The 284,715-nt window shown below is 36.6% G+C and overlaps 14 protein-coding genes, 1 long non-coding RNA gene and 3 pseudogenes across 21 annotated transcripts; 8 read left to right on the top strand and 10 right to left on the bottom strand.

The window, feature by feature from the left end:
* The first annotated feature begins 29,847 nt into the window (after positions 1-29,847).
* On the top strand, positions 29,848-32,914 carry LOC143534321 (uncharacterized). Its single transcript, XR_013135531.1, has 7 exons — positions 29,848-30,326; positions 30,413-30,484; positions 30,563-30,831; positions 31,846-31,941; positions 32,103-32,162; positions 32,247-32,360; positions 32,552-32,914. It is a non-coding gene; the product is annotated as an uncharacterized LOC143534321 (long non-coding RNA).
* Positions 32,915-41,020: 8,106 nt separating this feature from the next.
* On the top strand, positions 41,021-47,448 carry LOC143534385 (exportin-T-like). 2 transcript variants are annotated; one of them, XM_077028889.1, is made up of 14 exons: positions 41,022-42,907; positions 43,319-43,408; positions 43,476-43,565; positions 43,690-43,794; positions 43,892-43,951; positions 44,475-44,537; positions 45,034-45,129; positions 45,478-45,642; positions 45,728-45,901; positions 46,235-46,291; positions 46,363-46,461; positions 46,832-46,978; positions 47,145-47,308; positions 47,401-47,448. In XM_077028889.1, the coding sequence occupies exons 1-13, from the start codon at positions 41,174-41,176 to the stop codon at positions 47,232-47,234; spliced, it is 2,970 nt and encodes a 989-aa protein (XP_076885004.1). In that variant the 5' UTR covers positions 41,022-41,173; the 3' UTR covers positions 47,235-47,308; positions 47,401-47,448. The 2 variants fall into 2 exon arrangements, with proteins under 2 accessions (XP_076885005.1, XP_076885004.1); XM_077028890.1 differs by lacking the exons at positions 46,363-46,461; positions 46,832-46,978; positions 47,145-47,308; positions 47,401-47,448 and having other exon boundaries at positions 41,021-42,907; positions 45,478-45,628; positions 46,235-46,257.
* Positions 47,449-58,364: 10,916 nt separating this feature from the next.
* On the top strand, positions 58,365-60,487 carry LOC143534384 (EPD1-interacting receptor-like cytoplasmic serine/threonine-protein kinase). Its single transcript, XM_077028888.1, has 4 exons — positions 58,365-58,930; positions 59,030-59,165; positions 59,251-59,387; positions 59,591-60,487. Exons 1-4 carry the CDS (start codon positions 58,550-58,552, stop codon positions 60,350-60,352), a joined length of 1,416 nt encoding a protein of 471 aa, XP_076885003.1. The 5' UTR covers positions 58,365-58,549; the 3' UTR covers positions 60,353-60,487.
* A 2,896-nt stretch (positions 60,488-63,383) lies between these two features.
* Positions 63,384-69,509, bottom strand: LOC143534383 (lipoxygenase 1, chloroplastic). Of its 2 annotated transcripts, none has more exons than XM_077028886.1 (7): positions 69,094-69,509; positions 66,315-66,595; positions 65,837-66,074; positions 65,413-65,751; positions 65,143-65,336; positions 64,446-65,011; positions 63,384-64,357 (listed from the first exon to the last, which is right to left on the bottom strand). In XM_077028886.1, the coding sequence occupies exons 1-7, from the start codon at positions 69,416-69,418 to the stop codon at positions 63,601-63,603; spliced, it is 2,700 nt and encodes an 899-aa protein (XP_076885001.1). In that variant the 5' UTR covers positions 69,419-69,509; the 3' UTR covers positions 63,384-63,600. The 2 variants fall into 2 exon arrangements, with proteins under 2 accessions (XP_076885001.1, XP_076885002.1); XM_077028887.1 differs by lacking the exon at positions 69,094-69,509 and adding an exon at positions 68,284-68,288.
* LOC143534333 (ethylene-responsive transcription factor 3-like) lies at positions 66,914-67,480 on the bottom strand (annotated as a pseudogene).
* Positions 69,510-120,016: 50,507 nt separating the features above from the next.
* Positions 120,017-122,386, top strand: LOC143534381 (RING-box protein 1a-like). Its single transcript, XM_077028884.1, has 5 exons — positions 120,017-120,177; positions 120,264-120,314; positions 120,407-120,466; positions 121,975-122,046; positions 122,121-122,386. Exons 1-5 carry the CDS (start codon positions 120,057-120,059, stop codon positions 122,156-122,158), a joined length of 342 nt encoding a protein of 113 aa, XP_076884999.1. The 5' UTR covers positions 120,017-120,056; the 3' UTR covers positions 122,159-122,386.
* A 77-nt stretch (positions 122,387-122,463) lies between these two features.
* On the bottom strand, positions 122,464-124,718 carry LOC143534382 (uncharacterized). The gene is made up of 5 exons (XM_077028885.1): positions 124,560-124,718; positions 123,120-123,172; positions 122,969-123,013; positions 122,843-122,887; positions 122,464-122,759 (listed from the first exon to the last, which is right to left on the bottom strand). The coding sequence occupies exons 1-5, from the start codon at positions 124,713-124,715 to the stop codon at positions 122,537-122,539; spliced, it is 522 nt and encodes a 173-aa protein (XP_076885000.1). The 5' UTR covers positions 124,716-124,718; the 3' UTR covers positions 122,464-122,536.
* Positions 124,719-137,122: 12,404 nt separating this feature from the next.
* Positions 137,123-144,204, bottom strand: LOC143534380 (uncharacterized). Of its 3 annotated transcripts, none has more exons than XM_077028880.1 (10): positions 143,829-144,204; positions 141,611-141,654; positions 141,036-141,201; positions 140,505-140,637; positions 139,890-140,398; positions 139,470-139,803; positions 139,112-139,376; positions 138,595-138,690; positions 138,042-138,497; positions 137,123-137,516 (listed from the first exon to the last, which is right to left on the bottom strand). In XM_077028880.1, exons 1-10 carry the CDS (start codon positions 143,998-144,000, stop codon positions 137,244-137,246), a joined length of 2,448 nt encoding a protein of 815 aa, XP_076884995.1. In that variant the 5' UTR covers positions 144,001-144,204; the 3' UTR covers positions 137,123-137,243. The 3 variants fall into 3 exon arrangements, with proteins under 3 accessions (XP_076884995.1, XP_076884997.1, XP_076884998.1); XM_077028882.1 differs by having other exon boundaries at positions 138,595-138,687; XM_077028883.1 differs by having other exon boundaries at positions 140,505-140,631.
* Positions 144,205-150,954: 6,750 nt separating this feature from the next.
* LOC143534379 (polyadenylate-binding protein-interacting protein 3-like) lies at positions 150,955-154,467 on the top strand. Its single transcript, XM_077028879.1, has 13 exons — positions 150,955-151,084; positions 151,162-151,308; positions 151,393-151,529; positions 151,625-151,815; positions 151,963-152,140; positions 152,245-152,405; positions 152,532-152,568; positions 152,661-152,691; positions 152,784-153,010; positions 153,187-153,321; positions 153,495-153,596; positions 153,691-153,753; positions 154,161-154,467. Exons 1-13 carry the CDS (start codon positions 150,970-150,972, stop codon positions 154,188-154,190), a joined length of 1,554 nt encoding a protein of 517 aa, XP_076884994.1. The 5' UTR covers positions 150,955-150,969; the 3' UTR covers positions 154,191-154,467.
* A 437-nt stretch (positions 154,468-154,904) lies between these two features.
* LOC143534375 (endochitinase-like) lies at positions 154,905-157,676 on the bottom strand (annotated as a pseudogene). Its single transcript, XR_013135542.1, has 3 exons — positions 157,070-157,676; positions 156,115-156,259; positions 154,905-155,458 (listed from the first exon to the last, which is right to left on the bottom strand). The product of XR_013135542.1 is annotated as an endochitinase-like (transcript).
* A 4,493-nt stretch (positions 157,677-162,169) lies between these two features.
* Positions 162,170-164,789, bottom strand: LOC143534378 (endochitinase-like). Its single transcript, XM_077028878.1, has 3 exons — positions 164,460-164,789; positions 162,988-163,132; positions 162,170-162,539 (listed from the first exon to the last, which is right to left on the bottom strand). Exons 1-3 carry the CDS (start codon positions 164,737-164,739, stop codon positions 162,170-162,172), a joined length of 795 nt encoding a protein of 264 aa, XP_076884993.1. The 5' UTR covers positions 164,740-164,789.
* Positions 164,790-165,293: 504 nt separating this feature from the next.
* On the bottom strand, positions 165,294-167,202 carry LOC143534376 (endochitinase-like; annotated as a pseudogene). Its single transcript, XR_013135543.1, has 3 exons — positions 166,580-167,202; positions 166,102-166,245; positions 165,294-165,756 (listed from the first exon to the last, which is right to left on the bottom strand). The product of XR_013135543.1 is annotated as an endochitinase-like (transcript).
* A 3,557-nt stretch (positions 167,203-170,759) lies between these two features.
* LOC143534374 (PHD finger protein ALFIN-LIKE 4-like) lies at positions 170,760-174,192 on the top strand. Its single transcript, XM_077028877.1, has 5 exons — positions 170,760-170,913; positions 170,987-171,019; positions 172,215-172,443; positions 173,426-173,561; positions 173,760-174,192. The coding sequence occupies exons 1-5, from the start codon at positions 170,826-170,828 to the stop codon at positions 174,015-174,017; spliced, it is 744 nt and encodes a 247-aa protein (XP_076884992.1). The 5' UTR covers positions 170,760-170,825; the 3' UTR covers positions 174,018-174,192.
* Positions 174,193-175,850: 1,658 nt separating this feature from the next.
* On the bottom strand, positions 175,851-177,633 carry LOC143534320 (uncharacterized). The gene has a single exon (XM_077028832.1). It carries the CDS (start codon positions 177,631-177,633, stop codon positions 176,611-176,613), a length of 1,023 nt encoding a protein of 340 aa, XP_076884947.1. The 3' UTR covers positions 175,851-176,610.
* Positions 177,634-182,470: 4,837 nt separating this feature from the next.
* On the bottom strand, positions 182,471-211,635 carry LOC143534373 (midasin-like). The gene is made up of 77 exons (XM_077028876.1): positions 211,450-211,635; positions 211,227-211,349; positions 209,795-210,138; positions 209,414-209,498; positions 208,992-209,281; positions 208,737-208,880; positions 208,435-208,604; positions 208,185-208,294; positions 207,979-208,098; positions 207,721-207,799; positions 207,480-207,602; positions 207,305-207,389; positions 206,877-206,973; positions 206,664-206,792; positions 206,531-206,587; positions 206,261-206,440; positions 205,695-205,820; positions 203,847-205,601; positions 203,446-203,513; positions 203,168-203,363; positions 202,937-203,041; positions 202,557-202,859; positions 202,271-202,464; positions 202,130-202,184; positions 201,874-202,024; positions 201,659-201,732; positions 201,375-201,522; positions 201,075-201,173; positions 200,455-200,555; positions 200,271-200,360; positions 200,114-200,179; positions 199,857-200,021; positions 199,426-199,633; positions 198,153-199,006; positions 196,165-197,652; positions 195,863-196,043; positions 195,696-195,761; positions 195,522-195,604; positions 195,186-195,434; positions 194,916-195,051; positions 194,739-194,827; positions 194,564-194,649; positions 193,947-194,088; positions 193,759-193,833; positions 193,547-193,676; positions 193,308-193,462; positions 192,981-193,229; positions 192,615-192,812; positions 192,350-192,538; positions 192,161-192,262; positions 191,776-192,006; positions 191,489-191,611; positions 191,310-191,391; positions 191,093-191,211; positions 190,839-191,003; positions 190,666-190,741; positions 190,465-190,577; positions 190,304-190,383; positions 190,108-190,221; positions 189,953-190,021; positions 189,700-189,856; positions 189,171-189,328; positions 188,974-189,086; positions 188,660-188,892; positions 188,318-188,569; positions 187,684-187,881; positions 187,431-187,589; positions 187,004-187,228; positions 186,629-186,925; positions 186,395-186,538; positions 186,089-186,283; positions 183,890-185,632; positions 183,529-183,810; positions 183,214-183,393; positions 183,036-183,134; positions 182,820-182,945; positions 182,471-182,721 (listed from the first exon to the last, which is right to left on the bottom strand). The coding sequence occupies exons 2-77, from the start codon at positions 211,329-211,331 to the stop codon at positions 182,689-182,691; spliced, it is 16,260 nt and encodes a 5,419-aa protein (XP_076884991.1). The 5' UTR covers positions 211,332-211,349; positions 211,450-211,635; the 3' UTR covers positions 182,471-182,688.
* Positions 211,636-230,494: 18,859 nt separating this feature from the next.
* LOC143534372 (aminopeptidase M1-like) lies at positions 230,495-232,015 on the top strand. The gene is made up of 6 exons (XM_077028875.1): positions 230,495-230,545; positions 230,619-230,732; positions 230,826-231,383; positions 231,457-231,578; positions 231,672-231,773; positions 231,846-232,015. The coding sequence occupies exons 3-5, from the start codon at positions 231,080-231,082 to the stop codon at positions 231,771-231,773; spliced, it is 528 nt and encodes a 175-aa protein (XP_076884990.1). The 5' UTR covers positions 230,495-230,545; positions 230,619-230,732; positions 230,826-231,079; the 3' UTR covers positions 231,846-232,015.
* A 17,777-nt stretch (positions 232,016-249,792) lies between these two features.
* LOC143534371 (aminopeptidase M1-like) lies at positions 249,793-256,042 on the top strand. Its single transcript, XM_077028874.1, has 18 exons — positions 249,793-250,210; positions 251,216-251,361; positions 251,824-251,926; positions 252,073-252,262; positions 252,355-252,448; positions 252,515-252,668; positions 252,749-252,853; positions 252,935-253,051; positions 253,164-253,277; positions 253,361-253,543; positions 253,623-253,917; positions 253,985-254,106; positions 254,192-254,289; positions 254,372-254,549; positions 254,626-254,808; positions 254,895-254,972; positions 255,098-255,175; positions 255,708-256,042. The coding sequence occupies exons 1-18, from the start codon at positions 249,974-249,976 to the stop codon at positions 255,900-255,902; spliced, it is 2,670 nt and encodes an 889-aa protein (XP_076884989.1). The 5' UTR covers positions 249,793-249,973; the 3' UTR covers positions 255,903-256,042.
* Positions 256,043-263,609: 7,567 nt separating this feature from the next.
* On the bottom strand, positions 263,610-266,085 carry LOC143534370 (protein phosphatase 2C 16-like). The gene is made up of 4 exons (XM_077028873.1): positions 265,396-266,085; positions 264,887-265,204; positions 264,680-264,785; positions 263,610-264,145 (listed from the first exon to the last, which is right to left on the bottom strand). The coding sequence occupies exons 1-4, from the start codon at positions 265,978-265,980 to the stop codon at positions 263,811-263,813; spliced, it is 1,344 nt and encodes a 447-aa protein (XP_076884988.1). The 5' UTR covers positions 265,981-266,085; the 3' UTR covers positions 263,610-263,810.
* Positions 266,086-284,715: the final 18,630 nt, after the last annotated feature.

Here is a 284,715-nt window from a genome sequence, read left to right as displayed (position 1 = left end):
TTAAAATTAGGAAATTTGTGATATTTGGCATGCGTGTAATATACCGAAATTTAACTCACAATTCTCTAGCCGATTGACCTGGTAGCGCGTAACGACTTCTACAACCATGCATTCACATGTGAAGGTAATTGTGTTTTTTTTTCGAGCTTAAAACCGTAATAAAATATTCTCTCAGACTCCGAAACTACTAGCGTCGACCTCGTCATCTTTCGGTTTTTTAATTGAAACCTTCGATTTGATGCTAACCTTTGAGGAAGATCATCACATTCAACAAACACCGTCATGCGGAAATCACCGTTGGTAATAAATCCTAATCTTTAAGTACCATGATTAAAACAAATAAATAACGTAAAATTATGAATAGAGAAATGATCAAATAAGAAGTTTGATTATCCTAAGAAGGCTAGGAAGGATGGTATTTTTGTCTAATACCTTAATATTGAAAACCCACTTAATTTAATTTCAAAAACCCGCTTAATTAAAACACACTTAAATTTTCACTTATCTCCTACAACCACCACCGCCCACCGCCACCCACCGCCACCACCTTGCCGGAAAAGTTTTCGAAAATTTGGTCGGAAAATTAAACACTATGAAAAACACAATGAAAAAGACACAATATAAAAAACACAATAGAATAAACAATATGAAAATAAAAACACAATGACAAAAACACAATGAAAAACATAATTAAATTACAAAATATAAAAAAACACAATGCAAAAAATACTATGAAAAAATAAAACACACTTGTATAACACAATTTTGGTAAAACACACTATGTAAAAAACCCATGAATTTTTTTTATTTTAATATAGTAATATGGTAATCATATAAAAGATAAAAAAACACTTGTTATTATGGTGAAATTGTTTTGAAAAAAAAATGGCGTATAAAAAAGTTATGAGCATTTTAAAATGATTGGGGTATTTGACATGTGTCTTGCATGTGGAAAGAGAAAGTCAACAAATGTGTTATCCATATTATGTCATTGCCCTTGTTTTACACTTTATGATCTCTCTACTCTAATCTCAACCATCCAATTTTAAAATGAATGGACAAGATTATTTCCTATCCTTCTTAGGAAAACTAATATTCTTATTATAACTCAACCCATTTTGAATATACTCTCACTTTAACTCTAAAAGTAACTGGATTAACTGAACCGAGAACTAAACTTATAATCTGAAATAAGTAACTTTTAAAATTTGAGGACCAGATATGTAAAACGGTGAAACCACATAGACCGTTTATACAATTTTATCTTTTTATTATTTGTAAGCAATTAAAAAGGCAAAAAGAAAAGAATGTTGCTTAGCGGCAAGGCGAAGGAACAGAGTAAATTACGGGATTACCCTTCATAGTTGCCTAAAATAATGGGAACTTTAACACCATTGCTTCTCGAAGGTAATATTTGATTTGTATCATTAACTTAAATTTGGATAACGAAGATTTAATATTGTTAATCTGGATAACAACACACAGATGTGGATAAAATAACTAGTTTCTATAATAATATAAGGATTTTTTTAATGTTTTTATATACAACTTGGTAAATAAAATATTGCTAAAGGAAAGGGAATAAATGTTTATTTATATGTATGATATATCTGAAATGTGACTTTCTGTATTTAATGATAGTTCCGTTCGATTATAATAAAGGTTATGGGTGGATAACTTTAATAATAAAAACAATAGGAGTATTATTTTCATTATTATAATGTGCAAAATTCTTCGTGACGTTTCCATACACTTACAATAAAGTGATGATTGCCTTTTGTACATTGTTACAAGCGTTATCAATTATTCAAAACTGATCGAATGATTCAAACAGACGCAAGTAGGTCGATCTAGCCATTTACTTAAATGGGTGTTCGACCGGTTTTCAAATAGCCGTTCAGAAAGTAAGAAAGTTATGATTTGACATGCTAGCCTTCAGACAGTTGTTTGATAAAGACAACAGTTTTACTTTACAGTTCACATCTTTATAAACCGGAAACTAAAATCGATGTATTATTAGTGTATTACAGTAATTAAAAATAATATGAATGCATTTGTTAACATCGCTTTCAATGAATTTTGTCAATTATTTGAAGTTAACTTGTTTCTTATTGGTAGATTATTTTGTGAGTAGGGAGTTGGCAAGTGGTTAGCGGAACAAAGAGTAGAACAAGTCACCAGTTCTGAACGGGAAAGGTGGAGACAAAAGAATATTCAACATACATTTAGAGATTTTTTTGATAAAATTTTACGTGGTATATGTTATGGGTTATTCTTTTATATATCAGTGTCATCTCAGTTTTTCTTTAATTATTAAACCTCATCATTCAATATATGTCAAATGTTATACCTCATCTCTTCATTGTTCCATTTATTACTATCAAGGAAAAAAAATGATTGGTTAAGGGGACAAATGACCTGCTTGAGTCTTAAGCATGATCATTTACATCCCGTCACTAGTAACATGATGATGTAAAACTTAAAACAACACCAACTTAAAGGACTTGAATAATTAATATGAAAAGTATAAGAGTTGTACGAAAGATCTCAAAAAACGGTTGTGTGGAGATCTTCATGGACCAAGTTGAATAATTTGGTGATAAAGTTATTTTTATTTATTATTAAATAAATTAGAAGTTTAGTATGATTATATTTTATAGTTTGAGTAGGATTAGCATTGTGAGTGTTATATAAAGTCATCAAAAGTTTTATTTTTAGTTTAGTAATAAGTATTCCGTTCGTGTTTCTTATTAATATTAATAATTGCATAAACGCATTATGTAATATCGTGTTTGGTGTTTTTGATTTGCTTATTTAAGGCTTAACAGATGATAGGAGGCACGGTGTTTCAATAACCTCACACAAAGCTTGTAGGCATCAAGCGTGATGCTCCCTTAGCCCATATCCTACAAGGTTTAGCAACAAGGATGTAGAAATTAATTTATGACATAAATACTTGTATAACTGCTAGAATATATTATATATGTTAAATGAAAAGAATTTAATTCCAAAAAAGGTAGATGTTAATAAAAGAAAACATAGGATAATAACGTTATAACTAAAGTGAATATAAAAGATAGTAAATAATTAATAGTGGTACGTGTAATGTTAATATGGTAGTGATGCCGATGCGTACAAGCAAGAAGTATGAAGACGTTAGACGCGTGGCTAGTAAGAGGTGGGTGAACAAAGACACGTGGTCAGACATAACGGCAGCAATCTTCTTTGAGAACACTCTTGTAGTTTTGTGTGACTAGTGACTTGGATTTTATGTCCTTTGTAAAGGTAGGGTACCAAAAAGACCCAAATACCCTTAAGTATCACTCGCGGGTCACAGAGAATGCTCTTATAAGCCACCCGCGCGACAAACGGATCACCTGCATATCATGATAGAGGAGGAACGTCCTCATAATACGCGGAGAAGCATCCGGGCAAATCAATGCCACAATCCAAAATACAACAAAAATCAATGCAACCTATGTCATATTATTAAACCAAAATGAATTAACTCCTAAAAGCTTGAACTTCATTATTCTCTCTCATCACTAATTTCCCAGAGTCCCGAATTACCTGAAAACAAAATAAGAAAAACAAAACAAGAAAATACGGCTTAGCCAAAAATTGCCCAGTAACGGAGAGAACAATAGTACAGGTAAAGGCATACATAAGACAAAACACATACTGAAATAAAACTGAAACTATTGCGGATATAAAACCACGTTTTAGACCGAACTATAATTAGATGCGAAACATAATCCGATACACGATCGGGACGTAATCTGAATATACTCAAATTTAATCAAATGCAGATACACATATCAAAAACGGACCAGAAATATAGCGAAACAAAATATAATTACTAAAATACACGACGATGATGTTAAAATAAATAGGTCGTGTAATACGGAAGCACCCAGAGCCTAAACAGAGGGGTACACAGCTAGCTAGTCCATGCACCAAGGAGACGGTGTGGGTTGCGTGCACACATTGTTCCATCTCAAACAGAAGTCAGGAGTCAGGAGTCAGGAGTCGGAGCTAAGATCGATCTATACGCCTCTAGGTGGCCAAGGTACTACATGAGTACTTTCAGAGACGCCGTGAACTTTGATTACGCACTGTCACGATAAGTGCCATGTCGTTGACGCCCCAACGACAAGTCAGAAATGCTCGGGTAACGGAGTACTGAACTAAAGTCGTATAACTAAAAGATATTTAAACAGGAACATGCAATAATGAATTCAAAATATATATAACCTATTGCATGCTATAAAATTAATATAACCATATCATACGAATAAACCGAACTAGATAACAAAAATCCGCACTACGAAGTGACGGACATCGAATATAAAATGGACTAGAACCAATACTATGAGTGAAGAAAAACAGAATCCGTACTACGAAGTAACGGAATATAATTAATACTATGAGTGAAAGAAACCAGAAACCGTACAATAAAGTAACAGACTATAATTAATACTAAGAGTAACAAAAACATAAACCGTACTATGAAGTAACAAGAAACAGAATCCGTACCTTTTAAGCGAAATAGCGGTAACCGTAAGCTTGAATTATATGTCGCGGGGACCTATAATATTATTGTAATTTAGATTATGCTTTGATATCCATGTACACTTTATTTATTTGGTAATGTTCTCTGTATACGTATATAATTGTCTTATTATATTTACTATTTCCCCAATTTCATTAATATATACTACATACTTTAGTAGTTATTTCATATTCATAAAACTGTTTACGTTGAATTCCAATTATATATATTAGTACTAAAACTCATTATACAAGCTTCTCAACATAACTTAAATAGGTAATTCCACTTTTATTAATATAATTTAATATTGGCTTTGGATTCATAAACAGTAAATAAAAAAAAAATAAAAGCAACATATTAAGGTTGGCATTCTTATTTCAGACTTCAGATTTGGTTTCGAACATATATATATCTTAAAACATATGTTTTGTTTTTGTTCTTTAAACCCGTTAGCCAAGAGTTGTTAAGCCGACCCTTTGTTGACAGATATAACGAAACAATTATAGATCGATATGGGTTTACCTTCTACGGCGATTCAGTTGGAAGGTCGACTCGAGATGGTGATAGCGTCGGTGATTCCCGGCAACAACAGGTTACGGTAGCGGCGAAGACCTCACGTGTACGAGCAGGGAGTGCAAGCGAGCGGTGGTTGCCTGGCTACCAGGAGCGTCAGCGAGAACCCGCGTAGAGGTGGCTGCGGTGTCAGCGGTTTCTCCGGCTAGTTGCAGGGCGGCGGCGGCGTATTCCAGCACTCGCGTCCGTTGTCGGTGGCGTAACTCGAATGGACAGGAACGACTATGTTGGTGATTTATGTCTAACACTAAAACGTATGTGGCGGTGATGGTTGCCTCAAGCTACAATCGTTAGCGAAGGCGACGGTTTTCTGGCGATTCGTAGGGGCAGTGGTGATGGCGAAACGGTAGGGAAAAGTAGAGACTTTAAGGTTTGATATAAGAAATCTTCATGTTATCACGTATACTTATACGAGTTGATCCGCAAAATTTGCGATAATATCTATTAGTTAGAAATATCTAATATTTAGTTGATCACCTTTCGCCGGAAAGTCGGCTGCCAAAAGTTATAGTTCATGTATTCTTCAAATTGAGGTTTCATGAAAGGGCAATAATGGTCCTTCCATTAATTTAAACATTTACACTTCCAACCTTTAAGTTTAGAAATAATTTTAAACAACCCTAATCTTGTCGTTATTAAAATCTTTTCCTTATTAGCTAGCAAAATACATTTATATTTAAAATCTTCGATTTTTCTTCGTTAACGTTTTATCTATCCTACCAGTTATTAACCCTTACAATATCCGACTTATTAATTCGACAATTGATATTTTTTTTTTTTTGGTTTTCGGTTTTCGTATGTTACAATTCTACCTCCCTTAAAAGAAATTTCGTCCTCGAAATTTACGTTATACTTTACTACACGTTCGGATATTTCAACATTTTACCCCCTAAAAAAATTTCGGCCTCGAAATTTAAGACTCAAATAAGAAAATTCGTATATAACGGAGACGGGTAATCTTAAACTTTCATAAAATGAAACACAACGAATACGGAGTCATAAACGGATACGAGAACATAATAATTCAAAATTCGTACGAAATCAAACCCAAGTAAACTGAAATACGGAGTACTAAAATGGAAACAAGACGGATAATCAAAACGGTTCATGTCTTCAATTTCCCAAGTTGGACTAAAACTTTCTTCATATTTAATTTACTAATTTTAACGTAAATTATGATATATAAAGCTTACATGTGATGATGACCTTATAAAATCATATATATATATATATATATATATATATATATATATATATATATATATATATTCTTATATATACACACAGTACCATATTATCACAACTTTGTTTGAGGTTTCATATGTAATATATTATAAGAAGGAAACAAATAACGACACTACTGAGTGACAAAATCATGATATATTTTATGGTCTTTAACAAATCAGATTTAACATATTGGTCGTCGGAAACGAATCGGAATTAACTCAACTAATTACTCATGCAAAAGAACGATTAACAGAGATCTGACTATTACCTCAATAGCCGTGAGACTGAACATATCTAAATCGAACACGGATGCGTAACAGTCGTTAAAAAGCGGAGCATGATGTCAGATGGTACGCAACAGTGACAGTATGAGGCGGCGGTACGCGGCGTCATGGTGGCTATGATTGGTGGCGATGGATTTGAGTGGCATTCGAAAGGTGACGGAGGGTGGCGATAGCTCCAACTGAGGCGGAGGTGGCGGTGTCACAAGATGGTCCAGCGGCGGACCAGGCTAATTTAATGGTGGCGGTGTGATGCGGTGATGGTAGCGAAAACAGAGGTCGTGTGCAAATAGGAACTAGTATGGTTTCCTGAGATTGGATTTGAGAGAGTTTGAGGATGCTAAAAAAAACGAATTGATCATCTCCCTGCCTATCTATCCGGAGGTTTGAATTTGAAGAAGCCAACAAGATTATGATTGGAATTTAAGATAATAAACATGTGATAAATAGTTTGAACTCATCCAGGTTTCAATTTTAAACTATTATTATTATTATTATTATTATATAAACATTAATATATCATATTTTGTAAAACTAAATTTACGGGTATTACAACTCTTTCACCCTAGAAAAATATTTCGTCCTCGAAATTTGATAAACAAGAATTAACTCAATTAACTTTAGAAGAAATATATACGTAACATAATTTACATCTTTGTTATCTTGTATGTGTAACCAAAATACTAGGCTTCATATATAAGAAAATAAATTAAAACTAATATTCCAAATATCGGGTGTTAACTTGAGACGAATTACTGGTAGCTGAAACATATGGCTAATAATTGATAGGTAAAAGCATATATTCATTAATGAGCATGATACAAAAATTATATAATATGATAACTGAAATAAATTACTGGAATTTAACTAAGTGATACTTAAAATATTAAGTATACAGTTTTAAAAAAAAATAAAATAAAAAAAATAGCCGAGCCATGTGGCTTATAAGCATAAAAAAATCCAGGTTTGAACGTAACAAAAAAAAAATTCAAAGAACACATGTTGTTTGTTAATATATTTCTCTTAACTCATATGCAATTAGTTAAATAAATCAATATAATAATTAATAAATAAATAACACATAACACTAGCACATAATAATGAAAAACTTAGGACGTCATATTAGAGTATTAGAGAAACATTTATCGGCACAATGGGATTTTAGTAGCACACATACGTACCTGTAAATTCACGATTACGTTCGCGACCATAATCGTCAATTTACCTTACGACCGCGTCCTAACTGTCCTTCCATTATGCATCTTAAATCATGGTTAACCTTTTTTTAAAAAAATAGACGTGATGAAAAACTAATTAAGAAACGATGTCCAAAATCTTATGCGTGCTTACTAATACTGAGTGTCGCATCTATTCAAAAGTATAAGTGTTTCGGAAACGTCTGATGTCATATGTAATAGCAAAGTCTGAATGGAGCATAGAGGAGTAACTCAAATCATGATCTCATCAACTGTGTTGAACATTGTCTTCGGAAGTTATTGTTTTCTTTGGTAGAGAGTAAGCGAAAACAGCGGTAGAAGCACTTAACTTATTATAAACGAGAAAGTCATTAAGTGAAATAAATGTCAACGTACGGTCAATATTAGAGCGATCTTGTACCCTTAAATTTAAAATCACAAAATCATGATCAAGAAAATTTGAAAAGTAACCCTAACCCGACGTCTACCCATATTACCTCACATGTTTAAGTTTTAAGATAAATGTTTTCTACGGTAAAGTTTTAAAGTTAATGTTTTCTACAGGAAAGAGCCTTAGCTCTGATACCATAACTGTAACACCCCAACCCGGAACAGGCTGACGTGTCACTATTACCGATATCAAATCAATGCCACAATCCAAAATACAACAAAAATCAATGCAACCTATGTCATATTATTAAACCAAAATGAATTAACTCCTAAAAGCTTGAACTTCATTATTCTCTCTCATCACTAATTTCCCAGAGTCCCGAATTACCTGAAAACAAAATAAGAAAAACAAAACAAGAAAATACGGCTTAGCCAAAAATTGCCCAGTAACGGAGAGAACAATAGTACAGGTAAAGGCATACATAAGACAAAACACATACTGAAATAAAACTGAAACTATTGCGGATATAAAACCACGTTTTAGACCGAACTATAATTAGATGCGAAACATAATCCGATACACGATCGGGACGTAATCTGAATATACTCAAATTTAATCAAATGCAGATACACATATCAAAAACGGACCAGAAATATAGCGAAACAAAATATAATTACTAAAATACACGACGATGATGTTAAAATAAATAGGTCGTGTAATACGGAAGCACCCAGAGCCTAAACAGAGGGGTACACAGCTAGCTAGTCCATGCACCAAGGAGACGGTGTGGGTTGCGTGCACACATTGTTCCATCTCAAACAGAAGTCAGGAGTCAGGAGTCAGGAGTCAGGAGTCGGAGCTAAGATCGATCTATACGCCTCTAAGTGGCCAAGGTACTACATGAGTACTTTCAGAGACGCCGTGAACTTTGATTACGCACTGTCACGATAAGTGCCATGTCGTTGACGCCCCAACGACAAGTCAGAAATGCTCGGGTAACGGAGTACTGAACTAAAGTCGTATAACTAAAAGATATTTAAACAGGAACATGCAATAATGAATTCAAAATATATATAACCTATTGCATGCTATAAAATTAATATAACCATATCATACGAATAAACCGAACTAGATAACAAAAATCCGCACTACGAAGTGACGGACATCGAATATAAAATGGACTAGAACCAATACTATGAGTGAAGAAAAACAGAATCCGTACTACGAAGTAACGGAATATAATTAATACTATGAGTGAAAGAAACCAGAAACCGTACAATAAAGTAACAGACTATAATTAATACTAAGAGTAACAAAAACATAAACCGTACTATGAAGTAACAAGAAACAGAATCCGTACCTTTTAAGCGAAATAGCGGTAACCGTAAGCTTGAATTATATGTCGCGGGGACCTATAATATTATTGTAATTTAGATTATGCTTTGATATCCATGTACACTTTATTTATTTGGTAATGTTCTCTGTATACGTATATAATTGTCTTATTATATTTACTATTTCCCCAATTTCATTAATATATACTACATACTTTAGTAGTTATTTCATATTCATAAAACTGTTTACGTTGAATTCCAATTATATATATTAGTACTAAAACTCATTATACAAGCTTCTCAACATAACTTAAATAGGTAATTCCACTTTTATTAATATAATTTAATATTGGCTTTGGATTCATAAACAGTAAATAAAAAAAAAATAAAAGCAACATATTAAGGTTGGCATTCTTATTTCAGACTTCAGATTTGGTTTCGAACATATATATATCTTAAAACATATGTTTTGTTTTTGTTCTTTAAACCCGTTAGCCAAGAGTTGTTAAGCCGACCCTTTGTTGACAGATATAACGAAACAATTATAGATCGATATGGGTTTACCTTCTACGGCGATTCAGTTGGAAGGTCGACTCGAGATGGTGATAGCGTCGGTGATTCCCGGCAACAACAGGTTACGGTAGCGGCGAAGACCTCACGTGTACGAGCAGGGAGTGCAAGCGAGCGGTGGTTGCCTGGCTACCAGGAGCGTCAGCGAGAACCCGCGTAGAGGTGGCTGCGGTGTCAGCGGTTTCTCCGGCTAGTTGCAGGGCGGCGGCGGCGTATTCCAGCACTCGCGTCCGTTGTCGGTGGCGTAACTCGAATGGACAGGAACGACTATGTTGGTGATTTATGTCTAACACTAAAACGTATGTGGCGGTGATGGTTGCCTCAAGCTACAATCGTTAGCGAAGGCGACGGTTTTCTGGCGATTCGTAGGGGCAGTGGTGATGGCGAAACGGTAGGGAAAAGTAGAGACTTTAAGGTTTGATATAAGAAATCTTCATGTTATCACGTATACTTATACGAGTTGATCCGCAAAATTTGCGATAATATCTATTAGTTAGAAATATCTAATATTTAGTTGATCACCTTTCGCCGGAAAGTCGGCTGCCAAAAGTTATAGTTCATGTATTCTTCAAATTGAGGTTTCATGAAAGGGCAATAATGGTCCTTCCATTAATTTAAACATTTACACTTCCAACCTTTAAGTTTAGAAATAATTTTAAACAACCCTAATCTTGTCGTTATTAAAATCTTTTCCTTATTAGCTAGCAAAATACATTTATATTTAAAATCTTCGATTTTTCTTCGTTAACGTTTTATCTATCCTACCAGTTATTAACCCTTACAATATCCGACTTATTAATTCGACAATTGATATTTTTTTTTTTTTGGTTTTCGGTTTTCGTATGTTACAATTCTACCTCCCTTAAAAGAAATTTCGTCCTCGAAATTTACGTTATACTTTACTACACGTTCGGATATTTCAACATTTTACCCCCTAAAAAAATTTCGGCCTCGAAATTTAAGACTCAAATAAGAAAATTCGTATATAACGGAGACGGGTAATCTTAAACTTTCATAAAATGAAACACAACGAATACGGAGTCATAAACGGATACGAGAACATAATAATTCAAAATTCGTACGAAATCAAACCCAAGTAAACTGAAATACGGAGTACTAAAATGGAAACAAGACGGATAATCAAAACGGTTCATGTCTTCAATTTCCCAAGTTGGACTAAAACTTTCTTCATATTTAATTTACTAATTTTAACGTAAATTATGATATATAAAGCTTACATGTGATGATGACCTTATAAAATCATATATATATATATATATATATATATATATATATATATATATATTCTTATATATACACACAGTACCATATTATCACAACTTTGTTTGAGGTTTCATATGTAATATATTATAAGAAGGAAACAAATAACGACACTACTGAGTGACAAAATCATGATATATTTTATGGTCTTTAACAAATCAGATTTAACATATTGGTCGTCGGAAACGAATCGGAATTAACTCAACTAATTACTCATGCAAAAGAACGATTAACAGAGATCTGACTATTACCTCAATAGCCGTGAGACTGAACATATCTAAATCGAACACGGATGCGTAACAGTCGTTAAAAAGCGGAGCATGATGTCAGATGGTACGCAACAGTGACAGTATGAGGCGGCGGTACGCGGCGTCATGGTGGCTATGATTGGTGGCGATGGATTTGAGTGGCATTCGAAAGGTGACGGAGGGTGGCGATAGCTCCAACTGAGGCGGAGGTGGCGGTGTCACAAGATGGTCCAGCGGCGGACCAGGCTAATTTAATGGTGGCGGTGTGATGCGGTGATGGTAGCGAAAACAGAGGTCGTGTGCAAATAGGAACTAGTATGGTTTCCTGAGATTGGATTTGAGAGAGTTTGAGGATGCTAAAAAAAACGAATTGATCATCTCCCTGCCTATCTATCCGGAGGTTTGAATTTGAAGAAGCCAACAAGATTATGATTGGAATTTAAGATAATAAACATGTGATAAATAGTTTGAACTCATCCAGGTTTCAATTTTAAACTATTATTATTATTATTATTATTATATAAACATTAATATATCATATTTTGTAAAACTAAATTTACGGGTATTACAACTCTTTCACCCTAGAAAAATATTTCGTCCTCGAAATTTGATAAACAAGAATTAACTCAATTAACTTTAGAAGAAATATATACGTAACATAATTTACATCTTTGTTATCTTGTATGTGTAACCAAAATACTAGGCTTCATATATAAGAAAATAAATTAAAACTAATATTCCAAATATCGGGTGTTAACTTGAGACGAATTACTGGTAGCTGAAACATATGGCTAATAATTGATAGGTAAAAGCATATATTCATTAATGAGCATGATACAAAAATTATATAATATGATAACTGAAATAAATTACTGGAATTTAACTAAGTGATACTTAAAATATTAAGTATACAGTTTTAAAAAAAAATAAAATAAAAAAAATAGCCGAGCCATGTGGCTTATAAGCATAAAAAAATCCAGGTTTGAACGTAACAAAAAAAAAATTCAAAGAACACATGTTGTTTGTTAATATATTTCTCTTAACTCATATGCAATTAGTTAAATAAATCAATATAATAATTAATAAATAAATAACACATAACACTAGCACATAATAATGAAAAACTTAGGACGTCATATTAGAGTATTAGAGAAACATTTATCGGCACAATGGGATTTTAGTAGCACACATACGTACCTGTAAATTCACGATTACGTTCGCGACCATAATCGTCAATTTACCTTACGACCGCGTCCTAACTGTCCTTCCATTATGCATCTTAAATCATGGTTAACCTTTTTTTAAAAAAATAGACGTGATGAAAAACTAATTAAGAAACGATGTCCAAAATCTTATGCGTGCTTACTAATACTGAGTGTCGCATCTATTCAAAAGTATAAGTGTTTCGGAAACGTCTGATGTCATATGTAATAGCAAAGTCTGAATGGAGCATAGAGGAGTAACTCAAATCATGATCTCATCAACTGTGTTGAACATTGTCTTCGGAAGTTATTGTTTTCTTTGGTAGAGAGTAAGCGAAAACAGCGGTAGAAGCACTTAACTTATTATAAACGAGAAAGTCATTAAGTGAAATAAATGTCAACGTACGGTCAATATTAGAGCGATCTTGTACCCTTAAATTTAAAATCACAAAATCATGATCAAGAAAATTTGAAAAGTAACCCTAACCCGACGTCTACCCATATTACCTCACATGTTTAAGTTTTAAGATAAATGTTTTCTACGGTAAAGTTTTAAAGTTAATGTTTTCTACAGGAAAGAGCCTTAGCTCTGATACCATAACTGTAACACCCCAACCCGGAACAGGCTGACGTGTCACTATTACCGATATCAAATCAATGCCACAATCCAAAATACAACAAAAATCAATGCAACCTATGTCATATTATTAAACCAAAATGAATTAACTCCTAAAAGCTTGAACTTCATTATTCTCTCTCATCACTAATTTCCCAGAGTCCCGAATTACCTGAAAACAAAATAAGAAAAACAAAACAAGAAAATACGGCTTAGCCAAAAATTGCCCAGTAACGGAGAGAACAATAGTACAGGTAAAGGCATACATAAGACAAAACACATACTGAAATAAAACTGAAACTATTGCGGATATAAAACCACGTTTTAGACCGAACTATAATTAGATGCGAAACATAATCCGATACACGATCGGGACGTAATCTGAATATACTCAAATTTAATCAAATGCAGATACACATATCAAAAACGGACCAGAAATATAGCGAAACAAAATATAATTACTAAAATACACGACGATGATGTTAAAATAAATAGGTCGTGTAATACGGAAGCACCCAGAGCCTAAACAGAGGGGTACACAGCTAGCTAGTCCATGCACCAAGGAGACGGTGTGGGTTGCGTGCACACATTGTTCCATCTCAAACAGAAGTCAGGAGTCAGGAGTCAGGAGTCAGGAGTCGGAGCTAAGATCGATCTATACGCCTCTAAGTGGCCAAGGTACTACATGAGTACTTTCAGAGACGCCGTGAACTTTGATTACGCACTGTCACGATAAGTGCCATGTCGTTGACGCCCCAACGACAAGTCAGAAATGCTCGGGTAACGGAGTACTGAACTAAAGTCGTATAACTAAAAGATATTTAAACAGGAACATGCAATAATGAATTCAAAATATATATAACCTATTGCATGCTATAAAATTAATATAACCATATCATACGAATAAACCGAACTAGATAACAAAAATCCGCACTACGAAGTGACGGACATCGAATATAAAATGGACTAGAACCAATACTATGAGTGAAGAAAAACAGAATCCGTACTACGAAGTAACGGAATATAATTAATACTATGAGTGAAAGAAACCAGAAACCGTACAATAAAGTAACAGACTATAATTAATACTAAGAGTAACAAAAACATAAACCGTACTATGAAGTAACAAGAAACAGAATCCGTACCTTTTAAGCGAAATAGCGGTAACCGTAAGCTTGAATTATATGTCGCGGGGACCTATAATATTATTGTAATTTAGATTATGCTTTGATATCCATGTACACTTTATTTATTTGGTAATGTTCTCTGTATACGTATATAATTGTCTTATTATATTTACTATTTCCCCAATTTCATTAATATATACTACATACTTTAGTAGTTATTTCATATTCATAAAACTGTTTACGTTGAATTCCAATTATATATATTAGTACTAAAACTCATTATACAAGCTTCTCAACATAACTTAAATAGGTAATTCCACTTTTATTAATATAATTTAATATTGGCTTTGGATTCATAAACAGTAAATAAAAAAAAAATAAAAGCAACATATTAAGGTTGGCATTCTTATTTCAGACTTCAGATTTGGTTTCGAACATATATATATCTTAAAACATATGTTTTGTTTTTGTTCTTTAAACCCGTTAGCCAAGAGTTGTTAAGCCGACCCTTTGTTGACAGATATAACGAAACAATTATAGATCGATATGGGTTTACCTTCTACGGCGATTCAGTTGGAAGGTCGACTCGAGATGGTGATAGCGTCGGTGATTCCCGGCAACAACAGGTTACGGTAGCGGCGAAGACCTCACGTGTACGAGCAGGGAGTGCAAGCGAGCGGTGGTTGCCTGGCTACCAGGAGCGTCAGCGAGAACCCGCGTAGAGGTGGCTGCGGTGTCAGCGGTTTCTCCGGCTAGTTGCAGGGCGGCGGCGGCGTATTCCAGCACTCGCGTCCGTTGTCGGTGGCGTAACTCGAATGGACAGGAACGACTATGTTGGTGATTTATGTCTAACACTAAAACGTATGTGGCGGTGATGGTTGCCTCAAGCTACAATCGTTAGCGAAGGCGACGGTTTTCTGGCGATTCGTAGGGGCAGTGGTGATGGCGAAACGGTAGGGAAAAGTAGAGACTTTAAGGTTTGATATAAGAAATCTTCATGTTATCACGTATACTTATACGAGTTGATCCGCAAAATTTGCGATAATATCTATTAGTTAGAAATATCTAATATTTAGTTGATCACCTTTCGCCGGAAAGTCGGCTGCCAAAAGTTATAGTTCATGTATTCTTCAAATTGAGGTTTCATGAAAGGGCAATAATGGTCCTTCCATTAATTTAAACATTTACACTTCCAACCTTTAAGTTTAGAAATAATTTTAAACAACCCTAATCTTGTCGTTATTAAAATCTTTTCCTTATTAGCTAGCAAAATACATTTATATTTAAAATCTTCGATTTTTCTTCGTTAACGTTTTATCTATCCTACCAGTTATTAACCCTTACAATATCCGACTTATTAATTCGACAATTGATATTTTTTTTTTTTTGGTTTTCGGTTTTCGTATGTTACAATTCTACCTCCCTTAAAAGAAATTTCGTCCTCGAAATTTACGTTATACTTTACTACACGTTCGGATATTTCAACATTTTACCCCCTAAAAAAATTTCGGCCTCGAAATTTAAGACTCAAATAAGAAAATTCGTATATAACGGAGACGGGTAATCTTAAACTTTCATAAAATGAAACACAACGAATACGGAGTCATAAACGGATACGAGAACATAATAATTCAAAATTCGTACGAAATCAAACCCAAGTAAACTGAAATACGGAGTACTAAAATGGAAACAAGACGGATAATCAAAACGGTTCATGTCTTCAATTTCCCAAGTTGGACTAAAACTTTCTTCATATTTAATTTACTAATTTTAACGTAAATTATGATATATAAAGCTTACATGTGATGATGACCTTATAAAATCATATATATATATATATATATATATATACACACAGTACCATATTATCACAACTTTGTTTGAGGTTTCATATGTAATATATTATAAGAAGGAAACAAATAACGACACTACTGAGTGACAAAATCATGATGTATTTTATGGTCTTTAACAAATCAGATTTAACATATTGGTCGTCGGAAACGAATCGGAATTAACTCAACTAATTACTCATGCAAAAGAACGATTAACAGAGATCTGACTATTACCTCAATAGCCGTGAGACCGAACATATCTAAATCGAACACGGATGCGTAACAGTCGTTAAAAAGCGGAGCATGATGTCAGATGGTACGCAACAGTGACAGTATGAGGCGGCGGTACGCGGCGTCATGGTGGCTATGATTGGTGGCGATGGATTTGAGTGGCATTCGAAAGGTGACGGAGGGTGGCGATAGCTCCAACTGAGGCGGAGGTGGCGGTGTCACAAGATGGTCTCCGAATCAGACCGAGGCACTGGATCGGCAGTGGAGGCCACCTTCTCCTTCCCCTTCCCACCGACAGCCTTCTTCTTCCGCACCAACGGAGGACCATCTGCGGATTCCTCATCAGAACATACGATTAGAGGAATTCCAGCAGAGGTTTCAACATTGAGGGGTCGAGGGTCGAATAGCGCCTTACCTGGCCGCCTGGCGCTAAGGATCTCGTGGCCTAGCGGATAGACCTCCACGAACCGATCCGCCGTTTGTTCTAGGATGGGCAACTCGTTTTTGTCCAGAGCGCGAGTACCCATCCGAGCGGGACCGTCAGCCTCCCGCGGGTACATGAGCGACTGCAAGTCGTTCCCCTCTGAAATAAACAGGAAAGAAGTTAGAAGAAATTCTAAATTAACAAAAGGAAACAGAGCATACCGTAAGGAACAGAGTTCGAACCGTATTCAAGGACGATTGGGATCTTTTGCGCATCCGCATCCTTCCACACCCGGCTCATCCCCAACATTACCATCCCGGACTCCGCAAACCGGTAAACCGGAGATTGGACTCGGGATATCTTCGAAAACCATTCCGCCTCCTGATAGTTGGAGGCGTGAAGGCTGGGAAGTGCTTGCCCATTCTTGAATTTCAAGGCATGGGGGATGGCGCGAGCGGAAATGTAGAAGAACTCCCGCTTCCACGAGTGAAGACTGCGCTCGGTTGCGCAAATCTTCTAACCCTTAATCCGGGTTATCAGGGTATACCACCCCTGGATGCACCTCCAAGTATAGAAGGTCATCAGGCGGTCGACATAGGGCTCAATGCCCAGAATCCGGCACACCCACTCGAAGTGGCGAATCTTCGCAATCGCCATCGGGTGCACCTCGGTAAGGTGCACACCGTGCCTCTCCAGGACACGGTAAACAAACTTTGTCAATGGGAACCTAAGATTCCCATAGACAAAGAATGCAGCATAAACCCCGATCTTGCCTCTGGGGGCATCATACACCGTCTGGTGGGGTTCAGGAAACTCAGGCTCGAGAGACTCGAGCATGAACTTCCTGACGATGTACTGATACAGATCGACAGGCAGAGCACACTGGCATTCGCCAGCAGTACTCTTGTCATCGGCTGTGGATTCGAGATCACGTGAAGACATCTTGCAGATGAAAGAAGAAAACGATTTCAAGGGAATGCTCGACTGAAAAGATGAGTATTCGCCGGAAATCGTTTTGAAGATGAAGAGAAGAGTGAAAGTGTGGATTACAAAGAACCCTCTCCCCCTTTATATACTAATCGCAATTAATGCGATGAATTTAATGCGGAGGAGAGAGAAATCGAAGGTGCAATGAAACTATGACACGTGGCAAAAAGCAAGCTGGCAACAGCTGTTGAAAGGACGCGTACCATTAATTTCGCGGCCACGCGCCCGAAAAATCGCGCCCACGCGCCTGAAAAAGCGTCTGGAATGACCATGTACTGTCACGTCACCATAACTTCCTGCACGTCCTGACACAGTCAGAAGAAACCGTCGCACGACGTTTCAGAGGTTTGGACTGTTCTTATCCTTTCACCAACTCTTCGAATTTCAAAAAAATTCAAAAAGATTCAAAAGTAAGCGGGAAAATACCCCTTACCTTGGCAACCAAGTAACCATAAGACGGGTGCGGGTACAGTGTAAAGGCAAAACCCTTCACATACCTAGCACCCGCAGGGAATTGAAGCCAAGAATACCTCGGCAACCAAGTAACTATAAGACGGGTGCGGGTACAGTGTTAAGGCAAAACCCTTCACATACCTAGCACCCGCAGGGAATTGACGCCAGGAATACCTTGGAAGTAAAGTAACCGTAAGACGAGCGCGGGTACAGTGTTAAGGCAAAACCCTTCACATACCTAGCACTCCGCAGGGAATTGAAACCAAGAAGGATCTTCTGGGCAATGCTTGCGGAAACGGAAATAACATCCCCGCATAGCGGGAACGTCGAGAACTACATTGTTTGAAGCTCCAGGATGGAATTGGTAGTTTTAACATAATTGATCACTATGTTCAAAACTACCAAAACCTCATGGAGAATCCACACAAGTGGGACTCAACGCTCCTGACTTGCGAGGAGGTTACAGACCTACCCGCATCATACCCAAAGATCAAGCAGGAAAGTCGGGAATTTCTGCAAGTGACAAGGACTTCCGCGGGAAGAATCCCCATGGAAAACCTTAAAACTAAACCCTTTTCAAAACCCTTTGCTTAAGTCTAAAAGTTCACCTCACTTTATTAAACATTCATGAGAAGAACATTGGACTGAGGGGACTTGAAGAGGTAGGTCCCAGCAGAGCCCAGTTGGACCCGCAAGACTCACCTTGAAGAGGGACGTCTGCGCAGAAACCAACTGGATCCGCAGGACCCACCATGCTCAGAGACGTGACGTCCTTACGCGCAGTACGCAAGCTGTTCCCGCAGGAAATGCCTCCCAATGGTGAAGGACTCTGCCTGTTCCCGCAGCTGCGGATACAAGCCATCAGGGAAGGCCACCCGCGCAGCAAGGCTACACGCACAAGGCACTTAGCTCTCAATCACTCAGTGTCACCTGAAGGAATGAGCAAAGCCGGGAACAATCCCGCACAAAGGCGGGAGGGGGAATACTCCCGCCCAAAAGCCAGTCCGTACGATACGGGAAGATTTTCTGTACTGTACCTGACGAGGTATGGGCAAAAGATCTGACTAAAGATACGACAGCTTATTGACAACAGTATGGCGAGCAGCATGCTCCTGTACTGTATGTCACTATTAGCCGCTGCCTACTCACCAACTCCTATCATACCACGTGCATAGCCGGCAGTTGGTGGAAAAGGAATAGTACACAGCAGGCCTGGTCACTGTCAGCCGCTGCCTACCCACCAACTACCAGCAGGGCACGTGCGTAGGCCACAGTTGGTGGAACAGGAATACTATTCAGCCGGCCACACCTCCTTGGAAACCTACCTTCGGCTATAAATACCCCAAATGGTATGATCATCTCATCTTATCACATTATCATCATATTATACCTGATATCTGCTCTAGCAATCTCTTAATATACATTTATATTTAAAGAGCAATCTAGTCTGATTCTCACGCCGAATGGTGGTCACAAGGAGGAACCCCCCATTCTCAGTGACAAGCTCACGGTGTCTGTTTTGCAGGTTATCAGAAGAACCATCTTTGCTGGGTCTAACCCCTCGTGGGAAACATCTATCTAACCCCCAGGTTACCCGTAATCTGCCCGAGGTCCGGTTAGTGTTTCTTCACAAAGCTAACGTGCAAAAGCTGTGTTTAGGCAAGAAACATGGGTGTTAAACGTAATCTTTGTCTCATTTGCAAAACGTGGACAAGAGAAAGTGAGGAAATGATATGTATACGTAATTCTATTTTCGTATATGTGTTCTTTACGTCTCTAATCAATGACGACAACGACGAATATACATCGTAACTTTTATAAAATGTTACTTTCTTTGTATTTATTAGAGGATATGTGGTGCCAAAAACATACCACCCAACTTTGAATGTGATATCGGTAGAATCATATTTTCAATTTGGTTGAAAATCATTGTCAAAGTCTTGGTTTTCAACGTACCAAAAGTCCAAAATACATGTGATTCTATCATTCAAATTACTATATTGAATTTGCTTTGGGTTACTTTCATCTATACGGTAGTATATTCATAATATGTATATATATGTTTGATTGTGTACATGGTTGTAAAGGTCGTGCTCGGCCTAGGCGGTCCAACACAAACCCAGTCTTCTCCAATGTCCAAAAAATTGGAACCGGTCCTAGGCGGTCCAACTCAAACCTAGGCGGTCCAACTCGGTTAACATAATTTTGGTTTTTATTAAAAAAACTTAATTCCCCAATAAACTACCTTTTTATTTCTTTTCACTCTACGACGCAACCTAATTTCAGTTCTGAATTCGCAAATGCCATTGGTATCATCCGATTCAAAGTTATAAACTCGCAACCTGCTATTCAAGTTCGATTGATGTACGTCTTTCATCAATTGAGACATGTTCTTGAGTCAAGATGCAAGTATTATTGATTGGTATTTATTTTTTGTTTGTATTTTGTAGAAAGACTAGTAAACTTATGATATTTGACATATATATAATCCCCGAAAGTCAATTTCTTTATAAATTATCATGTCCCAGTACTCCGGGAGTACCACCGCCTAAACCGAGTACTCGCAACTCCTTAGTCAGTGGCCTTGGGAGCGCCTAGCGACTTTTGTAATATGGATTATTGATTTTGATCTTTAATCTTTTGTTGTCCGAGTTGGAGTACGAAACAAGATAGTGGGAAGAGAATCAAGTACACGAAAAACACTAAGAGTTTAATGTCATAGTAAAATCGGTGTCAAAACAAGAATGAGTAAGAATTTTTTAACTCGAACCTTTTGGTCGTATAATAACTAATTTTACATGTACCAACTGCGTTAACTTGAAAACTTGTTACTTGGATTAAAGTCATTAAACTAAATATGGGTTGCATGTCTATGCGTTCTTGTTTGACCTTCTCAAAACCACTTATTTGTTAATATGGAACCTTTCACTCCGTAATCAACGCCTTTGGACTTTTATGTTTTCCCCTATCATCTTTGACTGTTTTGTAAATGCAAATTCACAAAAAGACTGCTTGCAAGTACCTGGCAAGGACATATAGAGGGTAACTTGAATGCGGTCAACAGTTTAACAGAAAAAAAATTGAGGACTGAACGTATGGGTGTCAATCGTTACAGGTGGAATGAATTCGTGTTTTAGAGCGGCATGTTTAATAAATTAAACGGCCAATGACTCTAGCTTAAACATACTATTTAGTTATTGCTGTCTTTTGATGCTTATGTTTCTTATCTCTCAATTATAAATTTGAGTTTTTATTATTTAGTTAAAGATTAGTGTTAAAAATGATTGAAAAGTGAGGATAAGTAGTTAGAACTTAGATGTAAATAATAATAATAAAAAAAGTTAGAAAGAAAAATGTTGATATAAATAGGAGTGAAGATCTAATTTACTTATGACAATTTAATTTGAAACGTCTTCGAAACTATCAAAAGTTAGAAAAGGAAAAGAGTACAATTACATGACAAGGGGATATTTTTTATCCATTTGATTTGACTAACGTTAAATTTGCTCTCTCTATTTGTTATCCATAAAAATAAATAAGGGATGATAGAATAAAAAATGGCATCTTCTTCTATCTTTACTTGAAAAAACCACTTCATTCAAAGCTCGCCAAAATAGCCCACCACATTAAAAGAGCAATGCCATGTTTTAATTTCTTCATAGTTATAAGGAAACACAACTATAGTATCAAACTTTATTTTTAAAATAGTCTCTTTAAAATTTAATCATGAACTTCTTTTAACTCAAACGAGACATTTTTAGGTTAACTCGTTTATTAAACAGGTCATCTCCCCTTTTTAAGTATTTAACTAATCATTAAAGTTATATATTGTGTTGTTATTCTCCCATTATTTTTACATTATTATTTTGTGTGTTAACGTTTGTACTTTTTTTCAGGGTTTATCTTGTTTATTTAGTTTAGTTTACACTAGTTTGTTCGGGTTTTACTATCGGTAGGTTTTCGGGCGAATGTGTTTTCCTCGAAACTAAAGATAACTTTGAGACACTTAAGGACTCTGTATGGCTGGGGTGGGACAGCTGGCGGTGGCCCTTTGCCATTGGATCACCCGTAAGGTGTACATACGCAATTCTCTGTTTGTTGGTCGATAAAAAAATATAAATTCTATATATATATATATATATATAATTTTCAAGCAAATCACATTGACACGAGTCAAATATACGTATATATTTAATGTCATTTAGATTGCGAATATGAACTTGTAAAAGTATCATTTATAGTTTCGAAATAATACAGATAAAATAATAATTCAGTTGGGTAATAACAAAATTGAATGCATTCAGTTTTGGCCCATGATCATTGAATTCGATAGTTGTTGATTCATCCTTTTTATTTCTTTTTATTGTTTGCATTTTCTACATAGTATTGTAATTTAAGTCCAAGATTTATGGAACTGTTAACTGTATGGTTTGTAAAACAAACTAAAATAATATGATATAAGAATGAAGAATCAATCCAAGTGGTGAAGTGGACCAAGTACATGCTTGGTGTGTCGGGTTATATACTTATATCAACACAAAAATAAGCCCAAATCCCCAAAAAGTACTTAATGCAACTATGAAAGCCCAATTAGGAAGAATAGTAATAACTAATACTAATTTTTTTTTTAAAACGAGTGTGTGCAAAATATTTGTGTATGTAACTATGTAATCTAGCTAAAAGATAATCAGGCAATAATTAAGCAACATGCTCAAGTCGTTCTTCTCCTTTGCTATACAACGTTGTATAACATATATGATAAGTTTTATGTGTCAAAATCATATACAAATAACTCTTAACGTGAGAAACATACTAATAAGTAATAACTATAATTTTTATGCTAACACTATGGTTTTTGAACTAAAAGAAATTTTGTTAATAGTGTAAATTACTATAGTTATTTGTATTTCAGTAGATTAACTTCACTAGTATTAGATTCATAACATATATTAATATAACGATTCATTATTTATATACTAATAATAAATTTAGGGATAATTTAGGGATGTGATATCCATACACAACATCCATGGTGTTTGTACAAGCCTATACTACTCGTATGGGGCTATACGGGCCCTATAGACCACTTATGATTGACAAGTGTATGAAGAGGACTACAAAATCGATTTTTTGCAGCATATACGGGTCTATAAGGCCCGTATAGTCATATACAAGCCGTATAACACTTCAACAGCTCGAATATAGTATGCAGATTGACACAACTCAAGTTTCGTAAGGCCCGCACAGCTCTATAAAAGTTGTATAAACGAAAAGTGGTGTTTAAAGATCCATAATGACGTATGAAGTTTCTATGCCTAAATTTATTTTTTTTAAACAAACTTACACACTCATTTAATCTACTTTTAACTATACTACATAGCCTATCCATTTCAAAAGGAGAAAAAAGAAACTACATGATTCACAACAAGACTCAACATTGAGAGAAAAAAACGTAACAATTGTAGATAACACTGAGTTCGATAATAATAATAAGTTTTACTCCAATTAAAAAGAATTGTTTAATTATAAGCTTCACTAGTTTGAGCCCCGTGTATTACACGGGAAATTGATAAAAAATTTAAAATTTGAACGTTAATCAAAATACGATACACAATTATCATATATTGTTAATAAAATTACAATTCATATTAAAATTATAAGAATTACTAAAGAAACATTACGTAAATATTTACTAATAAGAAAAGTTTTCCCTGTACACTACGTTGCGGTTGTGTTGGTCAATATACCTAGTTTATCAATAATCAAAAATTTTAGTCAATGCATACTGTAAATCTTGACAAAGCGACGTATATATGTCCGTGTGAAAACACAGGTTCTTTCAAGTACAAGCCAACCATAAATAAAACAAGATTACGTATTAAATCTTAATCTTAAATATATATAAGCGAAACCTCCTTAAATTCTCTCAAGCCATCAGATTGCTTTATTTGTAAATGAATGTTTCTCATGCATTCAAACCGAATTCACGGGTATGGGTATCACCAAACCTATATAGCCTTTTAAACAGGTTTTAACATCTCATTATATTAAAAATTAATCTCATCAAATATTTGATATGAAAATCATCTAAAATAGAGATATACTAAAAATCAATATTAGTTTTTTTAAGATATTATTTATAATTAAGAAACAATTTTATAGTAAAAAAACAGGTCATGGGTCTCACCAAACCCATATAGCTTTTAACCGGGATATAACATCTCATTTATTTGTGAACTCTTTCATCATTAAATCCTAAGTATATTAATAACTTTTTTACAATAAATAATATTAAAATCCAAAAAAATATATTAATATTAGAAATGAATAATATAAAACAATCCCGTATTACAGAGAATAAAAACTAGTTATATATATGATAGCTAAGAAAAGAACATCACGATTATAGCTTTCCAAAATAAACCAAAAGAATAAATTTAAATGGTTAGTATATGGATAAACAAATTTATGAGAATGTAGTCAATGTATATAATGAAAATTTTAAAGAAATAAAGTATTTTAATTGTCTTTTATTTTATATTTCTGAAAATACTAAAAAATAATAATAATAAAGCAATATTCTGACCACTTTTATCCCATTTGGCATGTTCTTTTTCTATAGCTAAATTGTTTCATTTTATTACGTTGAAATATAAAAAAGAAAAAAAAAGAAATAAATAAATAAACATTAAAACACTTGCTTTATATACACATAAGAATAAAACTATTTTGGGTTGGGTAATGACCCACATGGGATCCAAATAATAAAATGGGTTTAAAAATGTTAGGATGATTGAGAGAGTGACAAGTGGCACATAGTGGTATTCTTTTAGAGTAAAGTGTCATTTTCGTCCCTGTGGTTTGACAAATAATGCGAATTTAGTCCAAAAAGTTTATTTTTTGCATATGGACACTCCACGTTTCCCAGTTTTTGCCAATTACATCCAAATCACTAACCCCGTTAAATTTAATCGTTAAGTCAGGGGTAGACATGTCGTTTCACTCTTTCTTTATATAATACTTTAATACTTATTTTAGTGAACTGCGGTTTTGGTCCTTCTGGTTTGTCCAAATCTACAGTCTTAGTCCAGTAGTTTCAAATTTGCAATTTTCTTCCTTATGGTTTCATTTCACTTGCAATTAAACCCGACTTCCTCAATCTCGTTAAGTCTGGTCGTTTAAAATCATCGGTGTGCCTTTGGACAGTTTTGTTGTTTTCCTCCCCAAATAAACCTCAGACTTAATTCGCAACTCCCCTCACGTGAGGGGCTAGGGTGTATTTGGGGAAAAAGGAAAAAAAAGAAGTAAACAAAACCGTCCCTCACGTGAAAGGCACACCGATGATTTTAACGACCAGACTTAATGAGATTAGGGAATTCGGGTTTAATTTCAAGTGAAATGAAACCATAAGGAAGAAAATTGTAAATTCGAAACTATTGGACTAAAACTGCAGTTTTGGACAAACCAGAAGGACGAAAACCGCAGTTCACTGAAATAAGAATTAAAGTATTATATAAAGAAAGAGTGAAAAGACATGTCTACCCCTGACTTAACGATTAAATTTAACAGGGTTAGTGATTTGGATGTAATTGACAAGAACTGGGAAACGTGGAGGGTCCATATGCAAAAAATAAACTTTTTGGACTAAATTCGTATTATTTGTCAAACCATGGGGACGAAAATAGCACTTTACTATATTCTTTTATTAGAGCAATCAGATTTTCTATTTTTCAAAGTAGAGATGTTCAACGAAACCGGTTCTTGGACCTGAACCGGTGGACCCGAACCGGTTCCTACCCGTTTTTCGTAGGAACTGGACCCTATCTGATTCAACCCGATGATCCGTGACCGGTTCTTGCATTTCTGAGTGGGGGCGGGTAGGAACCGGAACCGAACCGGAACCGGTTCTGGAACCGAACCATCCGGAACCGGTTCCTAACCGGTTCTAGCCGTTGGATCGAATATAGCCGTTGGAAATCGTTTTTTTGGCCGTTTTTTGACCGTTGGGGTCAAAAATAGCCGTTTTTTGGCTCCCCCAAGCACCCCACTACTAGTATAAATAGGTATTTGGTGTAATGGGTTCATCACAACACTCAAAACGCAAACCCGAACGCAAAAAAATACAAAAAAACGCTATTACAACGTTTTGAGTTCTCTAATATCTTGTTTTCTCTTCTTCTATATTCATATTTGTTGTTATGGCTGCCTCACAATCATCGGTTGGTCAAGGTTCCAACGCCGAACCAAGTTTCGTTCGTATTGTACCTCATAATCGTAATCAAGAGATTTGGTGCAATTGGGATTTGGTTGAATTGAGTGACCATTCATTGAAGGCTCGGTGCAAGTTTTGTGGGATTTATTTAAACCCACTTTCGAATTCAAATTTGAAGAAACACATCGAAAAACCGTATTGCAAGGCGTTGAAAAAGAACGTCGATTCGCAACAAACGCAAATGGATAGTGAAGGCGGAATATTTACATACCAAATTGATCGAGTTCAAGATCGTAAGGCGAAGTTTGTGATTCAAGAAGCTTTGCCGTTTAGCCACTTCGACAACCCTCGCTTAACCGCCATGATTCGAGATACGCTTCAACCACAATACACTCACGTAAGTCGTCATACTCTTAAACGTTATTGTTTAAAATTGTGGAAGAAGGCCAAAGAGGTACTAATTGCATATTTTGAAAATATAAATACGGGAATAAACTTAACTAGTGATGTTTGGTCGGCTCCACATGGTCTACCCGAATCTTATCTTTGTGTCACCGCTCATTGGGTAGACCCGTCATCGTGGGAAATGATGAAACGCACCATTGCTTTCGAACTCTTTATGTTAATTGTTTTTTTTATTTTTCATGTTATACAAATACGAATCATAGTTTAGAATCCAAATCGCAAACGAAAAACGAAAAAAAAAAAAAATTTTTTTACACTGTAATCGGTTGGAACCGGTTACGGTACAGGAACCGGGTTAGGAACCGGTAAGAACCGGTTAGATAGGTTAGGGGTCAGAGGGTGGGAGAACCGGTTCGGTTCCCTAACCGGTTCGAGCCTGGAACCGGTTTAAAGGGGGTTTTAAATATAGGAACCGGTTCCGGTTCCTAGTCCCAAACCGTTTTGAACATGCCTATTTCAAAGTGTTATTATTATTCCAGTTCCCTTCGTTCTTCATACCTTCCTTCTAGGGTTTCTACCTTCTTCATGCAGTGAAAATGGAACCAATAATCAACAACAACAACGACGAAGAATCAACGGCGATGACGATACTCGATGCTTCAAGCTACCAGCTACACGATCTGGACTCAATTGAGCTTCCGCCGAGCCTATTCGAGATTGATTTGACGGCTAATCGGCTCAACAAGCTGGATTCGCGTATATCGTCAGAATCTGTTCGATGACGCCGGTGTTGAGCCGATTTCGCACTGGAACAACATCTCCGGCCTCGAGGTATACTCACCGATTAGGTTTATTGATTGTTTATTGCTTAATTATTAATATAAATACTTTAGATTAAGCTCGAATAATAAGCTGGAAGTAGGAAGCTTTGTGCCTTTGTTCATGTTCGTTCATTTAGCATTAAACTTGTTCGCGAACGGTTCATGGACGCTAACCGAATGGAAAATCCTGTTCGGTTCGCACTGGAACAATATTTGATTGCTTAATTAATGTAATGTAAATACTTTAGATCAAGCTCGAATTAGCTTTAATGTAATTATTTAGGTTCATTTAGCATTAAACTTGTTCGCGAACGGCTCATGAACGCTAACCGAATGGAAAATCCTGTTCGGTTCACACTGGAACAATATTTCCGGTCTCGTGGTTAGCTTATCGATTAGGTTTTTTCGATTTCGCATACTTTTTTATATAATTAATACAAATATTTTAGATTAAGCTCGAATTAGCTTCTGTGTAGTTATTTAAGGCATGAGGTGTGAAGCTTTGTTCATGTTCGTTCATTTAGCATTTAACTTGTTCGCGAACAGTTCATGGACGCTAACCGAATGGAAAATCCTGTTCGGTTCGCACTGGAACAATATTTGATTGCTTAATTGGTGTAAATACTTTAGATTAAGCTTGAATCAGCTTTAATGTAATTATTTAGGTTCATTTAGCATTAAACTTGTTCGCGAACGGCTCATGAACGCTAACCGAATGGAAAATCCTGTTCGGTTCACCCTGGAACAATATTTCCGGCCTCGAGGTTAGCTCATCGATTAGGCTTTTTTGATTTCGCATACTTTTTTATATTGTTTAATTGCTTATAATTAATATAAATATTTTAGATTAAGCTCGAATTAGCTTCTGTGTAGTTATTTAAGGCATGAGGTGCGAAGCTTTGTTCATGTTCGTTCATTTAGCATTTAACTTGTTCGTGAACGGTTCATGAACGCTAACCGAATGGAAATTCCTGTTCGGTTCACACTGGAACAATTTTTGATTGCTTAATTAATGTAATGTAAATAATTTAGATTAAGCTCGAATTAGCTTTAATGTAATTATTTAGGTTCATTTAGCATTAAACTTGTTCGCGAACGATTCATGAACACTAACCGAATGGAAAATCCTGTTCGGTTCGGTTCGGTTCGCACTGGAACAATATTTCTGGCCTCGAGTTAAGCTCAGCGATTAGGTTTATTGATTTCGCATACTCTTTTATATTGTTTAATTAATATGAATATTTTAGATTAAGCTCGAGTAATAAGCTTCAATGTAAATTGTTTAGGGCATGAGGTAGGATTAGGACTGTACTAAGCAGTTAATGTGGAAAAATATTGGATATCGGTTAAGGAACGATATTTGAGATATTGGTTATCGTGGTGGGATATCGGTAATTTTAATATCATGTAAAATTCATATATATATAATATTAATATAATATTATATATATCAATTTATTTAATACTAATAATTCAGTATACTCTTCTATCATTAACAAATTAACCCTTTTCAACTTGCAAAAGCAAAACACTGACAATCGTAGCAAGTAGGAACTGATTAAGACTAACATTGAACACTAAAAATTGAAAATTAAGACTGAAAACGGGAAAATCGGGAATATCGATCAGTCAATATTGCCGATATTCTGTCCGATATATTGACTGATATTTTACCAAGTATCATTTGTTGTAATTGTATTATTAGTTAAGTTAGGATTTGAATCATACTCAACTGCAGAGACAATAATTGTAGGCTATATGTTCATGACCACACTAGTTGAATTAAAGACAGAACATGACCTATGACATATTTTGTCTTATAGTGCAAATGAGAGTAAACGGTGAGGTGAAATTCATGTAGGTGAGTGGCTTTTCTTTCTTTCATGTTTCTCAATTGGTACCTCTTGTAGCCACATAAATTTGTCCATTTTGAAGGTTTTCTTGGATTAAAAGCTTCTTTGTTAGGTTATGTATAGAGCCACAAATGTAACTGTGATGCGAATTTGGTGAAACATAGGTTCTGATGTTTCAATATATGATCCTGGAAGTTATAAGTTATGCTGAAACATTGTGATGTAAGTATGACCTGATTACCATAATACTTGTACTCTCTCAGAAAGTTATAAGCGAGCTTATAAACACAAATGAGCCCTGCCACACTGAAATGTTTTGATCATGTGCACTTATTGATTTTGATAATCATCTCCCTCCACTTTTGACTTTTATTTTCACACTCCTTAGTGTTTGTGTAAATGATGTATATTTCTATCATTCTATGTATTTTTCATATCTCTCTTTTGATTGCAGTTCCTTACAAAGAATGGAATATATGACTTATGGAATTGGTTTGATGATCGTACCTGGTATGTTTGTAGTTTTTTGTTTCCTTTTACAATTGAGTTTATCACTCAATAAAGCAAGCATGACAGTATCTTTTACTTATTCGAAGGTATCCTCTTGGACGAGTCATTAGTGGAACGGTTTACCCTGGGCTGACCTTTACTGCTGGAACAATATGGAAGTGCGTATTTGAGTGCATTTGTTGTTTTTCTTAATTATCAATATTTCAGTTAATTTAGTAACAGTTCTTAAAATTCAGGGTGCTTCAATCCTTAAATATTCCCCTCTCTGTGGAAACTGTGTGTGTATTTACCGCCCCAGTATTCTCTGCCTTCGCTTCATGGGCAGCATATCTCGACAAGGTTTTTTATATATGACTATTAGTTTGATTTTATGTAATAATAGTTGGTTCTAGATTCATTTTTGGTCTAATAAAGTACTGGAATCCTTCAATTATTGTCACTTTCTGTTATGCAGGAAGTTAAGGGAACAGGTGCTGGATTGACTGCTGCAGTTCTTCTTGCCATGGTAATCATATAACGGGTATTTGTGATAGTTTATTTGTTCCTTTGTATGCTTTTTTATGCGTATTGATGTATGCTGCAAGCCACATGTTACTGACATGCATAGAAATTTAAAACAGAATCCCCAGAATTTCTGTTCCTTTTTCTCTTTTGTTTTCTGGATGATAATCTCGTTTCTTTCCAACCCTAGTTTTCTTAACTTTTTTATTTTATAAAGTTCAGGTAGTAACTGACATAAGATTCAAGTCATGACATATTATTTAGGATTCATTTACCTTTATTACTAATTTACCATGTAAAACGTAGCCCTGAGTAGCATTGCCTGACATTCTTTCCCTTGAGTTTGCTGAAGTGAATCTCTTTATCTCATACAATCATATACTTATTTCTTGAAACCCTTTTTAAATGTATATAGAGTGTAGATGAAACTCAAGGTGTTTGGTGGAGTGATATGAGCTCATTATTTGACAAACTAAACTGTTTTTGTTTTGTCACATTGGCATACATTTATTTAGAAATACAGGCTTAGACTTATATATAAAGGCGCAATAGAAGTAAGATTATAAAGTCGTTTAAAATCGAGCTAAGTTACAACTAGAAACATAGTATTAAAAATGTAGTAGACATAGGATGATATCATGTTTATTTGGTCTTTTTTTCTCCTTTTCATTGAAAAACATGCTTGGTTTCATTACACGTTGAACCCATTAATGTGGCCCTGGGAATGTACGTAATGCGTAAGCCTAATAGCTTAGTGAGCTCGTGTGTATTTGTATTTAGAAATACCACACACCAGGCTGAACATGTTTAATCAGCGACTCAATTTAATACATGAGTGTTGGGGATCATTTAACAACTTATTGCTATTCTTGTTCGTCTTATTGCATAATTTGGCAAGTTTAAATCACTTAGAGGAAAATTTCAATTATCGTCCGTTACACAGTTTATTTTACCCATTTTTGTTGGAAGTGATTTTGTTAATGACACCCTTTTTTTTGTTTTATTTTAAATCCTACAGGTGCCATCCTACATATCTAGATAAGTGGCTGGGAGCTATGACAATGAAGCTGTTGCTATCTTTGCTTTAATCTTTACCTTCTACCTCTATGTCAAGGTTGGTTATTAATACAAGTATTCAACTTCATATTTTCCTCTGTAATGAAAAAAACAGTGTCAACACTTTTAACACTTGTGTATTGTTCATGCTGCTTGAATACAATTGGAACACAATGATTTGTATGTTAAACTAATTCATGACAACTAACTTTATTGCAGACTTTGAACACAGGATCCCTCTTCTATGCAACATTGAATTCCATTGCTTACTTCTACATGGTAGGTTTGGAATTTCCCAGTTTTTTAAAATAATATGCTTTTCAATTATCGTATTATTTATTTTTTTATTTTGCATATTTTCAGGTCTGCTCCTGGGGAGGATACACTTTTATCATTAATCTAATACCAATGCATGTGCTTCTTTGCATCGTGACTGGTCGCTATTCGTCTCGGTTATACATTGCCTATGCTCCGCTTGTAAGTATATAATTTCCTGATCATGAATCTATAAAGAATTGAAAATCAAGACGTTTGTTTAGTTAGATATAGAAGATCTTTTTTACTTTTGCACAAAAACATCTACACATAATTGTTCATCTCTTATTTTCTTTTTGTTGTCAAAGCTGTTTCAATTCGGCAATTCCATTAACATCTTTGCTATTATGCAGGTTGTCTTGGGAACATTATTGGCAGCATTGGTGCCTGTTGTTGGTTTCAATGCAGTCATGACGTCAGAACATTTTGCATCATTCTTGGTGAGTTCTGTTGATGAATTTGAGCTATTAGGGCTTTTTTATGTTACTCCTATTTTTCTGATTAAAGAATTCGACATGTTTTAAGACCATTTAACATGGATCCAGTATGTATCTTAAAGATTTACTTATAAAATTGATTCTACACTTGTACTAACAAGGCTAAAATCCCCCAATAATTTACACATTGCCTGGGTTAGAACCCAAAACCTCCCATTAAGAGGCAAGTGCCTCTACCAAGTGAGCTAGCCCTCACCGGCCCGGTGTTTTTTCTTTATTAGTGGTTCAAACAAGTTTAAGGTGAAAGATTATGGATTAGATGGATTAGGAGTCTTAAATCTGCCAGCCCCAAAATCAAAGAAAATAGAGAAATCCGCATTTGACTTTTTAGTTAATACGATTTCACAATATCCTGGTGAAGTATCTATCTATACTTGCACTCGGTCCGTTAGCGTATATATTCTTATGCTTATGCTTAGCATAAGATTATATATATGCTTATGCTTATGCTTATGCTTATGCTTATATATGCTTATGCTTATATATTCTTATGCTTATGCTTATGCTTATATATGCTTATGCTTATATATTCTTATGCTTATGCTTATACTTATATATTCTTATGCTTATGTTATGGATGATAATCTCGTTTCTTTCCAACCCTAGTTTTCTTTACGTTTTATTTTATAAAGTTCAGGTAGTCAATGACATATTATTCAGGATTCATTTACCTTTATTACTAATTTACCATGTAAAATGTAGATATCATGTTTATTTGGTCTTTTTTTTCTCCTTTTCATTGAAAAACATGTTGAATACAAAGCTTTTATTAAAAGTGAGTCTTTCAAACCAATAATAAAGATCATGATCTCACATTGTTACTTGCATATCGGCACACCAATCTTTGATAGGCTTGTAAATTTTAATGTGTATTTTATTGTTTCATGACTAAACATAAACAAAAATAAACAACTATATAAAAGTAAGATATGTGGGCAAACTTTAAGCTTTACAAATAAATTATGGTTGTAGTTGGTCTTATTTCATGTGTTAGTCATTAGTTAGTGTTTTAAGTATGTTTAGGGTGGTTGGCACCCCTAGGGTTCAAAATCGGGTAGTGATGGAAGTTTTACTATATGTGATATTTATCGTGTCTATAAACAAGTCGAGTTGTGTAACATAATCCTAAACAAGTTCGTGCTTCGAAAAAATGACACGATTAGTTATCCTATCGTGTATATGTCATAACTAATCATATCTCATACTATCATTTTTGATTTGTTATCAAGAAAATATTACACATTGATGACAAATAATATATTCATTAATAAGAAGAAAATATTACACACAGTCCTTACTTCTTTCCAGTGTGGTGTTATTAGTTCTTTCTAATGTGGTGTAGTAGTAGAAAGTTTGGGTTTTTCAATGAAGAACCATGTTTAATCCTCATAGACAATGCCCGGGAGGAGGGGCATGCGTGTCTGAATGAAGGAAGACTGAGATCCAGTTTGATCTTAAGGGTGTTCGGGTTTTACCACCAGTGGTATTTCCCAGAACTAGAGATAACTTGAAAGTAGAGGTGCACAAAAAACCGAACCCATAGCCGGACCATAAAAAAACCCAGAAGCGGGTTTTTGTATACCCGAGTTTTTACTATCTGAACTTGTACCCGACCCTACCCGTAGGGTATGGATAAAGTATGCATTTTAGTACCAAAACCAATAACCGAAACCAAACCCAATTTGTACCTGGTATACTTGAAAACCGGAACCGATTCCACACCCGATATATACCTGAAATTGCCCGATAAATACTCAAAAATACCCAAAAAAGTGCAGCATCTTAAAAAACTCAATCTCTACTCGAAACCCCCTCAAAAAAACCCGGGGAAAAAAAACCAGAGACGTGGTTTTTTTCAATATCCGGAAATAGGATATTCATATACCCGGTTTTAGAATACAAAATTATATGTAAGTAGAGGTGGACAACAAAACCGGTTCCTGGAACCGGTTCGGCGGAACCGAACCGGTTCCTACCCGTTTTTCGTAGGAACCGGTTCGGTTCCGTTTCAACCCGACGATCCGGGACCGGTTTGACATGTTTGGAGGTGGACCGGGTAGGAACCGGAACCGAACCGGAACCGGTTCTGGAACCGGTTTGACCGGAACCGGTTCAGAACCGGTTATAGCCGTTGGAGTGGTTCTAGCCGTTGGGAAACGGTTTTATGGCCGTTTTTTGACCGTTGGGGTCAAAAATGGCCGTTTTTTGGCTCCCCAAACACCCCACTACTAGTATAAATAGGTATTTGGTGTAATGGGTTCATCACAACACTCAAAACGCAAACCCGAACGCAAAAAAATACAAAAAAACGCTATTACAACGTTCTGAGTTCTCTAATCTCTTGTTTTCTCTTCTATATTCATATTTGTTGTTATGGCTGCCTCACAATCATCGGTTGGTCAAGGTTCCACCGCCGGACCAAGTTTCGTTCGTATTGTACCTCATAATCGTAATCAAGAGATTTGGTGCAATTGGGATTTGGTTGAATTGAGTGACCATTCATTGAAGGCTAGGTGCAAGTTTTGTGGGATTTATTTAAACCCACTTTCGAATTCAAATTTGAAGAAACACATCGAAAGACCGTATTGCAGGGCGTTGAAACAGAACGTCGAGTCGCAACAAACGCAAATGGATAGTGAAGGCGGAATATTTACATACCAAATTGATCGAGTTCAAGATCGTATGGCGAAGTTTGTGATTCAAGAAGCTTTGCCGTTTAGCCACTTCGACAACCCTCGCTTAACCGCCATGATTCGAGATACGCTTCAACCACAATACACTCACGTAAGTCGTCATACTCTTAAACGTTATTGTTTAAAATTGTGGAAGAAGGCCAAAGAGGTACTAATTGCATATTTTGAAAATATAAATACGGGAATAAACTTAACTAGTGATGTTTGGTCGGCTCCACATGGTCTACCCGAATCTTATCTTTGTGTCACCGCTCATTGGGTAGACCCGTCATCGTGGGAAATGATGAAACGCACCATTGCTTTCGAACTCTTTGAGTATCCACATACGGGAGATAATTTGTTTGAAATTTTAGATTATGTTATAAAAACTTATAAACTAGAAAATAAAATATTTTCAATGGCATTTGATAACGCGTCGAATAATACATCGGCGGTTGATAAATTAAAATTAAAATATACGCCGATTTGCAATGGTGTATTTTTTCACTCAAGGTGTGTTGCACATATCATTAATTTAATCGTGCAAGACGGACTTGCTTCGGATGAGGTTACATCGGTTATAAACGATTTTAGAGTAATGCTACATGAAGTTTTTAAGAAAAGTAAAAAAAGACAAATGGATTATAGAAAATTTTGTAAAGATACGGGAAGAAAAGCTTTGGGAGCTAATTGGGATGTACCTCATCGATGGAATTCCACTTGCATAATGTTTCAAAGTGCTTTGAAACAAAGAGACACTTTACAAATGTTTCATTCTAGTCTTGCCGAGAATGATTTGGCAATCCCCTTTTCAAATGAGAAATGGGAAATTATCAATGACTTATCGACTTTTCTTGAAGTTTTTAAAACATCAACTACGAAACTATCGGGAACGTATTATCCGACAAGTCCCTTGGTTCTTTCGGAGTTATTTTTAATCGTTAACAATCTTAAAGAATTTGAAAATAAAAGTCCAATGTTTTCAAACATCATATTACCAATGAAGTTTAAATTAAAAAAATACTTTCTTGAATTGCCACCGATTTTTACTTGCGCCGCCGCTTTAAACCCAATGTTAAATGTTACGGGGGTTGAATGTGTGATAGACGAAATTTTTTCAGCCTTAGATATGCATGAAGTTGACCCAAACTTTTCAACAGAGGCACAAAATGATTTTAACTTGAATTTTAAATTTATGTATGACTTTTATATAAATAAATATGGGTCAAACATACACATGCCTACGCCGGGGGGGTCTTCATCAAGTTCAAGTGCTCCTAGAGTACGAGACCCCATGATTAGCCTTATGAACACCGTTCGCAACGTAACGGCTAAAAAACAAAGGGGTAACACCCCTTCAAGCGAACTAGGAAGGTATAGTGCATATGATTTCTCTACCGGTTTATCCGAAGAGGAATATGGCACTTTTGATGTTTTGGCTTGGTGGAAGGTAAAGGAAACCGAGTTTCCGATTCTTGCCACCATGGCCCGTGATTTACTAACCGCCCAAGCTTCTACGGTAGCTTCGGAATCTGCTTTTTCTCTTAGTGGCAGGGTAATATCGGTGAGAAGAACAAGACTGAATTCGGAGTCGGTGGAGATGTGCATTTGCTTGAAGGATCACTTGGACTCAATCGATCGTGTTCAACACGTAACCACTCTGGAAGACGAAACACCACTTGATGTTCGAGTGCACGACGAACAAGAAGGCGTTTCTACAAGTAATTCTGATGAATAAGTCGCCACTCAATAATTACGACGAACAAGAAGGCTTTTATAGAAATAATATGTCACAACTTTATATTTATAAGTTTAATGTTTTGTTAGTTTGTTTTTGAATATTTTAAAACATGTAACCTTTTTTTTTTGAACTTCTTAAAGTAAATAAAATGAATTTTATGTTAATTGTTTTTTTTATTTAACATGTTATACAAATACGAGCAGCGGAAACGAAAAACGAAAAAAAAAATTATTTTTTACACTGTAACCGGTTGGAACCGGTTACAGTGTAAGAACCGGTTTAGGAACCGGTCAGAACCGGTTCCGGGTCCGAGGGTTGGGGAACCGGTTCGGTTCCCTAACCGGTTCCAACATGGAACCGGTTTAAACAGTGATGTTGACTAATGGAACCGGTTCCGGTTCCTTTGACCAACCCGATTTGATCACCTATATATGTAAGGTCAACACTCTCAACATGATGTATCACATTCATTGGACCGAACATTACATGTTTGTTACATATGACGGCTACCATGGGTATAATTTAACCGACCCATTCTATTTTGATTTCGAGCGAGCTTCACCACATGTAATTATTTACTTTGAAATCATTTTTAAGAAAAGTATTGCTTGAAAAATAATTAGCTATATGTTGAGATTCTCGTTAGTTTTATATAGTTAACCTTGCATGTAGAGCATATCATTGTTGTATAAAAGCAAGGCTAACATCAAGTTTTTCAAGAGAACAAAATATCAATTGATTACCAAACATTTTGTCTAACCAAGCAACCTTGGCGAGCAAGAAAACAAGTCCATGAACATTGGAATTAAAAATCAACATAGGAAAACTTGATGCTCAAGTAAAGGTTGTGTGCAAGTTTCCAAATTCCATGTCTTTACATCACAACTTGATGCCCAAGTAAACATTGTGTGCAAGTTTCTAAATTCCACGTCCTTCAATCACGAAAACAACATCCTACACTTTTGAATAACTTGCGATTAATTATTTATTAATTTCATGCTTGCTAATGAAGTTACACATACAAAGCCTTTATGTAAAAGTGATAGCTTTTAAACCAATAATAAAGGTCACAATCTCACATTGTTACTTGCATATCGGCATACCAATCTTTGATAGGCTTGTAAATTTTATTATGTGTATCTTCTTGTTTCATGGCTAAACATAAAAAAAAAACACAAGCAATTATAAATAGTTAAAACATAAAATACATGATCAAACTCTAAGCTTTACAATTGTAGACTTGTAGTTGATCTCATTTCATGTGTTAGTCATTGGTTAGTGCTTAATATATGTTAGGGTGGAAGAGCACACCTAGGTTTCACGACCGGGTAGTGGCCAGTTGGGTGGGACCACTGTCAAAAGTGGAGTGATTGGGCCCTTGAGTTAATTCACAAGTTCATGAAGTCGAAGATGAAGCCACGTAGTGACGGATTGGATTCATAAGTTTCGCTATATATGTGATGTTTATCGTGACCATAAACAAGTCGAGTCATGTGACATGATCCTAAACAAGTTCGCTTTTTGTAAAAATGACACGATTAGTTATCGTGTCGTCTATATGTCATAACTAATCATATCTCACACTATCATTTTTGATATGTTATCAAGGAAATATCACACATTGATGACAATAATAGAGTCATTAATAACTTAGAAAATATTACACAGTGTCTTAACTTCTTTCCAATGTAGAAAGTTTGGGTTTTCAATTGAGAACTAGGTTTAATCTCCATAAACAACGCCATGGAGCCTAGAGGAGAGGCATAAATGTTTGAATGTAGGAAGACTGAGATCTAGTTCGATCCTGAGGGTGTTCGGATTTTACCACTAGTAGGATTTGTACCTGGTAATACCCGAAAACCGGAACCGATTACATACCCCAAATTGCTCGAAAAATACTCAAAAATACCTAAAAAAGGGTGGCCTCTTAAAAAATCATCTCTACCGAAACCCCCCCAACAAAACCGATAAGGTTTTTTACAATATCCGAAAATTGGATATTCAAATATCTGGTTTTAGAATACCGAGTTTAAAACCCAACCCGAACTCGGTGCATAGGGTATTGTTTTTCGAAACAAACTCGGACCCGAATTTAGCCGGGGTATAACCAATCTCGATTTTCAAATACCTTGTCATACCCAAACCCGGTTCCACACCTGAAACCGAGTATTAAGAAAATCTTATTTTTGCAGATCTACTTGAAGGTGCCTTAAGAGCTCTTTACAACTAGGTTGGACCACTATGTACTTTTACCATTGAATCACCCGTACAAAATCAAATCAATTAATCAATCAATCATACCCAGTGGAGTCCCACCAATAGTAAAACTATAAGTAAGGTCTGGGAAGGGTGGGATATAGGCACACCGTACCTCTATCCAATGGGATAGAGAGGTGGCTTTTAGAGAGACCCTCAGCTCTTGATTACATATGTATGCGGCAATATAAAAGGAAATCAAAGTTCAACTATAGTATCATTGATAAAGAAAATACCATAATGGTGTGTGACCAAAAATAAGGTAAATAGAGGCTCCTAAGGTATTCATTTCTCTCTAAAAATCCTTAACTTTAATTCTACTTTTCCTATAATTCCTATCCCTAATCATGTCCTCTGAGATATTTAGGTCTATCAAATCCGGCCTAATCCTCTCATCCCACGTCAATTTAGGTCGTCTTCTACCCCTCCTCCCATCTATAGTAATGTTTTCTACGGATCTAACCGGGTTCGTCGTCTGTCTTCTCTTCACATGTCCAAACCATCTCAATCTCCACTATCTAATCTTGTCTGATATGTTAGCTACCCCTAATCTCTCTCGAAACACAACGTTTCTTATTTGGTCTAACCTTGTGTGCCCACATATCCAACGTAGCATTCTCATCTCTGCTACCTCCATCTTCCGCACTTGTGCCTTCTTGATGGCCCAACAATCTGTTCCATATAGCTAGCATTGCAGGTTTAACTGCTACCCTATAAAATTTTCCCTTTAGTTTAGTTGGAAAACTCTTATCGCATAATATACTTGTGGCTGCTTTCCATCTACACCATCCTACCTGAACTCGATGGGTCACATCACTGTCTAATTCTCCATCGCTCTGAACAAATGATCCTAGATACTTAAACTTCGTTACTTGCGGAACCGCTTGCCCTTCAATGGTGATCTGGGCGTCCTCGTTGTCATTTACTCCACCGAAATCACAGTGGAGGTACTCCGTCTTAAAGCGACTAATCCGTAGACCTTTTGTCTCTAAGGTTGTTCGCCACTCCTCTAGCCTCCTGTTTAGGTTTTGTTTTATCTCAGCAAGTAACACAATATCGTATGCGAACATCATGCACCACGGGAGCGTCCCTGAATCGACTTTGACAACTCATCCAAGACTACTGCAAAAAGAAACGGACTCAACGCTGACCCCTGGTGAAGGCCTACCTCTACGGGAAAGAAATCAGTATCCCCCACGGGCGCACGAACACTTGTTGCACTCCTGGTATATATATCCATAATTATCTCTATATATTTTCTCGGGACTCCTCTACCCTCCAAACACTCCCAAAGCACTTGTCGTAGCACGCTGTCGTAGACCTTTTCTAGATCAATAAACCCATATGCAGGTCAATAAACACCGTACAAAATCAAATGTATACATGAAAATTAGTCCATTTCAAACATTCGTCAAAACCCAAAAAGGCAAAATTACACCCTACAAATAATATATGGGTTTATGAGTGGCGGTCGATAATAATAATAATAAAAGTATAAAACCCCAAAATAAATTCCTACTCGTATATTATTATTATTATTATTATTATTATTATTATTATTTGATTCAGCCCTAAATTCATCACAGACAAATCTCTCTGTACGTACTTCTACTTCATCTTCAATCTCAAACCCTAACGCCGTAATCCTCTACTTCCTGTTCTTTCTACTTCTATTATTATTACTACTATTCATCTGTTAAACCCTAGCTTCTCTCAAACCCTAGGTACACTTCAATTCATTTCATTCGTTCATGCGTTATTGCTTATTATTACTATTACTATTATTGTTGTGATTGAACTCATCAATCAATGGATGATCTGGAGAAGGCGATACTGATCATCTTCGATGAATCCGGAACTGTAACACCTGAACTCAAATCACAAGCAGCTGCATTCTGCCACCAAATCAAAGACAATCCGTCAATCTGCAGCATCTGTATCGACCGGTTGTGTTACTCGAACCTAGTTCAGGTTCAGTTCTGGTGCTTACAATGCCTGCACGACGTCGTTCGTGCTCGCTACTCCGGTTTAAGCACCGATGAGCAGAATTTCGTTAGAAAATCGGTGTTTTCGATGGCGTGTTATGAGGCGGTTGATAATAATGTTAATGCTAACTCTGTTAAGGTTTTGGATGGACCGCCTTATGTTAAGAATAAACTAGCGCAGATACTTGTTACTTTGATTTATTTCGAGTATCCGTTGATTTGGTCGTCGGTTTTTCTTGACTTTATTGTGAATTTGAGTAAGGGTGGTGTGGTGATCGATATGTTTTGTCGTGTGTTGAATGCTTTGGACGATGAGTTGATTAGTCAGGACTATCCTCGGCTGCCGGAAGAGGGTGTTGTGTCGGGGAAAATTAAGGATGCGATGAGACTGCAGTGCGTTGGACAGATCGTGCACGCGTGGTATGAGATTGTGTCGTTGTATAAAAACTCGGATTCTGAACTGTGTGCGTTTGTGTTGGATACGATGCGGAGATACATTTCATGGATTGAGATTGGTTTGATTGCGAATAATACGTTTCTCCCGTTGTTGTTTGAATTAATGTTGGTTGAAGGATTGCCGGATCAACTTAGATGTGCTGCGTCCGGTTGTGTTCTTGCTGTGGTTTCGAAACGGATGGATTTGCAAGCGAAACTAACGCTGCTGCAGAATCTTCAAATGAGTCGGGTTTTTGGCTTGGTTGCTGGTGATGGTGACTCTGAGTTTGTGTCGGGATTAGCCTCTTTACTTACGGGCTATGCGTCTGAGCTTTTAGACTGTGTAAAGCATCTTAATAATGGAGATCTTAAACGTGCTTCAGTTGATCTTCTGAATGAAGTTTTGCCATCTGTTTTTTACATAATGAAGAACTGTGAAATCGACACAACCTTTAGTACTGTGCAGTTTCTGTCCGGATACGTTGCCACGATGAAGACCCCTTCTCCATTGACCGAAAGTCAACTTTTCCATTTGGGTCAGATATTAGAGGTGATCCGAATGCAAATCAGATATGATCCAATGTACCGTGATAATCTTGATGTGTTGGATAAAGTAGGAAAAGAAGAAGAGGATAGGATGACAGAACACAGAAAAGATCTGCTTGTGTTGCTACGCAGTGTAGGCCGAGTAGCACCGGATGTGACCCAAGTATTTATAAGAAACTCACTTTCAAGTGCTGTGGGGTCCTCTCTTGACATTAATGTTGAAGAAGTTGAGGCTGCTTTGTCTTTATTCTATGCATACGGGGAATCTTTAAGTGAAGAAGCAATGAAAACGGGTAGTGGGATCTTGAGAGAACTTGTCCCAATGCTTTTATCAACCAAGTTTCCTTGCCATTCTAACCGGCTGGTTGCATTGGTGTATCTTGATACAATAACAAGATACATGAAGTTTGTTCTTGAAAATAATCAATATATTCCTTTGGTTTTAGCTGCGTTTCTTGATGATCGTGGTATACACCATTCAAAAGTGAAAGTGAGTCGAAGAGCAAGTTATCTCTTTATGAGGGTTGTGAAACTACTCAAATCAAAGCTTGTCCCTTTTATAGAAACAATTTTGCAGGTATTGAAAAATCTGCTTCCTTTTAACCGTAAAGACATATGTCGCCACCAAAGTATTCACTTTTTTTAAATTCAAGGGCACTTTTATATTAAACTACTTTATCAGCCAATATTTATTTGGACGCCAAATGATGATAATGTCCTTAGTTCCTTACATCTTTTTTAAGAAAGCAACAATTTTTATATTTAACATGTTGATACCTCATGAAAGGTATATTCACATTTTCATAATTTTAAGGGCATTTTTTTGTTGTCCAAATGGTTTTTAGTAAGAATTTGTATAAATCGAAACCAAATACACACTTGGGTCAACTATTAAGTATTTCAGTGTATGTATGGCCTAAATGAAATATAATGTGTACTTGATTGGTCTAAATGTTTAATATAAATAATATGGTACATGTTCGTGCAGAGTCTGCACGACACAGTTTCTCAGTTCACAAGTATGGATTCTACTTCAAAAGAGTTTTCAGGATCTGAAGATGGTAGTCACATTTTTGAGGTAGTTTTGGAGGTCCTTTTTTCCCCCTTTCCTGTTTGCGCAACTTATTTTTACTTTCTGTTTACAGGCAATTGGTCTGTTAATTGGAATGGAAGATGTGCCACTAGAAAAGCAATCAGAGTATCTGTCATCTTTACTTACTCCTCTTTGTCAACAGGTGAAAGCTTTACTCTTACTTATGATGCATAAAACCATTTGATGTTATGTGATATTGATGTAGACAAGTCTTCTTATTTGTATATAGTTATAATGCGAGTATATTCAATGTTGTAATGAACTAGGTTGAGATATTGATCACGAGTTCTAGAATTCAAAACTCAGAAGATTCACCATCAAAAGTTGCCAACATTCAACAAATCATCATGGCCATCAATGCACTGAGCAAGGTTCTAAAGCAAATTATCATTCTCATATGCACCTTAATTTTTCTATTAGTTACTTTTGTTACCTTCATATAACTTACTGCTCACCTCAATTTCACAGGGTTTTAGTGAGCGCCTTGTAACCGCTAGTCGCCCTGCAATTGGCCTCATGTTCAAGCAGGTTGGTAATCAGGACTACTCGTCGTTTTACACATTACGTATATTACATTAATTGTTTCAACTGGGATTTTAATGTTGTCACCTTTTCATATTTTTGTTCAACTATTTATAACCTATCTCTAAGTAGGGTTAATTGGTTACTAATGATAGATTGATATCGCACCTCTCGATTTCACCCCTATAGTAAATTAAGTAATCGCACATTAGGTACCATATGCTATCAGTGTATGCTATCAGTGTTTATACATACTGTAATTATATATTTTTTCATGAGGGAAGTTGAAATTTTAATTAAGTATATCTTGGGGGGTCTCAACGAGAGCAGCCTCTCTATCTTCTGGGATAGAGTAAATGCTTGCTCTCATCCTACTCTCCCTAGATCCTACCAATAGTTTGCTATGAGTGGGATTTTACTGTGTATATCCTATCGTTGATGCACATGATCTTCTAATTAATCGCCAACATTTTCTTTTAAACTGCAACTTCCATAATGTGTTGTTTTCTGTACTTTTTTTTTGCCACAGACACTTGATGTGCTTCTACAAATCCTCATAATTTTCCCAAAAGTAGATACCTTGCGCTCTAAGGTACAGTGGAGATTTTTTTAATTTAATTTATTATTTTGTTTTAGAGTAAATTACATGGAATGTTATTTATGGTTATATGAGAATTACGGATTTAGTTCTTTTTGCATTAAAAATACACTGATGGACCTAACTTTTGGAACTTGTTAAACAAGCAGTCTTTTAGTTGGATGGCTGATAAATAGCTCTTTCAAGCCCATTCATGTGCAAGGCACATGTGAAATGGCCATTTTGCTTCATGTGTCTTCCGCATCACATTAAGGAGCTATTTTGATGACCATTCAAATAAAGGACAGTTTGTGTTAAGAATATCTACAATAAGGGCTAGCAGTGTTTTTTTGAAGTAGAAAGCACTTAATCCTTAATGCTCAGGAAACCATAAGGACTATCCACTCTAATTTTTCCATTTGTTTATTATTATTATTATTGTTATTATACTTTTTGTTTGTATTTTATAGTTTGTTCTTATTATCTGATTTCTTGCACTTTTTTTGCTTAGGTTACTGCATTTATCCACAGGATGGTGGAGACTTTAGGATCATCTGTATTTCCTTACCTTCCAAAGGCATTGGAGCAGTTACTTGCTGAAAGTGAGGTATTAATAGTGTACTTGTTTTTAATGTATCCTCTCATTAGCTATAGTTCTTCATTTTCATATTATTGCATGCCATTTCAAGATGCACAAATAGTGCATTTCATTTTCCTTTTTTTAAAATTCATTTTTTAGTATCTTTGATGACCAGCCGAACATTTTTTTTAAATGCATTAAGGTTAAAAATGGCATTTATCTAATTCGAATGTGCGTATGTTAATTGTGTGTTTTTTTGCGAGGAAGTATTTGATACTTGGTTGGGTCCATCTATGGTCATGTATAATACGTCATAAGCACACTTGTATGCTTTATGAATGAGGGTTTAGTTTCTAAAGATAATTTATTATGCAGCCAAAGGAACTCGTGGGATTTCTTGTACTATTAAATCAACTTATATGCAAATTCAATACTTCTGTCCAAGATATTTTGGAGAATGTATACCCTGTTATTGCCGGTAGGATATTTAGCATTCTGCCAAGGGATACAATTCCATCTGGGCCAGGTAGCAACACCGAGGTACATAAACCAGCTAACGAAATTTCATTGCATACTTGCACTTAATCATATGAAATAACCTGATTAGGATATATAATTGCTTTAGGAAATCCGTGAATTACAAGAGCTTCAAAGAACGCTCTATACCTTTCTTCATGTGATGGCAACACATGATTTGTCTTCAGTGTTTCTTTCTCCCAAAAGTCAAGTCTACTTGGATCCAATGATGCAGTTACTGTTGTTCACTTCTTGTAATCACAAGGATCTTGTTGTTAGAAAGGTAAAACTTCATCTGAAATTCTGAATCTATTGTGGAAAAACACCTTTTTTTTATTTTTTTGGGCAAATTGCACAAAGTAGAAACAAAAGCTACATATTTTTTTATTTAATATTGACCAACCACATTTAGCTGCCATGATGCAGATAATTTGCAACAATCTTTAATAAAATGTTTTAAAACAATACAGAAAAGCTGGTTAGTTTAGCGACTAATGTAAGTTGGTTGCTAAATTGGGTAAAAGTTGAAAAGTTTGTTTCTGTTTTTTAGGGTTTGCCCCTTTTTTTGAACCAAACATTCAGATGATCTGATGAAAATTTGTTTTGATTGTTTTAGGCTTGTGTACAAATATTTATTAGACTGATCAAAGATTGGTGCACCAAGCCAGAAAAGGTAATATATCATCTTTATTTTTCTTCTATGTTGGTGATATTATTCATGTATCTAATATGCTGAGTATACAGGTACCTGGTTTTCAAACTTTTGTAGTCGAAGCTTTTGCAACAAACTGTTGTTTGTACAGTGTGCTCGACAAGTCCTTTGAGTTCCGTGATGCAAATACTGTAAGTTCCTTATCGTTTATTTTTTCAATTTTTTCAATTTGTATTTATAGTTTTCCATTTTTAACCTGAAATCTTAATAAATATATTGAATTTGTTTCTACATTTTTTGTATACTTGGTATCCACTATTGACTACTGACTACACTAGAATTTTTAACGGTGCTTCAAATATTGTATTTTGCTGTAAATATTCATTTGATTTCTAAATGGTGGTTCTTTATTGAACCTACCACATGCAACAAAGCTAAATAACGAGAACAGGACACATGACTATTGTATGCTAAATTTGATTCTCCGGGTTGTGTAAAATGCGAGTCGGTCTCACCGTATTGACAACCAACGAAACATTGTAATATTGTGGATGCTTGCAGGTTTCTTTGTTTGGAGAAATTGTGCTTGCTCAGAAAGTGATGTATGAGAAACTCGGAAATGATTTCTTCATTAATTTTGTGTCAAAAGGTTTTCTCGCTACACATTGCCCTCAAAATGTTAAAGAGGAATACTGTCAGAAACTGCAGGTACATACATTCCGTCTTAGATTCTTCTATACTTCTCCAGGACAGTGATTCTTTAATATCAATTTGACTGGATTGTTACATGTTCCTATGTTTGTTTAAAGGATTAGCCGATTAGGTTCTTATCTTTCTCATGATTCTTCATATGGTTTTGGATGTTGATTTTCAGGGAAATGATATGAAGTCACTGAAGTCGTTCTACCAATCTCTTATCGAGAATTTGAGAAGACAACAGAATGGAAACCTTGTTTTCAGATAGCATTACCGACATTTGAAATTGATCACCAATGGTTCATGTGTTTTTTCTATTTTTGAAGGTTTTGTTCTCAAGAGGTCGGTTTTCATATTTTATTCTATTCGTAAAATTCGTATCACAGCTCCATCAAAACAGATGCATTATTTTTGTCAATTGCTGATGTTTGCAGGGTTTTGCCCTGTATATAACACTATCTTGCTCTACAATCACAGTGAGGTAAGTATTGTGAGAAACCATAGATTATCTTATCCATTTTTAGTGTTTGGATGTAGGCAATCTGCCTATTTTTTGGTCAAATAGCCAAAGTATTGGATAATCAGTGATTTATTCATTCCTTTCTGTTAAAACTATTTTGTTTCCGATTATTTCATCTTAAAAAAATAATCCCAAACACCCCGTGTACTTGTTCCAATATCTGTTACAGTTGATTGGATATTTTATAAAGACTTTGTTTATGTTTGGCTGGCAGGTGTAAATTTTCGAAGCAGTTTGTCCGTCCAACAAATCCAAGATCAGAAGTTTGTGGTACGATCGGTTGGTCATCTATGTTTTCCTAAATTAATCTGTTTTGTTAGTTGCAAACCGTGTTATGTTCTCAAATCCTTTTTAATGGAGTTGAGGGTGATTAAAATTTTGGGAACAAAGCAAATTTTTTACTGTTTTACCCCCTCGTGTGCATAATCGAGTCAACGCGCATAGGATCGTCTAGAATGTTATTATTTGTTGGAAGCTGCTATTTTGTTGCCAATGTGAATGCTTGGTTTTTTTTTCTTGGGTTGAGCTTTCTGGTTGTATTCATGGGCCATGCAGATTAAGAAGATTCTAAAGATATTTTTTTTTAAAAAGATTTTGAAGTTAAAGATCCTTCACAATAGTTGGTTTAGTGGCTGAGCCATAGCTGTCAATAACGACTAGCGGTAAATAGCAACAAGCTACCTATATACTACGTAGCGATAGCGTTGAAATAACGCCTGCTCTTTCATGTTTAGCTAAAAGAAAAACCAAACCTATGATCAAGTTCATACTTGGTAAAAGAAAACGCTAAACCTGGAATCAAGGTGTTATCTATATGGATAAATTCGTAAAGCTGTTATTGGGCCATGTGGTCGTGTCATCCGTTTTTATCTATTTATTTATTTTTAAATATGGAAATATTTTGTTTTAGTTATGGTTCCATAATGAACGTAACTGAAACCGTTCATATTTGCCTTGGCTTGTTGCAAAAACATCTGGGAGGGCTTTGCTGACCGAATAAATGTATTAAACACATTATTTCTATGTATTATTAATTATGTGTTTTACTAATTTAATTTTGGGTGTTTTGTTAGTACTGTAATTAAGCTAACCTATAACAATACTTCATGTGGCTTCGATCATTGGATGTATTTGTTTATTATAAGCTATATAAATGTCACTACTGTTTTTTGGCTTGATATATGTCGGTATTGTCATGAGGTTAACCCACACAATCGAATGCACATTAATGCATTGTCGCAACGCGATGGGCACAAATTTATATTTAAAAAAAAAAACTGGACGGTCGACATTTTCACACATATTAGCCGTTAAAACATCATATAGCAAGGAATTACCGCTTCGCTATGTAGCGTGCTATAACGACTGCTATGACAACTACTGGTTGAGCTAGCTTCATGTATCGAGAGTCAAATTAGTTAAAACGTAAGACAGTCTAACATGCGTTTACAAGTCGTATACCGACAAAGAAGACGAATGTTATTGTTGTTATTGCCTAAAACCTAATATTTGTTTAAAAAGATAATCATGATACATCTATATTTGCATTGTAACCACACAACGCATGTACTTATAATCACTCTTTTAAGGTGTAAAAGCATTCAATGTATATGCTATAGATACCAAATTCTAAATAAACAAGTTGGTGGAAGATAATATGCTTATAAAATCTAATCATTAAAACTGAAACCAATACAATAATAATATTATCATCGGAGATTGAATGTGGGAACATAAGAAGCCAAAATGTTGGGCGCCACACGACCACGTCAACCACCATGCAATGTCTTTTGTTTGATTTGAGGTATGCATGCGTTGACCTCGTTTTTTTTAATCCTTAAATTAATGTAACAAGTCTTCTAGATATTGTCTGAACTTAGTATTATTATTGATCTATCATACTTTTAGAATGTGTTTTTATCATAATATTCTTAATGGCTAAGTTACAATGTTTTACAATTATACTAATTTGTTTACTCTTTTGTATGTCACAATTAAGAAAAAAGTTAATGAATGATACAAACACTTGATAATTATATATATTAAGTAAAAGCAGTTTAACACAAGCTCATAGTGATAAGACATTGAAGTTATTTTCCATATATATAGCATTTATATATGTTGAATAAATAAAATAAAACGATTAGAAGTTGAAAAATGTTATATTGCTAGAGGGGGCGTCATCACCAAAAACGCGTGAGGGGGGGCTTGGGCGTCAACGGTTGAATAGGCGCGAAGGACATGGGTGTGAGACGAGAATCTATTCTAACCAATCAAACAGTTCAACTCTTAATTTTATTAAAAAAGATTAAAAAAATAATTATGTTTTGGTTAAATGACTAAATCATTAGGTGTATTAAATAGCGAGAGTTCTCATGCCTATGTGTAAGTGACGTGACAATTATTTTTTCGCTTTTTAGTTAAATCATCACACATAATCTTATAGTTATTTTATTATGGTATGGTGTAATGTAAATAATGGGTTTTAAAATCAGTTTATACGTTTTGTTAATATATCTCTTAAAAAGAAAATTAACATATTATAACGCTACAATCAAAGAACTTACGTTACTTATATAGTTATATTGTTACTTATATAGTTATATTGTTGTAATTTGATTACCTTCATCACTACTACCATCACCATTACTACTACTGCCACTTATTATTGTTGCTACACGACAACCACCCCACCCAAATCCAGTTTACCCCGAACTTATTTTAGTTTATAAAAATTAAGATGTTAGAATGTTAAATGTGAGTCAAGGTGGCTGCTATAACGCGGTGTGTGACATTATGAAGTGATCAAATTGTGAAAGTGAACTTTGTCCATCTTCAATAATTAATAATCCCAAGAACTTGTATTATTCAATAGTCTATATTCGTATTTATTAAAACAATATAACAAACAAAAAAAGACGCGTTTTATACTTTTATAGAAGTAACCAAGCCTCTATTTTTAATTAATATTATATTTCTGTCAAACAACTAGTTTTTTAATAGTTCTTTTTAAACTAAATTACTCAAGTGATACGTATTTACATTTTAACTTCTAAGTAAATTACAAATTTAGTCATAATCTTGAACTAGTTTCATAACCCATATAAAATTTATCCATTTATATTAAATACCATAAATCTTTTGAAAAATTTATGTTACATTGACGTGAAAGATTATTTTATCAGTTTTTTTTCAAGAGAAACATAGTATCAAACTCAAACCCATTGTCCTCGATCTTCTTCGATCCGCCGACCCTCGACTACCACACCTAACACCATAGTTCATCTTCGTCACTAACAAGATCATTTTGCATGAACAAACTAGAAAACATTAGCGTGTTGCGCTTTAATTTTGAGTAAGAATTAGAGGTGATCAGAGTTTACCGTTCGCTTATTGATGATAGAGCACAATGATCATTTTACATCACTTTTAACATTTATTACTAATGTTCGTTAGAGTTAAAGAATAAACCTGTTACATGGTTGAAATTAAACAAGTACTTTCTTAGCAATATGTATCTTAGTGTAATTCTTCTTATATTTAGAAAAATAGCCACTCTATCTAATCACCATTCCGTACCTATTTGTGGAATACGTTTTTATGACTTTATCCCTAGAAAAACCAAAAGCACAAGGACCATAGAAATTGCCAACCGTGTATCGCAAGATATTCCGAAAATGACATGTAAGAGGAGAGAGTTTCTCATATTCATCCGTCGTTTTGCTCAATTTCAGAAATATCCCATCCCAATTCAATCGTGCGATGAGATTCAACATCTAATGAGAACCTGAAACGTGGCCTCAAATCTCATCGTCATGATGAGATTTGAGGTGATGTGTCAGGTTCTCGTTGGACGGTGAATCTCATCGAGAATATGAGAGTGGGAGGGGTCTTCCTTGGAAATTGACAAAGGGTTGGGTTAATATGGAAATATCTTTCCTCTTACTGGTCTTTTTCGTAAATTTCCCAATTATTATATAAGACAAGGTTTGATTTGGTTCGGTTAGTAGCCTCAATCAAATTAGCTAGTCGGTTCATGGTTAACTGGTTTGTTCAATCATCTTGAAGGCGTAAAATGAACTTCAAAATCAGTGGCATGACTAAAACTAGGGTATTTTCATTAATCAATGAAATAACCAAGAGTATCATGAAAGAGACCGAGAGATGTGGCAAAGGTAACGTATCATACATGAAGGATGAGCATGGATGTTGTAATACTTGTGTTATACAACTCAATAAAGTATTTGGGTTTATATTTGAGTAAACAGGAAGAATCGAATGCGTAATTTCTCAACCCAAGTGACAAACAAAAATGTGGACATGCCATTTAATATCCACAACGGTCTAACGAAGTAACTTTAATACTAAAAAGGTAGAATAGAGATGATCGGATGAGTCAGTAGCTCGTCAGTAATCCAAATAACCGTTCAAAATAAAAAGGACTGAAAATGATGGTATTTTGAAAAAGAGAAAGGTGGGGGGAAGAATTAAAAGGGTAAAGACTTGATGAGACCATGACTATGGTTACTTCCGGGACCCTTCTTTATCAATTTTAATTTCAAAACTTGATTCTTTTATTAGATTATTATCAAGATAATATGTTAGATTGTTAGAAACATTGTGTTCATTTCCCATTTGAGTGTTGTTGAAAAAAAATAAATGTTAAGAATAAGCACATAATTGCTAAAAAAGTTGAGTGAATGTGTTTGTATATTAAACACACCATTAAAATTAACGATTTATAACATATGCAAAGAAAAACGAACAATAATCTTGTATGATCTAATGACGTAATTTAAAATACTCAACCAATTTGTAAAAAACTCTTCAAATCGAACTAATCATAGGTAAATCAGATTCAGCTTTTCAATTTCATAAGTTCAATCTCACTATGTAACTAGAGATGACAACATATCGAAGAATGCATTAGATCATATTTCTCGTCCATGATTGTCACTCCCTTTCCTATCTCGTCCCAACCGGGGATCGGTCGTCCCAAAAAAAGATTCATGGAACTTCTCCTTTAAAGTTAACACAAACAGAAAAACTTAATCAAGATCATAAGACCTGCTTTATATCTTAGATAAATTCAAATAAATTTATGTCATCAAAGGTGTAACTAATTAGAATATTGACTTACAATACAACATACCGAGTATTATGATCATACGCTATCAAAACAAAGACTCAACTTTTGCGTGTGGATGTTTAAATGACAAGGATCTCAAAATTAGGTAAAAAAATACTCGTTCAAAAACAACTCGTAAGTATACGTGTCAAACGAAGTTGACACGTCTAAATATCGAGCAAAGGTGAGCTCACACAGTCGCATGTTAGCTCGTTGGTTTGACTCACTTAAGTTAAGTAGGCCATATAAAAATCCAAAATTCTATAGACTAAAAAAGCTTACTCGTTTACCAATTATTATAAAAACAAGCTACATGAGTTATAGTTTAAATGTAATGGTTCGAGGACTCCTCGTCACCGTTATTATTCATGGTCAACTTGTCAAACCGAGTTTGGATGTTTGGTTTTTATCAGATACGAGTTTCTTTTGTGATCCATATATGCAACCCTTGTTTAGTAGGAAAGCAAACAGATAGTTCCATAAAACACAGAAAAAAAAACAAAAAAAAAAACATAAAATTGATACTTTTTTTTTAAATTAAAGATTATGTCATGATTATATATAGTTATTATGTTATTTGATTTAGGAAAAAAAGCATCGCACGTTAATTCATTGGCTTTGGAGTCCTTTTGTACAATGTCATGTCAACACATGGAATATATTTTCAAACAAAATGTTTTTATATTCATTATAATTATAAAACCAACAAAATGAGTTGCATAAATTTTCAATATTAGAGACGTGTCACGGGGCCCATGTCCTCCTTGGGCCAAAGTTTTGTTGACTATTTTATTTTGATAGCTCTTGTACACGTTGTCAAAGTCAAGTGAGGGGCCCACCCACCAATTTATCTACTCATAATATTCTAACTCGAAATTTTCAATTCATAAAAATACAAAAAACATTATCTATTTTTTATATTAAAAATACTTTTAACTTTTACTTCGTCTATACTTTGATATACACTATATTGATTTAAATGTTATGCCAAAATCATATGGGTATTTGGGATAAAAACATTATATCTATGACTTAATTTATTATAAGAAATTATTTTGAAATTTTATAATTGTTTAGAAACAAAGTACAACAAAAATCTAGAAAACAATCTCAACTAAGGTTTGGATTACTTATCAAAAGTTAAAGTTGTTTATATGTTGGGATGAGATCCGATACAATATTAATGTAAGAATCACGAAAATAACTAAAATAATTATGCTAATAATAGAGTAATTTTTTTAAGGTGGAGTAACTATTATTATGCTACAACAAAATGAAGTATCATAATAATAAATATTATAATTCAAAAACTTTAAGGTAATAATAAGACTCTATCGTTAATATAACTATCCTACTAACGTATGTATTTCTCATGTTAAAATCTGCTTGTATTTGATCCAAACAATTTAGGTGTTAACAATGAACTTTATGAGTGAAGAGGTAGGTCCCAGCAGAGCCCAGTTGGACCCGCAAGACTCACCTTGAACAGGGACGTCTGCGCAATGACCAACTGCTCCAGCAGGACACCATGCTCAAAGAACCTTACGCGCAGTACGCCAGCTGTACCCACAGGGAAAGCCTCCCAATGGTGAAGTACCCCGCCTGTTCCCGCAGCTGCGGATACAAGCCATCAGGGAAGGCTACCCGCACTACCAGCGAGGCTACACGCACAAGGCATTCGTTACTTCAGTAGTCACATGAAGGAATGAGCAAGGCGGGAACACTCCCGCCTAAATGAGCCAGTCCGTATGCTTCTGGAAGGTCTTTCGTACTATACCTATTAAGGTATGGGCGGAACAGACAGTTTGACCAGAGCAGCCCATGAACTAATCACAGGGTGACAGCTCACCGACAACAATACGAGGAGGAGCACCCTCTAGTACTGTTTGTCACTATTAGCCGCTGCCTACTCACCAACCCTTACGATGGGACGTGCGCAGCCTACAGTTGGTGGAACAGTGCGTAGCCGGCAGTAAAAGGAACAGTATACAGCCGACCTTATTACTGTTGGCCGTAACCTATCCACCAACCAGCATGGCCTGTGCGTAATCCACTGTTGGTAGAACAGGAATATTATTCAGCCGGCTGTACCTGCTTGGAAACCTACCTTCGGCTATAAATACTCCAACACCTTGGAATGGTAAGGACATCATCTGATATCTCAATCTTATCTAGCAATCTCTTAATATACACTTATATTCAGAGCAATCTAGTCTGATTCTCACGCCGGAGGGTGGTCACAAGGAGGAACCCCCCCTTCTCAGTGACGAGCTTACGGTGTCTGTTTTGCAGGTCTCTAGAAGAACAACCTTCTCCGCTAGACCTCATCCGTGGGAAACATTACTTAACCCCCAGATTATCTATAATCTGCCCGTGGGTTCACTTAGTGTTTCTTCAATGAGCGTTAAAAGTTAGTTATCTAAATGATTTTTCTATATACTCCTTGTAACCTACCAAAACTATTTATTCCAATAACAAATAACTAAACCCAAACACAATTAAACGTGTAATCAAAACATGAGAAGCCCTATAAAAAAATCTATTGACGGTTGAGTGTTTGGCACAAAATACAATATTTTATTTATAAAAAAATAAAAATAATATTACTTCAATGTCTCCATCCTTCTAGATAAATTCTTCCCATAGATCAAAAATTCCAAAACCAAAACCAAAAGCCCTTTAAACACTTGCACTTTACTCTACAATTGTTGTATCTTGCTCTGAAAATATACATAACCTACATGCATAATTAATTAAATAAAATAATATATTAATATAATATTAAGGTGTTAAGCCTGAAAAAATAATAAGTGGTTAGTTAGCCATAGACTTTTTTTTTTGTGCCAAGAATCTTCCAAACTAGAGAGGTTCAAAACGTTTGGGAGTAGGAACCGGAACCGGTTCCTAACCGGTTTCTATATTCAAAACCCCCTTTGAAACCGGTTCTAGGCTCGAACCGGTTAGGGAACCGAACCGGTTCTCCCACCCTCGGACCCCTAACTTATCCAACCGGTTACAGTGTAAATTTTTTTTTTTTTTCGTTTTTCGTTTGCGATTTGGATTCTAAACTACGATTCGTATTTGTATAGCATGAAAAATAAACAAAACAATTAACATAAAATTCATTTTATTTACTTTAAGAAGTTCAAAAAAAAAAGGTTACATGTTTTAAAATCTTCAAAAACAAACTAACAAAACATTAAACTTATAAATATAAAGTTGTGACATATTGTTTCTAGAAAAGCCTTCTTGTTCGTCGTAATTATTGAGCGGCGACTTCTTCCTCGGAATTACTTGTAGAAATGCCTTCTTGTTCGTCGTGCACTCGAACATCAAGTGGTGTTTCATCTTCGAGAGTGGTTAAGTGTTGAATACGATCGATTGAGTCCAAGTGATCCTTTAAGCAAATGCACATCTCCACCGACTCCGAATTTAGTCTTGTTCTTCTCACCGATATTACCCTGCCACTAAGAGAAAAGGCGGATTCCGAAGCTACCGTAGAAGCTTGGACGGTTAGTAAATCACGGGCCATGGTGGCAAGAATCGGAAACTCGGTTTCCTTTACCTTCCACCAAGCCAAAACATCAAAAGTGCCATATTCCTCTTCGGATAAACCGGTAGAGTAATCATTTGCACTATACCTTCCTAGTTCGCTTGAAGGGGTGTTACCCCTTTGTTTTTTAGCCGTTACGTTGCGAACGGTGTTCATAAGGCTAATCATGGGATCTCGTACTCTAGTAGCACTTGAACTTGATGAAGACTCCCCCCCGGCATAGGCATGTGTATGTTTGACCCATATTTATTTAAATAAAAGTCATACATAAATTTAAAATTCAAGTTAAAATAATTTTTTGCCTCTGTTGAAAAGTTTGGGTCAATTTCATGCATATCTAAGGCTGAAAAAATTTCGTCTATCACACATTCAACCCCCGTAACATTTAACATTGGGTTTAAAGCGGCGGCGCAAGTAAAAACCGGTGGCAATTCAAGAAAGTATTTTTTTTTAATTTAAACTTCATTGGTAATATGATGTTTGAAAACATTGGACTTTTATTTTCAAATTCTTTAAGATTGTTAACCATTAAAAATAACTCCGAAAGAACCAAGGGACTTGTCGGATAATACGTTCCCGATAGTTTCGTAGTTGATGTTTTAAAAACTTCAAGAAAAGTCGATAAGTCATTGATAATTTCCCATTTCTCTTTTGAAAAGGGGATTGCCAAATCATTCTCGGCAAGACTAGAATGAAACATTTGTAAAGTTTCTCTTTGTTCCAAAGCACTTTGAAACATTATGCAAGTGGAATTCCATCGATGAGGTACATCCCAATTAGCTCCCAAAGTTTTTCTTCCCGTATCTTTACAAAATTTTCTATAATCCATTTGTCTTTTTTTACTTTTCTTAAAAACTTCATGTATCATTAGTCTAAAATCGTTTATAACCGATGTAACCTCATCCGAAGCAAGTCCGTCTTGCACGATTAAATTAATGATATGTGCAACACACCTTGAGTGAAAAAATACACCATTGCAAATCGGCGTACATTTTAATTTTAATTTATCAACCGCCGATGTATTATTCGACGCGTTATCAAATGCCATTGAAAATATTTTATTTTCTAGTTTATAAGTTTTTATAACATAATCTAAAATTTCAAACAAATTATCTCCCGTATGTGGATACTCAAAGAGTTCGAAAGCAATGGTGCGTTTCATCATTTCCCACGATGACGGGTCTACCCAATGAGCGGTGACACAAAGATAAGATTCGGGTAAACCATGTGGAGCCGACCAAACATCACTAGTTAAGTTTATTCACGTATTTATATTTTCAAAATATGCAATTAGTACCTTTTTGGCCTTCTTCCACAATTTTAAACAATAACGTTTAAGAGTATGACGACTTACGTGAGTGTATTGTGGTTGAAGCGTATCTCGAATCATGGCGGTTAAGCGATGGTTGTCGAAGTGGCTAAACGGCAAAGCTTATTGAATCACAAACTTCGCCATACGATCTTGAACTCGATCAATTTGGTATGTAAATATTCCGCCTTCACTATCCATTTGCGTTTGTTGCGAATCGACGTTCTTTTTCAACGCCTTGCAATACGGTTTTTCGATGTGTTTCTTCAAATTTGAATTCGAAAGTGGGTTTAAATAAACCCCACAAAACTTGCACCGAGCCTTCAATGAATGGTCACTCAATTCAACCAAATCCCAATTGCACCAAATCTCTTGATTACGATTATGAGGTACAATACGAACGAAACTTGGTTCGGCGTTGGAACCTTGACCAACCGATGATTGTGAGGCAGCCATAACAACAAATATGAATATAGAATAAGAGAAAACAACAGATTAGAGAACTCAAAAACGTTGTAATAGCTTTTTTTTGTATTTTTTTGCGTTCGGGTTTGTGTTTTGATTGTTGTGATGAACCCATGACACCAAATACCTATTTATACTAGTAGTGGGTTCTTGGGGGAGCCAAAAAACGGCTTTTTTTGACCCCAACGGTCAAAAAACGGCCAAAAAAAACGATTTCCAACGGCTATACTCGATCCAACGGCTAGAACCGGTTCCTAACCGGTTCCGGTTCGGTTCCGGTTCCTACCCGCCCCTACTCAGAAATGCAAGAACCGGTCACGGATCATCGGGTTGAATCAGATAGGGTCCGGTTCCTACAAAAATCGGGTAGGAACCGGTTCGGGTCGGAACCGGAACCGGTTTTTTTGATCCTCTCTATTCCAAACCATAACCAAAACCATGCTACATTGCTACCACCAACTTTTATCTTCTTCTAATTATTCAAATCATTTGTTGTTTCACCCCTAAACTTGACCAGATTAACCCCACACATGAACCACTTTGCACCTACATATACTCACAACCAACACCTTCATTTGTAACACATTTGTAACATATACTTCTCTCATATGGCTCCCAAAAAACCAAGTACATGGCAAGCCATTTTGTTTGGTTGTTTCACAAACAAGACACCAACTTTTGACCCTCAAACTCTTGTTCCTAAATCCGGGTTGTCGCAACGGTTATCGATATCCGATGTTAGTTCATCGCTTTCGGTCGTTAATGGTCTTTCGAGTTCGATTGTGGGGTGGAACCTTCATGAGTTTACTTTTGCTGAGCTTAGTATGATCACACATGAGTTTGCTCCTAGTAACTATCTTGGTGAAGGCGGGTTCGGGACCGTTCATAAAGGGTTTATTGACGATAAGCTTAGACCAGGGTTAGAGGCGCAACCTGTTGCTGTGAAGTTGTTGGATTTGGATGGGGGTCAAGGTCACAATGAATGGCTTGTAAGTAGTAACTATTTTCAATAACCAAAATTTTATTTTTATTTATTTATTTATTTATTGTTAATATAATTTAATTTATGGGTTTTTGTTTATTTATAGGCTGAAGTGACATTTTTGGGACAATTGAGGCATCCACACCTTGTGAAGTTAATTGGTTATTGTTGTGAAGACAAAAACAGGCTTCTTGTTTATGAATATATGGCAAGGGGCAATTTGGAGAATCAACTATTTAGAAGTAATTTTTTTTTCTTCATATTTTGTTAAATTTTGCTTATAAAAAATTAATATTGATCATGGTTTTTTTAATTTTATGGATTCAGGGTATTCAATTTCTTTGCCATGGCTGACAAGGATTAAAATAGCACTTGGTGCTGCAAAAGGACTAGCCTTTCTTCATGGGGAGGAAAAACCCGTTATTTATCGCGATTTCAAAACTTCGAATATTCTATTGGGATCGGTAAGTCTCTTTGTTATAACCTTAATTCGTTAATTATAGAGCACCTGCAATAAATCTTTACAAACTGTCATTTTTTTAATTGTAAGATAGTTAATTATAATTACAAAGATTTTAATGAAATGATTTGAGAGTTTAATTACTTTTATTTTTTTGTGCACTTTTAAGTATGTTTACTAAATGATATGAAATTGTTTTATAAACAGGATTATACGGCGAAACTATCTGATTTTGGGTTAGCAAAAGACGGCCCTGAAGGAGATGAGACACATGTCAGTACCCGAGTGATGGGTACGCATGGTTATGCTGCACCTGAGTACGTCATGACCGGTCATCTGACAACCATGAGTGATGTTTATAGTTTTGGGGTCGTTTTACTAGAGTTAATAACCGGGAGAAGATCAATGGACAAAAAACGACCAAGTAGAGAACAATGTTTAGTGGAATGGGCTAGACCGCTTTTGAAAGATTCAAACAATCTTGACCGGATCATAGACCCTAAGCTAGACGGTCAGTATCCGATCCTAGGGGCTAAGAGAGCCGCGATTCTTGCTAGCCGGTGTTTGAGCCACCACCCAAAATCTAGACCAACCATGAATGAAGTGGTTAAGGTCTTGGAACATGTTTTGGAACTAGATGATTTTCCAGTTGGTAAATTTGTTTATATTGCTCCTAAAGAAGTACAAAACATTAAAGCAAAGGATGATGAGAAAGAGAAAAAACATAATGACGAAAAGGATAGTGGCGGTGATGAGGCGGAGGTGATGGTGGTGACGGTGGCGGTTGAGAAGAAGGAAAGTAGCCGCAAACGGGACCAAGAAAGGAAAGGTCATAGACATAAACATAGGATTAGATCGATGAGGTCTCGAGCAGTATATTCCGATACAGCTTTGTATAAAAACTTTAAAAAGGGTACTAATTCTCCATTGGTACCACAATCCAAACAAAATGGGGTGAGAGTTTGTTAAAATGTTGATTTTATTTAGGCTAGTTTTATGCTTTGTTTACATGTATTTTGAAAAAAAGAAGCTTGAGAGGTTTATTTGATCTCTTGTATCAATGTTTAGTAGCAATTTATCTTCAAAGGAAGATTTGTATCTTAAGTTTTTGTGCAAAATATTTAATAAATCATAGAAAAAGCTTAAGGAAGTTATTGAAATTATTTATGTATATATATATATATATTTAATTTTCATATAAACATAGTATCTTCTTAAATAATCATAGATATTGAGAATTACAGTTTTTATTCCAAGTATTTTTTTTCATTCTTGATATTTTATAATGTTAATTCAAAGCAACGCATCCAAAAAGAAGACCTTTTGGAAATTAAATGGTTTCATACAATTTGGTTTTCAAAGTCAACTGGTCAATTCTAAATGAATCTTCGTAGCAAATGCCACACGGAAGCATTATTTATAAAACTTGTAACAAGATCCATATGTTTTTTTACACATTTTTATTTACAAAATCTATGAAAAAATATAGGTGACACGACCCGAACCTGACACGAAAAAATAAGTTTTGGGTCGACTAACACGACGTGTTTAAGAAAACAGGTCGGGTTCGGGTCAACTAACACAACCCGTTAAAAAAACGGGTCGGATTCAGATTGATGCGTATAAAATCGTTAAAGTATTTTTTTGAAACTTCTATAATTATGAAAACAACAAATGATTTTCATCCAGTAATAGCTAATTATCAAACTTCCAATACTAAATCAAATATGATCCATTCGTATAAAACTTAACGCCCTAAGAAAAACGAGTTAAGATATGTTGTTTAACTTTTTGTATCCCGACTTGTCTCACATGTATGATATAGTACTTACTATACACTACATTATATATAACAATTCTTCAATGCAAATGGGACAAAGGTTTCACATAATACCCAAAAAAATACTTTACATTAAGATTTAAGTTGCTTCTTAAACAAGCCTAGACCAAACTCAAAACATGTCTAGAAGTTGGAAGCAAAAGTCTACATTCAAAGTCACCTGAGAACAGTGCTTAATAGTTTTTAAAAAAAGGTTACATTTAAATAATATGATGAATAAAAAAAATCAACTAAAGATTGGACAGATGGTGTTATTAGCAAGCAAATGAAATAAGTTATTAAGAACCAAGAGCATGGACATCAAGATACATGCAGTTTCTTAAGTATTAAACAATTAGTACAGAAAAATACAAGTATACTGTCATAATCATATGTGGAAAATGACAAATGAAACAAATGTTTATTGTAATGATCTATATGCAGAAACATAAAAAGGAACGATAACGATAATTACAGGTTAACAACTCTAGTTGAAACTGCAATCAAATTCGGTTTAATAGCGACATACAAACCGCCTATTCTAGATCTTCTTTGAAACTTGGTGAAAAAGAAAAAGATTAATAACAACTCCCATCAGTTTAGGTGATTGATAATATAAAATAACTTAAGATGTAACCTGCCCCCATAAGATTCAGTTTATCATGAGGCTGCTTAATAAGTCACAATCAGTTATACTCACCACATGCACCTACTTGATTCGATAGAGGCGGCAAAATCGGTTTCTGGGTATGTTAAAGATGTTATTACAAGGTTTTAAACTTCTTATGAACTACTAGTACATTGATTTTGATTGGAAAGTTCAAAGTTGTATTTGTTAAATAATAATCAAGTTATAACAAAAAAATATGTACCAGTTTGACATATTAGAGATATAATATAGCCCGAATTGACTCATTCATAAGTAAGCAGTCCGATTTTCTACAACTACAATTTTTCAAAATTTAAGAGTATTCTGGAGATCAATTATAGATCTTTTTTAAGAAAACAGGATATATAGTTGTGTGTGTGTTATTTGACTAATGTATAATTACATAAATAATATTATACTGTAATATACAAAACTATGATAAATAACTATAAAATATATATTTTGTTATATATAAATAAATTATAATAATTAAATATTTAATAAATAATAAACAAATTTCAGCTCGAGCTCTCATTAAATAAGACTGAGTCAAGCTCGAGCTTAGACAAACTCGAGTCAGCTCATTTACACCCTTAATTATATGGAAAAAAGACATCAATCCGAAAATCATACTGTTGAAAGCATAGACAAAACTGAATCTTGGATCCACTTCAGCTTTTAGTTTACAAACACATTATTCATACACAACCTTTGGGCCTTTTGAGTTGTTTTGTATTTGGATCTTGCAAACAGGCCTTTTGGGGTGGAGTCTATTTCTAATTTTATTTTTGGCTTAATATTATGATGACTTTGAAAAAAATGCATTCAAATAATGTAACATAAAAAAAAATAACAGTTTCATGGCACAAGCATTTTGTCACAAGCATTTTAAAAATAACAGTTTCATGGCAATTATGATTTGATAATCATTCCATACCCTGAAAGGTAGAAAGACTAGAATATCATTTCGAGTTGAATGAAGGTGATATCAGCAAATAGGGTGCAAACGAACGGAGCCACTCACAAGCTACTCGAGATCGAATCGAAACGAGCCAAGCCAGAGCCTCAAATGAATCTTGTTTAGCTATCGAGCTTGAGCTCAAGTCTTGTATGGGAAGATCATTTAGGCTCGTTGAACCTTAACGAGCCATATGTATTTTTAAGTTTGAACTATTTTGGACTTCTATGTATTAATTTCACACTACACAACCTGCACTGAGCCCGGGTCGCGCTTTGCTCGTTTAAGAACTGCATAAGAGCTTGATCCGAACATAGGCTCGTTTAAGGTTTTCTCAAAACATATAAAATAGTTACAATTGTATAAATTTGATTAGTAAATAATAAAAAAGCCGAGCTTGAGCTTGAAAAAATGACTCATGAGCCGAGCTCGAGCCTAGTCGAGCACGGGCTCGGCTTGTTACTTTGAACCCCTCACAGCAATTCATATATGTTAAGCATGATGACTAAAAATGAGCACCATATCTCAACATCAGGTTCATCAATTTCAGTGTGACCCGTTAACATTTTCGGCCTTCATATAATAACCCCATTTTCCATTTTATTCCATTATTTATACAAGATTTTTACAGCTACATGCACAGTAAAGGTGCATCTAATAATCTTGATTTACATTACATACATATATGCAATCTACTCAACAACACTATTGACATATAATGCTACTACAACTTACATCTCTCAACAAGCTCCTATTGGGAGCTTAAACAGTACTAATTACTTATTAATTACTTATATAGATACACTATTTGGAACACCTCTACATGTTACACCAGGCTCCGAACTCGGTGCAAGAAGCTCATAAGGCAAAACCCCAGCCCCACACCGATTCCTTAAATTTGTATCACTGTTTCTTTTCACAATTTCCTTTTCAATTCGTTGAATTTCAGCCGAAAACGCATAAAACGCTTCCACAATCTCCGAATCCCCGGTCCATGTGTCGGTTTGTTGTCTCTCCCCAATATACTCCTCATCGGGTGAGTGTGTAGATAAAGTGTCCACCACTGCCATATATTTTGTTGACTGTAACAAACTTGGTAAAGCAGAAAGAAAGTATTTTTGCGGGTCATCATGGAAGCTCTGGTACTCGGGGTCGTTTTCATCGGGGAGTAACCGCCGCATTAGTGGCGGTCGGTTCGGGATGTAGCCACCATACGGGTACTGACCAAAGTTTAGTGCTGCGTGTTGAGCTGACGCGAGCCAGATGATGGTGGTTAGGATGCCGGTGAGGTCATCCGCATCGGCTAAAGTCGGCCACCAGTCCTCGTGGCGGAGATCCGCGTGGCCCACGTTGATTGACTCTGCGTACCATGCTTGCAGCTCCCGGTCATTGCAGATTAGCGCTGAGTCGGGGTAGTATCGGTTCACATAGGTTCGAACCCAGGTCTGGATGGCGTCCCAGATCATGAGCCCGTCTGATGCATACGGGTAGTCTTCGATTAAAAGCTTCAAACCGTGTGGCTTGCTTGGGTCCCGAACCGCGACACCTCTGTTTAGATATTTAAAAACATTGTTTAATCATGAGATTTTGAAAAATAATCATTAATCTAATTTAGATAATATGAAATTATAGGTACCTTCTAATGAGATCAGCTGGAAGACCTTCTAAATCAAACCGCCAGTTCTTATAAGCAGCAGCACTCATCTCCATACAATATCGCCCGGGTGTAAAACATTGCTCAATAACCCCATCAGCATTGATCAGATTCTGGCGAGCCAACGCATTGATTTCTAAAGTGTACCTCATGTGTGGGTCCAGAAGTTTATATATAGGGTGCATAGCACTCAATTGTCTATGAGCAGCTAATATAAAAGGTTCCATAGACGCATGGGTGCGTAACCAATGGTGCACCAGTTGGTGGGCCCCAGCATCGTTTGAGCAGACATGGGCTTTGGCTAGTTGCCACAGCCAGTTGCCGGTGGCATCGACTGGCGGTGTGACTACACGTTTTGACTCGGAACCGGGTAATGCTTGGGGTAGGCTAAGCTCAATTGCAACAGGCGTTAGAGTGCCAGCTGGATTTAAGAAAAATACGGTACGTGTTGCGTATGCCTTACGCCCATCGAGTGCATTTATTCGGTCCAAAAATGGTAGGTATATGTCATGGTAGTCTATTATGAACAGCTTATTTTCTTCAATCGCCTGTTAACATCACCAAAACAATCATCATTAATGCTCAATTATTATCGAAGAAATATCATTTCTGTATTCATATTTTATACATTATTTATTAGAAAACGGTTGAAAGGTTTAAATGAGCTCAGGTATGTTACCTGTTGTACAGTCATGCCATTAAGATGGCCAACAATGTGTTCTTCTCTAAGAGCAGACTCTTTCGGGCCATATTTACCAGGGTCAAGTTGACTCACTGGCGGAAAAACTTGAAGCCTCTCTATGCTGACTGGGTTCACCCCCGCGATTGTTTGGCGGGCAAATTCATCATCACGTAACCAAGCATATTTGTCCTCTACAAATTACAAAACTTTCATTAAAACGTTGCGTATATGAAATTAATATCGATATGTGAATAATCCGTCACTTACTGGAAAGAATCTTTGGTGTGTCGTATTTGAGAAGTCCACCACCACTCTGGCTAGATTCATGCAGCCTACTAACCAACGTGGGCAATGGTAGCTTCTTTACGAGATCATCTTGAAGCTTTATTTTCAAACGGACCCCTTCACTGTAAAGACTATCAAGTTGTGAGAACCCCTTAATATCATGTTTCTTAGAAATGCTGGCCACCATTGATGGTAACAGATTATGTAGCACCGCCTTTAACCGCCCTGTTGAAAATGCATTTGCTTTTGATTCCTCAAATTGTTCGTCTCGAGGAACGTACAATGGGAATGGCTTCTCCACCCGACTCTCAGCTAAAATATCTATAAATAAAAAAGGTACAAAATTATACAAAGTTCATATATGATCCAATTAAATAATAACCAAAACATATATAGAGATACATACCAGTATCACTAGGTACACGTCCGGTTCGACATCTTCTTGGATATGGTATTTTATCACCGCCAAGTGAAGGTCTAACAAATTCATTTCCTCTATCGGGATTACCCAAATCATTATAAACATCATAATCATACACTCGATCTGATAATTTTCTTACTCCTTTACCATCACCTCTTAAATCTTCAAGTTCTTGGTCTCTTAAGTATTTTAGCCGTGCTGGAGTCTCATTAGGTAGGTACGGCTGCAAGTAACCGAACATGTTGGTTAAAATGAATCTTGCTACAAAATATCAAGCAAGAAAACGACTTGGAATACATATCATGTATGGCTGCTTCAACTTTGGGAATCAAGATTCAAGACCATGAATATTCAAACTATAATCTTTGTCTTTCAAAGTTTCACTTTTTATCTTTCTTTATTTAATTTGGACTGTTAGGCAAATAAATTTCAAGACTTGACCCAAAAATATGTGGAAAATTACCTGATTAGAGAAGAATACTCTAGGTTTAGAATGATCTTTAGTGGATTGAACCCAAGAATTACAAGGGAAATGAACCGGGCCACATGCAAACCCTTCAATGGTAATACTTTCCAAAAAGAACTCTTTTTGGTGCTTATTAGTGATGGTGATTGCTCCGGGGATCCCAAACTCAGAATCCACCATAATATCAGCTGTGTAATTAACCCTTTCGGTTTTAAGATTTGACCTCTTTGACCAGTCCTTTAACACGGCTTCATTGCTCTTCTTTGGAGCTCTTGTTTCTTCAACACCAAATAGTAAACCAATAATAATTAGCATGTAATTAATAAAAAAAAAAAAAAGACCCAATTACAAATTTTGTCCTTTAAAAAAAGCCAAATTACGGTTCGTGTCTTTTTTTAAGTTTCCTTGCAGGCGGTATCCTTTAAACATTTTTTTCCTACACGTTATGTCCTTTACGTTAACTGGGTTAGAAAAACTCAGTTAAATACCCTCACGTGAGGCGCATGTGAGAGCATTTTTGTCTTTTCGCCTGTAATTTGTCTAATATATATTAAAATGATTCTCTCTCTCTCTCTTCCCATCTTCTCTCTCTCTCTCTCTCTAGAACAAAGTCCATACTCATCAGACACCGGCGGCGGAGGCAGGTTCAGATCAAACGGTAACGGCTTCCGTGACGAAGATGACGTCAGATCCACGTCACAGTAATAATCATCCACCACCGACTCCGACGAGTCGCAATTACTATGGCAATCGTCATCCACCTGAACCGGCTTTAATTTCAATCTATGAATCGGGTTCACAGTCGGCCGTGTGGCGGACTCCACGGTGCTGCTCATGCCGCTCATCGTCGGCACGGGCTTGGCGTGACCGTGACGCCGATCTGACGTCATCATCATATCATCAATCGTTTCGTTTGTTAAAGGAGGAAAATTAGTCTTGGCTTTGGATCCACGGAGGGCACGTGCGGCGGAGTCGTAGGCGCGTGTGGCGTCCTCGGCGGAATCAAACGTACCTAACTAAACACGGGCTTTCTTCCACGGGTCACGGATCTCCGCCGCGAACCGTCCCCAGGGACGCTTACGGACGCCGCGGTACCGGGGCTCGCCCGGCGGCGGTCCGATCGGATCTCCGGCGACGGTCTTGGGTCTTCCGGCCCGTCGCATGACTGGTTTCCGGTAGATCTGATGTTTATATTATTATTATTATTAGATGGTGAATATGAATATTATTGATTCATATTAGAAACCAATAATAATAATAAAATCTATCATTTTGATGATTTTCTTCCGATCCGGGTTTGTTTTGTTTGGCTGCTTTAATGGGTTTTTGTTTCATGTAAAATTATGCAGGCATGTAATTGATCTTAAAGTCAAAATCAGGTTAGTCATGATTTTCATGAAAGCTGCCGTCTTCCTCGCCGGAGAAGAAGACCGGAGATGGTGTTGTCGTCTTCCTCGCCGGAGCGGAATGGCCTCATCGGCTTGTTTCCAGGAGATGGTGCCGAATTTAAGAAGAAGTGGTGGTGGTGGTGGTGTTGGTGTTGGTGTTGGTGTGGAGAGAGAGAGAGAGAGAGAGAGAAGATGGGAAGAGAGAGAGAGAGAGAATCATTTTAATATATATTAGACAAATTACAGGCGAAAAGACCAAAATGCCCTCACATGCGCCTCACGTGAGGGTATTTAACTGAGTTTTTCTAACCCAGTTAACGTAAAGGACATAACGTGTAGGAAAAAAATGTTTAAAGGATACCGCCTGCAAGGAAACTTAAAAAAGGACACGGACCGTAATTTGGCTTTTTTTAAAGGACAAAACTTGTAATTCTGTCTAAAAAAAAGTAACATTTTTTTTCTCAGAGCTATTTCATCAAACAGGTTTCTTATACTCGGATTAATGAGCATGTAATTAGTAAAAAAAAATCAAAATATAAGATTTTTCTCGGAGACATTTCATCGTACTGGTTCCTTACTTGGATCAATAAGCATGTAATTGGTAAAAAAAATTCTTAGAAGCATTTCGTCGAACTTGTTGCTAACTTGGATTAAAAAATAAAGAAAACATTTTTTTCTCAGAAACATTTCATTTGTCAGGTTCCTTACTTTGGATAATAAGCATATAATTAGTAAAAAAATAAAATAAAAATACAAATCAAAACAATTTTATTCTTCTCAGATGCATTTCATCTAACAGGTTTACTTACTTGGATTAATAAGCATCTAATTGGTAAAAAAAACAAAATCTCAGAGGCATTTCATCGAAATTCAAAAACAGGTTGCTTACTTGGGGATTAATAAGCATATAATTAGTTAAAAAAAAGTAACTATAAAAACAATTTCTCAGATGCATTTCATCTAACAGGTTGCTTACTTGGGGATTAATAAGCATCGAATTAGTAAAAAATAAAAAATTTCTCAGAGGCGTTTCATCACACAGGTTGCATACTTGGATTAATAAGCATGTAATTTGTAAATAAAACAAATAATAATAATAATAATAATAATAAATCTCAGAGGCATTTCATCAAACAGGTTGCATACATGGTTTAATAACCATGTAATTAATAAAAAAAACATTTTTTTCGGAGAGGCATTTAATCCAAACAACAAGTTGCTTACTTGGGGATTAATAAGCATGTAATTAATAATAATAATAATAATTTCTTCTCAGAGGCATTTCATCGAACAGATTGCATACATGGATTAATATAATAATAACCAAGTAATAAATAAATAATATTTTTGTTTCTTTAAGGCATTTGATGAAACAACAAGTTGCTTACTTGGATCAATCTCATTACTATAGAGCTGCACCACAACATTCCTGCCAATCTGATCAGCAAAAGCATCCAACTTCCTCAACACAGTCTCCTTCACATCCTCTTTACTCTTATTCCTCACCGTCAACACACCTCTCACCGCCCTCACCACCTTCACCAATTCCTCACTTATCGCCGCCACCACCACCGGCTTTCTTAACCTCCTTTGTGGCATAATCAACACAGGCTTTGAACTCCATAACCGAATATTATTATTACTACCGAAAAACGACGACGTTTTTGCTGTTATTGTTGTCGTATCAATTACAGAACCATTAATAAGTGCCATATGGAATATTAATATTATTGATTGAGTAGTAGATATTAGATATGAATATGGTTTGGGTGTATTTATTTATATAATAATGAATTGCACCGGCCAAGTGCAAGTACAAATAAACACACCACGTTTTAAACTAATGCGATCGTTTTCTTGAGTCACTTCATATATATATATATATATATATATATATATATATATGCATATAGATACATATACAAGGGGAGGAAGTGAGTCAAACCGAGTTTCGGGTTTTCCGAGTCAAAACGCGGACCGGGGAAGGCTGACACGAAGGTGGGTGGGGTAAGGGGTTTTTAGTCTTTTACAATCAAAACTATATTACGCTTTCCGTCCTTTTAGTTTTAATATGTTTTGTTATATTTTCCACTAGTGAGCATTAAATTTGTCCGTTAAATCTACTCATGTAAGGCTTAGGAGTGTAAACGAGCCGGGTCCGAGCTCAACTATGCTTGTTTTTCTAAAACTGAGCTAAGCTTGTGAGTTATTTTATTAAGTTCAGGATCGGCATGTTTAATGCTACTTAATTGAATTATATAATTTTGTAGTTATTGTTATAGATTTTTTTAAAAAAAAACTAAACAAGTCTAAGCTCGTGTAGTAATTTAAACGAGCCAAAGCTTAGTTGTATAGTGTGAAACTAACACAGACACTCAAAAGAGGTAAAAGTAAAAGGCTCAAGCTCAAGCTCGATAACTAAACCAGTTTATTTCAGGCTCGAGCTTAGGCTCGATAACTAAACAAGTTTTATTTGAGGTTCGAGCTTTACTCGAGCTCAAAAAGGTTCGGCTTATTATGAACCTTTTACCGATCCAAGCTTGAGTAGTTCGCGAGCAACCCGGCTCGTTTGCACATGAGAGCAATTTGGTAATTCTATTATTTACCAAAAGAATAAAATTACTAAATTTCCCTCAAGTGCAAGAAACATTACTAGATTTAGTTGATAGATTTAACACCCGTTAATGAAAAGGATGAAACGTGCAACGTTTTAAAAACATAAATGACGTTTCTTTATATTTTTTAAATTAAAGAATGATTAATGAAAAATGTTAAATACTATAGGACTGAAAATGTAATTTACTCTACAATGAATTAGTTGTTGGACACTTGGACCCATATATTATTGTCGTCCCTGGTTTCATAAGAATAGTAAATGAAGTTACTATTGCTCTAAAAGTGATAACGGGGTCATTACTTTATTTGAAAAATAATAGATACTACTTGTAAATTAAGAAATGAAATAATGATGATATGTGATTCATTGGTTTGGTTGTCTACTTGATAAAATATCAAACTGTCTTTTTAAACGTTTTTATTTTAAGTAAGGTTATAGTAATCGTCTATTTGATACTTGAATATACTTGATACTTCGTTCAGTTTTAATATTATGCCCTTCTTTGTCGTTACTCCCTAGGATGGGAAGTCGAACTGGTAAACAACTAAAAATCCAGGACTACTTTCTCCCTAGCGTGTTAAAACCACTGTTAATCGACCAATGATCTACAATCCACCACAAACACTGCTAAATCGACCAGTAAGGTTCAAATTTTAATTAGCCCTTGTTTTTACGGTACAACTCAGTCCTAGTACTATTGGTGGATCGGTGCCTTTGTGTATATAGTCATTAAGTCGCGTGACACTCAAACAATGATGGAGACAATTGCCCCTGTATATGTTAAGTAAATTGCTCAAGATCGACAAAACCAAATGTAGCCATGCATTAAAACCTTCTTGTTGTACTTATTAGATAAATTGTTCAAGATTGGATTGAAAACACGTTTGATCCACCATTGTTTATATGGATCTTAGTCGATTTCATGAGAACTCATACTTCATGTTTAACTTTATGTTGATTTGTGTTAATGGTCTGTTGATTCGTGTTAATGGTATGCTAATTCATGTTCACTTAACAATTCCGATGATTTTGAGAGTTCAACTTTAATAACCAAAGATGGTGTGTCCTAAGATAGTGACCGGTGATAGGACCTAGATGGTGATCGGATGTGGGGGAGGGGTTGGGTAATGGTCCTTTGCTTATTTATACATTTCTCTTTATACATGTTTTGTGAGCGTAAAATAGTTATTTTGATAAAATTATCATGAAAAATAACAGTATCTCATTCAATTGATGATAAGTATGAATGATTAGTATACAATATGAACTATAGCAGTAATTTCTTATGCCAAAAATCGAAAGCTTAAACTTAGACATAACATGGGAAAGATTGGCGTAATTTACTCTATTTTTAAACTTACTTTTTTAAGAATTTTAGAAGATTAATTAACTTGAGAAATAAACAAAAACTACAATAAGAATTGAAGAAACACTAAGTGACCCAGACATATTAAGGATAATCTTAGGGTTAAGTAGATGTTTCCCACGAGGGTTAGGTCCGGCAAAGATGGTTATTCTTCTCAACCTGCAAAACAGACACCGTAAGCTCGTCACTGAGAAGGGGGGGTTCCTCCTTGTGACCACCCTCCGGCGTGAGAATCAGACTAGATTGCTCTGAATATAAGTGTATATAGAGAGAAATGGCTAGAGAGAAGATGATGATACCGTTCCAAGGTGTTGGAGTATTTATAGCCGAAGGTAGGTTTCCAAGCAGGTACGGCCAGCTGTATATAATATTCCTTTTCCACCAACTATGGGCTACGTTCGTGCCACGATGGGAGTTGGTGGGTAGGCAGCGGCTGATAGTGACATTTTGTACTGGAGCGTGCTCCTCCTCGTACTATTGTCGGGGAGCTGTCACCCAGTGATTGGTTCATGGGTTGCTTTTGTCAGATCTTGTCTATTTGTCCATACCTTGGTAGGTATAGTACAAAAATCTTCTAGAAGCGTACGGACTGGCTCTTTTGGGCGGGAATGCTCATTCCTTCTTCAGGTGACATTACTAAAGTATTAAGAGTTAGTGCCTTATGCGTGTAGCCTTACTGTTAGTGCGGGTAGCCTTCCTTCTTGGCTTGTACCCACAGCTGCGGGGACAGGCAGGGTACTGTACCAAGGGAGGCGTTCCTGCGGGAACAGCTGGCTTACTGCGTGTAAGGTCTTCATCTCTCTGAGCAAGGTGGGTCCTGCGGATCCAGTTGGTCTTTGCGCAGACGTACCTCTTCAAGGTGAGTCTTGTGGGTCCAACTGGGCTTTGCGGGGACCTACCTCTTCAAGTCCCCCCAGTCCATTGTTCCTCTCATGAATTGTTAATAAGTGAGGGGGACTTTTGGACTTTAAACAAGGGGTTTTAAAAAGGTGTTTTCGTTTTTTTAAGGTTCTCCGTGGGGATTCTTCCCGCAGTTTTCCTAATGTCACTTGCAGAAAATTCCCGACTTTTTCTGCTTGATCTTTGGGTATGATGCGGGTAGGTGTGTAACCTCTTCGCAAGTCGGGAGCGTTGAGTTTCACTTGTGTAGATTCTCCACGAGGTTTTGGTAGTTTTAGACATAATGATCAGTTATGTTAAACAACCAATTCCACCTTGAAGCTTCAAACAATCTAGTTCTCAACGTCCCGCCATGCGGGGGTGTTATTTCCCTTTCCGCAAGCCTGGCCCATAAGATCGATCTTCTTGGTTTCAATTCCCTACAAGTGCTAAGTATGTGAAGGGTTTCGCCTTGACACTGTACCCGCACTTGTCTTATGGTTTCTTGTTTCCAAGGTAAGGGGGTATATTCCCTCTTAATTTTGAATCTTTTTGAATCTTTTTGAAATTCGAAGGGTTGGTGAAAAGATAAGGACAGTCCAAACGGTTGAAAGGACGTTGGCGTCTTCTGACGGTTTCAGGACGTGCAGGAAGTTACGACGACGTGACAGCATGTGGTCAATCCGGACGCTTTTTCAGGCGCGTGGGCGCGAGCTTCATGGCACGCGCCATTCTTACATCTGTTGCCAGCTTGCTTTTTCCACGTGTCGCCGTGTCATTGCTCATACGCTCTCTCTCATCCGCATTAAATTCATCGCATTCATTGCGATGAGTATATAAGGCGGGGAGGGGGTATTTCGTCCAATATTTTCACTTTACTCTTCTTTCTTTTAAGCGATTTCCGGCGAATACTCATCTTTTCCGGCGAGCATTCTCTTGAAACCGCTTTCTTTCATTAACATTTAAAAAATGTCTTCTTCTACTCATGACCCGGAGGTTAACATCGAGGAGTCCGACGTTTACCTCGAGAACCCGACGTCCACGTCCGATAAGGACGATAAGAGTACTGCTGGCGAGTGTCAGTGTACTCTGTCTATCGATGTATACCATTACATCGTCAAGAAGTTCATGCTGGAGCCCTATGAGCCAGAGTTCCCGGAGGCCCACCAGACGGTGTACGATGCCCCTAAGGGCAAGATAGGGGTTTACGCTTCGTTCTTCCTATATGGGAATCTAAGATTCCCATTAACGAAGTTCGTATACCGTGTTTTGGAGAAACACGGTGTTCATCTGACAGAGGTGCACCCAATGACAATTGCCAAAGTTCGCCATTTCGAATGGGTGTGCCGTATTTTGGGTATCGAGCCTCGAGTCGACCGCCTGATGACCTTCTATACTTGGAGGTGCATCCAGGGTTGGTATACCCTTGTCACTCGGATCAAGGGTTTGAAGATCTGCGCTACTGAGCGTAGTCTTCGTTCTTGGAAGCGAGAGTTTTTCTACATTTCCGCTCGTGTCGTTCCCATCGCGATGACGTTCAAGAATGGGAGGGCACTTCCCAACCTTCCGGCCTCCAATTACCAGGAGACGGAATGGTTCACCAAGATTTCCCAGGTTCGGACTCCTGTTTATCGCTTCGCGGAGTCTGGGATGATCATGCTTGGGATGAGCCGCGTGTGGAAGGATGCCGGGTCTGGGACGCCGCAAATACCCATCGTTCTTGAATACGGTTTGAACTATATTCCTTATGGTATGCTCCGTCTTTTGTGTTGGTTTAGGATTTCCTTCTAACATTTTTATCGTTTTTATTTCAGAAGGGAACAACTTACAGTCGCTCTTGCACCCGCGGGAGACTGGTGGTCCCGCGCGGTTGGGTACTCGTGACCTTGATGAGAACGATTTGCCCATTTTGGAGCAGACTGCGGATAGATTCGTAGAGGTCTGCCCATTTTGGAACACTAAGTGACCCCGACAGATTAAGGATAATCTTAGAGTTAAGTAGATGTTTCCCACGAGGGTTAGGTCCGGCAAAGATGGTTATTCTTCTCAACCTGCAAAACAGACACCGTAAGCTCGTCACTGAGAAGGGGGGGTTCCTCCTTGTGATCACCCTCCGGCGTGAGAATCAGACTAGATTGCTCTGAATATAAGTGTATATAGAGAGAAATGGCTAGAGAGAAGATGATGATACCGTTCCAAGGTGTTGGAGTATTTATAGCCGAAGGTAGGTTTCCAAGCAGGTACGGCCAGCTGTATATAATATTCCTTTTTCACCAACTATGGGCTACGTTCGTGCCACGATGGGAGTTGGTGGGTAGGCAGCGGCTGATAGTGACATTTTGTACTGGAGCGTGCTCCTCCTCGTACTATTATCGGTGAGCTGTCACCCTGTGATTGGTTCATGGGTTGCTTTTGTCAGATCTTGTCTATTTGTCTATACCTTGGTAGGTATAGTACAAAAGATCTTCTAGAAGCGTACGGACTGGCTCTTTTGGGCGGGAATATTCCCGCCCTGCTCATTCCTTCTTCAGGTGACATTACTAAAGTATTAAGAGTTAGTGCCTTATGCGTGTAGCCTTACTGTTAGTGCGGGTAGCATTCCTTCTTGGCTTGTACCCACAGCTGCGGGGATAGGCAGGGTACTGTACCAAGGGAGGCTTTCCTGCGGGAACAGCTGGCTTACTGCGTGTAAGGTCTTCATCTCTCTGAGCATAGTGGGTCCTGCGGATCCAGTTGGTCTTTGCGCAGACGTACCTCTTCAAGGTGAGTCTTGTTGGTCCAACTGGGCTTTGCGGGGACCTACCTCTTCAAGAATATTAGCAGTAAAAGTTAAAATAATTAAATTGATGAATAAAGAAAGTGAAATGCTACCAGAAATTTACAATCAAACTTCCAAATAACTGGCTTAATAAAATACGTACAAGAAAGTATTTCCTTGGTCCAAGTGGACATACCAAGGTTAGGCATAAATCTAGTTTGTAAAAGAAATCTTTAAGATCAAAAACACATTCCTTTAAATAGAAAAATTATTTTTTGATCAACATGTTTTCCACAAAGTTTATACAAGAGAGATTTATATGTATATTATAATGAATTTGGTATTATATTTATATCACATGAAAGATAGACACCTGAATTGACCCGGATAAAAAATGTGAAATTGAACGATAGATATTTTAACATACATAATTCCGACATACATTGTGGCACCAAAATATTTATTTTTTTCATTGTTCTTTAGTATTAGTTAGGTGAGAATGCCACCACCTTAAGGACCAAAATGAACAATCATCCATGTCTTGTGTGTCGACATCTATCCCTAAATGTCGTATGGTACTCTGAACTTCCCAACATATGTAGGTGTGTTTGCACCTTTAACAAAACTTTTCTAAGTGACGGGTCATGTTTAAAGTCTTGTTTTACATTGATCACGGTAGCTTTTTGATGACAATATGGAAATATAACGATGACGTGACGTACACTTATTAGTAACAGCCTACGTGTTTAACGTGTTAGGAGGCATCCTCCGAGTACCCCCCCCCCCCCCCTTAAGTTCTCTCAGTGACTTTACTAAATATTTATATAACTTAGATAGATAGACGATGATCGATTGACAAAATGAAGTAACGAGCATTTTAAATTATTGCATGTGATGATTCATCCTTGCAAATTTTATCGTATATGGTTAATTTATAAACACAAGTTAGTTGTTCCCGGCGGGCATTCTATTGGTAAGGTGTCTAATCTAAGAGATTGCGGGTTCAAATAATGCAAGATACATTTATAGGTTATTTAATAGAAATAGATTAGAAGCCGTTTAAAAAAACGAGTTATTTATTTTGGTGACTAGTGATTACGTTAGTGGTATAATAAGAGTTCGTTGTCTTGTTAAATCCCATAGTTGGGATTAATATAATTAACTATTGTTACAAAGCCTTATGTTAGACTATTAGTTATAGACTTATAGTTTCAAAATTTATATATGAAACGAGTCAAGTTTAATTTGAGTTGGTTTAACTAAAACAAGTCAAGTTCAAACTTATTGATGATCAAACTAGCTTTATCTTGTTTACGTTCCAAGTAACTTCGATGGCTAACATTCAAAACAAGTTTGAAAACCCTTTATTTGGTATGTTTTTAAATATTCAAATCATCTATAAACTTGAAAATATATCATTTTACGTCAAAAAAAGAAAGCAGACAACAAGTTGCGTCGTTAGTTCCTTTTGTACTGCAAAGCCCAAGTCTTATGTAAACTACATTGATTGATCTTAGAGTCATGTCATTACTATGCATAACCCATTGGACTTGACTAAATAGTTCCACAGCTTCAATTGCGAAGAAATCAAAACTTCAAAACTATCAAATGCAAAAGGGAATAAACATGTCAAGGCACATTTAATGATTACTTTGCACGAAGTAGCTTTTAATGCAGTTTGAACCACCGTGAAAACTCTATTACCCAAAACCCCGAGACTATAAGAGGATAAACTTATGTTAGGTCTACACATGAATGTTTCACTTTTTTTTTTTTTTTTTTGAAAAGCCAACTTTATAAAAAGAAAAAATGGACGATTTACAAGAAGCGAGAAGCTCAAACGTACAAACAAAGGAAAATAAAGAAGAATTATAGGAATACAAAACCAATTACAAAGGAAAATTCATGAAATTGAATTTGCACCACTTCTCCCACTCAAAGCTCAACTCTTACATCAATGTTTAATCCATAAGAAAGATCACTCTATCAATGTAAAGACCAAACTGTCGGATGGTCTAAACTTTTCTGTCATATTGAAATGCTTATATAAATAAATTGGTTTATATGTGGCTATAACTTATATACCGGTTAATGAGGTCGTGGCGACTTTTTCAGTACGTGTGACAAACTGGCAATGACTTGTGCACCATATTGTTTTATTCATTAGCTTTGAGGTATCCATATAATATATCAATACAATGGGCTCAATTGCAAGTGCAAGATTATTTTAACATGTCATGTTACTTAATGGAATGAATAACTTAATTTTAATTTAGTATAATGTGAATATTTTATTAAACAATCAGATGTTGAAACGAATTTTTAATGCCTCAATCGTTTCATTGGTACAAAAGCGGTAGATATATAGACAAGTCTTCTTAAATAAATCCTAATAAATATATATATATATATATATACACATATATACATATATATATATGTATTACACGGGATAAATTAATGTATAAATTACAATTAATAATTTAATACAAATAAAACAAGATAATTAAGTCTCTTTATATTATGTAAAAAAATGTATTACAGATATAGTCGTTTTATATCATCAAATATATTTGAATTTTAAATCGAGAATGAGTTGATCTACCATCGATATACAACGATGAAGCAATGCCATTGCAAGCATCATTTAAAACAATGAGGCATTTCGATGTGAAAGATGTAGCTAAAGTCTTTCACAAAAATGTTACATTCCATACCTGGTCATAGACAAAAAAGATACCAGATTTTCCTTTTTGAACAGCTTTCATGTTGTCCTTATAAACACGCTGCTGTTAAACTATTACAATAGTCTTATAATAAATATAAAAAATAAAAAATTTGTCTATGCTTTTTAAGACTGAATATTTGTAAAAAAAAAGTTTAAAAAATTATTATAGCTTTCTTCAATATGCAGATTTTTAAAAAACTTAAATGTTAATGTACTCCATAAACATATACTCTTTTATATATACATTTCAATTTCAAAGAAAATATATTTATGACACATAATTATTATATTAATATCTTTTTATATTAAGTATGTTTAGAAAATATAATTTATGGCATTAGTAATTCAACTAATAGAGATTGACCAATTGATTAGGGATGAGCAAAAAATGGTTCGGAACCGCTAGAACCGGAACCGAACCGGTGCCTTAGAACCGCTAACCTGTGTTATATTACGGTTCTCGGTTATCAGAATTTGCATTAAACGGTTCGCTGTTCGGTTCCGGGTAAAACCGGCGGTTCTAGACTTGGAACCGAAGAACCGGAATATTAAAAACGTTTTAACTAAATTTACCGATACCCATTTTTTATAGACTAACATATTAACCCGCATCCATTCAATCATTATTTAATTCAAATATTCTTTCTTTGCTTTCAATACCTAGCAACCATGATCAATTTTGATTTAAGCTATCAATGTAATTTCATATAAATGATATGATCTTCCTTTAATCTATCGTTGCTAATAATTTATTTAACTTCAACAATTAGGTTTAAATAAAAAAATATGACAGATGTTCATGTTGTAATCTAAATTAATTTTACTTAGAAAGAAGACATACAATTATATAAACTTGTTTTGTAATTTGCAAAGTTTTCACAACATATTTGATAAATATACAACGGAAATGGTTCTAGCTATAACCGATTAGCAAGAACCGACTTTACCGGTTCTGGAATCGAACCGGTTTACTATAATAGGTTCCGGTTCCGGTTCTAATTTTTAGTCATTTCGGTTCCGGTTCCGGTTCGGTTCTCGCGGTTCTGAACCGTTGCACAGCCCTACAATTAATACAGTATGCTGAATTTATAATCAATACTATATTTAGAACCAAAATTTTTTTTCTTTTCCATCAATAGAAGAAAAGTGATTTTGGAGGGAATTTGATGGTGAGAATTAACCACAGAATGACATGTGTCCAGAATTATTTTCTTTTATTAGTATAGGTAGATATATATATATACTAGTTTAATCCTCCCGTGTTACGGGGGTTTTATTCAAATTTTTGTTTTAATCGTTTTGCTATTTTATGATGATTTATTTTATTTTTTTAACGTAGTTTAGTTTTAATTTAATACATATATATTAGTTTGTTATTATATTTTTTAGCGTTTGAGTTTTTCAATTGAGATGTGTAGGTTTTTTAGATTTCTAACGAACAAACATTAACGGACACGAGCATGTTGATTTTTTTAAATGAGAAAACATGAACACAAATATTTGTCTAATGAAAAATGAGATGTTAATATAGTTGACAATGGTGGGTAGTATCGGAAGTTAACTGGCGATGAAGATGATAGACCGGCAACAGAGAACATGTAAAGGAGATAAATTAAATTAGGGTTCAATGATAGTGTTTACCAATAAATGAGATCTTATAACCCATTTAAAGACTATCCGGGTTTGGTAAGACCCATAACCCGTGTAAGTTATTGTTATTTCACAAATAAATTAGTTGTTATAACCCATATAGGAGTTATCCCGGTTTGGTGAGACCCATGACCCGTAATAATTATTGTTTGATTATGAAAGAGTTTCATAAATATATGAGATGTTATAACCCATTTAAAGACTATCCGGGTTTGGTAAGACCCATATCCGTGAATTCGGGTCAAATGCATGAGAAGTCACCATTTAGAAATCAAGCAATCTGGTGGCTCTAGAGAATGGGAGGAACAACCTGAGAGCGACACATAGGATTTTATGGTAGGCAATTATATAGATAGTTAGATAGGGGATGGTTATCCTAAAAATAAGTTGTTTCCTAAGAAGACTACGAATAAATCATAGCCATTGGATCATATCAATCAATGGTTTAGATTTAAAATTACCAAAAACTGTCATAGTTTCCTAGAATTACTCTTTCACCATTATAACCGACATAGTTTCCTAAAATTATTCTTTTACCATAGGTTTTAATTCCAAATGTCAAAATTCTATTGGTTCTTACCATTCCTAGGAAATGTTGGGTCAAGAGTTTGACCCAAATGAGGAGATTTGACCTAAATGAAGAATATTGAAGATTGGAATCTTCTCAACCTCCTCAGAAACTGCTAAGTATTGAACCCAGGTACACCTTGGACCTTCGAGTAAGCTTTTACTTAGCCGAGTACGATATTTTGCCTCCCAGGCACGGTTTACTTCAAATAATCTTCTTAAGTGGATATCCGAGCAAGGTATGCTTTTTGGTGATTTTCGAGTAAGGTTCATCTATTTGGCATATCCGAGTAAGGTTCACTTTGTCAAGCAGGGTTGTTCTTCAAGACCAAGTATTTTACTCTTTCGAGTAAGGTATGGTCAACCAAGTCCAAGAAGCCAAGCAATTGGAAGACCGGGCAAGGTATTCTTTAATAATTATGGTCCGAGTATACTTGATGAGTTGATGGAATATCTCTAAGTTATATCGAGTAAGGTTCTGCTCGAGTAAGGTATGTACTCCCGAGTACGCCTTATCAATAAGTTATTCAACTAACAAAGAGCCGAACAGGATCATAGAAGAACAAGGTTGCTCGTGAGGATCTGTCGAGCAAAGTTTGATAAGTCCAAGAAGATTGAAGTCTACTCGGTGAATATTTTACTTGGTAAAATATTCTCTAAGTAAAGTCTACCCGGAAACTGATTCCGAGTACACTTCTATGTTTACCAAGTCTGAAGGAAGGCCGAGTACGCTGCGTACTCGGAGACTGAAGTTTAATGAAAAGCCTACCCGGAAGACTTGTTTTACACTTAGTATAATTTTTGAATATGTAAATTGAATATGTACTATCGGATAGGGTTTCTAGAAGGAATGACAGCCTGTCCTAGGTTGGCAGGCCTATAAATAGAATAATTAGGGCACGCCGCCAAAGAGAGATGACACAGACAGACCGACATATTAATTAAGAGAATATTTTATGTGTGACGGTTGTCCAATGATTCCTCCTAAACCCTAATCGATTATCCTTTTGTATGATTAACGTTATATAAATGGAAATCTTTTGAGTGAATCCTTCGTGTGTCTTTGTATTTTGAATATTTATTGCAACCGTATGTTTGTTATTGATTCCGCCTTTAACAAACGGTCATCTTTCTAAACTTAGTAACCCGTCATTAACTCGCTTGTCAACACGATTAATTTTGTGTGAGTTATGACATGATTGATTAAGATCCGATTCGAAACGACCTGACAAGTGGTATCAGAGCTTGTTGCTGCTATTTTTAGAAAGATTGTTGTTGATTATGTTTTGAAGAAGAATGACGTAAGCAGAGCACTGTTCGATTGATTTGTGACGTCAGAAGCTCTGTTCTTTATTTTTTTTCCAGATCTACAAGTTTTAGGTGTTTTCTTTTCCTTATTTCACTTCAAGCTTTAATTTTTATTGTTGAATCTTGTTCTATTCATATCAGACACCTCAGATCTAAGAATTTATTCTCAGATCTGATTATTTTACTCTATTTTCGATAAAAGCTTAACTTTTGTTTTAAGAAAATGTCTGGATATGAGGAACAAGAGGTGTCTACTAATAAGATACCTAGATTGTATGGTCAGGAGAACTTTACCAAGTGGAAAGTGCTTTTTGAGGCTGCTGTTTGTTATAATGATGTGGATATGTGGAATTCTATCAAGAATGGACCACAAGCTGCTGTTGAAGAAGGTGCTAATGCAAATGCTATTGCTGCTGTTAGAGAGAGAATGAGAAAGGTTGATGACATGGCATTGGCTATGCTCAAACTTGGTATGTTTTGGGAAATCCTCACAAAGGTTGCACATCATCAAAGTGCTAAGGCAATGTATGATGCAATCCTTGAGATGTATGAAGGGAATACTGAATTGAAGAACATTAAGAAGCAAAGACTGAAGCAACAGTTAGAAAGATTCAAGTATAGAGATGGTGAAAGGTTGAAGTCAATACTAGAACGTTTTCTGAGTATTGTGAATGAGTTGAGAACAACTGACTATGTAATGACTGACTTTGATTTAAATACAAAGTTGCTCAACTCAATGCCAAAAGAATGGTATACTGCTTGCAAATTCATCCTTCAAAAGCAAAATTTCAATGAATTGAAATTGGATGATGTAGTATGTTTTCTTCAAGCTGCTGAACTTGAAATGATTGAGAATGAAATGATCAAGGAAGATAAACCAAGTTTCAATGTGTCAAATGCTTTAATTGCTCCAATGGGGAATCTTACAACAAAGAATCAACAACAAATTCCCATCATTGAAGAACCAAGTGATCACAACAATGAGACTTCTAGGTCATTTATTGGAGGTGGTTCAAGCAGTCAAGGTGGTCAATAGAGGTTTAATGTTCAATTAATTGATGATGATTCAGCCTCTGTGGGAAATGGAAATGCTCAAAGTGCTGGTGCAAGGCATGCTCAAGGGAGTGAGGCACAAGCCCTAATGTCTATGTTCACTGAGTCCTACAATGCATTTGTGGCCAAAAACATGATTCACACAAGTGTAGTGCATGATGATTTGGAACAAATAAATGCTGATGACCTTGAAGACATGGATCTCAAATGGCAAGCTGCAATGTTGGCATTAAGAAGCAAGAGACTGTACAACAGAACTGGTAGGTCACTAGTTTCTGGTCCAAATAAGAGAATAGGATTTGATAAGTCCAAGGCTATCTGCTACAACTGTCAACAGCCTGGACACTTTGCAAGAGAGTGCAATTTGCCAAGAAACTTTCAAGTCAATCAGTTCCAACAGCCTAGAAACCAACAACAATACCAGCAGAATGTGAATAGAAACAATAACCAGCAGAATTTCAACAATAACCAAGGATTCAATCCCAACAACAACAACTTCCATCCAAACAACAACTTCAATCCCAATTTTAATAACCACTATCAGCCTCAGATGAACAACCAACAGGGAATGAATCAGAATCAAGTATATCAAATGAACAACAATCAGAATCAAGCTGTTAAATCCCTGCAACTCACAACATTCCAGCAAACCAAAATCAACCAAGAAATCAAGGCAATGTGGCAGTAACTACTCAGCATGAGGGAAGCTTTGACTGGAGTAACCATGAGGAAGATATAGCAGATGATATCAGAAGAGCTAATGTGGTATTCATGGCCATAGACTCTGCATCTTCATCTAAGGTACATTCTGATCCTAATGCTGATTTACCTAAACTTGTCAATGAATTAAAAGAAGAGATTGGTAAACTGGAAAGTGAGTGTTTTAAGAAGCAAAGCATTATCAATGCTTATGAGGCAAGTGAGATTGTTAGTGAGGAAAGAATTAAAAGTTTGGAAGAGGATTGTATGAATAGCTATAGAGCTCAGACAAGATTCACAATAGAAATTAGTGGGTTGAAGAAGATGGTGATTGATGAAAAGGTGCTGAATACAAAGCTGCAAACTGAAAATGAATTTCTAAAGAACTTAGTTTCAACTGGAAACATTTGTGGAATTCTAAATAAAGTAAAAGAAGATGAGAAGTACAAGGCTGTTCCACCACCATTCAACAACAACTTTATGCCTAAAGTTGACAAAGAAAAGAGAAGTGCTTATCTACAACAATTCAAAGATGTGTTTCAAGACAAAGAAGATGTTGCAGATTTGTACAAAAATGTTGAGGTGAGTGAAGATGGTGAATTTGTTATGAAGAAAGAAATGAAAGAGGAAAAATCAATTGGAGTTCAAGTCTCTGAAGATGACCTTGATTCAGATGAGTTGGATCAAGATGATCTGAGTGATTTGAGTGATCAAATTACTAAGGAGGAAATTCAAGCTGCTGAAAAAGGAAGAAAATATAGAAAACCTGAATCTGTTGATCAACTTCCAAAGTATCATCCAGTTACACATAAAATGAAAAGAATGAATGAACAAATTAAGAGAGAACATGTTTCTTTTGACATTGGTGATAAGAAGAATGTGAGTTACAATGCTGTCAGACCTCAAAGCAAAAAGTTTTTGGAGAAGTTAGAAAAGAACAAGAAAAAGAAGGTAAATAAGGAAGAAATGGATATAGAATATATTGCTCCTATTTATCCTATCTTTTCATATGTTGAAGACTTTGATGTGGGAGAGGTAGAAACTGCTGAGGAGTATGAAAGAAGGAAGTCAAGATATAGAGAGAATGAAGATGATCAACCACTGGACTTGAAAAGGGTTGTCTTTGTTAAAGGTAATTGGAAAGAAGTGACATCAGAATGGCTGAGTTTGTTCCATTCTCAATTGAATTTGACAATCTGAAAAACAAAAAGACAATTGGTGTAAAATATCCCAAACCAAGTGAAAGATTCAGGAAACCACAAGAACATGAGATGTTCAAAAGAAAGGTGTTGTGTAGAAAGTGTGATGAATATGGACACCATACTGATTCATGTAATGAGAGAATCAAGTTTCAGCCATTTCATGTCCCAAATGGAACAAAGTTTGGTCAAGACTTTGTTTTGTACAAAGAGAAGTATGCAATGTACTTGGGAAAGGGAAATGTGAATAGAATAGAGAAAAGAGTTGAATTGAAGGCTGAGACAAAGAAGAAGATGCATATGACTGAAAGTATGAGAAGAAGTAAATCACCTCATAAGCAAAAGCAGGTAATAAGGGAAATCCAGTCATTGAAATTTAACAAAAATACTCATTCAGTTAAATCTGATGAGTCACAAGAATCATCAGGAAGTGAGAAATCAAAAAGAAAAACTGTTTATCAAAGAAAGAAACAAGCTGTACTCACTGGTGATGAAAAGTTCTTGTTAAAACATGGATATGAACCACAAGGTTTCACTTGGAAACCTAGAACTGAAGCTAAAGTTGAAGTTGTAATTGATGTAAGAGACTTCTCAGAATCTAAGGACTATGTCTTACAAGAAAAGAGAACTGCCTCAGTTGAGCTTGACAATTCAGCTTCATTTGTCAAGACACCAAGAGAGTGTGGTTATGAAACTGACCATTCAAACAACTTGCAGATCACTCATGAAGATCCTGAACCTACTACACTCACTTCCCAGGCTGCCACTGAAATTGACACTGATAAGTTGCAAGTTGAAGAAGCTTTCATTTTATCACTGAACTAATCAACTTTCTCTTTGTGCAGGAACAGGCCACTCCATTGAATGATATATGGTATATGGATAGTGGTTGTTCTAGGCACATGACCTGTGACAAGAGGTCACTTGTGAATTATGTAGAGAAGTATGAGGGTCCAGTTGCCTTTGGGAGTGATGAAAATGGAGGAAAGATTGTGGGTAAAGGGATATTGACAAATGGGAAGGTGTCTTTTGACAATGTCTTTCATGTTGAGGGACTACAATACAATTTGTTGAGTATATCTCAAATGTGTGATAAGGGTTACAAAGTCAGTTTTGATGATTCTCATTGTTTCATCTTAAAACCTGAGTTTGTGATCCCACCTGACATGATTATGATAATGGCACCAAGAAATGGCAACTTGTATGAGTTGAATATGAAATATGCTATTTCAAGAGGTGGTGCATGTTTTGTGTCCAAAGCCACTGAAAATGAATCTAAATTGTGGCATAGGAAGTTGTGTCATGTGAACTTAAAGAATATGAATAGACTGGTCAAGGGTGAACATGTGATTGGTTTACCTACAAGAGAATTTAAGTCAGATGATCATTGTGACTCATGTCAGAAGGGAAAACAACACAAGTCTACTCATAAGACCAAGCTCATCAACTCAATTGATCAACCACTTGAGTTACTTCACATGGATCTTTTTGGTCCTGTGAGTGTACCAAGTATTGGAAAGAAAAGATACTGTTTGGTGATCATTGATGACTATTCAAGATATACTTGGGTTTATTTCCTAAGTACCAAAGATGAGACTGCTGAGTTGATTAAAGGTTGTGTCACAATGATTGAAAACAAGCTGAATAAGAAAGTGAAGATGCTGAGAAGTGACAATGGTACTGAGTTCAAGAATAGAGTTATGGAAGAATTTTGTGCTATGAAAGGAATACTTCAACAATTTTCAGCTCCAAGAACTCCTGAACAAAATGGTGTTGCAGAAAGGAGAAACAGAACACTAATAGAATCTGCAAGAACCATGTTGGCTGATGCTAACTTACCTTTCACATTCTGGGCTGAAGCAATCAACACTGCTTGTTATGTTCAGAACAGAGTGCTTGTGAACAAAAGGCATAATAAAACTCCATATGAGATTTTCAACAATAGAAAGCCTTACATCAAGTTCTTCAAGCCCTTTGGCTGCAAATGTTTCTTATTGAACACTAGAGACTATTTGAACAAGTTTCAAACCAAGTCACTAGACTGTTTCTTTGTTGGATATTCTACTCACTCAAAGGCTTACAGAGTTTATGTGAAAGATCACATGAGTGTGATAGAGTCATCTGACATTATTTTTAATGAGAATCAATTCAATACAGTCAGTGGTGCAACATGGCTGTTTGATCATGAAAAGTTAATCAAGTCATTCAAGATTTATTCTGAAGACTTTGATGAAACATTCTACAAGACCAGTGTACTTGAAGAAAATAAGAAGAAAGAACTGGACTTGGAAGAATTGTGGAAAAAGGTTGCCAGAAAAGAAAAGGAATACACTTTTGTGAATAGCTCCTCAAACAATGACATTGAACAAGATCAGGAAATGACAAGTCAAGATAGTACTGATGTACAAAATGATCATGTTCATAATGGGAGTGACACAGGCAACAAAACAAATGATGAAGAAGCTGCAACAACAGCAAGATTTCAAGACTTATTTCAAAGTTTGAATCTGGGAAACAATGGTGCATCCACTTCAAGACAAACCAATGATGAAGCACCAGAGTTTCATGATGCAGAAGCTGATTTGATCATTGAAGAACCTGAAATCAATGAAACAAATCTTGACATAAATTTGTCTACAAATATGATAATACAAACTCCTACTGTTGAAAAGAATCATCCTGCTGAAAATATCATTGGTGACCTACATGAAAGAGTAACAAGAAGTCATTCTGAGATAGCTAACATCTGTCTGTACTCTTGCTTTCTATCCCAATTAGAACCAAAGAATATTGCTCAAGCTTTAAAAGACAATAGTTGGGTAGAGGCAATGCAAGAGGAATTGGCTCAGTTTAGAGATTTACATGTATGGGATCTTGTAGACAAGCCACATGACAGATATGCAATAGGAACCAAATGGGTGTTCAGAAACAAAAGGGATGAAAGGGGTTTGGTGATTAAGAACAAAGCAAGACTTGTAGCACTGGGATATCTTCAAAAGGAAGGGATGGACTTTGAGGAAGTGTTTGCACCAGTTGCAAGACTGGAAGCCATAAGGATTTTTCTTGCATATGCTGCCTCAAAGAACATTAAAGTATTCCAGCTTGATGTCAAATCTGCATTCCTTAATGGAAAGATTGATGAAGAAGTGTATGTGACTCAACCACCAGGTTTTGAAGATCCCATGTATCCAAACAGGGTGTATAAGCTGAACAAAGCCCTTTATGGTTTACATCAGGCTCCTAGAGCTTGGTATGATGAGTTATCAACTCATTTACTTGAAAATGACTTCACAAGGGGAGCCATAGACAAGACACTCTTCTACAAAAGACAAGGGTCAGATTTGCTGCTTGTACAAGTCTATGTTGATGATATCATCTTTGGATCTACAAATGAAAATATGTGTTTGGAGTTTGAAGAGGTGATGAAGTCCAAGTACAGCATGAGTTCCATGAGTGAAATGAATTTCTTTCTGGGACTACAAGTTCAACAAAAGGATGAAGGAATCTTCATTCACCAAGCTAAGTATGTGCAGGACATTCTGAATAAGTTCAACTGTCATGATTACAAGGCTGCCTCAACTCCAATGGACACCAAGGAAAAGATGATAGCTGATGAAAAGGGGGAGTCAGTTGATGAACATGAATACAGAGCCAAGATTGGATCACTGATGTATCTGACTGCAACAAGACCAGATATCATGTTTGCTATGTGTGTATGTGCTAGGTTCCAATCAAATCCAAAAGTCTCCCACATGAATGCTGTGAAAAGAATTTTCAGATATTTGAAGGGAAGACCAGACTTAGGGATTTGGTATCCAAAGAACCAATTCTTTGATCTGATTGCATATACACACAGTGATTATGATGGATGTAATATGAGTAGAAAGTCAACATCAGGAGGATGCCAGTTTTTGGGTGAAAGGCTAGTGTCATGGCAATGCAAGAAACAGACCACAGTGTCAATCTCCACTGCAGAAGCTGAATATGTTGCTGCATCTGCCTGCCGTGCACAAGTTCTCTGGATTCAGAATCAGATGCTGGACTATGGTTTGAACTTTCTAAACACCCCTATTCTGATTGATAATACTGCTGCATATTTTACTGTTAAGAATCCTGTGCAACATTCTAAGACTAAGCATATTGAAATCATACATTACTTCATCAGAGATTGTAGTGAAAAAGGTTTGATTGAAATGCAAAGAGTTGATACAAGTGATAATTAGGCTGACCTATTCACAAAACCACTTGATAGAACCAGGTTCAACTTTCTTTTGAAAGCCCTGGGGATGATCAACTCTGATGAAATCTGATTAAGGATGTGTGCTTAGTTGTGTACCTCTATGTGCTACTTGAATATTTTATAAGAGGTTACACAAGTTGAATATGTTACTGAATATGTTGCTGATTATCTGATGATTATGTTGTTGAAAATGTTGCTGATTATGTTGTTGAATATGTTACTGAATATGTTGCTGATTATCTGATGATTATGTTGTTGAAAATGTTGCTGAATATGTTGCTGAATATGTTGTTTAATATGTTTTGAATATGTCACTGTTTTGATGTTAACTGATAGGTGGTTAAGTAACTATTTGTGCAATTTGGTTGAATTTGATGATAATACTTGACTATCTTGTTAACTAATCTGGTATTATGATAAGTAATTTGATCTGTTTAGGTGAGATTAATTGCTTGTATAATGTCATGAGTAATCACATGTTTATGATTACTTGAATATGATCTTAATCTGATCTTCTGAAGTTGTTAAGGTAGAATAGACATTGAATGAGCTTACAGTCTGTTTTTCTTAATGATGATAGAATGATTAAGATTTGAGTATGTGATGCAACTGTTTATGTCAAAATGTGTTTTATGTCAAAATTATGTGATTTAATGAAATTTATAATGAATTTTGCATAAATACTATATTTTGGTCAAAACATGAGCAAGTTGATTAATGGTGTAGAGATATAATAAGATTATTCAGTTCAAGCTTTTAAGAAGCTTAAAAGAAGGATTTTTAAAGGGAAAGATCTCAAACAGTTATCTTTGCTGAAAATTATGTTATTTGCCCAGTTGGAAGGACATGCACTTGTGTATGTTTGGTCCTTAAATCTTTATAGATTCAAAGGATAGCCATTGACCAGAAAACTGAATGCATTTGGGGCAATCATGACTTGTTTCTTATTCCTTCACTTAAAACTATGTCAATAACTCTGACTTTAAAATGACATACACTCACATGTATGTTTGGTCCTGTTGACCACTTTTGGTCAATACAGAATAGCCATTAACCTGACAATGAAGAGGTATTGGGGTGATTGAATATTAAACTATATTTTCTGGGAAATGATAGTACATTGACTACTTAGCTGATCATATGGAATTAATAGGCTAAAAAGGCCTTAGTAATAGTCATTAATATGTATGGTTGCTTTCCCATGATGATGTAAAATCTAAGGTGATATAAACATAATGAAAATGCTAATCTTTATGTGGAGATGCATAGTTGTTTTGCATGTCTCAAGATAGATCTCTCCGAATGATATGGCAGAAAAGTGATTACCCAGTCATACACAAGCCTGTTGTTATTTGGTCAACCAAAATGAAACATTTTTTTATATATGACAAAGAACATGCTTTAAGAAAATTTGAGAAAATATCAAAAAAAAGGGGAAGAATGAATAAATCAACCAAAAGTTGATAAATGTTTTAAATATTTTATCAAACAAGAGGGTTACAACAAGAACTACAAAGATTTTGACAAAATCTGTCTCATCTTGAATGAAAGGCATGTTGCTAACTGTAAGTCCAACGTTCAACCTCTATATGTTTGAATATCAAAAGTCCAAAAATACAATAAGTTCTGTCATAAGAAACTATTTTTGACCGAATACAGGAGGTTGGAGTCAAATTGGGGTGATTTGGGGAAAGCCAAATAAGCTTTGAGAAGAGATATGAGGCATCATAGCACAGTGTTGACCATTATTGCATTATGCTCAAATTGAATCTTAATCATATCACCAAAGAGATGAAAATCATGCTAAGTTTATACCTGCTGTTAACCTATCTAGTTGTCATAATAATGCTGAGAGTGAAGTAATGAGATAGCTACTTAGTCAATATGATCCCATTCCTGAGATCTTTTCAGTTTATAAAAGAAATTGATTTGAAATGAAGTATAACTGAAATTTGATCTCTAAATGCACCATTTGCTCTTAAACTATGTTCTGAAAGGATACATAACTTAGAAATGTCTTTGAAAAGAGGTTTAAGTCAAAAAGTGTTGCATTTTGCCTAAAATAGGCTGAATATGTAAGTTCGAGTAAGGTTTGATGATTTCTAACCTTCTCGAGCACAAACTGTTTGAATATGTATTTTCGGGTAAGGTTATTGAATTATAACCTTTCAGAGTACAAAACAGTTGATTATGTCTGAATATGTAAGTTCGAGTAAGGTTTGATGATTTCTAACCTTCTCGAGCACAAACTGTTTGAATATGTATTTTCGGGTAAGGATATTGAAATATACCCTTTCCGAGTACAGAACAGTTGATTATGTGTGAATGTGTAAGTTCGAGTAAGGTTTGATGCTTTATAACCTTCTCGAGCACAAACTGTTTGAATATGTTGTTTCGGGTAAGGTTTGAAAATTCTCAAACTTTCCGAGTAAGATTAGTCATGTTTGACTTGATTATGTGTGAATATGTTGTTCCGGGTAAGGTTTGACAACTTTCAACCTTTCCGAGTAAGATTAGTCATTTTTGACTAACATTATGATTTTCGGGCATGCTTTGAAGTGTTTACACTGTTGCACTCACTTTCCGAGCAAGCTTGAAGTCTTGAGATGATTATGTGTTGAAATAGCTAACTGTTAACAAGAAATTCTTGTTTCGAGTAAGCTATGCATATTTTATATTAGCTTCGAATAAGCTATGCATGTAATATGCTGATTGTGTTTTCAAGCAAACTTTGTGCACTTAAATTAGTGTACCGAGTAAGCTTTGAGTGAATATGTTGTTAGGAAAGACTTGTTAATCTTTCCGGGCATGCTTAGATGTTACTGTTTAAGTTTGTCACTTTTCGGGTATGGTTTGATATGACAAGTTCCCTCGAACAAGGGCATACCTGATAATTGAATGTGTTTATCCTAGCAAGCTTAGTGCTAATTTAGGATTTTCGAGCAAGCTCTATGAAATTTTAGACTATAGCACACTTAAATGTTTATGTGTTTAATTTCATTCCGAGCATGCTCTGTGATATATGTGTTTATGATTTCTTTGAAATTACAAGTGTTTTCGGGCAAACTTTGTTTTCCGAGCACACTTTATATTTCGGGTACACTTGTGTTCCTTTAATATACTTGGTAATTTTCAAAACCCAACTTTCCGAGTACACTGTCTGCTAGAATTTGGTTTCGAGCACACTTTGTATTATATGAAAGTTACTCGAGTATACTTGGCACAAGATTGTTGTCCGAGCACACTTTACATTTGAAAGAGTGCTCGAGCACAATCTTCATACAAGCATACTTGAATAAATGCATTGATTGAATATGTGAGTAAGTATGATGAAATTGTTTAGACTCATACTTGAATGAATACGTTGTTTGAATATGTTAGTGATTATGATTTTTAGGGTTCATGCTAGATAAGTTTTAATTTGAATTTGAGAAATTTTTGGGAGGATCTTAATTGATTCTTAATAAGAATGTTTATTTGATAACTATATTTGATTATTTGTCTTGCGATTTATTTCTCAAGAAATCAATTAATTCGGGTAAGCTTTCTTCATTATATCTTAACTTTAAATTAATTTACTTGAGCGAGCAAGGTTTAAAAAGAGAAGTATTCGGGCAAACTTTATATTCAAAATGAAAATCTTTTCGAGTAAAGTTTGACCGAGTAAGGTTTGTTAGTGGAAAAAGATCGAGTAGACTTTGGATTAATTAATTTTTTCGAGTAAGGTCTTATGATTTTAAATGTTTTTAATATATCAAGTGGATAACGTTACTGGTTGACAGCTAGTAATTCACAAGAAGACAAAAAGCATTTAAAACCCACTTTCAAAATGTATAAAAGAGGGACTTAGGCAAATTTCTTCTACATTATTTCCCTCTATCTCTCTCCTTCCACTGCAACTCTCTCTTACTAAGAAAAATAACCGACTTATCGAATTCAAGATTAATCCAAACCCTAATTTTTATCAGCCACTAATTTCCGACTCGGTAAGCATAAAATTTTATGTTTTCCGATCACGATTAGATTGTTATTGTGACTTGATTATGTATTCGAGTACTAACACTCTGTTATGTGTTTAGGTTATTAATTTGTCGAAGAACAGGTTCTTGAAGATTTCTATCTTTCTTCTTCATTTTTATAACTTGAAATTGTCTAAAGTTTTAAACTTTATGTCTAATTTCACTTTGAAATGTTTGTTTATGTTTTACAGATATGGCAGACAACGAGCCGAAGTATGTGTTTGAGCCAAAGCACAATATGTGCTCACTACTACAAGTAACACCAGAAAATGAACCGATGGCTCGGATGATCGTATGGATGGCACGGTCAAACATTAGCTTTGCACTCACTGAATGCCCGATTATCTACAGAAATCACTCTTTGGATTTCTGGAGATCAGCAGAGCTTATTGAAGACGGTAATGAAAGACGAATCGAGGCGACCGTGGCCAGACAGGAAATACAGATCACTGAAAGATTGATCAGAAGATGTTTAAGACTAAATGACGATGATCACAATCACATCAGTTTCGATACAAAGAATCTGTTGAAGATTTTCAGAGAAACTATGGGGTATCAAGGAAATGTCCATGAGGGACAGTTTCAGAAGGGGTTATTTCCAATGTTATACAGATTTCTGATTCATCACATCATACATGGATTTGATCCGAGAAAGGGATCATGGACTCTGATGAGTCTTGATCTAGCAAATGCCACCGTTGGAACAATCTATGATCTGCCGTTTAATTTTTCCAAAATGATCTTTGATGGGCTGGTGGGGAATCTAAAGAAACCGGAAAGGAAAAGATTTTTACAGTACCCGAGATTCCTGCAGATCATATTCAATAGCACTCTACAAGATTTACCAACAACTGGAACCACCCATAGACTGCAAGATCCCGATGCATACAAGAGAATAAAGAATCCTGGTGTTTCTAACAATTTTGATGCAAGTGTTCCACTGGAAATTCTGCCATGGTTATTAAACCATGATTTGGCTGTTATGCCTGTACCTGAGCTGAGCTCAGAGGAGGAAGAAGGGAGTGATGATGAGAGTGCTGGAGGAGACTCTGATGATGATGTTGATGGAAATGATGGGGGAGATGGTCTGGATATGGAGATTATGGCACCAGTACAGGGGGAGCAACATGAAGAACTTGAACAACCTATCCATACACTACCACAATCACCACCACATACCTCACCACATCAAACACCACCTCAATCTTTCAACCTAGACCAACCAGAAACCTCCACACAACACACACAATCCCCATCCATCACTGAACAACCCACTTATGAACCATTCCCTACAACCCCACCCTCAAGCCAACAAGAAAACACACTTCAAAGAAATATTGAACTAATGTTGGAGAATGATGAGCTGAAGAGGAGAGTTGAGGAGGTTAGGGATGAAAATGTTGAGTTGAGTAGAAAGAATGAAGAGCTAACAAATGAAAATGAAATATTGTTAAAAAGGTTAGCAGAAGCTGAACTGATGATTCAAACCCTGATGCAGGAGGTTGAGAAGACCTCAGCTGCCCCAAAACAGAGGGAGAATATAAATGATGATGTTGTAGGTATGACTGATGCTGAATGTGCTGAAAATATTGATGGTTTGATGAGGATCATGAATGAATATGATGAAAGTGATGAATCTGTAATGAATGTGAATGATGATGTTGAGAATGTGCTGACAGAAGAGTTGACTGAGATTGTAAATGAAGAAATGAGTGTGGAGAATGTGAATGTGAATGATGCTACTGAGGAACTAGAACACACTGAGCCAATTGATGATCAAGAAGCTAGTTCCAAGAGGGTAGAGCATGACTCTGAATTGGAAGACTTATTCAAAGAAATTGATGAATATGAAACTAGTGATGAGCAAGAGAATGAAGAGCAGTTGAGAAAAAGAAAAGAAAAAGGCAAAGGGATAGCAACAGAGGATGAGCCTGCTGTATATGTTGAGAAGAATGTATCATTTGTTGATACTGCTGCTGCTCTTGCTGAGAGAGAAAGACTTATTAAAGAATCAATGGAAAGGGAAGCAATTGCCCATTCCTTGACTGAAGAAGAGTTGGCACAGCAGGACCTATTGATCAATGAAGCCAATGTAGCAAAAGAAATATTTCAAGATGTGGCAGATCAAGAGGTTATTGAAATACTGGTGAATATGAACAAAACTCAAGAGTTTGATGACTCTTTGAGAAAGGTGGTTAACAAGTTTCAAGAGCAACAAGAGCAGACTGCTGAACCATCAACCAATCTTAACACTGACATGATTATACCTGAAGAGATTGGGGAGTCAATTACATCTGCAGCTGCAAAGAAATGGGCAGAACAGGTTAAGGAGGATATGAAAAAGAACCCTGCTAGTAAATGGGGAGAAAGAATATATGAAAAGACCTATCAAAGAAGAAAGAAATCTGCTGAACAGACTGATGATGAGCCAATCAGGGCAATCCCCTTGAAAACACTGAAACCAGGAGAAAAATATCCAGGGGTCCCTGATGTTGATGTCCCTGAGGCTGAGGTTCATGATGTTGATGTTACTGAACCAGAGCATCCTGCCTCTGATGAACCAAAGATAGATGCCATGAATGATCTATCAGATGATGGGGATGATGACTCTGAGGAGTCTGATGGAAAGGGTGATGATCACCCTGATCAAGGAGGTGAGAAAGTTGACACAAGCTCTACTGCTGAGACCCCTCAAGCTGAAATGACTTATATTCAAAGGGGCATAATTGAAATAAATGCAGAGGAAGTCCTAAAGAAGGTTGAGAAAAGAAAGAAAAACACTGAGCACTATAAAACCTTTTTGAATGTTAGAGGGTATCCTGAAGCTGCTTTAGAAAGATACACTGCTGAACAAATTCAAGATCTTTATAACAGTGAGAAAGAGATAGTTGCAGAAAAGTTTGTGAAACAAGATGATAAGATTGAATTGGAAGAATTAAAGAAAAAGTATGATGGAATGTGTGGTTATCTGATTGAGAAAGGGATAAAGCCTGAGGTTGTGAGAAACTTGAGCAAAGAGGCAGTATTTGACCAATATTCCAAAATGAAAAAGAAAGAGATGAAAAGAGTCCAAACTGAGAGCTCAATTATGAAAGAAACTAATGGTAAGCCACCTGTGAAAAGAAGAAGAATCAGGACTGTGAGGGAGAAAGAGAAGGAACTAGAGAAAATTGATGAAACTCCTATCCCTCAGCAAGAACAGACTGAGCTTGAGTCTGATGAAGAGAAGTTCTTGCCATGGGAGAATGAGGAAATGATAAACATTCTCATGAACATAATGATACATCAAAGAGGCATGACTGAAGCTGATTTCAATGCCCTGGAAAAGGTTGATCTGAAAGACTTATTTTATATCCAGAAGGCAGAATGGGAAAAGGCCTTAAAGGAGGGTGAAAACCCTAGGTATTATGCAGATGGTAGGTTTGTACCAGCCAGATCAGCAAATACAGTGGGAATGACAAAGATGTTGAATGAGCTTCACAAGCCAGATCAGCAAATACAGTGGGAATGACAAAGATGTTGAATGAGCTTCACAAACATGGGGTGGATGTGAGAGAGCTTGAAAATTTACCAACTGAAATGGTGGAAGCCACATACAGAAAATTCTTTAATTTGGGTCCAGAAAAGCCTAGAAAGTCCATTCCTATTAGACCTCCATTTCATCAGAGATTCCCTAGAGGAAGAGGTCATGGTGGAAGAGGTGAGTCAAGTAGCTCTGCACAACAAAGATCATATGGACCACAGTCTGATGTGGATCTACCAAGAGAGCTTTACTATGACTCAGTTACTGATTCTTTGAAAGTCATAATGGAAAGTAGGCAGTTACGGGAGATTGTTGTAAGAAGTGACTTCAGAGAATACAAAGAAGAACAACTAAGAAGAATGGAGTCACTTCACTTATATGATTTCAGGGACAGAGACAGATCAGCAGGAAGACAAATGAATGACTTATCTAAGTATCTGCAAGAACAGGCTGCTGATGGGTTCAAATTTTTGAAAGAAAAGAGAAGTTGGAGACTGATCCAACTTCACAAGTCAAGGAGGTCAGAAAAACTGAAGAAAATGGACAGGGCTGAACTGAACTACCAGATGAGAGTCCGAGATCAAAATCCTCTGTCCAACATGGAGACTTGTATAAGCTTGGGAAGAAGAATGAGAAGGCCAAATTACACAGTGCAGAAAAATGGTGTCATTACAGAAGTTGAATACAGAGAAGACACTGGCCACTATGTGCTGAGGAATTCAGATGGGAAGGCCTTGGCAACAATCAAGAAGGATGCAGATCTGACATGCCTACATAATGATGATCTTGCTGATATAAGAGACTTGGTGATACAAGAAGGACACACTCACTACCAAGTGCTCAATATATTCAGAGAAAGGGCAGCATCTGTGATCCAGCTGAGAAGACAAGCAGCCTACAATGAGAGGAAAAGACAAATGAGATAGAATAGGCTTTGCTTTGTAATGTCTTCGGACAAACCTTTGATTATATAATTTTTACTTATGTAATTCAATTATGAAATTTGATATGTATTTTGCTAATTGTAAGTAACCATAGAATGTTTTGGGTCAGCTGAGGTGTTCCAATCTAGGGGGAGATTGTTGGGTCAAGAGTTTGACCCAAATGAGGAGATTTGACCTAAATGAAGAATATTGAAGATTAGAATCTTCTCAACCTCCTCAGAAACTGCTAAGTATTGAACCCGGGTATACCTTGGACCTTCGAGTAAGCTTTTACTTAGCCGAGTACGAGATTTTGCCTCCCGGGCACGGTTTACTTCAAATAATCTTCTTAAGTGGATATCCGAGCAAGGTATGCTTTTTGGTGATTTTCGAGTAAGGTTCATCTATTTGGCATATCCGAGTAAGGTTCACTTTGTCAAGCAGTGTTGTTCTTCAAGACCAAGTATTTTACTCTTTCGAGTAAGGTATGGTCAACCAAGTCCAAGAAGCCAAGCAATTGGAAGACCGGGCAAGGTATTCTTTAATAATTATGGTCCGAGTATACTTGATGAGTTGATGGAATATCTCTAAGTTATATCGAGTAAGGTTCTGCTCGAGTAAGGTATGTACTCCCGAGTACGCCTTATCAATAAGTTATTCAACTAACAAAGAGCCGAACAGGATCATAGAAGAACAAGGTTGCTCGTGAGGATCTGTCGAGCAAAGTTTGATAAGTCCAAGAAGATTGAAGTCTACTCGGTGAATATTTTACTTGGTAAAATATTCTCTAAGTAAAGTCTACCCGGAAACTGATTCCGAGTACACTTCTATGTTTACCAAGTCTGAAGGAAGGCCGAGTACGCTGCGTACTCGGAGACTGAAGTTTAATGAAAAGCCTACCCGGAAGACTTGTTTTACACTTAGTATAATTTTTGAATATGTAAATTGAATATGTACTATCGGATAGGGTTTCTAGAAGGAATGACAGCCTGTCCTAGGTTGGCAGGCCTATAAATAGAATAATTAGGGCACGCCGCCAAAGAGAGATGACACAGACAGACCGACACATTAATTAAGAGAATATTTTGTGTGTGACGGCTGTCCAAGGATTCCTCCTAAACCCTAATCGATTATCCTTTTGTATGATTAACGTTATATAAATGGAAATCTTTCGAGTGAATCCTTCGTGTGTCTTCGTATTTTGAATATTTATTGCAACCGTATGTTTGTTATTGATTCCGCCTTTAACAAACGGTCATCTTTCTAAACTTAGTAACCCGTCATTAACTCGCTTGTCAACACGATTAATTTTGTGTGAGTTATGACATGATTGATTAAGATCCGATTCGAAACGACCTGACAGGAAACAACTTCTTTTTATTTGAACCCTTATATATATATATATAGGATTTGGTTCATTTCAGAAGTGTTTTTAGTGCGAGAAGTGATTATAACCAATCACATTATTTCTTTTTTTTATTTTATGATTATTTAAATGCAAGGGTATGTTAGTAAACTATAAAATGTTTGCTTTGTAACTAATACTCATTAATTGTTTAATTAATTATAAATTACTAGCAAATGGAGTTACACATTATTATTGTTGTAAAACATAACTAATTATTATTATTATCATCATCTTCTGATGTCGATCAAATATAAAGCTTTTTTAAAACATAACTAATTATTATTATTATTATTATTATTATCTTATCTCAAATATAAAGTTTTTTTAATCAACTAATGTAGTGTAGGCTTATATTATATAATGAAGATATGGTTACGTATTGTAGTGTAGGCACACTCAAATATTGTGTAGTCATAACTAATGTAGGGTAGACACTATATGTATTGTAGGCAAAACTAATGTAATGTAGGCTCACTTTCAAATGTTGTGTAGTCATAACTAATATAGTGTAGACCTGTCAAATATAGTGTAAGCAAAACTAATGTAGCGTAGGCACACTTTCAAATATTGTATAGTCATAACTAATGTAGTGTAGGCATGTCATATTTAGTGTAGGCAAAACTAATGTAATGTAGGCTTACATTCAAATGTTGTGTAGTTATAACTAATGTAGCGTAGGCAAAACTAATATAGTGTAGGCACACTTTCAAATGTTGTGTTGTCATAACTATTGTAGTGTAGGTAAAACTAATGTTTTGTAGTCACTTAAGACAAGTTAGTGAATGTTTTCATGTATCATGTACATGTATTTAAATCAATATTTGAACAAATCAATTATTTTATTATAAAATATAATAAAAGAAATTAGCTTTGAATATTATTAATAAACGTTCAAACAAAATTATTTTGAACTGAAAAGAAAATCCCAAACAATTAAAATTTGAACTAAAAACAAAATTTGTTTTCAAATAATTAAAATCGTGAAAAAGGAAGGTCAATACAACACTAAAAGAAATTTTGGAGTAATATTAAAGATGATTATTAATGATATACGTTTCTTATTAAATGTTGACATTTGGATGTCCAAATTACCCTTTTTATTAAAAGTCTTGTATTAATATTTCATATTTATTACAAGTTTGCCATCATTATTATAAACCATTGATTAACATATTGAATGGTCCAGATCTATTTCTCGCACTTCTCGCTGTAATATCACTTCTCGCATGATCTATATATATATATATATATATTGGGTAAGGATCCTAAGAGAATCCTTTGTAAATTGAGAACTTTGAGAACCATTTTGAACCACTAAAAACACCTTTAAAAAAAATCATAAAACAAAAAATAATAAAAATTTTAAAAAAAGTAAAAAAACCAAAATTCTTATATTTCATTCCGGTTTCATTAAAAAAAATAAAAAAACGAAAAAAATAAAAAAAACGTCGTATTATACACATATGTATAGTTTTATATAATCTTTAGTTACGTAATATACACATATGTACAGTATCATTTATCTTAAATTATACACATGTGTACAAAAAAATCATGTAAATGTACATATATGTATATAGTATACATATGTGTATATAATTTAGCTAAACCGAGTTGTTTTTTTATGAAACCGGGATGATAAAATAAGAATTTTGGTTTTTTTACTTTTTTGATTTTTGTGTTCTTTTTTATTTTATAATTTTTTTTATTTTTGGGTTTTCTGTGGTCCAAAATGGTTCTCATAGTTCTCAATTTCAAAAAGGTTCTCTCATGATCCTGATCCTATATATATATATATATATATATATATATATTCTTACCTCTAAAATATATAGTTGAGAGTTAATATTATGTATAATATTTAACTTACCGTATAATGAAAATCAATACATCAGAAAATTATTAAAAGTTGAATAAAAGTCATCAGCTTGGTGGTTGAATCATATATAAAATAATGTAGGTGTTAGTGACGGTGTTACCTTTGAAGTTTGAAAATTCCCTTGTGAAAACATTTTCGGTCTCCCGTTTAACAATATATTGACGCAAAGTGCATAACAACAACGCAAATGTCAAATAACAATAACTAATCGCACGACAAATGTTTCTCTCTTCCCGTGTTTTCGTTTAAGTTTCGTCAACGAACATATTGTGCTTATAGATTAAATCATATGTAAACTTTATTTTTCAATAAGGTGCGTTTTCTTTTTACATATAGTGAGGGTTTCTCTAAATTTTAATTCATTAAATATTTTCCATATTTGGAAATCATCGTGGCCACCATTGTGCCAAGAGGCTTTTGATTAACGTACCTCACTGTTGTAAAACTCAGTTGAGATTAGATTCAAACTTCAAAATGGTGCGGTCTCCATCCCAAATCTCTCTCCCCCCCCCCCCCCTCCACTCAAAAAAAAAAACCCCAAAATGTCAATTGAACTAAGTAAATAGTTTTCCACCTAAATTCCCATCAATTTTTTTTAGTAATGCATGGGCTCATCGAGGGGTGTAAACGAGTTGAGCCGAACCCAAACTCGGCTAGTTTTGACTTACGAGATCTCAGCTCGTTTTGAGCTCTTTTTCTAGCTCCACTTATGAGTTGATTTTTTTAAGCTCGGATTCGGCTTGCTTATTATTTATTAATTAGATTATATACGTTTTTAATACTTTTCATAAAGAAAAACCTTATACGAGGCTGAGCTCGATTAGAACTCGAGTTGTATCTTAAACAAGCTAAAGCTTGTCTCGAGTGTGAGTTTAATACATAGGAAGTCTAAAAGATGCAAAACCTAAAAACACACAAATCTCGAGCTAAAAAAACTCGGGTTGAATGGAGTATTTTATTTTTATCTATCTGAGCTCAAGTAACCTGCGAGCAGCTCGGCTCGTCTCCTTCTAGAAAACATGCATCAATTCACTATGATTGTTGGATGTATGCATCCGTCCATTTCCCAGCTATAAAAGTCCAATGATATATATTTGATGATCTGAAAGCTACCGGTTGTGCACTACAAAACATGTTAAATCCGCCTACAATTGGCTTCTGCTTCTCACGTGGTGGTACTATGACGGACGACCAGACCAATCCACCGGCCTCAAACTGCTTGGATTTTGTGGGACCTCTATTTCCTAATTATATATAAAATCATTTTTCTTTTGACTTTTTATTTTTATATTTTATTTTTTTCTGGTGGATTTATGGCCGGTGTTGATACTCAAATTTCATACCAAGTACCAACCATTGTTGATTATTTTTGGTTTAGACCATTTTGTTTGAATTTATAGGTAAAGTATAGGTGTGTGTTTTCACTTTCTAGTTTCTATTAATTTTTTTTAACGGCAAATGAATCTTTCAAATAGGCTACAAGCAAATTCATCACATCCGGATATGCCCGCCACCGAACCGGGAAAAACCTTCCCCTAGAGCCGACGCCTGTGAGTTTTGTACACATATAAGTTGTTTTATGAAATTGAGTTTTGTATAAACTTCTCTCATGATCAACTAGTTAATAAAAATATTAGTGGCCCAGGGTGCCCCGATTGTTTTGTTTAGTAGTGTAAATTTATGCATTTTCGTCCGAAAATTTTTACATAAAGTGTAAATTTACTCATATGTCCGAAATTTTGAGCATTCCCTCATCTGACGTTTTCGTTCAAGCTTCACAATGTGTTGTTGATGCACTATTCAAATCCCTATAAGATAATTCATCATTTTTTATATTTAATGTATAGTTTCTCTATGTGAATTAATACCTGTAATTAAACTAACCATATTTTCTGTGTATAATAATTAATAACTATCATCTAATAATTATCTAGTATACTTTTGTCATTAATTTTAACTTTATTCTTTCTTCAGGGTAACATATGTTGGTAACAAAGTAGATGCTTATTGCAATTTTATTCTATGCCAATTTAGGTGTGAATAAAAATTGTATGCTTGTCATTTTGTTTAAAAATATAGCCTCACACTTTAAATTGTACCTAATAATTCATTAAAAGGGGTAAAGCTAAATATTGATTAACTTTAATGAATAAATTGACATTTTGACATGTATCGATATTGATACTACCAATCATGTGAAGGCATGAGATGCCAATGGGACGCGACACGTATACTATATAGTTGAGGTGTAAATGTGTTTGATGAAAATGTAAAGTTGGGAATGCACATAGGACTAAGGCACCATTATATGATGTAGACACGTCTAGGACAAGCGATGGAGTTAGACACATAAGAGAAACCCTGACGCACCAATATTATATTCAATTAAAGACAAAGGTGTTCAGTTTTATTGTATAATATTTATAAGATAAAATAATTTCTCAAAAGTTATATGCATATGAAAAATGATAAAAGTAGATTCAAAGAAACAATTATAGTTTTCTCGCTTCCCCTGTTAGCCATAATAACCATTATTTTCATATAGAAATTGTCACATATCTTGGATTCTCATTACTTAGGCTAGATCAACGACTTACCTTATCAATGATTTTCCCATCCTTCTTTCCACACCCACACACACACTGTATATATATGTGTGTGTGATAAAATAAATAAATAAATAACATGTATCATCATATATAGATACGTGTTTATATAAATAGTTACATGTACATAAAAGTAATTAAATAGTTAGTATATAATAAACAAGACAAAACCACATCAAACTTGAGCTCAAAATCACTCATAAGTTAACTAAGTTTCAAAATGATTCAAACTTAAACTCCTTTATAAAATTATATTAAGCAAGTTAAGCATGAGATTAGTCGACTCATAATCAACCCAAACTCATTTACATGTCTACACGTAAGTTCAATCCATTTCCTAACTCAACCTCCCAAGTCCCAATTTGTCAATCAAATAAACTCTATTGTTGTAATAATGATTATTAATATTCTAGTAGTTAAAATTACGTTCCCACTAACTGCCTCTTTGGACAAATTGAAGAAAACCTATAAAATATGACCATAACCAAAATGCATGACAAGAAATTGTTATATTTTAAAGCAAGTGTACGGACAAAAAAGTTATAAATGTACAACTTCACATATGTAAATCTATTATATTCTATAGTCAACTCTTTTTATATTTCGTCACGTATATATTAGTATTCATGCCATCCTCACTATGTTGATTTTGATTATATTTTGATTATTTTATTTCATTATTTTTCTTAGATTTTATATACATGTATAGTACCGTAATAACAAACGAACATATATTTTTTAGTAAGCGAACCCATTATCACTTTAAAAAGATAACTGAACCAATGACTATGATAATTGTAGTTTAAAATTTATTAGCACCTACTTTTTTTAATAAAATCCTAAAATCTTCAAGAAAACGTTAAAATTCCTAAATACTAAACTTAATTGAATTGGGCAACTGATCCCAATGCTATATTAAAAAGACACCAAAAATTTCAATATGCCGAATGATATAACATTATAACTGCTTAGTTTATAAGGCCAATGATATGCATACTCGGTGTGAGGTAGCATATTACCAACGATAAAAAAGTGGTGAGGCTTCAACGCTATTCGAAAATCCTTCGTTATGACACTTGTGTCCTAAGAAATAAAAAAGGGACACATATTCTTTCTATCGAGTAAAAACTTTCAGGATGTCACCCATTATGGATTGCTTGCATTTTTACATGCTTAACTAGTTGTCTAGTTAACTATGAACTTAGTCTTTTATCCACGGTCAATGCGTCAAAAACGTGTCGGGTGTATTTGAAATGGGACATAATTAACCATTTCTTTTGTTCACAAAATTTTACTAATTAAATTCGTCGATTCGAACCTATACACATAATCATATTGAAGATTGGGCTTAGTTGAAGATTGGGCCATTAAATAAACTAGATTACAAATAGGCTCAAGATGATACAAATATAGGCCCACCACGTAATTATTTTCAATAGATATCCTAACATTTATTTATTTACGAAGTACATAAATAATGTCACATTTATACCTTATACCTTATACATATTAATAATATGTCTTAATATTAAAAATAAAAAAATACAAAATCTAGTACTTACTATAAAATAAACTAATGAATTTATTATCATTATCCATTTGTTTTAAACAACAATATCCGTTTATGATTTTCATCAATTTACTCCATCCACAATTAAGTTAAAAGGGATAAATAAGTATACTTCTGATATTATAGGGCTACAAATCGCAACTCTAAAATGAAACTTAAAGACAGTATTTATTTTGTTTATCTTAATATAATCACACCTGTCGTTTATGATGTTTGTTCATACAAACATCATTAAAAACAGTATTTTATTTATCTTAATATAATCGTATCTTTGAAAATATTTATTTGAAAAACTTGCTACCAATAATTTAAAAAATGACAGGTGTGATTGCATATCATCAATAATTGGCAAAGTAGTTCGTTTAATCATCATATTCATGTAATGGCCTAATCTTCAATTTTTATTTTTTTATTTAATTTCAATACGAGTCGGTTTCAATATCTTATTATACTTCATTACCTGTATTGAACACCACTGCACCACAATGACACAATGTAACTTGTAGCTTTATGTTGCAATTTATTTTGTCTGATACTACCGTAAACATTATTTTATGCTTTATATGTTTATCAAATTTCAACGTGCGAAGAATTTCACTAGTTATATACATACGTACCATCTTTTTACAACTCTAATTAAATTCATAAGATTTGTCTTTTCTTTCACTTTTTTTAATGTCATGTTTCGCGTTTTTGGTCAAAGTATATATAATCACATTAATATTAATATATGGGTTTCGTATAAGATAAAATTTCAAGTTTATTAGTATGTCAATTAGATTCCCTAAATTCAGATTTTAATAATAGAATAGATAAGCACGACGTACTAATAAAATATTCTTGCAACCTTATATTATATATTGGTTTACTCAAAACATTACTAGCTATATTCATTATTATTGCTTTAATTTTTAATTTTAATGGTAACAGTCGTGTCGGGTTGACGCGTTGACATGTTTCGGTTTCAGGTTAGTAGATTGAATTGTAAAGGCGGAGACGCCCTATATGTTCTTCATGCAACTTGGGATGCAAATAAAGCTCAAAACAAGCCGAGCTTTTTTGAGCTCGAGCTAAGTCCAAGCCTGAAAATAAATCTTGTTTAATTATCAAGTCCGAGCTTGAACCTTGTGTGTATTTAAGTTTCACCTATTTTACACTACTATGTATTACTTTTACATTACCTAGTCGAGCTTGAGCCGAGCTTTGGCTCGTTTAAGGCAACCACCTGAGCTCGAGCCAAGCATATGCTTGTTTAAAGTTTTTCTCATAGTATATAAAAATAATTAAAAGCGTGTATATATAATAAATAATAAATAATAAACGAGTTGAGCCCGAGTTTTAGCTTTAGAATAAGAGCTTGAAACGAGCCAAGTTCAAGCTTGATCCCTCATAAGTCAAAACAAGCCGAGCTCGAGCGTATTTAAACTCGGGCTCAACTTGGCTCGTTTACACTCCTATGTGCGACAATTTAACATGAACACTAAACGCGTACACTTAAACTCATATAACATAGGCATAAGTTGTTTAACCAATTTATCTAAACCGACAAACAAGTTGACATATAGTAGTCATGTTGTATAGATGTTACTCAGGTTCGTGAGTTGTAAAAACTAAACAGTTGTGTGTGGCTTATAAATTAATAGGTCCGGCCTGGTTTTCAAATGACTGATATTTTGCATGAAAATAGTATAATAATATATTATTAATGACGCCACGTCATGGAAGTCGTCACAAGCATGGTGTTAAGCTAATAAAAAAATATTTTTGTAACATTATACAATGTTAAAGAAATTGGCTTGTATGATGCATCCAACCTTAATACTAGGGATTTAACATATCCTACAAATAGGGAATATCAACGACCAAAAATGAACTCCCAAAAATCAAGATGGTCAATGATTGGTTCTAATTACTAGGTTATTTTTTAGGATTTAAAAAAACGTAAAACCCGCTAAGTATTTAAATATTTATGTGTTAATGGTTTCTCTGAACTAGACTTTTGCAAACTAGTAAGCTCTCAAAAGTTACGGTGTTGTTAGAAATAACTTTGTCTCAGTCATCATGCTTAATACTTCGGACCAATAATATCACTAAATCATCACCAAAGCATATTTCTCAAATCTCCGATATATTATAATACATATGACAAACAACTCGTAAAACACAATTTGGATTTTTGAAATATTTGCCACGCAAACGTATTTTTAGAGAAAAAGAAATCTTTAACCGGTAGTTTATGTCCTTACACACCTATTAAAATTCTTTAATAGCATAAGTTGTTTTTTAATATCATTACTGGTAAAATGTTGCAATATATTTCACATCAAAATAATTCTACTGAAAGTAACACAAAATACATCTTGTAATAAAATACAAAACCAACCACAACGTTGTTAGCTACATATTTGTTTGACATACATTGTATTTTTCGATAATCAGCTCAATCTTACTTGGCTCATGTTACTTGTCTTATGTTAACATTTGATATACAAGTGTAACTTTAACCTTGTTTTAAGAGTTGGATAATCTAATATTACTATCAACATAACGAATTAGGTCACCGATTCACGAACTGTCTCAAATTGAATATGGTTACACAAGCTAAGTTTCTAGCTCGCTTCGTATTGAGCTCAGGTATGATGACTAGCTTAATAGACTTGAATAATATAAATATTTTTTTGGTTTAAAAGACTCAAAAAATACCATTTGGTCTTTCATCATCTGTCTAAAAGACTAATTGCTATTATTATTATTATTATTATTATTATTATTATTATTATTATATGGAACCACATCACGAGTTCACGAATCACGGTGTCCCATATCTGTTTTATTGGCTAGTGTTTTGCCCGACAACTATCACATGACAATATGAGTTGGAATTGTTGTTTTATTGATTCCAAAACACAACCAATTGTCATATTATTCAATAAATTTAAAAAGATTTGTTGTCGTATACAAAACAAACTTGTCAATGTTATGAGTTACGACCCTAAGATCTAAACGTAGTTTTAAAAACTTAGTTTTGCTATCTAAATATTGCTAGCGGCACGACTTTTTCCGGCCAGTTTAATATATCTATTTCAATGCAATGCTTAAATATCAGTTATAACCAATTGGTGTCTAGCTGGGTTGGATAAGTCTTGGGCTTTCCTATGGGAGGTCTCAAGTTCGAATCCCACTCTGGACGGCCTTGAGGTACCCGTCACCAATGAAGTTCTACTAAGATAGGGAAGCCGTAGTGGCGCGGGTTCGATCCTGAGGGTCGGCCCAGATCTGTCGCGGACTGAATGGAGGTGTTTTACCGGCGTCATACCTCTTGCGGGGTGGGGTGATGGGTATCCAAATGGGTACTGGGGTAAGGGTTCCCTCCTCCAACCCTTTTTTTTAAATATCAGTTATAAGTTATAATTTATAAGACAAAAATTGAAATCAAAATTGAACAAGCAAGCGATATAACATTAATTCCATAATTACCGTGTAATTCAATGTTTTTGGGGGATAAGTGGAAAACAGTTACAACCATGCCCAGTAAAAATTCACACCGATAGTAAAGCTGTCGGTAGGGTCTGGAAAAATGAACTTAGACAGACCATACCTCTACCCCATACAGATTTCCAAGGGCACTGATGGTGACTAATCGATCGATCAATGATACGTGTTGAACGAAAGACCTAACACAGGCACCGCGAACGATGTTTCCATCATAAGCCGTTGTTGAAACGTCTCGAAAGTTCCTCCGGCTTCAATGACATCATTCAAAACCGAATAATAATAGTCTTTTAGCTTCTTTAAAGTGCAAGCCTTCTTCAAATTCATCCACTTGATTCGAATTCGTCTCAATATCTTCACTAGTAACTGCCGCTTTCCCCCGAGCCTCACCGTTGGAGCTTCTTCTTCTTCCGCCTTAACGGCCAGGTTCTTCGGTGGACCATGCTTCGGTATATAGCCGTTTGGTTGGAATTCATGGTCGGAGTTGACAATTTGACTAATTCTTACATATAACAATATGAAGTTTGTTAGTTGGATTTATAACAGAATTCTACGGGGACCACTTTATGGTCTTGTAGTACCGCCACGTCATCTGTTATATTTTTAATTTGAACATATATTTTCAAAATTATCATCCACTCAAGTTTACATCAATGATCAATAATATCAAATATGTATATTAACTATTAAGCATCTATGATGTGTTATGAGAATATTAATAATGCCTTACGTGTTTTGAATTGATGCCACTAGTTTATTTCTTTGACATTTTGTTAATTAGTCACACAACAATTCAACATTCATATGGGATCGAGATGAAGAAGGTTGGGTAGGTTCAGGCTCTCCTTCCAGATGGGGAAGAATGTGTGTGAGGACGGAAAGCTGGGGTTCGGGCCCTATCACACGGGAGTTGCAACTCTTTTTCCTTCAAACGGATTCCCCATGTTTACTCTGAATACCCTAACGAGTTTTGACTTGATTTATATGTTACACAACAAATAGAATGACCGATATTTTTTCATTCATGATAGATGTAACATGATAGCAAGATTGTGTGGTCAACCATATTAGAAGATTGATCCTTTGATATGAATTGACATACTTGATTTCAGAAATAAATCTATATGTATAATTTATTGAAACTTGAAAAGACAAAAGTGTTACTAAAATATATGAAGATAGGACGAAGATATATATTATTGGTTGAAAAGGTTCAGAATTTGGCTGGTTTTATATATCCAAATACTTTGGACAAAAAAGTGAGATTATTTTAATGTTTAAATCTCAATACAAACACACATTTAGTAATCGTTAGTTGATAATACTGTACTTGTTATTCTATAATTGCATTAATAACTTTTATTTTGAATTATTCAAGTGTGTATTAATTTATAAGTTTGTTAAGAAAAAAATATATTGTTAAGTGCGTTTAGTTGCTTATTTAGTATGTTGTGTCTCTTATTATGGCGTCATATTAGGTTGAATACAGTTTAGTCATTATAAAGAAATTGAGATGCTTAATTAACAGCAAAGATATAATTTTAGTATACTAAATCAATCTAGGTGCTATTAAGCTTGCGTGTTACGGTAGAGACGCAGGGGGAATTCAATTAGTTTTAGTTCGATTCATTATGATAATTTTTGTTGAATTTAATTGTTATTAATTTATTTAAGAATCTGAAGAGGTAGGTCCCAGCAGAGCCCAGTTGGACCCGCAAGACTCACCTTGAAGAGGGACGTCTGCGCAGAAACCAACTGGATCCGCAGGACCCACCATGCTCAGAGACGTGACGTCCTTACGCGCAGTACGCAAGCTGTTCCCGCAAGAAATGCCTCCCAATGGTGAAGTACTCCGCCTGTTCCCGCAGCTGCGGATACAAGCCATCAGGGAAGGCCACCCGCGCAGCAATGCTACACGCACAAGGCACTTAGCTCTCACTCAGTGTCACCTGAAGGAATGAGCAAAGCCGGGAACAATCCCGCACAAAGGCGGGAGGGGGAATACTCCCGCCCAAAAGCCAGTCCGTACGATACGGAAAGATCTTCTGTACTGTACCTGACGAGGTATGGGCAAAAGATCTGACTAAAGATATGACAGCTTATTGACAACAGTATGGCGAGCAGCATGCTCCTGTACTGTATGTCACTATTAGCCGCTGCCTACTCACCAACTCCTGTCATACCACGTGCATAGCCGGCAGTTGGTGGAAAAGGAATAGTACACAACAGGCCTGGTCACTGTCAGCCGCTGCCTACCCACCAACTAACAGCAGGGCACGTGCGTAGGCCACTGTTGGTGGAACAGGAATACTATTGCAGCCGTCCACACCTCCTTGGAAACCTACCTTCGGCTATAAATACCCCAAATGGTATGATCATCTCATCTTATCATATCTTATCATATCTTATCATATTATCATCATATTATACCTGATATCTGCTCTAGCAATCTCTTAATATGCATTTATATTTAAAGAGCAATCTAGTCTGATTCTCACGCCGGAGGGTGGTCACAAGGAGGAACCCCCCCCTTCTCAGTGACAAGCTCACGGTGTCTGTTTTGCAGGTTATCAGAAGAACCATCTTTACCGGGTCTAACCCCTCGTGGGAAACATCTATCTAACCCCCAGTTTACCCGTAATCTGCCCGGGGTCCGGTTAGTGTTTCTTCATTGGCGCCATCCGTGCATAAAAGCTAGAACTTCATTTCTTTTCAGTTTTTTCAAACTTCTGGAAAGATGGTTAAAGAAACTCCGGTAACCACAACCCCAGCTACTGGGGGGAATACCGGCTACATAGTTTTTACAAACACTACCCCGTTTACCCAAGCCGGGGCAAGTGAAGTAAATCTTACGAACACTACCCCAGTTACCCAAGCTGGGGCAAGTGCAGTAAATAATCGCTCACTGGGATTCACCGATACCCAGTTAGAGAAACGAACAAGACTCCCCCGCCAAACACTCGATGAAGTAAAGGCATGGGCGGAGGCACGTCAGAAGGAATTCCAAGCTGAGTTGGACGAACGCTTGCGTTCCGTCCAACAGGCTGACGAATTCGAAGAATACTTGAACGATGACTCGGAGGAATCCGACTCCGACGCGAACCCTCGCCATAGGGCAAAAGGGAAGCGTAAGGAAACGGACTCCCAACCGAGAAGGCGTTTTGGAGAAGCCTTCAAACCAAAAAACACAGGTGAAAGTCCACGTGACTTCTCCAAAACATTCAGACCAACTGTGGCAAACGCAAAAACGTCCAAATTTGCAAGGGACATTGCAGAAGCAATCGCCCCAAAAAGTGCCAAACAGAAGTCCAACATCGGCACTTATGATGGTATATCTGATCCAGACGATCATTTGAACAGATTCATAGCGGGGGCAACCGTCAGCAATTGGACGGAACCTACGTGGTGTTACATGTTCCAAATGACGCTTGTTAGGCCAGCTAGAGCGTGGTTCGATCGTCTACCGGTCAACCACATCTACGACTGGGCAGACTTCCAACAGAAGTTTAGCCAACAACGAAAGTATACCGAGGAGCAATGGACAATCCTCAAATGCATTCGAGAGGAAGATGAATCTTTGCCAGACTTCATCACTCGCTTCAACTCAAAGAAGCTAAGTCTGGGTAACATTAGCGAAGATCTTGTTCGCGCTGCTTTTATTCAGGGCGCGAACGACCCAGAGCTCATCCGCACCTTAACGGGTAAAGATGGCATGCCATCCACATGGGATGCCATCATGACAGCAGCAAAACGCTTTGCGGAAACGGAGAAGCAACTGGGTAGAGATCTCCCACAGAGCACAAACCTCTACACCCAGAAAACAAGAGAAGACAACGTCCTTACCGCCCGATTAAACAAAAAGCGGAAGCTAGGCATTTGGCAGTTAAGGGTAAACTTTGACACCTCATCCGGCTTGCAACATCGGTTAGGCGGAAGGGGTAACGTACAGTCGAACCAGAACTCCAGATGGACGCCGCTCACCAAAAGCGTCACCGAGATATTCGCCACTGAGGAGCTCCCATGGCCAAAGCCTCCAATAATCCGACATCGTCCCAATGCTGATCGGAGCAAATACTGTGACTTTCACAGGACAAAAGGCCACAACACTGAAGAATGCACAGACGTAAAGGACATGGTCGAAGCATTTGTCAGAGATGGGACGCTCGCGCACCTCGTGGCGCAATGAACGCTGAGCAGGCTGATGCGTGTAGAACCCCAGCTGGGGAAAACACGAATAAAAATTCCAGCTTCAATGTGGAGACTACATGCTGCGTAAAGAACGAGATCCCGAACCAGGTGCGTATCGGCTCGATGGCACTCCCATCCCAACAACATGGAAGGGAGCTCAATTACACAGTTTGCATGTAGATCAATTCCAAATTTGTAAAGAAAAGGCCAAGAGCCACTTCTAATGGAAATGATTCTCCTTAGAACATCGACGCTGATGATTTTACATTTATACTTTATGAACTATCAACACTGATGCCGGTTTTCACCGCATACATAAGTGTGAAAGTCGTTGCATGGGGAAGGCGGCAAAACCCGCATAAACCCAAAAAACGGCAAACCTTCACGCAGGTCAGTTGAAAGGGAAAAGTTCAGTCATCCTACTAAATGAAAGTGCCGGTTTATCCGCATGAATCATGAAAGGAAACTGAACACTAACCTATTAACAACCGCGCGTCGAACGGTTAATTTATTCAACACGGATATGCCGGTTTTCACCGCATAATTACATGGAAAGTCGTTGCGTGGGGAAGGCGGCAAAACCCGCATAAACCCAAAAAACGGCAAACCTTCACGCAGGTCAGTTGAATGGGAAAAGTTCAGTCATCCTACTAAATGAAAGTGCCGGTCTATCCGTATGAATCATGAGAGGAAACTGAACACTAACCTATTGACAACCGCGCGTCGAACGGTTAACTTATTCAAAACAGAATTTCTAACAAAAGGATGAGGAAAACCTACACGCGGGTCAGATATAGGTAAAGTTTAGCCATCCTACTAAGTGCAAGTGACGGTCCTACCCGCACAATCACGAAAGAGGAAGCAAAACTTCAACCTATTATCTACCACGTTCAAAGGTTAACTTATCCTAAACACTTAGAAATTTCAAAAAAGATGAGGAAAACCTCAACGCAGGTCAGATGTAGGTAAAGTTTAGCCATCCTACTAAGCGCAAGTGACGGTCCTACCCGCACAATCACGAAAGAGGAAGCAAAACTTCAACCTATTATCTACCACGTTCAAAGGTTAACTTATTCTAAACACTTGGAAAATTGCTAATTTAAACTAAAGTATGCAAGTCATAACGTTTACAAAGCAAGGAATCCAATGAAAGTAGCGGTCTTACCCGCACAAAGATTTATATTTCATAATATTCATTACAAGAATGGCCGGGTAACTACCCGCCTACAAGAAAATAAATCTATACAAGCTAAATCTATCCTAGCAGTGGGAAGGGATCTTCAGGATCAAGCTTCAGGGCCACTTCCACTTGGACCAGCACCATCAGTAGATCGTGGCAGTTCAAGGAAAGCTTTAAGGATAGCTAGCCCATCATCAGCAGCAGCAACTTGGTTCACCTTCTCCACCACCGGATGCGGGAAGGCGGCATACTGATTCACTGCTTGGTCGTAAACAGCTTCAGTATCAACATTATACAAAGGGAAGTTGGAAGGCGGGATGCCTTTCTCAACGAACCCTAGACCAAGCAGGAAGCGGGCCTTTTCCCCATCCTCGTGAGAAGCGTTGAGGGCTGCGCTCATGGCATCGTCATAAGACGTATCAGCAAAGACCCGATGCACAACCTACAAGAAAATATACAAGTATCAGAACCTTTTCTATCTACAAAGAAAAGCGTAAAGAAATGAAAAGCATACCTGAGACAACGCTTCTCGAAGAAGCCATTCCTTGGCAACCAGAGCTTCTTGGAGGGCAGCTTGAGCTTCATTACGGGCGCGTTCGGCTTCACTCTTGTTAAGGTTGGCAAGCAACACTTCTTTAGCCGCAGCCTCTTCGACGCCCTTTAGCTTCCGCTCAGTGTGGTCAAGCACCCCCCTCTGGTCCAAGATCTCTTGGAGCTTTTTGGCGTCTTCCATCGCCAAGGCATCATGAGCCTGCTGGAGAGCCTCTAATTTGGCTTTAAGCTCTTCATTCTCCACGCGTAGAGGCTCAGCAACAGCTTCAGCCTTGGTGGCCCTCTCGGTTGCGTTCCTTGCAGTTTCCTTAGCCAGCCGAAGCTGTTCATTAACAGCTTGGGCAGCCTTGGAACGGGCCTCGAGCCGGGCCTGAACTTCAACCTCGAGGGCCTTGAAGGCCTTCTCCTTTTCCGCAGCAGCTGCGGTAAGCTTTACGTTCTCCTCCCGGACAGCCCGCGCCCGAGCTACTTCTTGAAGACGAGCTGCTTTTAACTTGTCGTTTTCACGACAAAGCAGCTCGACGCGCGGCTGCATCCGGGCCAGGAGAACTCGAAGCTCATTGGTTAGCCTACCCTCCTGGTAGCTAGCCATGGCTTCCCCCAACGCACCACTGGGAGCAGCGTGACGAGCCCACTCCACGCACTCCACAGGGGTGCGAAGGGTTGTTCCTCGGCGGATGTTCCATCGTGGAACATACACTTCATTGGAATCCGACACTGCAAAAAACATAAAGCAGTTAGGAAAAGATGATAAAAATATATAAAATGGGCCAAAAGAACCCTACGCACCTGTAGGGTCAATAACAGGCCGATAGCCGCCAAACCCATCACCTGAACCCAAGGGAAATCCATCTAAAAGGTCAGGCAGATGGGAAGGAGGCAGAGGTTGGCGATAAGCCCCATGCATACCTGAAGGTTCGGCCGTCGTTGCCGATGACGGAGGCATGGTAACAGCCGCCGCGGTCGCCGCCGCGGAATCCGCAGCAAAAGTAACCGCCGGCTCGGTGAAAGATGCGGTAAAAATAGCACTCACAGCCGGCGGTGACGTCATCACAGCTGGAACAGTCGGCTCAAAGGAGTGAGCAACTGAACCAGCGGAAGCAGGCGCAGGCGCCTGGGTCGTCGCCTCAGGTAGGCTGACCAAGCCTACCGTCATGGGCGGAGGGATACTCTGCGCTCCACCCTGGAATGCGTCAACATCCACGCCTGCACAAAGAAGATAAGCATTAATGATGGAAAACTATGAAGTTAAAGATAAAGGAAGTTTGTACTTACGGGTTTTCTTGAGCCTGAAAGTGCGGACGGGCGGGGATGAACCCGATGGAGCCGGCCTCTTCACGCCGGTCACCGTTGTCATCCTTGGCTCTCCGGAGGTGACAATCGTCGCAGCCTCCGGAGCGGCGGTCTTATCACCACCGGGATTCCCCGCCACCTCTTCGCTCTCGGTCTCCGAATCAGACCGAGGCGCCGGATCGGCAATGGAGGCCACCTTCTCCTTCCCCTTCCCGCCGGCAGCCTTCTTCTTCCGCACCAACGGAGGACCATCTGCGGATTCCTCATCAGAACATACGATTAGAGGAATTCCAGCAGAGGTTTCAACATTGAGGGGTCGAGTGTCGAATAGCGCCTTACCTGGCCGCCTGGCGCTAAGGATCTCGTGGCCTAGCGGATAGACCTCCACGAACCGATCCGCCGTTTGTTCTAGGATGGGCAACTCGTTCTCGTCTAGAGCGCGAGTACCCATCCGAGCGGGACCGTCAGCCTCCCGCGGGTACATGAGCGACTGCAAGTCGTTCCCCTCTGAAATAAACAGGAAAGTTAGAAGAAATTCTAAATCAACAAAAAGAAACAAAGCATACCGTAAGGAACAGAGTTCGAACCGTATTCGAAGACGATTGGGATCTTTCGCGCATCCGCATCCTTCCACACCCGGCTCATCCCCAACATCACCATCCCGGACTCCGCAAACCGGTAAACCGGAGATTGGACTCGGGATATCTTCGAAAACCATTCCGCCTCCTGGTAGTTGGAGGCGTGAAGGCTGGGAAGTGCTTGCCCATTCTTGAATTTCATGGCAAGGGGGATGGCGCGAGCCGAAATGTAGAAGAACTCCCGCTTCCACGAGCGAAGACTGCGCTCGGTTGCGCAAATCTTCAAACCCTTAATCCGTGTTATCAACGTATACCACCCCTGGATGCACCTCCAAGAGTAGAAGGTCATCAGGCGGTCAACATAGGGCTCAATGCCCAGAATCCGGCACACCCACTCGAAGTGGCGAACCTTGGCAATCGCCATCGGATGCACCTCGGTCAGGTGCACACCGTGCCTCTCAAGGACACGGTAAACAAACTTTGTCAATGGGAACCTAAGATTCCCATAAACAAAGAATGCAGCATATACCCCGATCTTGCCTCTGGGGGCATAGTACACCGTCTGATGGGGTTCAGGAAACTCAGGCTCGAGAGACTCGAGCATGAACTTCCTGACGACGTACTGATACAGATCGACAGGCAGAGCACACTGGCACTCGCCAGCAGTACTCTTGTCATCGGCTGTAGATTCGAGATCACGTGAAGACATCTTGCAGAAAGAAGAAAACGATTTCAAGGGAATGCTCGACTGAAAAGATGAGTATTCGCCGGAAATCGTTTTGAAGATGAAGAGAAGAGTGAAAGTGTGGATTACAAAGAACCCTCTCCCCCTTTATATACTAATCGCAATTAATGCGATGAATTTAATGCGGAAGAGAGAGAAATCGAAGGTGCAATGAAACTATGACACGTGGCAAAAAGCAAGCTGGCAACAGCTGTTGAAAGGACGCGTACCACTAATTTCGCGGCCACGCGCCCGAAAAATCGCGCCCACGCGCCTGAAAAGGCGTCTGGAATGACCATGTACTGTCACGTCACCATAACTTCCTGCACGTCCTGACACAGTCAGAAGAAACCGTCGCACGACGTTTCAGAGGTTTGGACTGTTCTTATCCTTTCACCAACTCTTCGAATTTCAAAAAAAAAAAATTCAAAAAGATTCAAAAGTAAGCGGGAAAATACCCCTTACCTTGGCAACCAAGTAACCATAAGACGGGTGCGGGTACAGTGTAAAGGCAAAACCCTTCACATACCTAGCACCCGCAGGGAATTGAAGCCAAGAATACCTTGGCAACCAAGTAACCATAAGACGGGTGCGGGTACAGTGTAAAGGCAAAACCCTTCACATACCTAACACCCGCAGGGTATTGAAGCCAAGAATACCTCGGCAACCAAGTAACTATAAGACGGGTGCGGGTACAGTGTTAAGGCAAAACCCTTCACATACCTAGCACCCGCAGGGAATTGACGCCAGGAATACCTTGGAAGTAAAGTAACCGTAAGACGAGCGCGGGTACAGTGTTAAAAACCCTTCACATACCTAGCGCTCCGCAGGGAATTGAAACCAAGAAGGATCTTCTGGGCAATGCTTGCGGAAACGGAAATAACATCCCCGCATAGCGGGAACGTCGAGAACTACATTGTTTGAAGCTCCAGGATGGAATTGGTGGTTTTAACATAATTGATCACTATGTTCAAAACTACCAAAACCTCATGGAGAATCCACACAAGTGGGACTCAACGCTCCTGACCTGCGAGGAGGTTACAGACCTACCCGCATCATACCCAAAGATCAAGCAGGAAAGTCGGGAATTTCTGCAAGTGACAAGGACTTTCGCGGGAAGAATCCCCATGGAAAACCTTAAAACTAAACCCTTTTCAAAACCCTTTGCTTAAGTCCAAAAGTTCACCTCACTTTATTAAACATTCATGAGAAGAACATTGGACTGGGGGGACTTGAAGAGGTAGGTCCCAGCAGAGCCCAGTTGGACCCGCAAGACTCACCTTGAAGAGGGACGTCTGCGCAGAAACCAACTGGATCCGCAGGACCCACCATGCTCAGAGACGTGACGTCCTTACGCGCAGTACGCAAGCTGTTCCCGCAGGAAATGCCTCCCAATGGTGAAGTACTCCGCCTGTTCCCGCAGCTGCGGATACAAGCCATCAGGGAAGGCCACCCGCGCAGCAAGGCTACACGCACAAGGCACTTAGCTCTCACTCAGTGTCACCTGAAGGAATGAGCAAAGCCGGGAACAATCCCGCACAAAGGCGGGAGGGGGAATACTCCCGCCCAAAAGCCAGTCCGTACGATACGGAAAGATCTTCTGTACTGTACCTGACGAGGTATGGGCAAAAGATCTGACTAAAGATACGACAGCTTATTGACAACAGTATGGCGAGCAGCATGCTCCTATACTGTATGTCACTATTAGCCGCTGCCTACTCACCAACTCCTGTCATACCACGTGCATAGCCGGCAGTTGGTGGAAAAGGAATAGTACACAGCAGGCCTGGTCACTGTCAGCCGCTGCCTACCCACCAACTACCAGCAGGGCACGTGCGTAGGCCACTGTTGGTGGAACATGAATACTATTGCAGCCGGCCACACCTCCTTGGAAACCTACCTTCGGCTATAAATACCCCAAATGGTATGATCATCTCATCTTATCATATCTTATCATATTATCATCATATTATACCTGATATCTGCTCTAGCAATCTCTTAATATACATTTATATTTAAAGAGCAATCTAGTCTGATTCTCACGCCGGAGGGTGGTCACAAGGAGGAACCCCCCCTTCTCAGTGACAAGCTCACGGTGTCTGTTTTGCAGGTTATCAGAAGAACCATCTTTACCGGGTCTAACCCCTCGTGGGAAACATCTATCTAACCCCCAGTTTACCCGTAATCTGCCCGGGGTCCGGTTAGTGTTTCTTCAGAATCGAAGTTATATATTATTCTTATTAGATACATAATTATCATATCGACAGGATTTAACCAAATTGTTACCTATGAGACAAAAGAGGGATTCAGTCGACTCAAGGGACTCAAACCCGTGTCTCACCTTTGCTAAGCCTAACGACATCACCCCTAACTACTCCATCAACTTATATTTCTTGCTATTTATTAGTTTTGATCTTCATATATGTAAAAACGGGTGACAACAATAACATAAACTCTCAATTTACAACATTATAATACATCTCTATGGACAAATTTACAACATTATAATACATAACATTATGGACAAAAGGGACCAAAACATAAACTGAACAGGTTCAAAGCAGGAGGGCTAAAACGACTAAGTATAGTTTGTGACAAGACACATTTTGTGAACTAAAAAACTAGTCAAGGGACATTCTTATAAAAACCCCAAAGATTATTAAAAGATATATTTAATTTTAATAATCTCAACTAAATAACTAAATGCTACTGATCAACAATATCCCAACTAAGTTTATCGTCATTGATAGTCCAAATTTAAAAACAGTTTGTCATCAATAGTCCTCTTTTAAAAAGAACTTAATGATGTTACATATACTCTTTTTGAATTTCAAACTAAAGTTTTATAGTTTTTAATCGGAAAAATGATACGAATCGATTGATGTAAACATAGGTCGAAACGGTGCTCAAAAACGACTAAACAATGCTTCAATTCGGGTGTTTAAACATCCAATTAACAAAAATCAAACCGTTTGGAGCACCGCTTCGAACTAAGTTTTACATCAATCGTCTCGTATCTTTTTTCCAATCAAAAGTCCTAAAACATTAGTTTCAAATTCAGAAAAAAAAAATATAACGTCGTGATGTCCTTTTTAACGAAGAATCGCAGACAGCAAACTTTTTTAAATTTAAGACCATGGGTGAGCACCGTAAACCAAAACCAAGCTATTTGTATATTAAAAAAATCGATGACTTCAGTTTCGTTTTCGTCTAATAACGAACCATGGCACGCTATTTGAGACCGTCATAGTTAAAAAATCCAATATATCTATATTAAAATAAATATTCAAATTACTATTCCACTTTCTATCTAACCCTAGACACCTTCACCGGCGAATTTGTTCTAACTTCCATGGATTCCGACGTAACGATGGTTCAGGCCGGTGACTCATCGAGCCTTCCCGGTCCGTCTACGAAGAAACCGAAGCGTTTCGAAATCAAAAAGTGGAACGCCGTTGCTCTGTGGGCCTGGGGTCAGTATTTGCAAATTTGTTAAACCTAATATTGATTTTATGTGTTTTAGGTTTAAATATTTAATATACGTTTGATGTTGATGCAGATATTGTGGTTGATAACTGTGCGATCTGTAGGAATCATATTATGGATCTGTGTAAGTGTTTTGGTTTTGAATTGTTGGTTTAATTATTATTAATTTCAATTGGTGGATGTGATTGAGGTTTTATGTGTTTTTGGTTTAATTAGGTATTGAGTGTCAAGCTAATCAGGCTAGTGCTACTAGTGAGGAGTGTACTGTTGCTTGGGGTAAGCTTTCGGTTCTAAACCCTATCTTTTTGTACATTGTTGGTAGTTTTGAATTGTATTCATCTTTGTAGTTTGTTAGTTTGAATATGTGCTGTGAATTTAGTGGTGTAAACGAGACGAGCTTGAGCTCGATTAGGTTCGACCTCATGCTTGTTTTGAGCTTTTTGTTTAAAGCTCGAGTTCAGCTTGCGTGTCATTTTTTGAAGCTGCACGATTACTATTTATTGATTAATATATATACGTTTTTAATTATCGTTACATATTTTGAGAAAAACTTTAAAATAGTCTAGGCTTGGCTCGAGCTCGTGTGATACCTTAAACGAGCTAAAGCTTGGCTCGAGCTCGACTTTGCAGTACTGCAGTGTAAAATTAATGCATAGAAGTTTAAAAGAGGCAAAATTTAGAAATTCACAAGGCTTGTTAAGGATCAAAGAGCATAAACGAGCTTCCCATACAAGGATTGAGCGCGAAAAGTTTGGTTCATTTTGAGCTTTTTATTCCGATCTTGAGTAGCTCGCGAGTGGCTTGGCTTGTTTGCACTTGCACCCCTAGCTGTGATTGTAAAATGTTGTTGTCCTATCGATTCATATTTTGCTGTAAGGGAAGGGTAGGATTATAGTGGACACTTGACAATATCTGTTTACAATTTGAGCAATGGTTCTTGCATGTAGTGGATTAGTTTTTTTTTTCTAACACCAATTTTTATGACTGATCACTTGTTCACTCAGATTTTTAATGGTAATTAGTTGTAGTAAGAATTTGTGACCCAAGGACAAAAAATATGTTCTCTGATTTCGTTATTTGATGTGTTAGTACATTGGATCTCATAATAGAGTTCAGATATCCTATCTGGTTACACTTGATGGCGAACACAACCATATACTTGACAGATCTTTGGTACAGTTCGGGTGTATATGATTTTGAAGTTCTTTAGGCTAATCTGGTGTGGTTACATCTTAGCTTTGGGAAGGATTGTTGGATAGGTGGATTCATATTTTAGGAAATTTTGTGGACAAAGTTGTTTTGCTTCATGATATCTGCAATTTTTACAGTCGCTTGGATGAAGTACCTGTTCTTATAATATCTACTAAGCGGGATTCAATAAGTGAACATTGGTTTCGTAAGTATGATGTGGTATAATGGTATATGTTATAGGCGTTATTCTTGAATGGTTTATTTGGGAAAGGTTTGCTGTGTGTGATATCAATAACTTATTGCAACTTTTTTGTCAGTGCGATAGAATTTTATATTTTTAACTAAACCTGTACTCTTAGATTAGTTTGTATCCTTTGTCGAGAGATCACATATACATATTTAAAATTCACATGCCTGCTTAAATAATTAAATGCTTAATCTGCCTAAAAATGGCTCATACTCAGGCTCGAGCTTGTTTAAACTCTGTTCATTTTAAGCTTATATCAGTCCGATTCCAAGGGGCTCGGCTTGTTTACGCCCCTAGTATATTTTATCTTACTGTATGAGTAAAAACTAATTATACCATTTGACAGGTGTCTGCAACCATGCGTTTCATTTCCACTGCATTAGTCGTTGGCTCAAAACACGTCAAGTTTGCCCTCTACGTACACTTAACTGTTATATAACCTTCATGTTGCGTTTTGAATAATCTTTGTAACATGGTGTTTAATGGCTGCAGACAACAGTGAATGGGAGTTTCAGAAATACGGTCACTAGAGAACGCATGCTACTGGGCAGGCAGGAAAGAAGTTGCTTTGAGAAGGACGGGAAACATGAAATTAGAGTGACGTTTGTACTGTCGTTTTGTGGTTGAAACTTTTATTGAAATATTGCAGGGTTTTTTTTTTCTGAATATTTATTATGTTTCTATCAAAAATATTGCTTGTTAAAAGATTTAGTTTTGTTTATGTTTGATATTCACTAATGGTAAAAATCCGAAAATTACCGGTTTATGTTTGATGTTTACTAATAGAAAAAATAAATGTGAATTGACTTTTGAGCTTTAAGTCAAAGTAACTATGTAGAGAAATACAGTTTACCAGAAATCAACAAATATAGCAATCTACTATAATTTCATAGTTGATATCATACAATTTAAAAACATAAACATGAATTACAACAACAAACTGAACATTTAGGACAAGTAGGATTGCAGCTGCAGCCGCATGTAATCTCGGGACACTTGCAACATCCCGAGCCACATGTTTTCTTTCGACCACTCCGACAGCAGTCTTTTGCACACGGAAAGCATGTGCAAGAGCCTTTAGTGTTGCAACAGGCACAACAGCAACAGCATATCACCGAGCCAATTTTTCTCCTGAACAAACCAAAGATTTAGAATAAACAGCGGATTTATGAGTGAAATCATCAACTCATGAACATATTATAACAGAATTCTACCAGAAATTGTTCCAGCAGCTTCTGGATCTACCACGACTCTGATTTCTGTTACACGACATCAACAAAACGTTAAAATTGTGTTAACTTGCATTTCTATGGTGAAATGAAGCGAAGGAGGATTCATACATTGCTACGAGCGGATCCGGTGTAGCCTCTACAAAATCTTCAAGTCTGTATGCAGCATTATTTGGTCAACAGCAGCAAAAATATACCCTAAATATATATATAGTGAAGGAGCATATATAATTAGTTAATGAAAGAATGAAGATTGGCATACTCTTCGCAGCATCTTGATGCAAGTTCAAGCTCTGCAAGTGATTTAATCTCATCCTGTGTACAAACGACAACAAGGAAAGAGTTTTACAAACGTATAAAAGTCATTCAACATTTTGAAAGGCATCGTCGAGTTTGAACCATTGATCATGTTTTTGGTTTTCTGGTTGAATTCATCAAAATTAATCAACTTTGAAGTGTGTTATGTTTTTGCAACTCCAGTGATACGACTAGAAATCAAAGTTGTTAAACATAAACTTGCGGTTTTCATGAAACTATAAACCAACTTGCCACCAAGCCATTCAAATTTCAACCATATACAAACTACTAAGGGGCAAATGTAACTTAGAATCCATTTGTACATTTGCGTTGACAACAATTAACAATCCGTTCCCGAAAAAATCACACACCACCAATACCCTTCTAACCAATGAGATCAAGTAAATCGCAACTTTTTCTATGCAGGTGGCATTCAAGAGGTTATGGTAGGAAACGGTGTAAGCACAATTTGGACCAGAGACCATTGCTAAAGAGGAATGACTCAATGACGGACCAAAGATTTTTTTATTAGGGTTAACCGGAGGCTTAACCAAAATTTTATAGGGATAGGCCCGCCCCTAAATCAAGTGCTTACCACCGCACCAGTCATAGACTCTAGTTTCCAATCCAAAATGTTTTGGCAACAAGACAAAAGTTATTTGATGAATCTCACCAACATTTTCAACAAGTTAGACAAAAATTGGTGACCGATTTAAACCTCATATCCGAATCGGTAATATCAATGTCAACATTTTTATTTTAGGTTAAGCAAGTTGTTACATAAATAAGGGGTGTTTGGGATTCCTTATTTTACCTTCTTATACCTTATTTAAGGCGTAAGGTATAAGTTACAATGTTGTAACTTATACCTTATACACTCATAAAACCCAACTTTTTCAAACACTTTATAACTTAGAGCATTCCCATCCCATCCCATCCCCCATAATTATGTGAGGGGATTGGTAAATTATAGGGATGAGTTTTGAATGATTGTGAGTGTAAATTATAGGGTGGAGAGAGAAATGTGGTGATTTTTTGTAAATTTGGGGAAACATTTAGGGAACATTGTTTGCCCCTATTTATTTTTTAATATTTGTTGGATTGGTTGTGAGTAGGGGAGAGAGAAAACTGTAATGATAAAAGTATTATTTAATTAAACAGGAAAGAGAAATGTAGTGTTTTGTAGTGTAATTATAGAGATGGGGATGGAGAACGGAATGTGAATGCTCTTATAACACATAAGTTATAAGCTATAAGGAGCAAAAATAAGGAATCCCAAACAGCCCCATAATATCAGTTTCAAACGATTACAATAAACTGACAGATAAACCACCAACATAACATTTGCTTAGTCCAATTAATTGATATCATCTCATAAAAATAAAAAGAGTAACTAATTAATTACCTGAAGCACACCAATCTCTCGTTCAAGCACTTGAACCTTAGCAAGCTGACGTCTTTTACCGTACAAATCAACATAAACTATAGAAGAAGGAGACGAAACTGAAACCGAAACCGGAGACATAGAGGATGAAGATGAACCATTTGAAGTCTCACCCATGAGTATTAGTATATACACCAATGTTAATGTTAATGTTAATGTTGAAATGAGTGTTATAATAAAATGGTCGTGTGGTTGAAGAGTGAGTGAATCTGTGTCAGTGAGAGAGTGATGAGACGTAAGAGTCAGTGTTGTGTTTTTTACTTTTTTTTTATTATTATTATTAACTTTTGTTTTGTTTTGTTTTTTCTCGAGAGGCGGCATGTGCTTCATGCTCTGTGGTCACGTGCGTACTTATTGTCTTGCTTGACTCCAATTTGTACTTGATGCTTGCTATTATTATTATTATTATTATTATTATTATTATTATTATTATTATTGTGGTGTGTACTTTAAAGGTGGGACGAGTTAATCATCGAAGGGTAGACCCTATACACACCCCCACTACACGACTACCCCCCCCCCCCCCCGGGTTCTATCCGTGACATATATGAGCGTTTTCTAAAAGAAAAATTGTTCCTTTTATGTTTAATTTAATTTTAATTATTATTTTTATCTTGTTGTTTTATTAAAAAAGTTTTTTTTATGTTCTTTACCAATAATTATAAAAATTATAACGAAACATGTAAAAAAATGAGATATACACACCCAGACACAACCATTACAACGAGTTTGTACAAGTAATAACAAAAATCTATCTAAATGGCAATGTCATCGTCGCTATCAAGCCTGCGTCTGAATCCCGGTCTATCATCGTCCTCGTGGTTGCGTCTGGCGCCCGATGTACTCGCTTCATGGTCAGAACATGACGGTTGGGGGGAGGGAGGTGTTGTGTTTTTTATGGTCACGTAAATCTTAAGATTTAATCATCGTTTGTTAACCAGTTGATGACGTCATTTAGATAGATTTCTACATTTTGTTGTTAGTTCTACAAACTTATTGTTGTGTGTATATACATATTGTTTATTTACATTGTTTCTTTATAATTTTAAATCGGATCGATTGTTGATAACGAAAATCAATACAAACAACAAAATAAATAATAATAATAATCCAAATAAAAAATTAAATTAAAAGTAAAATAAACAATAAACATAAAAAAACAAAAAAAACATATTTTTAAAAATCACCCCTATATGCCGGATATAGCTATATGCTACGGTTAGGCCACGGTTAGGCCGGTGTTCTAACCACACCGCCGGTTGTTGAACCAAGCTTGATGGCTCGTTGGCTAGATCTTTTGCTTGTTTAACTTCAAGATCCAACTCAAGCCTAGCCGAGCTACCTCATAATAATAATAATAATAATAATAATAATAATAATAATAATAATAATAATAATAATAATAATAATAATAATAATAAGATATAAACCCAACTATAACATAACATACTAAAGAATATTATTTACTTTAGGCCCATAAGAAACTAGAAAAGCCCATAATGAATAATCAGATTTAAACCCAACTAATAACACAATTAAGTATATGTTTGGGGGTTTAATAACATCTTTATAAGCATGAAAACGTCTTAATGTCTATAGAAATGCTCATTGGTTTAGTTTATGTTTGTTTGGACTTTTGATTGACATAGAATCAAATCTAAAGCCACTTTGGCTCTGAAGAAGCGTGGATCGACTTACTTGTATTCGATCTACGTTCCTCGGGTATGAGTGTGCTATATCACCGATGGTTTTCCGAGATACGAGTTCTTCCACCTACAAAACGAACAGCACCTTAAACTTACCCCTCAGAAAGGGACAGAGGGGTCCTCTTTGGGGTAACCCTCCGGTGTGAGAATAAGATATTGCAGGAGAAGATAAGAATGTGAAAATGAGTAAAGGATTCAGAATATATTTCTTGCCTGACCTCAACTGTGGAGGTGGTGTGGTATTTATAGTGTTAGGGTTTCCAATGATTTGGCTCAGACCCAATTAGGGCCTTTTTGGCCTCCTCCTATTGCTTCGCGCCACGTGTACTTAGGACACCTGGTGCTTTTTCATTGATTATTCCCTGACCAAGGTATTTTACCTGACCCATGTGCCATCACGTGGTGGCACATGGGTTTTGCTGAGTTGTCCACTCTTCATTGGCAGCTGTCAACATCAGCACATTCTTTATTCCTTAAAAGATACCTTCTGGAAGGTTGTCTGATGAGTACAATCATGGTTGTCCTTATCCTGATTTGGATTAGACTATTGTCTCATTTGTTGTGTTGTCCTTTATGCGCCTATCCCGGGGATGCGCAAGATCTTCTCTTTATTCTCACGCGCAGATGTTTCATGCGCAGATGTGATATGCGTAAGCATATGTAATATGCGTGAGCATATGTGATATGCGCCACGCGCAGATGTGATATGCGTGAGCATATGTGATGCGTGAGCATATGTGATATGCGTGAACATATGTGATATGCGCCACGCGCATAGGTTTTGGCTTTGTGTCTTCATGACATCCTGATTTCAAGCCTCTTGTCTATATCTTGTGGGTTGACCCGCCCCGCTCGATGTTAAGGCGAATGCATACCCCTTCAGGCTCGAACTTAGAGTTTATACCGAAATTTCAAATTTAAGTCAAATATTTATTCTTTTAACTTAGAAAAATCATACAATGCAAAACATTAAAAATAATAAATGTGCAATTCACCACCATTTTTTTTACCTCAACTTCACATGACTACAATAGTAACATTCACCCCATCATTGGGCCTATGTAATAGCTATTGTTCACGATTCATCTACTTTTTAATTTTTTGATGCATATAAATAGTAAAAAAAAATTTATAAATTACGCCCAAAAGCTGTAAAACTGATTAAAAAATAATCATACGTAGAATTCATCACGATCGGGGACGCTTCATTGGTAGCGGGCATGGTGTCATGCTCGGCGTTGTAACCCCACACAGACTCCACAAAGTCGTTAGGGATGTATAACATGTGTCCTAAGATGTGGTACGCTCAAAGAAAACTAGATTTTATGCATTTTCTCTTAAAATTGCGTGTAAAACAAGAGCTAGCTAGTTTTAAACACAAGTACGTACAATACCAAATTTATTGCTAATTCAAAGTATTATGACTCAGTTATAAATAAAATAGACTACCTATTATTAGATAAAAGAAATTAAAACATAACATTAATTCGAAGTATTATGACTCAGTTATAAATAAAATAGACTACCTATTATTAGATAAAAGAAATTAAAACATAACATTTTTATTTTAGTTCCGTGTAATTTCTCTATTTTTTAAATGGTTGGTGTATTTAGTACTCATTCATAAGCGTTGTATTTTGTTTCTTTTATATTTTAAACAATATATTAATGACCTTGGAAAGTTATTATTATTATTTTATAAACATTTCTTCAGCTCATGCCAAACGTGATAAGTTATTATGTTGAGTGAATAGTGAACCGTAGATATAACTTATGAAAAAATAAGATTAAAACTATAATACAATCTTACAAAGGTGAATATCCATTAAGATTCGTGTAATTAGTTTATTTTATGTTTTACCAGATTCCTTTGCACGTTCTTTATAGATGTCATTACTTGTGAATAATATAAGTTTATCAGATTATTATTCTTACTTAAAACTATCTTCTAAAGCATAAGTTAAACAAATAAAACAAATGGTTGTAGAGAAACATTGTGAAATTTATATGGAGTAAAAAGTCATTTTACATTACAAATATTTGTCAAGTAAAACTTCCAAAATTGTGAATGTCGCAAAACTTGTTATATATTATTAGATTTAACAAGTAAAAAGGGTTCGAACCGTGACGTGTCCACACACGACCTTCTGCTTATGTGGCCACAGGCCCACAGGTGTGGAGTGCATGTTCATGTTATCACCAAAGGAAACCATACCTATAAATGGTTATGACCTCATGGGGGTCATCCATACCGCACAATAACATGTAACACCTAGTATATATATAGTTGTGATATCTTGAAAATCAAGGCATTCACTCACCCTCTCAATCTTCTCTTAGTTTTGAGTACGCACAAATCCGTATGAATATGAATATTTAGCCTCGTTGGTGATTTTAAAATCATCAATTTAGAACATTGTTATACATCTACAATAACACATTAAGTTTTTATCACACATTTAGCCCCAAGTGGTTAAAACTTCAAACTTGATACTATCATGCTAACCACTTGAACACATGACCAACCCAACATTATTTTCTTATACTGTTTTTTAGTTATACCATAATTCAACATACAGTTTGTTGATAGCAAAATGACAACAAATAATTATAAAAAGACACCGTGGTTACAATAAAATGGTTATTATTTTAATATAGCAATTATTGGACTGGTGACATATACGGTTCCAAATGAGAAAACTGAAGTCCTGGCAATAATTTGGTTGTTGACTTAAACTAAAGAAACAAAACAGCTCAGTTTTCCATAAACCTGGCAGCACTTAACTGATCATCACCTTGTGTTGTGTTGTGTCCAATATTTATGTGGTCTTATTTGGGTCGGACCTCCAATCAAGTCAAATAAATCACGAACTCCTACTTTTGAAAACAATTTATATTATTTTCTTATATATAAAGAAAACATAATACCCATAACATGAAAGGAAACAATACCACAAAACAAACAACAAATTAGAACGACTCGTTTGTGAGCTACTTGAATACGACTAGCTAAAAGACCTAGTCAAATTTAAATGAATTTGTGTTCGGATTTGAACCTACTTTAGAAGTCATTTATTAAGCAATATGATCTTTGTTTCAGTAACTAATTGAATATAATAAATATGTTAAAATCAATATTAACATATATTATATATTATTACGTTTTTTATATATATTTATATTACTATATATTATAAAAATAAAATTATTAACCAATTAATAAATAATAAACAGTTCTAACTCGAACTCGAGCTATATACATAGAATTCAAAATAAATTGATTTGTTCAATCTTTTATAATCAGAACTGATTTAATCAACGAGTATAATCTTTATTTCAATTTAAAAATTAATTTAATTAATAAACATACAATTACATAACCGATATTGTTATATATATGCATGAATAAAGTAAAAGTAACTAAAAAAACATTTTATGTCTTTGGACAAATACATTAAAAGACAAATGTAAAATTTTAAAATAATCCTTTGTGCCCAGAAACACATTCATTGGGCTTTCATGCATGCATCACTTCAAACTTTATATATATGACATTATGTATACCATTTCTTCTTGGATACTTGTTGAGAGAACCTAAAAGGACAATAAGGCAAATAAGTTACTTTCTTTCACTTTTTTATAACAATATATTTGTAAACTTTTTTAAGGCAATTAAGTAGTTTGAAATCTTTATTGTTTGAATATATAAGTAAAGAAGTTAAGGTAACTAATTAGCCTTGACTTGACTAATGCTTTAGAACAATAGTTATGAAGGTGGGATTATGTTGAGATTTCTAGGTTTTACTTGACTAATGCTTTAAAACAACTTTGATATTCAAACCGTTATTAGACAGTTTAATTACCGTTTTGTATATGGATTAAATGCAAATGATTTTTATCGTGGTAAATGTACAAATAACTATAGTAGTTATGTTAAAATTAGTGTAATTATTATTACTCTATCATTTTTGTACTAAAGTAATTATTATTACTCTATCTGATTTTTTATAACATACTCAAATTCAAAACTATAATTAAACTAATTATTTGTATGTTTAGTAAGCTAATTTTTTTTGTACCGAATTACAAAAAAACAAGTTTATTTACCGTTTCACTAAAGCTCTTAAATCACTCAATTTTTTCAACCGCACAAGTTTCAGTATTATTCAATTGTTGTGAACTTTTACGATAGCGATTTTCTTTAAAAAGTTTTTTTTTATTAAATTACCAAAATTAACCGGAAAATGTTATATAGTTCGAAAATGCATGTTAAAGCTTTGTATTTATATATTTTATAAGTTTTTAAAATCACATATTAAATTTATACACATACGTGTGTCACTTTGGGATATTGACAATAACTAATTTGAGCTATGTCTTGCGAGGTTGCCAGTTCAGATCCCAATCTCACCTGGGTTTTCGTCCCACTGTGTGTTATAACAGAGAGTTCTGCTCTTGTGACGGCACAATGATTGTCAAGTGGCAGCCGATAGTATGGTTTTCCGGGGGGAACGCCCAAGGCAAACTCTGAACTCAGCGTGAGCCCAGTTAAAACAACATGGTCTTACTAGAGTGGGACAACGGGACTCTCCAAGTTAGATAGTACAGTGACTTAAGCATACAAAAGAAAGTCATCATTATTAAAAATAAATAAATAATTTTAGTTCATAAATAAAAAGTCATCATTATAATCAAGTGCCTTCCAAATGAGCATCATTCGACACGTCATCTTTAGTTGAGTTTTGTCTATTTATTTATTTATTTATATTTTACATAAATATAGGATCCTAATTTATTCGTACTTTACCCGACCAACTCAATTTTAAGAATTTATGATCTTTAATACATATGGAATAGGTTCCGTTAAAGGTACTAGAAATGGGCATCTTCTAATGTCCTGTTTTATTTGTCTTTCTAACACTTTTTTAGCTTGTTGCTACATCCAGAATCTCTTCCACAAGCAAACTGTATGCTTATAAAAAGCCAAAAAGATTATTCTCACTTCAAACCATCTTTAAAATTCATCCATCCATTCATTCATTCGAGTTTCTGTAATTTCAACTTATTACAACTCCTAACGATTCGTTATTATTTCACACGCATCGAATTGCAACACATGTTAAAACGAATATAGGAAAATTTGAGTCCGGTTTTCATTGATTGACACGTGTTTTCTTCGTGAAGTAAAATTATTAGGCCTGGGGCAAAGTTTGCAGAAGATAAAACGCTTTTAAGAGTACATCCCGGTGTTCTAAAAATCTCGTCTAGTCATGGATTAATCCCCGACTAACGCTATCTGATCGAATATATAAAAGTAGAAAATTTATATATAAAAATTTTGTATATATATATGTATATTTGAAAAATTGGTAGAGGTGTGCGAAAAACAAAAAAAAACGTTACAAAACAAAAACCGACAGTTTGGTTTTATATTTTTGTAAAAACCAAGCTAACAGGATGGTTTTTGTTTTGCATACAATAAAAACCGAAAAATTTTCAATCAAAAAAAAAGAAACAAAACGAATTTCTAAATTTTTATTTTTTATGTTAAGTAATTTATAAAAAAATTAATAAATATATAACTCAAAAACTTTTGGGCTAATGTATACTCTATCCAAAAGGGGGTTGCGGCGCAACTTGTTGCCCGCTTACCTGCCACTTCATTGTAAATTGTTTGGATGTTTCTATGAAATATAAAAATAAATTAAGAATGGTTGAATAAAAAAAAGTAATGATTTATTAAAAAAAAAATTAACAATTAACAAAATTCTTTACACTTAAATACTTAAATTTATTATTTTTTGTCAAAAAAAAATTTTCAGCCTAATTAAAATTTTCAAGCTCGAGTGACAAAAACCAAACAATTTGAAAAAATCAAAACTGAAAAAACCAAAACCGAATGGTTTCAAAAGAAATCCAAAAACCAAATATTGGTTTCGGTTTGGTTTTAGCCCCAAACGGCACCACACACACCCAAAAATTAGATACAATTCCAACTTAATTAATCGTTAATTCTTACCGCAACACCGCTAAGCAAGAACACTGGCCTGAAGTAAACTTTGTTACCAATCTGCTAGTAACTTCTTTTTGTTGAAACATATAAAGACAAAAATAGGATGAAAAAGTTGTTTGCTGGTATTGATGATAATAATAATCTTGTGTACATTTAACTATCTCATCTAAATTAACCATTAAATCCAAACTTAATTTCTTCAATATTTTCAATAGCTTCTTCAAACTCATCACACACTGACGAATGCGACGACTCAACAGCGAGTGTTAGCGTCGGAATACAGCTCTCAGACCTCGCAATTCCGAGGCTAACACTCGCGGTCGTCGGACTACAAGGCACGGACCTCATAGATCTCGGAGAATCCAAACTCCGCCTCAAAATCTGCCTCATCGCGGCAATCAAATGAACCGCGGGATTCGGAGGCGACCTAGACGCCTTACGAAATGACAAGTGTCGCATCATTGCTTCTTCCGTACTTATCAACCTTTCACTCCTCACGATTTCCTCTTTTACCGCCTCGCCGCATAGTCCGCAGATCCATTTGCCTTTGTACCGTTCGCGGATACATTCCATGTAAGCCGGTGTACACTCTTCGGTTAATCCGCAGCATTCGCAATCAACGCACTTAACTTCTGTCATCAAATCAGTATTAGGATTCACCACAGCCGCAACCGACTCGGTAGTTATTACCGCATCGCTCAACACCGTAGTAGTAGTAGACATAATGATAATAATAAACAATAGTAATAAAAAATATGAAGTAAGAGAGAAATATATTGTGGTGGATGTGAAGGGTATAAATGGAAAAAACACTCAATGATTAGGGTGTATATAATAATAATAATAATATTTCATTTGGAAAATGGGAATAGAATAATTTCCACGTCAACAATATGCCAGCTAGATATTATCGTGTCAGGGGTATTTCAGTAATATAGTAATTAATTTAAAAAAGTTTAATATGAAGGATTTCATTTCTTTCCATATTGGTTACTTATTGTCCACTTACATGTGGCCACGTGGTCGTGGCTAACGTGTACATCCAATTATCCAGCTCAGCATGACAGCCATTTCCAATTATTTTAGTAGTTTTTAGGAAATTATTTTATGTATTTATATTAGTAAAGTGGTGATATGGGCATTAATTATTAATTAATTTTGGTTAGTTAGAAAAGATTTGGTTATTTTTGATGAAAATTTGTTATTAAATGTTTTTATTAACTTTCTGTTTTAATTACAATTTGAATTAGTTTTGACTGGTGATTAATGATTATTTTTAATTTAATTTAATTAATTATCAAGTTCGGGAATATTTTTTTGGTGGAGCTTGTTATACACGTTTTGCCAATAAGAGATTATGATGAGTTCACACGATTTATAATTAAATATATTTCTTAGAAGCTAATTAATTATATTGAGTGATATTAACTTCTTGTGGTAAATTAAACAAGGAAGTTAGATTAATATGGTCATTTAAGTTTTACTAATAATAATTGTCATTGCCATTCGAAAAAAATAGGTATGTGTCGACAAATCGATAGTTTTCACGCAACGTATATGTGTCAACGAACCGATAGTTTCATCATTGAGCTTGATGGTTTGGAAATGTGATAATTTCATATATTTTTTTTAGCTTATTAGCTTCTATACATATTATTTTTTAGCATATTTTTAGTTTGGCTTTAAGGTTCTTTTTTATTAGGTACTAAAGGGTTTTGAGTTCACATTATTGTATACAGATGATGACGTTGGATTAAAGAAATGAGGTAAATCATAAATGTGCATCATGATGGGGTTTTTATGTTCCAACCAACAACGTACGAATGAGATCATGTGGTCACGACAACATTAGTAATGATATTATGTGTTATAAAGAGATGCAAAATGTTTTATAAAGACTAATTGCATGTAATGTCATTGTATCTACTCTCTTGTTTGATCGTATGAGAGTTGAGGTGGATATTAATGTTTGTACTTTCAGGTTTCTTGCGGCCCGTGAGTCTTCTCTTTTTTTTTTTAAATATAATTGCCATTTCAAATAAATGCAATTGTTAGTTTAATAGTTAAAATGGTCATATATATTACATATAAATAGTAAAAATATTATTTGACTTTTTTTTAACTAGTGAAAATATTGCTATTAAATCAGAAAGATTTTATTTACACATACATTAAAAAGTAAATAAAACATGATATATTTTGATACAACTAACTAACAAGTGCTTACGTGTAATGACATAAATATTGGTTTGTAAAAAATATTTATAGTGGTGATTTGGTAGGGAAGTCCTTCAAGTTACCATATTTTCCATGTTTATAAATGATCATATTTAACATTTTGAGAAGATGACGTGACATGGACGTTTAGGCAATGTTCCATGTGGTGTGAAAGTTCATATTAATTTTCTAGTATCATTTTATTCATTTATTTTTAAGATATATAAATAGAAAAAGGTGTGTTCCAAAATAACACCTATAATTTAAAAATGTTTTTCTTCTAATATAACTACAATTAGCATAAAGTTATTAGTGATGTTATTAAAACTGTAGAAATAATGGCAAAACAATCACTATTTGATTCACCATAAAGACATATTTAAATCGGCCAGCAAACTTCCATTAAGTTTTAAAGCGATTTGTCAAATGAAAATTTTACTCGTTTATCCAGTCACATGTGTTCATAATCTTAGTCTGCCACTAACCACCACCTCCTCAACCCATCACCACCAATTACTACCATATCAGCGTGCCCAATACTCTAGACTTAGAGTCTCTTAGTCATTATTTTAGGCTTCTATTGGTTAACACTTACTAACTGATGTAGAGATTACCGAATTGCCACTGTATCTAGGGTTGTTCACGAACTGAACCGAACCGAACGTGGGCATGCTCATACTTGGTTTGGTTTGAAAGCAAGCCGAACCGAGCGGATTGAATTTAAAGAAACGAGCGATATCTTTATGCTTGAACTTGGTTTGGTTTTGAAACCGAGTGGCTTGGTTTGGTTTGGTTTTGCTTGATTTCGTACAAAGTTTCCAATTTTAAATTTCTAAAACTTCAAAATATCATTAATTCAAGACTTTAAACTCTAAATAGTCTAAACTTTCACCTTTAAAATGTATAAAACTAATAGTTAACAACAAAACATATATAAAATGAGTTGCTATGGTTTAAATTTGATCTTTGAATTCAACACAAAATAGTAAAATTTTAAAAACTTTAAAAAATAGTATACTTTTATATATATACATTATAAAACTAATAAATAAAAAATAATTCGAGCAAAACGAACCGAACCAAACCGAGCGAGGCTTTGCTCGTGCTTGGATTGCTTTTAAACCGAACTGAGCCAAGCGGCTCACTTCCAAACCGAGCCGAAATCGAACGGGCATTTTTCGAACGAAATTCGAGCGAACGATGAACGAGTGATGAGAAGTTTGAACAGCCCTAACTGTATCTAATATTGTAAATAGTATTTATGAATTGTAAATTGTTTGTATGTAAAACATAATATAAGGTATGAATAACAAATAATAGTATATGTATAATCATGTATTCAATATCATAAAATCAGTTTACTTGATTATGATAGGGACTTCCACCTCAATTTTTTATTTTTTTCAATTCCACAATTTCGAGGTCCAGTCCAATTAAATATATTTACACGTCATCACTATATATAATTTACTTCTAAAATTTTGACTACGAAATATATAATATAAACTATTAATCAAATATTGAAAAAAAATCATTTTGACAATGACAAATGTGGGATCCAAGATAATGATACAAGTAATTGGTGGTTATCATGTATCAATAACTGAATTATTTCTAATAACATTTAGACTATGTGTTATACATGAATCACGGATGCTTATAGACTAATAACGTGTGTCACGTGCTTGTATCAATGTTTCGAAAGACTGCTATATAGCTGATGTATTTTTATTATATCTACGTAGTGTTTACCCTATGCCCATCGGCATATGTATGCACATCTGGCGTTTTCGAGTAGTTTTGAGTAGCTTCGGAAGAGATTTTATCAGTTATTCGGTTCTAATAGGATGTTCATCGGTTAGGGGCAACGAATAAGCTTGAGTGACAAAGCCTTTTAGTTTTCATCACCAGAATCATACATAGTTGTGGAAAACAATAGAAGATGTGTGAATGACTTAAGTCACTTGTGAGTTACTGAGTCAGTTCCTTAAAACCTCGAATCGAGTAACTTAAACGAGGCCGAGTCTAAAAATGAACTCGTTTTATAAACAAGTCCTAGTTTCGCGTATCAAGCTCACATAATCTCGCGAGATTAAACATGTCTATCATTATATAATTTTGTTGAATATATTATAAAAATTTACAAAATTAACTTTTAGCATATATGATAAAATTAGTAAATATCAAAGGAGATAAACTCAAACTTGAAAAATTACTCATTAGCTGAACTTGAGATTCAGAAATAGTACTCAAAACGAGGTGGACTCAAGCTCGAGTTCCCGTAACTAAAACATGCCAAACTCGAGCTTATACTCATTCAGGTTCGACACACTCATATGAATAATTATCATTCCTTGATGGAATAAAGATCTTTAATGTACCTATCATGTATTATTTTTTTTATTCACAATAACATTGGATGTAGCATATTAAATCTGCGAAAAAAAATACATGTTCGGGTATGTTAGATATGTCATTGTCCGGTCGTATTCTGTGCTAAGAAAGATATCGTATATGACTTTCACGACTAATTTTTTTTCCGTTCGGTTGTATGAAAAGACGATAAAGAAAAAAAAACCGAGGCACGAAACAGCATCACATTGCATAGATATGGGAAACTTGTAAAATCCATTTTCAATAAACAAAACGCTTCTATAACTACTACTTTAAAGTCCCCATACAAGAAAAAGTCATATCATACGCGTTGTTTCAAAAGTTCCCTGACCAATTCAACTGCGTCTGCTGGTAACCAACTTGGGCTCCCGGAGCTCCTGCCCCAACATTCCCACCCATATGAAGCGGGTTTGCAACGGCTGCAGGCTGTGGAGGGTGGTACAAGCCCGGGAACTGCATATGAGAAGATTGTGCGTTGAATGAACCATGCCCAGTGTGGTATGGTGATTGTCCCGCCATGTTGTAGTATGAAGCCGATTGCATACTAGGCATCTCCCTTGGGTTCATCCATACTTCAGACGTCTCGGCCTGTAGTGCACAATATTAGTATCTATAATAAGGACGTGCAAGAAACCGAAAAAACAGATCCGAAACCAAAAAAACCGAAAATCCCAAACTAAAAAAATCGAACCAAAACAAAAATCAACGGTTTGGTTTTAAGTTTTTTTAAAAACCGAACTTATGGTTAGATTTTGGTTTTGCATATAATAAAAACCGAAAAAAACGAACCGAACCAAATTTCTAGATTTTTATTTTTTTATTTTAAGTATGCTATTAGAATTTAATAAATATCTAAGTGAGTAAGTCACTTGGTTTATGATTAACAGTTATTTATACCTAAATTCATTAATTTTGGCCTAACTTTTTTTTCAACCTAAAATTTTCAAACTCAAATGACAAAAACCGAACCAAAACCAAACGGTTTCAAACATACAAAAATCGAAGTTTCGGTTTCTGGTTTGGTTTTAGCACAAAATCGCACCGAACCGCACACACCCCTAATATCATATTATGCATAAATATAATAATAATAATAATAAACAGGCTAAATACCTGAGGGTTTGGAATATAAACATTCACATCTTTGTACTTGAGCCGAGACGACTTGTCTAAACCAGACGCACTTCCCACAACGCCAGGAGTGTTTAATGCGTATCCAGTAGGACTTGTAAAGTTCCCGAACCCGGTAGGACTGCCAGCCTGGACAGACCTGTACTGTGGAATCGCGTACTTCATCCCGTTTGCACTTACGTGTGGTGAGTTGGCACCGGCCATCATCAGGTAACTGCTACCAGTAGACGGATGAGGGGAATATGTAGGGTTGTTAGAGTACCCCGGCATAACCATCGGTGGCACATACACAGGAGATAGAAACTGGCGATAAGGCATGATGTTAGTGAAGTGAGGAAGATGAACTGGTGGATACATTTGTGCCGCCACCGGAGCTTGTTGTTGTACCATTGGTATTGTGGTTGCTGGAATACTGTTGGCCACGTGAGAACTAAATCCCTGTTTAAAAAAAAACATAATATCAGTTGCCTGTTTACTGTTTTCCCGCTAATGTTGACATCATGTTAATAACATAAGTTTGATATTAAAACACAACCTCCTGAGGGATTTGTAGCACCTGACCCCTGAGAGATTCATCGCTAGCTGGTCTGAAATATGACATGTCGTATCCGGTCTGAGGATCATACGCCTGCTATAATATTCATACGACACCAAAAATCAGAATGTTGGATAAAAAAATTCATATGAAATAATAATAATAATAATAAAATTGGGATGTTTGATAAAAAAATACATATGAAATAATAATAATAATAATAATAATAATAATAAAAAATAGGATGTTGGATAAAAAAAATACATATGAAATAATAATAATAATAATAATATAATCAGGATGTTGGATAAAAAAAATACATTTGAAATAATAATAATAATAATAATAATAAAATCAGGATGTTGGATAAAAAAAATAAATATGAAATAATAAAAAAAATAATAATAAAATCAGGATGTTGGATAAAAAAATACATATGAAATAATAATAATAATAGTAATAATAATAATAATAATAAAGTTAGTTTCAAGGATATAAAAAGAGTCCACTAACTAACCGAGAAACTTGGCAATTCTGAAGAGCTTTGTTGCTGATGTGTCTCTGAAGGAGCATAAGACGGGCTGCTGTGCCTAACCATGTCAATATTGGTGTAGTTTTCCATGTTTTGTGGGCTGGAAGACTCGACCCTATCAGTCCATTGTGATTCCAACACTCCTGAACCAGAAGAAACTGAACCAGAACTTGGTTGTTCGTCTACCAACTCAGCGTGTTTGCTTTCAGAAGATTTGTCGATAGAAGATTCTGTTGAGCTAACTGATAATCTGCCATCCAGTTAAAAAATAAAATGAAATCAGATCAGTTACATAATACTAACCAAACATAAATTTGTATAAATTATATCATAATTAACCAACCTTGCCAAAGGTTCAACGTGTGACTCATCAACACGCGTGGCTTCTTGGAATCCTGAATTCTGTGGTAAATCTGAGTCAACTCCCAAGTTACCAAAAGTCAACCGTTTACGGTCTGCCTCGGAGACACTGATATGTGCTGCAATGATCACATTTTGATCCTCTTGCTTCGGGGTTGAATCTGACTCAACTACGAAGCTGCCAAAAGTCAACTCCTTGGGAATTTTGGCGGGAGATGGCGTGGGCTTTTTAGGCGTTCCAATGACTCCCACTTCAGTTACACTCGGTTTCTGAGCGGGTTTCGGCTTTGGTTTCCACTCTTTGTTTGCTTGAGGAACTACATTTTAAAATAAATAAAAGATTAGCTCAATGCCATGTTTACCACAACGATTATAAATTCAAAAAAAATAATAATAATCGTACCTTTGTGGTGAGTCACAAATGGCTGATGGGACCTGTTACCATGCTGATTATTAAAGGACCGTCCGCTTGGCACTGATTCAACCACACCAGATTGTGTATGTTGATCGGTTTTAGATACAGCGGGAAAAGATTTAAAATGGTCTTTGGAGTTTGACACGGGAGCGGCCTGCGCAGATGACGGCTTGGCGGGATTCTCCGATATGGGATGACGACGAACACCGACTGGCCCGATTTCTCGTTTTATGGCCCCCACGTTTGCAGGTGGTCGGGATGCTAGAGATGGTATATGAACCGGGTCAGAAGAAGATGAATAGACTCCAATTACTGAACTGTTGGGAGATGTAACCGAATCGTGCGGTTTTGTTGCTACATGTACTGGTGGAGTAACGTTTGAGACCACGGGTCTCCTGCCACTTGCAGCCAGACTAACACCTTTTACTTGTTTCGATAGCGAATCAATTGATGATGGATTCACATTTGACTTTTGAGTTTTGGAAGCCTCGGCTGAGCTGCACGTGACAAGCGTGATATATAAATATTACGTAAATAGCAAATATGATATTGTGAACTTAAAAAAAAAAACTTTAATTATCCTAAAAAAATTATGTGTAATACCTCTTTTCGGGAGTGGTTGAAACTGGTGGCTGTTTAGTTGTCACGTTCACCGAGCTTTTAACAGGAGGTTTTGTCTCGTTTTGATTATTTCTGTTGTCCCTCACAACACGAAACTGTCTAGTTCTTCCTGCATCTAGTAAATTTCAACAATCAACACAACACCAATAATAGTACCATTAAGCAAGATTTTAAACCAAGAGATGTACATACTGCGTATTTAGTAAAAAAATATGTCACATGACGAAAACACTCTTAATAATATTAAGAAGATCAAAATACTATCGATGAAACGTCAACGCTTTGTAAAATAAACTCGTTATTTTTTAACATTTCAAACTTTCAACATGTTTTTGCTCAAAATTTATAAAACCAAAACAAGATACATATTACATACTCAGGTGACCTAAAAAGTAGTTTTAATATATAAATTAACTTAATGTAGACATTGATTGGTTGTCATGTGTGGCTTCCACAAGCAGTATCCCTAATAAATCATTAATAAAGTTTAAAAAAATCAGAAAACTTAATTACCAGATACATTATTCCTAACAAAGCCTGCCCTTTGAAAAGGCCTGCGGTCTGAGTATGTATTGGGTTTCGCTCCTTGAACTGGCTGTTCAGCAGGCTTTACTTGAACTTGCTGTTCAGTAGGCTTTCTTGACCTTATTACAGGCGCCGGAGCCTTAAATGATGTAACCTGAAGTAACATAAGTTAAGATATATTTAAGCCTTTTAAAAAATGAGCCATATGCATAGGAAAGACAATAGCTTAAAATTTGCATTACAGAATGAAGGCCTTTAAAAACATAAGTTTATAGCATATCAAAACAAATTACAAAAACAAAAAAAAAACAAAAAAAAAAACTTGAGCATTAGTGACCTAGTTGAACAACAGAAAACTATTTTGGATGAAAAGAATTTGTTCACAGAAATAAAAACAAGTAAAATTACTGAAAGATAAAAAATTTTCATTCTTCAATGGATTACTGATAAAGAATATATAATCAAGGTCTTGATTTAAACAATGTACAAATCAGAAGTGTGACTATCTATGTGACAGAAAGTCAGAAAGTAATCATGAAAATAAAAATTTTAAGATGACGAACCTCCTTCTTTTTGTCTCTTTTCCTCTTGACTTCGTGAAACGGATCTGATAAGAGCAGATAAAGTATAATAAAATATAAGTAATTACATAAATAAAAAGTCAAAATCATGAAAAGCATTTAAAAATGCCGATAAAACATCATCCAAATTTGCTTCATCAAACAAGTACCAAACTTTCATGTACAGACAACTGATATATGATTCCAAACTACTAACCAAAGCTAAACCATTATCAAACCCATGCACTTCTGAGATTTTCTAAAGCACGCTGCCAAAAAAAAGCACGTGCTTTAAAGTACTCTTAACCGCATTTAACTAGTTACTAGTGACATCTGTTTCAGTCTTTCTGATAACTTATTATGGTGATATGGTCATATACTCCAGTCACGCAACATTCACAAAACTATAAACAATTGTATAGAAATTAGTTATAAGTTAAATATTGCAGGGTGTATGATGAACCGAGTGGTAGTAATCCTGACCACCTGTTATCCGTAACATATATTGTCTGGGTGAACTTCTACTACACGGTCTAGTGCAAAACCACTAATATAGTGAGTTTTACAGGCAACCGATAAATATAGTAAAATGAAAACATAGATGCTTTAGAAAAATACGTCTTGCCTGCATTTAACTAGTGACATATGCTTCAGTCTTTTGGATAGTGTATTATAATTATATACTCAAATCACACAGCATTAACAAAATTTTAAACATGTGTATATGAATTAGTTATAAGATTAAAAAATTGCATATATTGTTTTGACACCTAATCTAAGTGAGCTTTTACTACATAATCTGGTGCAGCAACCATTAATAATGTGATAACACATACACTTGACAGATTACAAACCCTAAACACAACCCAACAACAAAACCACAAATATTATTCAACCAATTCCATCAATACAACAACTTTCACATGATAAAAATAAAAGATAATATCTTTTAATAACCAAACCTAGATTCAACAATTTCTGAGCATTCAGGAACCCTAAACTGCATTTAATTAGTGACATATTGTACTCCAATCACACAACATTCACAAATGTCAAAAATTTAATGAATTGTATATGAATTAGTTATAAATTCAAGACTGCTAATATTATTTTAACTTCTAATACTCTAGTGCAGCAACCATTAATAATGCGATAACATATGCACTTGACATATTACTAACCCTAAAACATAACCCAACAAAAAACTCACAAATACTATTCAACCAAATCCATAAAAACACCAACTTTCACACAAAAAACATAAAGAACCAAAAAAGATGATATCTTTTTGCAACCAAACCTTGATTCTAAAAACATATGTTATATATAATTCAAGACTGCTGCTTATATAAATTAAACAACTAATTTGAGTGAAGTTCTACTACATAGTCTAGTGCAGCAACCACCAATAATGTGATAACATACACACTCGACAGATTACAAACCCTAAAACATAACCCAACAACAAACCCACATATATTATTCAACCAAATCCATCAAAACAACAACTTTAAAACAAAAAACATTAATAATAATAATAATTTCTTACAAATTAGTAGTTAAATAAGATCGCATATATTACTTTAGCAACTAATCTAAGTAAACTTTAACTACATGGTCTAGTGCAGCAACCATTAATAATGTGATAACATATATACTTAACAGATTACAAACCCTAAAACATAACCCACAAATATTATTCAACTAAATCCATAAAAACAACAACTTTAAAAACAAAAAACATAAAAAAACTAAAAAATAATCATTTCTTAAAAAATAGTAGTTAAATGAGATTGCATATAGTATTTTAGCAACTAATCTAAGTAAACTTTTACTACATAGTCAAGTGCAGCAACCATTAATAATATGATATAACATATATACACTTAACAGATTACAAACCCTAAAATATAACCCACAAATATTATTCAACCAAATCCATCAAAACAACTTTAAACAAAAAAACATAAAAAAAAACTAAAAAAAGAATAACTTCTTACAAATTAGTAGTTAAATAAGATTGCTTATAATATTTTAGCAACTAATCTAAGTAAAGTAGTAAACTTTAACTACATAGTCAAGTGCAGCAACCATTAATAATGTGATAACATATACAAACCCTAAAAAATTCATCAAATTACAAACCCAGAAATATTATTCAACCAAATTCATAAAAACATCAACTTTCACACAAAAAGATAAAATCTTTAGAGAAACAAACCTTGATTCAGCAATTTCTGAGTAGTTTCATTAGGATCCATGTTGGTTTCTTTAAGGGTTGTGTAAATATCAGCATCCGAATGATTACCCACGATTTCTTTAATCGATTGAATGGTTCTTCGAACACCAGCTGATAGATTGTGGGTACCTTCGATTCGCGAACCAGAAACCATTTCTTTGAAACACAATAATAATAATTACAAGAATTGGGTGTTTATTATTATTATTATTATTACTATTTTGATTGATTGATTGATTGAAGCAATTAATTAACAGAGAATGAACGGCAGATGGGTTTGAGCTTTGTGAATGAATGAATTGAGGGTTTTGGAATTTGGGGGTAATTTATTTTCCGCTATTTTTTATTTTTTGATTTTGGGGTTAAATTAATTCATTTTCCCCCAGATTAGCGCCTTCTGCTATGGTACTCAAGTAAAGGGTTTCTTTCTCTTTTTCGGTTTCGGTTCGGTTTCAGCTACAACGCGTAACTATAACCAGATGTGCACAAAAAAGTCAAGCTTGGAGCTGGTTTTTCATACCTGAGTTTTTATTATCTGAACTTGTAGTTGACCATACCCATAGGGTATGCATTTCAGTATCAAAACTCGTACCTGGAATCAGATCCGATTTGTACATGGAAATACTCAAGAACTAGAATCGGGTTTTTCCAATACTTGAAACCGGATATTTCAAATACTTGATCTATACCTGAAAAATAACCCCAAAAAAATGCAGCCCCATAAAAACACAATCTATACCCGAAAATATGATTTTTCAATACCCGGAGACAGGGTATTCAAATACCATGTTTTATAATACTTTGTTATATACCCGACCCTGATCCGAGTATTACCAATATGTGATTTTCTAATACTTGGTCATGCTCGGAACCATGTATTAGAAAAACTCGATTTGTTACGGTTAATTTCGGTTAATCCGTTTTGAGGACTATAATGGGTCAATTGTGGATTGGTTAATCGTTAATTTGGGTCAAGCTAAAATAGCTCGAGATAATTTAATTGGGCCTAAAAAATTAGGTTTGAAGTTTTTTGACCATTGATTAAATTGTTATCGGACATTTGTCTGTTAGTATATTGCACGGCATTAAAAAATACATATAATTTGTAATAGTAAAAAAAATTGCATACGATTGGTTAAGTTTGGGTTAGGCGTGTATGGAAACCTTGTTAACCATAACGGACTCGCTATTGTTACTTTTTAGAAAATAATTAAGCCAATCCACTGGTTTTTGGTACGGTTGGTATGGTTCAGTTATATCGATTAATTTGGTTTTCTATACGCTCCTATTACGTGGTTTGTATAATAATTGCACAAAATTTTTTGCAAGGTCTTTCTATCGTATTGAATGATACTTAATATTATATTTGTGTGATATCATCTGAATTGTTGTTTTTGTTATTCCTTTGTACATGAACATTTTATGTCTTATTCGTATGTTATTGTGGACACTAGTCTCATGTTGCACTATATGTGTAAGTTGTTGCAATTCACCTTGTCACATGTCATGTGTCTTTAACTTGGTATTAAAATTCAAACGTTAAAATTCACGTAACATTTGGCTATCTTTTAAATGTTTATAATGCTTTTATATATAAAACAAAATTGAATACTTTATACTACACTTTCAAAGAAATTTGGACAATACTTCAAAAAAGAACATGATATGAGCACTATTGCAAAGCAATGGTCCACACCATGTCAATTATATGCCAAATTGTGGGAATGAACCAAACTTGACACCATTATACTGGTTTTGTGTAGTTTGACATAACATATTTGTCTGTTACTGGTGGTTGATGTGAGTTGACAATCATTCCCTACAATTCTTTCTAACATTGACCGGATGTTACAAAATCAAGTTCAAAAATTTGAATCATACAAGAAGCTGGTAAAGATGATATTTTTAACAATTGAACTACGTATTTGAAAAACACAAAATGATAAAATTCAGTAATAAACTTTATTCGAGCACAAACATTATAGAAGATATCAAGACATGCACTTGTATATACGAAGTAAAACTAGAACAAAAATTCCAACTATGAAGCGACGTAGCTTGTGTAATTTAAGTTCATTAACATTCATCACACATTGTTTATAACATTTGACATATATATTATAAACACATATATATTATAAACACATTTGACATACATCATCTATTCTTTATCAAATATGATTCTCCTCACATGATCACTATTCCTTTATTTTTTGTGCATAATATAGTCGTACCATGCACTTATTTAGATGTTATGGACGATTCATCCTCACAAAGCTTAATTCACAAGCTTTTACGTTTACTTTTTGTTCGATTAATGGTCCCCTTGCAACACAACCATTTCTTTTCATTTATGTTTTGAGTAGCGTTAATATTTTAAGATGTTTACATGTGGTATGCTTTTCTAGTGTCACAAGCCCGGTTATGAAAACTCGTTTATAAGTTAAAGAAAATCTTCAAGATAAGACTCTTAAAAAATCAACCAAGTAAGTTACATATAGCCAGAAATAAAAACCATATTATTATAAATCAGATTTACTTTATATAACTTTCAACTACTTCACGTTTATTTTTCTATGTGTATATACATTCATACGTACGAACATTGTGACACATAATTCTTTGTCTGATAAACCAGAGTGAAACTGGAGAGGAAACCGTTCATACATTATGAATTATCTCACAATAACAATATAAACGTCATATATATGCAAATACAACTAAACCCATAAAGCTCATAAACATTAGGTCGAGCTATGAAATTTTATGCATTTACAACATGTCAACATTTAGGGTTGTAAACGAATAAAACGTTCAGCGAACAGTTTATAAACCGTTCGATGAGAAATATAATTTACTATAAAACGATTACAATAAAGTGGCAGGCAAACGGGCAACAAGCTGCGCCGCAACCCCCTTTTGAACAGCAAAGCCAATCCTGCTAAAAACGAAGCTTTGGGACCTAGAAGCTGAAGAGGTTCCGTGTACGACGCGCTGAACCCTACTCAAAAATTTCACAGCCTCTGGAGCCAGAAAACCAAATGTATCAAAGGCAAATGGTAGAAAGACATGTTGATTATCTAAACAAGCTTTCTCGTGTTTAACAACTTTGCCCGATTCAGCCTTCAACGCAGCCTGACCCACAACAAACCCACGGTCCCTGAGCCCAACAAGAGGAGACACTCCTGTAAGATCCACACAGGCGTGTTTCCCCCCTGCCCACCCGAACACAAGAATATCAGCTGGTCGTAAAGTAGACCTCCCTTCAATAGGATCCGTGAGAAAGTTAACAGGGGCCTCCTTTTTAGCAGAAATCCCTGCCCGTTTAAGAACATCACACAGAACATCCCTAACCAGATCATGTCTGTATTTAAAGCCATGCAATTCTTTGCAATGCACCGCATGGTCACCAAAAGAATCCAAGCAGACCTTACGACAAATTGGGCAAGGTTCATCCGTCGGGAACATAGGGATCATTAACCGGTACTTAAGGATAGCCCGATACTCCAAACCCGACATACGTTGGCCTAATCCTTCAATGGGGATGGCCGTTAGAAAATCCTGAGCCCGAGGAGCCCGAAGGCATTCAAACACCGCCTTTTGGCGAGGGGATAGATCAAACTTCACTTCTAAACTCTTGACGATTCCACTAAATAAGGCACTCGCCACAACATGTTGGGCTTTAGGGGGGGCGGTGTCCTTATTAGAGAACCCGCTAAGATCAAAATCTGGAAGTGAAGTACGTAAACGATCCATCGCACACCCATAATCAGAGTCCAACCCATAAATATCACAACCCCGAAGAATATGGTCTTGCAAACACCACGACTGTGCTCTCGAAGCCACAAAAGCATATGTAGATACATCCTCGGCCGAACAGAGACCCAACCCCCCATAACGGATCGGAAGTGATGCCAACCTCCATTGGAGATCCCCAAAGAACGGACCTCCACAAACCACGATGTCCTCAATCGCCCTCCGAAGACCATTGTCAAATATAGAAACAGCTTCCCCCACATACATAGGTTGGCATGTTCTCAAACCGAACAAAAGCTTGGCAACTCCCATACATGAGCGAAGCAAAAGAAGCTCGCATTGAGGATCCCGAAGTCTTGGGAGACAGCTCATCAGTTCCACAGCGCTAGATGCCCTTTTCATAGCCAAACTGCTGATAAACCCCGCATCCTGGCTTACAGCACCACCAAGGAGTTTCACGCCAAGCACCGGCCTTCCAATCCCGCAAGGGAACAACCCCTCCTGTGCCTTCACCCCATTGCATGTTGGCCAAAATAACTCTGTTTTCTTAACGTTTAATTCAAGACCCAAACGAGGCCCCTCAGACCTGATAATATCTAATGCTTTGGCTACCTCTCTAGTATCCCCGATAATCGTGCCATCATCCAAGTACCAAGCATGAAAGAGAAGCTTGCACCGATCTCTGATTTGGTGAACAAGTGGGTGCAAAGCTAAGGCAAAAAGGAGAGGCCCAAGAGGGTCCCCCTGTTGAACCCCAGTGGTGGATTTAATGAAAGTATCACCCACATATAACCTAGCTGACTGCCCATATAAAAAATCCACCCAAAGAGAAATGGAAGGACATCGACTCCGAACCTCATGTAGAAGGGTCGTCCTATCAACTAAGTTGAAGGCATTGGAGAAATCAACAGTAAGCATAGCCAATGACCCATCCGAATGAAACTGATTTAGAAACCTGTTCGCGCTATGAAGCACGGCCTCTGCCCCACTGGGGACTCCCACCCCAAATTGAAAGTCACCGAGGTATTTAACCATCTCCTTCCCGACACCCCTCATAGCCACCTTAGAGACCAACCGCCTCCAAATGGCCCCAACGGCAATAGGTCTAATCCCATTGTCCGGTTTAAGCAACGGCGTAAGTGGGGCAGACGCAACAAACTCTGCCAACACCTTAGGACACCTTCCCCCCAAAAATAAATTAACCACCGCAGAGATAGCCTTGAGCAAACCATCCGCAATCGGAGACCCCTCTCCGCACAACGCATCTAAAATGTGTTGGGCTCGCAAACCGTCCCGCCCACACGAAGTCCCTTTAGGGAAAGACTTAATGCACCCAAGCACACTATCAACGTCCACGACAAGGGGAGACTCAGAAAGCAAGGAAGCAGGCATAATCGGAGGTGCCATGATGGGATGCTTAGACAACAAAGCGTTCAAAGTATCCTTACCGAAAGGTGCAACCCCTGAAGAGCATAATACCTTGACCGCAGCAGTGAAATGCCCGTCCGCAACTTTTCGCAAACATTGTTTAACATTGGCGCCCAACCCGGCGTTGTCAGACTCGGGTACAAACGCATCACCACCCGGGGCATCTCCTAGGGGTTGGTTAAAAAGCGATATAAGGAGCTCAAAGAAACCGTCACGGTCACCCCAAGCGGATAGCGACCGTTGAATAATTCGGCATTGCTCAGACTTTCTATTGCCAGACCTGCGTTGCTGACGATTAGAAGGTCTGAAAACTCGTAAGGTGCAACGTGGTAACAACAACAGTTTCACCCACGCCTCAACAGACTCTGGCATAGCCGCCACCTTACCCAGAGCACCCACTAAGGCTTGGGAAAAAGCCATACGACAACTATGAGGAATGTTTTTAACAGTCGTAATAGGAAGAGTGAAGACACGCTCAAGGAGAGCTACATCCACCTCCACCCTTCCCACCGCGACAACTTCCCTCCCAACATATGGCTTCGCAATCCCCACTATATATTCCTCCACATCTCCCGTGACACACTTGTACCAGACCGACCCGTCATCATGATGGCACCCCCGACGGAGAGCATGTGACTCCATACACGCTCCACACATCCACCTACGCGAGACCTTTAAAGCCTCACCAACCGAAATAAACAAATCCAAATTTGTCGAGATCGCCTCCCGTAAGGTCTCTTTCTTGTCATCCGATGACAAATGAAGCCGCTTAATATGTGCGGCCAATCGAACCCCCTTGGACCCCGGTAATCCATCCGGGCAACAGTGGAAGCCTCTAAACGGACACGGCCAAACAACCTCCTCAATAGCCCCGGTAATCCAAATTCGTTTATGTTTGTCAGTTTAATAAATGAACATACATGAACAAGAATTTCCGTTCTCGTTTACATCAGTGTCAGCATTTAAACGAAGATCTTTGTTTCCATAATACACTGGATCCGATTAGAATCGGGTCGGTTCTTTTTACCCATTTAACATAATTCGGACACAACCGTTATCAAACCCTAATAGCCCCAAATCATACAAAAAATTATATATATTTATATAATAATAATAATAATAATAATAATAATCGGCTGCTCTCAAATTCATTCATTCGATTATTTATTTGTTTCTTCTTCTTCTTCTTCCGTTTAATCGCCGGTAAGTATTCGTTTCTATACAATATACAATTAGATACAAAATCGGAATGTATGTATATTAACTATTAAGCGTTAGGGCTTTGTTATCAATTGTGTACACCTACGAGCTTCGTTAATTTGTGTTTAACGTTTACATGCAACTTGTTTATTAGGGTTTAGATGCCATAATTAGTGTTAATTAAGGTTTTATAGTGTGCATTAAGTGTTGCCAATACATATATCCCGAGAGGTTGCTTCTAATGAGACGTTCGGCTCTAGATTATACCTGCTGCATACAAAGCCTAATACCGAAATATAGATGGATGTTCAAAAAGCTCGCGGCTTGCTCAATAAAAGCTCAAATAAAACTTATATATAGATAGCTAATTGGCTCGATCTTAACTTCAAAATCGAGCTCGAGCCTAGCTGAGCTGCCTCGTTTAATTTCGAGCTCAAGCCTAGCTGAGCTGCCTCGGTTAATTTCGAGCTCGAGATCAAATCCTCCCTGGCTCGACTCGTGAACAGCTACCTAATCCTGTGTCTCCACAAACTTCTATCATTGCATATTAATCACTAAAAACATTCATTTTGATGGAATCACATATGCTCTTAACCTTTTCTTGTTACGTGGTGCGCAATGTTAACGTGTATGCCTGTATGGTCTAACTAAATATAAACTTAGTGTTTTCTGTTTTGCCACTTGCTAAATTGATTTACTTTTACAGTATCTAGTTCTGTATAATAAGTTTGGGTTAAGAATGAATCTGCAACAAGTTGGACCACCGAGGTCCTCCGCAAATGGATTCAATTGGCAGAGAGCGGATGGTACACCACAGTCAGTGCAGTTAAACTTCAACCAGTGGTTCACTTCAGGTTGGATTTTCTGGTTCAGTCTGCTAATTACTTTCAAACACATTGTTCTAACTTTTTTTTTTCCGGTTTAACAACAGGAGACAAAGGGGAAGTTGATAGCCCACCACGAGAACGACTTGTTTATTTAACAACGTGTCTAATCGGTCATCAGGTTGAAGTCCAGGTCAATGATGGATCAGTGTACTCTGGAGTATTTCATGCCACAAATGCAGAAAAGGATTTTGGTAATCTTTTCAAACTTTTTGTTAGTGAATATGAATGGAAGTAGATCTGTTACTGTATCTTATATTTCGGTTATCTTTCTTCAGGAATAATCTTGAAGATGGCCTGCATGATAAAGGGTAGTTCTTCTCAAGAACAGAAAAACATATCAAATTCTGTTAACAAAGGCCCTTCAAAAACTTTAATCATACCATCTAAAGACCTTGTGCAAATTGTAGCAAAGGTTTGTTTGTTTCTGGCTCTTTAACTTCATATTCATACCTTTGTCATTTTGCTTATATGAACTAATATTTTCCATTATGTGATTCATAAGAGCAGAGTTTACCAGTTACAAGGGACGGGTTTACCAATGAGTTCCAGCATGAAAAACAGCAAGACATTATGACAGATTCCTCAATATCTCGTTCTCGACATGTTGAGCTGGAAAGAGAGTTGGAACCATGGGTCCCGGATGATGAAAACATAGAATGTCCTGAGCTTGACAACACATTTGACCGTCCTTGGAATAGGTTTTAAGTTCTTTACCTCATATTCATACCGTTTATTTTGTCACCCTTAATGATTTTTATCTGATTTTTCATGTAGTCCTTAATCGATTATGGTAGAAATTGTTGTGCTAGCCTTTCGTAAGTGTTTAATCGTTTTTACTTTCATAGGGGCTGGGATCAATTTGAAACAAATGCAGCACTATTTGGAGTAACAAGTACCTTTGATGAGGAACTTTATACAACAAAACTTGATAGAGGTCCCATGATGAAAGAGAGAGAAAAAGAGGCACTAAGATTGGCTAGAGAAATTGAGGGTGAGGATACCCAGGATCTTCATTTAGCTGAGGTAAAAGGTTTTGCTTCCTGATTTTCATCCACACATGTATATGCGTGTCTATTCAAGTATGAATTGTTACCTTAAATTCCTACATGTGCACTTTTCTATATCAGGAAAGGGGCATTCACTTCCATAGCGGCTTTGATCTCGACGAGGAAACTAAATATTCATCTGTTTTCCGTGGTGTTGATGATAGTGGTTATGATGAAAATGAGGACATTTGGGATTCAGAAAATATTGAAACATTTGGAAATGTTTCTGATAGTGAGAACAGGTTCTTGTTAATATGTTGTATTACACCATTTTTAATCTGTTTTATTCATTTAAGTATTTAACTGGATACAACTGTTCGCTCTTTATGCTTATAATTTTTTGTTGTGCTTTTCATTAATTACCTCAGGATTCAAGACACCAATGATGGTACTGGGAAGCACATGGTAGTATAATCCTTTTTGCTAGTGACTCTTTTTTCCTCTTCTAATAATCGTTATAAAATCTAACTATTAAAACTTTTATTTGTAAAATGCAGTTGTTTGAGCACAATGAGGCTGCAAAATCAGGTTAGTGTTCTTAATTCATTTCTTTATAAAAAATAAAAGAAAAGATAGCAATACACATGAACTTAGCAATTGTATGTTTCAATCTTGTTCAGATGTTAAAAAAGAAAGCTCTGAAAAGGGACTATCAGCAGATGCAACTGCGTATGCACCATCTAATGCCGGTCAAGAAACTGTGAGTTGTAGTGAAGTATCAAAGGGTGAAAAAACTGTCAAGATACATGAGTCTACTAGACAACCTGCAAGCAGTCCTGGATTATCCCCTAGCTCATCAATGGGTTCTCTGAGTTCAGAAAAATCAACATTGAACCCTAATGCAAAGGTTAGAATTAAGCATTTTATTATCACCGATTGCTTCTAGTATAATTATATGATTTGGTTGGTATTGTGGTTGAATGCCAAAATGGATTGTTGATAATTTTATGTTTGAATGAAATGGAGTTCAAACTATCCTCATCCACTTAATTGCTTAATCCTTCTTTTGTCTAATTTTCACAGGAATTTAGGCTGAACCCAAATGCGAAGGGTTTTGTTCCATTGCCGAGTCCTTTAAGGGCCCAGTCTCCTGTGCCTGATGGTTCATTCTACTACCCAAATGTCTCTCATATGCAAGGCGCGTCTGTTGGCATCGGAGTGAGTTTCTACATTATCATGAATCAGAAAATTTACTTTGTTCTACTATAACATGGTCAAAATGGGCTGAAGTTGACTCGTTAACAGTAAACTATTACCCAAATTGACCTGTTCAGTTAGACGCTTCCTTTGTTCACTTTGTTGATATTTATGTAAATATTTGGTTTTTGCAGATGGGAACCTCATTTGCCCCACACCAGTCTGTTGTATACAGTCCCCAGACGACATCGTATCAATCACAGCCGCCATATTTTCAGCCTAATGTACCCCCACAGGTATGACTGTGATTCAACTGTTCAAGGAATCCTTTTATACCCTTTTAGTTTTCTTTTGTGGAATTTAATTTGGGGCTACGTTTGATTGATTCAGTATGGTCAGCAGATGCTTCTTGCTCAACCTCGCCAGATGGCGTACATTCCCAATTATCCTCCGGTAAGAAAGTCATCTTTTCTCGATTTCTAGAAGAGTCAACATACCAGCAATCTTGAAAAAATGATCTTAAAGAATGATTTAAGATTATTTGTTTTTTTACATTATCTGAGAAACGAGTAGAGTGCCAAAATGGGTGGGTTGATTCGGTAACTTCGGTTACATGACTAATCAAAACGGGTACTTTTTTAGCAAGTCAAAATGGTTTGGGTTGACGGGTCCACCTTTTTGTTTGCGCAAGTACATTATGTGATTTTTTTCCCAATTAATAAGATAGTGTTATACCTTAATGATGAAAGCTGAATAGTTGTGTGACATCGTACAAATTATCCTTATTAATAAAATGCGTTACAAGTCAAATTGACCTGTAAATGAGTGTGGCTTATTTTATCCAATGTTGCTGGTAACAGGAAATGCCATACAAAGGAAGGGACTTCTAAACAAGACCTCAAGCTTTGTTAATTATTATTATTATTACTTTTGCTGATGAACTTTGACTGCTTGGAATGGTTTTTTTTAGTTTCTGAGGATTCCGATCATCAGCTTTCGGAAAGATGATTTGCAACCAAACAACTTTACTTTCGTTTAGATGGTGTTATTTAACGTTTGTGAATTGGGTTAAAGTTATGTAGGAACGTGTTATCTCGTGATGGTGTTGCATTTAAAGTTTTATAGATATTTGACTCTGCAGCAGGTTTATGTTTATTAAGACACTAGCAGCATCATCATCATCGTACTCAGTATATCCCACCAATAGCAATGCTATGGTAGGGTCTGAGGAGGGTAAGATGTAGACAGCCTTACCTCTATCCCATAGAGATAGAGAGGCTGCTTCCGGTGAGACCCCCGGCTCGATAGTAGTTTTGAATCAAGCCTTGGACATAAGACACATAACACTCAATCATCGGGACACCGGCTGATTGGTGCATGTGCCCTTGTCTTTCGGCTATCAACGCCACCACATGATGCCTGATTAACCTTCCGCCACTTTTAACGTTATTTTCACGTGATTAGTAAAATAACGTCAAAATTAGTGCAATTTTACTTTTGCCCACCCAAGGGTTCACACATATATACATTATATATACATTATACTAGCAGCATACTTGTGCTTTAGATTTTTTATTATTATTAATTTTCTTTACCATATTTGTTATATTAAATATCCTGTTGAATAAACTTGAAATGTCGAATTATAATATTCTTATTTATTAGATAACCGATTAAACTACCCGTTACAAAAACGGGTTTATTACATAAACATGTTTATTACATAAACATGTTTATTATTGTAACTTATACGTCACAAGTAACAAGTAACAAGACTGATTATACATTTTATCTGAAAGGCCTTTGATTGTAGCAATCAAGATTGGTTCCAGGATCAACTCCCAAAATGCTACAATACCTTCTATAAAACCCGATTCTATCCTCCACCTTAGCATTTTGACCCTGACCACATTCTAAGCCACCATTGATAATGTTTGTGATGACACCGTAGCCTGACACGCGACCAGCTGACCTGTCAGCAGCTGAAGGTGTCCACCTTCCAGTGATAACATCATGGCTTGATGGTTTGTTACCCTGTGGTGTCATCCAGTACCATATTGCTGACTGAAAAGATAAGGTTGCGTCGGTTGCTAAAAGATCAGGATTGTTGATCAAGTCCCTGTTGATTGATCTTCCAAACAGCCCATAGTTGTAGTTGCTGTCACAATTAATGTTAGGATGTATATTAGTATGAAAAATATGTTAATTTAGGTTACAATTTAATTCCTAATAACTTAGTACTTTTGTGGCCTTCTAAAGTTATTTAATATATGATTGACTTTAGTGAATAAGACTTTCTTGTAAACTTTGGCTTAAATATCATACAATACATTAGTTGTATGTGAAAATGATTTTTTTATTTTTTTTGTGTGTGTAAATTGGCATCTTAACATTCTAACCCATGCTGGAAATTTGGTGTTTAAAAAGAGAAATATATATATATATATATATCACACTAGGGGTAACAGTTTTTCGAAGGATCTAATGCGGGACATAAAGGTAATCAAGTTTTCTCGTTATATCTAACTCATTTAATAAAATAGGTCGTGTTCGGAGTGACCCATTTAGTTAACCAAGTCGAACCACCAACCAGTTTGACTAACATGTATAACTATTAACCTGCTTATAACTTGCTTCCGCTTAACATATTTGATCACTACCCGTCAACCATGAAACGATTTAGATAAAATGATTAAACGAATCATATTCACGTTACACAAGTTTAAGTGTGTCTGTGTTAGAGTTGATATTTTTTACACGAATAAAAATATAAAACAAAATACTTGTAAAGAATATTATACTGGAGGAAATTACTGAGATAGTTGGATAGGTCCTCTACCAAAGTAGCTTTGAGGACATGGCCAGTCAGGTGAGTCACAATACCTATTGGCCTGGTTTTGTTATCTTACAAAACAATATCCCCATGCATATGGTCCATCTGGTGCAGTTGCCCATCCACCTACACATATCAAATTATCAATATATCATCACATGCATTCATATAAAACATCTATCTAACCACCAACATCTATCTAAAAAATAATAATAATGTGTTAAGACATGCTATAGCTACACCACCTCTATCTAAATTCACACAATCAAATAACCGTCCACAAAACATTCAGACTACTGTTTTGACTAAAAAGTCAAACTTTGAAAACTACTGGTCAGAACAGTCGTTTGAACAGTATTCAGATGGCCATTCTATAAACAGGAAGTCAAACTTTGAAATATATTAGATGTCAGACAGTGTGTATATAGTTGTCTGCTTAAAAAATAATAAATAAATAAATAAAATGATAAGTCAAGGCATGCTATAGCAACACCCCTCCATCTGAATTTACACCATCAAACAGCCATCCACAAAACACTCTGACAACCGTTTTGACTAAAAAAGTCAAACTTTAAAAACTATTGTTCGAAACGGTCGTTTGAGCAAAGATTCAAATGGCCATTCTAAAAATAGAAAGTCAAACTCTTAAAAATATTAGATGTCAGACGGTGCGTATATAGCTGACTGCTTAAAAAATAATAAATAAATAAAAATAATAATAAGTTAAGGCATGCTATAGCAATTAGCAACACCAACTCCATCTGAATTCACACCATCAAACGGACGTCCATAAAACACTCAGACGGCCGTTTTGACTAAAAACAACTTCCAAAATTACTTGTTAGAAACAACCATAGTCAAACTATGAAAACCATCAGATATTAATTAATCAGATGGTGTAGACAGTGTGTATACAGCTGACTACTAAAAATATACCTGTCGTTTCATGGGAAGTCTGAGCTAAGAAAGCCGCAAGCTCTCTCTTCTTATCATCATTACAACCAGTCGTCCCAAATCCACTATACGTCTTCGCAGCATTAATGAAAGCATTATAAGCATAAAATCCATTCGTTTTGCATCTAGGATCGTTTCGGTACTTAAGCATTTGATCAAACACGGACGAAGTAATAATAGAGCCAACATCACTACCACCAGTTGAAGGATTAGTACCACCAGTGCACTGATACTGGCAGTTATTCGACGGTAAGCAGTGATCTGGAGTGTTACCACAATAACCATATTGGCTACAACAATTACCACTTGAACATGGTGCGTTACCGCCTTGTCAGCCGCAGTTTTGAGCCGAAGCAGATGATGATAAGAGGAAGAGGAAGGTGAAGAAGAGAAAGATATTCATGGTTTGTGAATTGTGTGATGAATGTTGTGTGAAGCTTGGTGTATATATAGCAAGATGATGGTTCATTTTTTCTATATTTGAATTATGTATTACACGTGTGCATGGAGAAAATGATACATACATATCTAGTATCTTTAAATATGTTTTTGTGATAACGTGTTTGACTAGATTTTATTTTTATGAATACGTGCTATTGTTTGAGAATTAAGATATCTAGCTACTTTATCATGCATCCTAGTAACATATACTTTGAACTTAGAAATATGTAAAGTATGTGAAATAGTTTTCGTATATTCTACGTATTTTTATATTGTAAAACCAGTGGCAAAGTTTGGACGAGAATATCGGGACGGAGGACTCAAAATGTATAAAAAATAATAAAAAAGGGAAGACCGGGCTCAAAATTTTGATTGAAAACAAGTAAATTTGTTTTAAACAAAAAATGGTTAAATTTACACTGTTGCACAAAAATATCAGGGGGCTAGGGCCACCCTTGGCCCTCACTAAGTTTTGCCTATGCGTAAAACCTACTGATATTTTCAAAATAGTGTTCATATGCTGGAAGTAATTTCGGACTTCAAGTCACAAGTCGATGAACTTGAGGGGCCAAGAATGACAAGTGGGTCATAGTTGGTTATGTTTTCTAATTGTATTGTAATTATAATTGGTAATGTCTTGGCTAGCAAGTTAGGTTAGTCTATATAAACCAAGTCATGGTTAGACATTATAGAGTGATGTGAGATGCAACTGAGTTAGGGTTCATCTAGAGACACACACGAGATGTGACCGAGTTAAGGTTCATCTAGATCCAACCGAGTTAGGGTTTATCAAGAGTCAAACCGAGTTAGGGTTTGAGAGTTGTAATCATTTTTGGAGTTATTTGTTTATTTCGTGTTTGATTATCGATCAGGGACTTGAATTGGTATCGGAGCTAATGAAAGTTACAAGGATCAGGCTTATGATCTAAAATATTGTTTGTGTTTTCAATTCTGGTTACCAAACTTCATCATCGACGTCTTGAGACGATACACGAAGTTGTTCCGTGTATCGATCTAGTGTCATCGACTCATAGGCCATATGATGCGTCAAGGCGATGTTTAGAAGATGACACTTTATACATACATGGGCTAGACTTTTGTACTTCGAATGGACTTTCATATGGATCCATGAATATAATGCACGTACGCGAAATAATCACATGTTTAATGGTGAAAGAAGAGACATACATACATTTTTTTTCTTTAAATCACTCAATTTTGTAGACAACTCAATTTATTTCTTCACTGAATACATGTTAAATGTTAATTGACTAGAAAATCACATGTCCAAAATATCTTCATTGTTACAATGTTTGAAACTTTAGTTGTAAATAATCAAAGTGTTGAAAGTTAATATTATTAGGTTGGTCCTATGAGAAGAAAAACTTACACACACTAAGGTGTATGATTGATTACTCGTATTTGACAATTGATGTACATGAACGAAGTGTAGCAGCCTCTTTAAAAGTCAGTATTTTCTTATCTTGTTCTTTTGTCTAAGTTAGGCACCGCGCAAGAAAGTATATATATGGCATATTTGAATTTTATTATAAAGTGATGCAACTAATGAACTAGTGTTTTACGTTACGCTACTTTACAAATAATGAGCGAGTGACGCGTCGTGAAAAGAGGGGAAAGGGGCCGGGGGGGGGGGGGGCATTTTAAAGATAGTTTTAACATGTTAAAAAACCCGAGTTATGGCCTATGGGTCGGGAGGGGGGTCAGATTCGAGCTAATTGTTAGATCTCATTAATTAATTATTAAATTAGAGATAATTATTTATTTTATTTGTTAAACTAAGACAATTTTTTATCTTATAGATAAATTAGAGTTTCTTTTCATTTATAATTGTAATCGAGTATCTATATAACCACATAGAATTTATGTTAGGGTTATGAGATTTTAAGTTTTTTTTTTCTTGATTAATAATATTTGTTAATTATACCAAATATTCTTCTATGTGTTTAATTTGTGTTCAATTAATTGATTGCGAATTCATCTCCCATAAGTGGCATTCCCTCTAGTAAGTGGCATACAATTGTGATAATCGAACCCAATACCTTCTCGTGAAGAAACTTTATGAGTAAACCCCCTGAACACCCAACCTAACCAAAGCTGACACTTTTTTTTTCCGAAACGGCAACAGTATACGGTATAACTGACAGCAACAGTATACGGTATAACTAGGTGGTTGTTGGTTAGCTTGCAACAGACCCCTGTTTGGAACACCCGGAGAGTTTATCCCGAAGGGCATAACTTATGGTTTTCGGGTCCTCCTCATGTCATTAGAGAAACCTTCTCCTTTAATGCCACTTGACATAAGTTATGACGCAACCTCTAATGTTAGTACATATACGATAAAACCTAATTCGTTTTAGCTCGGATTCTACGATCGATCTACACCCACCCCACCATCAATTAGCACGATCGAATTTATGAAGAGGTAATGGGGTGTAGGGTACTACAATAAAGCCACGTAGGGTATAAAATTGAAAACCCTAAATAAATAACATTACGTCATGCCTTTCAAAAAATAAATATATAATATTACGTCATAAATATGTTACTAGCAAAATTATCTAATCAGGTTTTAATGTTTTATGGAAAGATAATTTCAAATGATATTAATGACCATTAAACATAGACATTGATCTCATTTATAATTCTGTTAACTATAGTTTCATGACATATATATTTATAACTAGTTTGAGGCTCGTATTATACGGGTAATTGTTGAAAATTTTAAACTTTAACCACTAAGTGAAATACATTTAACAAATCTATCTCTTCTAATAAAAGCTTACCACTTTTGCCACTTGTCAATACCATAGCCATTCTCACATTTTTTTCAACCAATTTGGTCCTTATATTTTAAGTCATTTCAATATATGACATTAAAATTATAGGTTTATTCCAACTAAATTTATTACTACATATAATAAGTATTCTCCATATGGATTGGCAAGAGACGATTAGTGTTTATTATGGTTTATATTAAAAAAAATAAACAATAAACATTCGATTCATAATATGTGGAATGAGAACAATCAGCTTGGACTAAATCCTGATAACGTCAGCATCTAAGGCTTAGCCTTTATTACCTAAAAATACATACGATTTTAAAACTAAAAGTTTTCAGATTGACCCGAAACCTAGAATTCGGACCCAAGAACCAACCCGAATTACTTCGGTTCAGGTTCTGGTTAGTATTTTCTTGGGTTCGAGTTTCTCGGGTTAGGTTAGTTTGGGTTCAGGTACGAGTTTTCTCGGGTTGGGTTTCATGTTACGGGTAAAAGTGACAGCCCTACTTTCAACGATTATATATAAGAATCACTACATTCACTTTATGCAACTTTAAATCTTCTAATATTCTTCTAACTCAAAATAATCACTATTATTTGAACATGTTATTAATGTTAGTATGTATTTTTCATTTTCCTGGAAATTACATTCATATGGAACAAACAAATCATTTTGTTAAATTTAAATTTTCGGTTTTTATTTTGCTTGATTATACAATTTTTAATTGTAAACTATAAAGTTAATTAAAAATTTGTCATACACAGAATATTAATAACAACAAATTTATCATGATCAATCAATTTCAAATTGTAAATTGATTATATATTGTTAATACAATTACAATTAAATTGATTGATCATGATAAATTTTTAATTAACTTTACAGTTTACAATTAAAAATTGTATAATCAAGCAAAATAAAAACCGAAAATTTAAATTTAACAAAATGATTTGTTTGTTCCATATGAATGTAATTTCCAGAAAAATGAAAAATACATACTAACATTAAAACCATGTTCAAATAATAGTGATTATTTTGAGTTAGAAGAATATTAGAAGATTTAAAGTTGCATAAAGTGAATGTAGTGATTCTTATATATAATCGTTGAAAGTAGGGCTGTCACTTTTACCCGTAACATGAAACCCAACCCGAGAAAACCCGTACCTGAACCCAAACTAACCCGACCCGAGAAACTCGAACCCAAGAAAATACTAACCAGAACCTGAACCGAAGTAATTCGGGTTGGTTCTTGGGTCCGAATTCTAGGTTTCGGGTCAATCTGAAAACTTTTAGTTTTAAAATCGTATGTATTTTTAGGTAATAAAGGCTAAGCCTTAGATGCTGACGTTATCAGGATTTAGTCCAAGCTGATTGTTCTCATTCCACATATTATGAATCGAATGTTTATTGTTTATTTTTTGAATATAAACCATAATAAACACTAATCGTCTCTTGCCAATCCATATGGAGAATACTTATTATATGTAGTAATAAATTTAGTTGGAATAAACCTATAATTTTAATGTCATATATTGAAATGACTTAAAAGATAAGGACCATATATGAAAATTTGTTGAAAAAAATGTGATGAGGATTATGGTATTGACAAGTGGCAAAAGTGGTAGGCTTTTATTAGAAGAGATAGATGTTGAAAGTATTCAATATATCGACTGCACTTGAAAATAAAGAACTATATATAACATTCTTTGCACTTGAAAATAAAGAACTATATATAGCATTCTTCTCATTATTAAACAACATTTAAAATACCATTACATAAATGGATTTATTACGTAATCATATTTATTCATTTAAGTAACACCACTTTATATATATAGTTTAACCAAAAGGCCTTTGGTTGTAGCAATCAAGGTTGGTTCCAGGATCAACTCCCAAAATGCTACAATACCTTCTATAAAACCCGATTCTATCTTCCACCTTATCGTTCCGACCCTGGTCACATTCTTGATCACCGTTGATGATGTTTGTGATCACTCCATAGCCCGGCACACGGCCAGCTGACATGTCATCAGCTGATGGCGTCCAGCTTCCCGTGATAACGGCATGGCTTGATGGTTTCTTACCCTGTGGAGTCATCCAGAACCATATTGCTGACCGAAAAGATAATGTTGCGTCGGTCGCTAAAAGATCAGGATTGTTGATCAAGTCCATATTGACCGACATTCCAAACATTGCATAATTGTAGTTGCTGTCAAATATCAAAATGTTGGATGTTATACAGTTGGAAAATATGTTGTTCTCATAGATCCCTGATCAAGCAGTAACCTTTTCAGTGTAACTACATTTTTTCTAAAAGACAATATGACCAAATGTGAAGTTTTTACTACATATAGAGTAATATGGTGAATATTAATTAGTTTAATTAGAGGGTTTTCTTTGGTTTATTTTACAACTCTAAATTTAATATATATAATATGTTTTCTTGTCGTATCTAACTTATTTAATATACGGGTTGGCCTCAGTTTGACCTTTTCAGTAACATGAATTGGGTTCGCACGGATTCACATACTAATTAACCCGTTTTATTAAATAAGTCAACCTACCAACATGTTTGAGTCACGAGTAGAACTGTTAACCCGATTATGACTTGCTTCCATGTAACATGTTTACAATTTAATCATATCGAAGGAACTTACTGAGATAGTTGGATAGGTCCTCTTCCATAATAGCTTTGAGGACATGGCAAGCTAGGTGAGTCACAATACTTATTTGACTGGTCTTTTTCTCTAATAAAACAATATCCCCATGCATATGGTCCATCTGGTGCAGTTGGCCATCCACCTACACATATCAATATATATATCATCACATGCATTCATATAAAACATCAACCCAACCACACCAACATCTATCTAAAAGAAAAATAATAATAAGTTGAGACATGCTATAGCTATATCACATCCATTTGAATCTACACCATCAAACGGCCGTCCACAAAACACTCACATAGCCGTTTTGACTAAAAAGTCAAACTTTGTAAACTACTGATCAGAACGGTCATTTGAACAATATTCACATGTCCAATCTAAATGTTGAAAGTCAAACTTTGAAAAATATAATATGTCAGACGGTGCGTATATAGCTGACTAATAAAAATACAATAAATAAATAAAAATAATAATAAGTTAAGGCATGCTATAGCAATACCACCTCCATCTGAATTGTACACCATCAATCGGCCGTCCACAAAACACTCAGACAGCTGTTTTGACTAATTTTTTTTTGAAACATATGGATGCTGCTAGATGTACCCCCTCCCCTTCATTTTTAAACGTGCCTCCTTCTTCAAGTTTCGCGTTAATGCGATTTAAATCTTTTTGTTTTTCCTTTACCATTTGTTATCTTTTGTAATCATTAGTATTCTACAAAGTTTTTTTTTATTCTTTAAAGAGTTTTTCTTTTCCTTTCTTTTTTTCATATTGTAAAACCTTTTTTTGTTTCTTTAATGACGAAAAAAATTGTTTATGTAAAAACAATTTTTTATCCAAAAAGAAAAAAATTAGAACAGTTTTATAAGCGTTTTAACACTTTAGAGTATGTTTTTTTAATATAGCTTACATTTTTTTAATAATTTTATAATGTGACAATAATCTTATACGCCCGAACCTAACAAAATATATTCAAAGGATTTTTATGGTCGGGCGGGATACATATAATAAGATTAAAATATACAAATCGTTTTATCGTTTTTATAAAGAGATTATATCATTATTTCTTTAAATATATTTTATAATGATAAAAAATAGTATTATTACGATAAAGAATAATAAACATAAAAGAGAGAAAGTAAAAAAATGTTTTACAAAAAAAATAATCAATATTACTATTATGATAAGCTTTACAAAAAATATTAGAGGGTAGTAATATGTCAAATAAAATTGTTAAAAGAATTAAAAGTCTAGGGGAGGGGTATGGCAAGTACACAAGAGAGGTACGTTTAGCCTAACCCAAAAATACCGGTAAGAAATGGCCATTTGAACAATATCCAATATCCAGATGGTTGTTGATCTTGCCATATATAGGGAGTGCATAGTCAAGCTTTGAAAACTATTAGATATTAATTAATCAAATCAGACGGTGTGTATATAACTGACTGCTAATATTACACCTGTTGTTTCATGGGAGGTCTGAGCTAAGAAAGCCGCAAGCTCTCTCTTCTTGTCATCATCACTACCGGTTGTCCCGAATCCATTATACATCCTTGCAGCATCAACGAAAGCAGTGTAAGTGTAAAATCCATCTGTAGCGCATCCGGGATCCTTTCGGTACTTGAGCATTTCGTCAAACACGGATGAAGTAATGATGGAGCCAACATCACTACCAGTTGACTGAGGTGTAGCAGATGATGATAAGAGGAAGAGAATTGTGAAGAGGAGAAACATTTTCATGGTTTGTTACTTGTGAGATGGGCTACATATGATATATAGAAATATGAAAGATCTTTGATTACTAGTGTGAAATTGATGTGTGAAATTTGGTGTATTAATTATAGCCATATAAATATATATATTTGTTTCTTTTGAGTTTAGACCTTATCATATCTTTGTAATGCAGAATATAACATGATACAAAAAACTTTCACATAGTTTGATATCATACTGAATATCTAAATTACTAAACCAATCTCTTTATGTAATTAGGATTAAAAAAAAAGTGAAATGTCGTTCGAAAGGGAAAAAAAAACAAAAAAGTGAAATACGCTCATCACATCATTGTATGTCACATAGATAGTGAGACTATTTTTCATTTAGGAGCCTAATGTTTTCACTACCATATTAATTAAACCAATGTTTAAATGAAGTCATTTTCTTGTAGCAACAAGAAGTTGTTAATCTCTAACAATAATTTGATGACATAAATATATAATGTTGAAAAGTATTAATATAACGAAAAGACATGCTATATATTGACTACACTTGAAAATGAAGAACCATAACATTCTTCTCATTTATTAAACAACATATAATATACCATTACATAAATGGACTTATTGCATAAACATATTCATTTATTCAAGTAACACAAGACCAATAATTTTAACCAAAAGGCCTTTGGTTGTAGCAATCAAGATTGGTTCCAGGATCAACTCCCAAAATGCTACAATACCTTCTATAAAACCCGATTCTATCCTCCACCTTATCGTTCCGACCCTTACCACATTCTAAACCACCGTTGATGATGTTCGTGATCACACCGTAGCCCGACACACGACCAGCTGCATTGTCAGCAGCTGATGGTGTCCACCTTCTAGTAATAACATCATGGCTTGATGGTTTGTTACCCTGTGGTGTCATCCAGTACCATATTGCCGATCGAAAAGATAAGGTCGCGTCAGTGGCTAAAAGATCAGGTTGTTGATCAAGTCCCTGTTGATTGATCTTCCAAACAACCCATAATTGTAGTTGCTGCCACAATGTTGGATGCTATATTAGTAATAAAGCTCATATATATATATATATATAGTTAATAATTTGCTTTGTATATATAGACTAGTTATGGGGAAAGTTAACGTACAAATGAAATTAATGTGTTAACTGTGAGAATCAAGTAGTGTAATTATATATATATACGTAGTGTAATTATGTAATTATATGGTAGTGTAATTACGTTATGCTGTAATTACACTACACTATAATTACACTATGTTAACTTAATATATAATTACATTGCTTGATTCTCACAGTTATCATGTTAATTTAGTTTGTATTTGATTCAAACCCGACTAGTTATATAATATAAGTATAACTTACTGAGATAGTTGTATAGGTCCTCTCCCATAATAGCTTTGAGGACATGGCCAGTCAGTGGAGTCACAATACCTATTTGACTGGTCTAGTTCTCTAACAAAACAATATCCCATGCAAATCTACCATCTGGTGCAGTATCCCATCCACCTACACATCATTAGGTTTATTATTTTCCGTCGTGTGCGAACGAATAATATTTTCTGTGTATTGAATAACTGATCGAAAAACAAATATTAGATCTATTTATGTAAAAAAAAACGTTACAATAATAATAATAATAATAATAATAATAATCGAACTATAGATAGAATAATGACTAACAAATATTAGATCTATTTATGTAAAACGTTATAATAATATTTTCTGTGTATTGAATAACTGATCGAAAAACAAATATTAGATCTATTTATGTAAAAAAACGTTACAATAATAATAATAATAATAATCGAACTATAGATAGAATAATGACTAACAAACAAACCTGTTGTTTCATGGGATGTCTGAGCTAAGAAAGCCGCGAGCTCTCTTTTCTTATCATCATTACTTCCAGTTGTCCCGAATCCATTATACGCCTTTGCAGCATTAATGAAAGCATTATAAGTGTAAAATCCATTTGCTTTGCATCTAGGGTCGTTTCGGTACTTAAGCATTTGGTCAAACACGGATGAAGTAATAATCGAACCAACATCACCACCACTAGTTGACGGAGGATTAGTAGTACCAGTGCATTGATACTGGCAGTTATTCGACGGTAAGCAATGAGCCGGAGTGTTACCACAGTAGCCGTATTGACTACAACAGTTGCCATTTGAACATCGTGCGTTACCACCTTGTCGGCCGCAGTTTTGAGCCAAAGCAGATGATGAGAAGAGGAAGAGAAATGTGATGAGGAGAAATGTATTCATGGTAGTTTGTGAATTGTGTTGTTTGATATGTGAAACTATCTAGGGTATTTAATTATTTATAGCCATATATATGTCACATTTTTCTACTTTTAGACCGGATATTTGTCTATGTAGGACTTTTAAGTTATTATATGTATACATGAAGAATGTGATAATGTTAAAATTGTCTTCGTGGACGAAGTACAGTAATTCTTCTTGGTTTCTTATCTAGATTTTGGATAGACTAATCAGATCATATATAAGAGAGAGAAAATAGAAAATATTTACAGAGATCTTATTTGATATCGAATACTAAAATTAAGGAAAATTCGTATAATGTTTTGTCTTAGGACTTGGGAGAGATCAATAAAATGCCATCCAATCACAAAAATCCCTAATTTGTCCCATCACATATGGACGGGCGACTTGGCCCGATGTGTTTGCGCACCAAATACTCCTTGATGACGTGTTTGATTATATAATCCGTCTTGGAGACGTGTTTGATTTAATTTCCAACACGTTTACAAGACGGATTTCATTTTCACACGACGTCAAGACATGTTTGGAGGGGCGGTTCTCGAATTTAATAGCTTGTGGAGATAATTCTTGGATCTCTCTCTTCAAATGGGACATATTGGGTTTTCCCTTTTAAAATTGTTATTTAGTAATTTTTTATAGGGTAAACTTATACCTAAGAGATCGAGCGAAAAACTTTGAAAACATGAAATGAGACCCTCGGATCAATTTACCATCTTAACAGACACGTAAGTCACTCAATTCAAATATGCATGTTTTCAGGTTAGACAAACCATTTATGAATTGTGCAACTAAATACGTAATATAGGTTCGGATTAGTTAAAATATGTGTTGGATCAACTCACTAATTATACATGACAAATCTAGTTGTTCAAGTATAACGATAAATTATTTTTAATATATATAAAACTTAACTTATAAATATACAACATATTTAAAATTTATTAGTTTCTCGCTCAATTTATATATAAAAATAATGAGCTAATTACTAAAAAAGTTTGTTCTAGTCAAGTTTTTCTAGAAAGTACTTTGAAATTAATCGACCATGCATGTTACAAACTGAATAACATGAGACTTATGATGTGGATTGAATACTAACGAACTCTAATTAAGTAATTTGTAGGTTGACTTGTTCAAATACGATGAGAATGTTGAATGTTGACTAGTTAATTACATGATGTCCAAATGTATTCATTGACTACTTCTTCGACACTGTTTCATACTTACATTGTATAATTTCAAAGCAAGCATATTCATATCTTGGTCCATGAGAATTAAAACTATAAGGTATATGTCGCAATTAACCTGAACGAAGCAGTCATGCTAAAAGTCGTATTTATTATTATTATTATTATTATTATTTCTTAGTTAGGCCTAAAAAGGAACAATACGTATTCGATTCATATACTATGATAGTGAGGAGATAATATATCGTTTGATAAGTTGATTTTGCGTGGAAGAACTGAATGACAGCACGCATTTAAAATGAGTCACTCCGTGATTGTGCAATGATAGCCAATATATGGAGAGTAATCGTGAGGTGGCTGGAACCTGGAGGTGTCTTAGCTGGATTACAAAGTTCTAGTGGATGTGTGTTCTTGGTTGGACTCTTCTTCTTTTATTGAAAATTATTATCTTCTTGTCATGGCGGATTCTTTGGAGGCATCAACATGCGATTGTGTTCAACAAAAATGATATCAAAATAGAGCCACTTATTGATTCCCTTATGCCAATGGTGTTTTTATGAGTTTCAATTAGAATTGTAAGATTTAAAATTAACTGGACCAAATGGTTAAAAAACCCACTACTTGACATGTAACCTTTTTTTCCTTCGGCTAATTTTTAGCCGCTGGTTCTCATAATATTTAATTTTATCTCCCGGTTAAAAAAAAAATGAGTCCCTCCATGTGCTTATTTAAATCATATTTCAATATGCTAACCTAATTTGTTTATGCAAAAAGAGACAATACCCATTTGTGTCCTTATGGTTTATGAACAAAGCATATTGTGTTCTTAAAACTCAAAATGATATAATTACGTCCCTATAGTTTCACACTGTGACACTGACATAAATCAGCTTTGTGCTATATATATGTTTAAAGCTGGTGGCAGATTTATATTCTTTTCTTAATATGAGAAATATCATATTCTATTACAAATTTACAATACAAATTAATACATTATAATGTATAGAAAAGGTTGTTACCAATTCATAACAATCAACTTGTCAATTAAGTTATGGAATAATCATGTTATCAATTAAGTCAAGTGGTAAAGAATGGTATACATTAAGCACAATATGATTCAACTTGGGTCACAATTTCCTTTTCAAATTATATTGGAAATCAGGCCTCAAACTCTAACAAAAAAAACACACAATAGTTGAACAACTTATTCGACTCTTAACAATATAATCATAAAGAACGAAAACCTCTCAAAATAAGACGCCACACGCCTCTATTTATACTAACCCAAACTTATTTCTAACTACTAACTCCAATTCCTACCGATAAACAAATAATAAACAAACTCTAACAATTATTTTCAAACATTTAAACAAATTATCTAGACTTATTTTGACTACCCTGATTATAACTAAATAAATCAAAATAACTTTATAACCTTTTAATCAAGATTAGCATCTTCAACGTCGCCCACCATCACATCAAAAACCTTACACGATTAAAATAAAACGGGTTTTTGAAGAGTGAAAATTTAGACCATACAAATTAATGATGTTTCCCTTTACGGCCAAACCTCAATTTGTGGTAGTAATATAAATACTTAATAAGTTAATATATTCATGTACATTCTATTCTTAGAATATTTTATACAACTTCATTATACGTTATCTTCGGTGTCCTTATCTAGGGCTACAAACGAGTCAAGTCGGATCAACAAAAGCTTGAAACAAGTGGAGCTTTTCTGAGTCCCGAGCCTCAAACAAAACTCTCGTTTAGTTATCGAGTTAGAGCTTGAGCATTGTCTCATAAACCTGTTTAGGCTCGTTGAGCCTTGTGTGTTTTAAGTTTGACCTCTCTTGGACTTCTACGTATTAATTTCACATCACATAGCCGAGCTCGAGCAAAATTTCGCTCGTTTAAGGTATTACACAAGCTCGAGCCGAGATTAGGCTCGTTTAAGGTTTTTCTCAAAATTTGTAAAATTAATTAAAAATGTGTATAAACCAATTAAAAAAACAAGCCTAATCCTAGCTCGAAAAAACAACTCACGAACCAAGCTCAAGTTTCATAAAAAAACTCAAAATAAATTGATCTCGGTCTCTCGTAAGCCAGTCCCGAGCCTCAAATAAAGCTCTCATTTAGTTATCGAGTTTGAGCTTAAGCATTGTATCAGAAACACGTCTAGTCTCATCGAGCCTTATGTATTTTATGGTTTACCTCTCTTAGACTTCTATGCATTAATTTCTAATTCCACAATCAAGCTCGAGCCGGCTTTCACTCGTTTAAAGTACTACACGAGCTTAACCCAAGCCAAGGTTCGTTTAAGATTTTTCTCAGTTTATATAAAATTAATTAAAAATAAATAAACAAACCGACCTTAAGCAGAATCCCAGCTTGAAAAACTACTCACGAACCGAGCTCAAACTCAAATCCAAAATAAAAAAGGTGTGAGAGATTTATCTCGGACTCATGACCCAGAAATGAAATAGAGTTAAACCCTTGTTTTATAATCAGATTCAAATCCGCCTCTTTACTTTATTTACTTGTTCACTTCATCTCTTTCTCTGTAAGTTAACATTAACATAAGCATACGTCACTCATCATCACATTGCACACATTTGCAATGGCTGCTTATAATCCGCGTACGGTCGAAGAGGTCTTTAGAGATTTCAAAGGTCGCCGTGCCGGAATGGTCAAAGCTCTTACCGCCGGTCAGTCAGCTTAACACTTCTCCGTTACTTCCGTTAATTTAATTTGTACTTATTATTATTATTATTATTGCAGATGTTGAAGAGTTTTCCCAGCAGTGTGATCCTGGTTAGTTAGTTACTTAGGGTTTTATATCCATTACGATTATTTAGTAGTGTACTCTGTTTGCTTTTACTTGATTAAGTAATTACTTTCTCCTGCATGTTAATTTCAAGCACTTAGCTTAGGGTTCTAACCGTTCAGCTCGTGAACCGGTAGGCGGAAAGTTTGTTTATGTAATTGAACGAACACGTGCTCGCTCAATTGTGTTCGTGTCTGTTTGTTAATGTGGTTTTTATTGAGTTCTATAGTTTTATTGTATAGATGTAAGCAAAATTAGTAGCTTTAAGACTATACATGAGTGTTATGTGATTAATTTATGAATATGAATGTTAAATAAAAATTTTTATACGAATTTGGTAGCTGGACCGAGCTGTATACACTGTCCGTCCTCGGTTAGCTGAATCAATTTAAACGTTGTATTCTTTTTTGCTCGGAACTGTTCACGAACAAGTTCGTTTCCTTAATGAACAGACATGAAATTTTGTTAAGTTAGGTGTTCATGAACCGTTAGCTTGTCTGATAAAAGCTTCTTCGGTTCGGTTTGTTTACATGGTAATTTGTTTTACTTTGTAGTGTCCACAGCTACATCAGCTCTATAGAAATGTTCAGTTTTCTTTATTAGGTTAGTTTTGGATTTTATAATGTTCTAGGTTGATATTGCTAACCTAATTTGCAGCACGCAACTCGGGATATATGATGTATTCTTTTTCTTCTTAAGTGAATAAGGATTAAGTTGTAATTGGAAGTGCATTTGTATTTTAGTTTACGTAACTATTTTGAGTGATTGCATCTGGTTTTGAATCACTTTTGTGGTGTCGTTGTGTGATAAGCTAAACATCTCTGTGTCGTATGTTTGTCTTGTATGCGTCTTAGTTACATCTCCATGTCTTATGTGTTTTCAGTTATCTTGCTTCTTGTAAGTTGTACCTTATAAATTTCATGCCTTGGACTTTCCTAATGCATAATTAATATGGATTCCGTTTTAAAATATGTAATTATCAATGTTTTTATAAAGATTTATGATTTAAAGTTAAAACCATTTGAAAAATCCACGTATGTAGCAGATAATCTGTTCAACGAAACTGTTTTCGAACTGTTTCTCCTGCTACATTGACATTGTTTTTTCAGTATTATCCATGCTACATATATGCGTAATTTTTTCTGGTTAAAATTTTCATGTGAACAATTGTGTTGTGTACAGAAAAGGAGAATTTGTGTTTGTATGGTTTTCCAAATGAGCACTGGGAGGTGAATTTGCCTGCTGAAGAGGTTCCACCAGAACTCCCAGAACCAGCATTGGGTATTAACTTTGCTAGAGATGGAATGCAAGAAAAAGATTGGCTGTCTTTGGTTGCTGTTCACAGTGATGCTTGGTTGCTATCTGTTGCCTTCTATTTTGGTGCCAGATTTGGATTTGATAAAGCTGACAGGTAACTCTTGATACTATTATTATATATTAAAACATGAACTTGCTTATACTGTTAGATGATCGGATTCCTTACTCTCTAGCTATTATTTCTTTTTGATATTGAAAATTACCAAAAAAAAATATTTTCTTCAATCATGTCTGAGTTAAAGCATGACACTAACGTTTTATTCCAGTTTTTAAGGTTATTTTACGTGTATTTTCCTTTCGTACCAAAGCGATCTTTATGTGAAGGCTACTTGAAAGCTATTATTTGTTTATTTTGTGTAAAAAGGTTGCATGCTGGTCATTGAGGAGGGGTGGGGGGTGTAATGTCATCTACTGACCTAAGTGCAATGTACTTGCCTATTTATTCCAGTGTGGTTATCGTACTCATTTAAATTGTAACGTATGCATCATACTTTTTGTTTGTGTGTATGTGGCATTTATGTGCTTATATGACTCATTCGCTCTTATGTGCCATTTGTGCTAACACGACAATAAAGAAATTAATTTTTTTTCTATAAATATTCCAATTTTATGCAAGAGTTGTTTTTATAAACTAATCAATTTTAAAAACACAAAAAGGTAAAATGATAGATCTTACATATATTTGCATTTTTAATTATCATTATTACCGTTACAAAAAATCTAGTTTCTAAAATTAAACATGTGCAGTTCTTATAAAGTAGAATCATTCTTATATAGTTTTTCTTCTTCTTCTTATTATTTTACATTAAGTTATTCAAGAAGCACTACGATTTAAGGAAAATAGTTTTCAGATTGTGTCATTGTTTATTTGTTTTGAAATAGAGAAAAAGTGGGTCATGGAATAATGGAACTTGTAATTCCACGTAACTTTTATTCTTAATCTGGATGATTGTTCTTAGAAATGCATGTTTTAATATTTATCTCATGTTTAGATCTTGTAATACAGCATAAAAGTTTTTCATTTATTTTTCCCCACAATTACCAACTATTCTGAAATTTTCCCTTCAATTATACAGGAAGAGACTGTTCAACTTGATAAACGACCTCCCAACTATATTTGAGGTCGTAAGTGGCACTGCAAAGAAAAACCAGAAGGAGAAAATTGCTTCCTCTAATCACAGCAGCACCAAATCAAAGTCAAACTCAAAAGTGGTAAAGCAAGATTTCAATACTTTTCTTTGTACTCACAGTATTTCCAAATTTCTAGTTTTTCGATCTACAATTGAACTCTAAAATCAATAAACTTACTCCGTTTGGTTGACCCGTGTACCTGAAAAAGTGTAGATTTAGATTATGTTTTTACTAAGGGTCAAATGGATAAGCTATAAAAACGTTGGTTTGATCTTGCAGCGGGAGTTAGAACCCGAGAAGTACCTCAAAAATGACGAAGATGACGACGACGATGAGGAAGAGGAGGATGAGGACGAGCATGGAGAAACCTTATGTGGGGCCTGCGGTGGGAACTATGCATCGAACGAGTTCTGGATATGTTGTGACATCTGTGAGAAATGGTTTCATGGTAAGTGCGTGAAAATCACGCCGGCAAGAGCTGAACACATCAAGCAGTACATGTGTCCTGCGTGCAGCAACAAACGAGCCCGCCCTTAGTTGTTGAAGCTGTACAATACTACAATGTGGTCTTTCTTTCTCCCTTCTCTGATTTTAACTTTATGGTCTGTTTAGTGATGTTTTTAGAACTTTTGTTGCATGCATATTGTACCTCAGTTGCTGTATAATTTGTTCAGTAATGCGGGTAAGTATTTTCAATCGTTTTCGAACTTAACTCTGGATCATCGCAATATGCTGTGAAGGTTTTTTTACAAATGTTAAATTCAAGTGGCCTAAATGAAACAAGTAACAAACTTTTGAAACTTGGTTAGTATTTGATAAATGAAATATGAGGTAGCTATGAAGAAAGAAGCTATTAAATAATAACTGTTTCATTTAGGTGTGTTGAATTTGTGTAAGGTTAGTTATGTGTCGTTGAGTGTGATTTATACATTAGATGTTTTAAATTGATTCTCGTTCAGGATGTGTGTAGAAGATGTGTGCTTCTACCCTTCCTCTTCGGCGTTTTTCCGCTTTTCCCAAAAGTGGGGTCTTCTTTTGTTAGTTTTGTTCATGATGTCCGATTAATCAGTTTGGCCAGAGGGCCATGATGCACATGATAAGTTTTATGGTAGCAAGACTTTTACACTTTTGACTATTTGTTGACCTTGTTGGTCATGCCATATAGTGAATGTGTTTTTATCCTGTGATTTATGATCAACAATGATGCTCTTGCAACACTAACGTGTGTTTGTACGGTCCCCGAACCTATGCTTGGGTTCTAATGCATTCCTTGTTGAACCTTGCTTAGCTTTCCCAATTGCCGAATTTTCAATCCCAAATAAAGTTTTTATTAATCAGAGACCAAACCAATAGGCTACAGTTGGGTTCTTGGGTGTCTCGGGAGCTTTATGACAGGGTCAAGAACCAGTTTCTTCAACTGCTTCTAGAAATCGAGCACCGGTTTGGGAAAGAGTGGGTTGGTATTGGGTTTAACGGGCCAGCCGGGTGGGGTAATTAGCCGGGTTCAAGTTGGACCTTTTGTTAGTTGATTTCTTGCTTTGTGATCCATAATTTGGGCTTTGTGAATCCATTTCAACTTTGAATCATTTTTAATTTTTTATGGTTTAAATTTGGCTTTACACTTTGTTTACGCAGTTTGTGAAAAAGCCTAACTAGAAAAACATACGAGCCAATTATTAAGAAGTTGAAAACTACTAACATAAAGGTTTGACGAACACAAAATTTTGAACATACAAAAAAATAACATTAGTAACTCCAAATAACCGATTTGGTATGAGCATACACTTGAATGAATGGACGATGCTGCTGAAATGGCTTGTGATTGATCCCGGGGCGTAGGTTTTTTTAAGTAAAACCGATTTCTTATATCTATTATTGAAAATGGCTACACCCGCCATCACTTTGATTGGGTAGTCAGGATTCAGGAATTTTACCTTTGGTTCACTCGAGAATTTAATTTTGTGTCTGATGTCATGGGTTCGAGTCCCACTCATACATTCATATACTATAAGACTATAAGTTCCATTTCTTTTCATTTTATGATAAGAGGACAATCAATTAAAAGCTTTGGGACCACCATCAACCTTTTTTTTCAAGGATCAGATAATTTTCTAAAAGTTAAAATGTCATTTTCTTAATAACTCATTGTAGGGACAATAAGCAAAAACATTTCAAAACAACTATTTATATAGCTTCTGAGATAACCAGACAATTTGTAGTCTAGTCTACTATATGTCAAAATGACATAAATGAAGAGGCTGCCTAACTATTTATCTTGTGTGTGGTCATTGATTATGAAATACTTGTTTTTAGTAGTCATTATCTTTAAACATTTCAAACTTCAATTATTTTCAAATTCAAGTATATACTTTAACCTCTTCATATCAAATCAATCACTCTCATGTTACCAGATACTTAGGCTTATTATTATATAGCTATCCACTTGCAATATACAATTATATCCACTTAACTTAGTCTTAAAGTGAGAGACACCATTCACAATCACACTAGTTTTTAAGGTCCAATTAATACCAAAAACCTGGCCCAATTTTCTCCACATCAACATCTCTACTTATGGATAATGTTAATTTATTAACTATCATAAATAAAACAAAATAAGTTAATACACAAAAGCAATTCCCTTAATGTTGTCCCTAATCCCTACCAACCATCTTTATTATAATATTATTAGATTCCTAATCCATTATCTACTACATAATGATCCAAGATCTTCCAAGCTTCAAAAGGACCAAAAGTGGCATCCAATATTCAATTATATAAATTTAAATAGTCACCTTGTGGATATATATATTTAATGATATATATAAGATAAGAATATACTACATATGACTAAATATAGAGTGGAGAGAATCATCAAAAGATTTTTTTTTTAAATTCTATTAAATATAAATAAGAAATGGAGAATCTCAAATCAAATTATGTAACCACAAACATGTAGAAAACAAGTATTGGAATATAGCATCTAGGGTTTTAGTGTCGAGCCTACAGGCTCGCCCACGGGCCCGATTTATCTCTATATTCCAATAACAAGAACATCATCATAATAAACAAAATGAAATTACAAAATGGATACCTAGATGATTTGATTTGTCTTTCTCCATTGTTCGATTCATATCAAGCTTTCTTGATTCTTGGTTGACAACCATTTAAGAAGCTCGTATGTCGTGATCATTGTCGTCGCTGACATGGACATCGAAGCCCATCGCGGACCTAACCCTCTATAGAAAGCCATCCATCCACCTTCCCTTACTAAATTCCTCACAGTCTGCCCAATTGTTGGACCCTTCCTATAATTATTGTTATTATCATCATTGTTATCAAGAACTTGTAACCTTGTCTTGATTGTATACAATGGCATTGTAACTAAAGCCGAAACACCTCCCGCCATCGCTGCACTGACCCCTTGAACCGCCATTACAGTTCTCGAATCAGGTCTCGGAACATCATCATCTTTCTTACATATATAAGATCCAACTCCACCCCACACGAGTCTTTGAATAACCGAATACGAAGCCCACCATACCGCATTCGACGGTGCATATGTCGTCACCGATATACCAAAACCCCTATACAAGCCTCTCGGTCCATCAGTACTCAAAATCTTCCTAAACGCATCAATTCCATTCATATATTTACACGAGTTAAAACTACCATTACCCTGCACCATCAGCCGTTGACTCACGACATCAATCGGCGTCCAAACAACCTGTGCAGCCAACACAGCCGTCAATCCAGCAACCGCATTAGCAGCTGCAGCTGCAGTAGGTTCCGAAAACCCTAAGTTTACAGTACTAACACCAACGTTACTCTTTGTAACCTCCAACGCTGTCATATACACCGCTCGAGCTGGAACTGTGCCTATCAAGGACGTCCCGAAGCCTCTATACAGGCCTCGAAAGCCTTCGTACCTAATAATCGACAACGCAGTTTTCAAACTCGATAAATGCGTTGACGAAACCTGTTGCCTAGTTTTTAACACTACGACCGGATACAGTGTGGCGGATACACACGAAAACAGGCCAGCACCGAGTACGAAGAATTTCGACTTATCGAGCATCTGCCAGTCGATTTCTTCTGGTTTGTGAATGATTTGTTCGGAGGATTCGGTTTCCTCTACGGTACTCAAATTCATTTCAGGTTTCGGTTTCGCCACTTTAAACAATTACAGTTGTCGAAGCACGAAATGAAATCTGACCTGATCCATGACGATGTTTCCACGGATTTTGAGATGAACGAACCACGTCTTGATCTTCTTCTTCAGCTGCGCCTGTGACCTGCAATGGTTTTCGGGGGAGTGGAGGTGACTGCTAAGATATCCTGAGGATTTCTTGTTCACAGACACAAAAAGGTGGTGGTGGCTCTTATTGAGCATGACCCTTTGATAAGGAGGTGGAGACCTCCTTATATAGAGTCTCATGGCCACCATCATGGTACCCTAATGGGCCTAGCCCAGTTAGGGTTACCTCCACAAAACCCCCTCAGCCCAATAACATTGTATTAGTCCATGTAATGAAATAAGCCAAACATAATAGATTTAGGGTCGTAGAACCGGGTTTTAGTACCATACCCCTACAAGCCCCCCAAGTCCAGTGTTGCTCCTGGGCTCGCAAGCGTCTAGGTGGAGCGCTGGACTTTATAAGGTGTGAGGCGGTTTTTTCCCTTTTCTTTGGCCTTGTCTTTATTGTCTGAGTTTTGGGAGGTTTTCCCCATGATGGTGACAAGCTGTAAAAATAATGAAGCCTGCGCGTGAGGCGGCTTACGAGCTATAATAATAGAGCCTGCGCGAGAGGCGACTTGCGAGCTATGAGAATAATAATGCCTGCGCGCGAGAGGCGACTTACGAGCTAAGAATAATAAAGCCTGCGCGCGAGAGGCGTCTTACGAGCTGAGAATGATATAGCCTGCGCGTGAGGCGCCTTACGAGCTATGAGAATAGTAAAGCTTGCGCGCGAGAGGCGTCTTATGAGCTTTGAGAATAATAATTAAGCTGGCGCGCGGGGCGACTTACGAGCTGAGAATAATAAAGCCTGCGCGCGAGGGGCGTCTTACGAGCTGTAGCATAATAAAGCCTGCGCGTGAGGCGTCTTACGAGCTAAGAATAATAAAGCCTGCGCGCGAGATGCGTCTTATGAGCTTTGAGAATAATAATGCCTGCGCGCGAGAGGCGACTTACGAGCTAAGAATAATAAAGCCTGCACGCGAGAGGCGTCTTACGAGCTGAGAATGATATAGCCTGCGCGTGAGGCGCCTTACGAGCTATGAGAATAGTAAAGCTTGCGCGCGAGAGGCGTCTTATGAGCTTTGAGAATAATAATGCCAGCGCGCGAGAGGCGACTTACGAGCTAAGAATAATAAAGCCTGCGCGAGAGGCGTCTTACGAGCTGAGAATGATATAGCCTGCGCGTGAGGCGCCTTACGAGCTATGAGAATAGTAAAGCTTGCGCGCGAGAGGCGTCTTATGAGCTTTGAGAATAATAATGCCTGCGCGCGAGAGGCGACTTACGAGCTAAGTATAATAAGCCTGCGCGCGAGAGGCGTCTTACGAGCTGAGAATAATAAAGCCTGCGCGCGAGAGGCGTCTTACGAGCTTTGAGAATAATAATGCCTGCGCGCGAGAGGCGACTTACGAGCTAAGAATAATAAAGCCTGCGCGCGAGAGGCGTCTTACGAGCTGAGAATGATATAGCCTGCGCGTGAGAGGCGTCTTATGAGCTTTGAGAATAATAATTAAGCTGGCGCGTGAGGCGACTTACGAGCTGTGAGTATAGAAGCTTGCGCGTGAGGCGTCTTACGGGCTGTAAGAATAATAACAGCTTGCGCGCGAGGCGTCTTATGAGCTGCGTGAATAATAAAAGCCTGCGCGTGAGGCGACTTACGGGCTGTAAGAATAATAACAGCTTGCGCGCGAGGCGTCTTATGAGCTGTGTGAATAATAAAAGCCTGCGCGTGAGGCGACTTACGGGCTGTAAAAATAATAACAGCTTGCGCGCGAGGCGTCTTATGAGCTGTGTGAATAATAAAAGCCTGCGCGTGAGACGACTTACGAGCTACTTTATGTCCCGCGCCACGTGCAGATGTTGCATGCGCGTGCGCGTAGACTTTGGTTTTGTGTTATGCGCCACGCGCAGATGTTGCATGCACGTGCGCGTAGACAGTGATGTGTGAGTATGTGATGCGTAAGCATGTGTAATATGCGTGAGCACGTGTGGTGCATGAGTATGTGCAATATGCGTGAGCATTTGTGATGCGTGAGCATATGGTATGAGGATTCCCAACCCTTAAGTTTGGCGCGTAGCCATATGGGATATTATGAGGATTCCCAACCTTGAAGTTTGGCGCGTAGCCATATGGGATATTATGAGGATTCCCATCCTTGGCGCATAGCCATATGGGATATTATGAGGATTCCCAACCTTGGCGCGTAGCCATATGGGATATTATGAGGATTCCCAACCTTGAAGTTTGGCGCGTAGCCATATGGGATATTATGAGGATTCCCAACCTTGAAGTTTGGCGCGTAGCCATATGGGATATTATGAGGATTCCCATCCTTGGCGCGTAGCCATATGGGATATTATGAGGATTCCCAACCTTGGCGCGTAGCCATATGGGATATTATGAGGATTCCCAACCTTGAAGTTTGGCGCGTAGCCATATGGGATATTATGAGGATTCCCAACCTTGAAGTTTGGCGCGTAGCCATATGGGATATTATGAGGATTCCCAACCTTGAAGTTTGGCGCGTAGCCATATGGGATATTATGAGGATTCCCAACCTTGAAGTTTGGCGCGTAGCCATATGGGATATTATGAGGATTCCCATCCTTGGCGCGTAGCCATATGGGATATTATGAGGATTCCCATCCTTGGCGCGTAGCCATATGGGATATTATGAGGATTCCCAACCTTGAAGTTTGGCGCGAGGCCTGATGCGCACATGCACGGCGATGGAGTGGTGACTCGTGTGTGCGCGTGCATGGCGGAGGTCTCTTGCGCAAAGCCCAAGTGATGGTTTCCGCGGCGGCACATGCACGGCTGTGGAGTGAGAATCCGCGGGCGCGCGTACATGGCGGCGGAAGTCTGGTACTTTCTGGATCTGCAATTTTAGAGTCAGATCTGCAACTTTAGACCTAAAATCCAGGTCTGTAATCTAGACCTAGATCTGTAAATCGGATCTGGACAGATCTGAAGCCCGGAGCAGATTTAAAACCATCAAAGACCCGGAGACCTGATCATTTGAATCAGGCCGTTTCTTCTTGCCCAGATCTGGAAGCCTCTTTTTAGATCTATGGATCTTTTTGAGCTTTAATAGAACAAGCCTTGAAGCCTTTTTCTGTAAACTTCCAGATCTGGGTTTTTCCTGAGAGAGATCCGACAGCCGAGATGAAGATCGAAGGGCAGTTCGTTGCCGTCCCACGGATGGCGCCAATGTCGAAGCACGAAATGAAATCTGACCTGATCCATGACGATGTTTCCATGGATTTTGAGATGAACGAACCACGTCTTGATCTTCTTCTTCAGCTGCGCCTGTGACCTGCAATGGTTTTCGGGGGAGTGGAGGTGACTGCTAAGATATCCTGAGGATTTCTTGTTCACAGACACAAAAAGGTGGTGGTGGCTCTTATTGAGCATGACCCGTTGATAAGGAGGTGGAGACCTCCTTATATAGAGTCTCATGGCCACCATCATGGTACCCTAATGGGCCTAGCCCAGTTAGGGTTACCTCCACAAAACCCCCTCAGCCTAATAACATTGTATTAGTCCATGTAATGAAATAAGCCAAACATAATAGATTTAGGGTCGTAGAACCGGGTTTTAGTACCATACCCCTACAACAGTAATACTACTACTGCTAATAATAATAATAACAACAATATAACCTAAAATCATACATGACTTAGCTAAAACCTAAAAACTGTACAATGAAATGGCGATTGATCGATCGATCTAGAAGTACGTTGAATCTGTTTGTAACCGCAATAATAATAATAATAATAATAATAATAATAAGAGAAGAAGGAAATGAAAATAGTCTTACAGAGATGCGAAAATGGTGAAGGCTGAAAATGGAAACAAAAGAGAGATAAATAACAGACGACTTGCACAAGCTGCTGCTGACACGTGTAGGTTACCACTAACACTGTTACTTATTTATTTATTTGTATTAGTTTTTAGATCAAGCGTAGTTATGAGGCATTTGACTACTACAAAATTTAGTTTTGAGTTTAGTTATAGCAACCCAAGTGAGTCGGTCCACCGACTTGTTCGGATAATATACTTACTTTTGATTTTCTTTTTTATTAAAATTAACCGACCGACCCAAAAAGATTCCCTCGATGGGAACGGTCTTACATTGTTTGATTGATTTTAATTTTGTGATGCCAGCTTAGCAACCCAAGTACCCAACCAAGAGTCGGTCCACCGACTTGTTCGAACAATATACTTGACTTTTGATTTTCTTTTTTTATCAATATTAACCGACGGACCCAAAAAGATTAACTCGATGGGAATGGTCTTAGGGCCGACCCTACGCATGGTCTTTTAATGGTTAATAATAAAGTGTAATTGGTTCATTTAAAATACATCTTTTAATGGATTGATTCAGAGATTAATTGACTATCTCCTATTCAATTAACGGCTCGGCACAAGGTTGCCCAATACTTAAGGCTTGCCGCTGTGGGTTAATAGTGGTGGTGCCACTAGTCCACAACTATCTGTTCAGTTATTCCACTCCATTGAAATCCAGTTTTCATAAAATCAACAAACGAAATAGGTTTAATCAATTCGGTTGGTTTGACGGTTTTCAGTCATGTTAATTTCGGTTCACAACCAAAACCAAATTTTTGTGTAACTTAGAAATACATGAACTTAAGGTATAAAGATTATATGAAAATATGAATGGTTTGCTTCGATTAATAGGTTTCTCTCTACTTTCTTTTTGAACATTTAAGGCAATCAAGAACCACATGACCAAAAACAATAACAGAGGCTTCTGCAGTCTTTTCTATATTATAATTATAAAAATAATAAGGGTTTCATCAACAAAATTTGAAGAGGAAAAGCTATACAAATTATAAAGCATCACATAACACACAACAAATTAAATTGTACATGTTTCCCTTTCCTCATCATATCCAAAACCCTAAATCTCTGTAAGTTTCATGTAATGTAAACATCTTCAAGTCGATTACGCCCTTGAGTTCTGCATAAGCTCAAACCACTGCGATTTGATTGGTAAAATAACATGGTCAAAAGTTAGTAAACTAATAATAGTAATGATGTATAACATAACAAAATTTACAGATATGTATAACTTACTTGTCTTAACAAATCAGCAAGTGTTCTTGGAAGAGTTTCGATGTCTTTCAGGATGACATAAAACGGATACGGGAATGAATCCATATATGGTGAAAGAACCACCTTCCCGTCATCATGTGACACCTCCTGAAAAATATAAACGAGTCATTCGACTTTAATCTTACACTAAAACGTTAATTAAGTAAAACAATTATAAATAAAAACGAATGTAATTACCAAAACATCGGTTATCGAACTTTTCGGGTTATCCAAAAGCAAAAACGCAACCATTCGTTTTTTACTCAAAGTATCTCTCACACAACGCTTCAGATGCTCCTGCAAAACAGAATAGTGAGTTGATTAGAAACAGCGTTTAGATAACCATCTGTTATTTTACTAATGACTGAAATGATACCTTCTCGTGAAGATTGCCATCGGCTATGATTAAAACAAGCTGCTCTAATGGATTTTGTCCAGATGGCAATCGGGCATTGATTACTGCAGAATCTAGTGTGTTGTTTAGGAACGTTAAGAGGTCAGCCATGGGCTGATCAGCTATAGTGTTCTCTTGCGTAAATGTCAGACTCGAGAGCATCTTAAAACAAAGAAAAGAAAGATCGGGTCAATATCATCAGCCAATACCACATCAGAAAGTTAGAATAAAACGCAACCAGGGTTGAACCGCGTTTAAGTAAAAATGTTGAACTTGTGACATTTATTGAATACAAACCTTAACACCAGCATCTGCAGTGAATGGTTGATCAAATTCGTGCAGTAATTTAATATTTCCCTTTTTACCAAAGCTTGCAACTGCCAAATTCCCGACTTCCAACTGAGACATTGCACGGCAAACTGTGACTAAAGCTTCCATTGCAACATTCCCACAATTATTCTCGGACATACTTCGAGAATCATCCACAGCAATCACAACTTGATAGTTTCTTTTATTGGGCCGCGTCCGTCTCAACCATATTAAATCTTTTCGGTAGTGACTTGCAATGTAAGCGATTACCTGAAAATAACCAACATAAATATTGTCAATTTGACAAGTTTAGTTATGAACCAATAAAAACAAGGTATCAAAAAAATACCTTTTTCATGTTAATTCTTTTTCCAGTTCTATAATCCCCTTGAAGCTTGCTAGCAAGAGTTGGTTCCATAACCAAACGCAACTGTTCAGCCAGCTCCTGTGATAATCTTGTTGTTTGCAACTCATACTTTCTCCATAAAGCAGTTGCAGAATCTTTCATCTCACCAGAAACATCTTCAAGTTTGTGGGACATTCCCATATCATCATCAGCAACAGAGAGTTGACCGAATTGACTGATGTCTTCTGTCATATAAGACCTCTTCACATACACCGAACTCTCTAATTGACTTCGCTCAACATCTTCGAGTGTGTTGGAAACTTCATGAGCATCATCGGGAATCATCTCAGCTTCATCAACTTCCATCTTGTCTTGGATATTCTTTCCAATATTAAACGGATGACTCTTAACAGGCGGGGCTTCAGGCTGTTGCTCTTCAATGTCCATTTCGAAATCATCCTTCCGGTCCGCCGGCCCACCATCACCGTCACCATCAGCCGGCTCTTTCCTGTCAATGTTTTTATCCACCTGGTCGGCTGCAGCGGGCCCGAGTGCCTGGCCTGTTCCTTTTTCCAAACCGGAAGTGAACCCATATTCATCTGCATCTTGATCTTCATCTCCATCATCCATATCATCCGTTATATCGTTTTTCTTTTCTTCTAAATCAACCGACACTTTAGCCCGTTCTTTCCAGCCATCAAGTGCATCACCAATATTACGTAACGGGTTCGGTTCGTTTTTCTGAAGGGATGACTGGTCAACCTCAGGTAGTTGACTAACATGTTCGTCATTCAGTTTCCCGGCCTTTGATGAGTCAGCAACACTAACTTCATTTTGTGAAGAATTAGGTAAACCTTGAATAGGAGCCAACTCACTTTGCATATCGTCAGTGTTTGACCATGTAACCTCTGATGCAGCATTTCTCATGGATGCTCCATTTGACCCGCTATTAGGTTGAGTGGCAGATTCATAATTTTGCTGTGGTTCAGTATCAAAACGATCAGCAACTGGTGCAGTGACATCATTCTTTTGTTCATCCATATCAGCATCAGTTTTACTTTCTTGATTATTTTCTTGATCGGTTTCTTCAGTATCCATCTCAACATTTTCGGTCAACGCCTCAGGCCCGTTTTCATCTGGGTTTTCTTGGTTATTACCATCTTCACCTTCAGCTGATTCATCAACTGATTCAGTCCCATCATCTTCATGTTGATCCACATCATCTTCTTGATTTATGTCAATATTATCATCGGGATCCACATTGGGCTCATCAGGCTTCAATCCTGTCGGTTCTGCAAAAGCTTCGTCTTTATCTATATTCATATCTTCAACCTCATCATTACCATCATCAGGGGCGTTATCATCATGATCATCATCCCGTTTGTTAGATTTATCAGGATCTAACTCCCCTGCTTCATCGTTAGTTGCCACATCATCTTCCTTAGCTCTAAGCTCTCTGCCACTGGAATCATCATCCTTAACTGACGACCCGGTCTCATACTTTTCATTTTTTTCAGGATTTTCATCATCTTCATTCTCCCCGAGTTTTTCATCAACAATGTTACTGTCGTCACCAGTGTCACCCATGGCAGAATCAATTTTGGGCTCATCAGCTTCATCATTGTTCTCATCATCAGTTTCATCCTCACTGACACTAAATGCATCAGCATTAAAATTCTGCTCCACCTCTATACCTTTATCATTTTTACTTGGAACATCATTTGATGCATCTTGTTCTTCACCCGCCTGCAGTAGTAAACATTATATAATTAGGGCAACTGCACAAAATATAAACCAACTTACAACTTATTGATTGGTAAATTTTACTGTTTTTACTGGTAAGATGCTGATGTGGCACTGTTATAATATTTAAAGATGATCATTGTTTCAACCTATTGCTTCAAATTTATACAACTAACCTTCTTTTAACCACTTTTACTTGTATAAAGCTGACATGACACTTGTTGGTGCTATGCCAGCTGGCACATCACATGCCACATATGCAAAGAAAAGCTTGCGAAATTTTTTTAATTAAATTCTTTATAAATTTGAAACAATGATCAGTTTTAAAAAGTTTGTAATTAAAAAATGACTATTGATACTCACTCACATCAGAAGCCAGGTGGCAAGCACATATAAGTTGCTAAAACAAATTCATATACCATGGGAAGTCAATTACTGCTAACATCAGAGATTAAGTACCTTTTCAGTTCCAATGAGTTGATCTTCATCTTCTATCTGTTCACTTACATCTTTGACCCCTACACCCTCACCCATACCAGTTCCAGTGGCATCTTGAGCACCATTCTCTTCCTCTTCGTTTTCTGGTGCGCACCCAAAACCTTGGGAATACAATGCAGCAAAAATCTCTGCTAGTGCATGAGTAACCATTGACAGCTGTACCAAATAAAAAAAAAAAGAAACCGGTGTGAGAGTGAGACGCATTGTGGCACTGCAGACAATTATATTTCTTAAAACTAAAGTTAGCAAGAGCGTTGCCAAACTTACAGTACTATGGGCCACCATAAAATCATTAAGAAGACCGTTGCCAAAGTTAATCAATAAGTCCAATAACGAATACAGATGCTTCAGTTGTGCCTCAACAAGAACTATGCTTGTTTCTTTGTTTCCATAAAGGTCAATGAGTTTTCCCTATGTAATTTAACTCAAATAGTGTTAGAAATCATCAAAATTTAATAAAACTCAGAATAACTAAAAATATAAGAATCCAGAAGTCCTTACAGCAAAGTTAAGTGTTTCCACTAATTCATCGTGGATAGAGTGCAACTGCAGAGACTCAACTCTAGAAGCAAACAATATTTGCCAGGTAGCGATATTTCCCAGATAATCCTCTGAACGGTCAACCCTGTTATTGACTGAGTTAACTTGGTCAAAGGCATCAACAATGTGTTTGCATGTTTTCCTAAAAGACTCAGTGAACAGAACTTCAGCTCTTGAAATATTAGCAGCATCATGATTTTTCTCTGACTGATTCCTTTCTTCCAAAGCAGATTTGTAGTACTCTTCTAAAAGGTTGCTCTGAAAGATTAAACAAAACTCACATAACTGAGCAGAAAAGTCGTCATATAAAAAATATCATATAAAAAAACTGCATACATTTGTGATGATGTCCTCGAAATGGTCAAGCAGAACCTTTTTCGCCAATCCAGCATTAACATCTTGTTTACGAATAGTTAGTAATTCCTCTTTAAAGTTCTTAGTTAACAAAAAGTTTTGTTGGACAAATTCTTCCATTTGCTTTGTGATGCCATAAGGATGTAATACAACTGAAGTGCTAATTAGACTGCCACAGTTACCAAAAAGATGATTATCCAGCATTTCCTGTTGAAGACATGGCATATAGTTAGTATGGCATGTTCCAAAAATAAAACATATTTTATATCTGCAAAATCAAACAATTACTCACATATATAAGCAAATTCGGATAAATAAGAGTCATATAATGTAGTCATATAACGTGGTCATGTTTTTTTGGGCTTAACCATATTTTAACTATAAAAAAATTATATAATAAAGATGGTACCTTAGACTTTTTAAATTCAGGAGCAAACTTCTCAAGGAAAAGACGAATCCGACTGGCAGGAGCTCCAACGCTTTGACAATTGCTCAAATGGCAGTTCTCAACATTCTTTAGCAACAAGCATTCATCATCTAATACGTTGCATATTGTATCAAACAGTTGCTGCAACAATAATTAGATGTATGAGCATCATCATCATATAAGATTCAATAGTATCGTCTTCATATATAAATATTCAAATGCAAGTAAAAATAACCTTCTGACGCGACATGCATTTCGAAACAATTTCTTGATTATGAGAAAAGGAGCCCCCAGAGCTGCTTGAAAACAAATTCTTTAATGGCAAACTGTGTTTCTTTAAGAGTTCCAAGTCCTTGGAAAGATCATAGACAGTAACTCTATGAGATTTTTGTATCTCAACAAGATGATCAAGGTATGAAACAGCCTTATTAGCCTACACAAACAAAAAACAAATGTTCATTAAAATACAATAGCATAAGCTTTGCAAATACCTTCATGCAACATATCTTTATAAATTACAAAATAGATTGAAAATGGTGGCACATTCAACCCGTTCTCCTTAAAATACATCGATTTGGGACCTCTTTTATCTCCCATGATCATACAGGGTGAAAAAGTTGAACTTAAATGCTTAAAAAGGCCAAATAGGTGTTGACAGGTCAGCCCAAACTATGTCAAATTCCCAAAGAAGATCCGACACTACATGTGTTGGGTTCAAAAACTTTTGTTTATTAAAACATATCAAGAAAATGTTAAAAAGCAAATTAGGAAAGTGATATCTAACAAAAGCTGTAGAAATCAAGGAATAGAAAAATGAATTTGTATTCAAACAAGTAAAAAAACCAAGTCAAAATGGGTTCTGTGATTACCTGGTCAAGTGTGATGTCCTTGTGAAAGTTCAAGCAAACTTGTTGCAAATGGCCCAAAGAAGATATACTTTTGAAGAAGTATTCATTTGCTGTTTTCCACACGGTTTCTAGATTATCCATGCTTTGAACTTTCTGTAGAGCGGCAACATCAAGGTTTCCAGAGGATAATCTACCTTCTTTAAGTAACAAATGCTCCATAATATAAGATGGCTGGAGAAACCATCTGCTTGATTTATTCTTCATAGATTGATCCTGTATGTTACAATTCCACCACACAAAATGTGTCATCAGAAATGCAACAAGGAAATAACTTAACAAACAAAGCATTGTCAGATTAGATACCTCAACAAATGAAGATCTATTCTTAGATAATCCACAACTATCCAAAAGTTTTAGCAGTTCAGCTAGAGCCCTTCTTTTAGGCAAACTCTTTTTCTCCTCCTTCCAAAGTTCACCACAATCAATAAGATTCGTGCCGATTACGCCAAATGTGTGTTGAATTTGATCCCACTCTTCCTTTGTCACATCACTTGAAGACTGAAAATCTATGCACTTGCTGATAAAATCTATATTGCCTGAAAATTTCTCGAAAGTTGAAATATTAAATACAAAAACACGTAAAATTGAACATTTACAGTGGAAAACACGAAAATAACCTTTAGTTTCTTCCAATTTGATAGTTGTGTGGCCAGACTCTTTGAAGTGTGCAACTCGCATATCTTCGAATGCAAGATCTACTTTATTTCTCCAAGTGGAAGACCATGTGAAGCTGTACCAAAACATGTGAGTTGAAACGGGCCGATACAGAGCATATGCTTGACAAATTTACGAATAAACCAGCATATATAGGTACCTTGTTTTGTTTCGGAGATCGATTCCGTGACGAGCAACATCCAGAACTTTCTTGTATTTCTCACTAAATAGCGTGCGATCATTAACTGCTATTGTTTTCGTTTCACTTTGAGCAGCTAATTGTTTAAGAATAAGCATAACAGGTTGCTTCAGCACGTCCTACGACATAAAATCATGTAACTATGTAAGTGCCAAGGGGCAACAAAAGAGACAATATACGCTGGAAATATTTCATATTAAGTTGCACATATATTATGTTTTACATGCATAGAGCTGTGAAACTGGAAATTGCTAACAGATACTGAAGGGGAAAACTGTATCTTTTAGTATGTATAGTAAGATGGTTTGTTTAAAACTTTATAACTACTTAGTTATATAAGGGTATTTGAATACATTCATGATAAGAATTGACGAAACTCAAAGCCAACTAGCCTCCAAGTAGCACGTGTACAGAATAGAAAAATGTAGATGTCAAATTTATTTTGATTTTTGTTATATATAAAGATAAAGATTAACTGTCTGTCACTCACCGTATACTTCTGAATCAGCTTTTTAAATTTCTCACGGGTCCGTTTTGAAGTCTCCATTGTCATATACCACTCATTGCGTTCCCATTTGCACAACTTCAAAAGTTCTTTCAATTCTCCCTCAATACTCTTTCTGTTGGATGCTAATTGTTCTAAAATACTGAAATAGAAAAACATTTAGTTTGTCATAGTTCTTAAGTAACAGTGTACCGCCGTGTAACAAATTACTGATTTAATATATTACAAAAGAACTAACATTGGCAGGAACTGAATGTAGAAGCCAAAGGTATTGTACAAAATCTTCACGTTATCCTCATGGCCACGACTGCATGACATAAAACGATTAGAAATAAAATCAAGTACAACTACGCTATTCTTTTAAAATCTTAAAAAACCAAAGAATTAACAAACCTTAAACTAGACTTCTGACTAACTGCTGTGCTGATGTGGCCATGGAAAGAAAAAACAAGTTGAAGACGCTTATTGAACTCACCAATGCTGGAAGTCTGAATAAACTCCTCCAAACTGTGTAAAAGAAAAGTAGATATGTTATATATCTCACACGGTCTAAAACTTTTCTTAATTACTTCACATTTTATAAACATGCCTCTGCATTGTGGCCTGACTATAGTCATGAGTATCTGCAGAATGATTCTGTCGAAGAACCGAGTATAACGGAAACCATAACTGCAATAGTGCCAAAGAGATTAAGTCATTACAAAACACAAATAACAGAGGTCTGCAGACAACAAATTAATTGAATTATACCTGGCCAGCATTTGTATCAAATCGTGCTTGAACTTCATCCAGTAAAGCAGGCCATGATTCAAATTCCATCTTTTGCCATGATGACACAAGAGTAATAATTGGATCTAATTGATCTACAGTTACCAAATAAAAAAAGTCAAACGGACTCTTGGGGATATAAAATTAGTCTCTTTGTAAACTGACAAAAGCAAAACACTTTACCAGAAAGAGGGAATTTTGCAACAGTTTCTTGAAGGTTCCGAACCCTGTTAAGTAGAAACTGCAAACCTGACATAGCCTATAAAGAGCATACACTATTACAAGCTGTAAATAGAGAGATTAAATGCAAATGAACAGTATTTTCTTTCTTTGAAGAAAGAAGATGTATAAGAAACCTTAGCGAGTGGCGTGCTCATAGGGATAGACAAGATCATAGCGGTCACATCCACAATTTTCTGAAGAGCAGGATGATCATCCCATTCAGTCATAAAATGACGAATTCGCTGTTGAAGATTCATAACTGGTCCCACCATCTTAGCTAACAAGGGAGCATTTGAATCCTATTTCATAAACCGACAAAATTCAAAAATGAATAATAATATAAAAAAATTAAGTTTATCAACAGAAAAAAATTAATAGCACACAAAACCTTGTAGAAGTTTGGTAGATGAGATGAAAGATACGTCTTATCTTGCTCAAGACAAAGGCGTAGTACATGCTCTGGGATAAGTTTAGAATCCAAACTAGAACATAACAAGCCCCCTAGATCTGAAAATAATAGTAACAAAATGAGATTTGCATTTAAATGAAATTAGATATAACATGGAGTAATCACACAAAACGTTAATAACTTCAAAATCAATCACCTTTTAATACTTTTGTACCCAAATTATAGGAATCCAAGAAAGAACGCAGCCTATCAGAATCAGACACTTGAACAAATCCAACCTGAGTAAAACAAACAGTTAAGTATGTTTTCATTGCATTGTTTATTAACTGAAATACTGAAATATAAAGTACCAAAAGACAAAAAAAGTCAACTCACAGGTTGAAGGAGATCCGTGGAGCCAAATATGTTATCATACACTTTGACCATTTCATTCAGCATAGATTCCAGCAAGAGATTCCAATCTTTCTCCAAGACTTCAGGCTCTTCACCAACATTATTCTACAAGAAGCGTGTATTTGCATTAGCAACACACCTTAAACATCAGAAGTAGCAAAAAGAGACGATTGGTTGGCTTGGTAACAGGTCAGACTAGCTTAAATTTATATAATTACTAAGCATTATAAAGGCATCCAAGGAAATGTTTTAGCTTATCAAAATGTTACCTTTACAACACGTTCTTCACCTTCCTCATAAGCCAACTCCTGCCACTCTGTAAAGGCCTCACTTGCGGATGAACTTTCGAGGACAGAAACGTCAATTTCAATGACATTCTTAATATCAAAAGCACGAGGTTTAAATCTGTACTGCTGAGAATCAAGCTCTTCATTGGTTCTAACTTGAACTTTCATTTTCATCCAAAGGTTTGCAAACTCATCAAACATCTTGTCCAAGAGCTATTGATGTGGAGAAAGAAACTTAGGTACAACCATTCATCAAAACATAAGTAGTACTTATAATCTATCTGTTTTTTTATATGAGAACTGAGGCGTGTAAAAAGTTTGGCATGCGCCCTTATGTCACATATCAGAAAACACCAAAAACTATTACCTTGAAAGATGCATTGTCAAGAAAATGTGCTTGAGCAACATAATGCACCACACGAAGAAGAATGTTCTTATGAATCGAAGCTTTCATTTGCAAAGCAGATCCCTTTAACAAACATAAATAAAATGTATCAAGTATATTAGATTCCAATACAACATAGCATCGTCAAATATGTATCTTAAGAAAACAGACCTCTTCATCTTTACTACTGTCTCTTGCAGAAGTAATCAAAGTTTCCACCATGTTCATATCATCTTCACCCATGTAAGTAGGGAAACATTTGTCGAAATTTGAAAGTTTAGAATTGAAACTCTCCTCAATATTAGAAACAAGATTTCTTGTCATGCCCCTAGGGAATCTTATGAAGGAATAAACTGTCGCCTGCCAGTCAAAAAGTCAACATCAGAATCAACAAACCAACTGTGACGTAACAGCAAAGATAGATTCATATATTTACCAGAACGACATCGATATTTTTCTGCTTAACTCTATCCAGATATTGATCATGTAGACGGTTTGACAGCACCAGTGACAAGCCTAATTTCATCTCATATATTGCAATCTGAATAGGTTGAATTATATCTACATACTCGGAATAATCATTTGATAATCGGTCCACAGCACGTGTTGCCGTTTCCAGGAATGACCCGAAACTCTATAAAAGAGAAATAAATAAACATTTAGAATTTTAAGTATGTTTAAACTATTAACAAAATTTTAAGGATTTAGGAAGTCTTATGCATTAAAATCACCCTAGGGTATTCCAGTTAAGTTTCATTTTTCTGACTTAAATTATTTGACCCATAGTTTGCTCATTCAGTACCTGCCAATGAAGTATTTTCTCAGCACCCTGTTTTAAGTCTTCTAAATCTTTTAAAACATGTTTAACCGATTCCATAAAATCATGACAATCTTTTCTCAACCACTTAAACTTCTGAGGATCAGAACGAGACACGATTTGTCTTTGGAGTATGTTTCTTTCATCTTTAAGAGTATTTAATAAACTTGTTTTTTCATCATCAGCCTCACTTAATGAGAAGCTTCCTGCCAGATAAACACACTCTTGACGCACCTGCAAGGACGATTTGAACATTTAACATTTAAAGATTAAAAAAAGACATGAGTCCGGAAAGTTTGTGTAAAATCATACTTGTATATCAAGTTCAAGTGATGAAATCCTCTCTGTCAGTTGAGAATATTTAACATTCTTCTTCACTGCTGGATCTACATCATCACAGCATACTAGAAGACTATAGCGTAAACAACCAACTCGTAACCAGGCAAAGCCGAGATCAAACAAAGAATCTATAAAAGAATACATCAATTTTATCAAAAACACTAGAAAAAACTGATGAAACACAGATTAGTGAATTATCATCAGCCGTTCACCTGTAGACTTCTGTGAATATAGCTCATCAAGCAACGGCTGGATAAACGTAGTTATATGAGACTTGAAAACAGAGTGGGTTGAAGATTCAAATGATTCAAGAAGAAACTTAATCGCATCCCCGTCGACTTGCTGTAAGTTAATAAAATTAAAATTACATCAAAATAACAATAATATGTTACAATTAAAAAAAAAGTGATTTGATCACATTTACCTGAGCTGAAGAAAGTATAGATTTTATCGTAGAATATATATCAGCTTCAAAGGACTTCTCATGAGCAAGTATTATCTGAAAGACAAGACAAAAAAGCCAATAAAAACTTGGAAACCAAATTCAAATAAACAATTGTCAAGGGTCCTTTCAGAAAATAAGAATAATAATAAGTTAAAACAAAAGGCTACCTGCTGAAACAGAGATCGGGCAGATGATATAAAGAAACTACGGCACTCAGTAACATGTGGAGAACTTAGCCACAGATTACGGGAAGAAATTCCAAGCTTTAAGTTATGGGCGTTAAGATCGTTGATACCAACTGTACTTTGCCTTCATTTAACAAAAAAAGTTTATAGAACATGTTAAGCACGATAACTGGAAAAATGAAAAAACTGAAAAATAATATGTTACATGCTTTATGCCATTATGCGTCTAGATGTTGCTTCTAGGATGTACCAAAAAAAAATAAAAGAAATACCTAAGATTTAACCACTTCATAAATAAAAAGCCTTTATTATACACTTTACCTTCGCAAATAACTCTAAGCCTTTATTATACATTTTACCTTCGCAAATAATTCTTTAGAATAATATTAATGTCAGACTTTTAATGCAATACATCCTATTTAATTAAGAGACATGCATATAAGAGAGGTGCTATATACACCACCTCTTATAATTGTTAGGCCAACTTATTGGCTTTCTACAATTTTACCCTTAGAAAAAGAAATAGTTAAAAAAATAGTTTTAACAGTGTGTAAGGGCATAATTGTCAAATCAAAATCCATTCGCAAGTAGTTACTTACAGAATATTGTCTAAAGACAGTGTTGCCACAGGCTGAAAAAGCATATCAGGTACAAGATCTGCATACCCAGGTTGGCTCAAACTTGTCTGCATCAGAAAAAAAACAAATATAAATTTATCCAAAAATGATGAATTGTCCTCTGTTTTTATCAACCATAATTGACCATGACACATACCTTATTATGGCGATTCAAGTGATGTTTCCACAAAGAAGTGTGCCAGTTAAACCACATCTCATTAACAGTGCTAGAAAGGCTTGAATGCACTGTTAAAATAATAAAAAGAACCAAAAATAAGTATTTTATTGTGAATTCGTTTATTTTTTACTTTTTTATGGAGAAAGTTACACTAACCAGAATTGACAGCAGTCCAAGCATCAAGAACCCATAAAACTTTCTGATGAGGAGAAAAATCCATTGGAGGCCTTGATGAAGAATCAAGGGAAAACTTCAAAGAAGATTCCAAGAGCCAACGACATCGAGATAAACCCTAAAAAACCGAAAAGAACATACACATCAAAAGTTAAAGCAATAATGTGAATCGAACTTCTCTGATTCATTAACAATGTATGCATGTGTTTGTGTCTATATATATGTATAATACATATATACACACACACATACCGATTTCAGTTTCTTCCCATCAAGAACAATTTTGGATAGCTCTTGAAGCAGCCTCATATCAAGACCAAAGCTTGTTGAATCGTTCAAAGGCACGGTATCAAGCCAACAGCTCAAGCCAGAAGGTTGGCATAGCATGTCACTGTTCATCACACAACAACTAGAGAGAGCACTAAAAGTTGAAGCTTGCTCATTAGTCCGTATCTGTCTTTCCAGCTTGTCTTTTTCATGATGAAACTTAGTTAAAAGCATCTGCATGATTAACATTAAAAATGAAAATTTGATGATAATAAAAATACGTATACACAAGAAAAACAAATTAAAAATCCTAAATGGTACCTGATACATGTCCTCCATCTTCTTTAGCACATCAAGGTTGTCTTCATCTGCTTTGCTCATAAAAAATGCAGATATGCAAACACCTTCATAGAGATGAAATACTAAGAAACTTTAAGGAAATAATTGCCTCTCTCAGAAACAAAGAGAACAAATTAACACTGTTTTGAACTTTACCTTGCATGGCAAGTTTACGTAATTCAGGATTGGTAGAAACAGCAGCCTCAATGAAGTCTTTTTGGGCTGCAAAAAAAAAAAGAAAGAAAAGAAAACAGAAGCATGTCAGCAGAGAGCAACCGAGCTTGTAAAAAAGATAGCATTGTAAAAGAAGACAGTAATAGAACCTAGTTCCTTGAAGGGCGTCCCTCTGATCCAAATGGTAGAACATAGGTTTACAAGTTGCTGCTGTTTTCCATATATATCAACAGATGAAGGTGCATATGGATGACCACCGTATGCCCACAGTAGTGACCTCTGTGAATTTAAATTCCAAGGAAGAACTCTTTCCAAATCCTTCATGTCATTCTACACAAATTAAAATTTAGTACAAATCGCAAGAAAGAGAAAAAAGTACAGTGCGCATGAGGCCACCCATGTACCCACATAAGTACATCATCACTGCAGGAAGTAATTTAAAAAAAGGCACCTGAAATTGTTCTACTTCATTTGCACAAAACTCCTTCAATTTTTTAGCATCTTTTACCAATGAACGCCAAGAAATTAACATGTAGTCAAACTGGGACGAAACCAATCCATTCCATGCAGATATATGATCACTAATGAGCTTCTTATAAAGTTCAAAAAGCTTATCAAAAGAAGCAGACTTAACTATGATATCAAGAATTCTTTCTTCAAGCTTTCTTAAAGATAGCAAAACAGGAATGAAACCCTGAATCTTAACACTCTCCTTGAACTCACTCTCAGCATGCCATTGTTGATAACTAACCCTTAACAACCCAACACACATCACCGCTTTTTTCAAGACTTGGCTGCTAGACTCGGATACCATTGCATTTAAATTAGCATACTCCAATGAAAGCATAGGTGTTGAATTAGCTGATACCGAATCCCAATTGCCAACATCACGGCATTTTCTAATGCAATTCCAAATAGAATGGTTGAGTTCTTCGTTCAGAAGCTTTAAAAAGGTTGAAAAAAACAAGCAATATCCTTGTAAATGGTCGTCTAACCATCGGAACCACAAAAGATACACTTCTAGGTCAGCTTCTGTAGCCTGCTCAATGGACCAATTAGCAGCAAAGAAAAGCTGTTTGTACATAAGTGCCGCATTGAATCTTGTTTGGTTGATAGTGTCCAACCTCGCCACATCAGCGTTTGGGAATGCCATGTCATGCAATAAGCCTGCATCTGTTACATATGTTCTCCTGGAACCACTCTGACATTGAACATTTTCCTTTGTACGCAAACCCAAAGCAGCCCGAAGCAAATGTGTGGCCATTTGAGCACCAAGACACTCCACATACATGCAGTTTTGTTTAACAGAAGTTTCAACTGAGTACCGTACAAAATCACACGGCGTCAACGTTGTGGGCCATCCGCCAGGCAAGCATAAAGAAGAATCCAGATGGGATCTATAATTGTAAATTTCATTCATGGATAGGTAAGAACTAACCGCTTCATTGATAATACCTTGTCCCTCAAAGTGCCCTAAAGAGGAAAGATATGTGTGCTCAAAGCTAACTTTCAAGCTCCATAAAGCCTGATTGCCATTTGTAAGAAGCCGTTGAAATAACTGAACCCATCTCATAAGTTCAAGATTTGAAATGACGACATCATGCTGCAACCCTTTTTCTTTAACCAAAAGATGTGATTTAGCCATTGCATCAACCAAAACTTCGCCCGGTATATTTGAAAGTGCAAGAAATCGTTTCACATCTTTAAGTTCATTCTCATCATCAGTCAAACCGGTTGAACCATAAGGCTGCATCAAATAGATTTCAACACCTCTATTTCTCATGGCTCTTGATACTTCACCATAGGTTGGGTTAACCGTGAGGAACATTCTGAACTGAGGGTGGGGCCGAAGGATCATTGGTTTTCCGTCTATGGTCCCACATTCATTAACCGTTATTGATCCAGATTGCTCAACTAGAGAATTGATTCTATCAAGAACCTACAGTAAGATCAACTAGAGAAAATGAGTAACTTGCACATAACAAAAAACTTTAATTCATAAGATACTAGAAGAAGCAAAATGGGTCAACAAGACCAATAGGGTCCATGCCGCTTATCCACTTTTAAAAGGTTCATATGTAACAAGTGTATTGGTAACGACGATTACAAAAATAATATTATCACAAAAAATTCTCTATATCTTTTAATAGATATAACGATTTAGGAAGAGCGTATGTGTCAAAATTAGAATTTAGCTTATTTTCAACTCGTTCGAAATGTTCCCCTCATAATATAATTGCTCGACTTATAATATAACTAAAATATGATATAGCCCTCATTTATTTTCGTCCCGTTTGAAATGCTCCCATCAAAGGTTAACCGGCTAACACTTTGTCCATTAAAAAGAAACAAAAAGTATATAATGAATGCTTTCTATGACTACGAAAACAATATTACTACAAGAAAAATGTACAAAAAATTAAAAAATAGAATACAAACCGTAGGGTTGCAAAGATTAGCATTCTCAAGTACAATCCATTCTCCATTCTCTATGGCTTTAATAAGAGACCCTGCTACCCATTCAAACTTTGCAGGATATAGCAGTTTCCTCTGATCATCTTGTAACTTTCTAACAATCTTCAGCAATCTATCAAGATCTTCAGTACAGCTTTCCATAACAAGTTTTAGATTCTCAATAATACCAATTAACAATGGTAGAGAACGAAAAACTCCCTTATTCCAATTCTCAACAGATGAGGTAACAAAACTTGCAGAATCATGATCAACAGTTGAAGAGAAAGAAAGCCAATGGGTGATCAATTTATTTCTTTTTGTGAACGTTTCACTAGACATGTACGCTTTCATGTAACGGTCAACTTGGTCAATGGCAAGGCGATAGTGACGAATAGCATTATATTGCTCAAAACAACCAAGTAGCTCAGATATATCAGTAGCAGATGAAAGACTGAGTTCATTTAGCACGTTTCCAGTGAGCTGTGACATTAGCCTTATTAAAGAAGTTTTACCAGATGCTGCTGGACCTATCAGCAAGACCAACCACTGATGATGCAAACATTGCGCCACAGTTTCCAGACTTTGACGCTGAGATGGCAGTATTTTCAGTTCACGTGAAGACGGGGTTGGTGATTGTATATTACTCCTTTTAACATACGTGTTTCCAACAATCAAGTTTTCTGGAGTAAGCTGTACCCTTGGATATAAATTTATAAACGGTTTTACTCCAAAAATTTGTTCATATAGATTAACAACTTCTTGTCGATCAGTGGAAGTACGCATTCTTTGGAGGTACACAGTGTTAAGAAAGCAGTCGTTCTTTGCACTTTCAGGAGCACCTAAAAAGATTACATGTTTTATTTAAAGTTAAGAGATGACTTGAGAAGCTTGGCATGGACAGATAAATTAAGTGAATATATAAATACAAACATAAGGATAATGTGTAGATAGATCACCAGAGTATTCAAAAGACATCTAATTAGTTCCACGCATGCCGATTTCAGGAAAAAAAATAATAATAAAAATCAGTAAAATGACAAAAATGCCCGAGCATACTCAACGAGTAGATTAATAAACATATTGTCATTTTTACAGCTCAAGAGTCAAGATGTTACAAAAGCTTTAAACTTGAGAGCACATTTTCAGTTTAGAGCCAGAATTGGCATAAATGAAACCAAAATGGAAACTTTCGAATACTTGGGTGGGCTATGTATAAATTATAGTTATAAAGTACAGAATAAAATATATAAAATGGTACCTTTTATGATCTGACAGGAACGAATAATATCTCTTAAATTGAACTCCCACGGGAATCCAGATTGTCCAAATTTATGGTTTATCATTGTATCTTCATGTAAACGCTTGTTAAAAGCAATAAGCTTTTCAAGCAAAGGCACTTGGATAGACGGGTACAAAGATTCACAAATGAAGTGATGGTCTTTCTCAACTAACTCATCAACATATACCTGAAACAATATCAAAACATATAATCAGTAACAACCCAATACAATAGCTGGCAAAATAGGTGGGCCAGGTAAAATGGGTATTTTCAGCATTGGTCAAAACAGGCTGGGTGACCCGCCATTTTGTAGCTTAAACATAACCAGCGTGTTAAACTTCATAAGCAATTCGATACAATTGCCATTAGCCGATACATATGATGTCTCAATATGTTGTTTAAAACAATACCTTAGTAAACCGATTGAGAAAAGATTTAGGAAGGCCTTTTCTCCCACCTCCCTGATTGGAAGGATTTTGACAAGCAAACACTCTGAAAGAAGGAGGACACTTGAAGGTTTTTCCCAGTTCTGGGATAAAAACTTCTTCACGGTGATCTAGTATAGCATTTAAGCCCTAATTCAAAAAACATTATCAGTACAAATACTTAAAAAAAAGAACAAAATTGATTCAGCATGAAAATGAATAGGATACAAAATCAACCAGACCTCCAACACAGATTGAGGAGCAAGATTAAGCTCATCAAGCAAAACCCAAGATCCAGCCTTTATAGCCTGAATGATATTTTATAAAAACTAGAAATATTAAGCATACTTGCAAAGATGGATATAAGTAATCAAATTATACAGAGATAAGATTTTTAACCTGCAAAAGGATACCATCAGACCAAGCAAACTGCATTCCTTCATCACTTTCAACAGGTAAGTCCGATCCCAGTAAATCCATCATGTCAGTCTGATTAGATTAACCATGAGACATGTCATCACCAGTGCAAATGGAAACTAAAGAAACGTAACAATTAAAGAGGAAGAAGCAGAATTTTAGTAACCTGCTCGGATAAATTTATCCGTACGACAGAATGTCCAGAAAATTTGCCAAGAGCAAGTATGAGACTCGTCTTTCCAACACCTGGACTTCCTTCCAATAAAACTACAACATAGAAACAGGAAAACATGGTTAAGACCTCATTTGAGGATAGCAACCTGATGATTGGCAGTTTAAACCTCTTTGCTTACGAATGACAGGTTATCTCAAACAGACAATATAAAAACTAGCTTGAAAGAAAACAGATCAAAGAATTCAAAAGTGGCCCAACGTTTTAGAAAACTGCTTAAAAATCAGTCAATTAGGTTACATTTTATTTTTCCTGGTTTATGGTTTACTTACATATGGGTTGATCTGGGTTACATTTTCTTAAGCAGATAACATTATAATAATCATGAAAGAAAACAAGTTGGATAAATTCAAAATCGCACAATGTCTAGTTTCTAAGCATAAATGGAGTGTTACAAAAGTATATTGCGTTTTCAAATCATGTTTGAAACAGTAAATAAATTTAAAAAGGTCTTTCAGGTCAACCCACCGTCCCATCCGACTAGTTTTGATATGGACCTAGAATTACTTGTCTCAACCGATATCCATTATAACAGTTTAACTAGTGGTAAGTACCAGGCTTTTTAAGCTGCATCGCACGCAGTACACGTAAGGAATTTCTGCGTGTGGTTGGTGCCATAAACTCAAATCCTTCAGTCCGTAGACGGTTTTCACCTAAGGCACAGAAAAATAGCTTGCATTAGACAAGTATATTTAAAACACGGCTAGTGACCGACATTTTTAATACCACTAGTATTAGCTAGTTTCTCTAGTTTTAAAAAAATAGAAAGGAAAAAGAAACAAAAGGCAAAAACTATAAAAAAAATCAGATAGTTTATATGTTCAGATATATACGACCGAATAATTAAGTGACACCTTTTTCAATATAAAAAGGATGGATTCCAAAGGAACTGTCTATCTCCATGCCATTACTAGGCAGTGCCTCAGCTGACTTCAAAAGATCAGACCAATCATTATATTCGGCCATTAAAAGATTTGCCTGATCTGATCCCAGTTTACTCTCCTGTTGCAGCAAACATGTATGGTTCAATTAAAAATGTAAAAAGATAATAAATACATAACAATGGAGATTAACATAAAAGAAAAGATAAACATAGGATAACATGAAAGATTACCAGCCCATATATTTCAAATAGTACCTTTAATTGCTCCATAAGAAACGACAAGCATCTTTCCTTCAAGTCTACAGCCTCAATTTTTGAAATTCCTGTACCTGGTGAAAAGAAAAGTAATGAATATTAAGATAGTGACAGTAAGACTCAGAAACATAATATATGCTATATATATACATATATATATATATATATTAAAAAATATTGATACCATATGCTAAAATGATGACTTGAGATCATACCTAAGCTTAGACCGTCAAGCAAGACGAGAAATGCACCATGCAACAATGAAACCTCTGGAAGCAAACTTTTCTCAGTCACATTGATAAAATCTATCCAAGACAAAAGATCTCTAACTGTAAGCATTCTTCCCGTTTGTAACCGATTGAACCACTGCAAACAGCACAGCCAAATTCATACCATCATAAACTAATTACAAGAAGGTTACAACAATCAAGGAGATTAAAGGCTTTTAGTAAACTAAAAAGTAAATCGCACCTCCCAGAAATTTATCATTACATCTGCCACAAAAGAGAGTTCAGGATTTAAGATCCTGCAAAATGACACATATATTAGATACTTATAATCTACTTACCCTACTCAAAATCTTCGGAAGATAAGAAAAAATTCATCACATACTTTTCTAATGCTATACATTTGAGCTCATTCAGCTCACTCACAGGGGGTACCCATATTTCTGTAAACCGATTGCGAAGTGCAGGAGATAGCTCCTTTTTACCAAAATCACCACCAGGATTCATAGTAGCAAGCACAAAAAACCTCTCGTGTGCTGTTATTTTCTCAAGATCAGAACCCCCTTTTTCTGCCAAAGACTGTTAAAAAGATAAATTTATTTCAACTTGAATAATAAAAAAGAGCTAGAAAATTGTAACAAACAAAAGTAGAAAGAAAAGAAGAAACTCACCAATTTCCTCTCGGGCTCCAAGACACTATTCAGTCTTTCAAGAACACTATCATCAGCTAATGATATTTCATCCACAAGAAACAGGTCACCATTTTTCATTGCCTGAACAAGAGGGCCATCTTGCCAATTAAAGATCGTGGACCATTTTTTATGAAGGTCGGAGAGTTTTTGTGTAGCTTCTTGAATATAATTTATTTCGTTGACAGTGACATCAGCATGGACTTGACCTTCTCTGTAACATTTTATCACTTTATTCACTTGATCAAGTGTAGTTGAAGCTTGATTGATGTCAAACGAAATTTTCTGTTACAAAATAAATGTCATGTTAAAAGCCAAAAATACATCACAGAGACATACATTGTAAGAAAAAAAAAACTTACAGCATCATGAGGAAAGTGCTCAAAAGCTTTTGACTGCAGCAATTGCTCACACGTTGCTTTGAATTCCAAAGCTAATTTCGATCTTTCTCTAACAGGATAGAATCCCTATTCCATTAAGAAAAACAAAAGGAAGTAAATACATTTAGGCCCACAAGCCAGCAAGTACATGAATAACAGATAATAGGTATATAACTTAAACAAAAAAGAGAGCTTGAGACAGTATAGACAAACCCCAAGAAAATCAGAAGTTTCTGTGTATTGATGGCAATTCAGAATGTGTAACTTAGACTGCAAGGCTTTACTCAGCAACTGACAAACTGTTGTCTTACCACCGCCAGTTTCTCCAACCAGAAGCACTGGCTCACGTAACCTATAACACCGCTCAACAAGAAAATATAACCGCCACAGACTCTCAGTCCGAACCACCCTGTATTACAAAGAAAAAAAAAACAGTTAGAATTAACAAATGGAAAGGGTAAACATAAAGATACTATTAAGGAAAAACATGCCTTCCAAGATCCCCAGAAGCGACCAAAGATTTTTGCAACTTTAGGGCTGCATCCCCATCTGCATTTTCCTAAACTCCAAAATAAAGATTCAGTAAGTTAAGTTACTTAAAGACATTAAGTGTGTGTGCGTGTGCCGAGGTGGGGGGAGAGAAGGAAGGGGAGGGGGGGTCAAAGTATTCAAATTTCAACATCATATCATTTTTTTGCAATATGAGGGTGTTTTTGCCTCCCCAGAATTTTATAGCAGAATTTTCGTCATTGGAACATATACACAAAACTAAATAAAGATACACATGGCGTCAATGAGAAAAGTTGAATACAAGGGTGGCCTCCACATAGATAATCATTCTTACTAAAATGTAGTGTAATTTTATTTCAGTAATATTCTTATGAGATGTTACCTCTTTGTACATAAGACTGCTAGAAAGTTTAATTCGAAGACGCTTCTCCAAAACTTCTCGAACAACTTTCTTCTCGACATCATCACGAAGTCTTTCGGCCAACAAATAATATCCATCACGTCCTAAATCTTCCCATGATTTCCCAAACATCCTGTACCTATCAGCCCACCGAAACAAATCACGAGGGGTGATAAACCCGTGTTTTCCAGCAAAAACTTTACTACTCTGCCTATGTAGCTGCAAATCCTTCATGACATCAATCATTTTATTTGCATATGAAGGAGGAATTTTACAACGTTTCTCCAAAATTATAGTCAGTTCCTTTTGTGGAATCTCATCCACATGTATCTCAACAAACCGATTTCGGAAGGCTCTAGAAAGCATCTTTCGTCCACCGTAAATAGTCGGTGGATTTTGTGTAGCGAATAGCATAAAATCTTTATGTGCTTGAATCGTTTCACATAGTTCAGGAACATAAAGTTCACGGTTATCATCCAGCAACCTATTCAATGCTTCCAAAACATCAGATGGAGCCAAATTAAGCTCATCAAGAACAATCCAATACCCATGCCTAACCGCCTTAACCAGTACCCCTTCTTGAAATATAAGTTTTCCAGTGGCATCAGTTATGTAAGAACCCAAATATTCTTGCAAATCAGTGTGTTCATGATTATTAATCCGTACAAATTCATGCCCAGTTATTGCAGCAAGATACTGAACAAGACTAGTCTTTCCACTAGATGTGGGCCCCTGTAACAGAACCGGATATCTTCCTATATATATAGCGCGTCCCAAATTACTAAGCTGCCTCTTAACACTATCAGTCAATTGATAGTTGTTCACGAAATCATTAGGTTTGAAGTTGTTCGGGACCTTAATATACTTATCAAACGAAACATTTGGGGCCTTCTTTCCATCCAATAACTTGTCCACAATTAATGTTTCCATTAACTTGGCACTAGAAGGATCTAACATAGTTAGAAAAAACATTGAAAATCCATCATAAATAGCTGTTGATGGTATAAATCCATTACGTGCCGCCTCCTTTGTATATTCTAGGGCACGATAAAGTGACCTTAAGCTGTACTGAGGCTTTTGATTGGCCCCATCCTGCAGCCTCTCTTCAGATTCTCTCTTTGCTTTTTTATAAAAGTCCAAGATTTTTCGGGTTAGATCTTTAACAGAAAGATCTGTTCCCATGCATTTGTTAATAAAAAGAAGCAAGTCTTCATCTTCCAACACATCATCCATAAAATACTCTGTAAACCGGCTTCTTAACGACAATGGAAGATCTCGTTTACCGGCATCAGTGGCGGGATTCATACAAGCAAAAATACGGAAATTAGGATTTCTTGAAATATAATCCACATCTCCTCTCTCTGCTAAACAAAGAGATCCACTCTCATCTTCAAGAACACCAATAACTCTTTGAAGAGTTTCAGGGGGTGCTAAATTAACCTCATCCAGTAATATCCATTCGCCCTTTTTTAAAGCTGATATAAAAACTCCCTCCACAAATGAAAATACCATCCCATCAGAAGAACTGACTTGTGATAGAGCCGCATCAAGTCGTAAAGAAAAATTGTCCCATTTTTTTATTAATTCTTCACTTAAAGATCGTTTTCTTTTTCCGTCTGGCGACCTTTTTCCAATTTCAACCGCTTTATGGGCACACGTTTGAAGACCTCTAAGTAATTTGTTCCATCTTTTGTCACTAACAAATTTTCTTAAAATTTCACGTAATTCCTCATTTTTCTGCATTTAATGAAAAAAAGAACTATTTACAACCATTCAAACAATAAAATAAAAAATAAGTAAAAAAAATCAACAGAGATCAATAGATCATACCGACGAAGAGAAGGTACGACTAAATAGAGTTTCAAAATCCTTATACAAAGGAAAGCATAACAATTGTGCATCCACGGGTTTAAAACCACCCAACAGATCTGCAACATCACTTTGCTGGCTCAAGTTCTGCAACACATAATTTAGCAAAACTATATCATACCGTGAAGGAAACTATTACTTCCATCATCATACTATTTATAATTCCAATACTACAACCTGCAATTTTGACCCATTTGCCTGAACAGGTCGACTCAGGTCACTTCTTGGCTTGAGTCAAACAAGTAAAATTTTACAGCAGGTCAGGCTGGTAGAAAGTCACCCAAAATGTTTTCAAATGCTTAAAACCTCCTAAATCTCTATATTATATATGAACAAACAGAGTATTACCAATATAGTTTTAAAATCAATAAACAAATTCCTTTTATAAAAAATGAAAAATATGGACAGAAAAGTGACTGGCCTTGACCTGACCCAGTCTGTTTTGACCCGAATGAAAAGATAACATATATTGACCCGACCCATCCATTTTGTCTTCCATTTATCCCATCTTTTGTTCGAATACGTACCAAAACTGTAAGTTTCTGACCGATTCTTGCAGCTAGATTCTGTACCAGTGTTGTCTTTCCAGTACCCGTTTCACCAACCAAAAGAACGGGCTCATTATACTTGACAGATGCAGCTATTCTTTCCAAGTTATGAAGTGAAGTGCTAATCTCAACAAATGACTTGATCACAAGAGACGATTTCTAAAAGCACATTGAGTATAATTAAAAAGGAGAAACAAAAAACATTATTGTGAAGTATTTAAAAATAAATAACATTAAATAATAACCCACAGGTTTCCCTGTCTTCTGAAGAGCTACTCGTCCAATATAATAACCAGATCGCGACTCCTGCGTATAATAATTAAATGTTGAGAAAACAGTAACTACACATTCAGGCGCAAATAATTGTTATGAAAATAAAAACCTTCACAACAGGTTTATGATAAGGAAATAATTTATTGGGAATCGGTCTTTCCCAGATCCCTGCTAACTCTTTCATAAGACTTAACCGTGTATCCTTAGAACCTGAAGATGTTGCAAAAACATCCACAGCCTGCAAAACACAAACTTATTAGCAATCCACGATTTTTAGGAAAAATGCAATCGACAAAAAGAAGAGTAATATAAATATCGAAACCTCTAGATAGATGCAACTAGCCACATGAGCTGACAGATTATCTCCTACAAATGGATAACCCAAACCAACAATTCTTTTGCACCACTTCAAAAGATCCCTGCCAGAGCAGACATATAACTGAATAAAGATGCGCAAATTAAACTAATATCATGAGACAGTAATCTGTAGAATTGCTCAAAAGGGCAGGTTGGGTTACAACTAGAGGACAAAACAAGAACTTTTGGTACGAGTCGAAACGGATTGTATCGCGTTGACCCAAAAAGCACTTGAGTGTGTCAGAGATGAATACATGATTCAAAAATATATCTAGAAATAAATTATAAAATTTCTTGAAGAAAACAGTTGGAAAGTTATATGCGTTAATAATAAAGTTTAGGCGACTTTCGACCCAGTTCCATAAGTAATATATAGCATGGCTTGATTAATACCTCAGTGAAAACCTGCCAGCAGATGAACAGGTAACAGGAGTTCCAAGTTGATAGCCCGCTATCTGGTTAACTTTTTCAAAGGTTTCTGCAAGAACGGAAAAATAAACTTTCAGTACTGTCTATGTTATCAAGTATGTAACGAAACTTCCCAAAGTTCAGTATTTCTCTCGAATACCTATAAGCTTTCCACATATAGGTTCCAAGTCCGGGTACCATGCTTTAACAATACTTAGCACGTCAATACTACTAGGGGATCCCACCATTACTCTCCTCCACAATGCACCAAGGGAGCTCCTAGCTATATATAAACAAAGAAAATCAAAAAAGACAATGTCAAGGATTTAAATTTTGTATGTATTTACCCACTTGTAATTTTGCGTGATTTTAAATTTTATGCTAAACATGTTATCACGTACCTGTTGTCCCAGTGAATGCATCTAGCCTTGAGTCTGATACTGTAGAAAAAAGCCGGAAGCTTTCACTAATCCGAATTGCCTGCAAAGAGCAAATAATGACTCAAAATGTATCTTTTGCTGAGTCATTCGAGTAAAGACAAACAAACAAATAATGCGCATTTGACAAAATGGAACCCCAAGATTGCCCATTTTAAAAGTTTATCAACAATACACAAAGATGCAAATTATATCCAAAACTTTATAAACTTGGCATGGTACCTCCCCGTGACCAGTTAAGAACGAGGTAGAACCCTCTAGCAAAGGTAACAAAATGGACTGTACGTCTGCAGGAGCTTTATCAATGTCCTCAAAGACAACCCAAAGTCCATTAAGGATGGCCTGTGGATAGCAACACAACATAATCAAGACTCAAAAAACTGACTACTAATTAAAGCAATATTAAAAAATGAAACGAAATAACCAACCTGAGTAAGAGAACCAGGCTGCCACCTAAAATCACCGGGTTTTTCGGCACATACATAACTCCCAATTAGTGTTTTTCCATCAATTTGATCATCCATGTGAATGGATAGAACTGGAAGGAGACAAAAATCGCAAATAAAAACAATAATGCACGAAGCTGTTCAAATACTATAAAGGAACACATATTAACGTACAATGATCCATGAACTTCAAGTGACTTTTTTATGCCAATTAAATTGGAAGAAAGCATACCTTGGCTCCCTTGACTATGGGCTAACTTGCCAATAAGAGCAGTTTTGCCTGCTCCAGCTGGACCATAAAGAAGAACAGGCCACCTCTGTCTCACTGCCAACTCAACAACCTCAAAACTTTTCTTCACGGCAGATGTTAACACAAACGGTCTTCCACTTTTACTCGTATCCCTAATATAAAAAACTTCAGTCGCATAAAAAATTTGACTAGAAACAGCCTTGGCATACAAGGAATGTACAAACCACATTATCAGCCATTTAAAAGGATCCGTTATTTTGAAATCAAATTAATTATAGCAGTACCATGTTGTCTCCATGCTGCTCCAATTTGGTGGCCCAAGACCCAAATTTATGTCTTCTTCAGAAGAACACGGTGTGTTTTCTCTAAATGGTTCAAGATACCAGCAAGCTTTCTCCAAAGATACATCCTGAAGAAATTCCTTCCACCTATAAATGGAGGTCAAAGGACAAAAAATAAAATCATCATATAACAATAAAACTAACACTAATTGAAAAATAAGCAATAAGTGATCTCTATCATCATTAGAAAAATCTAACCGAAATAAACACGCGAAGGCTACATCATCATCAAATCCAAAGTCAGTATTTGTCATGTCACTTTTCTTTTTCCGGGTAAATCTGTCACTCATCTTCAAAACGACTGTTAATATTTGAACCACACACCATCTTATGTCCACCAAAAGCTCTGATTTTTCTCCATTAAAACCGCTAATCTCATGTAAAAGGTCCAAAAAACAGGACCAATCCCATAGTTTAGAAAACAACACAGGTTCTGCTAGAAGAAGACGGTATGACACCCGTATAGCATCCAGTAGATGAACTCCTTCCTGATAAAAGTAAAAACACAACTTGGTCAACAATGAGCATAATGAACAGAACATAGCTTTATAATGTTCCATAGGCATAAGCATCACTTTCATAATTCAATGGATATAGAACAGACTAAGATTTATATCTACCTGTACTAATAATTGGGACATTGATTCCTTCCCCATAGTCCTTTTAAACGGTGGTGGCGCAAATTTGAAGTAATTCCTTAAAGACCTGCATAAAATAACCCAAGATTCATATTGTAAAAAGCTAGTGAAAGGACATTCTGGTGCATAACTTAATTACATCCAAACAATTAAGAAGGTGAATCTGTGACTAGGCAAACAGAAGTTAAAAATATAGCCATAAAGCTTTCCCTTTTACCGTATCTATTGGTTCTAGAATGTAGATAATTCAAGTTAAATGTGTCAAAAACGATATGCATGACCGTATATAAATCGTAGCAAAAGCAGCAAATAGTATATGATACATGAAGAACTCCCAAATGTATAAGAACTAAGTGAGCTTACCCAGATAAATGGGGTACCAAATCAAGTGTTCTTGAAAATGCTAAACATGAAAGCTCATGGAGTCTCAGACCTCTCTCATGTTTGACATATAAGTTAATAATATAAATAACTTCTTCATGGTCTGAACTTTCAGGCTCCTGAAATAAACTCCATTCATCAAATTCAAGCATTGAATCATTCGAATTGGAGGTCAGATCAGGCACCAAATGTAGCAAAGCCACAACCCGGTCAACAATCTTCCGTGCAATCGGACGAAAGCATCCCACTAATGGGATTGTATAACGAGGATGTAAAAGTAACTCCGCTACTCCATCAATCAATTCTCCCTCGGTTAAATTCTTCCCCTAGTTATAGCCAAACAGAAACAGAGTTAACGTTCCACATCATAATGAAACTCAAGTAAACGACTCCCTTCAAGCCATAAAGGGTAGAGGTATAAACAAGCTAAGCCCGAGCTCGACTAGGCTCGGGCTCAGCTCGTTTTGACTTACAAGAGCTCAGACTTGGCTCCTGAGTTGTTTTATCAAGCTTGGGATCAGCTCGTAAACAATTCATTTAATAATTTATATAGGTTTCTTATTATTTTAATTTATTTAAAAAAAACCTTAAACGACCCTAAGTTCGGCCCAAGCTCGATCCTGAAGTGTGAAACTAATATATAAAAGTCCAAAAGAGAGAAAGCTTGATTACGCACAAGGCTTGATGAGCCTAAACGAGCTTCACATACAACCATACAGAAAACAGAGTAACATTCTACATCATAATGAAAATCAAGTAAGAAACTCCCTCAAAGCCAATAAAAGGTAGAGGTATAAACAAGCTAAGACCAAGCTCGACTAGGCTCAAGCCCAGCTCGTTTTGACTTATGAGAGCTCAGACTCGGCTCCTGAGTTGTTTTTTCAAGCTCGGGATCAGCTCATTTATTATTCATTCATTAATTTATATAGGTTTTTTATTACTTTTTGCAAGAACCTTAAACGAACCTAAGCTCAGCTGAGCTCAACTGTGCAGTGTGACATTAATATACATAAGTCCAAAATAGCTAAAACTTAATAATACACAAGGCTCGTTAAGGCTTGATAACTAAACTAATCGAGCTTTATTTGAGGCTCGAGCTCGAAAAATCTCAGCTCACTTCAAGCTTATTATCAATCCTAGCTCGAGTAGCTGGCAGGCGCCTCGATTGCATTTGAGGCTCGAGCTCGAAAAATCTCAGCTCATTTCAAGCTTATTATCAATCCTAGCTCGAGTAGCTGGCAGGCGCCTCGATTGCATTTGAGGCTCGAGCTCGAAAAATCTCAGCTCATTTCAAGCTTATTATCAATCCTAGCTCGAGTAACTCGCATGCGCCACGTTTACACGTCTATAAACTAAACATACGTAACAGAATACAATATTATTATCTATTATTATCTATTAATATACTAAATACCTTTTTAACCAGTTTATCCAGCTCCGGAGCAGCCGCAAGCTTCGGACACCGTAACAAAAACCTTCTGAGCTCATTTCCAACGCAAAAACTTCCATCAATCGCCATTTATACTCCAATTGGAACCTAAAACTCGTAATTCAACCAAAACTTTTAGCTCAATTGATGTAAATACGTAATATCAAACAATATCAACCAAATAGTGATTAAAAACGTGAAAACTGACTTAATTAGTAGAATCGAAGCAATTGAATGGTAACGTAAGCTAACGGCGATAACGGAATACGATTTGCAAAGGCGGTGGTGTGTCTTCTTCTTCTTCAGCTTCTGGTTAGGGTTTAGGGTTTAAGAGTGAATATAGATTTTTAAATACATTTCTATTTAGTGTGTTAGCAGGAAATTGGGAGTTTTCGTTGGGCCGGGTTTTCGTGTTTTAAGTGGTTGAGTTCGGCCCAGTTTGTGTGGAGACTAGAGTCTAGAGGTAAGCGCTTTTCACGAGCCGAGCCGAGCCGAGCCGAACCGAGCAAAGACTTCCTCGTTGCTTGGTTCGTTTACAACCGAACCGAGCAGAACTTTGCTTGTTGCTTGGCTTGTTTGCAAACCGAACCAAGCAGAGCGGCTCGTTTACAATCGAGCGAAAAAACGAGCGAGCATTTTCCGAGCAGTTTCTGAGCGAGCGGCGAGCGAGTTCGAGCGACGAGCTGTTTGGACGGCCCTACTAGAGGTGCACACAGGAACCGGTTAACCGGTCCCTACTTGGTTTGTACCCGATTTCGTAACCGGTCTAGCACTAACAAGTTTATAACCAATCATAACCGCCAGTTAACCGGTTTATATTATTGATTTCAAAACCGGTTATAAAACGGTTAATCGAATCGGTTAGCCGATTTTTCTATTATTACGTTATTAAAAATTGGGTTTTTTCGGTTATTACCGGTTAACCAGTCCAGTCGAAACTGTTTCTCTAACCGGTTACTACTCGACCCGAAAAACCGGTCTAACCGGTTAATTCTTGCAAAAAAAATTGGTTAGTAAATTAACCGGTTGACGATTAACCAGTTGACCGCTTTGTGCACCTCTAGTGGAGACTGGAGACTTGCGGTTGAAGGAGAATATAATATTTTTTTGGAAACTAGTTCGTACGGGTTTGGGTAAAGTCGAATAGGTCAATGCCGGTTGAAGGTGCTATCGGTCGGGTGTATACCCAGATATTGGTAGAAAACCCAACCCAGTAGTGATACTTTAGGGTCGTTATGAAACGGATGATTGATTATACTTTATTTTTTTAATATTATGAAAACGATTTACATAATGAGGTTTGATTTATATTTACTTTTTGAGATTACAAAAACATAAATAAATAAGAAAACTTAGAAATTAAAGCTATGTTTTATTATTTTGGCTTGAACTTTCGTTTTCTTTCAACTTTCTACTTGGCTAGGTTTTGGTAAGTTACTTCGAGTTCTTCATTGTTGAGTGGCGTTGATATCCATGACATGTCTTAATATTGGGTAGACGGGTTTCTATATTGCATTCATCTTAAGACTAAAAACATGTATTCGTTCACCACCCTTCCCCCCCCCCTACCGCCCTTGACTGGCGATCACCATCCTTACCCCCCGCCATTACCGCCAACCACCACCAACGCCTATCGCCCACCACCAGCCACAACTAACCGCAACCACCTCCACCCACTACTACCACCGGCTATCGCTAACCACCGTCCGCCACTGCCACCGCCCAACACTAGCGCCACCATCGCCACCACTTGCCATCAATTTTATTCTATTATGTCTTTTCCAACATATCAAACAACATTTTCATTCAATCACACATGATAACTAATCATAACATTCTTTTTTTCCATTATACTACCCCTACCAAACTGACCATCAAGACATATAACATTTTACATTTGTTGTTAAAAAAAAGAAAAAACTATACATAGTGGGTTTTAACTAAGGACCCACACTGTTTGAAACCTTACTACGTAAACCCCCGTCCAAAACTCCCGCGTCAAACACGTCACCTTCAGTTAAAATAATATTAGTCATCTTCTTTATAATCAATCCCATCACCTGCAACTTCACTCACACTCTTAAACTAATCACACCATGGATCACTTCAAAGGCCATCACAGGCTTCCTAGATTCGCTATCCCATACCGTTACAACCTCACTTTAAACCCTAACCTTGACTTATCCACCTTCTCAGGCCATGTTATTGTTGACCTCTCCATCGTTCAATCCACTCGGTTTCTCATGTTGAACTCGATTGATCTCGTCGTTCATGAATCGGTTTTCGTAGACTCCAATAATAACGTACTCACTTAGTTTGTTCATTTTGTATCATCCGAGTCATTATTTCAAGCTCTGAGTTTGGCTCGTTTATTATTTATTAATTAATTTATATATGTTTTTAATTATTTATATATATTTTGAGAAACACCTTAACAATCCTAAGCTCTACTCGTTCGAGCTCTTTTTCTAATTAATTTATATACCTTTTTTTTATTATAATTCTATATTTTGAGAAAACCTAAGCTCGGTCTAAGCTCGGTCTAAGCTCATGTAGTATCTTAAACGAGCCAAAGCTCAGCTTGAGCTCGACTCAGGCGCGGCTAGTTTTTTATTAATTAATTAATTTATATACATAATTTTATTATCCGTTGACTCGAATAATAACGTAATTAGTTAGTGTTCATTCTATTTTGGAAATTTATTTTGTGGTAGGGTTCGAGCTCTTTTTCTAAAGCTCGAGGATGGCTCGTGAGTTGTTTATCAAGCTCGAGCTTGACTTGGCTTGGCTGGTGTAATTATTAATTATTTTTATATATTTTGAGAAAAAAGTAAAACCTTAACAAGCCTAAGCTTGGCTCGAGCTCCACTTGAGTCTAGCTCGTTTATTATTTCTTAATTAGTTTATACACATTATTTTGATATTATTTTATAATTCGAGAAAAAACTTAACAAGCTCGGCACGAGCTCGTGTGCAATACCTGACAAAGCTTGGCTCGAGCTCGTTAAAGAGTTAAAAACTTGAAAATACATTAAGATTGTTAAGGCTTGACAAGCCTGAAAGATCTTCGAGTACAAGGCTAGAGCTCGGGCTAGTTAACTAAACGAGCTTCATTTGCGGCTTAAGCTCAATAAGACTCCCTTATTTCGAGCTTTTCTATTGATCCGATCTCTAGTAGCTCGCGAACGGATTGTGGAATACTCACAAGGTGTTTGTGAAAATGCAGAAAGTGATTCTTAGTGAAGTGGTGGTGGACAACGATGCCGAGATGCTGGAGTTGGTTTTTAATGAGCCTCTCAGTGTAGGAGATGGTGTTTCGGAGATCAAGTTTACCGGAGTTCTTAACCAACATATGAGGGGTTTCTATAAAGGGTATAATTCTACGTTATTTTTTTCCCTTAAAGCATGTATACGAACGGAACAAATATGAACATGGGCATGTTCGTGCTCTTTCATTTAACTTTAACCGAACAGGAACAGAAACACATAATCCAACAGTTATTTTGTTCATGCCCATTCATTAAGAAAACAGGCATGCTTGTTCGTTTAAAAACTAAATGATCAGTTCAGTAACACAAACGAAAACGAACAGAAGCAAACGAACTTAAACAAACACAAATGAACATAATTGACCAAACATAAGTTAACATGATGGGAAACCGGTTATTCAGCAAAAATAGGAGTAGTGGAGCAGCTTAATAACTGTTATTAGGATTATTATTTATAACATGTTCTGCATTTATTTCCAGGGTCGAATGTTTATTTATCAATTAGGGTGTGTTACCTTTGTTTGGAGATCTAGCCTATCTCGAATATGTCTAATCATTTTAAATTCAATAATTTAGATTTCCGGTTTCTAACATAACATCAATGAATACAAACATACAAGTCTAGTTATGCATTTATTGAAATTTAAACAAACATAAATAAACAAACATAAATGAACAAACAAAATATATGTCCATGTTCGATCATTTAATTAAACGAAAAAATAAATTGTGTACACGTTCGTTCGTTCATTAAATAAAGGACATAAACAAACTTTTTACCAAACAATTCATGCACGCTAGATTCGTTTACAGACCTACTTAAAGCTCCATGACCTTTGACTTTTCATGTCAATAAGAGATTTAAGAGCTATATAAGTTATTGGGTGTTTATGGCGTCGATCATTTTTGACATGACTTATGTTGATGGAGAAGAGAGAAAAAATATGGCAATGACTCAATTTGAACCTGCTGATGCACGACAGTGTTTTCCATGCTGGGATGAACCTGCACTTAAGGTGTAACGAGTCATTATTTTAAATATTTACAGTTAACTTTACAAAAGGTGCTAATAAAGTCAAAGAATCATCTTTTTTGTTCCATAAAAGTTTCTAGATTAAGTTAATAATAACATCTTGATACTCAAAACACATGCAGGCTACCTTCAAGATAACCGTTGGGAATGTACCAATACCATTAGAGCTGACAGCATTATCGAACATGCATGTCTCTGAAGAAACAATCAATGGAGACTTCAAGACCGTGTGCTTTCAAGAATCACCATTAATGTCAACGTATTTGGTGGTTGTTGTTGTTGGTTTGTTTGATTACATTGAAGAAACAAAACCTGGTGGTAATGCCATTTTGTGTAAAATATAAATTTAAATTTAATTCAGTTTCATCACCTCCAGCTTCTGTTTATTGGCTTGATTCACTTTCTTTCAGGAATTTGGGTTCGTTCATATTGTCCCGTTGGTAAGAGTGAGAATGGGAAGTTAGCATTAAGTATTGCAGTCAAGTCGATTGAACTTTATACAAAGTAAGTAACTTCATATATATATAAACTATATATCATCAATCATTCAAACTTATGGATATTTTATAGGTATTTTTCTATGCCGTACACGCTTCTGAAGCTAGATATGGTTGGGGTTCCTGATTTTGGGGCTGGGGCCATGGAAAATTATGGGTTGATCACACTTCGTGAAACCGAGTTGCTTCATGATGATTTAAATTCAACAGCAGCTAACACGCAAAGAGTAGGAAAACATTTCTTCATGACCTTATTTAACTCATTGTCTTATTTATTAATCATTATTAGTGGCATTGTTTTCTGAAGAAACACGGATCCAATCCCCGGGTATGGGTCCTGGATCCAATGAGTCCACAAGATACAATATGATAATCACAACTAAGATATGAGTATAACTTCCCAAAGTCCAATGACCGGAACCTGCAAAATAGACACCGTGAGTCTCGTTACAGGAAGGACAAGAGGGGGGTCTTCATGTAACCACCCTCTGGCGTGAGAATCAATAACCTTCGTTATGAAGAAAGTACTGAAGTAAATAGACTAAGTGTAGACAGAATGTAGGTGAGTGAATCCACCCCTCATACCGTTTGACAAGGTATTTATAGCCGAAGGATGATGGAAGATGATTGGGCAGCTGTCCTCTTCTAGAAGATCTCTGATAACCGCCTGAACACGTGTCCTCTTGTGATAGGTTAAGCTATACGTCTCATGTGCATGAGTATAACAACCTGGACACGTGTTGCCAAATGATAGGACGGATCGCACCCTGGCCATGTGCACGGTTATAACAACCTGGCCAGGTGTCCTTTGTTTATTGGTTAGTATGTCACGTATTCTCCAAGTAAGAATCATGAAACTTCTTCTAGAGAGTACTTGAGTGGTGACAGCTGTGCCACTGGCACTGTCCTCCAGTTGTTTATGCGGACAAATGTCTTGTCCTGCGGATGACTTTTGAGGATGCCAGGATGCTTCCGCGTGTGTTATGAGGACGTTCCTCCTCAATCGTAATATGCGGGTGACCCATGTGTCCCGCGGGTGGCTTATAAGAGGATTCTCTGTGACCCGCGGGTGGTACTTAAGGGTATTTGGGTCTTTTTGGTACCCTACCTCTACAAGTCCCCCCAGTCCAGTGTTTCTTCCGTGTGAAGTCTTTTATGCGGGTGAAATTCTATACTTAATGTATGTTGGGGATTTTTGTTGTTCTGACGTTAGGTAAAAAATATCTTCTGTTGGTGTGGATAATCATGAAAAAAGGACAAGTTGACCACTCGCCGGCGCGTGAATAGATGATGGAACGTTTTTGACGGCTGTCACTGTACCCGACTGTACAACTTTTTCTCTTTTTCGAATTTCCCGCGTGACGTGGCGAGTACTGGCTGGGTGGTGTTTTTCTCTCTATACTGTTCATATCCTATCGCATTAATTGCGATGGGTATAAATAAGGGGAGACTCCTTCTTTTTGAAGTTTTATCACTTTTTTCTTCTAATTATCTTCACAGTTTCTCTGAATTTTTCATACATCTTTTCTTCTTTCTATTATAATGTCGAACGTACAAACTGAAGTCGACGAAAAGTCTCGTGGGATTATGCATAATACGAAAAACTGTTGGAAACTTATGGTATTCCACCTGAATGGGGACCGGATTTCCCTTTTCCAGGTTCCATAGCCAGCTTCCCACCGCCTGGGAAAGTGGCTGTGTATGCTGACTATTTCGTTCATGGAAATTTCCGTTTACCCATAATGAAATTTTTTGAGAGGTTTTTAACCGCCTATGTGATCCATTTATCTCAACTGCATCCGCGTGCCATGATGCGAATTCGTCATTATGAATTCATATGTATAGCGCGAGATATGGTGCCTCATATTGATCGATTTCCTGTTTTTTACCGTCTTGCCAACCGGAACGGTTGGTATACGTGTCAAGGATTTTCCTACCGGAGCCTTGGGTATGAAGTTGAAAAGTTATCCACTGACTGGCATAATAAATTCTTTTGGGTATCTGAGGATGTGGTGCCTCTTTCAATGATTCGTCGCCCCATGAATTCCGCCCTTCCGGAGGTTATCACAGCTGCTCATGAGGATCAAGAGTGGTATCGTGCTCTTACTATGGAACCCTCCCCTATGCGTTCGTTGCCGGAGGAAGCTTTAGTGTGGGCGGGCATGAGTCGTTTGTGGCCAACGGAATTCGTGGAACCCATTTTTGCAGATTTGAATGAGCGTAAGTTGTCTTGTTTTGTCTCTTCTCTTTCTTGAACATTTTGATGATCCGGGTTCTATCTTTTTCAGGCCGAAGCTCTATGTTCAATGCTCTCTTTGAAAACATGGGTTGTGTCCGCAAGAGTATCCGCGAGGCGGGGGACCAACCTATTCTTGACAAAACTAAGTCCCAATTTCTATTTCCGAAGAAGGTTCGGGCTGAACCTGTAACTTCGAATGCCACCTTTGAAACAGGTGCGTATGTTCTAAACCCTTCTCCCCTTACTGCCATTACTTCCAACGGGACGCTTGCTATCCTATCATCATGTGATGATCTCGGTTTTCCGCTTCGGAAGAAGAAGGAGACTCTGATGAGGGTGCTTCTGAATTTTCCTCTGCCTCATCTTTATTAGCAGAATTGGAGAAAAAGAGAGCTTTCTTAGCTTCTCAGACAGGTCGAGCAGGTATGGAGGCTGCGGATGCTGAGGCGTGACCATCAAAGAAAAAGCGAAAAATTCACCGTCCCAAGAATCCACAGTACAGCCTTGCTGACTGCATTGACATTGTTGAGGGTACATGTCGACTTTTAAATAATGTGTTCATTTATGAGTGTTTGGCTAAATGTAGCATTGTTATGCAGACCCGTTGATCTTTTGTGAAGATATTTCCGAGAAGTTATCTACGCCAACTCCTCAAACTGAAAAGTCACCATCCCTTTCTCCCAAAGAAGATGCTGAGACTAAATTGTCTACTCCGCCGAGTGACCTTAATGTAGAAGGTCCATCGACCTTTCCTTCAACTGAAACTATCGTAGAAAATAGGATGCCAACCCTGCCAGCCGATACTTCGACGGGGGAAGCTAATATCCAGTCTGAAACTGATACTCGTTTTGACTATCTTTTTCAGGCTGGGGGTGGTACTGGTGATCAGCAGGAAAATCCTGCTATAAATGAAGAAAATGTTAGGGATGTGGAGTCTCCTCCTCCACAACAGCCTTTTTCCACCCCAGCTCGCCTTAGACCTTCGGGTTCCCGTTATTATGGGGATACGGGCATGGGTGACAAACATGAACTGTTTGTCCCTCCATGGGGCCTTACTAACGGATCTCGGTTTTCCCAAGCTAGAACTTGTATGGATTTTGTTGAGCATTGTGCTCCACCCATCGAGATGGCATATCAACGTGACCTCTCCCGCCATGATCTTCACACAAATGTAACTTATCATTTAGCTAATGCTCTGGCCGGTAGTCAGGAGGTCTTGAGTGAGTGGCGTACTTTAAGCGGGAAAGTGGGGGAGGCTCGGCGGGCCACTGAGGCTGCTAAGAAAGAAGCCGAGGAGCATCTTCATTGCTGCTCAACCTGCCAAATGGAAACAAGCTGATGCAGAAAATGCCCTCAAGAGTGAGCAAGACCGCAATGCTGATGCGTCACGCCGATGGAAAGAAGCCTGTGAAAGGCAAAATGCCATTCTTGAGGCTGCCTAAGCCAAAACTCAAAAGGAAAAAGATGACTTGGCCCGCGCTCAAGAAGCCAATTCTACCTTGGAAAATCAAGTGGCCCTCCAAGGTGCACGGATCCATGATCTTGAGGCGAAGCTAAAGTTGCAGAAGGAGCGTGTCGAACTTAAAGACCAAAGTGTTGCTGAAATTCAGGATGCTTATGACTCTCTCCTTCAAGCTCATGAGGAAGCCACTGCGGAATCAAAGGAATTCCGAGCGCGGGCAGAACGATTGGAACAGGACTGTCAATGGTTCCTTACTCGGGGAATTGACGCTGTAAGTAATACTTTATCCCTTGTTGTTTTACTCACGCCTTCAATATTGGGAACTTATGTTCTTGTCTTAACAGGTCGTCCGCCATATCAAAGGAAGTAAGGAGCTGACTGACAGTTTTGCCAATGCGATGGTTGCTTCTTCATCGCTCGGGCGCGTTATGGGTTTTCATGAAGGGGTGAACTATGCTCGAAGTAACCGTAGATTCAAAGATCATCCGCTCTATGGCGTAGACGTTAAATAAGATCGTGCTAACCGGGTTAAGAAGCATGACACTTTAGTATTCCCTCTTCAGGATGTGCTTCCGGAATTTGCTTCCACATATGATGGCGTACAACTTTTGAATAACTGTCTTGGGGAAGAATCTGAAGATGATTCTTTGGAAGATACGTCTTTGAAGACTCTGGAAGACCCATCCGCCTCAAACCCTTAGGATAGGTTTAACAATTCTATAACTTTGTAGATTTTTCTTCATGTCTTTGTAATTATTTTTTCGATAATTAATGAGGAAGGTCTCTTTTGTTTTTTGTGTATATTCTAATTGTCAGGTGAAAATATCTTTAGGGAATATTTTTGATATTTTCTATCTTTTGAGAAGATTTATCTGAGATCTTCGACTTTTTGAAATGTTTGAAAGTTTTGGATAACTATGGTGACGTGGCGGAGAGAGGAGCTTGTTGAGGGCAACCGATAAGACGTACGTGACGCCTTTGACAGCCTGTTTTCATTATCTTAAATTTTCCGCCTGACGTGTCAGCCATCTGACGGTCCGCGTTTCTCTCTCTTCTGGCATTTTATAAATCGCATTAATTGCGATGGGTATAAATAAAACCCTTGTGGTTTCCATTTAACCTTTATCACTTTCATATTTCTTTCAAACACTTGAGATTTTTCATCTTTCTCTGAGATTTCTTCAACCTTCTGAGATTTTTTAATTTCTCTACTACTTAAATGGCTAAGGATAAGAAGAGTACCCCCGCTATTACCGAAGTCGCCGTCAGTCTTAAAGAAGAGGATTATAATGACGTCGTTAATGTGTACGGATTGACGACGGAGTGGGAGCCAGAACGCGCTGCTAGTGGTTCTATTGCCACAAGTCCTCCTCCGAATAAAATGGCTGTATATGTAGATCATTTTACAATGGGGAATTTCCGGATAACGGTTACCAAGTTTGTCCAATCAATCTTGATAGCTTATGGGATTCATCTTTCCCAGATCCATCCCTTCGGGAAGTTGAGGATTTGACACTTCGAATTCTGTTGCCAAACCCACAACCTTGAACCCACTGCTGGCATGTATGCTGTTTTTTATAAAATGACCTTTCGCGATGGGTGGTACAGTTTTGCATCCATCGAGAAGAGGACTATAGGTACGGAGTGGCTTCGTAGCCTTCATGGCTGGAAGCCAAAGTTATTCTGGATCCGGGAAGACGTTATTCCTTTCACGATGACTAAGCGTATGGCGGACACTCCTCCGCCTGTTGTTCCTGCCACCCCCCATGAAGGTCTTTCATGGTTTAAAACACTGATTTCTACCCCTACTCCCATGCGTCCCATTCATGAGGGGGTGATGGTGAGTGCGAAGATGAGCCGATTGTGGCCGTTCCTAACTTTGGAACCTTACTACGAGCGGACTGACAAGAGTAAGTTTGGGAATTTTTGTTTTTTATTAGTGCATGTTATATTTCTAACTGCTATAATCACTTTGTGTAGGTGAGGGTTCCGCCTTCAGCACTTTGTTGGATCAAGAAGGGGGCATGATGGTGCAACGTCCGATTGACCTGAAAGATGGTCCCTTCTTGGATCGGACGAGCGACAATTTTTTGTTCCCTACTGCTCTTCGTCCGGAACCATTGGTGTCCGAACCAATGTATGCCAAAGGTGAGAAGTTTGTCGAAGAAGCCATACTCAAAGGTGAGGGTATTCTACAACCCCGGCCTTTAACTACCATCACTTCTAGCGGGGTGATTGTACTCTTTTCATCTAGCGAGGAGTCATCACTTTGCGACGAAGTTTATTCAATTGATGCTAATAAAGCTGTGGGCTCAACTGCAGGTCTTACCCGTCAACGAGCCGTGACTAATCAAGCAACGAGACATGATGATGTTGACGCCACTGCGGAAGTTGAGGGTCCGGGACCCGATGATGTTACTGCTTAGGGTAAACGTCCGATCATTGATGCGGGCGCTTCTAAGGCGGCGGGCAACCGCAAGGTTAATCCAGTAAAGATTGTCTCTAAGAAGAAAAAATCTAAAAAGACAAATCCTTCCGCCTTGGATGCCCGGTTAGAACAACTTGATGCGGAAGACCTGTCGTTAGGTATGCAAAGTTTATCTTACTTTCTTATCTGTTTTGAATTGGAATATTCCTAACCCACTGTTAATGCTTTTCAGTGAACCTGGATAACTTTTTTGAAGGTATTTCCGGTTTGAAAGATTCACCCCTTCGTCCGCCACCGCCGCCTCCTAATACTGCTGAGGATCCGGTAGTTGTGGCGGATGATTCTCCGTTAAAGAAGGAGGAGGTTAACGCAACTAAGCATGCCGGGAAGTCGCCTTCTCATAATGTTTACCACTTCAGGGATCAAGGGGGTATGAGCACATTTCCCTATGCTTCCCCAACTTCTCATTCTCCTGAGGAGGAAGACCCCACCCCGCATCAACCTAATTGGTCTTTACGTCGAGATTCAACATTCCGTGACCTGGACGTATGTTATGAATTTCTGCGGGAGGGTCTTCCGCATGGTGAAAAGGAAAGGCGTCGCCTTAATATCCGCCAAGAATTGTTGAACTCTCATTCTTACTACTTGGCGAATACTATTTCCACTACCCATGAAATAACCAGAGATTGGTTGAGGATGAATGAGCAGTGGGATGAACTAGCGGCCTCTGCTTCCGATGCCAAAGAAGAAGGCCTTAAGGCTATCAACGAAGCTAGGGAAGCCGGCCAGGCCTTGGAGGCGAAGACGACTACTCGGTCTGCTGCTGAGGAAGCCAAGGCTGTTCTCCAGAAACAATTGGACGAACAAGACAAATTAGTGGAGGCCCTACAAACTGAATCAGTGGCCAAGGACAAGCGCTTGACTGATCTTAACGCCAGAAACCGTGATCAAGCCTTGGACTGTGCCAAACACAAAATGGAACTTGCCCGGGCCAAGGCGGACCAAAAATGGCTATTGGCCGAAGCTATTCCCAAGGTATGTCCCTTTTACTTGCTACAAATAATCTAGGTGTTTAGAGTTATTTATACATGATTGTTTCAACAGGTCATTACTAACGTTCGAGCTAGTGATGAGCTTGGGAATTGTGTTGCCATCCTCTTGAAAGCTTCTAAACAAGCTGGCCGTCAACTGGGTTTTCAAGAAGGCTACCAGTTTGGCTCAACTTCCAGGCTTCCTGAGGAGTATGTCTTGGCTGGCCAGGATACTGTTGCCATCCTTATACAGAAATCAAAGGATTTTGATTCATTGAAATTTTCCTTATCGGAGCAGATATCTGGTCTTGCTGATGAGGAGGATAGCATCCAGCAACTAAAATATCTTCTTGAACTTGATGGGGAAGAAGAAGGAGATGAAGAACATGCTGAAGATGCGGGAGGCAGGGGTGCGGGGCACAATGATGATGCACAATAAATTTTTCTATCTTTGTAAATGATCCTCTTTTGTAATCCCATTTGTGTAAGTAAAGAAGGTTTAATTTATATCCGGTACACTTTGTTTATTTGTCATAATATAAGTGTTTGTAGGATCTTTTTTGTACGCCAATAAAGGATTAAAAGTCATATGTGACTGAAAAGAAAATTTCTATTAGAAAGGCATAAGCCGAATTACACGGAATAAAAATACATAAGTTGTAATTATTCAATTAGGCACGCAGGCCAAAAGAGAGAAATAGACTATATGTAGCACTTCTTTAGTTGGGCCCCTTTCCAAGTTCTAGGGATCTCAGTCCCGTCCAACTTTTGTAGCTTATAAGCTCCTTTGGATAAAACTTTCTGAATTTTATAAGGTCCTTCCCAAGTTGGGGCCAACTTGACCGGGGGCTCTTGTCTTGAGGCTTCGTTACTGCGGAAGACGAAGTCTCCTGCGTCAAATTCACATCTTTGGATCCGCGAGTTGTAATATTTTTGCAACTGGCGTTTATAATTATGCTCGCGGATTGATGCCAACTCCCTTCTTTCCTCAAGGAGGTTATCCGGAGTTCATGATCATTATCCTCGATCATGAGGACTCTGGCGGATGGGATCCCTATTTCGGCCGGAATCATGGCCTCCGTGCCATAACTGGAATTCTTTTGAGTGCGGAAAGCCCATAACACATGGGGCAACTCATCGACCCATCCCGTCCTTTTGGTTCCTAATCTGGCCTTAATTTCTTCTTTGATGGTCCGATTGGTTCTTTCAACCTGACCATTCGCTTGCGGGTGGGCTACTGAGGTGAAGGTTTGAGAAATGTGTAATTCTTTTAACCATTCTTGCAGCCCACTGTCCGCGAATTGAGTTCCGTTGTCACTAACGAGTTCCAGAGGAAGGCCAAACCGGCATATTATGAATTCCCACAGGAATTTCTTAACGCTTTCTGCCGTTATGGTGGCGACCGGTTTAGCTTCTACCCACTTCGTGAAGTAGTCTATTGCTACTATCAAGAATTTGACTCGTCCTGGGGCTTCGAGGAAAGGTCCCATTATGTCAATCGCCCATTTTTGGAATGGCCAAGCCGAAGTAACTGGAACTAACTCATTCTTTGGTCGTAGCGTATTAGGTGCATGACGCTGACATGAATCACATTTTCTGATTTCTTGCACAGCATCCAAATGCATTCCTGGCCAATAGTATCCGGCATTCATTAATTTGGCTACGATCATGTGCGGGCCAGCATGAAGACCACATATACCTTCATGAACCTCTCTGATTAAATAGTTCGCGTCCTCGGCATCCACACATCGAAGTAGTGGTCCGAGGAAGGAACGTCGGTATAAAGTACCGTCATGCATTTGATAGTTCAGGGCTTTGTGTTTTATCTTCCGAGCCGCGGTTTTTCCCTCCGGAAGTGTTCCTGATGACAAGTATGCCATGATAGGTGTCATCCAGGATTCTACCCCCCGTTTAAATCACTAAAACTTGATGTTGCGGAACAGACGGGCGATCTAATATTTCGATGCGGATGTCCTTGGAAAAGTGTTCAAAGTTTGTTGAAGCCAACTTACTGAGAGCATCCGCTGATTTGTTCTCGCTTCTCTTTATATGAATGACCTTGCAAGAAGAGAACTGGAGCATCAAATCTTCCGCCTGTGATACATATGAAGCCATGACATCGTTCTTAGCCTCATATGTACCGTTGATTTGTCCCGCGATCAACATGGAATCCACCCGAGCTTCCAAATGTTTAACCCCAAGCTTTTTGGCTATCCGTAAGCCTGCCAAGAAAGCTTCGTATTCTGTCTCGTTGTTGGTACTTTTAAAATCCAACTTTATGGCTTATGTAAACTCATGGCCTTCGGGATTGACTAGCCTGAGGCCTGCGCCACATCCCTCACTGCTTGAAGCTCCGTCCGTGAATAAAGACCAAATCTGTCCTGATTCCGGAGGTGCTTGGGGTTGTTGCTCGGTCAAACATTCTCTTTCTTTGTGATGCGGGACTTCTGTGACGAAGTCCGCCAACACTTGCCCTTTGATTGCTGGCCTAGGTTTGTATTCTATTGCGTGCTCACCTAGTTCGATGGCCCATTTGGCCAAGCGCCCAAACAATTCTGGTTTACTGAGAACTTTTTTGAGCTTGTATCCGGCTAAGACATTTATGGGATGTCCTTGAAAGTACCTGCGGAGGCGTCGGGCAGCATAGACCAGTGCCAACACAAGTTTTTCAAGCATGGAGTATCTTGTTTCCGGGTCCGATAATGTTCTGCTGACATAGTAAATCGGTGTTTGAACGTTCTTTCGATCTGTCAGAAGGACAGCCCCGATAGCAATGTCTGAAGCCGATAGATACAGTGTTAAAGGTTCTCCCGCGTGAGGTGCTGTTAACGTGGGGAGTTCCGTCAAACATTTTTTAACCTCCAAGAAAGCTTGTTCCGCCTCCGCGGTCCATTTAAACTGTGCTTTTTTGAGGCAATTCCTCAGAGTTGAGATGAAAGGATGAGATTTGGCTGCATGATTTGCCAAAAAACGATTCAAAGCAACCAATCGGCCATTAAGTGTCTGAACTTCCTTGAGGGAAGACGGAGAAGGCATGCGGGCTATAGCTTTAACTTTATCTGGATTAGCCTTGAAGCCCGCATCCGTGACAATCACTCCTAGAAACTTTCCTTCTTCCATTCCGAATGAACACTTGGCTGGGTACAACTTCATGTTAATACCTTTCAATGTTTCGAAGGTCTCTTCAATATCTCTCAACATCTGGTCCTCCTCAACACTTTTGATTACGAGATCGTCCATATACACCTCTAAGTTTTGACCAATTTGGTCTTTGAACGCTATATCCATTAATCGTTGATATGTGGCTCCCGCATTCTTTAGTCCGTAAGGCATCATTTTATAACAAAAAGTGTCATGGTCTGTGTGAAATGTTGTCTTATATTCGTCACCTGCTGCCATGCGGATCTGGTGATAGCCCTTATAGGCATCCAGGAAACACTTGAATTTGAATGGTGCCACAACATCAACCTTGAGGTCTATTTCCGACAGAGGATAACAATCTTTAGGACATTCTTTATTTAGATCTTTAAAATCTATACACATCCGCCATGTCCCGTTTCTTTTGGGGACAATAACGGGTTTGCGACCCAGGTCTAATAACGGATTGGATGGATGATCCCAACATGTAAGAGGTCTTGGACTTGTTCATTCACTTCCTTTGTTTGTTCCGGTCCCATCTTACGTTGTTTTTGAACAACTGGGGTAAACAACGAGTTTACCCTTAATTTGTGCTCCGCAATGTTCCGGTGAACACTAGTCATGTCCGCGGGCTGCCATGCGAATATGTCAATATTTTTTGATAATAAATGTTTCAAGAGAGTCCGTACTATCTCGGAGATAGCAGGTCCAATTGTTATAGTTTGATCAGGAAAATTTTTGTTCAAAACCCACTTTTCTGGTTCAGTTCTTAAAGCTTGTTTTGGAATCTTGCTGGGTTTTGAGCTCTCGGTTGCAAAGCAGTGTCGGTTGACATGAATTATTGTTATGCCAGTGCAGGTTAGAACTCCTACTGCACCGTGTGCCGTGGACGGATGTGCATTGAAGTCACCAATCGCTTCTCGTCCGAGAATAATATCATGTTTCGATATTGCTGGTAAAACCAAAAATTCTACCTCCTCGGTCCTTGAGTGAACTCCGTCGCTTAAGTTGACGGGAAATGAAATTACTCCTCGTGGATGCATTACTTCCCCTCCAAACCCCGAAACTGGAGCGTGGATGGGTGTCAACCTTTCCTTATCTTCTTTGTCAAGCTGGTCGAAGCATTGTTCATACATGATGTCCGACGTACTACCAGTGTCGAAGAAGACATATTGGGAACAGTAATGTCCAAAGAGGGCAGTGATTATCAGGGGGTTCTTGTTGTTCGGACCCCCTTTGATTCGTGGGAAGATTACTGGCTCATTCTTCCACTCCTCATCATCCGATTCTTTCCTTTTTTTTCTCTGTGTTATATCCACCTTGTATCATATGGACATTCAAATCTTTGACTTGTTTTTTACTTGGACCTTGGATGTCTCGAATGGGAGCTTTACCGTTATCGGGTTTCCCACTTTCACTAAATGCTTAAGTTTTCCAGACTTCACAGCTGCCTCAATTTCGCTTTTTAATGTTCTACACTCATTCGTATTATGACCAATATCGTCATGATACGAACAATGCTTCTTGGTGTCTAAGAATGATCTTCTTGTCAGTGACTGTGGCTTTCTAAAACTTATATTTTCTGTCGTGAGAATTTCAGCGGGAGTCTTTGAAAGAGGAGTCCAACTGTTGGGACCCCTGCTTGAGGGTCCCGCTTTTTTCTTGTTGCCTATGAGAGATCTTGCATCGAATGGTTTTGCCACTTCCGCACTTGGCTGAAGTCTTGACCAGATAGGGCCCTTCGCCTGTCTATTAGGTCTTGGAGTTTGAAACTCAACTTTAAACTTTTGCTTCGGGTTATTATTTCTCAATGTTTTCTCAGTGTTAGCATATACTTTTGCCGCAGTCATAAGATCGTTCCACTCTTTTGGTATTCCATCTCTGCCAGTGAGGGTGCGGACTAGATCATCACACTTGGCGTTTTTGCGGAAAGCACCACGGAGCATGTCCTTACTTATCCCACCAATGTTCAGACTTTCATCGTTGAACCAGGTGATAAAATCTTCTATGGATTCGTTGTCGCGGCGGACGACATCCAAAATTTCTGATTGAGAAAACATTTTCACCAGATCGTCCCAACTAGAAACCTCTCCGTCAGGTAACTTTTCAAACCATTCTCTTGCTGCACCTGTTAGTGTCAATGCGAACATGTGACACCAATCGGGGAGCGTCCCACCACTAACACCACCTACCACTATAAAATTCTGGAGATGATCACTTGGATCAGTCATCCCATTATATTTACCCACTGATGTAGGTATTTTAGCATTGACAAGGAAAGGTGTTGTAGCAATACTTGCAATGAATTTCGATGTTTCAGCAAAGTCTTCCAGACGATAGGGTTTGGTGAAGTCTCGTTCGGAGTTACCGTGGTATTCAGTGTGGCGGACTATGTCCTGCGGACGACTGCTTCTTGTCCGTGAGTTCATCCTACTATCACCGGTATACATACTATATTCTCCTGGTTGGTAATTTGAGTCGTAACTGTCAAAGTCTTCTAAGTAAGATGGCATCCGCATATATTTATGCGAGGACGAGGGCGTAACCTCGGTAGTTCGCCAAACTCTGATTCCGCCTGTTGGTTGTAACGAATCTGACTTCCTCTTACTGTTGGTGGAGGAGAGGGAGATCTCCTGGGAGATTCCTCATAATCCAAAGTGCGGGCACGAAATCGTTCATCACGTTTTCTGCGCTCATATTCAGCCACCAAACTTTGTTGTTGCCCATGAAGCCACTCCTCGGGGGTTAGCTTTCCTCTAGATTTGGAACTACGTTTATGAGACCTTGCCATGTCAGAGTTGCCTGAATCTTCTTCCAGATCCAATACTGACTGGTTTCTGCGAGTCTCTTCCGTAATCCGTCTGAGGTTACCCAAATTTGAACCTTCCGGTACCGAGCCACTCCCCATATCTGTGGGAGTGGGACCGGTTGGTGTTGTAACATTCTCTAGGGTAGAACCCCCAGGTGTTACATTGGTGATTCTTGACCCCGGTGTTGTGATACGTTCAAGAGTACGGCCACTTGGGGTCGTAATACGTGCAAAAACACTAAGACCCGGAGGTGCTTCTGTGTTAGTTACACGTGAATCAGGTGCAGGGGTTCCCGTCGGCCCTTCAGGAAGTTTACTCATATTAAACGAACCAAAAAACCAACGATAACTATTGCTGCTCTAACACAAACACGGATGGCGCCAATGAAGAAACACGGATTCAATCCCCGGGTATGGGTCCTGGATCCAATGAGTCCACAGGATACAATATGATAATCACAACTAAGATATGAGTATAACTTCCCAAAGTCCAATGACCGGAACCTGCAAAACAGACACCGTGAGTCTCGTTACAGGAAGGACAAGAGGGGGGGGGTCTTCCTGTAACTACCCTCCGGCGTGAGAATCAGTAACCTTCGTTATGAAGAAAGTACTGAAGTAAATAGACTAAGTGTAGACATAATGTAGGTGAGTGAATCCACCCCTCATACCGTTTGACAAGGTATTTATAGCCGAAGGATGATGGAAGATGATTGGGGCAGCTGTCCTCTTCTAGAATATCTCTGATAACCGCCTGAACACGTGTCCTCTTGTGATAGGTTAAGCTATACGTCTCATGTGCATGAGTATAACAACCTGGACACGTGTTGCCAAATGATAGGACGGATCGCACCCTGGCCATGTGCACGGTTATAACAACCTGGCCAGGTGTCCTTTGTTCATTGGTTAGTATGTCACGTATTCTTCAAGTAAGAATCATGAACCTTCTTCTAGAGAGTACTTGAGTGGTGACAGCTGTCCCACTATCCATGTGTCCCGCGGATGGCTTATAAAAGGATTCTCTGTGACCCGCGGGTGGTACTTAAGGGTATTTGGGTCTTTTTGGTACCCTACCTCTACATTTTCATTTCAGCCTTTGATTGTTGTAACACATGAAGTTGGACAACACATGAAGTTGGACACCAATGGTTCGGTAACTTAGTAACAATGGAATGGTGGACTCATCTATGGCTCAATGAGGGTTTTGCAACATGGGTATTTGTTATACTTATGTTATGAATCACTATCTTATACTATGAATTTGTGATATATGATAATCTAGGTAAGCTATTTTGCAACCGAAACGTTATTTCCTGAGTGGAGAATTTGGAATCAGTTTCTTGAACAACCGCTAACGGTCTCCAGTTAGATTCACTGGAACAGTCGCACCCAGTTGAGGTGCGTTGATTATTATTTATTATTATCAATGTCTTTAGTATTAGTTTTTGTATAACTACATGCATTTTTACAGGTGGAAGTATACAATGCTAGCTCGGTGAATGATCTTTTTGATGCTATAAGCTACGAGAAAGGATCTTCTCTTATACGCATGCTAAAGGAGTATCTTGGTGATGAAATTTTCCAGGTTACCCTTTCTCGAAATTTATATTTATAGGTGTTGCAATACTAGCAACATGAAATATAGTTTCTGATCTAGCTACTTGTTTGCTGACCATAGAAATCAATGAGTTCTTATATGAAGAAATATGCATACTAAAATGCAACAACCGATGATCTTTGGAGTGTTCTTTCTGAAGAATCTGATGTCGAAATGAACAAACTTATGGACATATGGACAAAGCAAACCGGGTATCCTGTTATATATGTTCAACTGGAAGAGCACAATTTGCAATTTGAGCAGGTTAAACACAATTCGATATCACAAATTCACAATACTAAATTAGTTTAGCATTAAATATATCTTAGTTTTGCATGTTGCAGACTCGATTTATGTCATTGGGACTTCAAGGTGAAGGTCAATGGATAGTCCCAATAACTCTAGGAGTGGGCTCGTACAATAACCGCAAAAAGTTTCTTTTAGAAACAAAAGTTGGAAAACGGGATATATCTGAGTTTGACCAGTCAAATGACGAGAGTCAAGAGGTTACTGAAAAGCCATGGGTCAAAGTCAACGTCGGGCACACGGGCTTTTACAGGGTGAAGTATGATCGTGCACTTGCAGCTAGATTGACAAAAGCCATAAAAGACAAATGCTTGTCTCCCGAAGATAAATCTGGTATACCTCTGTTTAGAAAATCTAGGTACATTGATATAAATCTGCACTGTAGCTGAAAATACATTGTTTACAGGCATATTGGATGATACGTATGCTCTTTGTGAGGCCGGTGAAGAGTCGATATTATCTCTACTTACCTTGATGGATCTGTACAGAGAGGATCTTGATTATGCTGTGCTGTCGAGACTTATCATCGTATTATTAATCTTGTGATTTTTGCTAACTTTGCCAGTGACGAATACTCGAATAGGTGGCGCTGGCCTACTTATTTCACTGCTTATGTGGCAGGCTTGTTATAATACTGCAAGGGTGTTAAAAGACGCTGTTTATGATCCACGGAATCATCTCAGCCAGTTCTTTACTGAACTCATTATATCATCTGCAGAGTAAGTTACTTTATAGGATGCATTATAGCAGTTTGCAAAGTCACTAGCTTAAAATATTTGAAAAAATTTCAGGAAGTTCGGTCTTGAACCGGTACCTGGAGAAAGCCACTTAAATACAATTTTGAGGGAAGAAGTTTATAAGGCATTGGCTACTTTTGGCCATAAGGAAACTCATGAAGAATTAACAAAATGGTTTCAAATTTATATAAACGATAAGTTTACACCCGTCTTTCCAGTTGGTATCAGAAAGGTGCACACCAACTAATAGTAATAAGTAATGACCATTTTTCAAGAATACACTTACTAGCTTTTAGAGCCGTCTTATTTCCTTCAGGCTGCTTACCTTACTATAATGAGAACTTCAAGTGTTACCGACAGAAGCGGGTTTGACTCCCTACTGAAGATATATAGAGAAGCCGATGTAATTCAAGAGAGAGTAAGAATTCTGAGTTATCTAGCTTCTTCTCCAGACTCGGAATTAGTCAAAGAAGCTTTAAACCTCATGTTAACTGATGAGGTATTTCACTCAATTAAATATATTATAATTAAACATTATAATTAATCCAACTAAGTTATTCTCTACTTAAGTTTAATCTCTGTCCTCACAGATTCGAGAAGAAGATGCGTTATATGTAACTGCACGGATAAGCTTCGAAGGCCGTGAAACTGCATGGATTTGGCTAAAGGTGGGAGCATAATATTGATAATTGTATTCTGTAGTTAGTTATAAATAAGTAAACAATTTCTGGTAATTGTATTTTCTATTCAGGAGAACTGGGATGTGATTGTAAAGCGCTGGGGTCACGGGATCCATCGTTTCATTAGAGATATAGTGACACCAGTAAGTCGTCTCGTCTCAAACTTTATAAACTGAAATATTAAGATCCATTTGTATAAAGACTGAAGTGATGATATGGTTTGGAACTTTGGAACACATTTCAGTTTAGCAGTCATGAGAAGGCAGAAGAAGTGGAAGAACTTTTTAGCAGCCGAGTGACGCCTTCTTTTGTCAGGATCTTGAAACAAAGCATAGAGCGTATCCGAATAAAAGCCAAATGGATTGAAAAAATTATACCGGATGAGTCCCTAGTGCCTAAGTTGGCCAGAGGATTGGCCAGAACTCCAATGCAACTGTAGTACCATCGTAGCGCAATGGTTATGTATTAAACGCGCTTACGCACACCTAGCCTTGTATATACATGTGTGTCATGTATGTAAATTTTGTGTTAATAAAGCCTTTGTGTCAGGCGTGTATAACATATCACTTAAAGGCTAGACACCATATAATATGCATGTAATGTATTCCTTTTAAACTTATGAAATATCTATTAGAATGTATTATTGTATAAGTATTTGGTATATCTTTATATTTGTAAAGGTGATATATGTTTCCTTGTATAGTGGCTAGGTTATTTTGGTTATTCCATATATTATGGTATTATATGTAATTGAGACAGGACAAGGAAAATATCACAGAATGATGATCTCTTTCATGGTATCGAGCCTCATCTAACCCTAGCCACCATTTTTTTTCTTCTTCTTTTCTGCCTTTAATTTTTTTTCCTGTGATCATTGCCATTGATTCGTCATGGCAGGCGACACCGGAGATACATCAACCAAACCCGATCCCAAAACTCTTCACCCTGTTTATTCTGTTACAAACATACAACAAAAAATCCGTACCTTGGATGGTGAAGAAGTCACTTATTCCGCATGGACCAAGTTATTTAAACTCCATGCCAAAGGTTACAAAGTCTCACATCACATCGATGAGACACCACCTTCGGCCAAAACTGATGAGACTTACGAGTCTTGGGCCGAGATCGATGCCATTGTTCTACAATGGATTTACGGGACCATCTCAATGAAAATCTTGTCCCGGGTTCTTAAAGCCGATTCAACCGCTCAAAAAGCGTGGGATAAAATCCGGGACGCATTTCTCAACAATATGGCAGCCCGTGCACAACTCCTTGAACACAAGTTCACCAATCCCACCCTCGCCGCGTGCTCGTCATTGGACGATTATTTCCAGCAGCTGAAAGATTTGGCTAACCAATTGGAAGATGTTGAAAGACCTGTGGACGAGTCAAGACTTGTCCTTCAAATGACACAGGGCCTTCCACAAGAATATAACGTCGCTGCCGCCATCGTCAACCAAGGTCAGGCTACATGGGAGCATGCCCGTAATCAAATTGGACTGGAACAGTTAAGGTTACAAGCACAAGCTCAAGCCTACCCATATCAAACCGCCTTGGCTGCACCAGCCCAATCCACTCCGACAGCTTCGGCACCACCCTCGCAGACTCCGACCCAACATCAATCATACCCACAAAATCAAACCAATCAATATCGGGGACGAGGCAGGGGTCGTGGCAGGGGCGGTGGTCGTGGGTCCTATGGACGCAATCAACAACAACAGTATGGCTATGGTTAGAATAATGGATATTGGCAACATGAATGGGGGGCAGGTCCTTCGGGGTGGACCAATTGGAATGAACCGACTCAACATGGGTGGAATGGGCCTCCACCATGCCCACACCCGGCCCAACCAAATTGGGGTTCCCCTTGGACTAATAAACCATCGGCCACTCCAAATATGACATCGGGCTTTCAAGCCCAACAGCAACAGGCTAATATGGCACTTCACGGGTATGGGTCTGCACCCGGGCCGAACCCTCTTTGTCCTACTGAGCTCGGAGCTGCGCTTCAGGCCATGCAAATAAACCAAACTGACACTCCTTGGCACATGGACTCTGGTGTAACGTCCCATCTCACATCTAATGCAGGTAAAATCCAATTCCCATCTACTTTTCCTTTTAATGGTAATATACTCGTAGGTAATGGCCAATCTCTACTAATTTCTGGATCGGGTAATTCCACCTACCACCTCCCAAATAAAACCGTTCACTTAAATAATATACTTCATGCACCTCATGTTATTAAAGATCTAATCGTTGTCCGTAAATTTAGTCGTGAAAATCTTGTTTCTATTGAATTTGACCCGTATGGTTTTTCTTTGAAGGACCTTACAACTGGAAAGATTCTTTCACGCCATGACAACACGGGGGACCTCTACCCATTCACCGAACCTACTATGGCTTCCGCAAACTGCTTACTCACCACCACTACCAACAATTGGCACAACCGTCTTGGACACCCGGGACATCCTATCTTATCTTTACTTTCTAGTCGATTTTTTATTTCTTGTAATAAGGATAATTCCAATTTTTGTCATTCATGTCAAGTTTCAAACAGCAAACGCTTACCTTTTATTGAATCTAGTTCTATAACGGTTGCACCATTTGATATTGTTCATTGTGATTTGTGGACCTCCCCGGTTCTTAGTAATTCGGGCTACAAATATTACATGGTACTTATTGATAATTTTACAAACTATGTTTGGGTTTATCCTCTTAAATTTAAATCCGAAGCATTTGCAAACTTTAAAAAATTTTATAAGTTTGTTCAAACCCAATTTCAACGTAGCATTAAAACATTTCAATGTGATTTGGGTGGCGAATTTGATAACCGGGATTTTCATAATTTCGCTTCGCATGGCCTCGTTTTTCGTTTCTCGTGTCCTCAAACTTCTCCGCAAAATGGTCACTCCGAACGTATGATTTGGCGCCTTAATGACATCATTAGACCACTTCTTATGCATGCACACCTACCACCCTCGTTTTGGGTCGAAGCCCTTCACACCGCCACTTATCTACATAATATTCTCCCAACTAAAAGACTTAATTACCTTACCCCCACCTATGCCTTATACAATCGCCACCCCACTTACGATCATCTACGAGTTTTTGGTTGTGCATGCTATCCTAACCTCTCCGCAACCGTACCGTATAAACTCTTTCCTCGATCCACCCGATGCATATTTCTCGGCTATCCCTCATATTTTCGCGGATACCGATGTCTCGATCCTCTTACCGGACGGGTTCACATATCTCGGCACGTCGTCTTTGACGAGTTTTCGTTCCCTTTCAACGAACCAGTTGCCAATACACATTATAATTTCCTAGATGAAGAACCTTTTATGCATCCAATTGCCTTTCCCAGCTACTCTCCTGTCACCCCAGACCAACCCACAACTCCTTCCACCAATCACACCACTCCTACCCCACAGACCCATTCATTACCCTCACAGACAACCCAAGCCGATAACCCTCCTACCCCTCCACCTCATGCTTCAGCCAACACTGATCTTCAACAACCTACTATTTCCACCTCTCCACACCAAGCCGAACCCATTTCACCTCCCACAAGTTCACACACCATGCAAACTAGAGCCAAATCCGGGATCACAAAACCAAATCCAAAATATAATCTTCACACCACACACTACAATAACCCGATTTCCCCCATACCCACTACTTACCAAAAAGAGTTATCCGATCCAAACTGGAAATTGGCCATGATAGACGAGTTTAAAGCGTTAAAAGATAGTGGTACATGGGACTTGGTGCCTTACCCGGCTAACCATTCCGTAATTCGTTGCATGTGGTTATTCCGTCATAAGTTTAATTCTGATGGATCTTTGGAACGGTATAAAGCTCGTTTGGTTGTTAACGGTAAATCTCAAACTTTGGGCATCAATTGTGATGAAACGTTTAGTCCGGTTGTTAAACCAGCCACGATACGCACCGTTCTTTCACTTGGGTTGTCCCGGTCTTGGCCGATTCATCAATTGGGCGTAAAGAATGCTTTTTTGCACGGTAATCTCACCGAGACTGTTTACATGCACCAACCGGCTGGCTTTGTGGACCCGAATGCACCAAACTTTGTGTGCAAACTACGCCGATCTCTATACGGTCTTAGACAAGCACCGCGGGCTTGGTTCGATCGGTTTTCTCAGTTCATTCTCAGCAAAGGTTTTAAAGGGAGTTCTTGTGATAACTCGTTATTTATCTATCGATAAGGAAAGGATATGGCATATCTACTCCTATATGTTGATGACATTGTCCTAACAGGTTCCTCAACCACTCTTCTTAACAACATTATTAAGTCGCTTTCCCGAGAATTCGCGATGAAAGATTTAGGGCCCTTGCATCACTTCCTCGGCGTAACCGTGACCCGCGACCGACATGGCTTATTTTTATCCCAGTCGCAATATGCCATGGATATTCTTGAAAGAGCCTCCATGTCCACATGTAAACCTTGTGCTACTCCCGTCGACACGAGTGCGAAACTTGGGGCTGAAGACGGACCACTACTTGAGGACGGGTCTCATTATCGTAGTCTCGCAGGAGCTTTGCAATACCTCACGTTCACTCGTCCTGATATCGCATATGCGGTTCAGCAGGTATGTTTATTTATGCACGCTCCGCGGAAACCGCATCTAGCATTCATGCAAAGAATATTACGTTATATTCGCGGAACACTAAACTACGGGTTACAACTTACGCCTTCTGCCCCTACATCCATGACCGCGTATTCGGATGCGGATTGGGGAGGGTGCCCCGATTCGCGACGTTCAACATCAGGGTATTGTGTGTATTTGGGGAACAACCTTGTTTCGTGGTCGTCCAAACGACAACCCACGATATCTCGTTCAAGTGCCGAGGCAGAATACCGAGGCGTAGCTAATGCGGTTGTCGAAACCACCTGGATTCGGAATTTATTATTGGATCTTCATGTTCAAATGACCCGGGCGACGATAGTCTATTGTGATAACATATCTGCGGTGTACTTATCTGGTAACCCGGTACAACATCAACGCACGAAACACATCGAAATCAACATCCACTTTGTCCGAGAAAAAGTTCGTATTGGCCATGTTCGAGTCCTTCATATTCCGGCTCCATATCAGTACGCCGACATATTCACCAAAGGATTACCGCGTGACCTGTTTCAATCTTTTCGGACCAGTTTGAGCGTCGGACAAGATCCCACTTGAACTGCGGGGGCGTATTAGAATGTATTATTGTATAAGTATTTGGTATATCTTTATATTTGTAAATGTGATATATGTTTCCTTGTATAGTGGTTAGGTTGTTTTGATTATTTCATATATTATGGTATTATATGTAATTGAGACAGGACAAGGAAAATATCACTGAATGATAATCTCTTTCAATATCATGATATTTGTCTAAACTTAAATGATTGATGCTATAGTCAATTAAATTCTAATACAATTATATATGTATTTTTAAATTGTCCTTTCATTATCAAAACAGCTAAAGAGCATCCTCAAAAGTCAAAACCTCACATTCTTTGTAGTTTTGATAAAGCATGACTTTATTATTTGCATTTTCATCTGATATTTTGATCTTTGCATGTGTTATGTTTTAATTTTTTTAACTATTTATATACTTTTATTCTTATCTTGTCCACCAATTTAGGATTAACAAAACATACTTATTAGTAGATTACGGAAAAAATGTATTAAATGAATTAAATATTTTATAGAAAATTGATAGAGTTATTGAGTATCTGGTTAGTTATATAAATTATTATTTGACTATACTAAATTTTTTTTGGGTAGATTTTGAATATTATTACAATTTATATTAATGTGTGTGTTTACTTTAAAGTGTGGTGCTTAAGCAATCAATTATAACTTAAGGCTTGATTTTTTATTATGTGTTCGACCTGACATGATATGACCCTATAAAGATTTATATAGATATATAGCAATAATTTCTTTTTACTCTAAAAAAATTCTAACCTCATGAGAAAATTTTATGGGTCCGCTACAATATAGGGTGCCTCTTAATGTTGTGATTAAAACCAGCACATTCAATATATATATACCCACACACGGAGGTAAAAATGAGTAAAAAAACCGTCAAAGTCGATCATAGTGACTGTATAAGAGTATAAGACTGACTGTAAACAGCTATATCCAACATAAATCTATATGAGATTAGATTTTCCCTGAAAATCTGATTTATGAGGCAAAATTATTATTTTTAGATAGACATATATTATCTTTTTGATCAATGGAAGATTTATCTTTTTCCATGGAAGATTTATCTTTTTCATATATCCTTTTGTTACATGTGGAACCACAAAAGTATTCACATTAACGTGGGCCATCTTATATTGAAGATGGAATATTGTACTCTCCTAAATCATTGCTAAATCACTTTTATTTTGTCCCTTCTTCCTGATCATCGCTAACTTACTTTGGGATATGTTATTCATACATCCTTTATAGGGTATGTTTAAAGATAATACGTGTGTTAAGAGGGTGTGTGAATATTCAAAAATAATGTATAAATAACCATTGCTTACTTTAATTATGCCCCTTCTTTCATTCCAGCCTTTTGGCCTTGTATAGGGATCAATGTCCTTTTCTTTTCACTGAAATTCATATAACATAGAGTATCAAAAGCTTTAACCATTTAACCATCAAATGTATGATTTTAATTATGAAAAATTCCCAAAATAAGCGTTTATAAAAATGTTACTAAGTTTTTAAGTGTCATTTGCAAGATTCTCAAAATAGGTAATATAATCTAGTCGTGATGAGTGGTTTGTATAACCAATTAAAATTTGACACGTGTTTTTAAACTAACCGCAACGAGACGATTTACTAACCATTTACTCGGCACGACTAAATAAGTTTTATTCCTCGTAATCAACGCCCACGAGTAATTCATAAGTTCTTTAGTCGCGACGAGTAGATTGTAAGGTTAAACTATTCGCGACGAGTTAACTACTAATAAACTACTCGTGTGGGGAATGTAAACCAGGTAAACTAGTCGTCACGACTAAATGACTTATGAATTACTCGTGGGCGTTGATTACAAGGAATAAAACTTATTTAGTCGTGCCGAGTAAATGGTTAGTAAATCGTCTCGTTACGGTTAGTTTAAAAACACGTGTCAAATTTTAATTGGTTATACAAACCACTCGTCACGACTAGTTTATAATACCTATTTTGTGAATTTCTTGCAAATGATACCTAAAACTTGAAAAACGTTTTCATAAACGCTTATTTTGGGAATTTTCCCTTTTAATTAGCTGGGAATGATTTACATTATAGTCAGTGGCGTAGGCAGAAATATTTTCCTACAGGTTCGGAAATTTCGAGGGGCATACGACCGATTGTTTATCACTTATATTTGGGTTTTCTACGGGTTTGATGTTGAAATTTCTACGGGTTCGATGTCAAAATACACTAATATATAACATTAAAACAAAATTTTGTACGTGTTTGACCAAACCCGTTCCTTTAAAGCTGCCTACGCCATGATTATAGTTAATTTGATACTTTTCTCTTAAACAGGCTGTATGGTATTTATGTTTACCATATCATTATCGCCCTAGATAAAGGAAAAGAAAGACAATTAATATAAAGGTACTTCATGACATGAGAGAAAGGATTCGGTCTAGTCATCAAGTACTTTATGAGAAGTCTCCAACCAAGTAACTTCACCTATGACTTTTTTGTCCACGAAACTTAAATAAGTTCCAAAATCCAAATTATGAATCTGCATATCTTTGTGTGACATGTGTCCACAAACAAGTTAAATAAGTTCCAAAATCCAAATTATGAATCTGCATCTCTTTGTGTCCACAAAAGTTAATTAAACTCCAAAATCCAAATTAAGATTCTGCTTTGTTTTTAAAATGTCACATCATATTAAATTTAAATAGAGAAAATTCATAGAATAAACTTATTTTGGAAATATATTTTACTTTTGTTTCCAAAATTTTAAAATTATAAAAATGTCTATTCCTAACTCATATTTGACGATGTGATATGAAATTTAACGTATCTTTGACGACGGGTTTGTAAAACACATCGTCAAAGATGCGTTTGACTTATACAAACTCGTCGTCAAAGGTGAGTTAAGTATCCAAACGCATGGTCAACAACGTGTTAGCATCTAAAGCATATAGTCAAAGATGTGTTAGCCTTTTGTTTGTTTTCTTTTTAATATTATATTAATATAACTTATTCTACTTATATTTGTTTTTCTTATAACCTTTAATCATTTCGAATACACTGATGGAACATGTTTGTTTTTATGTACGAACCGACATAAACTTACTTAAACCTGAGTCGTGTCAAATTAATATCGAAATGTTCATAAAATTTGACCCCACATGGTTTTAAATAAAATTTATGCCAACATATATATAAAAATAAACATGTTTTATCAGTATATTCGAAATAATAAATTAAACTTTATATATTAAAAGTTATGAAAAACAAATATAAATAAAATTTGTTATATTAATATAATATTAAAAAGAAAACAAACAAGAGGCTAACACGCCGTTGACCATATGTTTGGATACATAACTCATATTTATTGAAACACATCGTCAAAGATGTGTTAAACTTTCTAACAGATCGTCAAAGATGAATTAGAGGGGGGGGGGGGCATTTTTTGAATTTTAAAATTTTGAAAACAAATAAATTTTTTTACAAAGTAGATCCATTTAAAAAAAAGTTATATTAAAAAATTTAGGCCAGTCTGCCTTTTTAGTGACAACATCTAATTGATATCCCTATATTCATTTATGGTGAATTGGTGAGTGACTTGCTCATGGACCGGAAAGACTTGCTCCTTTAGTGTCATGATTAAAGTTTGAAAAGTGAATTCAGCTTTATTTGTTGTACTCACTTGTACCATAAAATTAGAGTTTATTTCCAAATAGATATAGTTGAAAAACTTATTTATTAGATAAGTGTATAATCGTTAACATTTTTATCAAAATGAGTATTTTGACTATTTTATTAGGCTATACGTAATGAGCGGTGAATTAGCCGACAAGTTGGGTTTTGGTGCGAGAACACCACGCCAGGGAGTGATAAGTGGGCGGCAATGGATGGGCGACGAGAAGTTATCGCTTGGATGGGTTTTGGATTTAATACTTTTATATTAATTAATTATTTATATATATATATATATATATATATATATATATATATTCCTGATATTATAATAAACAAAACTAATATATAAATATACAATTCATTATAGATACACCAAACTTGATACATGAAATTATAATACATTTTGATTCACAAAAATAAAATAGAACACAAAGGTGATCAACATAAAATTTTATCTCAACGGCTGGAACGACGAAATATATATTTTTGAATGTATTTTTTTATTAACAAATGTTAAAAAATACGTTTGTTTGTGAAGAAGTATCTACAAATAATAAGGGAATAATTAATTATGTTATATCCAATTAGAGTAAAAGTGAGAAATGCTAACTTTTAGAAAAATATCCATTTGGTAAATATGTTTTGAATTACACTTATTTGCTAAATAATTTTTTTATACACCCATTTAGGAAAAAAAAAACTCCATTAAAATATGCATTACTAGTTTTTATCCCTCGTATTACGGGAGTTGTTTTATATTATTTATTTTTAATATTTATTTATTTTTTGAAAATTTATTTTTCTATTGTATAAAAATTAATAATATACTTATGGTTTGATGATAAATTATTTCACAAATAAACGAGATGCTATAACCCCGGTTTGAAAGCTATATAGGTTTGATGAGACCCAAGACCCGTTTATTTTTTTTTACTATAAAATCGATCTTTTAATTATAAATTATATATATCTTTTAATAAATAAATCAAATATTATTTGTTAGTATATCCCTACATAATAGAATTTTTATATCAAATATTTGGTGAGATTAGTTTTTAATTTAATGAGATGTTATAACCCGTTTAAAAAATATTTGGGTTTGATGAGACTCATACACGTAGGATTTTTATAGTTTCGTTTATATATATTATAGATTATAGATATAGTTACACTAATATAGTATGGATAACAAGAAGTTTATTTTATGTTAATTTGCGTCTAAAGTTTATTTTATTTAAATGTGTGGCCTTAATTTGTCTTTGACTAATGTTTTAGATTCAAAGAGAGACAAAAGGATCACAAAGGGTGCATAAACGTGTCTGCAAACAGTTTCTGGGAAGCCATGCAATTGATTTGGTAAATTTTGTCTCACATTTATGAAAATTAAGTTTTTTTTAATCCATGCCTCAATATTTTAAATTTTTAAATTTTGTTATTGAACGGGTAAATATGTGAACCCAAAACCTGTTTAGCTAAACAACTTTTATAGACAATGTTGTTATTCTTTTGGTTCATATTTTTGATAGCTTGAATTACATTGGTCAACGTGTGAACATGTTAGGTTCAACCAAACACAACCCTTTTAGGCAAATGGGTTTCCAACACAATGTGTTTCGTTGCATTTTTTTATTTGCTTTCGATTAACTTCAATTTGTCATATACATTCAAATCGACCATCCCGCTCCGCAATACGGGGGTCAAAATCCTAGTTATTAATTAAAACTGAACCAAAATAAAACCAGTTAGGTTTATCCCATTATTCAAAACAGTGGTATTAAAAATACTTAATTTTTTCTCCTTTTTATGTTGTTATTAGAAAAGAAATATAAAAGGTATATTAAAAAAACTATTTTTATACTATTGATAGATAACATAACATGATCCCGCCCAAAACAAAATAAGTTAATAACTAAAATATTAACAAGTCAAAGTTAAGCATGCAGGTGTGAATCCAGGACGGACACCTTTGGCAAAAGGTGAAGTCCATTATAATCACACTGTTAATGGCAAATGCATATAATCTCTTCTATTTATAATCACTGTGATCATGACTAATTCAATCACAGCTTGATAATCTTAAATTCTTAATTCATCTCATTCCTGTTCCAAAATAGAAATGTTAAGAGTGGTCATGGCGATCGTGTACCTGCTGCTAATCTTGTCATTGTTGGTCCAAGGTATGTCACACTTTTTTTTTTCTTTTTATTATTATTATTTTTTTCTTTAAGTACATTAGATGGGACACTTCTATAGTTCTATGTGCATCAAAATCAACATAAGCCACCTTTTATTCTCATAACTAGAAATTGAGAAAATTCCCATAACTCACTAAAATTCAAAATTCCATCCAAATCCGCCTCTCACGTGACATTGGGAATTTTCCCGTGAGATTTCACTAACCATTCAAAATCTGACACCTTTTATTGCTCCCTCATACCACGTGATATTTCCAATCAAATCCGTCTTACGCGTTGTGTTTCCCATGAAAACTAACTCGATGAAAACAATATTGTACGTAATGTTTGGGGTGGTTTTTATCTTGGACGTGAGTTTACGAAAAAAGTGGGTTTTGGTTTTATTTGAAGTTCATCTCCAAAAATGAATTTCATTTTCTTCACCTTCATCATCTTTCCGGCCCCGGCACGACCACCACCACTCACCGGAAATTTGAAAGAAAACAGAGGTTAATTGGAACTCACCGAAAACAGGGGTTAATCGGAGCAACATGAAAGGCGGAGAGACGGGGTGGAGAGTGGCTTCATGTTGCTCAGACTAACCTCCGTTTCCGATGAGTTTCGATTAACCTTCGTTTTCTTTCAAGTTTCCGGTGAGTGGTGGTGGTGCCGGTGGCCGGAAAGACGATGAAGATGAAATTCATCTTTGGAGATGAATTTCAAATAAAATCAAAACCCACTTTTTTGAAAACTCGCGTCCAAGATAGAAACCATGGTTTTACATCACGTAAAAGATTGTTTTCATCAAGTTAGTTTTCATGTGAAATACAACGCGTAAGACGGATTTGATTTGAAATATCATGTGATAGGAGGGAGCAATGAAATGTGTCATATTTTGATTAGTTAGTGAAATCTCACGGGGAAATTCCTAGTGTCATGTGGGAGACGGATTTGGATTGATCATTTTGGGAATTTTGAATTTTGGATGGATTATTTTGGGAATTTTCGCCTAGAAATTTGACCCACGCAAGTCAACGCGAAGACATTAACACTAAACTCAAGATATGTACATAAGTGTTTATGCATGAGTCAGAGTTGTTGACTTCACTTAGAACTGCAAACATTAGATGCCAAACCTAAAACATATTTTGGATCCAAACATATGCAACTGAAAATACAGAGAAGAAAGGGTAAAACAGACAAAAGCCACCACAACAGGACGGCGCCGGCGGTGGTGATGAGAAGATTGAGGGAGAGCATCGTGGGTCAGGTACAACGTGGGCGGGTTAAGCAGATAGTACTAAATCAGAAGCATATAGTACAACTAGCAATGCACAAAACAACTTGTATAGCAGCATGTACAACTTAGGCGTGTTCTTCGGGTTCGTTTTTCGGGTTTCGGGCTGGGTTCTTTGGGTTTCAAAGTTTTAAATCTTGGCCCGAAACCAACCCAACCCAAATCTCTCATGGGTAATTCCGGTTCGGGTTTTTTAGGTTGGGTTAATCGGGTTTCGAGTATTCCAGAAAAAAAAATTCAAAAACTACAAAGCTAAATTAAAACAACATATTTATTCTTCTTTGATTATAACGCAAATAATCAAATAATAAACCAACATCACTTAATAAAGCAATTCAAACGAAGAGTAATACTAATTCAAAATATAATCGTATTCAATCAGGCGTAATTTGGTTGTTCGATTACGATTGCTATTAGTAATAAACGGAAAAAATAAATAAATAATAAACAATCGATTCATAATATTTAAATGACAACAGTATATTAAAGTCATATTCTGATGACTTTAGTGGCTAAGACTTAGCCTATTATAACTAAAAAGATATTTAGTTTCAAAACTAGAAGTTAATTATGGTTTTTTGGATTGACCCGAAACTTATAAATCAAACCCAATAACCAACACGAATTACTTCGGTTCGGGTGCGGGTTAGTAGCTTCTCGGGTTCGGGTTCTTTGGGTCTGGTTAGTTCGGGTTCAGGTACGGGTTTTTTCGGGTTTCAGGTAAAAGTGACAACCCTATGTACAACTCATGATGCATAAAAGAGTTCATATTTGTATATATATATAGATAATTGTTCGCACCCACGTAGTCCTTTTTCAAAGGGTAAATTTCCAAAATAGGCCAAAAATTTTGAAAAATCCCATAATGATTCATTGAAAACTCACGTAACCGTGACATTTGGGTTCGTGCCGTGAGTTTCCACTAGCCATTAATATTATGTCATGGGTTGTATGCCTAATCCCACCCGTGAGATTTCAAGTCAAATCCGTCTGACCCTTGAATTTTGATACCGAAACCGTTTCCTTGAAAACCATCTCATCCGTGATGTTACACCATACTTTTCCAAAGACTTTCTTTCTAAATTTTAGGTTAAAGATGTGATGATTCGTTTTCAAAACATTAGTCTCGTAGGAAAAAAAAACTCCTGTCCGCCACCGGCCACGGGTCCTCCGATGGTGGGTGACTCCGGTCGTCCGGTTGTGCGCCCTTTAACCAATTCCGATTAAACCGCCCGGTTTGGAGCGATTCGTGGTCAAACCGTTGATCCGATCAGTGGTCGGATCGGTTTGTAGGTATAAATAATATTTTTTTAAAGAATAAACAGAGTTAGTGAACATTGTGACATTTTTTTTAATGTTTGCTAGTAGAAGCCAGAAGGAACAAATATGATATGCATAACTTACTTTTGATATATTGTTTTTTGGGTGCATTTGTGACAGCTGAGAGTTTGGTGACTTTAACTATGGTCAACAACTGTGACGAGCCTGTTTCGCCTGGGATCGTATCGAATTCTGGGGGCCCTGGTCTTCAACCAACAGGCTTTACTCTTCAAAAGGGCGAGTCAAAGACAGTGACAGCCCCCTCAAATTGGGCTGGCGTGGTGTGGGGTAGGACAAACTGCGCAAACGATAAAAATGGTGTGTTTAGTTGTCTAACAGGTGACTGTGCGTCTCAAAAGGTCAAATGCAACGGTGCAGGAGGCATTCCACCATTTACGTCGATTGTATTTAACTTAGCGAAAGATATTGGTGGCTTGGATTACGTTTATGTGAACTTAGTAAATGGATTCAACCTGCCCGTGTCAGTAACACCTAAAGGGGGTACGGAGCGTAATTGTACAGAGATTGGTTGTGTAGTCGACGTTAATGAAATGTGTCCAATGCAGCTTAGGGTGGTCAGTTCAAACAGTAAGGTTCTTGCCTGTAAGAGCGAGTGCCTAGCGTTTGGACAACCACAATATTGCTGCACTGGAGATTACGCATCAGCTGTTACTTGCAAGCCGTCGCCATTTGCCCAGGCATTAAAGAGTGCCTGCCCAAGAGCGAAAACTCACCCCTACGGTGAAGAAAAAAGTATATCGACTTGCATCGCATCAGATTACAATATAACATTTTGCTCTCCATTAATGAGGTAAAATTAAGATAGCTGCAAGCCTGCAAATCTGCAATATAGATTTATATATATATTTTTATCAAGTATGTCATCATTTACTTCTTTTCTTTCCTTTTTTGGTCATACTTCTTACAGCGAGAAGCAACCAGTCTCGGCAGGCACCACGGATAGTGATGGTGATTGTTTTGGTTGGGGTGATAGTGCCGCTGTTCGCTAGTGTCGGAGTTAAGTGTTGCAATGATTGTTGCAATCGGCATTAGAGAGCTAAAAGTGGTTCGTTTAATCAAGTTTTACGGATCCGGAACTATTTTACCAGTTTCTTTATGCCTTTTTTTTTATGTTTGATATTTTGTTTTATGTTTGTTTTTGACTTTCATCAATACAAAAACATATTTACATCTTTATATTTATTAATATGCTGTTATCCGGGTCAATGCCTGGTCTGATTTGTGATCTGGTAAGATGTTTGGGTCGATAACCGGCCAGGTCTGAAAACATTGGGTGATATCGTGATAGGACAAGTGAAAGTGAATGTAAACCATATAGTGTCCACCCATAATCAAACTAGTACCGTTCCAACGGGTTGCAATCGATTAACACAATTAAGACACATGAGACTAAAAATCCCAAATTGATGAACCTGTGTTTAGATAAATGTACAATTAAGGTCTCAAGCTGCATCCTGTGCTTTCTGTGATCTAAAACAACATTTTCCATATAACATAATGGATCAATAGTCTTTACAACCCATAAATAAAAGTGAAGAATCTTAACAACTTATATCATAATTATCGTGATAACAATAATAGTTTGTGTTAGGATAAAAAAAATTCATTTATGATAATCTTATTATTAAGGATCAACTAATCTGGTTTGGATTATTAGTTTTATGTTAGATTAAACAAATTGATTACCTAGGCTAAAATACATTATTATAGCATCTGTTACAATATTTTTATGAAAATATAATTCAAACTTTTAATGTAATATAATATTCGAAATTAAAATATGACTTTTTGTTGATTTGTTTTTTTAATTATGTGACTTATGCCCACTAGCTTATATAATCACAAAGTTCAATTCATATTGTGGGATCAAAAGTAACTAAATCTGAATTGTGTTTATTGTGAGTATTGTAGGTATAAGCCGGTAAATAGGGAGGCAACGTGGGGAGGGAATGAAGGAAGTGAAAACCGCCGGAGCGTATGGAACCGCCATTAACTTCCACTAACTTCTCCTTCTAGAAGAAACTTTTGGACTTTAAACGGCCCAGATTTAATTTCAGTTTGATCTAACGGTGACAATTCATCCAAATGTTGGTTACATTCACCGGGAACAATATATTATATAATTAAAGTTCGTGGAGTCTCAGACTTCTCTCACGTTTGACATTTAAGTTAATAATATAAATAACTTCTCCATGGTCTTTCAAGCGGAAAGCATGCTATATTCGTTTAGGTGCATTCAAAAGGTCTTTCAAAAAATGCATATTTCTGCCGATTATGGAGTTCGTTCCTCACGTTTGTTAATATCACATAAATCAAAATGTCGCTAACCACCTATGTCTTTCTAACGGCAACAACAATTAAATGGCTTAACAAAAAAAACACAAAAGACTGTGATTGACCGCATTCATAAACTAAACGTGGAAGATGTGAGAACCACTTATCAATATGAAGCTGTCGGTTGATCAAAGGAACCTATGACCTATCTCTCCACTGATAATCCATGGAATACAGATTTGTCGTCAACCTCATCACAGGTATGAGGTTCATTTTTTAAACACTATCCAACGTGAAAATCAGTACTTGGAGTTTCGAAAAAGTACAAGCAAGTGTGTGTACGAGTGATATTAAGTATAAGAGAATAAATATATTACCTCATGGCTATCTGGTTGTATTGGCAAATTAGAATCATGTGTAGTTGTCACGTGTTTTGATTCGTTGTTCATTTATAACCGTTTCACAACAACGATTGTCATCCTTCTATAGGCGGAATTATAACATTACTTTGCTCATTTTGACACGTGCCACGAAGGTGTGACAAACTAACAACATGGCATGGGTTCTTACTTGAATCGAGTCGGGTGGCTCGCACCATACCTCTTCGGTACGCACTCCATATTATACTATAGATAAAAGCAAAAGTAACTGCTATGGCTCAAAGCCTCAAACCAACTAGTGGATGATACAAGACATCCGTTGATATTTATTTATATTTTATTTCACAAGCAGTGTTTTAATCTATATGTAACACAAATGATTAATTAATCAAAAAATACGTGTAAAGGTATTTTGGAGGCCATAAACTTTATTAAATTTATTTATTTTTTCTGGGTTTTAAGTTATTTTCTTATTTTATTATCTTTTATAATTTGCTTTGTTGCCTCTATATAATGTACCGTCAGTGCCTCGGTGGTTTGTTTTTTATATACATCTGGAACCCGCAATATGTTAATCTCCTACGATACAAATATATTATTTTTGGGCGGTTTCGACTTAAAAAGTTTACCCAATGTTGTGTACGCAACGTTAGATAAAAGAGGAAGGTGGGGTCAAGGAATAAAAACAAACAATGGAAAAGAAAGAGAAAGTTTTGAAGTTGTCCACTGCTCTTGGTATAATGACGATAGCAATGTTTTTAAATCCGGTGTAGTAGTGCTATTTTTAAATCCGGTATGTATATACACCCCACACACAAAAGAATATAATAATAATATTCTTCAAACATGCACTTGCGAGTAATATTCCTCACCCCATTTATCGTTTGTGGGGCGGTGTTTCAACCCAACTTCGCCCCTCTTTTCTCCAAATTTTCGCCCACTACACTTAACATAATAGAACAACAAGGACTCACATCATTACAAACCATACACCTGCAGCAAACCCGGTGGACACAACAGTCAACGTCCGTCCAAAAGTCAACCATTCAACTCCCGCTTCAAACACGGCACCATACTCACACTCTTATCCACCTTATAATATTAATCTTAATCCTCTACTAATCATCACAACTCCACTGAACTAAATCACCAATCACCATGGACGACCAAAACAAGCAACAGAAGCAGCTTGATCACTTCAAAGGCCAACACAGGCTTCCCAAATTCGCTATTCCATACCGTTACAACCTCACTTTAAACCCTGACCTTGACTCATGCACCTTCTCAGGCCATGTTATTGTTGATGTTTCCATCGTTCAATCCACTCGGTTTCTCGTATTGAATTCGATTGATCTCGTCGTTCATGAATCGGTTTTCGTAGACTCCAATAATAACGTAATCACTTAATTCATTCATTTTGTTTTGGAAATTTACTCTGCTGTAGGGGTATAAATGATCCGAGACTATCCCGAGCTCAACTGTCCTGACCTTGGCTTGTTTTGAGCTCTTTATCTAAAGTTATGCTCGTTTCGAGCTTTTTTTAAAAAACTCAAGTTTGACTCGAGAGTTTTTTATTTTCAAGGTTGAGCTTGACTCCTTTATTGCATACTAATTAATTTAGAAACATCTTTTAAAAGCTTGGCTCGAGCTTGTGTGTAGTACCTTAAATAAAAAAATCTTATTTTATTATCTTTCTATATTTTGAGAAAAAAACTTTAACATGCATAAGTTCGGCTCGAGAGTCTTTTTTTCAAGGTCGAGCTTGACTCGGGCTTGGCTCATTTGTTACTTACTAATTAATTTATATACATTTTTTTAAAGATTGTCTCGTGCTAATGCGAAGTACCTTAAACGAGACAAAGTTCAGCTCGGTCTTGACTCGGTCTGGCTCGTTATTATTTATTAATTAGTTTATATACCTTATTTATTATCTTTCTATGTTTTGTGAAGAAAACTTTAACATGCATAAGTTTGGCTTGAGCTCGCGTGAAATACCTTAAACGAGTCAAACCTCAGCTCAAACTCGACTTGGGTCTGGTTCATTAACTATTTATTAATTAATTTATATGCGTTATTTTATTATCTTTCTATATTTTGATAAAAAAAAACTTTAACAGCCATAAGTTTGGCTTGAGCTCATGTGTGGTACCTTAAACGAGCCAAATCATGGTTCGAGCTCGTTAAGGAGTTAAAAACTTAAGAATACACTAGGATCGTTAAGGCTAGACGAGCCTAAATGATTTTCTCATGCATGGCTTGAACTCGGGCTCGTTAACTAAACGAGCTTTATTTGAGGCTTGTCGAGCTTTTTATTGATCCAATCTCGAGTAGCTCGCGAGCGGCTAAGCTCGATTGCACCCCTATATTGTGGATGCTCACAAGGTGTTTGTGAAAATGCAGAAGGTGGTTCCTAGTGAAGTGGTGGTGGATAATGATGTTGAGATTCTGGTGTTGGTTTTTAATGAGCCTCTCAGTGTAGGAGACGGTGTTTTGGAGTTAAAGTTTACCGGAGTTCTTAACGAACACATGAAGGGTTTCTATAAAGGGTATACGTAGGGATGTGTATAAGTCGCTTCGGTTTTGGGCTAAAACCGAACCAGATACCGATATGTCAATTTTTGAGATTTTGAAAACTGTTCCTTTCGGTTTTTTGGTTTCGGTTTTGCCATCTGAGCGTGAAAATTTTGAGCCAAAAAGAAAAGTTGACCAAAAATAATGAATTTGGGGCTAAAACTTTTTGTTAGTTAATATAAATTTAAGCTAAAAAATTTGGGTTAAACTATTATAAATTACTTAGAATAAAAAATAAAAAATGAAAATCTATACGCTCTGTTTTTCGGTTTTAGTTACACACAAAACCAGAACCAAACCACTGGTTTCTGTTTTGGTTTGGTTATTTTAGTTGTTATGGTTTCGTGTCGATTTTATGCTATATTTTACTTGAGCTCCGTTGACCTTTGACTTTTTATATTAATAAGAGCTATATAAGTTATTGGCTGTTTTGGCAGGACTTATGTTGATGGAGGAGTGAGAAAGAATATGGCAATGACAAATTTTGAACCTTCCGATGCACGACTGTGTTTTCCATGCTGGGATGAACCTGCACTTAAGGTGTAACGAGTCATTATTCTAAATATCTACAGTAATAACTTTACAAAAGTTGCTAAAATAGTCAAAGATTGATTATCAGTTTGAGTTTCTTTTTATCAAATTTGGTATTGTAAAAAATAACATTTTGATGCTCGAAACACATGCAGGCTACCTTCAAGATAACAGTTGGCAATGTACCATTAGAGCTGACATCATTATCGAACATGCCTGTCTCTGAAGAAACAATCAATGGAGATTTCAAGACTGTGTGCTTTCAAGAATCACCACTAATGTCAACTTATTTGGTGGCTGTTGTCGTTGGTTTGTTTGATTACATTGAAGAAACAACGCCCGGTGGTAATGTCATTTTATGTAAAATATAAATTTAAATTTAATTCAGTTTCATTACCTCCAGCTTCTGTTTATTGGCTTGATTCACTTTCTTGCAGGCATTAGAGTTCGTTCATATTGTCCCGTTGGTAAGAGCGAGTATGGAAAGTTAGCATTAAGTATTGCAGTCAAGTCGATTGAACTTTATACAAAGTAAGTAACTTTAAATTTATATAAACCATATGTCATCAGTTATTAAAACTTATGGATATTTTATAGGTATTTTTCAATGCCTTACGCGCTTCCGAAGCTAGATATGGTAGGGGTTCCTGATTTTGGGGCTGGGGCCATGGAAAATTATGGGTTGATCACGTTTCGTGAAACCGAGTTGCTTCATGATGAATTGAATTCAGCAGCAGCTAACACACAAAGAGTAGGAAAATATATTTTAATCCCTATTTATCTTATTGTTTTATTATTTTATCATTATCTCTGGCATTGTTTTCAATTCAGCTTTTGATTGTTGTAACACATGAAGTTGGACACCAGTGGTTTGGTAACTTAGTGACAATGGAATGGTGGACTCATCTATGGCTCAATGAGGGTTTTGCAACATGGGTATCTGTTATACTTATGTTATGAATCACTATCTTATACTATGAATTTATGTTATATGATATATGATAAATGATAATCTAGGTAAGCTATTTTGCAACCGATACCTTATATCCCGAATGGAGAATTTGGACACAGTTTCTTGAAGAGACCGCTGACGGTCTCAAATTAGATTCAATGGAACAGTCACACCCAGTTGAGGTGAATTTATTATTATTATTATTATTATTATTATTATTATTATTATTATTATTATTATTATTATCAATGGCTTCAGTATTAGTTTTTTGTATAAATACATGTATTTTTACAGGTGAAGGTATACAATGCTAGCTCAGTGCTTGAAGTTTTTGATGCTATAAGCTACCAGAAAGGATCTTCTCTTATTCGTATGCTAAAGGAGTATCTTGGTGATGACGTTTTCCAGGTTATTGAAACTGTCTAATTCCTAAAATACCCTGCAATATCCTATATATGTTTCTGATCTAGCTACTTGTTTGTTGAACATAGAAATCAATAAGTTCTTACATGAAGAAATATGCATGCAAAAATGCAACAACAGACGACTTATGGAGCGTTCTTTCTGAAGAATCCGGTGTTGAAGTGAACAAACTTATGGATATATGGACAAAGCAAACCGGGCATCCGGTTATACATGTTAAACTGGAAGAGCGCACTTTGGAATTTGAGCAGGTTAAACTATTTTAAGCTGGTTATGTTAAGACTTAAGACTCTTTTAATATTATATATAGCATAGTTTTGCACCTTGCAGACTCGATTTACGTCATTGGGATTGCAAGGTGAAGGTCAATGGATAGTCCCAATAACTCTAGCAGTTGGCTCGTACGATAACCGCAAACAGTTTCTTTTAGAAACAAAAGTTGGAAAACTGGATATATCTGAGTTTGACCAGTCAAATGACAAGAGTCAAGAGGTTACTGAAAAACCATGGGTCAAAGTCAACGTCGGGTACACAGGCTTTTACAGGGTGAAGTATGATGGCGCACTTGCAGCTAGATTGACAAAAGCCATAAAAGACAAATGCTTGTCTCCCGAAGATAAATTTGGTATGCGTATGTTTAAATTTAGTACAGCGATTTTAATATGCAATATAGCTGAAATCTTTGCTTACAGGCATATTGGACGATATGTATGCTCTTTGTGAGGCTGGTGACGAGTCGATATTATCTCTTCTTACCTTGATGGATTTGTACAGAGAGGATCTTGATTATATAGTGTTATCAAGACTTATCAATGTATTATTAATCTTGTATTTTTTTCTAACTTTGCTAGTGACGTATAGGTGGCGCTGACTGTTTTATTTCACTGCTTATGTGGCAGGCTTGTTATAGTACTGCAAAGGTATTAAAAGACGCTATTTATGATCCATGGAATCATCTCAACCAGTTCTTTGTGGATCTTATTATATCATCTGCAGAGTAAGTTACCTTCTAAATAGACGCAGTATATTATTTTGTAATGATATAAAATCACTTATTAAAATATTTAAAAAACTTCCAGGAAGTTAGGCCTTGAACCGGTACCTGGAGAAAGCCATTTAAATTCAATGTTGAGGGAAGAAGTTTTTAAGGCATTGGCCACTTTTGGCCATAAGGAAACTCATGAAGAGTTAAAGAATCGGTTTCAGATTTATATTAGCGATAAGTCGACGCCCGTTTTTCCAGTTGGTATCAGAAGGGTACAAACTGTTCTTTAACAATAATAATGTTTTTTTAATAGTGTTTTAACTTCTAAAAGCTTCTTATTTTCTTCAGGCTGCTTACATTTCTATAATGAGAACGTCAAGTGTTACCGACAGAAGCAGGTTTGATTCCCTACTAAAGGTATATAGAGAAGCCGATGCAATTCAAGAGAAAGTAAGAATTCTGAGTTATCTAGCTTCTTCTCCAGACCCGGAATTAGTCAAAGAATCTTTAAGCCTCATGTCATCTGATGAGGTATTTCACTCAATTTTAATTATATAAATATTATAATTAATCCAACTATGTTATTCTCTAGTTATGTTTAATCTCTGTCTTAACAGATTCGAGAACAAGATGCGTTATATGTAACTGCACGCATAAGCTTCGAAGGCCGTGAAACAGCATGGACATGGCTAAAGGTGGGAGTATAATATTGATATTGTATACTGAATTAGAGTTGAAATTCAAAACCTTGATGGCTAACATTTTGGTTTTATGCTAAACTGTAAATAAATTATTGTTGGTGATTGTATTCTAATTTCAGGAGAACTGGGATGCGATCGTAAAGCGGTGGGGTCAAGGGATGGTGCTCCATCGTTTCATAAGAGATATAGTGACGCCGGTAAGTACTATTAAACTTTATTAACTGAAATATTAAGGTTGTGCGCTGTGGTAGCGCCCCATGCCACCTCACCCAAAAAGTTAGTTAAACATCACGCCACACATTTTAAAAGGGGGGGGGGCAACATTTGCATTTCATCTGAATTATATATATAAATGTTATGATGCCTTTGCATTTGAATTAAAATAAGTTATGATGTCTTTTAATTCATGTAAAATTATTATTTATATATAAATGCGACATTTACATTTCAATAAACTTATATGATTTTACATCATAACTTATTTTAATTCATATACAACGCATATATATATATATATATATATATATATATATATATATATATGTTTTGGTTAAACCACAACGCGCTTGTTAACGGGTGGGTTAGTTAAAGCCCACTGCCTACGTGGCACTTGGCAGGGCGTTATGCATTTTTTAGTTAAACTGCATCGCATAACCTAAAGGTTGCAGTTAAGACCTGTTTATTTAAATTTTAAGGTTATCTGATAACATTGTTTGAAACACACTTCAGTTTAGCAGCCATGAGATGGCAGAAGAGATTGAAGAGTTTTTTAGCAGCCGAGTGACGCCTTCGTTTGTCAGGATCTTGAACCAAAGCATAGAACAAATCCGAATCAAAGCCAAATGGATCGCAAAAATTAGGCAGGAAGAGTCCCTTATACCTAAGTTAGCAAGAGGATTGACCAAAAGTCCAATGCAAACATAGAGTACCTTCTATACATGTGTGTATCATGTATGTATAGCTTGTATCAATAAAGTTTTTTTGTGTCCTATGTAATGTATACATGTATATGTAATGTATCACATATCTTTATTAAACATGTATAATATCATATTATTATTATTTTATTATATTGTGTTTTAATAACATTTCCGGAATAGATGGATTGTTTGGTGCTAGAATCAATTAAACTATAAAACAATTACATATATATATATATATATATATATATATATATAAATTATTCTTTCATTATCTAAACAGCTAAAGGATATCACTCAAAAGTCAATACCTCACATGTTTTGTAGTTTTTATGAAGCATGTCTTTATTATTGGCATTTCACGTCACAACTACTACTAGAAACACAATATAAAATATATATATAGCAAAATATAAATAAATTAAAAATTAAAATATCTATTATACATTTTTACCTGTAAAATGTAAAATCCACCATTTTTAAGACTTAAGCAATAAGCATATGTCGGATTCAATAATATTAAAATATTAAATAAGAATCAAAAAGACCAATCAAATGTCATTTGGGCCTGATACTGGGCTTGGCCCAAGTTTAGACATCCTCTCGGACCTCTCAAGCTTTAACCCGGCCCTGAACCGTGCAATGAAGCTATCAGCTTTGGTATCAACGTCAAGGCCCGGAAACAAAAGCCCGGTCTCCGGTGTCGTCATATCCACGTCTGACAATGGAGACCGGGCTTCATCACCGTCAGGGGACGCGCTTCTGGAGCTAAGTGTACTTTGCAACCTGACAAAGTCACCTTCCACCGCGAATTTCCAATCTGGCATCTTAAATGGCGGCAGTGGTGGTGGTGGTGGAATTTGCTTCAATGGAGATTCTCCGCCGCTTGAGCCATCGTCAATGCTTGTGAATGCGGTCATCATCAAAGATGCTCCGGGCTTGTCCGTAACAAATGGAGCCACTCGTGTTATGGTGACTTGTCGAGCATAGTTTGTAGTATGTGGTGGTGGAGGTGGAGGTGGCGGTGGCAGTGTGATTGATGCAAACTTATTTTGACGGTGGTGCTCTTTTGCACCACTCTCTGTCATTGCACGTGGATATGACTTCGGTGACTCTAGCGGTTGCGACTGGTGCAAAAGAGCACCTAAATTGTCAACACTTCTGTCCCTCAACCTCTTTTTCTTTTTCTTACGATGGAAAGACGTAAAGAAGTCTTTTCCTACATTGTCATCATCTGTTTTTCTTTCACTCAACGACAAAACAGGTGATGTCAATGCTGGATCCCGCAACGGGTCCACAACCGGTGACAATATTCTTCCCGGTTCAGAGCTTCTAGCTCTTCTCTTCTCCACCTCACCTCTTTCCCTGTCTTTTTTCCCGCCTTTTTTCGCCGACGACGACGATATCATTTTACCCATCCCGGACCCACCGCCTCTTTCTCGCCGGTGCCGTTGCCGGAGTAAATTCCGGCCAGACTCCAAAACATGATAATAATCAAAATGTGTGTCATCTGAAAACCTCCATGGATCTCCGGCACGGTGGTTCCACGGCGGCGACAGTTCCCGGAGATTAGGATAAGAAATGCTAGTCCTCTGCCTTCTTAATCCATACATATTCGGAGCTCCGGTTAACATCTCCAGCTCACTCTGATCATACCCATTATCAAGATTCAATCTTTCAACATACCCATCATCAAGATTCAATCTTTCAACATACCCATCATCAAGATTATCATCAAGATTCAATCTTTTAACATACCCATGATCAAGATTATCATCAAGATTCAATTTTTCATCAAACCCATGATCAAGATTATGATCAAGATTCAATTTTTGATCAAACCCATGATCAAGATTCAGTCTTTGATCATTATTAATGTTTCTACTAATCAACCCAAACACCAAAGCAATGAAAACCAATATTAAGTTGATGGAATCCCAGCTTCTTTTAACTAAACTTGGTCTAAACACATTGGATGACAAGCTTATAAGATATGGGATAATAAACACCATTGAAATGATTGCAAGTAGTAACAAGAAGATGATTAACACAAAGGAGTTGAAGAACATGGAGGAGATATGGTGGTTGGTGGTGGTGGGTTGTATCCAAAATGGTGATGTTGGTGTTTGTTGTAGTTGTTGTTCATCATCATCTTCTTGTTCTTGTTGTTGTTCTTCCATGAGTTGTGATGGTGAGAGAGAAACAGAGGTTTCATGTTTTGCTTTAAGCATTTTGGTTTGTAGGAAAGGAAGGAGGAGTCTATGTAAGTGTTTGGTAATCTTAATATGGAACTTGCTTTGTAATGTTGGTTGCATATATGATATATGTATTGGCACATTACATGTTTTGCTTAATAATAACATTATGTTATAGCTAAAAATAAGTGAGGGAAGGGTGCACATAGAAATCGAGAAAACTGATCCGAAATCGAAAAAACTGAAAAACCCAAACCAAAAAAATGAACCGAAACAAAAACCGACGGTTTGGTTTTATGTTTTTGTAAAAACCGAACTAATGGTTCGGTTTTATTTTGCATGTAATAAAAACCAGAAAACCGAATTCCTAAATTTTTATTTTTTATTTTAATTAATTTATAAGTAAAAATGTAACTCAAAGATTTTTGGTCAAATGTATAACTATACAACTATTACCAATTAACAAAATTATTTATACCTAAATTCACTATATTCGACTAACTTTTTTTCCCCTAAAATTTTCAAGCTCAAATGGCAAAAACCGAAACCGAACCGAAACTAAAGGGAAAACCGAAAAACCGAAACCAAAAGAATCAAAACGAGAAGTTCTGGTTTTAGGTTTGGTTTTAGCCCAAAACCGCACCGAACAGCACCATGCACACCCCTACCGGGGTAAGACTCACGAGACCAGGTAGATTATTTATAATAGGGTTCATGGTCTTTCTTGATTCAAATCAGAACGAACTTCTTTCGCTATTCAAGCCATGCCTGAGCTGTTAGCTTATCAGCATCCCTCTTCTACGTTAGGAACTGCCAGCAATATTTGATAACTAATACCCATCATGTCGAGTACGCCAAAACTTCAATAACGCTTGAGAAAACTACAAGTGCATTGACTCAACTTGAAGGAGAGTTGTCTCGGCATAGTGAAACTGCTTCTGCCTATGGTGTTAGTTCTCGGGTCCTGAGAATACCATTAAGCACGTCTGAGTTGAGTCAAGTCTTATGGGTCTGACCATTTTGTTTTTACATAAACCGGGTAAGACCCTCAAGACCCGAACCAATCAAATCAGGTAATTTACAATAGCGTCGGGTCCCGGGTTATAAGAATACCACTAAACGAATCCATGTCAGGTTTCACGGGACTTATCCGTTTGCATAGTCCTAGTTGTAACATGTAAAGTGTTACAAATTTACAATGTTGTTCAAGAAAACAACTAAAAAGAATAGTTGTGTATTAGTGAAAAATAAGTAAACTTCAACTAAAACTTCAAAGCAAAAGATAGTATATAATGCGTTTAGTGTTAGACAAATAACTTGTAGTGTAAAACTTGAATTGTGTATTAGGTATTCAGGTTGAGCTAAGTAATATATATAAGATTTGAATGTATGCCTTATGTATAAGATTGTAATTTTAATTTAAGTGAAAAAAAAACATGCTGATTTTTTTATTTTTTTAAGTGAAAGATGCATTTTAGTTTGAGTAACGAGCACTTTTCCTCTTGGTTGTCAAGTGACATGCTTAATTAATTGCTTATTTTCATCCCTATTTTAAGATGGGAATAAAACTTTAAAACAGGTTTTGAGTTATTACAACTAATAACAATCTAGCATGTTATGACTTATGAACACAACCAATTTTTAATTATTTATCTCACATCCATTTAAAAAGTTGAGTTAAACCATTTTATCTATATGTGTTAGCTGTTGAGTTTCAATCCGTTTATACTAAACCTAAACTTATGAATTCCGTCTTAGGTTTGTGTCAATGCCAAAAGTTCACACCGATATATGATGTCATTAACGAGAGATGGTTAACGACAATTAAAATTTGTGCATAAATTAAATAAACTAAGGTCACAACATCGCATGTCTTGAAGCCGTTGAAGGAATGACAGCTTCATTCATTTCCTCCTACACGTCTCCATGCATAGAACACAACTTGCCATCTATTAAATAATAAGTACATGAAGTTGTTAGGATACATATAATATATGTTTGTTTACTAATTATCAAACTTTAGGCGACAAGTAATGATATTGAAGCTTTGGGGAAAATAATGTTTAGTTTAAGTTTGGATAATAACAAGTTGGTATATGCTATTTAATTAATTGTGGAGTCAAAGTTATCTAGCAATTTTAGTTGCAGTCTAACATGTTTACGTTAATCTATAAATACCAAGCTATCATAAGGGTTGTAATAAGGTTTTTGAATTAGTTTTCTTGATCAATAAACGTTATTAGAGTTAGTTAAGCTATTATTTTTGTCTTTCATATGTAATTCACTTGAAATTAAACATATTTTCTTAAAATTGATTTACTTTCGGATGGAAAATTTTTATTATACATTCTTAAATTTATAAATTATTATTATTATTGGCTTATGAAAAGTTTTAGTCTTGTGCACTACAAAACAATTAGAATACTTATGACACTTAAATCAATATAATTAATATTCATATTGATTTTATATAAAAAGGAATAGTCAATTAGTAACCAAAGGATACAATAAAACATGGTTGATTAGAAAAGGGAACATAGGCCAATTATAATTAATTAGACAAATTAAAATTATAAAAAACAATAACAATAATCCTGGTAATTTAGTATTTTGTTTAGAGCTTAAAATAGCAAAACCTTGATTAGTACTTCTACGATTGTTTCAAAGACATGACATGTTTTGTGTAGTAGTTGTCACATTGATGTCATTTGTTACTAGAATTTAAAACGTGAAGTATATTTCACATAGTGGAATATATTATAAAAAATCTTCATATGACAAGTGATAGGTATGGTCGGACTAAGGATAAGCCGGAAAGACATCCAACTTTGGCTAGTAACGAAATAATAATAATAATAATAATAATAATAATAATAATAATAATAATAATAATAATAATAATAATAATAATGAGATTGTGTAATTTTATTAGTAGATTCTTACAACTTTTAATTCTCTTATATATCATAAATTCATAATGTATGTATTCAAAATATGTGTCTAAGGCATGTTAACGGGTCACGGCATGTTTTAGTCACAATAATGTCATTTGAAAAGAAAAACCTCATTTTGGTTTGGGTTAGAATGAGTTTTGATAAAAGTGGGTACAAGTCGAAATGAGCAGTTTTATACTACCTTTTATTATGCGTAATGATAATTCATATTGAATTGAAAATTTAACTGGTGAAACTTCTATCATATATAAAATAAACCCACTTGCAGAATGATAATACATTTACACTTAATTCGCTGTCATTTGAAAAGAAAAACCTCATTTTGGTTTGGGTTAGAATGAGTTTTGATAAAAGTGGGTACAAGTCGAAATGAGCAGTTTTATACTACCTTTTATTATGCGTAATGATAATTCATATTGAATTGAAAATTTAACTGGTGAAACTTCTATCATATATAAAATAAACCCACTTGGAGAATGATAATACATTTACACTTAATTCGCTGACATGAATGCATGATGATTAATAGAGAGATGATGAAATATGCATTCCATGTTGACGAAATTGAGAAAAAATAAAGTATAAATCTATGCTAAAAAATGTATATGATTTTTTACATTGAAATAAAAGACAAACAAAAAAAGTATATATATATATATATATAGGGAATGATTCAAGAGAGAAATGATATTATTGCAAGAAATGAGTGAAATAAATATGGGTCACTAATTTTGTTTTAAGTTTTAAATGCTTAAAGCTAAATAAAGAAAGTATTAATCATTCTCTTCTTCAATTAATATAACTAATAAACCATAATACTTATCTACCTAATTAATATAACTAATTAAATTATTACAATTGGAAAATATTAAGAATTCATTTATTTTTATAACTTATTTTTTGTGTTTTAAATTTTTATCCTACACAAATATAATTTATTCATACATTAAAATTTCTTTCTATCCAAAACTAAATTCTTCCAACTCAATATATTAATATCCATCAAAAAATACTTACATTATAATGAATAATACCAAAAACTATTTTACATGTGTTTGCATTAAAAATCAACAAAAAACATACAACCTACACAAAAACGTATAATCTACACTTGTTCTAAGAATAGACAACATAACCTACACACGAAAAACATATAACCTACACACAAAAGTCATCATCAATAAAATACACATGCATACGAAAAGGTATAACCTACACACGAAAAACATATAACCTACACACAGAAATTTTATCTTACACAAATACAATTTATTCATACATTAGTTTCTTTTTATTCAAAACCAATTTCTTCAAACTCAACATATTAATATCCATCAACACGCAATTACATTGTGATGAATAATACAAAAAACTATCTTACACATGTTTGCATTAAATGTCAATAAAAAAAATACAACCTACACAAAAACATATAACCTACACTTGTTCTAAGAATGAAAAAAAAACATATAAACTACATACGAAAAACATATAACCTACGCATGTATAGGATATGTGTATCTTTGTGTAGTTTATATAATTGTTGATGTCGAATTACAAGTGTAAGTTGTATGCTAAATGTATGTTGTACGTTTTTATCGCTCAAAACAAGTGTAGGTTATATAACTTTGTGTAAGTTGTATATTTATTGTTTACATTTAATTGACACATTTGTATGATATTTTTTTATTATTATTTATGACAATAATTTTTATAGGCATACCAATTGAAAAAAAATATATATTATGTTTTGATATTTAATGTTAAAAAACATGCTAATAAATTGAGTGGAAATTATTTTTTTAATATAAAGAATAGTATTATATGAATAAATTGTATTTATGTTGAATAAAATGAAAAATGTGTAAATAAAAAATAAAACTAAAGTAGTGTTTTTATCTTTTTAATTATTATAATTAAATTATTTAGATATATTAATTAGAGAGAAATTTATTTTGATTATATTAGTTGTATTAATTGGAGAGAGAGAAAGTGCATTTATTGTTGCATTTACATCTTTTTTATTTATTTTTAAATATTTTAAACCTAAAATAAAACTAGTGACTCATATTCATTTATCTCATTTCTTGCAATAATTTAATTTCTTTCTTGAACTTAAACCTATATATATATATATATATAATATAATTTTTTTACACTAAAATAAAAGGCAAACAAATAAAAAATATACATATGATTTTTTACGTTGAAATAAAAGGCAAACAAATAACAAGTTGCGTGACTGACCCAAAATCAAACTATAAAAATCAAGTTACTTATAAAAAGTGATATTATATCACTATAACATAACTCTAAGCAGCAACAATAGCCGTACTAAGTAAATCCCAGCACCAAAGCAAAGCAAACAACATACAAACATGCACCAATAACATAACAACTTGCGAAAAAGCGACATAGTAATATACAAGCACATACAACTACATAAAAACAAGAAGACAATCCTATGCAAATCCCAACTAAATCTTAGCACATAGTCACATACCATTATACCTCATCAAATCACAAGACGGAAAACAATTATATATATATATATATATATCAGTGAGATAGTAAGCAGTCTGTCTCTACAAACTATATTATAACAGTATTCTCATTACACACATCTAAAAAGCCCATATGTAAAATGAATGGACTAACAATGAGAAACAAAACCAAAACCAAAACCAAAACCAAAACCAAAACCAAAACATTAACTTGTCTTCTATAAAAAAACATTATCCAAACAACCAACAAACAATATCATCAAGATTTTGTTTTAAACCTTCTTTGAGGTTTAAGATCCACCACAATCACTGATATATTGTCATTGCTTCCTTTCTGTAACGCCAACATCGTAAGGTAATCCGCTGCCGCTTGCGCTGCAGGATCCACCCCGTTAACCTCTCGTTCCACGACGTTCCCAATATTTTTTTTGTGCCAGATTAGGATCCGTTTTCTTGCGACATCGCATGCTTCTTCGTTTGACATTACGTCCCATAATCCGTCACTTGCTAATATCAGGCACTCGTCTTCGCGGGCCCGGGCTGTGAATGTGACTTCTGGTTCCGGTATTATTGATGGTTTTAAATACCTATCACCTGCGAAACACAGAAAGGAGTAAAATATATGAAAAAAATATAATTTTTGAGCTGAGTCGAGCCCAAGCTCGCCTAGGCTCGAGCTTGGCTCGTTTTGAGTTCTATTCGAAACACTTGAGTAAGGCACGGCTTGTTTATTAGTTATTATAATAATTAGATATATATATATTATTTAGTTATTTTTATAATATATAATTATATATTTAATATACTAAAAATATAAATTAAACAAATAATAGGCTCGTTTAGGCTTGGAAGTCAGCTCGAGCTCAGGCTCATTTACTAAACAAAGTTATTTTTAGATTCTAGCTCGAGCTCAAGTAGTTTAAGCTCGACTCAATTCGAGCTTATAGCAAGCCAATCTCGAATAGATTGCCTCATTTACAACCCCCCCCCCCCCACCCACCAAAAAAAAAACTCAAATTGTATATTATTTGATACATAAACTTCCAAAATCATTTTATTTATAAAATTATATTACTAATGCCATACAAAATTACCCATTTTGCCACTCATAGAAATACCGAGACTCACCAATAGATCTCGACATCGCGAGCACACCAAAAACACGGTGACCTTGCCATTGTATAACCTTTCCCCCTGCTGCCTCGATTCTTGCATATTCATCTTCCCTGTTCGGCTAAATAATCAGGCATTCAAGCAACAGGTTAGATTTTTTATAATAAAATAAAATAAAACGTTATGTTAATATTCAGCAACAGGAGAGAAAAAAATGTTTACTTTATGGTCATTTGATAAAGCTATGGCTTCTCTGCCACGATAAAGTACAGCTCGAGAATCGCCACAATTTGCAACTACAATATGTGATGAACATATTAACGCCACCACAGCAGTGGACCCTACGGTTTCGGGGGCCACTGGTTCAGAAGTTGTGGTCCCACTGACCCCATTATCTACCTTCTGAAAACAATTCGTGAACACTTTCTCCCAACGGACTTGTACACTGTCGTTGACCGTCCCTTTGACCAGTTCTTGTTTCATTATTTTTAATTCCTCTTGTAAAGCGACATGGACACGATCTCGACAGTAATTCGCAACCTAAATCAAGAAATAATCAAAATTCTGTTTTTATCTCTACGAGTCAAACAATAATACTAGCTTAAAAAAAGGTAACATGGGTTGGGTCAAACACCGGTCAAAAGTGTATTTATAAAGCATAAAGACTGCTAAATCATTACTGAGATAATAAAATTTGTGTTAACATAAACTAAGAAAGTTTCAAGAAATACCTGAGCTCCACCATGGCCGTCGTAAACACCAAAAAAATGAGCCGTTAAATCACTCAAATTTGTATTCAATGCATGATCCATAACAAGCATCTTAATCGGTATTTTCATAAACTGAGGAACAGCAATAACAGCGTCTTCCATTTCGGGCCTTTTACCACAAACCGAATTAGACCCCCAAAGCGGTAAATACTCCAACTCAAAAACACTTTTCACAACTTTACTATGCGTCTTATCACCAATCGCCATAACAGACGCTTTCAAAGTATGCTCATTTGTTGTAGCTTCCAAACTAATCACTTTCGCAACTATTTGACCGTTATCTATGCCCTCAATCGCAATTACAGATAAACTACCCGAATTTGCATTCATGGCTAACAATTCACTATTAATTTCAATCGGCACGTCCCCAACCGACATAACTTCATCACTATCGCTTTCTTGAATCATGATTTGGTCACCAACGATAGTTTCGGTAAATCGATTCATGTGAGCGAAATCCACGTGGTTTTGTCGAGGGGTATTTTCGGAAATCGGATTGTTGGTTAAACCAAACGTAACCGAAACCGTGGACGGCATCTCTTCCATTTAACAACTTTTTCTTTCAAATTACACAAATCTTGAATTACTTGGATCACTAATTACATCAACTATTCAACATAACCCCTTAATCTTGATCACTAATTCTAGCATCATAAAGGTTGACTAATCAAGATTTGGTCAACAGATCAGATGTGACAACAACTGGATCTAAATATCTAATAATCCATTATCAATAAAACAAGAAATTGGGTTTATTCAAAATCTACTAAAGATTCAAGATTCTTGAAACAAATACACAAAAAAAAAAAAAAAATCCTAATTTTCAAATAAAATCAAGAAAAGTATAATAAACCCTAACCCACATCGGATTACAGCACAAAACCCTAAAAAGATGACAACTTTATCAAATATTCAACAAATTAAACCTGGGTTTGATGGATCTAAGGCAACACTAATAAACCCATCAAGATAATTTGGGTTTTCTTCTCTTTACACCATATACTATGAGTCTTGGGCTTGTTGAAGACTAAAAAGATAATAAAGACACAAACTTTGAGTCAAATTAAGATCAAAACAAGCACTAAATTGCTTACCAAATTGGTAAAATGTGAAAAAGATAGTTTCTTGAGGTGGGTTTTCAAGATTTTCTAGAGAGAGAAAGTATGTGTGTGTGTGTGAGAGAGAGGTTTTCTTGGGAATGCTTTAACTGCTTTATTGACACGTATTGATTCATTTATCAACATAATTCAATGCATTTTCTCTGTGTTGATAAAATATGTTTGGTTTTATTTTAGATTTATTTGTCGGTACTAAGGGCATGTTTGGCTAAGCTTACGGAGAGCTCCTTATGACTTATGGAGGGGTAAAAAGATAAAAATGTCCCTCTATAAGTCACTATAAGTTATAAAAAATTTTATAACTTATAGTGACTTATAGAGGGACATTTTTATCTTTTTACCCCTCCATAAGTCATAAGGAGCTCTCCGTAAGCTTAGCCAAACATGCCCTAAGCCTTTCAAACGGCTCGTCGTTAGTTTGAAAATTGTTTGAAAAATGCTAGTTTGATTTTGATTCAGTTTTGTTTGAAAACAAACCAAGCACGAGTAAATTTTTGGTTGGTTTGATTCGTTTTGCTCAAATTATTTTTTATTTTATTATTTATATATATGATTTTTATGTGCGTATATAAAAATATACTGTTTTAATGTTTTTAAAATATTTCTCTTTTGTGCTGACTTCAAAGTTAAATTTTAGAGTTTGAAAGTCTAAACATTTTTTAGTTCAAAATCTAGAATTAATGATATTTTGAAATATTAAATTTTAAAACTTTGTACGAAATCAAGCAAAATCAAGCTTCTCGATTTCAACCCAAACTTAATTCAAGCACAAAAATATCGTTCATTTCTTACATTCAATATACTCAGTGCGACCCGTTTCCATACCAAATCAAATATAACGAAGTCTACATTCGGTCCGTGCCACCAAAGTTATGAATTTGTTACATTTTGTAGCCTTAAGTTATGTAATATTATAAATGTTAAATACACATGGTGTGACATGGGTCATGGCCCACTAGACATCAAAGTTATAAATGTTACTATGATGAGGTGTCGTTTGTCTCTAGGGACCTTGTTTTAGATAACCAACCAATTACTCTTGAATGTGAAATAAGTGCATATATAATATTATGAGTGTGTACGTAACATGTCATGGATGAATGTTTATGTAACATGTCATGGATGAATGTTTAGGACCACCAATTGGAATATAAATGTTGGGTCGTTACGAACTGATTTGTAAAAACAGTTATTCTATTTATAGTTTTTTTTTTAATAATAATTAGATTTGCCTTTTACTATAAAACGATTACAATAAAGTGGCAAGCAAACGGGCAACAAGCTGCGCCGCAACCCCCTTTTGAATAGCAAAGCCAATCCTGCTAAAAAAGAAGCTTTGGGACCTAGAAGCTGAAGAGGTTCCGTGTACGACGCGCTGAACCCTACTCAAAAATTTCACAGCCTCTGGAGCCAGAAAAACAAATGTATCAAAGGCAAATGGTAGAAAGACATGTTGATTATCTAAACAAGCTTTCTCGTGTTTAACAACTTTGCCTGATTCAGCCTTCAACGCAGCCTGACCCACAACAAACCCACGGTCCCTGAGCCCAACAAGAGAAGACACTCTTGTAAGATCCACTCAGGCGTGTTTCCCCCCTGCCCACCCGAACACAAGAATATCAGCTGGTCGTCCGGTTCCATGAGGCCTGAAAAATCAATTAGTTAAAAAAACCGCTGATGATAGTCCGGCCCACCGGTTACAAAATATGTTCATGTGAAACATGAGATTTAATAATTTGCCTAATTGCAAAATCCACCATCTATAAAACTTTCTAAGTTGTAGACTTGTACTTATGTGTGATTTTAAGAATCATATATCGGGTTTATTGTGTGTGATTTTAAGAATATAACTTATTTTTGTTTCCTTTATTTGCATTCTATATTTGTATAAACTGAGTCTTAATATACGCTTTTAACAATTTTGCAAGCAAATCGCGATTATTCCCTTTTAAACCAATATATATTTCATGTATCATAGAAAGAAATTGTATATCTAATTACACATATGCACGTTCTCGTTTACTTTTCAAATTCTTTTTATCATATAAGAGACTTGAGTTTTCTTAACATGTGTGTTGGTTTTCTTAACACTTCAATTGCTTTTTGGTTTATGCTTTTCTTACAACATTTACATATATAGGTAACATATAACGCAACATATTTAGAATGTGTCTTATCATGTAAAGTGATCTTTATTTTGATCATCTTTACATCCATGTTCTAACTTCTATTGGCATAAGTCTCCAACATAACCATGTATTGTCTTAGCTTGGTGAGAAACATACGCTATCTTAGTGTACGTTTCATGATTTATCTCCACAAGCGAAAAAAGTCTTGCATTGACGCAAGTCTCCTATATAACCATATATTGTTCCAGCTTGTTGAGATAAAGTGTGAAACATACCCTATTTTAGTGAACAGATCACGTTTTATATTTACAAGAGAAAAAAGTAAACCGTCATGTCGAAACTTTAAACCTTGTAAGTTTGGCCATGAATGCAAATTTGTCATCTAGTGAGTAGTTGCTCACATGTTATGACAATGAAAGATATTGCATTATGTGTTGGATATAAGAATAGAAAACTTGATACGACAATCAATTAAAAATTATGAAGATGAAGAGAAATTTACATATTTTTTAAGAAGAAAACACGAGAATGCTAAGTATGATTGAAGAGCTTAATGATATGTGTAGCATTGGTTGATCCATATTTAACATTGTTCTGGCCATTTTTTAACCGCTATAAATGTGTACCATTTTATAAGCAACTTTAGTTTTCTTTTGCTCCATGTTTTTATTTTTCACGACAATTGCATAAGTAATATAAAACACAAGATACCCGAAAGATGATCAAATTTGCATCATTGGTCAACTTGCACTAACATAAGTCTCCAACATACCTAATTCAAACATGTGTGTTGGTTTTCTTAACACTTTAATTGCTTTTTGGTGCATGTATTTTTTACAACATGTACCTATACAGGTAACATATAATGCAACATATTAAGGATGTGTCTTATCAGTTAAAGTGATCTTCATTATGATCGTATTTACATCCATGTACCTATATAGGTAACATATAATGCAACATATTTAGGATGTGTCTTATCATTTAAAGTGATCTTCATTATGATCATATTTACATCCATGTTCGAACTCCCATTGACGTAAGTCTCCAACATAACCATGTATTGTTTTAGCTTGTTGTGATAAACTTTGAAACATACGCTATCTTAGTGTACGTTTCATGATTTATCTCCACAAGCGAAAAAAGTCGTGCATTGACGTAAGTCTCCAGTATAACCATATATTGTTCTAGCTTGTTGAGATTAAGTTTGAAACATACACTACCTTAATGAACGTATCACGATTTATCTTTACAAGAGAAAAAAGTACACTGTCATGTCGAAACTTTAAACCTTGTAAGTTTGGGCTTGAATGCAAATTTGTCGTTTAGTGAGTAGTTGCTCATTTATTATGACACAATGAAAGATGTTACGTTATATGTTGGATATAAGACTATAAAACTTGATACGACAATCAATTAAAAAGTTACAAAATGGTAGAAAAATTTACATATTTTTCTAAGAAGAAAACACGAGAATGCTAAGTATGACTGAAGAGCTTAATGATAGGTGTAGCATTGGTTGATCCATAGGCCATTTTTTAAGCGTTATAATTGTGTGTGATTTTTCTAGCAACTTGAGTTTTCTTTTGCTCCATGTTCTTTTTGGCACAACAATTGCATAAGTAAAATAAAACACAAGATACCCATAATATAATCAAATTTGCACCCTTGGTTAACTTGCACTAATGTAAGTGCCCAACATACCTAATTCACATGTGTGTTGGTTTTCTTAACACTTCAAATGCTTTTTGGTGCATGTTTTTCATACAACATGTACCTATATAGGTAACATATAACGCAACATATTTAGGATGCGTCTTATCATTTAAAGTGATCTTCATTATGATCATATTTACATCCATGTTCGGACTTCCATTGACAAGTCTTCAACAAAACCATGTATTGTTTTAGCTTGGTGAGATGAACTTTGAAACATACACTATCTTAGTGTACGTTTCATGATTTATCTCCGCAAGTGAAAAAAGTCTTACATTGACGTAAGTCTTAGTATAACCATATATTGTTCTAGCTTGTTGAGATAAAGTTTGAAACATACACTATCTTAGCGTATCATGATTTATCTTTACAAGAGAAAAAAGTACATTCACCGTCACGTCAAAACTTTAAACATCTACCAGGTGGTAGGGTTGGCTTTTGGGCTTAACGTTCGGTTTTTATGGGTTAAAACTTATTTAGGCTTGGTCTTATGGAGCTCTTTTTATTAACCTTTTTTTTCTTTAGGTTTATTTCGTAACAATTTCTTGTTCTTTGACTTTAAACAAACTTTATTTTTTTAAAAGGTTTAAGGCTGACCCGGACTCAAATACCACACCCAAATAACTTGGTACATTAAAATATCGTGTGTGTTCGGTAACCATCAATAAATCTCCACCTCTTAATATATGTCAAACTCATGACCGGGCAAAAGAACATTGATAAGACATTGGATGTGATTGTTAATAAGTTGTCGTGGTCTATTCTTGTAAAATTTTCTCGTACGATAAAAACTTGGCACCTAGAATTTATTAAATGTTATAAACTCAAAGAAGAGAAAATAAACTCGGTGGTCAAATTGTCAATGCATTCTCAGACTTCGAAACCGTGTTATCATGTGGAAAATGGTGTTTGAATAATTTCAAACTCTTCGAGTGGAAGTTAAATTACAATTTCAAATAAACTAGTTAGATAAAATATAAAATGCAATAATTGTTTAACGTATATTAGGACTTAGGTATAAAAATACATATATTCATAATATTGATACATGATATCACATCACAAATTTCGAATTTGTTAATATATATCCGATTAATAATTGGTTCACCGAAAACAACATATTTTGATTGTGAATCGATCAATTTTTTTTACTTTTCTTCACGAAAACTGTTTTTGAGCATATTATGGATTTATTGAGGGTATTTACGAAAAACTTATATGGATTTGAGCGTATTGAATTTTAACACTGATCGTTTTTTGTTTCTGACTTGAGCGTTTTGTAAAATGGCTTTGAGCGTGATACGCGTACGTATTGTACGTTAAACAATTATTATACGATAAGATTACCCTTATTTTCTAAACTAAAAATGAAATGAAACCAACACACTATCTTGGAGCCATTAGTTTAACGTAAGTGTGAATTGTGATTACATATGAATTCATAGGATAATCCAAGTGTAGGTATGCACATTACGCAGTAGTAATTAATGCACGTGTTACTATATATAGATTAAATGTAAATTATGAAATTAGTCTAATTATGTCTCCTTTTATTTGTTAACTATTTTCTTAAACGGCAAAAGAGATAACCGTATTCCATTACGCCATCAAGAAAAAACCTAGCAAGACGTTAGAAACATCGCTCTACTTTAAGATGCATCACCGTCCTTTTAACCGAAACGGTTTTAAAAACTTGTGACAAACAATCTAGTAAGGATTAAAAATGTTGACACAACATATCTATGATGGTAGTATGGGTTTGAGTTTGTTTTAAACGGGTTTTGATCAGTTTTGAATTCAACCAATAACATAATTGATTGCGTCAACACTAACACTGCATTCTTGAGTTTTTTATTTAAGGGATTGGAAAAGAAAATATAAAAAAAATTTTTTTTTTTCATTCTTGAGTTTTTTCATTAAAATAAAAGAAAGAGAATGAAAGAAAAAGTTAAGCCTTTTTTCCTTCAAAACTTTCCTGCCAAATATGGCCGGATTGTGAAGGAAAGTTTATATCTCATTATCATATTACCAATTTACCCTATTTTAATTCTTTTTTTCATGTTGTCATGAGGACATAATTGTAAAGTTATAAATTTTTTTCCCATCTTTTCCTTCCAATCAAACTCAAGAATGTAATAAACACTTTCTTTTCTTTTCTTTTATTTTAACTTAAGAATGTCTTTTAAGTATATAATTTCTTTTCCTTTCTTCCTCTATCCAATCTTATCATTTCTTTTCCTTGTATTTTAAACCCGAAAACGCAGTGTAAACAAGAGCCATTTAACAACTACATCGCCAAGGAACGAACCAAACCCGTTGGTACGGACTTCCTTCTACATAGATACATTGCTATACATTTCATATCAAAAGGCTTAACGGCCAACTAAGTAACGCCGGGTACCCCGTACGCGACCCCTATTGGCTAAAGGTAGCCCGAGCCGGCCACTAGTCCGGACGGACGAAGCCCCTAGCGGTCCACCTATTGAGGGATTCACCAGATAAAACCCGACCCCCACGCCCGCCAAACGGCACGACAGCGAGGAGCCGGTAAAACCGGGTGAGATCAGGACTCGAACCCTGGCAAGCCAGGGTCATCCCTCATATCTCCCATATAAGTTGATGGTAGTGAGGTTTGATCCCTCTACCTCTCACTTATAAAATGAGTGCTCTACCATTGAGCCATAGCCAACTTATAGCTACTCATTTTATAGAGGGAAGAAAATAAACCTTGAAATTTTAGCGCTCCAAAGTTACAAAAACACATATATGATTATACTTCTGATTTATTTTTCTTATATAATCTGTTTAGTTACAATTTCATTTTTGTATTTTTATATTTTTTAAACTATTAAATTGGTTATAACATAGGTTGTTTTTTTTTCTTTTATTGAACAACCAACACTTCTCATCATGTAACTAGAATATCAATTGGTTCAATAACTCGATTAAGAAATAAGAATGCGTAAAATATTAGACGAGTCAAATATATTTATAAAATTTTCATTTTCTATATTCTCACTAAATGCTTTATATATCTAAGTACTTAGGCCATGTGTAGTGGAGGGGCTACAATTGGGGGCGAATTGTGACACGTGGCGCCCAGTCAGCATGGAGTGGAAATTTGTTTTTGGGGTGTAATGGTGTAGGGGTTACAAGTTGGGCTCACAGTATCTTTTTTTATTATTTTCTTTTTATAATTAAACTAATTAAATAAAAACTAATATATTTAAATAATAAAATAAAAATGCATTATATTAAAAAGACAAAAAAAAACATAACTAAAAAATGTATAACTAAAAATATAAAAAAAAACATATAGCTCGGTTGGCGTACATTTTTAGGTTCGGGTCGGGAAATTGAAACGGATAGCTCGGTTGGTTTAGGTTCATCGGGTTCCATTGTAAGTTCACGTTCGGTTGGTTTTGCGAACCATAGTGTTGACCGAAGGAGGGAATGGGTGGTTCGGTTGGTTCGGGTTGTTTCTAGGATTCATTTTGCATATACATATATACACACACATAACATATATACATATACATATACATATATACACACACACAGAACATATATACATATACATACATATATATATCACACACACAACATATATACATATACATATACATATACATATACATATACATATACATATACATATACATATATGTATTATCACACACACAACATATATACATATACATATATATACACACACATACATATAATATAATAATAATATTTCTTCTTCTTCCAGGTGATAATATCACCTCGCCTCCGCCCCAAATCGCCCACTTATCGCCCGGGGGCGTTGTTCACGCCCCTTCGCGCCCAAAAATCGCCCAAATCGGCGCCCACTACACATAGTCTTATAAACAACAACTCACCTAGTAACCATGCATAGAGAAACGTAGGTGAAAAGAAACACATCTTAATTTAAAAGTTTCACAATGAAATTAACTGAATTTGAGTAGTGAGATTCTTTTGGTAGAAATTACATGGAACCGTACCGAAAAAGAGAACTAAAAATGCGCTAAACATTATATTCGTAAAGCAGACAAAATCGGATGAATCTTCACTCTCAGAGTTGAAAATAATGAGAAATTGGATTCAAACAATTCCATTAAGTTGAGCAATGAGCTAGCATGATAGTAATTGTTAAACAACTTCGAGAATTCTTCCTATATGGAATCATACAAAAATATCATATTAGTCAAGCAGACAAATTTGTACACATTTGTAGTTGAAAATAACAAGAAAAATCTTTATCAAACAAGACAGTGCCACTGATTTTTATCATATTTTAAATCAATTTGTAATTATGTACTGAAGAAATACTAATCGACCCTGGGCAGATTACGGATTATCTGGGGGTTAAATAGATGTTTCCCACGAGGGTTGTATCCGGCAAGATGGTTATTTTTCCGATGACCTGCAAAACAGACACCGTGAGCTCGTCACTGAGAAGGGGGGGGGGGTACCTCCTTGTGACCACCCTCCGGCGTGAGAATCAGACTAGATTGCTCTTGAATATAAGTGTATATTAAGAGAAATGTCTAGAACAGATATCAGATAATATATGGAGATATAAGATAATGATACCGTTCCAAGGTGTTGGAGTATTTATAGCCGAAGGTATGTTTCCAAGCAGGTACAGCCGGCTGAATAGTATTCCTGTTCTACCAACTGTGGGCTACGCACGTGCCATGCTGATGGTTGGTGGGTAGGCAGCGGCTGATAGTGACCAGGCCGGCTGTGTACTATTCCTTTTCCACCAACTGCAGGCTATGGACGTGCCCCGACAGGGGTTGGTGAGTAGGCAGCGGCTGATAGTGACATAAAGTAGTAGAGCGTGCTGCTCGTCGTACTGTTGTTAGCGAGCTGTCGCTGCTTTGGTCAGATCTTTTGTACTCTACCTTGGCAGGTACAGTACAAAAGGTCCTCCAGTATCGTACGGACTGGCTCATTTGGGCGGGAGTTTTCCCGGCTTTGTGCGGGAGTATTCCCGGCTTGCTCACTCCTTCTTCAGGTGACACTGAATTATTTAAGAGTTAGTGCCTTGTGCGTGTAGCCTTGCTGCGCGGGTAGCCTTCCCTGATGGCTGGTATCCGTTGCTGCGGGAACAGGCGGAGTACGTCGACCATTGGGAGGCTTTTCCTGCGGGAACAGCTTGCGTACTGCGCGTAAGGACGTCACGTCTCTGAGCATGGTGGATCCTGCGGATCCAGTTGGTTTTTGCGCAGACGTCCTTCTTCAAGGTGAGTCTTGCGAGTTTAGTCTTTGCGCAGACGTCGTTCTAGAAGGTGAGTCTTGCGGGTCCAACTGCGCAGACGTCCCTCTTTGAGGTGAGTCTTGCGGGTCCAACTGGGCTCTGCTGGGACCTACCTCTTCAAGTCCCCCCAGTCCAATGTTCTTCTCATGAATTGTTAATAAGTGAGGTGAACTTTTGGACTTAAGCAAGGGGTTTTGAAAAGGGTTTAGTTTTAAGGTTTTCCATGGGGATTCTTCCCGCGGAAGTCATAATGTCACGTGCAGAAATTCCCGACTTTTCTGCTTGATCTTTGGGTATGATGCGGGTAGGTCTGTAACCTCCTCGCAAGTCAGGAGCGTTGAGTTCCAGTTGTGAAGATTCTCCATTAGGTTTTGGTAGTTTTAAACATAGTGATCAATTATGTTAAACCAATTCCATCTTGGAGCTTCAAACAATCTAGTTCTCGACGTTCCCGCTATGCGGGGATGTTATTTCCGTTTCCGCAAGCATGGCCCAGAAGATCCTTCTTGGTTTCAATTCCCTGTGGAGTGCTAAGTATGTGAAGGGTTTCGCCTTGACACTGTACCCGCACTCGTCTTATAGTTACTTTACTTCCAAGGTATTCCTGGCTTCAATTCCCTGCGGGTGCTAAGTATGTGAAGGGTTTTACCTTGACACTGTACCCGCACCTGTCTTACGGTTACTTGGTTACCAAGGTAAGGGGGTGTAGTCCCTCTTACTTTTGAATCTTTTTGAATCTTTTTGAAATTCGAAGAGTTGGTGAAAGGATAAGAACAGTCCAAACTGTTGAAACGTCGTCCGACGGTTTCTTCTGACAGTTTCAGGACGTGCAGGAAGTTATGGCGACGTGACAGTATATGGTCGTTCCAGACGCTTTTTCAGGCGCGTGGGCGCGAGTTTTCGGGAGCGTGGGTGAGAAGTTTACGGCGCACGTCCTGTCAACAGCTGTTGCCAGCTTGCTTTTTCCACGTGTCATAGTTTCATTGCACCTGCGTTTTCCTCTCTCTTCCGCATTAAATTCATCGCATTCATTGCGATGAGTATATAAAGGGAGGAGAGGATGCATCTCAACTCACAGTTTCACTTTTCTTCTTCTAAACGATTTCCAGCGAATACTCTAACTTTTCTGTCGAGCATTCTCCTGAAATCGTTCTTCTTTACATCCAAAACATGTCTTCTACTCATGATCCTGAGGTTACTGTCGAGGAGTCCGATGTATACCTCGAGAATCCTTCGTCCACGTCGGACAAGGATGATAAGAGTACTGCTGGTGAGTGCCAGTGTGCTCTTTCCGTCGACGCTTATCAGTACATCGTCAGGAAGTTCATGCTCGAGCCTTTCGAGCCTGAGTTTCCTGGGCCTCATCAGACGGTGTACGATGCCCCCAAAGGCAAGATAAGGGTATATGCTGCGTTCTTCGTCTATGGGAATCTCAGGTTCCCATTGACGAAGTTTGTATACCGTGTTTTGGAGAGACACGATGTGCACCTGACGGAGGTACATCCAATGGCGATCGCCAAGATCCGTCATTTTGAATGGGTGTGCCTCATTCTTGGTGTGGAGCCCCACGTCGACCGCCTGATGACCTTCTACTCCTGGAGGTGCATCCAGGGCTGGTACACCTTGGTCACCCGGATCAAGGGTTTGAAGATCTGTGCTACCGAGCGCAGTCTTCGGTCTTGGAAGCGGGAGTTCTTTTACATCTCTGCCCGTTTCGTCCCTATTGCGATGACATTCAAGAACGGGAGAGCACTCCCCAGCCTTCACGCCTCCAACTACCAGGAGGCGGAATGGTTCTCCAAGATTTCCCGGATCCAGACTCCGGTTTACCGCTTCGCGGAGTCTGGGATGGTGATGCTCGGGATGAGCCGGGTATGGAAGGATGCTGGGGCAGAGGCGCCTCAGATTCCCATCGTCCTCGAATACGGTTTGAACTATATCCCTTACGGTATGCTCCGTATTCTTTGCTGATTTAGGGTTTTTCTTCTAACTGTTTCTCTTTTTATTTCAGAGGGGAATAACTTGCAATCACTCCTGCATCCGCGAGAGGCTGGTGGTCCCGCTCGGCTGGGTACTCGTGCTCTTGATGAGAACGAGTTGCCCATCCTCGAGCAAACGGCGGATCGGTTTGTGGAGGCCTACCCGCCAGGCCACGAAATTCTGAGCGCCACGCGGCCAGGTAAGGAGTTATTTAACCCTCGCCCTCTCAATGCTCAAACCTCTGCTGGAATTCCTCTAATTATGTCATCTTCTGATGAGGAATCCGCAGATGGTCCTTTCTTCGTGAGGAAGAAGAAGGCTGCTGGCGGGAAAGGCAAGGCGAAGGTTGCCTCCACCGCCGATCAGGGGAACCGGTCTGAGTCGGAGACCGAGAGCGAGGAGGCGGCGGGGAACCCTGGTGGTGTTGAGACCACTGTTCCGGAGGTTGAGACAGCTGTCACCTCCGAACAGCCCCGTACGACGACGGTGACCAGCGTGAAGAGGCCGGCTCCATCGGGTTCGTCCCCGCCTGTTCGCACCTTCAAGCTTAAGAGGACTCGTAAGTATAAACTTTATTTACTTTAACTGCATATCTTTCCGCCATTATACTTATATATCTTGTCTTCGTGCAGGCGAGTGGAGCGGGGAGGAGCGTTTCTGGACGCATGACGGTAGGTTTGGTCAACCTACCCGAGGCGACGACCCAGGCGGCTGCGCCTGTTTCAAGTGTTGGTTCAGTTGCTCATCCCGTTGAGGCAACTGTTCCAACTGTGACGTCGTCTCCCCGGCTGTCAGTGCCATATTCACTGAGTCCTTCACTGAGCCGGCGGTGATTGTTTCTGCGGGCTCCTCCGCAGCGGCGGCCACGGTTGTGAGTTCACCTCCAGTGAGTTCACCACCGATGGTTTCTACCGCGGCGGCTTCAACCGTGCCTCCGGCACCGGTGACTACCTCGTCTCCGGCCGGTTCAGCAGGTATGTTCGGGGCTTCTAGCCAATCTCTGCCTCCTTCCCATCTGCCTGACCTCTTGGATGGATATCTCTTAGGTTCGGGTGATGGGTTCGGCGGCTACCGGCCTGTTGTCAACCCTACAGGTGCGTAGGGTTATTTTGGCCTTTTTATATTTTTATCATCTTTTCCTAACTGCTTTTTGTTTTTGCAGTGTCGGATTCGAATGAGGTGTATGTTCCGCGGTGGAACATCCGCCGGGGAACAACCCTTCGGACGGCTGTGGACTGCTTCGAGTGGGCGCGTCACGCGGCCCCCCCAGTGGTGCACTGGGAGAAGCTATGTCATGCTACCAGGAGGGTAGGCTGACAAACGAGCTTCGAATTCTCCTTGCCCGGATGCAGCCGCGCGTCGAGCTGCTTTGTCGTGAAAACGACAAGTTAAAGGCGGCTAGTATCCAAGAAGTAGCTCAGGCGCGGGCTATCCGGGAGGAGAACAGGAGACTCTCCGCCGTTGCTGCGGAGAAGGAGAAGGCCTTCAAGGCCCTTGAGGTTGAAGTTCAGGCCCGTCTCGAGGCCCGTTCCAAGGCTACCCAAGCTGTTAACGAACAGCTTCGGTTGGCTAAGGAAACTGCGCGGAACGCAACCGAGAGGGCCACCAAGGCTGAAGATGTTGCGGAGCCTCTGCGCGCCGAGAATGAGGAGCTCAAAGCCAAACTAGAGAGGCTCCAGCAGGCTCATGACGCCTTGGCCATGGAAGACGCTAAGAAGCTTCAATAGATCTTGGACTAAAGGGGTATGCTTGACCATACTGAGCGTAAGCTGAAGGGCGTTGAAGAGGCTGCTGCTAAGGAAGTGTTGCTTGCCAACCTTAACAAAAGTGAAGCCGAACGCGCCCGTAACCAAGCTCAAGCTGCCCTCCAAGAGGCTCTGGTTACCAAGGAATAGCTTATACGAGAAGCGTTGTCGCAGGTAAGCTTAGCTTCATAACGTCTTTACGCTTTTCTTTGTACTTAGAAAAGGTTTTGATACTTGGTATTTTTGTTTTGTAGGTTGTGCATCTGGTCTTCACGGACACATCATATGACGATGCTATGAGCGCAGCCCTCAACGCTTCTCATGAGGATGGGGAAAATGCTGGTTTCCTGCTTGGTCTAGGGTTTGTTGAACAAGGCATTCCGCCTTCCAACTTCCCTCTGTACGATGTAGATACTGAAACTGCTTATGACCAAGCAGTGAACCAGTATGTTGCCTTCCCGCATCCAGTGGTGGAGAAGGTGAACGAAGTTGCTGCCGCTAATGATGGGCTAACTATCCTCAAGACTTTCCTTGAACCGCCACAGCCAATTGATGGTGCGGGTACGAGTGGGTTTGGAGGGAGTGGTCCTGAAGTTTGAACCTTGAGATCCCTTCCCACCTTTAGGATAGATTTTTTTTTTTGTATAGATTTATATTCTTGTAATACTTGAATCTTGATGGAATATAAATCATTTGTTAATGCCTTGCATTGTAAACCTTATATGTTTTGTTTCACGCAAATTTTGGTTTAACTTAGCAATTTCTTGAGTATTTTGGATAAGTTAACCTTTCAACGTGGCGGATAATAGGTTAAAGTTTTGCTTCCTCTTTCGTGATTGTGCGGGTAAGACCGTCACTTTCACTAAGTAGGATGGCTAAACTTTACCTACATCTGACCTGCGTGGAGGTTTTCCTCATCTTTTCCTTAGAGATTTTCTAAGTGTTTTGAATAAGTTAAACCTTTCGACGCGCGGTTGTCAATAGGTTAATGTTCAGTTTCCTCTATCATGATTGTGCGGGTAGGACCGTCACTTTCATTTAGTGGGATGACTAAACTTTACCTATAACTGACCTGCGTGAAGGTTGTCCTCATCTCTTAGAAATTTTTGCCGTTTTTTGTGTTTATGCGGGTTTTGCCGCCTTCCACACGCAACGACTTCTTTTCACACTTATTTATGCGGTGAATACCGGCATATCAGTGTTTTGAATAAGTTAAACCTTTCGACGCGTGGTTGTCAATAGGTTAATGTTTAGTTTCCTCTATCATGATTGTGCGGGTAGGACCGTCACTTTCATTTAGTGGGATGACTAAATTTTACCTATAACTGACCTACGTGAAGGTTTGCCGTTTTTTGTGTTTATGCGGGTTTTGCCGCCGTCCACATGCAACGACGTCTCCACTTATTTATGCGGTGAATACCGACATCAGTATTGAATAAGTTAAACCTTTCGACACACGGTTGTCAATAGGTTAATGTTTAGTTTCCTCTATCATGACTGTGCGGATAGGACCGGCACTTTCATTTAGTGGGATGACCAAACTTTACCTATAACTGACCTGCGTGAAGGTTTGCGGTTTTTTGTGTTTATGCGGGTTTTGCCGCTGTCCACACGCAACGACGTCTCCACTTATTTATGCGGTGAATACCGGCATATCAGTGTGGAAAGTTCATAAGTATAAATGTAAGACCATCAACGCAATGTGATAAGGAGAATCATTTCCATTAGAAGTGGCTCTGGGCCTTTTCTTTACAAGTTTGGAATTGATCTACATGCAACCTGTGTAATTGAGCTCCCTTCCATGTTCTTGGGATGGGAGTGTCATCGAGCCTTTCGAGCCGATATGCACTTGGTTCGGAATCTCGTTGTTTACGCAGTATGTAGTCTCCAACATTGAAGCTGCAGTTTCGTGTTTTTCCCAACTGGGGTTCAACACGCATTAGCCTGCTCAGCGTTCATTATGCCACGAGGTGCGTGAGCGTCCCATCTCTGACAAATGCTTCGACGATGTCCTTCAAGTCTAAGCTTCCTCGGTGGTGTGGCCTCTTGTCCTGTGGAAGTCACAGAATTTCCTTTGATCAGCGTTTGGACGCTGTCGGATAATTGGAGCCTCTGGCCATGGGAGCCTTTCAGTGGCGAATATCTCGGTGACGCTTTTGGTGAGTGGCGTCCATCTGGAGTTACGGTTCGACGACTGCATGTTGTCCTTTCCGCCTAACCGAGGGTGCGAGCCGGATGAGGTGTCGAAGTTTACCCTTAACTGCCAAATACCTAGCTTCCTCTTTTTGTTTAGTCGGGCGGTAAGGACGTTGTTTTGTCTTGTTTTCTGGGTGTAGAGGTTTGTGCTTTGGGGAAGATCTCTACCCAGTTTCTTTTCCGTTTCCGCGAAGCGTTTAGCTGCTGTCATGATGGCATCCCATGTGGATGGCATGCCGTCTTTACCCGTTAAGGTGCGGATGAGCTCTGGATCTTTCGCGCCCTGGATGAAAGCAGCGCGAACAAGATCTTCGCTAATAGCGCCCAGACTCAGCTTCTTTGAGTTGAAGCGAGTGATGAAGTCTAGCAAAGATTCATCTTCTTCTCGGATGCAGTTGAGGATCGTCCATTGCTCTTCAGTGTACTTTCTTTGTTGACTGAAGTGTTGGTTGAACTTCTGTTGGAAGTCTGCCCAATCGTAGATGTGGTGGACCGGTAGACGGTCAAACCACGCTCTGGCTGCTCCAACCAGCGTCATCTGGAACATATAACACCACGTGGGTTCCGTCCAGTTGCTGACGGTTGCCCCCGCTATGAATCTGTTCAAATGATCGTCTGGGTCAGATATACCATCATAAGTGCCGATGATGGACATCTGTTTGGCACTTCTCGGGGCGATTGCTTCCGCAATGTCCCTTGCAAACTTGGATGTTCCCGCATTTGCAGCAGTTGGTCTAAAGGTTTTGAAGAAGTCGCGTGGGTTTCCCCCCGCGTTCCTTGGTTTGAAGGTGTCTCCGAAATTCCTTCTCGGTTGGAAGTCCGTTTCCTTACGCTTCCCTTTCGCCCTATGGCGAGGGTTTGCGTCGGTGTCGGATTCCTACCGATCATCGTCCGAGTACTCGCACTCACTGATCATGTTGAGCTGTTGAGTGCTTCCAAATTCGTCAGCCTGTTGGATGGAACGTAAGCGTTCGTCCAACTCAGCTTGGAATTCCTTCTGACGTGCTTCCGCCCACGCTTTAACTTGTTCAAATGTTTGGTGGGGGAGCCTCGTCCGTTGTCTTTCCACCTGGGTATCAATGAATCTCAAGGGATGATTGTTTACTGCACTTGCCCCGCCTTGGGTAACCGGGGTAGTGTTCGTAAAATTTACTGCACTTGCCCCGGCTTGAGTAACCGGGGTAGTGTTCGTAAAATTTGTGTAGTCGCCGGTGTTCCTCCCAGTAGCTGGGGTTGTGATTACCGGGGTTTCTTGGTCACTCGCTGGCCTCGGGACCGGAGTAACTTTAACCATCTTTCCAGAAGTTTGAAAAAACTGAAAAAGAATAAGTTCTAGCTTTTATGCACGGATGGCGCCAATGAAGAAACACTAATCGACCCTGGGCAGATTACGGATAATCTGGGGGTTAAATAGATGTTTCCCACGAGGGTTGTATCCGGCAAGATGGTTATTCTTCCGATGACCTGCAAAACAGACACCGTGAGCTCGTCACTGAGAATGGGGGTACCTCCTTGTGACCACCCTCCGGCGTGAGAATCAGACTAGATTGCTCTTGAATATAAGTGTATATTAAGAGAAATGTCTAGAGCAGATATCAGATAATATATGGAGATATAAGATAATGATACCGTTCCAAGGTGTTGAAGTATTTATAGCCGAAGGTAGGTTTCCAAGCAGGTACAGTCGGCTGAATAGTATTCCTGTTCTACCAACTGTGGGCTACGCACGTGCCATGCTGATGGTTGGTGGGTAGGCAGCGGCTGATAGTGACCAGGCCGGCTGTGTACTATTCCTTTTCCACCAACTGCAGGCTATGGACGTGCCCCGACAGGGGTTGGTGAGTAGGCAGCGGCTGATAGTGACATAAAGTAGTAGAGCGTGCTGCTCGTCGTACTGTTGTCAGCGAGCTGTCGCTGCTTTGGTCAGATCTTTTGTACTATACCTTGGCAGGTACAGTACAAAAGGTCCTCCAGTATCGTACGGACTGGCTCATTTGGGCGGGAGTTTTCCCGGCTTTGTGCGGGAGTATTCCCGGCTTGCGCACTCCTTCTTCAGGTGACATTACTGAATTATTTAAGAGTTAGTGCCTTGTGCGTGTAGCCTTGCTGCGCGGGTAGCCTTCCCTGATGGCTAGTATCCGTTGCTGCGGGAACAGGCGGAGTACGTCGACCAATGGGAAGCTTTTCCTGCGGGAACAGCTTGCGTACTGCGCGTAAGGACGTCACGTCTCTGAGCATGGTGGGTCCTGCGGATCCAGTTGGTTTTTGCGCAGACGTCCCTCTTCAAGGTGAGTCTTGCGAGTTTAGTTTTTGCGCAGACGTCCTTCTTGAAGGTGAGTCTTGCGGGTCCAACTGCGCAGACGTCCCTCTTTGAGGTGAGTCTTGCGGGTCCAACTGGGCTCTGCTGGAACCTACCTCTTCATGTACAAACAAGCATATGTAATCATGTAGTTATCTTGTTTGGAGTTTTGACCATTAACCATGCATGTATCTTTCCAAAATTTGGAAATCAAAAGGATCTAATTTGATCCAATTGTTTGGAGTTTTAACCATTAACCATGCAATTATGTAGTTATCTTGTCTCTGAGTTGGTTGTAATTTTTTCGAGTCAACTCTCTTTAAATATAATATCTCATTAACGCGTATATACAAGATAAAAAAAGAAAACTAACACATTTTATATGATAATTCACATGATCCATGCCATATTAAAAGTGAATTGAGCATGCTAAAGTGGAGGAAATGGTGGACTAATTTAATTAATTAACAATTGTTTAATTTGAAGTATAAAGTGTGAAGTGTGACATGTGAACAAGAAACTATGTGTTCTGTGTAAAATCAAAGAAACACAAAGGACTGTTTATGTAACCTTGCATGGGAAAAGAAACAATATCGTTTGGTATATATATGTAAACTCGGTAGCATCTAGACTTTGACGAGAGTGGTCAATGTTAATTAGTCAACTCATTTATAGCTCTTCAAAATTTGGAGCTAATTTCATGTTCTTGTGCCCATACGTTTAGTGACGAAGCTTAGATAAGAACATCAAAAGGCTGAACTCAATATGTTATATATACATATATATATATATATATTGAAGAGGTAGGTCCCAGCAGAGGCGGTTAGGA

This window comes from Bidens hawaiensis, unplaced genomic scaffold, assembly GCF_021521415.1.
Source record: "Bidens hawaiensis isolate Kalapana, Puna unplaced genomic scaffold, B.hawaiensis_p1.1 tig00010132_1, whole genome shotgun sequence".
Classification (NCBI taxonomy): domain Eukaryota; kingdom Viridiplantae; phylum Streptophyta; class Magnoliopsida; order Asterales; family Asteraceae; genus Bidens; species Bidens hawaiensis.
Note: the sequence above shows the minus strand (reverse complement) of the source record. Positions and strands in the feature narration are given on the sequence as shown.

Excerpts from the sequence above, each read along its gene's own strand:
- LOC143534385 (XM_077028889.1), top strand. The coding sequence starts at position 41,174 with ATGGATGATCTGGAGAAGGCGATACTGATCATCTTCGATGAATCCGGA. Across the intron at positions 43,566-43,689 it reads TTACTCCTCTTTGTCAACAG|GTTGAGATATTGATCACGAG; the intron begins GTGAAAGCTTTA and ends GTAATGAACTAG. Across the intron at positions 46,462-46,831 it reads AGTTCCGTGATGCAAATACT|GTTTCTTTGTTTGGAGAAAT; the intron begins GTAAGTTCCTTA and ends GGATGCTTGCAG.
- LOC143534384 (XM_077028888.1), top strand. The coding sequence starts at position 58,550 with ATGGCTCCCAAAAAACCAAGTACATGGCAAGCCATTTTGTTTGGTTGT. Across the intron at positions 58,931-59,029 it reads AAGGTCACAATGAATGGCTT|GCTGAAGTGACATTTTTGGG; the intron begins GTAAGTAGTAAC and ends GTTTATTTATAG. Across the intron at positions 59,388-59,590 it reads CGAATATTCTATTGGGATCG|GATTATACGGCGAAACTATC; the intron begins GTAAGTCTCTTT and ends TTTTATAAACAG.
- LOC143534383 (XM_077028886.1), bottom strand. The coding sequence starts at position 69,418 with ATGGCACTTATTAATGGTTCTGTAATTGATACGACAACAATAACAGCA. Across the intron at positions 66,075-66,314 it reads GAGTATTCTTCTCTAATCAG|CCGTACCTACCTAATGAGAC; the intron begins GTAATTTTCCAC and ends GGTTACTTGCAG. Across the intron at positions 65,752-65,836 it reads ACGTGTACCTAGTGATACTG|ATATTTTAGCTGAGAGTCGG; the intron begins GTATGTATCTCT and ends TTTTATTTATAG.
- LOC143534381 (XM_077028884.1), top strand. The coding sequence starts at position 120,057 with ATGGATTCCGACGTAACGATGGTTCAGGCCGGTGACTCATCGAGCCTT. Across the intron at positions 120,315-120,406 it reads GAATCATATTATGGATCTGT|GTATTGAGTGTCAAGCTAAT; the intron begins GTAAGTGTTTTG and ends TGGTTTAATTAG. Across the intron at positions 120,467-121,974 it reads GGAGTGTACTGTTGCTTGGG|GTGTCTGCAACCATGCGTTT; the intron begins GTAAGCTTTCGG and ends ACCATTTGACAG.
- LOC143534382 (XM_077028885.1), bottom strand. The coding sequence starts at position 124,715 with ATGGGTGAGACTTCAAATGGTTCATCTTCATCCTCTATGTCTCCGGTT. Across the intron at positions 123,173-124,559 it reads GAGAGATTGGTGTGCTTCAG|GATGAGATTAAATCACTTGC; the intron begins GTAATTAATTAG and ends GTTTGTACACAG. Across the intron at positions 123,014-123,119 it reads GCATCAAGATGCTGCGAAGA|ACTTGAAGATTTTGTAGAGG; the intron begins GTATGCCAATCT and ends TGCTGCATACAG.
- LOC143534380 (XM_077028880.1), bottom strand. The coding sequence starts at position 144,000 with ATGGTTTCTGGTTCGCGAATCGAAGGTACCCACAATCTATCAGCTGGT. Across the intron at positions 141,655-143,828 it reads TCAGAAATTGCTGAATCAAG|ATCCGTTTCACGAAGTCAAG; the intron begins GTTTGTTTCTCT and ends TGCTCTTATCAG. Across the intron at positions 140,399-140,504 it reads TCAACCACTCCCGAAAAGAG|CTCAGCCGAGGCTTCCAAAA; the intron begins GTATTACACATA and ends TGTCACGTGCAG.
- LOC143534379 (XM_077028879.1), top strand. The coding sequence starts at position 150,970 with ATGAATCTGCAACAAGTTGGACCACCGAGGTCCTCCGCAAATGGATTC. Across the intron at positions 151,309-151,392 it reads AAATGCAGAAAAGGATTTTG|GAATAATCTTGAAGATGGCC; the intron begins GTAATCTTTTCA and ends ATCTTTCTTCAG. Across the intron at positions 151,530-151,624 it reads TTGTGCAAATTGTAGCAAAG|AGTTTACCAGTTACAAGGGA; the intron begins GTTTGTTTGTTT and ends TCATAAGAGCAG.
- LOC143534378 (XM_077028878.1), bottom strand. The coding sequence starts at position 164,739 with ATGAAAATGTTTCTCCTCTTCACAATTCTCTTCCTCTTATCATCATCT. Across the intron at positions 163,133-164,459 it reads GACCTCCCATGAAACAACAG|GTGGATGGCCAACTGCACCA; the intron begins GTGTAATATTAG and ends TGATATGTGTAG. Across the intron at positions 162,540-162,987 it reads GGACCTATCCAACTATCTCA|CAACTACAATTATGCAATGT; the intron begins GTAAGTTCCTTC and ends GATATTTGACAG.
- LOC143534374 (XM_077028877.1), top strand. The coding sequence starts at position 170,826 with ATGGCTGCTTATAATCCGCGTACGGTCGAAGAGGTCTTTAGAGATTTC. Across the intron at positions 172,444-173,425 it reads GGATTTGATAAAGCTGACAG|GAAGAGACTGTTCAACTTGA; the intron begins GTAACTCTTGAT and ends TCAATTATACAG. Across the intron at positions 173,562-173,759 it reads CAAAGTCAAACTCAAAAGTG|CGGGAGTTAGAACCCGAGAA; the intron begins GTAAAGCAAGAT and ends TTGATCTTGCAG.
- LOC143534320 (XM_077028832.1), bottom strand. The coding sequence starts at position 177,633 with ATGAATTTGAGTACCGTAGAGGAAACCGAATCCTCCGAACAAATCATT.
- LOC143534373 (XM_077028876.1), bottom strand. The coding sequence starts at position 211,331 with ATGGCGATTGATGGAAGTTTTTGCGTTGGAAATGAGCTCAGAAGGTTT. Across the intron at positions 201,523-201,658 it reads TTCTTATGGAGCAATTAAAG|GAGAGTAAACTGGGATCAGA; the intron begins GTACTATTTGAA and ends TTGCTGCAACAG. Across the intron at positions 192,007-192,160 it reads TTGACAATGCATCTTTCAAG|CTCTTGGACAAGATGTTTGA; the intron begins GTAATAGTTTTT and ends CCACATCAATAG.
- LOC143534372 (XM_077028875.1), top strand. The coding sequence starts at position 231,080 with ATGTTGCAGACTCGATTTATGTCATTGGGACTTCAAGGTGAAGGTCAA. Across the intron at positions 231,384-231,456 it reads GTCTCCCGAAGATAAATCTG|GCATATTGGATGATACGTAT; the intron begins GTATACCTCTGT and ends CATTGTTTACAG. Across the intron at positions 231,579-231,671 it reads TGCTGTCGAGACTTATCATC|GCTTGTTATAATACTGCAAG; the intron begins GTATTATTAATC and ends CTTATGTGGCAG.
- LOC143534371 (XM_077028874.1), top strand. The coding sequence starts at position 249,974 with ATGGACGACCAAAACAAGCAACAGAAGCAGCTTGATCACTTCAAAGGC. Across the intron at positions 251,362-251,823 it reads ATGAAGGGTTTCTATAAAGG|GACTTATGTTGATGGAGGAG; the intron begins GTATACGTAGGG and ends CTGTTTTGGCAG. Across the intron at positions 253,052-253,163 it reads AACAGTCACACCCAGTTGAG|GTGAAGGTATACAATGCTAG; the intron begins GTGAATTTATTA and ends GTATTTTTACAG.
- LOC143534370 (XM_077028873.1), bottom strand. The coding sequence starts at position 265,980 with ATGGAAGAGATGCCGTCCACGGTTTCGGTTACGTTTGGTTTAACCAAC. Across the intron at positions 264,786-264,886 it reads CTTTATCAAATGACCATAAA|CCGAACAGGGAAGATGAATA; the intron begins GTAAACATTTTT and ends CTGATTATTTAG. Across the intron at positions 264,146-264,679 it reads CGCGATGTCGAGATCTATTG|GTGATAGGTATTTAAAACCA; the intron begins GTGAGTCTCGGT and ends TGTGTTTCGCAG.